At 39.0% G+C, this 286,282-nt stretch overlaps 2 protein-coding genes across 4 annotated transcripts; one reads left to right on the top strand and one right to left on the bottom strand.

The window, feature by feature from the left end:
* Positions 1 to 51,050: 51,050 nt before the first annotated feature.
* Positions 51,051 to 93,744, top strand: LOC120324502 (the record flags this gene model as incomplete). Its single annotated transcript, XM_039387427.1, is given in 5 exon segments — positions 51,051 to 51,599; positions 76,589 to 76,732; positions 78,411 to 78,659; positions 82,806 to 83,009; positions 93,154 to 93,744. Coding segments are annotated over 5 exon segments (1,737 nt in total), but the record flags the coding sequence as incomplete, so codon positions are not given.
* Positions 93,745 to 110,599: 16,855 nt separating this feature from the next.
* Positions 110,600 to 191,823, bottom strand: TLE1 (TLE family member 1, transcriptional corepressor). Of its 3 annotated transcripts, none has more exons than XM_027734316.2 (20): positions 190,536 to 191,823; positions 189,822 to 189,922; positions 188,180 to 188,243; positions 188,042 to 188,086; positions 169,297 to 169,359; positions 168,283 to 168,387; positions 148,696 to 148,900; positions 147,938 to 147,954; positions 140,158 to 140,274; positions 137,242 to 137,295; positions 135,505 to 135,657; positions 134,539 to 134,683; positions 133,644 to 133,834; positions 132,141 to 132,217; positions 126,091 to 126,340; positions 124,176 to 124,423; positions 122,382 to 122,529; positions 121,796 to 121,946; positions 121,281 to 121,357; positions 110,600 to 121,137 (listed from the first exon to the last, which is right to left on the bottom strand). In XM_027734316.2, the coding sequence occupies exons 1-20, from the start codon at positions 190,557 to 190,559 to the stop codon at positions 121,030 to 121,032; spliced, it is 2,343 nt and encodes a 780-aa protein (XP_027590117.1). In that variant the 5' UTR covers positions 190,560 to 191,823; the 3' UTR covers positions 110,600 to 121,029. The 3 variants fall into 3 exon arrangements, with proteins under 3 accessions (XP_027590117.1, XP_027590119.1, XP_027590121.1); XM_027734318.2 differs by having other exon boundaries at positions 168,313 to 168,387; positions 190,536 to 191,822; XM_027734320.2 differs by lacking the exons at positions 168,283 to 168,387; positions 169,297 to 169,359.
* Between the last annotated feature and the right edge of the window lie 94,459 nt (positions 191,824 to 286,282).

Here is a 286,282-nt window from a genome sequence, read left to right as displayed (position 1 = left end):
AAAGAAAGGAAAGAAAAGAAAGAAAAGAAAAGAAAGAAAGAAAGAAGGAAAGGAAAGAAAGGAAGGAAGGAAGGAAGGAAGGAAGGAAGGAAGGAAGGAAGGAAGGAAGGAAGGAAGAAAGGAAGAGAAAGAAAGAAAGAAAGAAAGAAAGAAAGAAAGAAAGAAAGAAAGAAAGAAAGAAAGAAAGAAAGAAAGAAAAGAAAGAAAGAAAGAAAGAAAGAAAGATCAACAATCCTTGCTCCAACGTTGATCCATCCACTGTTCAGGGTCCTGAGGGTAACACCCAGGCTTTGAGGGAGTACCTTTTTATTCACCGCCATGGAAAAAACTTTCTCACTTATTTAATAAGCAAATGAGTTATTATGTTGTGGTGGGTTGATGCTGGCTGGATGCCAGGTGCCCACCCAGCCGCTCTATCACTCCCCTTCCCAGCTGGACAGGGTAGAGTAAGGTGGAAAAAATGATTCATGGGTTGGGATAAGGCAGTTTATTTAAAGTAAAAAGTAAAGTGGAAGCTTGAGCGTGCAAAAGCAAAGCGAAAGATAACATGGTTCATTCTCTACTTCCCATGAGCAGTGATGGTCAGACACTCCTGAGAAGCAGGGCTTCAGGACGTGTGATGGTTCCTCAGCAGTCAGCCATTGGAGACAATGACTGCCTGCCTTCCTGCTCCGTGCTTTAGCTTTTCTATCTGAGCTAACATCATATGGTATGGAATACCCCTTTTTGTTAGTTGGCCTACTTGGGTCCCCTGCCAGGATTTTGCCCTCAACTGAGGAAGGAATGTTACAGTGCTGATGCTGTGCTCAGCAGTAGCAAAACAGTGGTGTGTTATCAACACCCTTCTAGCTACCAATGCAAAGCACAGCACTGTGAGGGCTACTGAGGGGAAATGAACTCCAGCTCAGCCAGACCCAATACACCTGTGCAGTTTGTTCTTCTAGACCTTCCTGGGAATGCATCTCAGGGCCTCAGGGGTGTTTAGTGCTCTTGATGCCCCCACTACTGGGTCAACCTTTCGTCAACAGTCCATGACCACTTCTCAACCTCATTCCTGCACTTGTGCTGTTCAGTGCTGTGCTCATCTCCAGGAGACAGAACAGTGACATTTGTCCCAGAAAAGTGCTGCCCTACCTCCATATGTGCACCTTCTCTCATCCTATTCTTTCTCATGGCATGTTCTTACCAACAGTCCTTGTTTGGCTCCATGACTATACAGGTACTGGTGTTTGAGACATACACATTAACCCCTTATCTTCTGGGCTTGTACAGGGTGTGGGTTGTTTTCAGATTTCAGACTACGGGTAGAAGAAGAGCATAGGATCACAAAATTAAAAATCTAGAGCTTTTGAGATTCAGTGGTATCCAATATGTAACGCCTCCATAATGAATTATTGTGTTAACATATCTTGCATGAAATATGCAATAATAATGATATTTCCTGACAGGAAATCACGAGCTAGACATTTAGTCACAAATTCTTACTAATTTCCCTGGAAATCATGTACCCACTTATCCTTAATAACTTTGAAAATTACAGACAAATAGGGCAGAAGGAGAGAAAAAGACATTAAGGAAGTAACTCTATGGAGAGAAAAAGGTTGAGAAAGTCAGTTTCTACACTACAGTGACAAGAAAAACACATAAACAAAATAATTTACTACAAGTATCAACTGCTGTAGTAAGTTTGACAAACAATTTTATAGAAAAACTCAAACTTTCTCAGGAAGTAGGAAGTAGGAACTAGATTTTGATGGAATTTAAAACCAAGTGCTAATAGCCCTATTTTGAGGTAAAACTTTCTAACAGAAACCTTTTTGGTGACAGTATATGCTACAAAAAGATGACTGGCAGACACTATTTAGATACTATTTAGAGATTATGACGATTAGTGTCACCAGACAAGCAAGTTATTATGACCTTATGAAGGGAACTGGGAAGCAGAGCCAGACTTTGATCTGAAGCATTTGAAGCAATGCACTGGCTTTCTGGTTAACGTGCTTGGCAGCACTGGTGTTATGTATTCACCACAGATCATTTCAGCAGAATCTTATAAACATTTTATCAGTCTGACTTAGGGAATGCCTTATGTGCATCTGTTCACATGACAATGTAATCCCCAGTTCACACTAATTGTACGGTCCCTTCACGGGAAAGCATTGGAGTGAAAGCAAGGAGAAAAACCTCAGCACCTGTGTCTACAGTTTACCTGGATAAGTGCATAACAGGAATATGAAACAAGGAGTTATCCTGGGAACAATTAACACAGAATAGCAGAAACTGAATTAAACATTTCTTCTTTAACAAGGCCAAGTGCCGGGTCCTGCACTTTGGCCACAACAACCCCCTGCATCGCTACAGGCTGGGCACAGAGTGGCTGGAAAGCAGCCAGGCAGAAAGGGACTTGGGCGTGTTGATCGACAGGAGGCTGAACATGAGCCAGCAGTGTGCCCAGGTGGTCAAGAAGGCCAATGGCACCCTGGCCTGCATCAGGAACGGTGTGGCCAGCAGGAGCAGGGAAGTGATCCTTCCCCTGTACTCTGCATTGGTGAGGCCACACCTTGAGTATTGTGTTCAGCTCTGGGCCCCTCAGTTCAGGGAGGATATTGAGGTGCTGGAGCGGGTCCAGAGAAGAGCAACGAGGCTGGTGAAGGGACTGGAGCATAAGTCCTATGGGGAGAGGTTGAGGCAGCTGGGGTTGTTTAGTCTGGAGAAGAGGAGGCTTAGAGGCGACCTCATCGCTCTCTTCAACTACCTGAAGGGAAGTTCTAGCCAGGTGGGGGTTGGTCTCTTCTCCCAGGCAACCAACAATAGGACGAGGGGACATGGGCTCAAGCTCTGCCAGGGGAGGTTTAGATTAGATGTTAGGAAAGAATTCTTTACAGAGAGGGTAATCAGGCATTGGAACGGCCTACCCAGAGAGGTGGTGGATTCACCATCCCTGGAGGTTTTTAAAAAGAGATTGGACATGGCCCTTAGTGCCATGATATAGGAATTGGAGTTGGATCAGGGGTTGGATTTGGTGATCTTGGAGGTCTTTTCCAACCCAATCTATTCTATGATTCTATGATTCTATGATTCTATGATTCTTTTTACAGTGCCCTGGACTCCAGTGTCACACACACGGACATATGCACATGCACACTCTGCAGATTTTTACCATTTAACCCAGGTAAAATGGGAGAGATAGGCACATCATACTTCCTATTCAGCCAGAAGAAAAAGCTTACCAGGTTGTTTGGCACTAGCATTCTACTCTGAATTCATCTCTTTCAGCTACACAATTTTCTAAATCACCTATGCAATAAACCTAGCTCCTCTGATTACTTGCATCAGTGTGCAAATTTCAGTCATTTATATGCTTCGAATTTTCAGAAATTTTCTCATACTTCTATTTTGGTACCTAGTTTACAAGAGAGGAGATAAAATGATGTAAAAGTTACACAAACAGAATTCTACAAATCTGTCACAGAGTTGCTGACCTGCTTTTCACAGCCCATCTTTATCAGATTTCTTCATCTTTTCTTCACTGAATTCCTACTTTTACACTCCTCACAAATAAGAACTCTGCTTTAGAAAATCAAACATACACCCGTGGTCCTGTACTAAATAATTATTATAATCCTCACTTGCTGTGTCATGTCCATCATGGTTATAACATCCCTAGTGACATCACCTCTCTTTTACAACTTCCATGAAGCATTCAGCACACTTCAAAATATCATATTTCCTGTGAAAATTAATTTCTCCAACATAGAAATGACTCCTCTCAGTATTAGGATCATGTTATCAACAGTGCAGCAACTTAGGCACAAATAAACAAACAAACAAACAAACAAACATACAATAAAGACAAAAGCAGATTCAAAAAGCTCTTCGATGCCACTAACCAAAATTAGAAGATTTTTGAGCAAGACCCTATTGGCTCCTGTTCATGGGTCACATTGGGGAATGCAGGTGGAATGACTTGCTTCCACTGAATGAAAAAGCTTAAATCCCTCAGAAGCTTAAACAACCCCATCATCTAAATTTCAGCTTTATATTCAGGACTTCTGAAAGAGCAATATCAGGCACACTGAGATTGTGAACTTAAGAGCTATTCCCTAAAAGCACTTAGCAAATAAAAGGTAGGGGGAAATAAATATATCATCAAAGTCATGGGAAAATTAGCCACAGGAAACAGAAAAGAAAAAAGAAAAGAGAGAGATTGAGATAGAGCATGAAAGAGAGGTTTCACATTCCATTATATACTAATGCATGAGTTCAAAACGAAGAAAAAACCTCTTCTGGCACACACACTTCCTTTGCCTCCAAAAAATGGTTGCTCCATTCCATCACCATGTGGAAAGAGGGAAAAAAAGACAGTTAAGCAATCAGCTCTCAAGGACTGCACGCAACATTCAAATGGTCACAGCAGTAGGAACAACACAGTGTTATGCACAGAGGGACAAAAAAAATGCAAACAAAACAAAGAAAAAAAACTAGGAAACAAAAGTGGTACCGGAATCAAAGTGAGAGCTGTTTCCACAGGGATAAATAAACTTGACCTTCCCTTCCCACCACATCTTGCATAAACAAAATGCAGAATGGAGAAAAGAGCAAGAAAAAGCCTCCAGTCTGCCCAGAAGCAACAAGCCATTCCAGGCAGAAATTTCAAAAGAGCCAAAATCAGGAACAATTTAATTCAATGTCTCACATTTTCTACATCTAATCCTAAAGCTACACAAATCACACCCAGAAGTGGTAAAAGTCAACAGAGGTAATCCTTGTTATACTTTTTGTCCTCCCTAGCTTCAAATCTGTTATATCTTGGGCAACAGACTGTAAACTAGCACAGGCCTTTTGAAACAAACTAAATGGTGATAAGGAAGAAAAACCCAACAACCGCTGTTAAGCTTTGTCATAGGTTCTTGATGAGCTACACCAACATCTGTACCATTCCTGCAAACTAGCAATGTCTGTGTCCAGAAGGTAAGTAGGGAAAATACCTGTTTAGTAAAAATCAATAACACAGCCACTACAAGAACCAGTAGGCAAAAGACACTTACTTGTTTTTTGTGACAATAAAAGGGGTTCAGAATTAAAAGAACTATTTCAAAAGATGAGAATATTTGTTACTTGTGAAAATCCTTACATATTGAAGGAAGTGTTTGTAGGACTTCAGAATTTTCCATGAGCTGGATCACAAGTAATATCTCATCTGATCATCTCTACTAATAGAAGTTTATTTATTTTTTTCATGCTTTCAGAAATCACCTAAGACAAACAAACATGTTGTGAATAAATGTTTGAACTGAAAATCTAAATGACAAAATTCTTACAAGTATAAATATACCAGAAAAAAAACAAGGCAAAAATTTCACCAAAATAATATTAATGATTGCAAAAGTTACTTCACAAACCAGTATCCTGCTCTGTGACACTATCCTAATATTGAAAGAAAAGGAGCGACTGAATCATTATGCTGCCATAATCATCCCCTGGAAGTTTGCATACACATTTAATGATACTTGTAATAGCTGAATATGCCACTTATGTGTTAACACATTTAATAGTTAAATATGTCAAAAAGGTCAGTGATTATTACACTCTTGATGCCTGTCATTCACCCATGTGACCAACAATATGGGACTGTGCCTGCTGTTCTTCAGGGGTGGGACTGTAACACCAGCAGGCTAGAAGCAATCCAGTAACATTGCCTTCAATCAAACAAAAACATCCATTATGTAAATTTTGCCGTCAGTCCAACTGCTAGAACTAATCCTGTGTCAGATAGCACTGCAGATCACTATGAAAAGTCCTTTCTACTCTTCCACTCCTAATCTTTTAAAAGAGCACAGCAAAATACACACTACATATTTTGCTTTTTCTTTTCAAAATTAGTGTTACAGTGTTAATTATCTGACTCTTCAAAGAAGCCAATAAATGCCACAGGATGGACCTTCAAATGTTCACCATCTCTAAAAGAACCTATATGTTTTATCCAATTATAAAATCAATTTAGTTTTAAAACTTAAATAAAATTCTTAAGGCTACAATCATCAGCTAAGTTTCTGGGATATGAGCAAAGCAGTTTATCCGTGATACTGCCTTTGTTCACTCTTGGTTAAAACCAAAACCAGAATCAAATCCACTTCATGTGAGAAGTCCTGAGACATAATGTCTTCATTCCCACATACTTTTAAATGTGTAAGGTGTCTTGAAAAGCAAAGTACTTGTGTAAAAAAAAAACCACAAAACCAAAACCTAAAACCAACCAACCAAAAAAATTACAAAACAGAAACAAAAACATATCCCAAACTAGCTGTTTATTATCAGCTGGCAGGAAGAGCGTATTTGGATCTTTTGACAATCTTATTTACATGTTTAAGAAACTCTGCATATAAGGATGGAAGATATTATTCAGAAACCTTTCTTGAATGGCTACGTGTGAAACAGTCATTTATCATTTGTATGCCTACTTTTATTCATTTTGTGTACCATTAAAAATCAACTATGATAAGAAATGCAAAAACTGCTGACATAAACTTGCATTGTTGTCTAAGCAAGCCAAAAACCCCTCCAACTGAAACTTTATTAATAAGTAAATCTACTCATTTCTACTGAAGGAAAAGCCTATCCAGAAATATACTAATTCTAGCCCTCAATAATGTACTCAGACTTGTCTGATGTGAGTTAGGCACACTTCTAGTTCCTCTAGGCCCCACCTGTCAATGGCCCCATACTGAGTGAACAGTGTGTGAAACTGCACCCACTGCAAGGAATCTGGCGACACAGCACTAAACGAACATTAATCAGGAAGTTGCTCCTACAACAGTGAAGCCACAGGGTATTCACTTTCTCACCGGTTTTGCAAAAAAAATACCTCAAACATAACTAGCTTTTGGCTACTGGGATTAACAAACTTCAACCTATGTAAATTTATTTTCCTTGTGACTCCTTTATGTCTACAGGCATCTTAATTCATCAAAAAAAATGAAAGTGAGTGGCAGCACCATTCTCAGGGCAATTAGCAGAGCAGTACACACATGACAGATTTGGCAGAGAAAAAGATAGTTATTTTATGACTGAAATGTATAGAGCCTCTAAGAGAGGTTAGACCCTAAAGAAATGTGGACTTGATGATCTCTGAGGTCCTTTCCAACCTGGCTGATTCTATGGTTCTTTGATTCTATGATTCTATACTTGAAAATAGCATGAGGCAGACCTACCATTAGGTGGCATTGTTAAGTCTGAGGCATGAAGACCCAGTGCATGCCTTGTTGATGTACTGTGCATTTGGTAGGTGCGTGTGCATCACAAGCATTTGCCACAGGGGCTAGATGTCTGGAAACTGATAAATCCCTATCCAAAGTGATAGCCCAGCAAATGACAGCAGAGTGACGAGGTTCATAGATTAGGGTGATATTTGGAAGAACTCATAGTCTGAACAAACAGGACACAAAATGTTAGGGAGAAATTCATGGAGATACCTTTGCACAAATGCCTTGGTAAATAATAAATGACAGACTTGGGGTTGAGTAAGGGCTCAAGGTGTAGTCTCCCAGCTTTTACCCAGGACCAACCTTCCTCACTGTAGTGGTTTGAACCAGGTTTTCCCGCTGAAGCTAAGAAAATGGTAAAACCCCAGGGGGTGGTAACCCCTGGAAGTTTTGAAGTTTTGTCCAACCTGCACTCCTGCGAAATATAAACATACCACAACCAGACCGGAAGAGACAAGTTGTAGTTTGGTTGTAGAAGTGGTAGCCATGTTCTGAGGCCACGAGGAGCAGAGGGCAGAAGCCCCTGGGGGGGCCTCTGGGGCCCCCCAGGCCCCAGCAGGGGCCTGAGGGGACCTGGAACAGCATAAAGCTGGGCTAGGTGCCTGCAGTTCAAGAGCTAAGAAAGGTTTCTCCACCGTGAGTGAGCAGAGACAGCAGTGGCAGAAGCAGCATCCAGAAGCGATGGCAGAGAGCCAAAAAGATAAGAAGCGGCAGAGGCATTATAGCCAAGCAGGAGAGACACAGTGTTGTCCGAAAAAGAAGCTAACAGCAGCCGAAAGAGAGAACTGAGTTCTATAGAGTGGAAGTTTGGGGGTAAGAACTGCAAAACTCCCCTAAACTTTCTTTGAGATCCCTCCAAAGGGGAGGGGGTGGACTCTTACTGATTAGAAGTCTTAAATGGAGGAAAGGAGCTAAGAAGCTCGGTTGTCCTGAGAGCTCAGCCAGGACGGTGTGTAGGAGGGTGACCTTGGGGCCCTCCCTTGCTGCAAGCTACAAAGAAGCTCGCAGACATCTTGAGGCAGGGCACAGAAGCTCTGCAAGGGGCTTGAGTCCCCTGAAGATACCAGACCGTCACGAAGACCCCCTGTGCTCGTGATATGACCGTGGTGGAACGACCTTTGTCTGGGGTGAACGTAGCCCACGGAAGACCCCTCGCTTGGAAACGATGGGGCGGGGGGGGGATACCCCCCTTGTGAGTGCTGGCAGAAATCCAGCTATCAGCTGCTGCATGTGAAGAAGACATTGCTGCTGTAGAAGATACTTCTGCTTAGAGACTGGAAGGGATCTGTCCTTCTTCCCTCCTGGACTTTTATTTGGAGGGGAGAAGAGATCTGATCCATTGTAAATACTTATGTCATGGTAGAGATAGTTGTGATAGTGTGTATATTGTATTATAATATTTATTTGTATAGTCATTGTAATATATTCCCTTTCCCCCATTTTGAGTCTTGTGTGTTTGTCTGGAAAACCCATCTCACACTGGATTGGATTGAGATGTGACAGGGGACTAGGACTAGGGAATTAGAATTTTAGGGATCTCAAACCATGACACTCATTAATGAAACCATACAATAAAACACACCCATGATTTTTCAATTTGGGTTGCCCCAGCCTTATTAGCAAAAATTAGAGTGCCTTAAGAGAAAGGATTCTTTCCCCAGCTCTCAATCAGATAATCATTTCTATTTTCTCATAATAACTTCTTTCATGAAGCAAAAATGATTCAGAGAACATGAACTGACAATTGAAAGCCACCATTGATGCCCACAGGCATCTCTCTTTCAGAAAATTAAAGCAGTAACAAGAGCAGGCAGAGACAGTGAAATAACAATAAAAACATATTTTGAATAAATTATTCTACAATAAAGCTAAAAGTAATCTAAAAATAAAGTCTGATTATCATCCTCATCATGCTTGTTGAATGGCTTAAACATAAAGTCATTTCAAGATGAGCACTGAACTCGTTGAAACCAGCATTAAGAATCATATCTGTTTCTTCTCCCTTCCTCCTCATATCACGCCAACACGATCAGCTTAAACAGCCCCATACAACTCAAAACATCACCTGCAAGCAGAAGGAATTCCTTCTGAATACAGTACTTTCCGTAAACATGCTCTGCCAACAAAAACGTCGTCCAAAAGGTAGTCAGATCGTCTCTCCCCACTTTGTACTCAGTTTTCTGCATGGCATAAAACACCCATTCCCTAAGAAATCAACAGAGAAAGACAACTTGATTACAGAGAAAAATGTTTTTTTTTACTTTTTCTGGAGAAACCAAAGGAGAGATACATTTTAAATTACTAGCTATACAAAAATAATACCTGCTTTAGTCACAATCCAGACACTGTTTCAAAAGACAATTTTTAATCACTTATTTTTACTCTTATTTTTGCTTTTAGGTGAATTTTTTTCAGTATGTTGGTAAATATCTTCTAACTATAGTTTATGAGATTTTTGGAACAGTTTCTTTTTTAAATCCTCTAAAAAACACATTCTTTGAGAGACAACCAATAAAAGAATGTATTTATTATTTTGTTTTACAACTGTGGGACTAGAAAGTGTAAATAAGAAAACACTTTATCTGAAGGGAATTCCTGTAATCTGAAGAGAGCTGCTTTATCTTTGAAGTTCAATGGCTTCATTTTCCACGCCACCATAATATCTACATGACTGCCATTTACATAGAAGTATGAAGGGGTTTATATTTTTCATGTTCCTGTCCATGTTCATTTTGTAGACAAAGAGACTGACTGTGCAAGGAAGGAGAGCTAGCTAATTGACATATGGTTCACAGTTTATGTTTGCCTTGCAAAAGTGGTCACAGTAGTTCAACACAAACATGTTGAACTAAGTCTTGTAAATCCTCCCCTTTTTGAAGCCTTGTGCCTCTGAAATGAAACCCCATTCCATCTGGATACCACACAGCTTTCTATCTCAGTTTTGTAAATTCACATCTAAAAAAGTAGATATTGCTGGTGCATTTTTATTCTTTTGGTGAACCAAGACCTCCCCCATGTCTTCATGTTTTTTTCCAGCTGAATCGTGTTTATACCATCCACCTTACTCAGAGTTGCACATTAAGTAGTTGCTGAAGTAGTTCTATTGCATTAGAACGAAGAAAGGATTTAGGGGAGGCTGAGAATAAGTTAAGAATAAGTTAAGCTTCTGTGTTAGCAGCAAATGACCTGGGAAAATCCTTCAAAATATCACAGTACAAGTAAGCTAGTAGAAAAAAAAAATCCCTAAAAAAACCCCTTTGCTTCAAATTTCCCTTTAAATGTTGTGTGAAACTATAAATAAAAGTTTATATATGACATTTGTGAAATCTTCAAGAGTGATTAGACCTTCCTTAAATTTATGTCTCCATAATAGTCTTGTCTTTGTACTTTAAAATTAACCCTGCATATTAACAAGGATTTTTTCTAACTTTGGATCGTGCTGCAGCAGTGGTTGCTGGGGGTTTAATGAGACGGTGACTCATTAGACACTAGACAAGTGCTAGTCATAATGAGAGGCAGCTCAAGGGATAGTGAGAAAACATTCACCCTCAAAAACAATCTGCTGCAAAGGAGTAACACCAACACACAGTACTGGATTTACAGACAGTGAGTGATCAGGTACAACGCCAAGGCGGATAAGTATTTCAAGGTAAAAACTGCAAGGCTTGGAGTTTAACAGAGAAAATGGTGAGAAAGACCGAAGAGATGAGTAATATGCGCAATGCTGAAAAAAAGAAAGAGATGCAGTGGGCACATGGATTTGTAACAGGAATTGTGGAAACAGGGTCTCAGGAATAAAACAAAAACTGCAGTTGCATGATCAGGGAAGGGCATGACCAGGCATACAGAGATGACTCCAGTGATCAGAGAGAGTACAGTAGACTACGAGAAAAGTATGTGGCTGAGGAAAACAAAGCTTAGATGAAAAAAAATAAATCAAGACAAAAATTACTTCCTCACACCTTCTTTTTTTTCATAGATAGTATTGATGACTACAACAGGTTACAACAGGTTATGGGTTACAACCTTAACTCTGTAATCACACTACCTGATATTTAAAGATATAAATTAGTTTTACCAGCACACTTTCCTGTAGGAGGCATATCCCAGGGATGCAGGGGGATGCATTTTGGGTCTTGGAGTCCCCAGACAGCATACTGACACACATGAGTAGTGTCTTCTCTACTGTCATTGGTCAGGCGGGTCACACGCCCCCCGAAGGGTATATAAGGGGGCATTTTTCTTTAAATACAAGATTTGGCTACTTACCATCTGAGTTACTGGGGCGTGTCTTATTATATCATATTAATAAGCCATACTTTCCATCCTTATTTGTGTCCAGAGTGAGTTTTTCTTCTGTGGATCCAGGAGAGCAGGGTCATACAAGGCCCATGCAGTGATGCAAGTGAGTGACTGAAGACCTGAGAAGAATTTAGTAGAAGGAATGGCATATTTTCAATTCTAGGATGCTAACAACATCAGGATGAAGCAATTGCAAGGTGCTCACTACAAAGCATCTGGATAACAAGTCCACAGAAAAAAAAAGAATGGATGACAAGTGCGATTTCTTCCCTTGTCTGGAGAACTGTATTAGAAATTGAAGTCCTATTGCCTGAAGAGAAGGGATCATCTCATGACAAAAGGTCTCACAGCAGTCAGATCACCATTTGGAGGTTCTTCTTCACCCTATCACACATTCCCATCACAAAAAAAAGAAAATACGAGAGCCACAAATGTCCTCATATGTTGCAGTACCAGTTATGAGAATCCATGATTCATTTCAGTTTTAAGTTGCCACGAAGCCATGGATGGTAAGTTCCTCATTTAAACAGATTCACATTCATCTTATACAGGGACAGAAATTTCACTATGGTAAAGGGAGTTGTTGCTGTGAAACACCCTATCTCTTACCTCTTCAAGTGAGATCTTATGGTGACAGCTATTTCACCAGGCATCCTTCTGTCAGGTGGGGTCTATTCTCTCAAGCAGAGCTACAGACAGTCTGCAGAAATGTCTGTAATTAGTCTTAATCATCACAGCAAAATAGTAACACCTAAACCCATCAGTACTCTCTGAATAGAGACTGAGAAGGCAACAACAGAAAAGCAAGTGTACTAATGCCTCACACAAATGTACCTGGGTTGTCAAACTAGGGATGAGATGTCTCCTTCTCAAGTAACAGGGGAGTTTTTCCTTCTTCTTAGTTTTGAATTTATGTTTAGTCATCAGGAATACTATCACATAACAGATCTTACATCAGCATTTTGTAAGACTCTTTATTCTGATTACTGTGGAAATTTCTAACATCAAATAGAATGTGAAATACAGTGTGAGAAAAGAATAGACTGCAGCTGGAACCAATTGCTGAAGGTTACTCAATATATCATTATGGCAATAAGAACTTTTTTTTCCAAAGAAGTGGCAGTATTACCAATACAAGGTACCAAATTTGTGCCAGCATAACATACCAGAAAAAAAAACAAAAACAAAAACAAAACACCCCAATTCATTCAGCAGTGGCCCCATGAAAGATTACAAAAAAAGCAGTCTTCTTGTCAACCTTTCCATTTTGCATGATGTGGCAGTTTGAACCACATTAGAAATCTAAAATCCAATTTTTAAGCTTCCCCCACCCCTTCTCAACAATTTATCCTAACACTGGAGAGAAACTTTCAGGCCAGAGGCTTCTGTGGGGAAGGGGGAAGTATATACATTTATTTACACAAATAAATACTATGCAAACTAAAGGCAACTATATATACATATATATATATATATTACATTACTATCAGTCAGTCCTTTCAAGTCCCTCCTTTAACTTTAGTCCAGGAGCAGCCCTTAAGGCTGATGTGTAACACAGTCTTTTGCTGTGGGAGTGTTCTGGGCTCCTGAACACTCCCTCCTCACCAAGTCCAGCAGTTGTTTGTTGCAGTCTCTCCTCCTCATGAAGTCTGAGAAGATAGCTTCGAGTCCTTGCTCTCCTTCTGCTGGTGATCTCTCCCTCTCGGTGTCCCACTTCGGTTCGTAGGCTGCTGCAGTGTAGCTTATCAAGCGTACGCATCCTGGAATCTTCATTCCTCTAAGTCAGTTTTTGGCTGCCCCTGGTCAGCTTCGGCAGGCAACTCCCGAGCCTCTCTTGGCCCATCTCCAGTTTTGCCTGGGATTCTTCTCCCAAGCACCGAGCTGATTTATCAGCCCGTCCGCTTGGCTCTGCTCAAGTGCTGAGCCTCAAAATCCACCCCCCACCAGCCTAAATGCAGTGGGGGGAAAAAGCCCCCTAGCCTTGGCCACAGGCAGCTCGGTTCAGTTATGCACTGTCCCAAGCGTCCCACAGCTGCAGGGGGGGGAAAGAAGGCCTAGTCTCCTCCCTCTTACCTCAGGTGCTGGGAATCTCTTCCTTCACAGCACACACTCCAAATGCTGACTCTAATTCTAACTCTCCCCCCCCCGGAGGGGAAGAGAGGGAGCCCAGCCACCCCCTGGCCTTGTCCACCTACACGCAGCAGACACCAACAGCAAAACAACCAAGACTGCACTGCCAACCATTTCCGGTGCTGTGATATGTGATTTTTGAGCAGAAGTGAACAACATGAGTGGTGACTGGCTCTCCAGGGGACACTGCCCTGGCACCAAATCACCTCTGAGCCCCTCAAACTCTCAAGGGGGGCCAATTTCAAACTATGACATGGTCTGTTTCACAAATTTATTACTTAGAGTTCCAAACCATGAATTTTAAAATCTCACATCTCAGTAAATATCCCAGCTTTCATCATTGATCTGTAGCCCCAACAACTTCAAACAGGTTATATGGGAACATCTTGTTGCTTTTCCACACTTGTAGGATTTACCATATTTGTGAACTCAAATATATACATAAACATCCACCTGCTTGTGTTTAGATTGATAGTGGTGGTGTTCTTTTTACACTTCTATTACTGGTAGGTGTGTACATTGCTTTATTCTTTAGAAGTTGCATTCTGGAATCTTGCAGAACTAAAGTACCTCAGGTAGAAAGTAATTCAGAGAGAGAAGTTTTCATAACTATGTAAAACAGAATTCTGTCTATGAGAAGACTAATACTGGTATCAAAGTTTCAAGCAATGAAGCATCCGGAGCAATGTCATGGCTCTTCATGTTGCTGGGAAATAGATATGAGAGAGATTTATGGGTTTATATCAAGACTCACGTTTTACAGCCACTGTACAAATATGTTGAAAACAAAACAGTACCTTGAGTCCTAGAAACTAACATCACAATGTGTGGGGCACTGTGGCTTCATTTAAGGTGATGAATAGTTTGCCTACCCACATCCACAATTAATCTGAATGAGTATTACGGGTACCTGAGCTATAGAAAAGGAGAAAGAAAAAAGACCTCAGAGTGAGATTAAAAGCTATATCAAGTTTCTGTAAATTAAAAAAAAAAGCATGGCTCGTATCACATTTCCTTTATCAGCTCTATGGATTGAGATACGAACAGCTTGAGAGCAATGATAGAATCTACCTCCAAAACATGCAAGACACTGCTACAAGTAATACAGATTCTTAGAGGAAATTGAGAATGTTAGCAATAACAGTTACTATGTTGCTAACTCTAATATTTATTTGCTTTGTCTGTGAAAAATATTATTTCCCTATCAAGCATTGGTTTTTAAATAACAATAATAATTAAAATAATAATGCAATTCAAAGTGATGGAAGATCAGTGGTCTGCCAGATGTACACAAGAAATTTTAATCTGATATTTTCTTTGTCCCTTGTTTGTTGGTTTTGTGCTTGAGTTATACTGACAGGTGTTTATAGTTCCTCTCCCTTCCCCATCCTCCTTATTGTTTACTTGAACTGTGACAGTACCTCTTAACTGTTTAAGTGAATGTATTAGAGGGAGACTTTCCTACCCCTGACAGTTATTCATCCCCTTTTCTGCATCCTACTAAATTATTCCTGTCACAGATAACAATTATCCCTGGCTCACTTTTTAAGAACAACTGTCTTAGGAGTGGTACAGCATAGATCTCAGTTTACCCAGTTTCTCCTCCATATGAGCAACAAGAAATTGCCTAATGGAACACAGTAATTTTTTATGTAGTTAAGAAGGATTTCTTGCCACAAAAGATGTCTGAATGCAGACTAAAGCAAAACTAAATCAAAACTCAGTAAAAAAGCAAGTTTAGATTCAAATGGACTATCAGTGCTCCATTGATACACTTTAAAGATAAATGTATAATCAGATGGGACTAGATGGAACAACAGGACTGGAAAGGTATTCTGTCCTTGGCACTTACCACTATTAGGATACTATAACCAGCAACACATGAGGAGTTAGACGTATCCTGCTCCTGGTGAGAAATTCACAGCCGTGCCTCTTACCAAATCAAATGCAATCTGAAAATTCCTCAATGTTATTAACATGGATACACAAGCACAATGTGTCATGACTTCACACCCACTCACCCACAAATCTATACTGTTTAAATAATCCTCCTGCACCAAAATTATTTGCTATGGGTTTTTGTTTTTGTTTTTTTTTTAATTGGTTCCTTGCCTGAGGATAAGCTGAGCCGTAATCATAAAAGATAGGGAAACATACACAGATTCAAAACCAAAAAGTGAGAAGCAAGCAGAATAAGAGCATGTTGTTGTTGATTTAAAACAGATACACTGAAGAGTTTATTATCTTATTAGTGATACTCTAACTGACATTATTCTGGTGTTATTTGAACAAACTGCCTTCTATTTTAATCTGTAGTGTCACAAAGAACTGTAGGAGACAGGATGCTTTGAACAATTCTATTTTATATTATGTCTAGAAATTGCATGTTTAAAGCTGAATTTACATGTTGAATGCAAATCTTTGAGACTGAACTAGCATATCAAACTGGTGCAGCCATACACTACTAGAGCAAAATATGGCTGCTGTTCCAAAGAACCTTTCTTTTGCTCTCATGTGTAGTGTTCTTGTTTGTTTGGCAATATATCACATATCTGCAATGTGTTGGACTATTTGTGAATTAGGAGCTGTTATTTCAAAAGTATTTCATAAGCACTGAAAAACTCTCCTATACCCCATGGCAAATATTTGGATCCAGCTGCTGTCTAGATCTAGATTTTTCTCTGAATGACAGGATCACAGAATATGCTGAGTTGGAAGGGACCCACAAGGATCATCCAGTCCAACTCTAAGCCCTGCACAGGACCATCCCCAAGAGTCGCACCATGTGCCTGAGAGTATTGTCCAAATGCTTCTTGAACTCTGTCAGGCTTGGTGTTGTGACCTCTTCCCTGGAGAACCTGTTCCACTACCCAATCACCATCTGGATCAAGAACCTTTCTCTAATATCCAACCTAAACCTCTCCTGACACTTCAGGCCATTGCCTCAGGTCCTGTCACTGGCCACCACAGAAAAAAGATCAGTGCCTATCTCTCCTCTTCCCCTCACAAGGAAGTTGTAGGCTGCAATGAAATCTCCCCTCAGTCTCCTCTTCTCCAGGCTGAACACTCCAAGTGACCTCAGCTGCTCCTCACACAGCTTCTCCTCAAGGCCCTTCACCATCTTCATTGCCCTCCTTTGGAAGCTCTCTAAGAGCTTAATATCTTTCTTACATTTTTGTGCCCAAAACTGCATAAAATATTCAAGGTGAAGCCTCACCAGTGCAGAGCAGAGCAGGACAACCCCCTGCCTTGACCAGCTGGCGATGCTTGGCCTGATGCCCCCCAGGACACAGTTGGCCCTCCTGGCTGCCAGGGCACTATTGACTCATATTCAACTTGATATCAACCATGACCTGTAGGTGCCTTTCCAAGGCACTCTTTTCAGAAAGTCTATCAGTAGCAATGTTTTCTGGCCTTTCTTGTTGGTTTTTTGGGGGATTGTTTTTTTGTGATTTTTTTAAAACACATTAGTTGTAGTCAGAGCTTCCCCATCTCACACAAAAAGAAAACTGGTTTTTTCCATGGTTATATGCTGTCTTTCCATTTCCTCATCTCAGAAGTGTCAGGGCTTCGTCAGGGCTTCACTAAGGATTCCCACTTAAACTGAGCAGGAGAATACAGTGCAGACTGAATACAAATTTGTGCTGGAAAAGTGGAACAAGGTTAGCGAAGTGTGCAGTTGGTGAGATTGATGTTGATACTCTTCACTGCCAAGTGAAATGCCAATAATGCTTGTATAGCATTTTGTGAAGGCAATGGGAGTATTGATTCCTGAGCAATAATAAAGAATAAAGCTGCTCTCTCAGGTATAAAAATATTGGCAACTGTTACAAAGAATTGACTCACAGAGGTCTGACTGTTGGCCTATCTTAATACAAATAATTCAGGCTTCAGAAGGATTTCAAGAGCAGTCAATCATGATCCTCAGGCGCGTTCTCTGCTATTAATTTATCTGTAGCTTTCACAAGTGTCTCTGTCTATCAGCCAACTGGTCTTTGAGGTGCAGGAACAAAAATGGATTTCTGAAGGCTTGTTGGGAGACAATATGAAAAGCCAGTTGAGTCATGAATTTTTAACATCTGAAATAAAAAAAAAGTTACACTCCTTTCTTGCCATTTTTACAAGAAAAAGCAGAACATATGGTTTCCATACACTTCATAAATAAATTTAACATGAATTTCATTGGGAGCTTTCTCAAGCTAGTATTTTTATTTCATTGCTTAAAATAGTTTTACTCACTGAAAGAACTGTAAAGCTCCCAGAACATTAAACTATATATGTACATCTTATGTATTGTCTAACAATTTACAGTATGCAGTCTGTGCTTAAACATGAGTACTAAGTGTTTCCTGAAAAATTCTGAAGATAAGCTGCCTTTTGTGGTGTTGAAAACCAAGCACCTTTAAATGACTTCTCACTCTTAAAATTGTGAGGTACGTCTGTTCACTCTGTTAACTAATGGGATTCTGCTCCGTCCATCACCAACTACCAAAAGTACAACAAAAATGGAAGCACTGGGAGTGCATCAACACTTCTAACAAAAGCAGTGATGAAATCCAGACAGTAGTGTAGAATTAGCTGCATTTTGTTGGCACATATCTCACTTATGTTTAATGTAATAATACAAGAACTGCCTCTGATGTGATGAACAATCAAGTTTCTTTCAATGGCTATTAGATATCAAAAATATAGCATTATTATCTATTTGTTTTTCTCACACTAAAATTACAGTCTTGGTGATTTTTAATCAAGAAAACTAGCAAACCAAGGGCAATTAAAGTCACAAATAATTCAGTTCAAAAACGACAAACATATTTGTCAGATGTGAAGAATTCTACTTACTAAACTCACCTATTCCAAGCAATCAAAGTTTAAATCCTATTTAAACATATCTGTTGGAAAACAGACAGATGAAGCCATTGTGGAAATGTGGAATAACTTATTCTGCTGCAAATGTCCCCACTGAAATGAAATACAGTGACTGGAAAGCTTTCATCTTGGTCATGTTTTTCCTGAGTCAAACACATAATGAAATTCTTAATTTCACTGTTTCAGAAATCTTCACAAAGACTTCACCTCTTCAGGAAATCTTTTGAACTCTGAATAAATGAACAATGAAGTGGGAAGATCATGCAGAAACAAAAGGGCAGGTGGCCAGTGCCTAGCCTGGGTTAAAGAAAATGGGACCAACACATTATGGCTGGTGGAGAACAACAGGAGAAATTGCCAATAGCCATGAATACTGAACTACTGTTAGTAATGCCTTTGGATGATGACATATTTAAAAACACAATAGTGTCACAGATAGTTGAAAAACATTTGAAAAAATTATTTTCAAGCAGACAAGGAAATATTGACTCAGAACCATATGAAAGGAAGAACAATAACAAAACTTCATTCAAAGCGACAATTTTAAATTTCTTTTCCTTAAACAGACCCTTTTCTGTGCTTTTGTAAACATCCATCCACCTATTGTGTTAATAAAGGAACAAGCTAGAGGAAGCCACAGCCTTGGTCATCTGAAAAAAAATGTTCACTTCTACAACATTTTTGGCAATCATAGTCCTAATCCATTCCTCACTTTACTGAGCCAAACACTGGCTGGAAGGTATTTCTTTCTAATGATTTCATGCATATCAAATAGCTGTCTCTTGATTCTGATCCCATCCAGTCTTTGACCAATAATCTCTTCATTTCCTTATATCTATTCAGTAACATTTTTGATAGAAGCTCACTTTTGGTATGAGAGGCAGAACAGGTAAAAAAGAAAAAGGTTCTTCTTTTGGTCCTGGATCTGTTGTATGTCAGTGAAGCATGTGCATTATCATTAAGTGCTAATGCAGATGACTATATTTCAGTAATATCTTGACCATTCATATTGCGACAGAGTCTACTTAGTCTGTTTCAAACCTAGAGATGTATCTAATTTCTTCAAGACTCTTTTTCTTCTTTTTTGTTTCTCTGAAGTCTACTTCTTACAGAAAAAAAACATAGACCTTTACTGACAATCAACTACCATGGATATGATTTCTTCTCTTGTGACATTCTCATAATATCGTTTCTGAGGCACTAAAATTCTCTACTCCCTCCTTCTCTCTAAGATATAAAGCATCTCAGCTTTCCTAGTAAAAGAATTTTTTTGTACATGTATTTATATTCATCTAACCAGCTTCTCTTTCCTCCAATTCCATGGCTAAAGGGCTTTCCTATTACCTCAAATATGAGACAGTTATAATGCAGATTTTCTTTGTATCATGCAAGCCAATAGGAATTATAAATACTGAAAGGAATTAAATATCTAGTACCTGTTGTTACTTTTGAGTACTGAAATATTGCAGCCCCAAATCCACATTTGATCTTTATTTTCCTCAGTTATTTTTATGTAAAGAAAGTGCATTAGAATAAGAAATTATTCTTCCAATTGTACATCATTTAGTCTGCCATCATGTTGCTTATTAACCTGTTACAATCATCTCTCTTCTTTGGTCTCCTAAATCACTAAGTATCATCTCCTAAATCACTAAGTATCTCTTTTCCTTTTTTTACTTGTCATAGCTACATTTAGAAATACCAGCTCTAGAAAAGACAAGGATTGCAAAGATATGAAAAGACAGGTTGTATATGTTTAGAGATGTGACCTGCTTCTTAGTGTTTTCTTTAGAAAATCTCAGAAATTACCATTTCTTGAGACATTCAGTTTCTCAAAAAAGGTCTTCCAGAGCCTTTGGTTCAAGCTTCCAGATAGCAAGGTAGTGCAGGAGAAGTGCAAGAGTAAAATGAAGCTCAAACTCCATGTATGTGATAAGTGCTGAGAGCACTACAGGATATGTCTGATAAAACTCCACAGTGATAAAGCTGGGGAGAACAGATCACCAAACTGACACAAAGATGCAGACCTTTGCTCTTGTAATTCTGCACATTACTCCTGTTGATTCCTGGAGAATCATAAAAACATTAAACATCAAAAGTCTCTTAGTCGTCCTACTGGGTCTTGAGTTTTAATGTAGCTGTCATGTTTTTGTTCCTTTACTTGCCAAGGTTAGATTCTATTTATTCAAGCATGACCTAGAGGGGGTTTCAGTGCATTCACCAACACTAAATTTTTTCCCCCTTTTACCCATAATTTTCAAACCTTCTGTCTGGTGACCTTAGAGAAGCCAGCAGGAGGGAAGAAAAATCATTCCAAACTGTTTAAAAAAAAAAAAATCTATATCCCCTTCTGTTGTGCAGAAAGAGTAGATTCCTATCTGCAGTTTGATGAAGAAAGCAATTGGTGATGGGCTGAAGATATTAAAATTCCAGCTATAAATTCACTTGTAAAGTTAAATTCACTTATAAAGTGAATTTAGTTATCTTGAAAGATATTATACCGAATGCCCCAGAGACTGAACTCATTGACTTGTTCACAGAACTGCTACAGTGAAATATGAAACAGTGCAAGCCTTCAGCACACTGTCCCACTAGCATGCTCCAAGACTGACCTGCCCAAATGACCTACGAGGGGAGAGATTAGTTCCATTTTTATGTTCATTTAGGAAAGCACTCCTCTAATCAGTGGCAAAACCTGTACTGAATTCAAGGAGGGTTTGATCAGATCTTTGTCTTTGGAAAGACACTGTGACCACTGAACAAGCTACAGACGCAAAAGATCAGAAACAGTTGCTTTAATGGCTTTGCACATATGTAGAAAACGGGGTAATCATACTCCTGGGCACACAGCTCTGGTCTTTGTGCAAACATACAGGTTGCAAAAGATCGTTATCTGAGTGTTCTAGATCTTGTATGTTTGGTTTTCTTTAATCTTAAGTTTTTGATACAATAAAATTTTACCTCAATTATATGCTTCACTACTTGCTGCTAAAAGAACAGAAAGGACTCTTGAATCAATATGTTCAATTCTATCAACTAGGTTAATCTGAGAAAGTCACAATTCCTTTCTTGCCCCACTCTCTCTTCCATCTTTATCTATGTGAAGTGGGAGGTAACAATAGCTACAAAATTAGTGGAAGAAAAGAAGATGCAGAAGAACAAGAAAGGCAACTTAGATTTTTTACTCCAAATTTCTAAGTAAGAGATATTTTCAATGCCTGTGATACTACATTTGATGACAAAACCATACACTTATGTAACATACTCTTATAATACCCCTTTGGAATAATAGTTCTGCGTGCCAATGTAATAAGATCTGTCTGCTATGATAAAATAAAAATATTGTAAATGTATGGTAAATATAAAAATATTTTGCTGAAAATTTAGCTGCCAAATGCAGCGATAGCTATTCTATTCTACAGAAGACCCACTGGTGGATATTCAGCTTTCCTGAGTCCTACTGAATTTTCATTACAAGCACCCACCTTCAAGTTCCCAGTTGTTAAACAGGGTTATAGAAGAAATCTGGAGGTGGAAACCTTGTCAATCACTGCCAACAGACCCTTGCTGGGCTGATAATAAAACTAGTTCTCTCTGAGAAAGAGTTCTGTTAGCTTTTGGGAGAGGAAGCAGGAAGCATTGTTTCCAAGACCTCAATACCCAAAGTGTCTGCTATGATGTATGCCTTTTGCTAGGTTTTGGTGGGGTTTTTTTGTTTGCCTTTTCCCACTACACCTTGATCCTCAAGAGGTTTTGAAATATGAACATATAAAAGGATGAGCTGATATTGTCTTATAGTTCTGCTTTACTGCTTCTGTACCCTTTGACTATTACTTTAATTACTCAGGCATTATTTGTCTGCTGTTCTTCCTGCATTTATCCTGGATTTAGATTACTCTTCTCTTATACAAATTTATTAACATTCATGCTTTTCTTCTGCTGAAAACAGAGTAGCACAGCCAGGGCTTCTTTTTCTATGTGGGTACTCTGCCACTTAGTTCAGTGGCGGCGGCAGGCCCTGTGTATAAATTCCTACTGAACATTGGATTCGTTATTATTGAAATTGAGAAAACCAATTGAAGGGGTTTCTTCATTTAGGTCCAACTATAACTCTAGCTTGTAGCAGTGAATCTGATGAGAAACTGGTTTAAACATGTTTCAAAATGGCTTTTTGTATTTTCTGCAGTGTCATTGCTCCCTCTTCCCAACACCTCCTGTGAAGGACTATTGTCTCCCACACAAGGTGTCCTGGGAAGGTGTCCTGAGATGTTTCTCATTGGTCCTTATAAACCCCTTCCTATTGGCTGTTGACCCTTTACCTGACGGCTTTTTCTGTGACCCTGAACTTGTGATTGGTTCCCCTTTGACCCTCCTAAAAGCTTTATAAACCCCTTCCCAACAATAAACTCTCTCTTGCCTCCTCTCCACGCCCGGTGTGCTGTCTCTGTGCCTGCCATGGGACCACGTGCGTGGGGGGAGGGGAGGGCACCTCTCCCCTCCAGGCTCGGGGCCTGAAAAACCCTGTTTCTGGAGTCCCCTTTCCCCATCCCTCAAGACGTCGGAATGGTTCTTCAGATGGAGATGGGACTAGAACTGGGCTCCCCCACGTTGTGGGTGGGGAAAGAGATCCAGACTAGCTAGCCTCCAGCTCAAAGTTGGATTTTCATCCCTAATTGTTGGTCTGACATCCACATAAAACTTTCACTGTCATGCTCTCAGCCATTTAGAACAAACTCAGGAGATGTTACCAAGGATTCAGGCACACAGGAAGCTTAGAAGCATCCAAAACTATGTTGACTACAATGAGACTGGCGAAGAGAAACAGGTAAAGGGTCCATTCACCTATTCCCTTGTAAACATAAGATTAAAGTCTCTCATGGCAGACAAGCAGGGATACTTAAAATTCAAGTCCATAAGAACCACATTAGACTTTGGAAAGGCTTTGCAGCTCTGAAATTTTGTCAAACTGCTGAAAGCTGAAGCATGAAGTTAGAGGAACACACAGAATTTGACTGAACACCTACAGAAATCAGTGGGAGACTTTCCACACATTCCAGTCAGTAACAGCTCAAACCATCCAACATGCTTCCGAACTATTAGTATGACCTTTTCTAGTCTCACGAGGTAAGTAATACATCCAAATGCACAACCACATCTCAGTGTGAATTAAGAGGAGTAGAAAATATGGAGGTTTTATGTAACATACATTTTTGACATTGGAATGTAGATGCATCAAAACTTTCTTCTTCTGAAGAGACAAAGGGAAATTATTCTAATCATTCACTTTTATCACCTAATTCACATCACTTAAAACAAAAGAATCCTTTAATAATACAGAAGGATCTCAAGTAAACATATTTACATTTCAAATATGCTTTATAACCACATATCAGACAATGTAAGTGTATATGTAAGTGTGATACGTAGAGCACTTCATAAACATATCAAAAGATGACCCTGAATCAAAAATATTAGTCTAATTAGACAGTACATACATAAGGGAGTGGGAGGGAAAAGAGTGAATTGATGAAATCATTGGAAAGAAAGGAAGGGTAAAAGCTAAGAACACATCTTGTTAGCTTCATGACTCAAAAGTGTTTTATGTATATAGACATGCATCTATTCACTGGATAAATAAGCCAACATTTATCATTTTCTTTTCTCAAGTTGATTATCTTCACGAGTCATTCTAAAAGAAGAGTGCAAAGGGTTGTCAGACTGCTGCAAGGAAGTGGGATGAAGACCATATGGCAGTGTGGAAGGAGAGGGGGAGAAGCACATTGAGACAAACTTACAAGTCTTTTTCTTGGGTCGAACAAAGACAGAATAGAAAAAGCAGGTGAAAGTACAGAAGTAAACAGATTATACAATTTATATAAGACCTCGAAGTGCAATCCTGACCTTTCAACCCAGGTAGCAAAGGAGATGGCATTTTGTGCTGAATCTTGTAAGCCAGGTAGCTTCCAGGCAGCCCTTTTTCTAAGGCTTTGAGTAACAGACTACTGCATCTCAACTTCTCTGGAAACTTCTTTCCTTTGGTCATCATCAATGACCAAAATACGAGTCTGAAGTTACAGCTTTGAAATTAAATTTATTATTCATCCTTGTGCCCCTATGGATTGCCAGGCGAGGAAGTTATTGGAAGTTGTTGTACTATGAAAATGAAGAATAAGGCTTTGAAACACAAATGTGGCATGGCATTTAGTTTATACAGCAAGGGAGAAGTACAGCAAGCCATGCTCGTACATTAGAGAAACAAATGCAATGGAAAAGCCTACAATACTACCATATAATTAATTTTTTTAGAAACTAGTACTCCAATTTTTCAGATTTTCATTTGATAAATTTAATTTTCATTTTAATACATTTTTCTCTGTAAATTATTTAAAACAAAGTTTTCATGGGTTTTATCTTTCGTAAATGTTTTCATGAAGTTGTATTGTAGAGAAGAAATGAACGTATGGAGAGCTAACTACAAGTATAACTAATAGCTTCACTGGTGCCATAAGTAATAGGACAGAATCTGAATTACAGTGTTTGGTCTAGAAAAGCTATTGGACTTTTTAAAGAAAGTACAAACAAACAGATATTTCAAGGAAACAGTGGACTGAGAAGACAGCATTACTCCAGGGTAGGGGCCAGGGTTGTGGTTTTAATGACAAAGTACCTTAGTGCTCTACACACTGACAGAACTTGAGAAATCCAGCGTAACTGGCAAAAAGCTGTCATTGCAAACCTAAAAGAATGCTAAATGCCTTTGTTTCACACTAGAGGTCACCCCCAGTAAGAAAATATTATTGTAGCGTCTTTTATTTTCTGCCTGTAGCTGGTACAATATTGTAAGGGTGTTCCTTGTAGCAAAGATATAGGACTCTTTTTTTCTTTTTTAATTCTGGTACGCTAAACATCAATTCAATCAAGTAAAAGGAAACCTCATTAAACAGGCTTTACTTTTCATTGTCACACAGAACCTATTAATTACTCTCCATATTAAGAAAGCTTTTTTTAAAGAAACTAGGTGTTTTATTTTAGGGATTGCCTATTAATAACATAATAATAACAATATAATAACATTTAAGTTGAAGAAATGTTATATTTCTCATGATCTTTTTGATTTCAGCATTGTTGGCTAGGCATAGGAGCATGCATATACACAAAATGTTTGACATTAATAGGAGGTGGACACAATGATCCTTGTGGGTCCCTTCCAACTGAGCATATTCTGTGATTCTGCTTCAGCAAAAGAAGTAGAATCTGTATAATACTGAGTATTATAGGCCTTTACTACTATTCATAGTTTCTTTTGTATTTCAACAAAATGCATGTCTATGTCACTGAAAGTATCAAGATTAATGATTTAGCAGGATTTGCAAAAGAAAGAATTCTGTATTAAGTTTAAGATAAAGCCACAGTAATTATTTGCGTGTGCATTACTGTATATATGATCTTTAATTTCTAAGTAGAATTTCAAAAATTAATGTTTGAAAACAGCCACAGATACAAAGTTAGAAATGTTGTATTTATTTTTTGTGTCTGTTGAAACAGAAGTTTGCACTGAAAGTAATTAAGTAACATATTTAGCATTTCTGTTGCTCTATAAAAGTGCCAGATATTTATTGATAAAGACATAAATCATTATCTTTCAGTTACCAGAGTTTATAACATTTACCTCTTATCAGTTTTTACTTTATTCCTCTAATTTTTTCAACAAGGCAATCTTATTCACATCAGAGATGCAGTCAAGGTTTATGTGAAAAAGCTGACTGCCATACATGAAAAGGAATTGACAGGATCAGGCCACTTCACTGGGTTTTGGTTATTATGTTCTGAATAACTTAAAGTGATACATGTACCAAAGCACCTTAGATAGTCAGTGAACCATAACAGCTACCATTTCTCTGAATAGTCTAGAAAATTACCCAGCTTGCCTGGATTTTCCTGCTTCGTTTGGATTGGATTTATTGCCTAAAATGGATGACGTATTGCACTTTTGAAATGCTGTGTGATAATACATTGCATTACGTAGCCATGCAGTTCATTTCTACAGACAAATACCTACAGCAAGCCTTGGGGAACAGGAAGGACAAAGCAAAAATGCATCAGGAAACAATATGTAGCAGTGCAGTGTACAGTCAGTATAGTAACGTACATGCAGTTGTGTATAACCTTATGTTTCTTAGCACGTGTTCTTGAAATGCCTGCTGACTCCTGAATGCCTTTAAGACATAGAAATTTCTATCATTTAGATTTTATCCCATGTGGAATAAATTAATAAATTTTATTTTGTTCTTTAAGTGACTAAGTGATGTCAGTACTCTTCAACAGATTTTTATATTTCATTGAAGAAGAAATCATTATATAAATGTGAGATGATAAAGAACTGACAATTCTGTTTTATCTCGTGTGAGTTTGGGGGGGAAAAGTATTTGGAAAGAAATTTATTTAGGCAAAAATCAGAAAAACTAAAACCTAAGTTATGAGGTGCACAAGCCTGCATTTATAAAAATAAAAGCACATAAAGATCCAGACTCTAGAGAAGAAAAAAATAAGTAGATTAAACAACAAATGTGCAAAAAATTATATCTATTAATTATGTAAGTTTATATATTTCAAAAATATAGCTTACATGTCCATCATCTCAAATATAGAAGCCCTCTGGAATATGCACATCATTGTAATTCACTCTTTTTTACTCATTGGGGAGTTAATGAGACTTTTATTTCTTTGCTTTTCTTTTAAGAGAGTTCATGGCCTTTTAAAAATCTTGTTTAAGACTTAAGTATAGTTTAATATTTAAGTATAGTTTAAAATACTTGCTTTCTAATAAAAGGTTGATTTTTATTTACACAGGATATAACTAGAACCTATAACTGAATTGCAGTTAAAAGAACAGTGGTCTAATTTTTACAGGTGCCTATGAGAGCAGGAAGAAGAATGAAGATAGCAACTCATTATTAGTCTGCAGGTAGTAGAATTAAATTTCATTTTTTATGAGAAGGATTTGAAAAGGTTAGCAAGATTTGGGGGAGAGAGGAGGGACTAACAAACAAAAACCAAAACAAAACCCAAGAAATACTTCCCTTGGGAAAAGATGCTTCCAGAATATAAATAATTTCATCCTTGTGTTTATCCTAATGTGAGTTTAACTTCATGCAATACCATTTCCCAACATCCAGTAGTTTCTTATAAAATCTTTGAATCATGCAAACATGTTTATAAATAGTTAATAGAGTAAATATGTAGTAAGTATACAGATGTACCAGGAAAGTTTACTATCTCAATCACCAATTTAGTTCTGATTTAGAATGAAACTGATTTTGTTTTCTCCAAAACTGTAGTTTTGATTTTGGTTTGCCAAAAATATCTCACAAGCCAACCATTGTTACTTCACTTGATAAAAATACATATCTAAGTAACTTTGCTTGTAATGAACATACAATACAAATATTTGAGCCAGAATTGATTGTTAGGTATTATCCCCTTATATATTAAAACCAGTAGAACAAGATATACATATAGAATAAAATGTTTAGCAAGCTGTTATGCATGTGGATCAGTCTCTCATATGTTCTTGTGCAAGAGACTCAACCAGTTCATAGGGTTTCAGCAAGAAGAATAACTTCAAAATAGTCAGTCTGTATTTCTCAATGGCTCTAATTTTAGGGCCTAAACAGAAAAAAAGTAGCCAGCAAAATAAAATTAAGAAATTTTACTTTTTTAAACAGGTATCTTTTACATGTTTTTTGGTTCTGACAAGAGGAAATAATTACACTTGACTTGAAAAATTCCAGAAGTTTATTAATTCATTTGAATTCTGAATGTTTTGATGGTTTTAAAGGCCAGATATGATACTTACAGCTGACAAAATCCAAAAGACTGTCTTCTTGCCTATTCTTCTCTGCAGGAGCATCTGCATAGTCTGTTTTATTTTAATGATCTAACCACCAGTTCTAGCACTAGAAGCTATGGTATTATAGGAAGCTGCACCCTTGCTATTGTACCCTATCACTCTCATGACCCTGACAGGACCACTCTGCCACTGCAGGCATCTCACTTTTGGTACTAAGCTTTCTCACTGAGACCTAGTCACAAATTTCCAAAAAGAACTGAATTTCACAGTGCAGGAATCCTCTGGTAGCAGGAGGAAGGCAAGTATGGAGACAGCTGCATACCAAGCAACTCCAGGAAACAGCCTGACCTTGGAAATTCCATCTACACACAACCCATTTTTACTGACTGACTTGAAGAACCACCTTTATACCTGTACAAATATTTACATGTGCTTGTGGGTGTATATGTGTACATGTACACACAAAACCATACATATATATGGTTTTGTGTGTACATGTACACATATATATATATAAACATATATATAGCTCCAAGCATGAAACACATCAGCCCTGGGCTGACAAGGGCCTTTCTGCCTGTAGTTGCCTGTCTGGAAGAGGTTACAGATGGAACAGAAGACGAGACTAATGTGGAATGACTTTTCTGGCAGAAATCTTGTTACAGCAAGAGAAGGACAAGGAATGAATCAATTCTTCCAGATGGTCTGAAGAAAAGCAACTTATGAGGAGGAGAAAAAGAAAAATTCAGTGTCTGGGTGAAGGGGAAAATAAGCAGCTTTCACCTTCCTTCTGACAAGATACAGCAGCTGAAGGACAGCGGCTGCTTTGGTGACAGGGAAAACAGCAAGCAGAGAAGAGTAGAATACTTCTGGTACAGTTGAGAGCATCTAGGAATTGAAAGGATAACAACCATTTCTGTGATAGAAATGGCAGCTGTTACTGTTTTACTCTATGGAGTAATTCACTTAATATGCAATTTGTTAAAAAACAGAGTGAGTCCAGGAGTGGAGTTTGGGGCTTGGAGCACTGGAACAGGTTGCCCAGAGGGTGTTTAGAGTCTCCTTCTCTGGAGACATTCAAGAACCAACTGGACACAGTTCTGAGTAACATGCTCTAGGGGACCCTGTTTAAGCACGAAAGTTGTTCTAAATTACCTCTAGTGGTACCTTCCAATCTTACCCATTCTTTCATTCCATGACAGTTTAAACCTCAGGTGGAAGAAGAAGGTATGGTAAGAGACAAGAGAGTTGGGCTTGGTTGAATTAAAAGGAGAAGAAAACAAAGAAAGTGACAGACTCCCATGAAGACAGGCTGAGGGAGTTGGGACTCTTCCTTGTCCTGGAGAAGAGAAGGCTCCAGGCAGACCATATAGTAGCCTTCCAGTACTGAAAGTGGGTCTGCAAGAGAGCTAGAGAAGGACTTTTAATGAGGTCACGTACTGATAGGACAAGGGAAATGGCTTTAAACTGAGAGTAGGTTTAGATTAGATATCAAGAAGAAACTCTTCACTGTGAGGCACTGGAATACGTTACCCAGAAAAGCTGTGGGTGCCCTACCCTTGGAAGAGTTCAAGGCCAGGCTGCAAAGGGCTCTGAACAACTTGGTCTAGTGGAAGTCATCATGGCTAGGCTTTGCGAACGAAGATTTGGGAAGGACTCTACCCACACTTGCTGCAAGCGCGCTGGTGGCTAAAAAGGCCAATGCAAGATAGACAAGTCCAGTTACAAAAGGCACAGCAGAAAGACTCCTTAGGTGGTATCGACAAGACACGATTCTTTCTGCTTTGTCTTTTCTCCTCAAGAGTGATCCTGTGTACGTTCTCAAAAGAAGCAGAAGCGTTATAGATGGTGTGTCTCCAGACTTCCCGATTGGAGGGCAGAGTAGACCAGTGATGATGATCAATATGGCCAAGGCTGAGATGTTGTTTCAGGGAGTCCTTGTATCTTCTCTTCGGGGCTCCTCTCTTGTGGCAGCCGGTGGCAAGTTCACCACAGAGCATGATCTTAGGGAGGCGGTGGTCCTTCATCCTGGAGGCGGTGGTCCTTCATCCGGGCCCAACGTACCCTGCCCAACGCAGCTGGGTTCTCAGCAACATGGCCTCAATACTTGTGACTGCTGCTTGTTCTAGAACAGACGTATTGGTCACATAATCTGACCAGTGGATGTTTAGGATTGTACGGAGACAGCGTTGATGGAAGCGTTCTAATAGTCGCAGGTGGTGGCGGTAGATGACCCATGATTCAGATCTGTATAAGAGAGTAGACAACACTATGGCTCTGTAAACACTGATCTTGGTGCTTTTCTTCAAGTGTTTATTTTGCCAAACTCTTTTATGGAGTTTTCCAAAAGCACTATATGCCTTTGGTAACCTGTTGTCTATCTCCCCATCAATCTTACCATCTGAGGAGATGAGGCTACCTAGGTAATTAAACTGCTGGACTGATTTGAGTTCTGATTGGCCAATGGTGATATGGGGATGAAGGAAGACTTCCTGAGGTGCAGGTTGATGGAGGACCTCTGTCTTCTTTAAGCTGACTTCCAGCCCAAAGAGCTCAGCAGCGTCTGCAAAGCAGGATGTTAAAAGCTGCAGAGCTGCTTCTGTGTGGGCAACAAGGGCGGCGTCATCAGCATAAAGCAGCTCCCGAACAAGGTGATTTAAGGTCTTAGTGTGGGCCTTCAGTCACCTTAGGTTGAAAAGGCTTCCATCAGTACAATATCTAATGTAGATACCGTCCTGATCCTCGAGGTCTGCAGTGGCCCTTTGGAGCATCATGCTGAAAAAGACTGTGAATAGGGTTGGTGCAAGAACTCAGCCTTGTTTAACACCATTCTTAATTAAAAAGAGCTCAGAAAGTGTGTTGCCATATCTGACTTGGCCGTGCTGCTCCTCATGAAGTGAGATGATCATTTTAAGGAACTTGGGGGGACATCCTAAATGTTCCAAAATCTACCAGAGACCTTTTCTGCTCACAGTATTGAAAGCCTTGGTGAGATCAACAAAGGTTACAAAGAGACCTTTGTTCTGTTCCCTACACTTCTCTTGCAGTTGTCTGAGAACAAATACCATGTCTGTGGTACTCCTGTTGGCTCTGAAACCGCACTGACTTTCAGGTAGAATTTCTTCAGCTATAGCGGGTATTAGTCTGTTAAGAGTATTCTTGCCAGGATTTTGCCAGCAATGGAGAGCAGAGTAATATATGGTAATTTGATCTAGTGGAAGTAATCCACTAGATAACTAGAGGGTTGGAACTAGATGATCTTTAATGTCCCTTCCAATCCAAACTATTCTATGATTCTGTGTTGGCCATTGCTGAAAACTAATACCAATGCCTAAAGTTTAAGTTCAGTACTAAAAACATGATCAGTGAGGTCTAAGATGTCTTACAAGACCAACTAATGACATACTGAAACTGCAGAAGCATAATTAATATGCAGAAAAACAGATTAGCTAAGCAAAAAAAGAAAACACTGAAAATTCATTTGTTTGTAAGTGAAAAAAAATAGTCGAAATTGAAAAAAAGATGATCCTTCCTTTAGGAAAAAAAACCAAAAACCAAAAGGAGGTGAAAAAGAAAAACTAAACGGTTGCATCCCAGATCTCATGACATAAAATGCATTATAACAATGCGTCATTTCTATACTTTTGTAACCATCTGACATCTCAACTTTATTTCTGTTTAACTTAACTTGCTGTTTGACAGGTATTTTCTAAAATAATGTTAGCATATCACACTTTAATTGTGTGAACTAGACTATGGTACAGGCAGTTTTTTGTTACTCCAGTCATAGTTGATGGCTCAAAACTCAAACACTCATGAAAGGTGTTCCATATCTCAGTCTTTTAGAAGAGTAATTACCTACACCATTTCAGCAGATGCCATCATGATTGTGTAGAAGGAGGAAAGTAGAACAGCAGTTAAACACCCAAGTATTTGCTCTTGCAAGTTAAAGCTACACAGAAGGTGCTTAACAGATTATTGCTGCATTCTTGAACAGCAGCAGTCAGATTTACAGCCAGAACACACATACCTTTGCATCATTTTAACTTGTGGAACAGCAAGCTGTGACACAGAACTCGACTGATTAATTAGGAACAGGAATCTCATGCTGGTTTTGCCACATGGAGTATGTATGTTTGACTATTCCTTAAATTGCATTTAAAGGTACACCTGAGACTCAACGCTTAACCTCAATGCAAATGATGTGACTTCGTTGATTACAATACATTTATCCTTTGGCTTATATCTAATTTTATTTTAAATTACTTGGAAATTCATTTAATTCAGACATATAATTAAATAATAATTGCTTTCATTTATTCTTTGTATTTGTACATGTTCCTACAACTGTTTTTCACCAGAACTCTCTTTGTCTAATGGCCTACCCTGAGTAAGAAACCAAAACATTGCAGAATATGGCGATAGAAAAAAGCTGTTTGGTAGAAATTCAGAAACAGAATACATCCAGGATCTATGCAGTTTAAACTCTGGTGTCCCTTCTACCTTTTGTTCTTCCACTTGTCTTTGTTCTCTCCACACTTCCAGCTGTTTTTATCAGTATGCTTGCTGCCAAAAAGGTCTCTCCCTTTAGAAACCAACATGCATCTATCTGACCCTGTTCCAGGTCCATCTTTTGACAAGGAACAAGAGCAAGCTGTTGGCTCAGTGTTGATGGCAGACTTCAAAGCCATCAACAGTAGGAAAAACAAAGAGACGAGCTTTATTTGGCTGGAAACCATCACCTCTTTAACATTCATTTTCTCCATGCTAGTTCAGCATCTAGAAGTCAAAACAAGCCTCAGAACTCAAGTTTTGCCTTTAATTAGAAGTAATTTTTACTACAAAGCTAGGTGGCAGTTTTTTCAGATATGTGGAGTGAGAGATTACAAGAATGTAAACTTTGGTTTATAAGTTAAAAAAAAAAAAAGAAAATAAATTAAGCTTTGTGCTTCTATTCAGTTGCTGCATTTGTTTGAACCCTTTCCCTACACATGTATTAAAAGGGAAAAAGGGAGTAAGAATTCCCCTTCAAATAATGCCCAATTATATTATCATCCACTTTTAAACTCACAGCCAGCAATATCCACCTGTAAGTTTACAGATCTAGTTAATGACAGGAATATGTTCTACCATTAAATTACTATCTAAGAATCAAAACTTTATTTTAAAATTATTTTAATTCTTATGTATATGCATAAATTTACAAATGTGTCCTGTTTTCTCTCCTATTATTCTGCTTTAGAAAGATAATTATTATTTTTTTTTTGTTTTGATGTGGGAAAAAGTCATCTTGAGGATCCCTGAAAGGCAACAAATATAAACTCTTCCTGCACTGAAAAGCTACTTTTTAAAATAAGACAAGTTCATTACAGCATCTTTGTAAATTTTACCTAAAACATTAAAAAAATACAATGTGCTATCCAGTTGCACCATCGGCCTTCAAGACAGCCTTCATTAATGTTACCTTGGCACAGTGTGGATTTAGGATAGGAAGGAGACAGAGCTTTATATTGTCTTTTCAAAGCTCCATAGCTTTAATAGTCTGTTCATTTAGAGAGACAGAAGCAGAGGTGAAAAGAATATACATGTCTGTGATTGATCCCAATTCTTTTCAGCTCCTTGACAGTAGCTAAAGCATGGAATTTTTCAAGGAACACCAGCCGGACAATTATGTGTCTGCAAGAACAAATAAAGTTCATCCAAAAGCCACCTATGAAGAAATACTAAACGAAAAAGCTCAGCAAGAAGTGTCTGCTTACATAATTGGTCTTGATCATTTCTCAGATTGTAATAAATTAGTAAGCTAGAAATCTTAAAGCTGACTTAAATATCATGAACTTTAAAGGAGGGGCAAGGAGAAAATAAAGCACTTATCATCTTTATTCTGAGTCTTTAGGAGAGTCCAAGGCCAAATTTCAAATTTTTCTCTATGAGTAAAGAAACTTTTCTTTTTGCTTCCTTACACCCTCAGTGAAAGATTTACTTTCTATTTAATATCTGTTCTCAGAAACTAGAGGTAAACATTGAGCTATCACCACTTTGTGACAAAACAGCAAGGACTGGCAATGCTCCAAAATTGTCACTGGAAAGCATTCCCTTTCCTCATGTATGAAAGGTTTACAGACTTATTCAAAACAAACCAAACAGGACTTTTCAGACTTCAGGTGTGTGACTAAGCAAACTCCGCTGCTCAGCTTCCTAGATTTGCAGGGAGACAAAATTACTTGTGTGTTCACAAGTCCAGAATGAAGGGTCCTTGCTCTAAACAGAGGAGCAGCACAGCCACACAGAGTGGCCATCCAACTGTGGGTGACCAAGCCTAGACTTTAAAGCTGAAAGTGCATGAACCTTTATATCAGACATCCTTTTAGATAGCAAGTCCACAGACAAGAACACAACTCAAACCCTTCACCTATTTGCAAAAATGAAAAATTCCTCGTTTGCAAGTTATCCCAAAAGAATATGGCAACTCAAAAATCTTTATCACTTAGGAGTAAAACTTTAGAATGTTTTTAAATCAAGAAGTTCTCTCATTTACCTTTTCAAGTAGCACTGATAGACTTATGGCACAAACTAGGAAAAGGAATATTTTATTATAGGTAAGAGTTAGATAGAGACACCTCAAGTTTGGCTAATATTCTCACTTTCTTCAGTTTGACCAAAGAAGACCTCAGATATATTTTTTTTAAATTTCAATTACAAGCCAATCTATCTTTGATTTTTATGCTAAAGCCATCTCAGCTGATTTGCTTAGCAGTGTACAAATGACTTTGGGTTTTTTTCAGTGCAATAAAAATAAGTTCAAACAGCCAGTTCTCCTTCCTTTCATGAAAACTCAACATCTCTAATGTCTTTTCCAAGCAAACCCTGAATCTTTCTTTGGTGCACGGAGCACAGTGGTAATGAATCCTTGTCTGCCATAACACTTTGTATTTATGTTGGCTGCTTTCCCTCATGCTTCTCTCAATCTGGAGAAAGATTTCTAAAATTCAGATTCCAGGTGTTCCTACTGCTCACAATATTGTAGTGAATAGTGAAGAGTTTATAATAACAAACCAGACAGATTAAGGAAAACAGGACACAGCTGGCAATAATATTGACATGATTCTGGGCAGCAGGACAAGCAATACTTTAAGGGCATTTTGTATTTCTTCACCCGCTATCTACCATTCAAATTCAATTGCACTTAGGTGGGATTTCCATGGGAATTAAGTGTCCAACTTCAGTTGAATATCAATACAATTATGAGCCTCTTATTCTCATACTCTCTTTGAAGATCCTTGCCATAATCTATTTGGAGACCATATCTATCCATCTACAACACACTTCCAGTTAAACATATGCTAATCATTTATTGGTTATGCACATTTAAGGTCACTTTGTCAAACGAGGGGGAAAAAAGTAAATAATTATAAAAGCTATAGGAATAGAGAAGAAAATCACTTGAGGAAATTTATCCCAAGCAAAAGACAGCTTTGCATTCAGAATACAATCAAATGTACATTTCTATCTGTAAAATAAGCATTTGACACTAATAAAAAAGAAGCAAAATTACTGATGCAAAGACTTCAGTTCTAATGAGCTATAGCAAGTTGAAAAACTGCAAATTCCCTTTGTTTCAGTTTGTTTAAAACACAGTACCATTTCTAATTCCACTAACATCTTTTAGCATACACCATCCATTCAACATCATCTTAGAAAAATGTCTCTTGAAACTCTATTATTGTTTTTTAAAGGGATTATTTCTATGTTATGCAGAAAATCTCCCCAGTGATGGGTAAATCACCTCTGTGTAAAGAATCAGGAGTGGTCAGTAGTTCAATTTAAGAAAACTTCTTGGAGCGTTTAATTTCAGCCATGAATAGATACAATAGGCCAAATTGTATTATGTGGGAAGGTTATATTGCTGTCTCAGCTTTTCCTCTTGGAAACCAGAAATCCAGTCATGAATGTCACAAAAATAATTTTACCAGCATTGAATTAAAAATACATTTCTTCAGATCTGATTGTCCAGAAAGTATGAGAATGAAGATACTGAGAGGAAGAAAAAAAGTATCATGTTGCTATTATTAATTATCTAATAATAATAATAGCAAAAAAAATGTTATGATTTAGTCTCCTTACTTTGCTAACAAAATTTCACTCTCCTGAAAACCAACAACAGAACCCAAATGCAGAAAACACCAGATCCCTCTGTATCTGCCTGTGGAAAAATGCATCTTCTTCAATGAATCATTTACTATAGCGTTCAGCACATCTTGGGACATGTTTTAGAGGTGGGCCTGCTTAAGTACTGTGTTTCACTTCCTGACACAATTAATTGCATTATTAGTCAGAGTTCTAATGAAGATTAGTTATTATGTCTCAGTGCAACTGTACTGGGAGAAAGAGATAGCCACAGAGACAGGGAATTTGGACAGCCCTGCATTTATTTATAAGGCATAGAAGGTCAGGAGGTAAATGGTCAGAAATCACAGGATGCTTTGGGGCTCTGTTACAGTGACTTTGTTGTTTCAGGTAAATCTTTGAAATCTCTGAAGACTGAATATTAAGAAGCAGGCTAAGAGCCAGGGAGGATGGGAAGCCGACAGACTAGATAAAAAGAAAATATCAGAGTACATTAAATTGAGTAAGTATATAAAATAACTGCAGTTGCTTGCCTGCGATTTCATCTAATATATACTATATTTAAAGCTACTCCGAAGCATTCCCACAGTTTGTAATAAGGATAGGGCAGCAACACAACATCCAGAAGTAAAAATTTTATTACAATTTTTTTTAAGTTATATTAATTCAGCTGGAAATATACAAAGGACCAAGATGAGACTGCTGGTACATCTATCTTTTTATTAAACAAGATGTGCATCAAGAATGCATTGTCTTACTGTGTAAGGTATTTCTTTTGCTCTTTTATCAAATTAGAGCCAAAATGCACAAAGGGTCTCATAATTAAAACAGAAACTACTTATATGAACTATTTTAAGACTTGCTCTTAATTCCAAAATTTTTACAGCAAAGAGAAAATGAAATGGGTATTCATGTCCTGAAAGACTGTTACAATGAGTTTGTGAAATGCCAAAAGACCTGCAATGGACAATTATTAGAGAACAACTATTATGTTCCTATAAAAATATTAGTTTTCACTCCTCAATCACCAGACACCAATAAATTCTGACAAATATTAACATAGTATGATGCCAATATGCAGATGAAGTTTCTAAATATCCCCTGCGTCAGTGGAACTCGGCTTCAACAGGCATATCTTCTTATATTTTCTTGCGATGTTCCAGCACTGTAAACAGATTTAAAAACATCTACACCTGGTACAATCTTTAGAATTAGATACTGAAGTAAGGCCTTTTTCTTTATTAAAGCTGGGTAAGTACTTTCTTAACAAAAATTTGGTATTTGCAAAATTTTTTTATCTCAGACCCACACAGAAAAAATCAACTAAAGATGGCATTCAGTAAATTGAAAAGTAGAATTCAAAAGTAAAAAATAAACACATTCATGGCTGTAGTGTATATTTCAGCTTACATTTGATGGTGTTGTAGCTTTCTCAGTGATTTATTAACCCTCTCTATTGTCTTTATCAATTAGCATTCTACAACTAAGCCCTAATTATTCATTTAATGGAAAATATTTTGGACACTACATTACCACATTTTCTTGATTCTCAACTTGTTTGCTTTTCTTTCTTAGCTGTTCTGTCAGTACTTAGTAAAAAATTTAATCCTAATCGAGACTGATCAAAACTATTTCATATACAAGTTCCACTAATGGGTTGATGCCAGGTTTCTTTGCCTTTTTTTCTGGTTAGTGTAGTTTGCCACAATGCATTACATTTTCTTCTTTTAGAACCACATTGAGGACAGGTAAACAACTTACAGGAGCCTTTTCAGACATAACAAAACATACCATGCTTTCAAACCTAGCCTCTCTTAGACAGCAAAATGCAGCTTTTTAGTCTAAGACATTCAGGTGACTACCATTTTTACCTTTTGTAGAATACTTTATGAATGAGTGATAAATAACGGCAGCTTCATTTCAAAACTAATGTTATGCAACCATTACAAAACTAATGTTATGCAACTTTTTTTTCCAATGAGGAAAAAAAAGTACAAGTACTTTGACTTATTCTCAAAGGTTTGGGGGAAGAGAAGGAAGTCCCCAGAACAAACGCTCCAGTAAAGATACTGAAAGAGAGTCAGGGAAGCAGTATATTATCATGACAAAGAGTAAACCACCTGTTAGGCAAGGACTAAGGTCACATAAAGGTTATCTTCTGCCATGTCTCTATGTTTCTATTTTAAGGAGTCACAGACATTTTAGCACAAAAGCTTCTTACAATCACACTGCATTCAGAAATTCTAAAAGTGAATGTACTTGCCTTTTCATAAGTGGAGAAAACTTAAAGTACAGTGATGTAGGTCATTTTACACTTCACCAAACCACTCATGTGGCTCTGATTTGTGATTCATTTAGCCTGGAGAAAAGGAGGCTCAGGGGTGACCTTATCACTCCCTACAACTACCTGAAAGGTTGTTGTAGTGAGGTGGGGGTTGGTCTCTGCTCCCAGGTAATAAGTGACAGAATGAGATGAAATAGCATCAGGTTGCCCCAAGAGCGGTTTAAGTTAGATATTAGGAAGATCTCTTCACTGAAAACACCCAGAGAGGTGGTTGAGTCAACAGTCCTTAAGGTATTTAAAAAGCATGAGAATGTGGCACTTAGTGACATAGTTTAGTTCAGTACTTTGTAGTGTTGTTGGACTTGATGATCTTACCGGTCTTTTCCAACCTTAATGATTCTATGATCTGAACTATGTATTGTCATTTTACTTTCAAATTATGTAAGTGTTTCACTCATAATAACTTATTATTATAGCTTATTATGGTTTCACTCATAATAGCTTATTTTGCTGAAAGCAGAGCTGTTTGTCACATTCCACCTGGAAAACACAAGAAAAATAAGGCCCTTGCTTTAATAACAAATCTGACAACTTGAAGCTGTGCATGTGTTCTGGTACTCTTGTCTTTGTCACTTGACCTCAATACATTCATGGATATTCAATGTATTGACTGTAGTATTTTTGAAGAGAAATATTAACACTTGGAAAATAGATTTACACAGTAACACTGAAGACCAAACAAACATGCAGTGATTTCACAGCATATCTTAGAAGAACCTGCACAGACATCAACAATGAAAAATGGCTAAATGACCACATATTGAATACAGAAGTGGACATAACAGGATTTAAAATTCAACAAGAAGGCCCCACAGGTTCTTAGCAGACTTCAGCAGATTGAACAGCCTTTCTACACTGCATTGCCCTAAGGCTGGGTTTCTGGTAAAGTAACCCTGGTAAAGGTAAAGGAATCTCACCATTTATGAGATGAATTTGAAGAATAGAGTAATTCTATTGCAAATTTGTACTATTTTTCTGAATTGGAGAAGAATTTCTGGGTTTGATCTAGATTCATTTTTTTACAGTTTTAAAGTCTGAAATCATACAAGGAGGAAGAAGCAAGGTGGGGAGAAATTTATTTCCAATTATGCTATTAAATTTTTGATCATTTGCATCCCCTGAGTGGGAGTAATACCCTTCAAAACAGTTATCATGCAAAAGATTAAGGTCAATGCAGGCTGGGCTTGGTGCTTTTAGCTCCTAGTATAATGAAAAGAGAGCAGCAAGAGTATGGATGTAGCAGCAGAGCTGAAATTATATTATACTTTCCAAGTTATGCAATTAATTATTCCCTTCATCCTCTGCATTACAAGGAACTAGTTGTGAAAATTCGTGTCTTGGCTTTGACAAATAAGGACTATCTAAATGACCTGGGACATCCTAAGGGATTGAATTTATTCATTATTGGAATTTCACTTTTTAATACACTTTTGATTAAAGAAAGGAAAAAAGATGTATTCAGCAATAAAAAAAGAAAAAGGTGCTAGGAGGAGCTTGCAAAACAACCCATAAGCCTTACAGGAAAAAATTCAAATTCCAAGTTGTTTCGTATAAACTCCTATCTCTTTTTTTTTTTTTTTTTTTTGGTAAGTCATGTGCACATATACCAAGTATGTATTACATATTCTCCAGGGCAAAAATATTGTTACTTAAATTACATTCATATGATTCCTTGATAAAAAAAATCAATTTGCTAGATAAATTTTTCTTAAACAAGTTTGTCATACTCTAGAGCAACAAACTAATCAATAGGGAACATTTTTCACATGCTTTGCAGCCATCTCGCTTTAGCAATTGCTAGAATTTCATACTGACAGGTGACAGGATGCTTTGAAGGATGAATTGATTTGTTAGCCTGTAGTGCTACAAGTCAACACCACAACAATAAAGATATATCCCCAGAGTGCCAGGCTCTGTAAATCAAACAGGAGGTAAGTTGTTACATTATGCATATGACCCAGAAGGTAATTCAAGAGTGCAAGTTTTCTGTGTTCTGCATCAGTAGGATTCTTGATTTTGGTGACAAGTTCCTAACAGAAGCAGGAATGGCATAAGAAGTTACACACAAGGTGACTAGAGTGAGTAAAAGGATTTCTATCTAACAGGATATACAGGAAAAATGATTTACCCTGTAGTGGTTTTTAAACAGCTGCACTCCATATCTCCACAACTAACCAACTCAGCAGAATATCATAACATACAAAATCCAGCTACTGAAATCAAGGCTTGATCAATTATGAAGAGGACTTTCAGCTGTGTGCTCAGGTTACATTGCTGAATGTCTTTTGCAGAAATGTGCCAAAGCACAGAATCCATCCACAATGCCAAAAGAAAAATTTAAGATCTGCTAATGACCTAAGATTTGGACCTTATCTGAGCTCAATTAAATGACCAAGTTTGCTACAAGAGTGGAAAAGCATTTGCTCTGCATTTTTAGAAGTCTCAAATTTGGAAAGAAGAAATTAGAGACGACTTTTTAGCAACAGGATCAGTCATCAGTCCCGGGGAAGTTAATAAAAGCATTGACATCCACAGGTGTGGGACCAAGTGCTGCTCTCCAATACTCAAGCACATACTTCTGTAAGTTGGTTGGAGTTTTCACACCTTGGGGACAGCCACAAGCACAGGAAATGCTGTACAGCACAAAGCACTTGTGCTGTCACACATATAGACATTTGATGCTGCCAGTGTGCACCACCTGCCTCATCTAAACGCAACCAGATAGCAAAAATGCCTTCTTTTGGCTTCCAGTTCACTGATTCAAACCCTGCTCAGCTCAATGTATCTAACAAGTTGGTACAACTATGTAATGGAATACATGGACAGTTATTGCATCTATATTTTTTTTTTGAGGCAAATTGGGACCTCCTTGCTCCAAAGCAGGTAAAAATGGAAAGCCCTCTACTATGGAAAACCCTCAGTGATATCAGAGTGTAAGTTCAGAATAGTATTAACTAGGTGGCATCTGTTAGGCAATGCAGTCACTAAACACACGTCTAAATGAAAAGCTTTGCTCATGTCGCATATATTCATTCTGACATAATCCAAGCAGCATCGTAGTCTGACACAGCTAGGGTAATGAACATGTTTCAAGAAACCTTATCTTCATTTTAGATTCTCTGAAAACAATGTCTTTGTGAAGCACTTGGGAATGCTGTTTATATCATGTCCTACCCCATCTTTTAAACCATGCACCTCAGTCTACAATTGAAACCTGCAGATGAGCCAGTTTTAGAATAATTTTTGCTATCATAAAGTAGATTGAACAAAATCCACTATGAAAATGTCCATGCTTAAAGTCTCTTTGATCTCTCGTGATACAGTTATAAGCATAATTAAATCTTTTTGTCATACATTGCATGAAACATACGTAGTTATATGTCAGTTTTTCAATTTGTTTTTATATGTATTTCTTTAAATTTGCCAAATCATGTCACACTTCCTTCTTTGTGATTAGCTGAGAGGGTGCATAAAAGAAAAATTTTATTACAGTAATTCGGCTTTCAAACACTGTTTTCAAAGTTGTAGGAGCTAATTTAGTATAGCTGGGCTATGACATTCAAGCCCAACCATAAACAATAAACAACTATCACATCCTAAAGGAGTTAATGGTTTAGACAGAAGCTATCTCTATCCATCACTGAAGGAGCTAAAACTTCTGTAGATTTCATATGAAAATGATCAATTTTAGCAGCACTACGTTTGAAGATTCATGCTACTATATGCAGTAGGTATGATTGAAAGGATGATAGAAATTGGCTATTAGTATTGCACCTCACTGATATCAATGAAAAGAAAAATTAGCATTTTTGCTTTTGACATGAGCAATTGTGCAGTTGGCATGTCAATATGAAACATAATGCAGGGAGAAAGTAACAACAGCAAGTGCAAAGGACAGAGGACTTAGTTCCTGTTCCTACCTCTTAACTATTTAACCTTTCTTGCCACCTAATTTTAGTAGGGGCATTTTCCGTTGCTGCTTACCACTTCATACACATATCATAAAAGAGTTTTCCATACCACATGGGGGACACCTTTAATGTATTTTCTTTTACTTTAAGAAAATCAGTTCAGCAAACCAGGTAATTTTTAGATCACACTGTTGTTATAGGTTAGAAATCCAGGAGAATTTTTTCTTCTCCCTGCCCCGCACTGTAGGAAAGACAGAGTTTGAACGGAAAGGGGGAAGGGGGTCAATTAGCCTTACAAAAGAACTAGCTGGCCAGACCGCATTCCTAACAGATGGTCCATCAGAGCCTGGGGGAAGAGGGGAGGAGTTTTGGGAGGGGGTGGCTGGGCTCTTCTTGGAAGGGGAGAGGTCAGACGGCTGAGTTCTCTCTCTCGGACGGAGACAGTGGTCTGCGTGTGGGCATTTGGAGAGAAGGCCTGGAGGTCTGTCTTTCGGGCTTCTCATCCTGGTCAGCCCTGACTGCTGGCCTCAACTTGCCTGTGAGATGTCCTTTGTCTCCAGCCCGGACCTGCTGCGTTTTCATCAGAGAGTCTCTGTGCTCGCTGGGAGAAAAGGAGGAGCTTTGAAACACTGTCATCTGAGAACAACAGTGGGGGGTGGACTGCTTTTTCTCCAGCCCTTCTTCCACTGGGGGAAGGGTCTCTGTTTTCTTTTCGGCCTCTCCCGCGACCCGAGACACCCCCAGAGCCCCTTCCCGCGCGGTGACCGCCAGAGCCCGACAGCGCCCCCTGCAGGCCAACACCGAGCACTGCAGGCTCTGCACCTCCAGCGATCCAACAGCGCCCCCTGCCGGCCGTGGTTGGAACTGCGCTAAAGGACAGAGAAGTATTCAGACTTTTTCTTTGGTTTGAAGGGAACTTCTGGGTACAGGACTATTGTTTAGCTGTTTTTATGTTCTGTTACTGTTCTTGCCAACATATATATACCTTTTAATAAAGGATTGTTATTTCTTTTTTTTTGCCACATTTCCGCGATTAAAGCCCCTTAATTTTTGAATTTACCATTGCTGAGAGAGAGGAGTTTGGCCTGTCTCATAACTCTTTAGCAAACATTCCATTCTCTTCAAACTTAGACAACTGGTTTTTTTCTTAGTTTGCAATTTCTGAAATTCTCAACTGCAGTGACTGGGAAAATGCTATTCCAGGTTATGTTAATATCATGGGTGTCTTGTATTCACTTACTTCGTGCTATTTGAGTTGAATTCCATCTAACAAAAGCAAATTACTTCAGTGTTTATTTCCATGAATTGTACTCTTAGACATGTGAAAAAAAAGTGAAGCATATCTCACTCATGCTCCAAGTGGTACAAGCAAAAAACAATTTATAAAGTCTGTCTGACTCTTCTTGCAGCTGAGCACAAATTTAAGCATACATCTGATGATCTAAGCTAGTAACAGAGATGAGATATGCCAGTTCTGAACCATAACCCCACAAGAACTTCTTACTCAGAATTGTCAAATAGAAGCTGTGACATTTTTTACAAGGACCGCTGTATGCCTTTTTCCCACTGTGTGTGGAAGGAGTGCAGGGAGGCAAAAATCACTGTAAACTTCCACCAGTAGGGTTCAGGAGACACCATTTCAATTCCTCATTCCCCTAGCTGTGCAGGTCCAAACTCCAAGGCAATTAATGGGGAGGCAACTAACAGCAGTTGCAGACAAAGTTAGGTACACCCACAGTAGAGACCATGTTACTTCTCCATACCATAGTAGCATACTCAGTTCCAAATGGATGCCAAAATTGCAAATAAACCACTAGAGAGAAGTAATTTGAAGATAAAATCCCAAGAACAAGCAAAGAAAAGCAAAGCAGATTTCGAAGGTGTCGTTTATGTCAGAAAATTACCCCAGAGATAAGGAAGAGTTCAGTTAAGTGAAAACACCTCAGAACATCTCTTACCCACTATTACGAGTGGATGTTAGCAGCGTCCAGCTCACTAAGGCTTCCAACACACAGCATCTGAAAGCTGAGCGACAAACCTCTGGCATCAGTTCCTCTGTAGGGGTGTCAAGAGACGTGTCCTCCACAGCTACCAGCTGGTTAGGACAATTCCAAAGCAATTTTTTGAGAAATGCATGTTGCGTATGTGTACACATCCCACAGTTTCTGCAGATTCCTCTCCTGAAACAATCTGGCATCATATTAAAAACAGCATCCTGCAATCCTCCGAAGAATCCTTAGGGTTCTCCCTCAAGAAGAACAAGGATTGGTTTGACGAAAACAACCAAGAAATCCAAGACTTGTTGAGGAAGAAGAGAACCGCCCACCAAGCACACCTTACACTGCCATCCTGTCACGCAAGAAAAACAGCCTTTCGTCTTGCGTGCAGCAAACTCCAACAGAAACTCCGTGACATCCAGAACAAGTGGTGGATTGATCTAGCTGAACAAACTCAATTATGCGCAGATACAGGTGATCACAGAGGTTTCTATGAGGCCTTGAAAACAGCATACGGGCCTACATACCAGGTACAAAGCCCTCTACTCAGCGCTGATGGTCAAACACTTCTGACAGATAAAACCTCCATTCTGAATCGATGGTCTGAACACTTTCAGACTCTATTCAGTACCAACCGCACAGTCCAAGACTCAGCAATTCAGTCCATCACACAACAACCAGTAAAGTATGAATTGGACACTGCCCCCACTTTAGGAGAAACCCTCAAGGCCATACAGCAGGTGAAAATCGGCAAGGCAGCTGGGATTGATGGAATTCCACCTGAAATCTGGAAACATGGGGGCCCTGCACTCCACACCAAATTCCATGAGTTCGTGGTGCGCTGTTGGGAACTCGGCGAACTACCATCTGACCTTCGTGATGCAGTCATCATCACCTTGTATAAGAAGAAAGGAATTAAATCTGACTGCTCAAACTATCGTGGTATTACTCTGCTCTCCATTGCTGGCAAAATCCTGGCAAGAATACTCTTGAACAGACTAATACCCACTATAGCAGAAGGTATCCTTCCTGAAAGTCAGTGTGGTTTCAGAGCCAACAGGAGCACCACAGACATGGTATTTGTCCTCAGACAACTGCAAGAGAAGTGTAGGGAACAGAACAAAGGTCTCTATGTAACCTTTGTCGACCTCACCAAGGCTTTTGACACTGTGAGCAGAAAAGGTCTGTGGCAGATTTTGGAACGTTTAGGTTGTCCCCCTAAATTCCTCAAAATGATTATCTCACTCCATGAGGATCAGCATGGCCAAGTCAGATATGGCAATGCACTTTCTGAGCCCTTTTTAATTAAGAATGGTGTGAAACAAGGCTGCGTTCTCGCTCCTACCCTATTCACCGTCTTCTTTAGCATGATGCTCCAAAGGGCCACAGCAGACCTCAATGATCAGGACGGTATCTACATTCGATACCGTACTGATGGAAGTCTATTCAATCTAAGGCGACTGAAGGCCCACACTAAGACCTTAAACCATCTTGTCCGGGAGCTGCTTTATGCTGATGACGCCGCCCTTGTTGCCCACACAGAAGCAGCTCTGCAGCGTTTAACATCCTGCTTTGCAGATGCTGCTGAGCTCTTTGGTCTGGAGGTCAGCTTAAAGAAGACAGAGGTCCTCCATCAGCCTGCACCTCAGGATGTCCCCCATCATCCCCACATCACCATTGGTCAATCAGAGCTCAAATCAGTCCAACAGTTTAATTACCTCGGTAGCCTCATCTCCTCAGATGGTAAGATTGACGGAGAGATAGACAACAGATTAGCAAAGGCATATAGTGCTTTTGGAAAACTCCATAAAAGAGTATGGCGTAATAAACACTTGAAGAAAAGCACCAAGATCAGTGTTTACAAAGCCATAGTGTTGTCTACTCTCTTATATGGATCTGAATCATGGGTCATCTACCGCCACCACCTGCGTCTCTTAGAACGCTTCCATCAACGCTGCCTCCGTACAATTCTAAACATCCACTGGTCAGACTATGTGACCAATACATCTGTTCTAGAGCAAGCAGCTATCACAAGTATCGAGGCCATGCTGATGAGAACACAGCTGCGTTGGGCAGGTCATGTCTCCAGGATGAAGGACCACCGCCTCCCTAAGATCTTGCTTTACGGTGAACTTGCCACTGGCTGCCGCATGAGAGGAGCCCCGAAGAAAAGATACAAGGACTCCCTGAAACAACATCTCAACCTTGGCCATATTGATCACCATAACTGGTCTACTCTGGCATCAAATCGGGAGGCCTGGAGACACACCATCTATAACGCAGCTGTCTCCTTTGAGAACACACGCAGGATCACCCTCGAGGAAAAAAGGCAACGCAGAAAGAACCGTGTATTGCAGAATACACCATCTAAGGAGTCTTTCTGCTGTGCCTTTTGCAATCGGATTTGTCTGTCACGTATTGGCCTCATAAGCCACCAGCGTGCCTGCAGCAAATGTGGATAGAGCCTTCCCAAATCTTCGTTCGCGAAGCCTAGCCATGAACTGAATGTGTACACAATGGATAGACACAAAGCAAATAGGACATCTGAAATATAACAGCAAAAGTATAGCTTAAGGCTACAGAATAGCCATATCCTTAGGACTAGTGTGCCCTGGGAGCTATCTAGAAAGAGTTGTTTTTCCTGGACTAAAAACAGTGCTTTGTTTTGTTTAGCCTTTCCCACTTTGAATTACCAGCAGCTTCTGAAAACACTGACAGAGATGAAGTTGGGAATACTACTCCTAAAATTCCTTTTAAATAAATAATAAGGGAGGGTCAAAGACTTCTGATACCCTCAGGTAAGTTTGCATGTACGTGTATGTATGTGTATAAAAACACACATATATATGTATATATATATGTATGTATGTATGTATGTATGTATGTATGGTAGCCTGAGGCTGCCAGAAACTTTGCCTGCTGAATGAATTATAGAACAGGAAGCAGATGGGCTGTGTATATGAAACAACCACTATCTGGCATGATATGCTGCACAATTTGGCTGCAAAGATTAAATTGAGCTATTGAATGTTTAATACACTATGCATAACAAATACAGCCAGAGCCACAAAACAGCATAAATTACAGAATTGGAATTCATGCTGCCTTTCCCAGGAATCAATACACTGCCACAGCTCATAAGAGTCTGTTGTTTAATACACATAAAGAAGAGAAGAATTCTTCTATTAAAATGAATTATCTGGGCTATTTACCAAAGGCAGTGATTTAACAGTGGTAAAGTCTATGTAGTGTTGTTGAATGCAGATGATAATACTTCTTGTCCTTGTCAGCCTATTTCATTGCTTCTATCAGCTGCTGCTGCTGCAAGATCCCCTGGGTACATTAGCAGTCAGCCCAGGAAGTGTGTTTAAGTAATGGACATAATGTTCACATTTGCTAGACCAGCCTTCTTCCTAATCATGAATTATTCTTCCCCAAGGCTCAATTGGAACATTACTTTAGAAGCAGAAGATTTAATCCTTTTCAGCTGATTGGAGGGAATGATTACAGTATTATTTTCTTGTACAGACTGTCTCCAGTAAAGGTGCCTTTTTCTGTCCCCATCTTTAATAGGCAGCAATCTTTATTTCCCTGGAGGGAAATGGCAGTGAATTCAAAATGGGATAAATCTTCAGGAATGTGAGGTGCTGAGACTGTAGATCACTGCTGGTTAGTTAATTAGTTTAGCCCTTGCTTATTTCATCTCCAAGACAAAACACCTTGCTATGAGGCAAAAGGAAAGAAACGTGCAAATAACTGATCACACTGCCTACAAAATCCAGCCTCTGTGCATCTGATTTTAGAAGGTAACTTACAGCTTTGATTTCTGATACAATCACCCAAATAAGAAGTGCACTGCTCCCTTAGACTATTCTGACTTCTAAGGATTATTTGACCTGCAGAAATAGGTGATATCTTTATCCAGTGGAAACTGTTGAAACAGATACGGACAGGAGGCTACAAAAGGAGACATTTATAGACTAACAGGAATGTGATTGCAGTTGGCATATAAAGATGTGTTTCCTCAGACAATGAATCCTGTATCCTGTGAATTAAAAAAACTAAACGTTTTTTACACATAGATGTTAAATCCTTCAGATTCCTCTCCTGAAACAATTTGGCACCATATGAAAAACAGCATCCTGCAGTCCTCTGAAGAAACCTTGGGGTTCTCCCTCAAGAAGAACAAGGACTAGTTTGATGAAAACAATCAAGAAATCCAGGATTTGTTGAGGAAGAAGAGAACCACCCACCAAGCACACCTTGCACTGCCAGCCTGTCAAGCAAGAAAAACAGCCTTTCGTCTTGCATGCAGAAAGCTCCAACAGAAACTCCGTGACATCCAGAACAAGTGGTGGATCGATCTAGCTGTAAAAACTCAATTATGTGCAGATATGGGTGATCACAGAGGATTCTATGAGGCCCTGAAAACAGCATACGGGCCTACATACCAAGTCCAAAGCCCTCTACTCAGTGCAGATGCTCAAATGCTTCTAAAGATAAAACTTCCATTTTGAATCGATGATCTGAACACTTTCAGACTCTCTTCAGTACCAACCGTGTAATCCAAGACACAGCCATTCAGTCCATCACACAACAACCAGTAAAGTATGAATTGGATACTGCCCCCACTTTAGGAGAAACCCTCAAGGCCATACAGCAGGTAAAAATCAGCAAGGCAGCTGGGGTTAATGGAATTCCACCTGAAGTCTGGAAACATGGGGGCCAAGCACTCCATGCTAAATTTCACGAGTTTGTGGTGCGCTGTTGGGAGCTCGGCGAACTACCATCAGACCTTCGTGATGCAGTCATCATCACTTTGTATAAGAAGAAAGGAAATAAATCTGATTGCTCAAATTACCGTGGTATTACTCTGCTCTCCATTGCTAACAAAATCCTGGCAAGAATACTCTTGAACAGACTAATACCCACTATAGCAGAAGGAATTCTACTGGAAAGTCAGTGTGGTTTCAGAGCCAACAGGAGTACCACAGACATGGTATTTGTTCTCAGACAACTGCAAGAGAAGTGTAGGGAACAGAACAAAGGTCTCTTTGTAACCTTTGTTGATCTCACCAAGGCTTTCGATACTGTGAGCAGAAAATGTCTCTGGCAGATTTTGGAAATTTTAGGTTGTCCCCCTATATTCCTTAAAATGATCATCTCACTCCATGAGGATCAGCATGGCCAAGTCAGATATGGCAATGCACTTTCTGAGCCCTTTCTAATTACCAATGGTGTGAAACAAGGCTGCATTCTCGCTCCTACCCTATTCACAGTCTTTTTCAGCATGATGCTCCAAAGGGCCACGGCAGACCTCGATGATCAGGACGGTATCTACATTTGAATCTTCATTCACAAAGCCTAGCCATGATGTTAAATGTACCTTTGAACACTGGTCCCACAAACAACTGTTTAGAACTTTTAATTATTGGTGTTTCATTGCCTAAGGTGGGTAAAAACTTAAAATTGTATCATTTTTATTTTACATGAGAATATGGTTTGAAAGTCTAAAACTTCCCAATAATTTTTCTTTCAAAAGGGTAAAACCCTCTAAGGGTTTTGAAGCCCCTGCAGTGACTTAGGTGAAAACACAGTTTTTGCCATTGCAAAAGCATCTTTTAATTCTCCTAAAATTTTCCTTCGAGGCATACTTTTAAAATCACAAAAATTGAAGGAGAAGCAATACAAGCTCATTAATATACTTGTAACATAAAACCTTGTTCAGTCCATATTTAATTTAGAGAGAGGCCTCAAATCTGTCATTCTACAATATATTTTGATATCCTGACATTGCTTATAAGTATATTATACTCCCAAGAGTTATATACAGTGCTTGCAAAGTGTAGGAAATCAGGAATGGCTGAGGCTGACATTTTTCAATGTCTAAAACAGTAGATTAAAAAAAATTAACCAAAAATGGTATTTTAAAATTAAATTTACAGGAAAAGGGCATTGCACAATGATTGCTTTGTTAAATAAGGCTAATAAGGCTAATAAGATTTTCAAGGACTATGACAATTTGGGTTCTTTTCTTCTTTTCCTTACTATGCAAAATTATATTGTGATACAAACCAAGAGATATATGTTAAAAGTGAGGATTATCTGCAACGTGCTGGGGTTGATGGAATTCCACCTGAAGTCTGGAAACATGGGGGCCAAGCACTCCATGCTGAATTTCAAGAGTTTGTGGTGCGCTGTTGGCAACAAGGCAAACCACCATCAGACCTTCGTGACGCAGTCATCATCACTTTGTATAAGAAGAAAGGAGATAAATCAGACTGTTCAAATTACCGTGGTATTACTCTGCTCTCCATTGCTGGCAAAATCCTGGCAAGAATACTCTTGAACAGACTAATACCCGCTATTGCAGAAGGAATTCTACCTGAAAGCTATCATGGCTTCAGAGCCAACAGGAGTACCACAGACATGGTATTTGTTCTCAGACAACTGCAAGAGAAGTGTAGGGAACAGAACAAAGGTCTCTTTGTAACCTTTGTTGATCTCACCAAGGCTTTCGATACTGTGAGCAGAAAAGGTCTCTGGTAGATTTTGGATCATTTAGGATGTCCTCCCAAGTTCCTTAAAATGATCATTTCACTTCATGAGGATCAGCACAGCCAAGTCAGATATGGCAATGCACTTTCTGAACCCTTTCTAATAACTAATGGTGTGAAACAAGGCTGCGTTCTTGTTCCAACCCTATTCACAATCTTCTTCAGCATGATGCTCCAAAGGGTCACTGCAAAGCTCGACAAAGAAAATGGTATCTACCTCCGATACCACACCGATGGAAGCCAATGGAAGGTCTTACAGAAAATTTCCAGATAATCACATGCCTATGTACTTTTTTAAAAAATGAATCCTACACATCAACAGATTTCGTCTATCTGAAGCCTTCTGTCACGATAACTATATGCAGAAGAACTTCATACTCTTCTCTAATAAAAGTGTAATATCCACAGAAATGTCACCATACATTCAGTTTTCTAGAGAGCATTGATATATAATGCAGTCGATATTCCTGTTTCCCTAAAGGAGAAGTCTACGTATATTTATGAAGACCACATCAAAACCAATGCCAGCAACATCTCTTCCAGTGAGACTCCTTCTCTCTTCTTCTTCTTTCCTTACTCACATGAAAGTCATGAAGTTAAATAAAATCTATATAGACTTAGGATACTTAAATTCACCTTGACATCCTAACTATACAGTTTGTGTATATATGCCCTAACTATACAGTTTGTGAATATAGTGCCACTGCCCAAGAGATTGCTACCAAAATCTCCTGATTTTGTGAAGATTCACCAGTTGGTACCACAGCTAATTTCATTGTAAAAATAACTCCACTGGGTAATACATATATGAAATAGTTATATTTTGTATAACAATTACATTGCACCAAAAGGAGGGAGAAAAAGGCATCCTTGCTCTTGTTATTTCAGACTACAGCTTTCACTGGCCCAATCATTTGAGCTCTGTACATCACATGTCCCACCAAGACACCCTTTTTCTCTAAGGAAAAACTATGAGGAACCAACTGATTTCTCCTCTCATTCTCTCAATTAGACAACTTAGATTTCGATTTCAGATTTTCAACTAGTAGAAAGCCTAGAAGATCAGTTGGGTGAGGGCCAATATACCTCCCCAGGATTATTCACAGTCTTTCATCATCCCTTTTGCAAGTGTATGTACAGTGTGCAACAGCATGGGAGAAATTTTAAGTCCTGGAGCCTCAGCCTGACAGCCACAGCCTGACAGACAAGTTTGAAATCATCAGTTGCTTCCACTTGTTCTTTTATTACTACAAGTTAATAAGGACAGAGCAAAAGGTAAGCTGAGAGGAGAAATAGCAGTGGTTTTTAGTGGAAGGGATGGACAGGGCAGTTGCCAAGCTCAGGCTGATAACATCAGCAGGCAGTGGCAGCAGACTCGGAAAAATGGTGACCTGAAGCTCGAGTCTGCAGCTATAGCATGCTTCATAAGTCAGGAAGTTTGCCTGACCTCTAACCTGGGAAGAAAATTAACCTACTCTGACCAGTTGATTTACATGTAGAATGAAAATGTTCTTGGCAGGTGTATCTTCAGACCCTTACAGTTTTTTGCAGTCTGAACTCCAGCCCACTGCTCTCTTCCTGCCCTCAGCAGGATTCCATCCCTTGTCCCATGCTCGCCATGGAAATACAGTGTTGTATTTCCAGATAACCTGCTTATTGTAGAAGTTGTTGTGGTATCCAGGTTCTCTGTTTCTCCCTGCCTTTTATTAAAGCAATTCTATTTGCACTTCAGTATCTAGATGTAAAAGCTTAACCCCCAAGGAAACATATGGAACATGTTTTCAATGACTGCAGTATGCACTTAATTGTGAAATAGTCAGGAGTTTTTTCTATAAATGTCTTTCAGAAACACAAGGTTTTTCAGCTGATCAGGACATTTTCCTATTTAAACATTGATTTAAAAACCTTGCTGAGTATATCAGGAAGTCCAAAGACAAATTTTAAAGTACACAGAAAAGCAGTTGGTTTTCCTCCCTCAGGTCCTGCTAATTTAACCTTAATTATTTCTTTCAACAACAACAACAAGTAAGGTAAAGAATAATTTTGTTTCATTACACTACAGAGCCAAATTAGCTTTGCTAAAGGTTTCCAGCAGAAGACACGTGTGCACCAAGTTATTATTTTTCCCTGTGAAGAGCATGAAAGAACAAATTTAATCACACATGTCATTTCAAGATCATTTTAGTATGTGAGGGGACAAAATATTCTTAGTAGGATTAGCTCTAAGATTCTTACAGGATTCCCAAGCAAAACTTTTTCAACACTAGCTAAAAATCAGTACATCAAAAAATATCATAGAAAAGCTTTGAACTTTGGCCTCTCAGATGAAAACCAGTTTAATGTAATGCCATCTTGGGATATCTGAACCTGATAGAAAAACCCCAGAATTTATTTTTTTTTAATTCAAAAGGTAAACAATTTAGTTCTTCATAAACATTAACAGTATCTTGTGCTGTGGTCTCTATTGTAAGTTGAGCTGAATGTCATTCAGTCTTTTTTGCAGCTATCAACTTTGAAATACTCAATTTATTTTTTTAGTCAGGTGCCTTTATCAATCTTTTATTTTCACAAACACCTGCAGTCAGGACACACATTTTCTGAATAGGAGCAATGACACCTGTGCACTAAGAAACCACTATCTTCTACAATGCTTTTTACTATTCTTCCATTTAAAAGTTTCACTGGCAAGGAAGCAGAAAAAGTAATGTAAGTCACAGGTCACCAAATAGAAACTATAGGAAGAAAATAATATAATAATCCAGGGCTTAAAAACTAGTACTGATTATATGAGTTCAGTGATATTTTCATAAGTCAGGTCTGATTAGGGGTTCAGTAATATGTACCTATGCAAGTTTTATACCCTTTTAGAGCAAAGGAACTTCATCTAAAGGTCCAGAGCAGGACACTCATCTTTCATACCTCTGAAGTTCACTTCTCTTGAGGTTTCCCCCAGTTTACCTTCTCTGTATGAGCATACCCATCCCTAGTCCAATTAATACAGGCAAAGTGTATGGGATAGCAATAGCAAGACCTTGTGTCCATGTGCCTTGAAATGCAGATGAAATCTTGTAGAAACCTTTAAAATCCTTCATAGTCCTCTATACTGATGAAGAGGGAGGCAGAGGAAAGTAAGCACATGAATTTACAGACCCATCAATTCCTGAAACCCTGTTACACCCATTAGGGCCAACAAAAAGCTTCCCAGCAGAAGAGGAAGGGGTGTTTCCCAATGGTAGCCACTGGCAAGACTATGTTTGAACACACATGTGCAAAAAACTAATTGCTGCCTAGAAAGAAAAAAAGTTAACAATACTCCTGTGACACAGTGGATTATTATATTAATTATTTGCTCAGACCAAGAAGTATGTGTGTGGGGGGGGAAGGGACAGGTCAAATTTCACACAAGTTAAATGGTGCCCTGCCCCAAACCAACCTCTTGGAGCCTCCTTGGGCAGCTCTGGTGCAGCTGTCAGTCACTGGCATACCAGGAGCACTGCCCCATACTCTGCCCCGGAGCTCCAGGGTGGTCAGTGGGCCAGAAGTCCCACCTGGGAGGGTGACCACAGAGGACCAGAGAAGATAAAACCAACACCATGTGGCTACCACTTGGTTGCGGCCCCACCATTTCCTGGACTCCGGGTAGCTGGATCTATGCTGGATCTGGCATGGTATCTATAATTCTCTCCTTTTCTCTCTCTTTCTTTACTTTTTATTTTTCTCCTAATCTCCTTTCTTGATATTTGGGTAACTTAAAGTTGGATGGGTTGGATTTTGCTAAGTTATATGGGTTAGCATGTGCGAAGTCATTTCTTTGTGAAATGCTTTAATTTGGTTAAATGTTCCCCTTTAAACTTTTACAAACTCCATTACTTTCTAAAGTTTGTCAGTAATAGTGTGCTATTTGACCTCCTGAGAAACATATGCAGTGTCTTCTCCCGTGTGCTCTCTCTAGATATAAAAGAACTGAAGACCCTTTTAAAAAATATGGTGATCAGATTTTTGGAGCATTGTGTATATTTAAAGTAAAACCTCTTTGATGATCTTGGAGCTCCAACCTGGGGTCTTACAACTGCACATGTTCATTTTTTTAATTGACCTATTTATATTTGTTGAAAGATGTACCAGTGGGTATGCTTATGAAGGATTTGCAGCGGGTGGCTTGACAGTTCATTCAGCAGCTAGACTCTGTGAAAGACCAGCAGTGCATGAATCTCTGCCCTTAAAGCAAATTCAGCCAATGCAGATTACACGCACCATAACCAGCATGCACTTTCACTAAAAGGAAGTGGGTTTTATTTTTATCCCCTTCTCTCCTGTGTGCTTTAGAAGACAAGTGGAGGGGTGGTTAGCCTCTGTTGGTTCTGGCAGACCGGTTCCAACATGTTTGGGTCTGCAGTTTCTATCTGCACCCAGCCCTCTGAAACTGTCAGCACACCCAGTGAGCCAGATCCACTTTATTTATCCTTCTGTTTGTACTTTTGCATCCACCACTGAAAATACCTTTACCTGAGGCCAAACAGAATCACGCACTGATGAAATCATTGCCTCTGCAGTCCAAGACTGGTGAACCCCCAGATGCTGAGCATGCGAGAGGGTACAAGCAGCATCCCATGTGCCCTGCTCCCTGCCACACCAGCACCCAGCAAGCCCAGGCCAGTGCTGGCCCGAGGAGGACCGGGATGCCAGAGGCAGCCATCCTCCAAGCTTGGGTGTGTACCACACAGTGAGGCTTCAGACCACTAGACAGAGAGCTGGCAGGCCTCAAAACCCTGGCTCTCCTTGCCTGCTCCCAGCTGCTGCCACAGATGTCCAGACTTTATTACAGAGATGAGTTTGGATGCCTGAGGAACAGCTGGAAGTGGGAAGTGGAGCCAGCCTAATTGGCTCCAGTGCAGGATGTGGCTATGCTGAAAAAGGAAGCAAGAGGACAGAACAGGAGCTGTCTTCAGAGGCTGCAGCCACCAGTAAAACAGTTAAAATCATTAAGTACTTTCCTAGTTTTGCTTGTCCCCTTAGAAAGCTGTGATAGATACCACAAGACTGTATCACAAAACTGTGTTTGGAGGTTTTCTGTGACCAGAGTTAAGGAGGTCCAGTACACACTACACAGATGTAGTCTGTTTTGGGAGAAAAATGAGACACCCTGGGTTAAAAGTTGTATCTGATATCAGCACTCTTGGTGGGACACATGCCCTGCTGAAGATTCAATTATTGCCAGGAGACAATCCATGAGATTGTTTAGGAACATGCATCATGTCTTACAGCATATTGTGAACATACAACTAGGGAGGGTTTAGCAGATCTTTGAAAAAAAATGACAAAAACCACAGCACTAAAAAAGTGCTCAGGTACTTCTAATACGGGCAGACCCAACTACTCTAAAGGTACATCTAAATACAGTGCTGGGAGTTACAAAATTTGACAAAGAGGCACAAGCAGATGACAACATTAACAGTCTATGGTTATTAATTTGAACTATAAAGCATCAACTATACTGTAACAAGAACAAGACCTCTCTGATCTGCCACACAGTACACAGACCCATTTTGCCACTGCCTAGAAAAATCTTTCATGCAGAGCACTATTAGCTAAATCAACAAAAAATTAATTAGCAGAAACAGTTGCAAAGGTCTAAGTTGCATTCAGACTGCACGCAGAACCTGTAAACACTTTCTAGCACCTAAGTCAGATGTCCTAGGAAGAATGCCAAGAGTCAAGGTATACACATGGCACACACATTACTGAACCTCCTGTGGGAAAAAACCAAAACAGGAGCACAGAATGAGAACAAGGTGCTCTCACTGAGAGGAGCTTCTCACTGAGAAGGTGTCTGGTTTGGTAAACAGCAACAAATATATCAGGATGTCATTACAGAGGGAGCAGTCTGAAGGTAGCCAACCAATAAATGATTTCTGTAAGGATAACCAGCAGATTAGGAGTTGAAAAAGGAGAAGTAATGCAAAGTTTCAAGATTTGTAGGGTACAAATCACAGGACCATACTACTGTTCTACTGTTCTCTCACCTTTATCACATATCTCTTTTAACTGGGCTATTAAATGCTATTTTTCTTCTCTGAAGTAAACAACTCCCATCTGTGACTGTCGCTGTTAAAGTCGGGGATGGCCAGTGTGACATAGAATCTTCTTCCAAAGTAGGGACAGGATTACAAGAAGGCTGTAATCACTTTATTGTAACAGGTTGCAAACATTTATACTTTTCACATATGACACATGTCAACTTTCTATTGGTGTTTTCATATAAACATATATCAGGCTATACACATGTCATCCTGCTATTGGTACACATAGATCAGGCCATCAGGCCATCCACATGTCAAACTGCTATTGGTACTTTTATGTATACACACACCAGGATTGGTTGCAAACTAGTAAACACAGTTTTTGTCAAGTCATCCTGACTTGTAAAAAGTACAGGAAGTCCATTTCTGTCCTGCATCTTCTTCCTTTCTGAAAGTTGCCCACATTCTTCTGCATGCTGTGTTCTCCTCCTTTCAGGGGTATACTGTAATCTGGTCAATGTCGATTGCTTCGTCGATAAATGCCAGGCTGCTGACAGGCTTGCTGTCAACCCCGACGTGATTATTTTACAGTTTCATTAAATTTTGATAATTTCATCAATATTTGACTTCTGTGAGTTCTCATACTGATTGGAATTCCTTTCCCTTCCACCCACTTCCAAAAATCCCAAAAGTCTCTTATGTGTCACTTTCATTTTAATTAGACATTTAATGTTCAGGCAACACATTAGTATATCTTATTTGCCATGACTAAAATATATGATATAGTCTAGAAGCATACTGAATCAACTATGCTAGAAGCATAATGCATTTTCTTAATCGGAAAAACAACCATAATTTATAAACAACCACTATATATCATAGCTCACTATTTTTCTAGTCTTCTAAGCAGACATCTTCAAAATAATTTCTAATGATCCAAACTAGAGGAATTATGGTCCCATGTTTTGGTTAATCCTGACATAATTTTTGTAGCTATGGAAGTTTAAATTCCATATCTATGTTTGTAAAACATTTTTCAGCCTCTGACAGGCAGTTCTTGAAATTGTCTCCAGAATAAAACTATCATTTTCAAGTAACATAAAAAGCAAGGTCCAACATTTCTATGCCTTTGCTGTTAAAGTAGTCACCGATCACTGCTCAGAATGCAAATTAGAGATGCAGGACTGTCAGAAGGCTGAATTCCTCTGAGAAGAGAACTAACAAAACAGCACTTGGTTCTAGACCAGCATGGCTTGAGTATGGAATCCTGAGTATAAATGGAATCCTGTACCAAGTTCCTTATTGACCTTATATAAGACATTTCATTAATTTAAAAAGGAAAATGAAACAGTTATAGACTAGTAGTTAAAAGCAAGAAAAAAAATAGTGACAGATAAAAAACATTTTCAAAGATGAGAAATAAATCAAGCCCAGCTCGTCAAACATCTATACATCTTGCCACTTGCTTGAGTGGTTCATTCTGATTTTTCTCTGAAGAACCTGGACATGGGAGAGGAATCCATTTTGAAAGGGTTAGCCTGGGAGAGTTAGTCTTACTATCAAGGGAAGTAGAAAAATGAAGTAAGCAGGATAAGGTCAACACATTAACATTTGCATGAATTCAGATCCCGTATAACTTTAATCCTCTTCAGTGACAGGCAAACCATCAGAGGGGAGGAAATGAGACTTTAACATTAATTCAAAATGCCTGGTTTAACCTTTAGAAAATAATTCAATTTTCTCTTTTTTTCCCTTTCCTGTTCTCCTTTCCATACATCACAAAGGTACTTTTCTGTTTCTTCAAAATTAACTATGTCTCTTTCAAGCTTTCATTTAAATTTGGAGAAACTGTCCATGCACACTTTATGAGACCTAAAGTACACACCTGGGATTAAACTCCTTTCAAACTCTTTGTGCTTCATTCCTGTAGACTTAACTGAACTAACAAAGAAGATTGAGTCGGGATAAGCTTCTATTCACCAAAAAGACCAGAAGACAAACGTTAGCCATCACTGCCTGGGAATTCCAGGTGAACTTTTCAGCAACAAAACACCTGACAATAGACAAGCAGGACTAAAGTTACAAAGAAGGGCAGTCATCAATTATTTTGGAAAGAGGAGTAAAGAATTACTGTCCCAGTGGAAGAAAGCAAAGGGGTGGGAGAGGGAGGGAGGAGACAGAGAGAGAGGATCCTAATTCTTAAGTAAATGGGACTTGAAAATATTTAAAAACAGGGAGAAGACTGCTTTAGAAAGTATTTTTTTTTGTATGGTTCCTTGAGGCTATGTAAGGCAACAGTCATCCTTCTCACTGGGATCCTTCACATTTCCCCAGGCAGGTGAACTGAAGCTTGCAGTGTCTAGAAACTGCAACTGTGAAAAGGATCAATTTAAGCAATCTATCTGTCCTCTATCACCAGAATCACAATGAGAGAACACAGTGTCTTTGACTCAGGCAGGACATCAAAGAGAGTAAAATAATAGTGCTCCAAAGAATGGAACACACTCAGACCCAGACCCAAATGGATAGAAGCCAAGTTGTTTTGCTGAGAGACAATCTGCAAAGATGGAAATTTTACCTATACAGTGATATCTTTATTTCTGACCACATGAGCATAAATTCTTCTTCCTTTCTAGAAAGGATTTCTGCTTACCTTCATGTGCGTTAGTGTGAGAGTGCATGAGTCGGTATCACTCTCATAAAAAAAAAAATCTTAGCTTCAACACAGAAAAACTTCTGTTAAGCATCTGCTGTTTCTCTTTAGATAGGGCACTGCACCAGGACATATACACAAAAATGAGGATAGTCAGTCCCTACTCAGGATGAGACACAGGAATACTACTTAAGGCAAGCATATGCAGGAGTTCCAGAAATGTGCCCATGCTCCTTGAAGACAATAAACTCTTCATGAAATGACTTCAGGGAACTATTTCTCCTGGCCCCTTTGTAGTCCCAATGGGAAAGTGAACTTACTTGGGTGTTGAGGGCCCAAATGGGCCCAAATGGTAGCGAGCTCCAGGCTAGCTCCTGTAAAAATCACTAGTTCTTTTATATTTTTGTCCACCTGGTACAACCTCCAAGAATGTCAAAAAAACCAAACTAAATCAAAAATTAAAAACAATCACAGATTCCAGTTCTTGATGAATGGGTAAAGGTATATGTTTATTCCACTTCATTTCTATTAATAAAAAAAAAAAAAAAAAAGAAAAGCCTTCAAAAAAGTAGTCTTTCTTATTTTACTTTCTTCCATCATCACTGTAGTCAAAGAAGTTCCATTCTTCTCATTTCTTGCCTGGCACTGACTTTATTTTAAATAGAACCCCCTAGAGTACTCAGTTGCTAAATTGCTGCAGTTTTAAGCATTCTAAATAGGACATTAGTTCTTAGCATGAATGTTTCGAAATCTGATCAACAAGCCGTTTCTCAATACATTAAGCAAAGCAAGCAAAATTAGGCTGTTTTATGTCAGGTACTTAGCACAAATCCCTTAATAATGTGTTTGAGTGCAGAAACCATTAATAAATGCAAAATTCCCTAGGATAGGCCTGATTAATTAAGTCATATGTGTATCCTTCTAATTAAAAAAAGAACATTAGGCAGATGAGTGGAATTTCTGAGTATAAAATTCAAAGGCTGTTTTGCTTTTATTTGAAAAATGAAAGAAAAGCTGCTCGTTAATATAGCTGCCAAAAAACCAGCAAGACTGCTGACACAAACTCCCCAAACTCTGACTTATTCAAAACAACTAAGTATTTACTTGCTCATTTGTAGTCCAATTTTAAATCAGGTAGCTGCTTGATTAATCCAGGCAGTTCAAATTACAAGGGTAGCTGGTGCTATTATATACATAAGTAGATGATACGTTGGTTGCATTTCTTCTCAAGTAAATTGTTTAAAGCCAAAGCCTCACAGGTTTTCAAACTCTCTGGAAGAACTATTTTATGAAAAAAAACCCAACAGTTTAACAATTGACTCCAGGCTTGTCTCAAGCATGCGCTTTACTGTTGTGCGAACTACAAATTTTGATATGACACCATAATTTGCAGCAACACTGAAGCAATAACTATTTTTAAATGCATTGCTTTTCTGTTAAAACAATTAGCTTTTTGAGGTTCCTTTCTAAAACAATTAAACAAAAATGGAAAGAACAGAAAACATAATGTTCTCAGACATAACAGGAACATAAAAAATTCTGCTAAGCCAACAGATACTGTTAAGCATAACAATTTTGCCAAAGTCAGTTTTGCGGATAAGGAGGATTGATAACACTCAGCACAATTTGGTATAATATTGGTACCGGATAAGCCCCATACAGTAAGGTTTCAGTTTTAGAAACAGGAACCTGTTGAGTGTAAAAGGGTAAAGTTAGTGGCCTGTAGACAGGCAAACCTGGTACCTGTCAGGCACAGACAGGTATTAGTCCCAGTTGGGGAAAGGACTCTTCTGCTTTCAGGAGGGGGTTGAACTACATGATCTCCAGATATCATTCTGTGACATTGGCCCTTGAGGCCTATTTACGGGAATGCAATGTCCTACGGCTGTTTAATTACAAGGAAGTGCTTTGGTTTTGATGAGAAAACAACCAGGTGTCTGAGAGCAAGAGTAAAAACAGCAGGCAACAATGACTAACAGCAGAAACTGATAGACTTGATATAGGTTTGACAAAATACACTGTATCCATGGGACAGAGTGGAGAGGGGAAAGCAGAAACAAGGACACAGCAGTGATTTGACTAAGATTTGTCAGCTCCCAAGAAACGTTATTTGGGCTTAAAAGAGTTGAGAAAGTTGGCCTGAATCTGATGGACTGAAAGGAACTAAAAGTCAGATCCAGTTATAAAGCTATTGAGTTGGTTTCTCCAAAAGCAACTGACGATTCAAAGGAATTAAGTCTCTTAATTCTTCTCCTGCTACATCCTAGACCAACAATATAAGTAATGTTTTCCAGTAACAAGCAAACCAGTTCAACATAAAACCAGCCAGAAGGCTGCTGTATGCAGTCCAAATTTGTTAGTGCAGCTAGATTTTCACACCTTATACTTAGACAATTACATAATTCCCAAGAAGACTGACAAGAGCTGAAGAAGGCCCACCATGATTGCTGTTTTTTCCTGTGTCTTCTTCTAAAAGGGAGTTGTCTGTAATCACTGAGAGAGTGCCTGAAGCTTAGACAGACAGGCTGAGTCTACAGCTATGAAAAAGGTAATCCATTACTAACACACAGTGAGTGCAAGATGACCTGCTGCACTGGATATGTAAAAGAGGTTATATAACAGCACAAATTTTGTGCAGTCTGGAATGTGACTTTGAATTAAGTAGGAATGTACTTTTATTAGACAAGTAAGAACTGCACACAGATCATCATTTCAGTTCCAGCTCCCAAGCTTGTGTTGCGTAGCACCTGTGGAGAAGCACAAAAGGAGAGGAAAAATATTTGCTGTACCACTTCTTTCGAGTTAGTGTTTATCTGGACAAATAAGATTTCCAGAGAATTCACAGACCTTTAAGCACTGAATTCCAAGACAATGCAATTGGTACCAACGGTCTCCTGGACTTGAGGGGTGTGCTGGTTTAAGAGTTAACCAGCAGGGGAAATGAACTCAACTCAAAGGAGAGATTATAAGTCAGAATAACAATTTATTACAATAATACAGTAAGTACAATCATACAAACAAACAATTGGTCTTAACCCACAAAACCCAAATGTATAACCCAGTACCCTGGGGCATGAACAAAGTGGTGTTTCTTGGGCCCCCCCCCGAGTCCAAAGTAAAGGGAGAGGGGAAGAACCTGCTGGTGGGAGAGCTGTTGCAGTCTGGTCAAAAGTGGTGATTGCAGTCCAGTATAGGGTGGTGGTCTAAGTCTGTTTGAGAGCGATGAGCTGCAGTCTTCCTCTGGATCCCACGAATGGGTAAAAATGTTCCAGGACTCCAAGATTATATATCCTGCAGTTCAGGCAGGAATGCCCAGCACTTCCCTCATGGCGGGGAGTTCCACAAAGGGTGTGAGGACAAGACCATCCTCCTATCTCACAGGCCTCTTGACACCTAGTTTATAGCCTGAGGAGTCAGGCTCTATGGGCAGATGGTGGAAATGGTTCATTGATAACAGTTTCTGGGAAATGGCATGGAAGGCTATAGAATACACAGTTTTGAGTTACACCCATACCATGATGAACTAGTCTCAGTTGTCCTAACTAGGACAAGGGGAAGTCTGAGATCTCCACACAGAGAAACATGTTTAAGTACCTCTATCCAAAAAGCCATACAGCACTGCACTGGACTGTCTGCTTTTGCCATAACATATATGCTGGCATCTACCAGACTCTGCTTAGTAGACTGATACAAGGTTATCACTCTTCAAAAAAAATCCAGCAAAGAAGACTTAGACCAATGAGACATCCAGCACGAGACAACAAAACATGTTACTAAAAAGTTAGAGGATTACAGGGAATCTACAGAGACAAGATGCTGGAAGGGAGCAAGAAAAATGCGTACAGTAGAAGTCTGGTTTGAAAACATTTAAATCAGGAGGCAGGGAGTGTTGTTACAAGACTCAGACTTGAAAGTGGCTTGCCCGAGAGTATTGTCAATAAATATGACAGGAATGACAGAAACCAAACACAATCAGTCTAAATTTAAATGTTTAATAGAAAATCCTGCTAAAATAACAAGCTCCACTTTGACCTCAGTTGGGGACAAGAAAGAGAAAATAAAGTTTCCTATTCCCGAGGGTTTTGAGTTTAATGAAATCAATTTTTGGCATGGGAGAAAGTAACATCCATCCTACAAGTCAGCCACCTTTTCCACCAGTTTTGCTTTCCAACACAAATCAAACTCTCAGTGCCTTCCTGGACTGTAATTAAGTCCATGCAATAATTTCTGCCTATAGGAAAACTGTCTTCTTTCAAAAGCTTAGATACAAGCCTAGTGCCTCCCGTTGTTCTAAGCCCTCCAGATTTTTCCTGCGCTATCCACCATCTCCCATGCCCTTTGTCTGCTACCCCCCTAGAAGATTTGCCAACACTTTCAGGAAGTTATAGTCTCTCTCATCCCCCACTTATCAAACTTCCCTTCCTCTCATTCTTTCTACTGTTCCATCCACAACCTTGTCAAAAGTCTACATATTTCTGTTTGGGTTGTGGTGGTTTAATTTTGTTTGTTTGTTTTGGTTTTAATAAAAAAACCAAACCAGAATTATCAGTTATACTGTGTATTGTATGCATGCAAATAAGAGCTAGACTGGTCTGGAACCAGACATTTTGACTGATGAGGCTATTCCTGATTTACGTGATTTCAGAATGTGAGGTCATGCTGATATACAAGTAGAAATAAAAATAAGACCTCGCTCAGCAGATAGGCATTGAAAAATCTTCAGTAGGAGATTAATATTTTTAGTTTTCCTTAAGTATTTGTTTTCTGCTATTGCATGCCCTTGGCTCCTGGCTGTCAATGCGCTGCAGTGCATGTCTATTCCCTGAAGATCTGCATTCTAGCACAGTTTATCTTTCCTTAGGACTCAGCTCAGATTAAGATCCAGGTCCACATGGTTTAATCTTCTAAGCTTAAACATCACATCACACTAATAAAAAATTAATAAAAAAAATACAATCGTTGATATACAGAAGAAGCTTCCTCTCCATCAAAAATCTTCTTTCCTCCACTGTTTCTCTTACTCCCTCCTCAATCAAAAAGTAAAGAAACCTGGACAATTCAAGAACACATTTTAGAAGTAAGTTCTCCCTTTTCCTCTCTGTTTTTTTGGCTGGTTGGTTGCTTTTGGGGTTTTTTTGGCGTTTTCTTTTCGTTGTTTATGTTTGGGGGTTTTTTTTGGTTTTGCTTTTTGGTTATTTTTTATAACTTCTCTGCTTTGTAGTGAATGTTTGCAGTCCAAATATACACTCCAGGACACCAAAATGGCTCATTTTCCCCTTTCCTATATACATATAGTAAACCAGCATTTAGACTGTGTGAGCTGAGATGCTTCAAAAAACATGGGAAAAATATTTATCAGTTTTCAACTTTACTAAAAATAGCATCTCTGTCTTTGCAAAACCTCACTCTGGTTGATCTCAGGGACAGACGATGGAGCATGGACTTCCAGAGACAAGTTTCCTCAACAATTACATTTTCCTCCCTTGTACACAATCCCAGTATTATTAAATGTTTGCAGACCATTCACTGCAGGACACAAGGGCACAGCCAATTCATACCGAAGCCTGTAACAGGGATAAACACTGAAATTCTGGAACCCACCTAACAGCCAAAAGTCTGGAGCCAGGGCCAGAATACAAGCCAAGGCTGAAGCCAAAGAAAGGAACCAGACAAGTTGCCAAGAGGCAGAAATCAGAGCCAGGGTATGATCCAAGGGTTGTGAGCCAGAGCCAAGATACAAGTCAAAGGTTAGGAACAGCTGTCAGGGACTTGGATCAACCACAGGCTTCTACCATTCAACAGCTGAGGAGAAAATGCAGATACCACTTTAATGCCCCACAACTAACTACCTGGGATGGCCACATGTGTGACTATGCAGCTGAAAAGCACCAGCCCTCTCTCACCCAGCAATTTCTAGCAGACTTTCTAGCACTGAACTCAGGCCAAAGCCAGCAGTCCAGATTCAAACAAATTGCAAACTATTGTATCACAGCTAAGTGATAGGGTATGAGGTAAGGTCTGAAAGTAGCATCACAGTTTCCTTGCCCCCAGAGGCCTGAATCAGCTTGATAAGGTAGTTCATTAAACGTAACATATGCCTGTGATGCTGCATCCTTGTACCTTTGGCAGGGTGAGCTACAGCATTCACTACTGCCAGTGTGGAACAAGTAATGAGATGGCTAGATGACTTAAGGGGAGATCAGAGCATAAATAAGCTACAGGTACAAAATTACTTTTGTGGTAGTTTCACCAACAAACTTGTGGCTGTAAAAATAGATATTTCAGTAAAGCCAGGTGGTAATCTAGCCCGTTTATCAAAAATCAGAGTATGGTATGTGCTCAAAGGAAATTTAGGAGAAAAGACAATGTATAAATACATCCTCATTTGCAGCAATTGACAGATGGCCATAGTGTCATAATTAACTCACTCTCTCCTATAAAGCCTGAAAAATCTTAAATAAAAATTAGAAGTTTCAGAAATCAGAGCAGAAGTACAGCATGAATTACCTTATCACAATCTTTGGCTAGCCAAAGGAAAGGAAAACAATCAATTGCATCCAAGCTGTAGATGTAACAAAAGGGCTTATCTAACCAGTAAGCTAATAAGCCCAAGTGATGGAAGAATAAACCAAGACACATAATCAGAGCCCAGTGCACTGATGCATCCAAAGCTCATTCAATTAGTATTAGAGGCACTAATAAAATAGAGTTGTCTAATTTGTCCTGATTAAATACCTGGCATTTCCCCAAACTTCATCCTCTCTGTATCATGTTTGAAATCAATTTTAATGAGATGCTTATATTTTTCCTTTAACATAGCCCTCAATTTTTATTTCTGCAGATGCCAAATTACAGGCTGCATAGCAAGAAACAAGTTTTACATTATCGGCATCCAAAATCATCAGGAGCAATGGTCTTCACTATCTTCTATATTTGCATTTTACACCTGCTGACCCACATCAAGTAAATGCCTGCTTATGAAAGAAAAAGGTAATGTTTTCACTCCACTGTCTTTACAAAAAGTTTGTAAATGCATGAAAAGATGTATTTAGTTTGGTTTAGAACTTACTGGAGCTTCTGTGGCTCTGTAGGTATGAGGATGAGAGGTAGGGTTGTGCACTGGGATTCATAACAAACATGAGTTCTTTTGGTTATTTGACACGACCCTTCTTTGTCCTTGATAATACATATGATGATCCTATGTTGTCATATGACATCATCAAATTCAACTACAGACATACTTTTAAAAGTGGGTGTAAGTGGTCTTTGTTGAGGAAAGGAAAAAGATCAGGGCAGAAATGAAGAGGAAAGACATTTTGTTCAGCTTTGCTTGTAAAGAACCATGTTGCCAAAACATAGATGAGCTTCCTTTCTAGATGTAATAACAGTTTGTTATATTAGTATTTTCCTTTGCCAGAATCTCCATAGATACATCTACTTCTAGTTAAATTGCAATAGTTGATTTTTTTTTAATTAAAATGTTATTTTTCAAGAGCATCAACATTTTTGTGGGATTACAAAATCTGTACCTTGATATTTAAGCCCATCTCAATTTCCCTTGGACTGGGAGAGTGGAACATGGGCCATAAAGCCAAAAAAATTGCATATTGAAGTCTCAGGCTAAGAGAAAGGGAAATCTGCATAACATAAATGTATACATTTATCTAGAAAATCTCATTGCTGACCTAGTGAGACCAAGAAATAATAGACTTCAATGAGCTTAGGCATTGCCCCATTTTATTTAGCTTAAATTTACTACAATATTATTTTTAAAAAGGCAGGATAAGGGAAAAAAGCAGTATGATGCATGTTTTCTAAATGTTTTTAAGTATATTAAAAAATGCAAGTGATAGAACATATCAATCCAAACCTCTCAAATAATGGCTGTTTCTCTAGTCTGCTAAAAAAACAAACAAACAAACAAACGAAAACAAAACCAAAACAAAACAAAAAACAAAACAAAACAAACCAACCAAACAAACAAACAAAAACAACAAAAAAACCCACAAAAAACCAAAACCAAACCAAAAAAACCAAACCAAACCAAACCAAAAACAAAACAAAAAACCAACCAAACAAACAAAAACCCTTCGGACTTCATAACATTTAAAGCTTCAGGCTTCCATGTGGCTGTCCTCACCAGAAAATCAAGCTTTCTCAGTGACAGAGGCTGTGAAATGACTACAGAGAGTTTTCAAGCTAAAAGCAGCAGAGGCTAGGGTGCAGGGGGCAAAGAGAGAGACATCCCTTTTCTAATTTTTTTTGTGGGAACTGTTCTGAGGAAGTGAATGCAATAATTCTTGCCGCTGCTCAGACATCACTACTGAAGTCTTTTTCTTTCCTTGAAGGTCTATATCTTTCTAGTCAAACACTGAAAAATAGATACTATCAGTAGTGGTAATATGATCAATCATCATGCATTTGTTACACAGGTGTCAAGCATCTCCTAAACAGAACTGTTAAAACTTAATATGGAATTCTTTTGCAAACTAAAGAAATATCTATGCATTGACAGGGAGAGGTCCTGTGGAGTTCCTAATATGCTTTAGAGCAGCTAGAAATTATTTACTTAGGCCACCCATAAAGCCAAGAAGAGTAAAAGTAGCTTTTAGTGTGTCACTTAGCCTGAGGTCTAAAAATACTTTGTGACAAGGTTATGATATATGTCCTACAGGTAGAAGCTCACTTCTTTACAGGGGAAGTACCTGGCTGCTATTAAAGCTGGATAGGTTGTTAACAACACAGGTGCCCCTGTAATTTCAGAGTTGCCTGAGGGTTCATCAGGTATCTCTTCATTTAAACATCAGCAAGTATCTGGAGGCAAAACCATATGGGATGAAAAGGACTTTCCAGTAAAGTAATTTCCTACTTGTAAATCCTACTAATTTATGACACTGAGTTAATTCCTTGAGCTCTTTAAAGAACTATTACATAAATCTTTTTAACTGCATTATCAACTCTTGCACACAAATCATAATTTATTCTAAGGACTTGAAAGGTCATCAGTTATCCTGGCTGCAGCTCCAGCTCCAGACATGGCAATCCATTAAAATAGAGAGACTTTTCCCAACAAAGTTTTTCACTTTAGATTGCCCGTGGACTGAAACTGTTAGGAGGTCACTTTCAAACAAATAGCTATCATATTTTTATCATCTCTAAGAGCTACTGTTCAAGTCTGCAGTCTATTAACACATGCCATCTTCCCCATGGCCTCTATTATTTAAGAATTGTTCAATATCCTCATTATGTTAGTTTATATTTGACCTTGATGAGTTCCATCCCCAGTGTTATCCCAAACCAACTCTTAGAATGAAGCACACATCAGGGAAGAAGCTTCTCCTCTGTAAATATATTCAGAAAAAAAGGCACCCTTTTTGAAGTATTTCAAGCAGATTTCTTTGGTGTTTGAAAAAATCTTCGTGCTTCACATCTGTTTATACTCCTGGTTTGAATATGCTCTCCGTATCAAAATGGTGAAACGTCTGTAAAAATACTTTAAGTGTTTATCATAGAAAGTCCAAAAAACACCTCCAGAGAAAGTGGAAAAATGTACCACTAAAAAAAAAAAAAAAAAAAAAAAAAAAAAAAAAAAAAAAAAAAAAAAAAAAAAAAAAAAAAAAAAAAAAAAAAAAAAAAAAACAAAAAAAAACCAAAAGGCTTTAAAGCAACCCAAACAAAGAGGGGTTTACCAAATGGAAAACGCAGCTGTAATGGCTGAACAATTTTTATCAGTATTCTAACAAATAACACCTCCTGTGCTTTAAATATTTAATGTGAAATCCATGGATTTATATAGCTTACAAAATGCCAGAGGCTTATTATCTTTACAGATTGCATGACAGGAATATTCATATAATTCGATTCCACTTTTTAAGACAACAGGAATTCCTCCAGGTGCGAACGGTAGATACCTTTTGTGTTGGTTCAATAATCTACTAATTAGAGAATCTCTCAGATAGAAGAATGTCATTAAACTGATTAAATTATTTATATACCTGGAAAGCAAAATCTTATTAGCTCCTTCATATTTGACTGTGTATATTATGCAGCTGTGTTTGTATTTTATGGTGTGAGGAAAAGGTATATATTTTACCTAACTATCAACATAGCTGGCAGATGATCAGAGTCTTATATCCTAACTTGTAGCGCCATTCACAAATTCCAGGGCATACTCTGCATTGCATAAGTTGTCCACTTAGAGCACTATAACACTTCTGAGAATGAAGGTTTGTTGTGAGGCATTTATTAGGCACGTCATCTTCTCAAGAGTGATATAACAGAAGACATGGATGAATTCTAATCCACTCACTACAGGGTAACCATGTTAACACAACTGAAATTATCAGACACACTAATGTAAGATCAGAATCAAACCAACTGCCAGAATTAGAGTGAGGGTTGTTTTCTACTAAATACAGCAGGCTCAACAAATGCAGCATGTGTTTGTAAGAAAGCACAGTCTGATCCCACTTTGGTAGCTATGATTTTAAAACAGGAGAGTAGGGGATTGTGAACTGATGTTTACTTGTAACTTAGCACACAATACTGACACTAAAACTAGATGTATTTCAAATTAGGTGTCCTAGTTAGGACAGCTGAGACCAGTTCATCATGGTATGGGTGTAACCCAAAACTGTGTATTCTATAGCCTTCCATGCCATTTCCCAGAAGTTGTTAGCAGTAGAGGCCTATAGATATTCCTGAGCATCCTCATACCCTTTTATGGAATTCCCCGCTCTGAGGGAAGGACTGAGCATCCTCATACCCTTTTATGGAATTCCCTGCTCTGAGGGGAGGACTGAGCATTCCTGCCTGAATTGGAGAATATATAAACTTGGAGTTTTGGAACCTTTTTACCACTCGTGGGATCCAGAGGAAGACTGCAGCTCACCGCTCTCAACCAGACTGAGACCACCACCCTCAACTGGACTGCAATCACCACTTTTGACCAGACTGCAACAACTCTCCCACCAGCAGGTTTTTCCCCTCTCCCTTTACTTTGGACTCGGGGGGGGGCCAAGGAACACCACTTTGTTCATGCCCCAGGGTACTGGGTTATACATTTGGGTTTTGTGGGTTAAGACCAATTGTTTGTTTGTATAATTGTACTTATTGTATTATTTTATTAAATTGTTATTCTGACTTATAATCTCTCTTTTGAGCTGAGTTCATTTCCCCTGCTGGTTAACTTTTAAACCAGCACATTAGGAAAAACAGAAATGTTGATAGTTCTCATAGCACAGATGATACTTTCTGCAGCAAGCATTATCACATCATATGGAGTAATGTGTTGTTTCATTGACAAGCAACAAATTCCACTGTCATCTTTGTACAGCATTGTGTAGTATATGTAACTTCTATTTTGTCACATTCTTTCATTTGAAACTTATCTTCCTACATTTGCACGACATATAGAACAAGTGTAACTAACCAGATATTCTCATAGTAAAAATAAAACAAACAGTAGACTTTTAGTAATTTAAATATTAAAGTATTTAGAGATCTCTTAAGGATATGATTTGGTGTTGTACCTGTTTTAACTGCCATATCAGAAAACTTACACATACAGTAATTTACTGAATAATATAAAGTTGTCTCTGTAGATCATTATTCTGGTAAAATTTATTTACAGTCAACTTAAATTCACATCCATTTAGGGCTATGAATGGGCTTAAATGTTAGCGGTATCCCTTCAAGCAAAAGATTGCTGTTCTGCTTTTATGAAAAACATCAACAACTAAGATCATTTATCTTCTTGCCCTTATAAATTTCTAGAATATTTAAGTACAAAATAAACTGCATAGAAAAAGTTGAAAACACCAGTGCCCCATTTGGTGCATATTAAAATATATGATCTTACTTTAAAAACATATAAACTTTTACATTTCAGATTTTGGCATGAAATTCAGTTTTGATACTAGAAGTAACTTACATAGTACATACTGTATGTAGTCAGCCACTTTAAATATTATGAAGCATTATTATTAATCATTACGAGTCCTAACACTACTGAATAAAGTACAGGTTTTTACTCCTTTATGTGAATTACCAAGGATTCCTTCCAGTGCATTACTGGCAGTCTATCAAACATCTGGAAAGAGATTAGAAGGAGCAGCTTCACATATTCAGCTGACTCTTCAAACAAAAAGTAGTTTGATTTTGTGAGTCATCTTACTTTCTGGCAGTGATAATAAGAAAAACACAATAACATATTTCACCTCTGTACCATGCAAATCTGATCATATAAAATGTAGGATGTTCATCACAGTGAAAATGAGAAAGAAGAGCCCTTTTCACCTTTCAGTAGCGGCTCCTGCAATGTTTCAGAGCAAAGAGTCGCCTTGTGTAAAACAGTCTCTCAGACCAAATTCTCTGCCAGTTGATCTGGCACAGTATAACTGAAATTAAATAACCATCAATCATTTGTAAAATAAGAAAGTTCAATGCTCTTTTTATCAATAGGTTTCTGATGTACTTCTTGAGGATAGACTTTCCCAGGGAAGTCCAGTGTGCATGGCACAGACCTGAATGACAACTGATATGGTTTGAAGCTGGCTCCCTGCCAAGTCTCCAAACCTTACCACAAGAAGTGTCCCCCCCAAAAAAACCTCAGGGAGAAGAGGGAAAAAAACAGCCAAGAAAACCGAAGTGAGATAGAGACAGCTAAACCAATATATCAAAATATATTTATACTTACATTACAGTTATATACAATTGAAATATATATACAATTTCACAAGGAAAAGGGAAAGGGAAGGGGAAAGGGAAAAAAGGAACAAAACCAAAACAAAATATGTATATATCCTGATCAATAGCCCAAGATCTAGCAACTAAAAGAATTAGCAAAGAATATCTTACTACTCTCCTTGGGACAACGGAGAGTCACGCTGGAATGATCACCAGCAACCTCCAACTCCCAAGGTCGGCAAGGCCTTTACCAGGCCTCACTCCCCAACCCGACAGACTCAACAGCGGGGAACCTGCACCTCCAAGCCGCCGGAAGGAAAGAGACCTAAGGCCTTTCCTCCTTTCTTCTTATAATCTGGCTTACGTAAAAATCATAGGGAATACTGGGTAAATCTGGGCCCTTCCTTTGTTACAAACTGGTCACCAAGGAAGGCCTAGACTAAACTACCACACAACACATGCCTGCTGATACCACCATGTCGGTAGACTTCCTTAAAGCCTCTTCAGTGAGAAAAATGCCCATTCTTTCAGACACGTCCACTTGAGTCATTGCCAGAGGAAATTTACAGGCCATCCTGGAGAATGGTGATTCTTCCATCTGTCTTAAATCACATGAATACTAAGCATGATCCCACAATCAGTTCACTGTTCAGTTGGACAGCGTGCTCAAGGTTCAACACTTTTTATGCTTAACAAAGTCCTCTGCAGAGAGTGGGATATATAGATAAGAGCACACTTTTCTTGTGATCATCCTCACTGTTCCTCAGCCCAGGTAGGTCTGATTCATGTTTGCTAGATAGGGCAAACATCTGCTAAATTGCCAAATTTACGGAGAAGAAAAAAACAAGCAATATCTTCCCTTCAAGTTTAAAGACCTAATTTTCTCCATCTCTATAGTTACTGTGGTATCACAAGGCATTATTCAGCATACGTAATTGTAATGGGTTTGTTATTCTCCCCGAGAAGGAAAATGGAAATAGGATAGGTCATTTGATGTGTCTTCTGCCAATAAGATATTCCATACCATGTTACATCAGCCCAGATATATAAACAGACGGGAAGGAAGCGAGTTCTCTCTTCTCTTCCGGGTACTGAGCAGAGCGGTTTGGGCAGTTCGTTCTGGGAGGAGAAGAGCGTCAGTTGTGGGAAAGTATCTTTATTTTTAGTTTGTCTCTGTATGTATAGTGTTTATATCAGTTTCCCTCTTTGTGTAAATACATAAACCATCTTTCTTAGCAGCTTTGATTTGGTAGTAGTGTTTTCCCTTTCCACCCCCTCACCTTCCGTCTGGAGGACTGGGCACAGCCTCAATAGATATCTGGTGTTCAGCCAAAGTAAACAACTACATATTGGTACCGAAACTTGGGAAGACTGCCAAGGAACATTGTTTATATAAACAACTGCCTCACTTATCTGTTTGTTTTGCTAACCTGGGAACATATAACAAAAATATGGCAATCTGCCCAGTTTTAGTGGCTATACCTGTAATTTTACTAACAGTTTTGACAGGATGTGAAACTTACCTCTTAAAGGACCTACAAGGGGTTAAAATCAATTTTTTTCCCCTTCTTAATTTTGACATAGAGGGTCTTGTAATGAAGGTGCCCATGATCCTTACTAATCCTTACCTGAGTTGTCTGGCTATGTTACTGGTTATAAGCAATACTCTTAAAACAGTATGGGGAGTGGGGAAGATAGTGTTGTCTTTGTTGCCTTGTGTTAGGACAAAACCAATTTTGAGAGAGAATTTACTGAGATGTTCCCTAAAGGGGTCATTTCCTGGGTGGCAAGGGATGTGGATGAATTTGGGCAGGTTCTTAGGGCATCTAACACCCCCTGTTGCTTGGGACTTCACACCAGAACAAGTATTCAACCCTAACAAACTGACATGTCATTTAATGGAAGGATGCCTTGCCTACCCTGATTGAAACCAGCAACTTCTTGCCCTGTACTGGGGCCTGACCTGTGCCTATTGAGTTGCTGTTCAGTACTCTAAAAAGACCATGACTGAGACAGGGACCCAAACTACGACATCTGAAGTCATTATTGCCCCTGTAGTGAAAAGGAAGACATGGGTAAGGATATCTTCAGGACCTACATGCCTATCTCGGTGATTAGTAAGGGAGGACGAAAGCAACGGACTAACAGAACTAATAACAGAAGAAAAGGAGGCAAGGCAAAGGGCTAGTTCTTTACTACAGGAAGGTCGATGAATCAGAGAGGAACTCAGACAAGAAAGCGAAGTCACCCAGTCCCTGAGCCCATCAGAACTTCAGGATTTGCGGAGAGATTATAGCCGCCAGCCTGGTGAATGAATTCTTACCTGGTTGCTACGATGCTGGGACAATGGGGCTAGAAGTCACCTATTAGAAGGTCATGAAGCACAGCAACTAGGATCTGTTGCTAGAGATCGTGAAATTGAACAAGAAATTGGAAGAGAGAGATTTATTAGCAGTCTTTGGGTTCGGCTCCTCATCAGCGTGAGAGAAAGGTACCCATTCAAGGAAGATCTAATGAGCTCTCCAAGAAGGTGGACTACTGCAGAGGAAGGCATCCAGTACCTGCGGGAACTGGCCATGCTGGAATACATTTACAGTGACCCAGGTGATCACCACTTCCTAAATCCAGAGAGTGTCCCTTGCACGCTACCCATGTGGAGAAAAGTAATTCAAGGTGCCCCTGCATCACATGTTAACTGCCTGATAACAATATATCATCCAAAGATGCATTAATCAAATGTGGATACAATCTGTGCCTGGATACGGAGTACAGCAGAAGGTATGGAAGCCTCCTCACTCTCCCGGTCCAGCAAGTCAGACTTCAGAGAAAGCTCCGATCTCCGACACCAGCGTACCTACACTGGGGAGAGGACAGAGAGGTCTTATAAATGCCCCAAATGTGAGAACTGCTGCAGAGACAGCCTAAGAAATCGGTCTTGGTCTCCTCCTGTTCCACTCAGAAGGAAAGGAATTCCCAAGAGCAGGCCACATGGTGAACTACGGTTCTTTCTGCGTGACCAAGGTGAAGACATGAAGAAGCTATAAACTATACCTATAAACTTGGAGCCTGGGTACGAGAATTAAGAGGGAAGAAACCTAGTAAGAAGGCCCTCCGTGCAGTTGATGCAGAGGCTCCAGAAAGAGATCAGTGACCTTTGAGATGCAGAAAGACCGAGATCAATTCCTGTGATCCTGATGAAGGAACCTCTGGCTGGGCAATGTAAGGATCAGACAGTGAATACTCTGACCAAGAACAGTAGAGGGGCCCTGCCTTCAGCTAGGAGAAGGAAAGGGACAATAGGGTTTACCAGACTGGGTGGGTTTGATGGCCTGGCACATCAGATCCACAGAGATATAAAGCTTTAGCTGACAATAAAACTGCACTGTAGTGCACAGTACACTTTGATGACATCAGGGCATAAAGGCACAGAGCCCATCTGGATTTCTGGAGTGACAGGGGGACGTCAAGAATTATCAGTGCTAGAGGCTGAAGTAAGTTTAACAGGGGAAAAATGGGAAAAGCACCCCATTGTGACTGGTCCAGAGGCCCCTTGCATCCTAGGTATTGATTACCTCAGGAGAGGATACTTCAAAGATCCAAAGGGGTATCGATGGGCTTTTGGTGTAGCCACAGTGGCTACAGAGAAATTTAAACAATTATCTACCCTGCCTGGCCTCTCAGAAGATCCTTCCATTGTGGGATAGTCACAAGTCAAAGATCAACAAGTGTCAACAGCCACTACAATAGTACATAGACAACGATACCGAATGAACCGAGACGCTGTGATCCACATCGATAAAATGATCCAAGAGCTGGAGAGCCAAGGGGTGGTCCGTAAGAACCCCTCCCTTCAATAGCCCCATCTGGCTTGTACATAAGTCTGATGGAGGATGGAGACTGACTGTGGACTATCGTGGCTTGAATGAAGTTACCCCGCTGCTGAGTGCCGCTGTGCCAGACATGTTGGGGCTCCAGTACGAACTGGAGTCTGAGGCAGCGAAGTGGTACACCACCATCGATATTGTAAATGCGTTCTTCTCCATCCCCTTAGCAGAAGAGTGCAGGCTGCAGTTTGCTTTCATGTGGAGGGGGCGTGCAGGACACCTGGAACCGGCTGCCCCAGGGGCGGAAACACAGTTCCACCATCTGCCATAGACTGATTCAGGCTACACTAGAGAAGGGTAAGGCTCCAGAACGCATACAATATATTGATGACATTATTGTATGGAGGGACACAGCAGAGGAAGTTTTTGAGAAAGGAAAGGAAATTATCCAGATTCTCCTCAAAGCCGGTTTCGCCATCAAAAAGAGTAAGGTCAAGGGACCTGCCAGAGAGATCCAGTTCTTAGGGGTGAAATGGTAAGATGGACGTCGTCAGATTCCAATGGAAGTCATCAACAAGATCATAGCGATGGCTCCACCAACTAACAAGAAAGAAACACAAGCTTTCCTGGGGTCATAGGTTTTTGGAGGATGCACATTCCTGAATACAGTCAAATTGTGTGCCCTCTTTACTTAATGACCTGTAAGAAGAATGATTTCCAATGGGGTCCTGAACAACAGCAAGCCTTTAAACAGATTAAGCAGGAGATTGCACACACCGTGGCCCTTGGACCAGTCAGGACAGAACCAAATATGAAAAATGTACTTTATTCTGCAGCCAGGGATAATGGTCCCTCCTGGAGCCTCTGGTAAAAAGTACCTGGTGAGACCCAAGGCTGAGCACTTGGTTTGTGGAGCTGAAGCTACAGAGGATCTGAAGCCAACTACACCCCCATGGAGAAGGAAATCCTAGCGGCTTATGAAGGAATACAAGCAGCCTCAGAGGTGATTGGCACAGAAACACGGCTCTTCCTGGCACCCCAACTACCAATGCTGAGCTGGATGTTCAAAGGAAAGGTGCCCCCTACCCATCATGCCACTGATGGGAGTAAGTGGATTGCCTTGATTACACAATGTGCCTGAATTGGAAACTCAAATCGCCCTGGAATCCTAGAAATCATAACAAATTGGCCTGAAGGTGGAAACTTCAGTCTGGCTGATGAGGAGGAAGAGGAACAAGTGAATTGGGCTGAAGAAGCTCCACCATACAATCAGTTACCTGAAGAAGAAACACGTTATGCGCTCTTCACTGATGGTTCTTGACATATTGTAGGGAAGAACTGGAAGTGGAAAGCAGCTGTCTGGAGTCCCACTCGACAAGTGGTAGAAGCTACTTGAAGGAGAAGGTGAATCGAGTCAGTTCACAGAGCTCAAAGCCGTTCAGTTGGCCCTGGACATTGCTGAACGAGAAGGACGACCAAGGCTTTACCTCTACACAGACTCATGGATGATAGCCAATGCTCTGTGGGGCTGGCTGGATCGGTGGAAGAAGACTAACTGGAAATGTGGAGGAAAATCTATCTGGGGTGCTGATTTATGACAAGACATTGCCGCTCGGGTTGAGAAGTTGACTGTGAGAGTCCACCATGTAGATGCCCATGTACCCAAAAATCGAGCTAATGAAGAACATCACAACAACAAACAAGCAGACTGAGCTGCACAAGTCAAGGTGTCTCAAGTAGATCTAGATTGGCAGCACAAGGGAGAGTTGTTCTTAGCTTGATGGGCACATGATGCTTCAGGCCATCAGGGCAGAGATGCCACTTAGAGATGGGCATGAGACTGAAGGGTGGATTTAACTATGGATACTATTTCCCAGGTTATCCATGATTGTGAGACATGCACTGCCATTAAACAAGCAAAGAGAATGAAGCCCCTATGGTATGGTGGACGTTGGGATAGGTATAGATATGGGGAAGCTTGGCAGGTTGACTACATCACACTGCCACAGACCCGCCAAGGTAAGCGCTACGTGCTCACCATGGTGGAAGCAACCACTGGATGGTTAGAGACTTATCCAGTGCCTCACGCAACTGCCCAAAATACCATTTTGGGTCTTGAAAAGCAAGTACGATGGTGACACAGCACCCCAGAGCGAATTGAATCAGACAATGGGACTCATCTCAAAAACAGTTTAGTTAGTACTTGGGCAAGGGAACATTGCACTGAATGGGTATATCATATTCCATGTCATGCACCAGCCGCTGGAAAAGTTGAGTGATGCAACGGATTGTTGAAAACTACTTTGAAGGCACTGGGTGGGGGGACTTTCAAAAATTGGGATCAGCACCTAGCAAAGGCTACATGGTTAGTCAACACTAGAGGTTCCATCAGTCAAGCTGGCCCTGCCCAAACAGAGCCCCTTCACAGATGTGGATGGTGCCAAAGTCCCAGTGATTCACTTGAGGGGTATGTTAGGTAAAGCAGTTTGGGTTAACCCTCCCTTGAGCAAAGGCAAACCCATTCATGGGATTGTCTTTGCTCAAGGACCCAGACATACTTGGTGGATAATGAGAGAAGATGGGAAAACCCAGTGTGTGCCTCAAGGAGTTTTAAGCTTGGGAAAAGCTAATTTGTATTCTGAGTTGTATGTTGCAGGAAGAGTCACTAGATGAGGAAGACCCGAACTAAGCTGATGCTGGTGATCAACAACGGGACAACCGTAGAAGACAAGACTCACATAAGCGCAGGATATAGGTGAATATGGGATATGAGTGTGATGTAAAATGGTATGGAATAAGGGGTGGAGATTGTAATGGGTTTGTTATTCTCCCCGAGGAGGAAAATGGAAATAGGATAGGTCATTTGATGTGTCTTCTGCCAATAATATATTCCATACCATGTTACGTCAGCTCTCTCTTCTCTTCCGGGTACTGAGCAGAGTGGTTTGGGCAGTTCCCTCGTGGGGAGAAAAGCGTCGGTTGTGGGAAAGTATTTTTAGTCCATCTCTGTATGTATAGTGTTTATATCATTTTCCCTCTCTGTGTAAATACATAAACCATCTTTCTTAGCAGCTTTGATTCAGTAGTAGTGTTTTCCCTTATTTTTCAGTAGATATCTGGCATGCAGTCAAAGTAAACAGTAATATTCCTGCAAAGTCTACTATATGGAGTGATAAAATCCAAGTGAGTGGAAAAATAACAAGATTACTCAATGCCAAATAAGCAGTAAAGGCCTGTTAAAAGCTCTCTGCTGAAGGATTTTAGTTTTCTCTAGTAGATTCTCCATTTTCCTATATCCACTAGCTGTCAAACTCGAGAACAATGACTTTTTTTCACCTGTAAGATGTTGCATCAGACATCAGAAGACAAATCTAGATTCGGAAGGCAGTAAAAACAGCACTGGTTCCTATGCCTGTTAGTGGGAAGGAGAAAGGGAAAAGAAATGACAGACTCAGCTGTAGGTAATGCTGCCACATTATTCATAGTTCTCAATGCAAAAAGGTTTGAGACATAAACAATCGTGCCTTCTCAACTAACGTGGATAGGTCTCTTCCGGTCTTTTGTAGGAAAGATAATGAACTTGGAAGATATGTACAAGAAACCTGTTATTTCCAAAAAAAATTCGAAGGTTCCACCTACAAAGTTTAAGTTTGCTTTTGCCCTGCACAAAAGACAATTTCTACTTATCCTCAAAAAACAGAAAACTTGTCATAGAAATTGTTAAAGATTCAATTCTTACATAATACTGTTTTTTTCACTACAATTTAAATAGGTCCTAGGTTCTTATGTGTGCACTCCATTACTGAAAGTTACACTGCAAAAGCAGACAAACAGTTCTTCTCAACCAAATATAAGTAGAAATACTAGTAGAGTACACTGAGTACAAGGCATGAAAAACTGAGGGAATGTGAGACAGAACAAAACAGGACATGAGTAACAGATTATCTATGGTAAACTTCAGAAACTTCTCTGGTTGCAGTACTCTACAATGGCTTGCATAGATGAGTGGTCTCCTGGAATAAGAGAGAGAGAAGAGGGATTGGACCTAACAGTATGTCACAATACCTTGCCAAAACTGAATTTCAGGTGTTAACCTTTGTATTAAGAGATCTTTGATCTTCAGGCTATCCAAGATGTGTATTTAGCAGTGGTGACTAGAGGTGAGCAAGCAAAAACACTTGCCAAGACAGAAACATCCCTTTGTAATAGTAATTGAGTACTCACAACAGGTATTATAAGATGCATTGTTTGGAGGGGGTTAAAGGTTGCTATTTTGTTTCTTTCTACATAACTATGTATTTGATTATAGTTTCGTGGTTACCATTATTTTTTGGCACATTAAATATTTGTGTGTGTAAATGGATATACAGTACTGTGCATTTTAAAAAATAACTATTCTTGCAACATCAGCAACAGTATATAATTCTTGTTGTTCTTATTCATTAAAAATTATAACCTCAGGTATAAAATAATTCACATTTTAGTCACCAAAAAAAAACAAACTAAAATTTGATTCTCAGAACTGGAATATACTCAGCAAACTCTGCCTCCAGTGAAATGACACTTGATGTCCCTTATAGGATTTAACAACAAATATCTGCAAGTGTGAATGAATGCATTAGATGTCTGACTGTTCTTCTTGCCTCCATTATTCTTAAGGCTTCTTTCCCATCCAGTAAAACAATGATATCAGACTCACTCTTCGGTTCTGTGTGGGTATTTTAATCTGTAATAAGTATTGTCCCTTCATCTACTTAATTCTTCTGACTAAACTGGTATGAAATGGAGTAAACAAAAAAATACTGGTAGCCCTAACTAAAAGCTAGAGCTAACACTGGCTAACCTCAATTCAATAGGGACCTCCCTGTTTAGCCAGGACTGCTGATAAATGATGGAGTGTGCCTCAGTGAGCCCTTTCACCAGCTTGCTCAATGCCCTCAGATGGATCTATTCCAGCCCCATAGACTTTGGAGTGTGTAACTGGGGAAGTAGGTCACTTTTCATTTCCTCCTGGATTATGGTGGCTTCATTCTGCTCCCATCCCTGTCTTCCAGCTCAGGGGCTGGGTACCCTGGGGATAACTGCTCAGACTATTAAAGACTGAGGCAAAGAAAGCATTAAGAATCTCAGCCTTATCCCCATCCTTTGTTACTACTTTGGCATGGATTTTTTACATGGCATCTCGCAGAAGCTGAAGTCCCTACATTACTACCAAACACAAAGGCTACATCTCACTACCTGAGTTATTTTTCAGCACTTCAACTGAAGTGAAGAAGCATAAATGAAGCAAATGAAGCTCAGATAAGCGGTGAGTTTTAATTCTCAGACATTAACAGTCCCCAAGATGCATTAGCACCGTTTAAAATAAGTGTAATTAATTCTAATTCTAATCCTGCTTGGAATTTGCATATGAGGAACAGGCCTAAATCTTCACTAGAAAAAGTAACATGCCATATATCTGTTGCTCACTTTATGTCTAGTACTCATCACATTCATGCACGTTATTCTTCAGGAGTATCAGTGCACTGTTTGGGATAATTTCTGAACGAAGACTATATGCTGTATCTAGTTCAGAAATTTCCTGATAAATTTTCTGCTCCATAAACCATCAAAAGACCAAAAAGTTTTCTTGCCACTTAATTAAAACCGATGGCAACTACTGAATGCTTCCCAATATCCATCTAAAGGGCTAGAGCATGGAGCTCCCAGCCTCCAAGCCCCCCTGAATTCTCACCAAATCTAATGACCAAAACCACTAATGAACCATTTTCCAAAGTGCATGGTTGGTTTTCACAGCCTGCAGTGCCTGAGGACATCTCTTACCACTTGCCACAGATTAAGAGGTCCATGTAAACTGTCCAGCCAGGACCACAAGCACTTTATGACTTTATAGGAACTGAAGGAAGGCAAAAACTGTGGTCAAGAGGATAACTTAAAAGATGGGTGCTCTCACTCCATTTAATCCAGAATTTTCCCAAGTAAAATCACCAGTTATTTTCTAAGATCTCTGCTTTTCCTCTCTGTGGTAAATTTTGGAATTTCTACTTCTCATTTCCAGAAGCCTGAATTTTGACTTTTGGACCAGCTCTATTATCTTGTTGTCTGAAGTAGACAAATCATCATGATAAGAAAAGGAGCACCATGAAGGCGCACCATGAAGGCGCAGTGTGAACTATCTTTCCATATTCTTCCATGGGTTCATCTGACGTTCTTAGCCATTAGAATTTTAAAATCAGAATCAGACATCAGACATTTCCTTTACTTCCTTTTAGAGGAGATCTGCATGGGAAAGGCAGCTGAGATATGAGCAGGCACCTGATGCAAGGGGGAACTGCGACCTGCTGATCTGCCACCCTGCCACTCTCAGTGTAAGTGAAGAAGCAGATTTTGCCCAGACAACCTGTCCCAAGGAAGGCCAGCAGCAGCCATCAGCTGCAGCTCAGGCAGCCAGTGCTGGATTTGCCACCAGCACCATCGTATCCGGAGGGACCTATAGATGACTTGCACAGCTCATCTCTCAGAAGAAGCAAACAGCTACCTCATCTGGCTGCACTACTGATTCCACCTTGGTTCCTCCAGGGAAAAGGTGGCATCCCCCTTCAAGGCTTCCCATAGCTGCTCACAAGAAGCTGATGCAATCAGTATGCTAACCTTGAGAAGGGGCGTTTTTGGCAGCAGTCACCTCATGGATGGGGTCACCTCACTGTGGGGCAGAGACACCCAGTTACATACTCCGGTCCCAGTTTATTTTCTGCAAAAGGAAATCTTTATGTTGCTCCACTGCTGCTGTCCATTATGCATCCCAGAGGAGATGAGGGAGCTGTCAGCAGGCACTAAGTGGACTTAGAGCCAGTGGTGGCCATCTGGGGAGATGAGAAGATCCAGGTCTAGCTAGAGTCAGTCATAAGATAATTTTGGTCTTTATGATCATATGTCTGTGATGGGCATTACTCAGAGGTACAAGCAGTGCCAAATGAGGAGATACCATTATTGTGAAGCCCAAAACAATAAAAATAAATCCAGGTTTGAGGAGGGAGATGCACATGTTTCATCCTTGCCTAGACATGACTCATCAGTACTCTCCTCTCCATGTAGCCTGAGCAGCTGCCCCAGCACTTCCATCCCTCCCCCTCACTTACAAACTGTGTCGGCCATGAAGTTACAGTTGTATCACTTCCCCTGCACACACCTGGGTATATTGTGCATAGTAATTCAAGGACTACTGTTCATGGCTAGGCTTCGCGAATGAAGATTTGGGAAAGGCTCCATTCACCTTTGTTACAAGCACGCTGGTGGCTAATAAGGCCAGTACGAGACAGGCACGTCCGGTTGCAAAAGGCACAGCAGAAAGACTCCTTAGGTGGTATATTCTGCAAGGCACCATTCTTTCTGCGTTGTCTTTTCTCCTCAAGAGTGATCCTGCGTGCGTTCTCAAAAGCATCAGCAGCGTTATAGATGGTGTGTCTCCAGACCTCCCAATTGGAGGCCAGAGTAGACCAATGATGATGATCAATATGGACGAGGGTGAGATGTTGTTTCAGGGAGTCCTTGTATCATTTCTTCAGGGCTCCTCTCTTGCGGCAGCCGGTGGCAAATTCACCATAAAGCAAGATCGTAGGGAGGCGGTGGTCCTTCATCCTGGAGACATGCCCTGCCCAATGCAGCTGTGTTCTCATCAACATGGCCTCAATACTTGTGACTGCTGCTTGTTCTAGAACAGATGTATTGGTCACATAATCTGACCAGTGGATGTTTAGGATTGTGCAGAGACAGCGTTGATGGAAGCCTTTTAAGAGACGCAGGTGGTGGCGGTAAATGACCCATGATTCGGATCCATATAAAAGAGTAGACAGCACAATGGTTTTGTAAACACTGATCTTGGTACTTTTCTTCAGGTGTTTATTCTGCCAAATTCTCTCATGGAGTTTTCTGAAAGCTTTCGATGCCTTTGCTAACCTGTTGTCTATCTCTCCGTCAATCTTACCATCCGAGGAGATGAGGCTACCGAGGTAATTAAACTGCTGGACTGATTTGAGTTCTGATTGGCCAGTGGTGATGTGGGGATGATGGGGGACTTCCTGAGGTGCTGGTTGATAGAGAACTTCTGTCTTCTTTAAACTGATCTCCAGCCCAAAGAGCTCAGCAGCGTCTGCAAAGCAGGATGTTAAACGCTGCAGAGCTGCTCCTGTGTGGGCAACAAAGGCAGCATTATCAGCATAAAGCAGCTCCCGAACAAGGTGATTTAAGGTCTTAGTGTGGGCCTTCAGTCACCTTAGGTTGAAAAGGCTTCCATCAGTACGATATCGAATGTAGATACCGTCCTGATCATCGAGGTCTGCCATGGCCCTTTGGAGTATCATGCTGAAAAAGACTGTGAATAGGGTTGAAGCAAGAACGCAGCCTTGTTTCACACCACTGGTAATTAGAAAAAGCTCAGAAAGTGCATCACTATATCTGACTTGGCCGTGCTGCTCCTCATGAAGTGAAATGATCATTTTAAGGAACTTGGGGGGACATCCTAAACTTTCCAAAATCTGCCACAGACCTTTTCTGCTCACAGTATTGAAAGCCTTGGTGAGATCAACAAAGGTTACATAGAGACCTTTGTTCTGTTCCCTGCACTTCTCTTGCAGTTGTCTGAGAACAAATACCATGTCTGTGGTACTCCTGTTGGCTTTGAAATCACACTGGCTTTCAGGTAGAATTCCTTCAGCTATAGCAGGTATTAGTCTGTTCAAGAGTATTCTTGCCAGGATTTTGTCAGCAATGGAGAGCAGAGCAATACCACGGTAATTTGAGCAATCAGATTTATTTCCTTTCTTCTTATACAAAGTGATGATGGTTGCATCACGAAGGTCTGATGGGAGTTTGCCTAGTTCCCAACAGTGCACCACAAACTCGTGAAATTTAGCATGGAGTGCTTGGCCCCCATGTTTCCAGACTTCAGGTGGAATTCCATCAACCCCAGCTGCCTTGCCGATTTTCACCTACTGTATGGCCTTGATGGTTTCTCCTAAAGTGGGGGCAATATCCAATTCATTCTTCACCAACTGCTGTGTAATGCACTGAATTGATGAGTCTTGAACTACACGGCTAGTACTGAAGAGAGCCTGAAAGTGTTCAGACCATCGATTCAGAATGGAGGTTTTGTCTGTCAGAAGCGTTTGACCCTCTGCGCTGAGTAGAGGGCTTTGGACTTGGTATGTAGGCCCATATGCTGTTTTCAGGGCCTCATAGAATCCTCTGTGATCACCTGTATCTGCACATAATTGAGTTTTTTCAGCTAGATCGATCCACCACTTGTTCTGGATGTCATGAAGTTTCTGTTGGAGCTGCATGCAAGACGAAACGCTGCTTTTCTTGTGTGACAGGATGGCAGTGCAAGGTGTGCTTGATGAGCAGTTCCCTTCTCCCTCAACAACTCCTGAACCTCTTGATTGTTTTCATCAAACCAGTCCTTGTTCTCCTTGAAGGAGAACCCTAAAGATTCTTCAGAGGACTGCAGGATGTTGTTTTTAATATGGTGCCAAAGTGTTTCAGAAGAGGGATCTATAGAATCTATAGAATGATTTTCAAGCCTAGTTTGAAGATTTGCCTGGAATCTGTCTCTCATTGTGGCTGATTGGAGATTGTTAACTTGGAGTCTCCTCCTTGGGATACTGCCCCTTTTAGGTTTGAACTTAAGATTGAACTTAAGTTTGCAGCACACAAGTCTATGGTCTGTTTGGTATTCTGCACTGGGCATCACATGGGTGTGATGGACATCATGAACATCTCTCCGTCACACCAAGATATAATCAATGAGATGCCAGTGCTTAGATCTAGGATGCATCCAGGTTGTCTTTAGACTATTTTTCTGCTGAAAGATAGTATTAGTGATGGTGAGCTGTTGCTCCGCACAGAATTTTACCAGAAGTCGACCATTATCATTGCAGCTTCCAACATCCATGCTTGCCTAATACTCCTTTCCAGGCTTCAAAGTTCTTTCCTACTCTGGTGTTGAAATCACCAAGGATAATGATCTTATTCCTGCAGGAACCTTCTGGGTAAGGCGGCACAGGTCAGTGTAAAATTTATCTTTTTTGGCAGGGTCAGCTTGGAGAGTTGGGGCATATATACTAAAGAGGATAACATGTTGCTTGTTGTGGAGTGGAAGGCGTAGGGAGATAATGCGGTCAGAATGACCCGTTGGCAGATTTTTGAGTTTAGGAACAATAGAATTTTTGATCATGAAGCCAACTCCTGAAAGATGCCTTTCGGTTCTGGTTTACCTGACCAAAAGAGTGTGTAACCGGCACCTTGTTCTCTAAGGTTGCCTTCCTCATGGAGACGGACTTCACTGAGAACAGCTATGTCAATGTTGAGACGTGATAGTTCACGGGCAATTAGGGCAGAGCGATGCTCAGGGCGTCCACTATTTGCAGAATCAAGCATGGTTCTGATGTTCCAGCATGCGAGAGCCAGTTTGGTTACACCTTTGGAGGCAGGTGTAAGCCTTTGTCTCTTGATCTTTGTGTGACTGCTTTAGTAGAAGATGTCCGTTGGCCACAGTTAACCAACTGGGTGAAATGTGGAGATGAGCATTGTTTAGGCCACCTTTTCTAGGCCCCTCTCCGAGTGGAGCAAGCAGTGCTGTCCTTGAAAAGGCTGCCTGGTCGTTCAGGGTGCTGCCCCAAGAGACTGTCATCTCCAGTCAGTCTCAAATGACCAATATCCTGAACTGCCTGCATGCAGGGTTGGGTCTGCGGCTTCCAGTGCACCTTTCACCTGCCATTTCGACCCTTGCCCATTGCTACAGGGCTTTGTGAGTGTGGGTAAAACCTCTGAGCCTGCGCAGTGGATTTTTTTAGGTGAGACGCAGCATGCACAGAACTGGGCCCACCCTTTAATCCTGAGGTTCATCTGCCAGGGCTGAGTGAGCTTGGATGGTGGCAGCAAGGTCCTCAGGATGTACGTTTGATTGGAGTGACCTTCTCTTAGATGGATGGCCTTACAGGGCTAAGCGAGCTCCATCTGCCCCAGTTTGGGATTAGAGTTGTCCTTCTCCTAGGATGACTGCCAGAAGGCTAGTGGGCTCATCCTGCCCATGGATATATTGTGTCTGACCCTGTGGTTTTGACCTGTCTGGCATGGGAGACCCTGCCAAAGGCATGTACCATTGCCAGCATAGCTTGCAACCACATAGGGGCACACAGGGTTCTTTCCACTAAAGAGGATTCACTCCCCTACTCTTCTGCCACCCATCTATGCACAATCTCAGGGAAATACCCAGGAACATCCCTTTGTCCTGACCATCCATTCAGGACGCAGTAAATATATCCAAGACATACCGAACCTGGGCAGTAGCCACAGGTGAGTCAACTTGTGGGTTGGGTACTTCCGAAGGCCCCAGTGTGGCCAAGACCCCTCAACCCCCCCAGATGAACCCACTATCCACCCTGACCTTATCCTCCCCCCACTGTGTTACCACAGATCTTCCCATGCACTGCTCACCTGCAAAATACCATACACTCTATATGGGACTGCCCCGCCTGGCCTCCCCCCAGCCCAAGGACCCCCACAGCCCACCCAACATCCCACCCCTCCCACAAACCAAACCGCCAAACCTCTGCGTGCTCTGAGGTTCTCCCTCTTCTCTCCCATGAGGGCGCAGTCCTCGCTGGTGAAGGTCCCCCTCTCCTTTCTCCCTGCCGGGGGCAGCCCTGCGGACGCCTGGGGGCTGCCCTGGGGGCCATAAGCCCACGGCACACACCGGGGTGGCCATGCACCCGGCCGCAGCGTGCGGCGGGCGGGGGGAGAGACCCCGCGCTCCGGCCGCGGCGTGCAGTGGAAGGGGAGGACTATTGTTACACTACTGTTAAGTAACTTTTTGTCAGCAAATCAGGATGGAATTGGATCAGCTTTCACTGCCTGACCTCACAGCCGCACTACCCCACACTTAGAAACACTGCTTCATTTGCATCACAACTTTGATGCAACAAGGAATTATTATAACCATTTTATGGAGGCACAGAGTGATTAAGTTTGCTCAGAGTCAGCAACAGGATCCACAGCCAAAGTCATAAAACCTAAAATCCCACAACTTGAAAAACAGAGTTATCCATCGTCTGCCTCCTTGATAACTCTGATGCTACATGAGAGAGTTTCCACGGATGGTCGTGTTCCACCACTTCTTTCTAGCCTCAATAACTATTTCCAAGATTTGCAAATAATAGAATAGAAGAAGGGAAACATTATAGAACAGGTTTATCTTTAAGCTTAAGAACAACCTGCAGACTAATTACACAATAAAAGATCAGGGGATTATACAAAGTACCACATAACACATTGAAGCAGAAAGGAAAATAGTTTGAGTACAAAGGAAAATATTTCAAAATACAGCTACGGTCAAAGAACTACAAATAAATTTATTTAGAAGTATTTAATGGAAATCTTACAAAGAGATTTGATCACCCTGGAGATAGCCTCCTAGGGGAGTTTTCATGCTCCTCTAGCCTTTAAAAGTAGCCCTGAACAGGCCTTTAAGAAGAGAGTGAGGCATTTCAGTGCATTCCTACTGCTTCAAATTCCCCCACCTGTCACTGCTGGCCTTGACAGCACATGTTGTTCTGCAAGACACTCCCCAGTTCAAAAGAACAAGATGCCAACTCACTGCATAACTTCTCTCTCAAAAGATCAAGTTTAAGTACCCAGAAATCTAGTTTCCAAAAAGAATCTTAACCCCGAAGAAGGTATTTGCTACAGAGAAATGCATTAAAACTCAACCATAAGGCTCATTTTCCAGATTTATAGGATATAACTTAAAGCCTTCTACTGTTATACCACATCCGAGGAAAAACATGTCGCTTTCTCCCATTTACTTTACAATTAGAAACCATGTGAAATGAGAAGGATTTACGCATGAACTACACAATTTAAAAGTAAGTTGTCATGGTTTGAGAGCCCCAAAATCCAATTCCCTAGTCTAAGCCCCCTCCCATATCTCAACCCAATGTGAGATGGTTTTTTCCAGACAACCACATGAGACTCAAAATGGGGGAAAGGGAATATATATTACAATGACTGTACAAATAAATACTACAATACATTATATACAGTCTTAGCTATCTCTACCATGACATAAGTATTTACAAGGGATCAAATCTCTTCTCCCCTCCAAATAAAAGTCCAGGAGGGAAGAAGGAAAGATCCCTTCTTCAGAGCAGCAGTGTCTCTAAGGCAGTAGGTCTCTCTGTCTCTATGCAGCAGCTGTAACTGAATTGTTGTAGCTGGATCTCTGCCAGTACACACGAGGGGGTATCCAAGCCCCCTCGGCCACTCGTCTTCAAACGAGGGTCTTCCTCCGTGGGCTTCGTTTCCCAGGACAAAGGGTGCTATCACCACGTCATATCACGAAGCGCAGGGGTCTTTATCTTCAGAGGATTCAAGTTCCCTACAGAGCTCTGTGCTTTGTCTCAAGCAGCAGGGGGGGCCAAGGTCACCCTCCGCATTCTTCTCGGAGCTTTCCAGCTCCTCTCTGTAGTGCATCCTGCACTTCACCCCTCCTTTCTAGGACATGAAGGGTCTCCAAGGAGTTTGTTTTTTTTTTTTTTTTGTTTCAGTTCTTACCCCAACTCTGTCTCTGCAGAGCTAGTTCTGCTCTCTCTGCTGTTGCTGGCTCTCGTTCTCGGCTCTCTCAGACAACTCTGCGTCTTCTTTGGTTGGCTGCAAGCCACCTCTGCTGCTTTTCTTATCTGTTGGCTCTCTGCCATAGCCTCCAGTCAGTGCTGTTTCTGCCGCTGCTCCTTCTGCCTACTTACGGTGGAGAAAACTCCTTTGGTTTTCAGCTACAGGCACTTAGCTCAGTCTTACACTGTTCCAAGTCTCTGTAGCCCCCAGCTGGGGCTGGGGGGGAAAGCCCCCCCAGGGGCTCCTGCCCCTTCTGCTCGTGGCTTTCACAACATGGCTACTTCCTCAACAACAAACTACAACTACCTTCTCTTCCGTTCTGAATGTGATATGTTTATATTTTGCAGAAGCGCTCATTGGGTAAAACTTCAAAACTTCAAGGGTCACCACCCCCTGGGGTTTTACCATTTTATAACTTCAGGGGGGAAAACTGTTTCCTCCCACTACAACTCTCCACCTCCCGCTTTTGCGAAATATCAACATATCACAAAAATTTAATAAACTCTAATCAACATGCAATCTTCAATAAACTAAAATATAATCAAAATCTCTCTACTACACATCAATATAGCATTATCACAAACTTAACTCTACTCTTAGTACTTAACTTACATTACTATAGTCTTACTTTCTCTACAGTGGTACAGTCTGTGTTTTGTCTGGAAAACTCTTTCTGTTATAACAAGCATCATGGTTTTTATCTCTTTTTATTTAGATGGATCGCAAGCACCCTCTGCTACCAAAAATGTCATGGTTTGAGAGCCCCAAAATCCAATTCCCTAGTCTAAGCCCCCTCCCACATAAGTATAATGTAAGCAGAAGAGTTTCAATGTTCTTTTTCTTCCTTATAAACTGTATCCGATGTGTTACTCAGATTTTTTTGATCCAAATTATTTTCCTTGTGTTTTTAAGGGGCTAACCTCTTGCTTTGTTTCAATATAACTAGTACTTTCAAAAGATATTAAAAGTTTGCACCGTTTTTAATTGTCAATTTTTCTCTCTACACGAGAAAAATATAAGCTTCTGACCATTTTATATTTATTCTTTCTAACCCGCTGCTCTGCTCTTGTGAGACCCCACCTGGAATGTTGCATTGAGCTCTGGGGTCCAAGCACAGGAAGAATATCAGCCTGTTGGAGTGAGTCCAGAGGAGGGTCACCAAGATGATTAGAGGGATGGAGCACCTCCCCGATAAGGAAAGGTTGAGAGAATTGGGTTTGTTCAGCCTGGAGAAGAGAAGACTTCAAGGTAATCCAGTTGCAGCCTTCCAATCCCTGAAGGGAGCCTACAAGAAAGATGGAGAGAGACTATTTACAAGAGCCTGTATGATAGAACAAGGGGAAATGGCTTCAAACTGACAGGAGTAGGTTTAGTTTCGATACGAGGAAGAAATTCTTTACTGTGAGGGAAGGGAGGCACTAGAACATGTTTCCCAGGGAAGTTGCAGATGCCCCATCCCTGAGTGTGTTTAAGGCCAGGTTGGATGGGGCTGTAAGTAACCTGGTCTAGTGAAAGGTGCCCCTGCCCATGGCAAGGGGGTTGGAACTAGATGATCTTTAAAGTCCCTTCCAACACAAGCCATTCTATAATTTTATGATAAAAGTAATTTAATTATTCTGATAGATCTATCATTTTTAGGTAGTTATTATCGCACTTGGGTTATAAAAGGTGATATGTTCAGTCAAACGTTGTGTTACAGTGAATAGTGTCACTGCTGGGTGGACTTTATTGTTGAGAGTTTAGCCTGGTTGATCTCTAGTGATTCATGAAAATAAACTCATTATAACTTCCATAAGGAAACCATATATCACATGAAGGAACAAAAACCAAAGGAAGATGTAGCTGCAGCACCAGGGAAAATTGCTATAAATATAGACAGTAACTGCATTACATACTTCAGAGGAATAAGAAAACAGCAAAGCAAAAATACAGTTCTCTATGAAAAGAAACACTGTTATTAGGACATTTTCATAGGTTAAGAGCAAGGGAAAAAAGGGGAAGATAGATAGATAGATAGATGGATAGGCAGATAGATAGACAGATATAGACAGATAGAAAGAAAGATAGATAGATAAATAAACTATATTTCAAGGGCAATGAAATTTTGACAAATAGGATAAAGGTTCATTAACTGTCTCACTGTAGTTATTCTCTCTGAAGACAACTTTAAACTATTTATGGTCTAGAATTCAGAAACTTTTCTCTATGTCTGGATATCCACAGACAACAACAATTTCTGGAAAAACACTTCACAGTAGAACAACTAAGAAAAAACAACGGAAAAAATACCATAATCACTCTCCTTTTAGTGAGACTTCTTATATTTTTCTTCCTGAGGGATGAAAAATATCAGTGTATAAGATTTATGATGGAAAAGGAATACCACTTTCTGCACAATTTCACTGTTTAGGAGGTTCTGCAGTACCTGCAGAAATACATGCCCAGATGATGTAACTTACACATCCCCAGTATAACCTTCCTTCTTTTCCTGTGAGAAAGAGCTTTCTTTGCACTTTATTCCAGCTAATACCCGCTATAGCTGAAGAAATTCTACCTGAAAGTCAGTGCGGTTTCAGAGCCAACAGGAGTACCACAGACATGGTATTTGTTCTCAGACAACTGCAAGAGAAGTGCAGGGAACAGAACAAAGGTCTCTATGTAACCTTTGTTGATCTCACCAAGGCATTTGATACTGTGAGCAGAAGAGGTCTGTGGCAGATTTTGGAACGTTTAGGATGTCCCCCCAAGTTCCTCAAAATGATCATCTCACTCCACAAGGATCAGCACGGCCAAGTCAGATATGGCAACACACTTTCTGAGCCCTTTCTAATAAAGAATGGCATGAAATAAGGCTGCATTCTCGCTTCAACCCTATTCACAGCCTTTTTCAGCATGATGCTCCAAAGGGTCACGGCAGATCTCAATGATCAGGATGGTATCTACATTAGATATCGTACTGATGGAAGCCTATTCAACCTAAGGCGACTGAAGGCCCACACTAAGACCTTAAATCACCTTATTCGGGAGCTGCTTTATGCTGATGATGCCGCCCTTGTCGCCCACACAGAAGCAGCTCTGCAGCGTTTAACATCCTGCTTTGCAGACGCTGCTGAGCTCTTTGGACTGGAAGTCAGTCTAAAGAAGACAGAAGTTCTCCATCAACCTGCACCTCAGGAAGTCCCCCATCATCCCCACATCACCATTGGTCAGTCAGAACTCAAATCAGTCCAGCAGTTTAATTACCTCGGTAGCCTCATCTCCTTGGATGGTAAGATTGATGGGGAGATAGACAACAGGTTAGCAAAGGCATACAGTGCTTTCAGAAAACTTCATAAAAGAGTTTGGCAAAATAAACACCTGAAGAAAAGCACCAAGATCAGCGTTTACAGAGCCATAGTGCTGTCTACTCTCTTGTATGGATCTGAATCATGGGTCATCTACCACCACCACCTGCGACTCCTAGAACGCTTCCATCAACGCTGCCTCCGTACAATCCTAAACATTCACTGGTCAGATTATGTGACCAATACATCTGTTCTAGAACAAGCAGCAGTCACAAGTATTGAGGCCATGTTGATGAGAACACAGCTGCGATGGGCAGGGCACTTCTCCAGGATGAAGGACCACTGCCTCCCTAAGATCCTGCTTTATGGTGAACTTGCCACCAGCTGCCGCAAGAGAGGAGCCCTGAAGAGAAGATACAAGGACTCCCTGAAACAACATCTCAGCCTGGGCCATATTGACCACCATAATTGGTCTACTCTGGCCTCCAATCAGGAGGCCTGGAGACACACCATCTATAACGCTGCTGATGCCTTTGAGAAAGCACGCAGGATCACTCTTGAGGAGAAAAGACAACGCAGAAAGAATGGTGCCTTGCAGAATATACCACCTAAGGAGTCTTTCTGCTGTGCCTTTTGCAACCGGACATACCTATCTCGTATTGGCCTTTTCAGCCACCAACACGCTTGCAACGAAAGTGGGTAGAGCCCTTCCCAAATTTTCGTTTGTGAAGTCCAGCCATGATGATGATGATTCCAACTGTAATGCCCTAACTGTATTTTTATCTCCAAATCCATAACAGTATAGCTGAGAGCCTGCCTTCTGGTTTGCGGACTACTCACACATCTCTTATCTTTCTCTTTTCTTTCATTGTCCTGTGTTAGTTCTGCAGCTGCATGATATTACCACCATCCCAAGCATCTTCTACTGTCTGTCCCACAAGCACATTTCACCTTCTTGGTCACCAGCACTAGCAAGGTACTTGTTTGCTCAGTTATTCAGTAGTGGTTGACATCTTGCACTTTCTTCTAATTTGACATCAGGCATTTCATTATTTTCCCATCTTCCATGCAGAAATCCCATAGGTAAAAGTCAGTTGAGAATGATGCAGTTTCTCTTTTTCTCTCTGTCTCTCTCTTTTTTAAATCAGAATTCAAAAATCCTGGCAAATGCCATTGTTTTCACTGGACATTGAGGGGGTCATCTTTCAGCACTGTTTGTACAGAACTTTCCACTCAAGCCACAAAAGGATATCACTTACTTCATTTTGATAACACATCAACTGAAGAACAGTTTTCTCTGCCTACCTCAGATTTGCCTCCTTCTTACACGGGCACCTCTCGTGTCTGTGACACAGACCCATCAGGAAAATCTCATGGAACGGGACTCTCAAAACTGAAGTTGTTCTAATGCACAAGTCTCGGTGCTTGCGTATTAGCTTATTCCTTTTCCCATGGAGAGTTCAACATATTCTTACCCTATAGTTCCCCTCACTTTGTCCAGAGAATACAAAGTGTTTGTAGATCTCAAACACACGCATAGCATTTCTTCCCTAACCCTTTTTAAAACATTTGTCTTAATCGTGGATCTTTAATGTAACATTTTCATTTTTCAGGTAAAAGCATCATGAGCTGCCGTAATGATAGACCTCAGATGTCCTCAATAAATTCAAAGTGCTTTAGCTAGGATGTTCTCAGTTTCAACAACGTGGGTGTTTGGAATTAGCACTTGTCACATTTATCTTATGTTAAGAGTGGTTACAAATGCATCACTGAAACCATCACACTTTAACAAGCTGCCAGAACAGATTAGCGCTACCTAGCTTTTACATGCCATTTTAGATGTGAATCTCAAAGCACACTACAGAAAATGGTAAGTAACATGTCATTTAGCAGACAAGAGTGAGAGACAGTGTGGTTAAAAAGCCTACAAGAGGAAAGCAAAGCAGTGCCTCGCAGGGTGAGTAACATGCAGAGCAAGGATGCTCTCTGCCTGCCTGACAGCAAAGATTCAGAAACAACTTGGAGCCATGTGTCCAAAGAGCAGGGTTTCCATGCCATGTTATGGGTGTTGAACTCTTATTGCTGAAAAAGAATAAAGGCAAGGCACAAGGCTCCCTACAAGAACTCATTTCCACAGACTGGCCTTTCCCTAAAATGTTTTCTCAGTTGCTTTTTCACCAGATTTTTCCATTCTAGCACATTCCAAAGTCATATTTTGAGATCCTATTCAAACCAAATGCTACTGTTGAAACCACTTGAAAACTTCCCAATTTATATCTGAAAACTAAAGAACGACTCTAACCAAAACATGTTTTCATATGAAAATGTCAGTAACCATCTAAAACCGCAATGTATTTCTTTAGCAGATGATTAAAAACAAACTGGCTTTTAGCCAGTCAGTCTGCTGTGATCTACTCTATCTTCTTTCACTAGAGCATATTAAAGCCTTTTTTACTAATCATGCAGTATCTAGCATTGATAAAATACGGGTTAAGCAGCAGACAGATAAAAGCACATTCAAACATCCTTTTGATAGAATACAGTTTAGAAGGTGGCAACAAATAGCAAAACCTCAGTTTTCAGAAGTAAAAAGCTTTTAAAAATATTTAATTTTAAAACATCCTTGTGAGAAGACTGTGGTTTGAAGAAACAAAATTCCAACTGCATTTTTCAAGTAAGAGAAATCTGTGAAGCAGAGCTAGATATTCAAAACTGAATTTCTTGGCTACTTACAGTAGGTAGGGAGGAAATGCATAACATGCATAGAGGACCATGCTTAAGCATCTTTAAATTTCTATTTGTCTCACACGTTTGAAGACTACTCAAAAGGCATCTCAGAGAGGACCACAGCACTGCCTAACTTCTTTACATCTAACATCTTGCCTCAGCACCACTACCTCTGTCTCAGTGACACTTAATATTTGCTAAGGTTGGAGAAGGGATTGGTGTGACATAGCACAGGTTTTATGTTGCCTATCCTGAAGTCTTTTTCAACACTTTGAAGAGTGGATTCACGCTTCTTCAGCCATATAACATGGTTTAGAAGTAACTGGAATGGGAATTAAAATTGTAATTTGCATATTTAGGGTACAGTGCCCAAAACATAGAGTGAAAAACACTTTGAGATCTACTTTTGAATTGTTGGGCTTTCACGGCAATGGTAGAATTCAAAACAAAACATATTTGCCACTTAAAATTACTCAAAGTATTATGAAGAAAGGAGCAAGAGAGAGATAAATTTTCAAAGGACTACAAAAAGTTTTTAAAACATATCTCATGATATTACATGGGGCTTCTAGTTTGAAGATTTCCTGTTTATATTCTCCTTGTAGGTAAGTCTTCCCAGTTAGCTCATGTTCCCTTGTGATGCATCCTTTGTACTCAAGATGGTTGTATTCCCTCCTGGCTTCTCCATAGTGAAACCCAGTCAGGAATAGTGAGCACTAGGAAGAAAAGGAACCTGAGGACACAGAATATTGCAGATCTGAGAATATTCTCAATAATAGATTTTCTGTGGAAAAGATTACAAGTTTTTTTAAAAAAAATTCAGATTTTCAATTAGCCTTAGTTACAGACAGTAACTTCCTTTTTATTGGTAGATGGCCCCAGATATTCTAAGAAAATTTCTAAAATTAATCATTACAACAACAAATAACAAATTATCTAATTAGACAGTGATACAGAAGAAATACACATTTCTAAAGGAATTACTTTGCAAGTAAGCATATTAATATATTTCTTATACTACAATTTTCAATTTGCCAGCCTGACAAATAATACACATTGAGAGAAAATTATGGATTTTGGTGTCCAATTAAGGTTCTGTCCCAATCTTGATATTTACTATATATACACACAAGGGCATGGAATAAGTGGAATCATTCGATAAATCACACTTACATTCATAGCCAGAGTATTCAGCATGTTATATTAAGCAATAGCTATCAAAGCAGTAGTAAAGATAGCTATTGATATTTCTATCTGTGTATTAGTTGGTTTAATCATTTGTTGCTGGGTGAAGGGTTTTTTGTTTTGAGTTACATAATGTAATTTAGTTTTTACAACACTGAGAAACTGGAAATAATGCCGTAGTTTTTGGCTAAGAAAGGAACTCTCTGCATTGTCTAGAGGAAGAGCTGAAAAAGATAAGAAGAAGAATGTGATATTCAAAAGATTTAATGGCACATAAGAGGGTACTCAAACCAACCCACTCAACTTTTTTTTTTTTTTTTTTGTTAAAGTGAATGGAAAAAACAACAAAAGTGTTCACAAGGACAGTGCAAGATTATTTATTTCAGCAAACACAAGAGTTCACAGCCATCTTATTTCCTGAACTAATAATTGGAAAATAGTGTATTCTAGAAGCAATTCCTAAAGCCCTCTACATCTTTGCAAGACAGAAGAGGGTAGGGAAATTTCAGTGACCCATATAAAAGAAATACAGTCAGTAAAATTACTAAAATGATACTCCAGGGATTACTATACTGAACAGATGTTAGATTTTTTTTTTTCTTAGAGGATGAAGGTTAAGAAAAAGTGGTTTCAGGCTCACAGGATAACATTGATGCTACTTGCTGAGTTACAAGCTTCATTTTTCTTTCTGCGCCCTAGGTCCAGAAATATCCAACTTCTTATTCCTAGTTTCTTCTTCATACTCTCCAGGCTGCTCATTGTTTTTCCTTATCAGTTTCTTGAAATCCTATTTGAAATTATTAGAAAGACATTATTTTTCAGTTGAACTAGAAATTGGAAGCATTATTCCATAGAGAAATGACAAATTTAGTCTCTATCACAAAGGAAAAAAAAAAAGGAAATTAAAAGATAATTATGTGCACTTTGTTTGTCAAAAATACCTTTTCCTCTGCTTTCTTTAAAAAAATGTTCAGTGCATGCTTTCAACTGAAGAGTAGCACTTCAAACAACAAAAAATTCAATCAGTTACTACCAATTCTAAAAGTCTCAATGCATAGGAGACTAAAAAAAAGGTTAACACAAATCCCACAAAAAATATCATGAATTAAAAAAACTTGCCTTCACAGGAATGTAACCATCTAAAACAGCCAAGTAGTCAACAACAATCACTCTTCTTCAGTTTCTCCTCTCTCCCTGCATAAAGAAACCCAGCCCTTTACCAAGTGCCCTCTTTTCTTCTCCATCTCTCTTCCCATTGCCTTTCTTTTCAAGAGCCATTTAGTTCTAGTTCAAACCTGTTTAAGCAAAGCTTGGGGTATGCTGCAGAGTCACACCTGAGGCTCACTGCCTCCAGATACATAGCCAGGACAAGGTGAGCCTCTTTTTTGTTCAAAATTATTTTCAAAGCCGTAACTTTTAGCAGAAAATTAGGTAACAATAAGGGTGACCCTTTATTTATATTTTCCCCTTTTTTAAGCCCTTCCACACCTTGGTGAAAGGATACATATGGGGAAGGAATCACAGAATATGCTGAGTTGGAAGGGACCCGCAAGGATCATTGAAGTCCAACCCTTAGCCCTGCATGGGACCATCCCTAGAGTCACACCATGTGTCTGAGAGTATCACCCAAACACTTGAACTGTCAGGCTTGGTGCTGTGACCACGTCCCTGGGGAGCCTATTCCAGCACCCAACCACCCTCTGGGTGAAGAATCCTTTTCTGATATCCAACCTAAACCTTCTCTGACGTTACTTCAGGTCATTCCTTCTGGTCCTGTCACTGGTCACCACAGAGAAGAGATCAGTGCCCGCCCCTCCTCTTCCCCTCACGAGGAAGTTGTAACTGCAATGAGGTCTCCCTGCAGTCTCCTCCAGGCTGAACACATCAAGTAACCTCAGCCACTCCTCACACAGCTTCCTCTCAAGGCTCTTCCCCATCTTCACTGCCCTTCTTTGGACATTCTCTGAGAGTTTAATATCTTTTTGCACACAATATTCAAGGTGAGGCCCCCCCAGTGCAGAGTAGAGTGGGACAATCCCCTCCCTTGACTGGCTGGTGATGCTTGGCCTGATGCCCCCCAGGACAAGGTTGGCCCTCCTGGCTGTCAGGGCACTGCTGACTCGTATTCAACTTGCCTTCAACCAGGATCCCCAGGTTGTGCTTTCCAGCATCTCATTCCCCAATCTCTACATACATCCAGGATTGCCCCACCCAAGGTGCCCCATCCCAGGTGCAAAATCCAGCACTTTCTCTTGTTGAACTTCATCTGGTTGGTGATTGCCCAGTCCTCTAATTTGTTGAGGTCTCCGTAGGGCCTTCTTGAGGGAAGTTTGATGCCACATGCCTATGCTCCCTGGGTAGACAGTGGCTCAAAGCCAAAGCAATCACCAGAAGTGGCAGACACTGGATTTTGGCTTTCTGGCATCTGGGAAGAGGTGTTTGGCAGCACTCTGGTCATTTCCATGTCCCCCGCTCCTTAGCAATTTTAAGGCAAGTTCTTCTCATTTGTGGAAGAGCAGTTTCTAGATTCCAGAACTTCCTTATGTTCCTTCATGTCTCACGTGAGGCAACAGCAGTCACATAATGAGTATATTAAAAACCATTTTAAGATTAGGAAGAGTTAATTGAAGTATTTAAACAGTTCATACTCCTGTTGATCCTGGGAGTGGCACCACCCTAGCCTGCTTTCAGATATTAAACACAATCCATGCAGGTCATTTCTGCATTGAATGTAACAATAAATATTTAATATGTATTCCCATTATTATACATATCACATATATTTCTGGCATTACTTAGTGTTGGTTTTGTCAAATGCAGCTAAATAACATCATCAATCACTATCATATCCTTGTTCCCCAGTTATTACATATTTACTGCACAATAAACGTTCTTGCCTTTTGCCTTATGTTATCTTCAATGAGAAGTACAGTTGCAATTAGCAAAAAACTTGTGAAAGCAGAGCCAAATGCATCAAGCTTTGGAAAAAAAAGAGCTAAAGTAGTACTGATGCGATTCAGCTTCCATTCTAGGGGTTGACAGCTGTGTAAGATTGCCTTTCAACACAGTGAGAATAAGTATTTCCCCTCCTCACTTGTACTGAGTAACCCACAGATGTAATTTATGATGGATTCACAAACAAATTGGTCAATGGTTCAGTACAAACCAAACATAAGCAGACACATTTCTAAACCCATCCGTCATGCTGCTTACACAATCTGTTGATCCATTGAACAAATATATGTTGAAAGATTAGGTGGGAGTTGACTGCCAACCAGTAAAATAAATGTAGACTAGACTAATTTTCTGCCTGACTTAACACTTAAGGATTGTATTATAGGGGAGGGGGAGGGAATTCCAGCCACCTAGATCTTTGGAATGAGATTACCCTTCTAAGGACCTCACACAGAGGTCCCTACCACCCCTCTTTCATGTACCGAACCATCTGTTTTCTGAACAAAATTGCTAGGCAAGTGAACTGGTATTCAAGGAGTACTAATTCTAGCTATTCAGGTGTTTTTTTTTCCCTGTCAGAAGACAAAAAAAGAAGAAGGATGAAGTTGTATGGGGTAGAGTTGTAAGTTAAAAGAGTTAGATGTGCTGTCATGGTCTTTGTAATACTGTTGTTTCACAACAGAGTTGCAGCTACCAAGCCAGAGACAAAACTGAAGATCATTAAGTGGGGAAAAACACTCATGCTGCCTAGGGCCATCCCCTGGCATACAGTAAACCTAGTCTTTACTCAGTTGCTTTTTGGTGACAGTTCCTCTGAAAGCAGCAGCTTTCCTACAGGAAGGCTCTTTGAGTTTTGTCAGAAAAATCCTTCACCAAAAGGATTTTGTTTTTTGGAAGCTGTGTCCAACAACTGTACTTGAAGCATAATTTTTTGAGATTAGAAATAGTACCTAGAGGGAAATGATCTTTTTTTATGACTTGTGCTTCCCATAATACCTGGGAAATACTGGCATCCCCTGCAAAAAGGGCTCCTGAAAGTTTAGGTGGCTGAGCTGACAAGAGTTTCAACAGATTTAAACCATCTCAGGTAATTCAGCATCACAAAGCATTATCTTTTCTAACAAACAAAAAAAAATTCCAACATAAGAAGAAAGTTTCTCATGTATTTTTACAACACTCTGAGATGCAATTCCGATTATTTCAGGCAGATCTGCAACACACCCCTGAAGAGATTTTGAAAATAAAATAGATACAGCTATTTTGTCAGGAAGACCTGGTTTTCAGAAATATGGCATAGAAAATGTGATAAAATTCCAGATTCACTTAAGTCAGTGACAACATTTCTGCAAGTTTCAATGTATCCATGTTTTCACAAGCTTACAAAAAACCCCCTGTCTTTCCATGGTGTGTCCAAAGTTTGAATCCCATATGCTTCTGGGGATGTGTCTTACAGTAATGATTACAGCAACCTATACCAGATGTATATCTTGTGCTCCTAGGTCTACTTGCGGTATCTCAGAGCCTTCCGTCCCTGAAATACCTGAAATGTACTTGTAAAGATTTTGGGGCAAGTGACAATTTTCTAAGTGTCTTGATTCTAACCTCCAACTCTTGCTCCATTTCTCACACAAGAGAAAAATTCTCAGGCTGGACATGAATATCACTACAAAATCCCTTGTCCTGCAATATTCTCTTGGATCAACACTGGCATGTTCCTTTGAGTGTTTTGCTACCTCACAAATAAGAACAAAAACCTTGGAATCATCAGTGCCTTGTATTTCCCTTGTATTACAGGAAAGCTATTCTTTCAATTTATTTTTTTTCTCCAAGCAAAAAAGCATTTATAGTGCTCACCTAGACTACATCTTCACCTTTCCGCCAGTTTGTTTAATTTATGTTTTCTAAAGAAGATCCTAGAGTCTTTAGCACAGGATGCCTTTTTGTGTGGATCCTATGGAGTGCTGATTCCTATTGGACACTACTGCAACACTGAAAGCAGCACCTCAGAAAAGTAAGTAAGCTCATTGTACCAGGTGCAGTAAACACTGTCCAAACGCTACTATGGTTGATTGCATCTCTCTGTCTCATGTGCAAACACTAGTCTCTGAATATTTAAGTTCAAATTCATTGTAGAAATGGAAGTATCTTACAAAACAGAAAAGGTTTTGCTTAATAATCACCTAATATATATGATAGCAAACCCAAGCATACTCATGTTGATGGCTTGGTGTTTTCTTGGGTTTTTTCTTTTATACAGATGGAACTTTCTTCCTTCACTAGTAGTAGGTATTACATTTTCTTTAAAGATCTATCAGAACCAACTCGCATAAAAACATTTCATTTAGGTTCTCAGAATTGCTTCAGCTTTAGCCTACTTTTATTAAACAACTAAATAAGAACATCTGTCCCAAATTTTGCATACTTTTGGCAAATCTTTGAAATAAGTTAAAAAAAAAATTCAAAACAACAAAAAGGTACAGGAAGAGAACCTGGAGACATGGGTAGATAAAGACATCTAGCATACTTAGGACGAATAATTCTTATTGAATAAGTGACCCATCCATGATAGGAAGAAGGCAGATATTCTGGCTGAATATATTACAAATACAGCTCCATGTTATTCAAACATCTAGATTAATCCCCGACAAAACACAGTGTATTAGCTATCTCTAGATACCCTAACCCTAATTCACACTGTTGTACATTTGTGTAAATAAAAAAAAAGAAAATAAAAAGGGAAAGAAAAATTAGAGGAGAAAAACAGAATGGGGGGAAAAAAGATAGAATTGTTCAGTAGATTAAATCCTTCAAAAATTAAATAATCAGGCACTTGAGATTTGTTTGGCAGTCCCAGGCTTTTTAACCTAGCTGCTAAAATTATACTAGAAAAGAAAGCTACAATATGGTTCTAATGAATTCACTGGAAACAGTTTGCATCTTAAAGAAAACATAAACTTGACTGTCTAGATGAAGTTACGGCAGATTGCTGAGTATTTTTCTTCCTTTAGTCCCACATATATGAGTAGCAACATCATATTTGGCACAGCAGTAACCTGTGATAAGCTCCATGGCTCTTTTGAAAGCCTGCTCCAAACTTGTGTAATTGAATGGTAATTGTCATGAAAAATGACAGACAAGGAAAGCCTTATTTTGTAGTTTCCTTTGCTTAAGATAGCTTCTACTATTGTTCTTTCTTTTCATGATGCCATAACATACTCAGCAAGTAGCATTTACCAACAGCTAAGTCAGTATGTCTGACCACTTAGTGTCTAAAATGAGTATTGGACACCAAACAAAAAAACCAACCCAAGACAAAAAAAGTACCTGCCCATAAGACCCATGTTATTGATGAGGAACTAGGAATGCAAAATATGCATAGTTCCGTTCTCCTCAAGATAGATGGGTGTTTCAGTTTTTATTCCTACTCAACTGAAAGGAGGAACACACAAGCTATATTTTTTATATTAGAATTAACAAATAGCAACACAGAAACCAACAATTAAAAGTACACAGACAACACATAAGAAGTGCTAAGCAGGAAGGAAAGGTTCAACAGCTACTGAAGTAGCCCAGTTCCCCATTCAGCAAAAGGTGTTTGCTCTTCACAAAGCACATCAAATTTACATACAACTTATAAGCAGGCCAGGCATATAAAATCCTTTAGATTTTCTGCCCTGCTTGTAGATGAATTTGCCAGCTGCTAAAACCAAGAATTTTACAGTCTGTTCCTTACAGTGTACAACACAAAGACTTTGAAGCTTCAAACACAATTAAATTAAATTTTTCTATGATAACAAAAAGAAATCCTGTTTGAAATACAGGAAGTTGAGAATCAAGTTTTTCCCAGAGAGTGAATCTTGTAGCATTAAAATACCCGACTCATCGGAAGGTAAGCAGTAGCAAGAAGAATGTATTATGTCTTGAGAATGCACAACAGATCACCCCTGATTTCTGTTTACACTGCAGTGAGACTTGAAGCTCCTGAGCAATTTGTTCAGCTGTGCCTACAAGCCACATTATGTGCCACATTTTATCTGGTAGGCCACATTTTATCTTACCATCGATATCCTCACATAGTTTTTGTTCTGTGGTCATCACACTGGAAAAATAATGTTTTTCAATTGCCTTACACTTGATAACTACCAAACATAATCTGTGCATCTCATTGCCATGGTAGAGTACACGATGTCTAATTGGACAAGAACACAGTGGATTTTACAATAGCTGAAGCTACAAGTTGCTGCATAAGGAGCAAGAAGAGTAGCTCTATTAGGATCTCCACTGGTCCATCACACTGAATTTGGACACGTGCATATCTGACAGCACCAACAGTAGAGTTGAGTATTCCCAGGTTTTCCCAGTAAGCCTGCTCAGAGGAAGATGGCCATGAAAAAATTGCTATCCTTGTGAATTCATGTTTTGTATTATCACTAGCCAAACTCCTTCTAGTGTTCCAAGTTCATTCCAGTGTTCCTGTGACTGACTGCTCAAGTTATACAAAGAGCTCTTAGGATAACTTGGACACAATAAGAGCACACGAGAGTTTTTTAGTGCTTTGTAGTTCACCCGAAAATAAGTCTTTCTCCATGAAGTCAGTGCTGCATGCAAGTTCTGTGCTTAAAGTTAAGGAGAAATCATTTCAGCTACTGCATGGGAGGGTTGATCTATATACAGAAGAGCTTCAATCATTCTCAAGGATGGAAATCACAATGGCATTTTTAAGGTAAAAATTTCTTCTTCATATAATGTAATGGCAAATAAAATGACATGATTTTACAGGCCATTCAAGAGTGAGCCATAAACATGGAGGAGTTAAAATAACCATTTCTTTTTTTCCCCACTAGGGAGAAAGAACAGTCCCCAAATTGTTTTGCCCCATTAAACTATTTCTGCCAGACAGGACAATGCACAGCCAAAGGAGAAGAGGCAGCAGTCCTAAAGAAGAAGAGGCAACAGACCTTAAACTGACTGCATTAAAAAAAAAAAAAAAGTCATAATGCAAAAGATTAGGCACTGAAACATGTTGACCAGTATCTCCATTCTTAGAGTTAAGCAAAACCCAACTGGACAGGTGTCAGAGACTGAAATGGTTAATGACTTATGCATTCTAGGAGACTTTTGCAGGCTTTTGACTTGCATTATACCTCGGATGGACAGTTGGGTCCATCCCTCCCTCCAGTAAAGAGCCAAGTTTGCAGGCTTTTGACTTGTATTATACCTCTGATGAGCAATCGGGCCCCTCCCTCCCTCCAGTGCTGAAGGTGTGAAGCCCTGAAAAGGCAAGAAGCCAAGCTCGCAGGTTTTGACTGTTGATACCTCCGATGAGCAATCGGGCCCCTCCCTCCCTCTGCTAATCTTGAAAGGCGGGAACCAGGTCAGACACAAAAAAACTCTGCGCAGGCCCAAGGAGACGCTGAGGCTCGAGGCACGGCCCGTGACACTGACCATGGATATAATAACTCGTAACTTCTTGGAGTGTGGGGGCTTCCCTCCTTCACCCCCAGCAGATCAAGGCCACCACTTCAACTGACAGACATGGAAGCAGCAACTATCAAGTGTCATCGCTGGACCCCGTGGGCGGTGACTGTATACATCTGTCCACTCTCAGCTTTTCTCTCCCTTACTCTCCCTTACTCTTATCCTGCCTTTCTCTCCCCTATGCATTTTCTCCCCCCCCCAAAGGTTATCTCTATGTCACATTGTTATATGACAACACCCAAAATGCTAGCATACCTGTTGATACAGAATTGTTAAAATAAACCTTGCCAGTATATGTTTTCAGACACCGATTATTCAGTGCCGTTTCACTCTAATCCACCTCAAGGGAATTATTGATAAAAACCTGGGTTACACCCCCCTCCCCTTTTCCTGAGACGGGTCGTAACAACAGATCCTAAGCAACCTAACTTAACTTTGAAAAGGAGCTAGCAGGAGGCAAGAAGACTTTATGATAAACATCAGCATAAGGATTATGTTTCCTCCTTGTTTTTACTAAAGTGGTCATGAATAGAGACTAGGAAGCAAGAACAAGAAAATATGAAGGCAGAGGCCTACACTAAATAAATGAGATAGTTTCATGGCATGAATAAAAGAGAATTGGCTGAAAATTGACTACATTTTAGCAAAGACTGACATAGGTGTATAATTGAGGAGACCTATAGCGGGTGTGCATGTGCCATGCTCCCCTTGGTGGAGCAAGTAGGTCTAAAGAGAAAGCTTTTTTCCAGTCAATTGTTTTGATTGTGGTGCTTTGTTCTGGTTTTGCGGTGTTTTGGAGGGTTTTTTTGTTTGGTTGTTTTTTTCCCAATAAATTTCCTGCTAGATATGCCTGAATTGGTAGCTATGAGATGACCTCCCTTGATCCACAGCAGGAAATCAAGCACATATTTATTGCACAACATGACATTCATTGCAAAGCTAATAGAAATAACAAAAAAGCTCCTTCTTCCAGTACAACTAGATACTAACCACTGTAGCCTCCTAAGCTGCAAACACCCAGCAGACTGGGATTTAGGACCATTTCTAACTAGTTTCATCTGAAAAGATCAGTCCTGATTTACCCAACCCACACACCACACAGGTTCCTCGGGACTGGATAAGAGACAAATGGATATTTTGCTTGTGTGGAATTCCAAGACAAACAAAAAACGAAGGAGGAAAAAAAAAGAGCAGAAGAGCTAGAAATGTTAGGAAGGTCTTTCAAATCCTCCCCATTTCCAATCAGAGATATTGAAAAAGGAAATGCTTCCTTTAAAAAGCTCAAAACTGCAACAGAAAATAAATCAGTGAAAGTAAGATCAAATTAAAGCTCTTCCTCTGGACAGGGAAAGTTGATTGCTGTAGGATACTCAGACAATTGCTCAGAACTGAAGCTGCTCTTACTGTTTAATTTCTGTTTTCTTTCATTTTGCTTTTGTAATGTTTCTTCAGATTGGCGTAGCAGCAAGCTACCTCCCAAGGAGCTAGATAAACAGTCAAATAACTGTCAATGTTTTACTTTTGATTGAACGTCTTGCTTGAGGCATATTTTCAGGCTTTGGATGAAAGCATGGGAAATTGCTATTGTAAGTGTTAGAGTTTTAAAAGTAGTGTAGTGGTGAAGATACTTTGCTACAGTACATATTGTGGAACATTTCGAAGCAACATGGTAGAACACTATCCTGCCATTATATATGAGAATAACAAGACTCCCATAGACCCCACTTTTAAGGATTTCTATAATAGCAGACCTAGAAAAGCAACAGTGATTTTGAATGATACTTGCAGTTTTCTGTATTATTTAAAAAATTTAGAGAGCAAAGAATTTTCAGTAAGATTGACAAAGGATTTTATATTTCTTTTGGCGATTGAAATTGTAAATGTCATACAGTGCTCAGCACTTTGTGACACTGGCCCGTATTAGTTCCAAAACAGGAGCTAGTAATGTCACACTGTAGTTGTCCATGTTGAAAAAGGCAGAGGCTTCATCTGGGCAAACACCTCATCTGTTTCCTGTGCTATATGCACATTCCAAAGTCTTCAGCTTGACTGATCAGGACTTAATAATCAACATACTTGTACTGGGTATTTTCAGTCTTTTCTAGGTATTGTGTTCCTGAACAGGAAGATAAAATTCCCTACAAGTAAGATGTTTTCTTTGGAACAGAGAAGAGGACCTCTGATGGTACTTATATACATCCTACTTTCATTAGAACACTTGCCAGCAAGCTGTCTCAAACGAGAATGCTGAAGTCTTTGCCAAAGGCACATTATACCTTAACCACAGTTCTTAGCCATCGCTTGGTTGGATAAGACCATTTCTCAGGAACTTATCAAACATGCAGATAAATATTTACTTGGTCATTTGCTCTTCCACTGCCTTATTTCCTAAGGATGCTGAGAAAAACTCAAAACAACCAACAGTGTGTCCTGGCTTAGCTATATTTGGTTGAACACAAATGCAATAATTCCACCCAGCTATCTTCAATCAAGTAAAAAGTCTTACCTTTTTGGCGTTACATCTTCATTAGTGCTCAAATGTGCTGTTTCTAATGTATCTCCATTTCTTCTGTAAATGGAAAAGTCTTCCTTGCTGGCAGAAAAACAATGTTCTTTTCCAATCAAATCCATCCTTTCCCGTAAACAAGCCCCAGATAAACCAGTCCTTCGCCCTGGATGGAGAGAGGCAGCAGAACCAGGGTGTACAATTCCTTCCCCTCAGATGCTTCGAACCCACTGCAGAGTAGACTGCTGCAGGGAGGTGAGGGAGATGAGAAGTTCAGTGTTAAATTAGTGGACACCCCACAAGTGGAAGCAACCACAACAGACCAAAGACTTGATGTCACCCCGCAAACTCCTTTGAGGTCTTTTTCTTCACTTCTCCCTGGACCACCTTGGACAACCCCAGACCCCAAACAACATTTAGTGACGGGCCTGTAAATTATTTATTCAGAATTTTTTTGGCTCCTCCTCATCCACAAGAGATTTATTTATGCTACATACATCTTTTGATCCCAATTTCCCACTTCTCACACTCTCCTCCCTTGAATTTCTCCTGGTGACCGTTGTCCCAGCAGGCCACACACATGAGACCCCCTCCCTCACCTCCCCATCCCTCAGCTCCTTGCCCAATGCCCCAACCCAAGCCCTTTCCCAAGCACCACTGGGATGGCTGTGCAAGCCAGAGGACAAACTACAGCTACCACCTTGTATGCACACTGTTGCTTACAATCCACTGCCACGAATTTAATGGAGGTCCACCAGGATGTGGCACCTGTGCCCCTCCAAACCCTTGATGGCCCTTTCTTGAAGGCCAGTGGCCTCTCTCAGCTCACAGTCCAGCACGAAATAAAAACTGGTCAAAAGGGAGGCTTTGCTCTTCATCTTCCTCCCCTCCTCTTTATTTCAAGTTGACCCCACACTGTCCCAGCACTAAAAGCCTCTAGAAGGGCTGTAGTCATGTTATATGCCTTCTTAGTGCCCTTTTATAAGCAGGAAGATGAGTCTTCATTAGAGTAAAATAAAAACTTTAGGGTATTTCTTAGAAAAAAAGGCTTCTTTGCTAAGTGGGCCAAGCATTATTTGCATTTTGTTTCAGTGTTAAGTTCTTCAACTGAGTGGGGACTCGGTTTACTCTCAGCTAGAGTATCAGAAAGGTATGACACAGGAGAAGAGATATTTTCACTGAGCGCAGTAATGCTGCAATCAACTATTTCATAAAAATGAAACACTCAGTGGAAGCCATTGACTGAGAACTTGAAAAAAAATTGTGAATTGTTCCAATGAATGACTGAATACAATCTTGTGTACAATGAATAGCTAAAAAAAAAAAAAATCATAGTTAAAAAAATTTTGCTGGGGCTAGAAAAAATGACATCAGCAAAAAAATCACTACATATCGCAGTAAATTAGAACCATCTTATGACAGCTGGAATACTGGAATTTTGAATAGAGATGAGCAAAAAACCCTGCATCTTCCTAGTGTGGAAAGTGAGAAGTGTTACACAGGAAGACACAATTAAAAACAAAATCAAGTCAGGCTGACTAAAAGAATTCAGATCTTGTTTTTCTGATGTATTATTGGCTGTATCTATGCATTATGAAAAACACGGTGTGACCAAACTCAGACTGACCAAGCTCTCTTTGATCTAACTACAGAAAAAGAAAGCAAACACAGTTTACTGTGCTGTCGTTTGCTGGATCTCATCAGTTCTTATCGGATGAAGGGTGCTACTTAACGGTTTGCACATCTTTTCCAGTCATTAAGTGTTGGCCAAAAACTGGTTTGTCAGGAGGTTTTTTCCCAACACCCCCCCCCCCCCCCCCCCCCCCCGCCAATCCCCTCTTAAACCATTCAACTATCCAGAGCAGCACTTGGAGCACTCCAAATCCCTCAGAGCCCACTCTGGATTTTGGTTCTTTCCATAACAAAGCAAGAGAAGCTTGCAGCTTTGAATTTATGGCAAGTTTTTGCTTTTCATACAGAATGATTTGTTACCTCCTTGCTCTGTGTAGAATAATAGGTTTGGCCTCATTAAAGCCAGAGTATGCCTGCAGGTAACAGTGTTCACAGTCCCATCAGCCAGAAGAAATGAAATTCTGCATACTCTATTACTCAGTTTAGTTCGTCTGTTTGTTACAAGAGAAGGCAAATCCAGTGATCACCTGGGGCAGATTTTCTGTATCCTCTAAATGGGGCAGATTTTCTGTGTTCTCTAAATGTTCTTTGCTCATCCAATACACGTATTGCACTATACAAAAAACCCACATTAGTTACTAAATGGCAAGATTTATTTTGAGAATGCAATTAGTATGTAATACCTTGGAAAATGAACAGCTATTGTAAATACAGAATAAAGGCTGAAGCACCGTAGCTCTTCTGTTCCTGCATTTGTTTTACACACAGCACTAAACTGCATAACTTCCAAAAAAAGGTGCTATAACTAATTTAGAAAGACAATGCCTCAACAAATTAGCATTTCAGGTTGACATATACGTGCATTCATCATCACAAGAATTCAAAACAGGGATCCAGATAGCCCCATAACATGAAGTTCTTCTGATCCCCTTCAGCTGGGCTTTGAACTATAAGCAATACCTGTTTTGCCATACTGCCCTATACTCTGCTATTCTGCCTCAGCTGCTAAGGCAGGCCACTAATTTTCTCTAATCAGCTGTGTGAGTGTTCATAAGCCTTGTCAGCCTGTTTACAACAGTGGACACCACTACAATAGGAAATGAGCATATTGATTTCACTCAGATCGCTGGGCAGCTGCCAGTTACCAACAGATCTCAGCTGAGTTTGAAAACAGCAATTGCAAAATGACTTTTTTCCTCCTGCTGCCCTCCTCATACTTGCTTCTGATCAATACATCATTCTGATTCACAAACACATCTTCCTCAGGAGGCTTTGAACCAACGAAGTACAAGTGCAAGCTCAAAGAAAATGCTGGCATTTATTTTTATGTTGCAAATTAATTCTACATATCCCCTCTCTCAGGATTCAAGGAAAAGTCAACTTTTTTTATTAAAAGGCCCTAAAAAAACTGAGGTAAAGTACAAGATTAGAAAGGTAGCTCCAGAAGAAATGACAGAGGATGAAATTCATTGCATATCACATCATAAAAAGCAAAGGGGAATTTGTTTAAACAAGACAGAGGTGAGCCTCATAGCAGCAAGAAATTTAATGCTAAGATCTATCACAACTAATGTCTGTTCCACGAATTTTTACACTCAACAGTTACAGTACAAATCAGTTCCATTTCACTGTAGCTGCTCCAAAATCAAAATGTATATACACATAGAATGAAATAGTCGAAAAGCTGTTTCTAATCTGACCAAGGCTCAACCAAGCAGAGGCAATTACCGATTTTTTTGAGATAAGCTTCATAAATTATCTTTCGGCTTTGTCACTTATCCTTTGAATTTCATATATACTAACATCATTTAAATATAGAGTGGGTTTTGCCCATCTGTACAATGAAATTTCTGTATAAGGCTCTAACATCTCATCTCCCATCTTGCAATGGGAATGAGCTGGGGGGCAGCAAAACCTACCACTCATGCTTAAGCTCCCTGGAACAGGCTGACTATAAGCATAGCTAGGATAATAATTTGTTCCCTCCTTCAACCACACATAATACAGTCTTTACTCAGCAAAGTTGTTTCACACCATGCCAAACGTCAGCTTTTGCTGTGTTAATAGCTGCTCTGGGAGGATCAGTGTTGTGCTATCCTACATTTTTTCCAGGGCCTGGAGATGCAATTTCCGACAATCTGCAGGCAATTTCCCACCGATTTTCTTGGGGGCCTAATAGGTTGTGACAGGAGATGGAGCTAGCAAGCAGCAGGTGGCTTCAGAAAAGACAAATTGCATCTCTGCCACCTAACTGGGCAATCTAAAAAGACAGAGTTTATAGCTTTGTAGTGTTATTGGGCCCCATGCTAACAGCAAACTGTTCAAGCTGCTATCTGAATTTCATATTCTTTTCCTTCTGAATTGCTATCACCACACATCACTTTGTTGCACTTTTTCTGCGAACGACAGTTAGACACAGATCATGTATGATTACTAGTTTAACTGCCTTTTAACTAGACAAGCCCTGCTAAATGCTATTCACACTCAGAAACATGCAGTCTCTCTGTCAAACACGAAATATTTTGATTATTTTCATACTTGTTAAGGTACAAAGCAGATGCCTATGGAAAGGGATTTATTTAAAAACTAAATTCAAATGAGTGAGACAGTGTAAAGTATGGGAACACTAAAAAAATCAACAGTGAGCACACTTATTGTGCTAAGAAAGTCCCACTGATTATATATAGTACAATATGAAAGCATTAAAAAAAGCTGAATACGACTGGTAAGTTCTCCCTCTACTCTGGCAGTTTTTGAAACTTAAAAAGTTAACCTGAGCAGTTAAAACAGTTCAAAACCACTCATGCTACCATTTACCTTGCAGATAGAAAATTATTTAAAGTAAGACTAGTAAAGCTGTAAGAATGTATCATCATATCCACTTTGAGAGAAATGAAACTGATTTAAAGCTGCTAACCCCCACCTAAGATACAAAAAAAAAATAAATTAATGAACTAAAGAAAGTGATTCAAAGGCACATAATACTAGCAACTATTGCAAGTTGTATCTGTCACTGTACTTCCCCTTACTGTTACAAATAACCCAGGGGATAAATACTGTAAACACATTCTATTACAAAACCCTGTATATCTGTAAGTTTTTCTTCAAAATATAGAAGAATAAGTTTCCAAAGGCATGGAGATTATTAAAAACAACCAACAATAGTAAGGAAATTATAATTAGCAAATTTGCAAGGTTAATATTTTTCTCCTCCCCCCACCCCCAAGAATAAATTAGGTAAAAACAATCCCATCTAAATTATTGCTGTCTGTTGGGAGACAAAATTAGTACTGAGATGTATAAAATTTTACTATAATTCAACCCTAAGGACTTTTTTTTTAATTACTTAAGTAATGAAAAAACGTAAAATTACATTGAACAAAGTGTTGAAATATTCTAACATGCATTTTGAAACTCTCACATTTAAACCACTTGTCATTAATATCCCCATTTTATATTTGTGGTTTTTAATAAGTTACAGCTTGATAAAATACTGAAGAACCAGTCAGAATTATAAATAAGAGTACCAGGTCAATAACTTGCACTCAACAAAGAAGTGTCTACATAAACAAATAAAAAAGCTATGAAAACCATTCAAAATCCAGAAGTATTTCCTTTTACACATTCACTGAAAAAAACATAAGAGAGTATCAGGATTTGAAAATCTTGAATGTGACAAATGAAAACTAATGATTTATCTATACGAGTTGATAAACTTCTTGAAGTACACATTCAAAAATTCAATTATATCATAGATTTGTGAATATTTACTCAACTGCTGTTAGAAATACACATCTCACATAATTAACAATTAGAAAGACAGAGAAAGGTAGAAGCATTATGTATGCATAACTTATTAAAACATCTCTAGAGGTCTAATATATATTTAGGAAGAAACACAGGGGAGCACGGTAGTAAACTGGTCCCTGCATGAAAAAGGAAACTTATTGCAGGAAGTAAATTTAATGTGGCCACAAAAGTTGAATCACTCCAAAGTTTTCTTGCATGCATGGCATGCTAAGCAAATACCAAATTGACATTTAGAACATTTACATATTTAACAGCAGTGTTTGGCTGATTCATCAACAATTAAAAATATTTCAAATTTGTAAAGCTGTCAGATTGTATATTTACTTGAAAACAAATTAAAAAAATAGTCAGGTCCAATTGCAAAAAAAACCCCAATAGCTGACTATTTTTTAAGAATAAAGGGAATCTTCACAGCTCTGCAAAATATCTTGCTACAGCAAACCACAAAATAAGAGTTACTAGCTTATCATAATTGCAGCCAATTTTTTAAATAATGGGGATTGCTGAAGGAAGTATGACAAAGACTGCGAAATGAACAGATGAATTTTATTTTAAACTAATTAGGCTCACTACCAGGAAAGTAACAAGTGATTTCTAAGTTTCCCACTGCTATAGGTTAACTTGCATTTATGACCCCTTCAGTCTGCTTATTAACTCCTTTAAACTGCCATTAAAATCAGTGCTTGAAGGAAAAACAACATTTATTGTTTGCATTTACAGGGTATCATCTCCATTTTCTATGCTAATGACAGAGTATACAAAAGGGATAATGATAACAATATGTTTGATTACTTAATCTCTTTATCTCTGTTGTCTTTGCCTCTAACTCGTTTTTGGCAGAAAACAGATAGAAACAGGGTTTGAGAGATATTATATCTTTGTGCTGTGAACACAGCAAAGGCAATCCTTGCACACAACAGAATTGTTTAGCATTCCTTGAAGCATCCTTTCTATGAATCAACCTTACTGTGGGTAAAAATCACAGGTGAAATTTTATGAGAGGAAAGAAAAGATCTCAAAATTTTAAGCTTTACCTCAGAAGCCACCACAGAATTTTTCTATGGAGAGTCAACTACACTGACCGGCAATTTCACAAACAATAAAAGTACGAATATGGAACAATGCAGCTATTTTATCTCTGGGTGCTTGCTTTAAGAGAAATTATCACAACATACACTAACTGATATAATCTATGCAGCTATCCACCTAAATATTTAATCAGATTTTTCTGTAGCCTATGTATCACCCACAGGCTTATAAGCCACAAAATTCTTACTAAGGCATAGTAGAGACCTTAGAGCCAGAAAGGACACAGACTGTTGTTCAGCTTCCAGGAGTGAACTGTGGAACCTTCCAAAAAGAAACATGGGGAAAAAAAACAAGATTAAGATTTGAAGATGTTCAGATTTGAAAATGAAACCTGCTCAGATCTGAAAAAAATTAACATTTGTCCCCACAATACAAATTTTTTGGTATTCAGTTTTCTGAACATCAAGGAAACACAAACCTATTTCTCTCAAGAATTAATATATCATAGAAGCAATAGGTTCTTTGTTTTGAGATACAGCATCTTCAAGAATATCCCACCCTTTAACATTCTACTCTTATTCATTTTTCTAATTTCCCTTCATGTTTTCTTGTTGTATTCATTTTACAGTTTTTAATGTAAGACGAAAAAAGAAATAAATCAACACAAAATAGTAGAAAACCAAACCAAAACATAAAACCAACTAAGCCCATCCATGTATACTTAAAGTATGCTTGAAACAGGTTTTGCTGCTTTAAAAAACGTCTAAGTGATTGTTTGAGTTCTCCTAGCTGAACAGAAATTCTGAGTAAATTCCTCAGAAATGTCAGTAAGCTAGAACCATAGGGCAGATTTTTCAAGCACCCGGGTCCTACATATCTGGTTTCCCTAGCAAAATCTACCACATTGCACTAAGCCCTTAAGCTGCAATGGGACACATTTTCAGCATGCTGAAAATGGGATTACCAATTGCTTGGAAGTGGATCTTGAGCTACGAAAATATAAGGTAATGGGAAATACTGAGAACTGATTGTGATTTAATTCCCCTTCCTCTTAGGATTAGAGGATTGCTTATGGATGTCAAAGAAATGTCCGCTTACAGTTCCAATATGCAGCCCAGATATCCTTGAATTACTATACAGAAACATTTGAACAACCTCACAGACAAACTGGAATCTCATTCTATGTGAATTTCGTAGATTACATGTTAGATTACCCCTAAAATGTATGTGTGTTTAAGTTCCCATTTTCTCTCGTCCAGCAATGTGCCCAGGTGGCCAAGAAGGCCAATGGCATCCTGGTTCGTGTTAGCAATGGTATGGCCAGCAGGACTAGGAAAGAGATCGTCCCTGTCCTTGGCATGGGTAAGGGAGCACGTCAGATCCTCTGTTCAGTTTTCACCCCGCACCACAAGAAAGACATTAAGAAGTGTTCAGAAAAGAGTAATGGAGCTGGTGAAGGGTCTGGAGCATAAGCCTTTTAAGGAATGGCTGAGGGAGCTGGGGTTGTTTAGGCTGAAGAAACAGTGGCTCAGGGGTGACCTTACTGCTCTTTACAGCTACTTGAAAGGCGGGTGCAGCCAGGCAGGCATTGGTCTCTTTAACCAGGCAACTAGTGATGAGACAAGAGGATATAGCTTCAAGCTGTGCCAGGAGAGGTTCACTTTGGACATTAGAAAGAGTTTTCTCATAGGAAGGGTTGTCAAGCATTGGAATGGGCTGCCTAGGGAGGTGGTGGAGTCACCATCCATGCAGGTGTTCAAGAAATGACTGGATGCAGCACATAGCGCTAGGGTTTAGTTGACATGGTCATGTTTGGTCACAGATGGGACTCGATGATTTGGAGATCTTTTCCAACCTAAATGATTCTGTAATTCTGTCTCTCCATGTATTCCCTGCCATGAACAAACATCTTCTTTCATTCTGGTGTTCATCAGGTTCTATTCTGAGTTGCTTCCCCTCTGGGAAAGACGCTATGACTGAAGTCTTTCATAGACCTACATTCTCATATTTTTCCTACGTACTTGCGGTAGAGGGAAAAAAAAAAAATCCTTCAAGGAGACAACAGAGTTGGAGCCAGTCCAGCTTCTCCAGTGAAGTGATCTAAGGGGTAAACACTTTTTCAGTAGTATGATATCTGAAGTCAGTACTCTTCCTTATCCTGAAAACATCAAAATCCACCTTCTTTATTACTAGAATGGTGGAATTTCCCCATCAACTCAAAATTGCAACAATATAATAGAAAATATGAAGGACAATTCTAAATATGTTACATAATCCCACAGGTTCATAAGTGGGCCAGTCTTTCCACGAAAACAACAAATAAACAAAACCCAAAAAACCCTACCAAAAATCAATTTGTCAATCTGAGTTTATGTTGCTTAAGTAACTTAAACACTTCAGAAAATTCTGCTTGTATCACTTGTGTCACAAATGTGTGACAGAAAAATTATGGTCAACTGTTCATAAATAAAAGTATGTTTAAGACTAGATGTCTAACATGTATAAGACATATGTAAACATGTATAAGACAGACTCTGTATTGATGTTTACATTAAAAAATAATACTACTGTTAACAGTCTAAGAAATTAATATTTTATACTTTTAAAGGAACAAAAGCTTTTGAAATGCCAAATGAGATAAAAAGAACCAATGCTGATGAAAATTCTCTCTCAGGTACCAGAGGCTTGTGGATTAACATGGGGAACTATCTTTGTTTGGAATTATAATCAAAAAGAGATAGTCTTACACACTGATAAATGCATTGTGTGGAATAATATCATGACTTTCTGCACAATTGATTTATAAAGGGTTATGCCAAGTGCACATATACAAAATATACATATTAGAGCTGACTAAGGATTTTGTTCAGTTGAATTGATATTACCACAAATCCCCTCTTCATCAGTTACTGTTTGCACTGACATCCAAAACATCTTTTGTAAGGACTCCCTACTTCTATCCAGCACTAGCATTTGCTAGAGTAGCATTTAGACATCTCTGAATACTGAGAGCCACTCGGTAAACAAAGACTGTCCCAAAAAGGGGCTAACCAAAGGAATCTATTATGACTGTAATTAAAAAGACAGAAAAAATTAATTACCTACACCATAGTTACTGGGGTACTTCTTTTTTCCATATGGCTTTTCCAGTGCTTTTGCTGTCACTGCTTATCTTAATTCGTCTGTTTCTTCATTCAATATGCAATTATTTCCACCCACTACTTTACACAGGGCTATAAGAACTTACAGAAGCTAAAAGCTTGACATGTTTTAAATCTTGTAGGTTGTTGTGTAGACAGATGCCAAGATTTCACTGAACCTATCTTTTCATAAAAATTACATCTGCAGGTGGAATAGGCTTTACTGCCTGACAAATGTAAAAACCCACAATGTTTCATAAACCAAAAGTGAAATCTGAAACAACAAATTGAGAGAACTACTTTATGATGCATGTGCAAGTTTTTAGACTCAAGGTTTAAAGTAGATCTGACGGGGGAAAAAGGAATTAATTTCTTAATTACAATCAAGAAACATACGTTACAAATATGATTAAATTCATTCACATGCATAAATAACGTCCAAGTCCATAACTGCTCTGACACAATGTGCCTTCTAAAAGCGAAGAAGACGAGGTATTTTATGATTTTCCTAATACTATTATTTTAAACCTCCTGATTGCCAAGAATGTGGTCTTACTAGCAAGCACTATGTTGCAACATATAGCACATCCATTATACTGGTGTTATTTTTCTTTAGTTTACATGGATGTGTTAGAACACTTGCATTCTTGGTTCCTCTAAGATCAAGTTCAGAGAACGGCAAGAGAAGAGCCATAAAGTAAAAGCCAAGGTGACAGCAATTTGGAAAAAATCCAAATGTTCCTAATTGCAGCAAATTTGCCAGTACTGCTAAAGTCAATGATCATTGGCAGAGTCAGATGTTCAGAGAAACTTCAATATGAAAAGTGTAAAAATCAAGTAAAATCTAGTAAACACTCTTTTTAAAAATTTTCCCTTTTAAAAATGACACAGCATTTCACAGTATTTCAATGTGGCAAATTCTCTGAAAATTAATTCTTTGAAAAGCCTGATGATTCTGCTTTTTGTGTGAAAGCAACGTGGCCAGCACCTAAGCTGGCCTGTCGTTTTCATACAGATACATATTGACAACACAGCAATTGACAAAGATATAGATACATATGGATAGAACACTAATTTTAAATGTCTAGGAGACCAGATTAACCTGAATGGTTAACATTTTACATTCCAAATGCAAAGTTAATACATTAAGGCTATTACAATTCTAGATGCTATAAAACGGTTTCAGTAGAATAGTCATGTAAATTGAAAAGAAAACCAGTGTCTCTTCAGACTGGAAACTAAGATAAATTTTGCCCCCGGATGAGAAATTCCTTATCTAGCCAATGCATCTGGCAGTCAAACTTGTTTCTTCCTAGATGCCTGTCATTGAAAGAGCAGGGATATGGGTCATTGTAAAATGCTAGCAAAATGAGAAAGCAGTTCTTTACAGATGAGTCTTAACCTGTCTGCCAGTTTGTGTAATCTGAATTGTTCTGTTCGTCTGTATTCTCCATTAGCAACAGAAATTCTAATTAAATTACAGAATGCAGGAAACGTATGGCCCTCACTGGTGCAATAGCTAGGTTTGTCTAGCACACAGTGGTAGAACTCGTTTATCTGAAAAAACACAGAATAAAATTAACATGCTCTCCCCTGATCCACTGCTCTTGAGTACATCAAGAAAACTTGAAGATGCGTAGCTTTGGTAACTGGATGCTTAGCATGGCTCTTCACAGATGTATCATACTCATGCCACAGGGGAAAGGACTCAAAGATTTCTCCTTATGAATACATAGAGCCTATAGGCCTGTGTAACATTGGACACTCAGGAAAATTAATTCTAATTAATTTGTAGAGTGAATTAGTTAAAAATCAAAATATTCCTTTGTCAATATTCTCACAAGAAATTAAGAAGCAAATTTAACTTAGTTTAGATTAATTCACTTCACTTGCAGCCCTGCAAGTATTTAACATCTTTAAGTGATCCCCTGTAAAACTCACACTTTTGGTAATTTAGTTAAATTTACCTGAGTATCTAAGTATAGACAAGACTGTAAAAAGTAAACGGTCATTAATTACCACTTCTCTGTAAAATATGAAGCGACTTATCTAGCTTTTCTCATCACAGACATCCTCAGTTAATGAATAAAGGCTCTGATGTACTTAGTTGAAATGCAGTCTCACACGAATTCTGTTCAACTGGGGGAAAAAGGAGAGGGAAGTCCCTATTTTTCTAGAGAAATGAATGAATGAGTTATGATCAAGCACATATTACTGTTGCTGCCAAAAAAATTATACATAGGACATCAGAATAAACTTAAAATAAACAGCACAGCTTTATGAAATGTTCAATTTTTATATTTACACTATAATTAGTACAAAATTGCCTTTTAAGTTTTCTGTAGCACAAGACAGTATCTACCGGACTTGATACCCTAGTATGTCAAAACAACTACTTTGAAGTATGATAAAAGAATCTAGGAATAGTTATAAAGAATAAGACACCATTTTCAAACTATACATAGTGTTTGCTTTTGATTCTAAAAAGGTACTTATATCCCCAAACGGTTTTTAATTTTAAATAAGCAGGGCAGGCAGGGAGGGGGCAAGGGGGAAGACCGGTTGTTGATACTAAAGCCTTTACTGTAGTAAACTAAATATATTTACAATTTATACAAATGTTTGACCTTCAACGAAAATATTAAAACATATCACAAGATGCAAAACCATGAAACAAGTTCATCTGAGACACTGCTGCTCTACACAGGACAGAATGCAACTTGAACTGCAAGGAACAGAAAGGTATTTATCCCCCATATTCAGGCAATGAGAACAATTTGCGTGAGGTCATAAATGAAAAAATAAAAGGCTGCAACATTCTTCAGTAGACTTGGCTTTTAAAAACTATGTCAAAAACCTAGGCTAAATCTGTCCATCTTGCCTCTGTGTTCCATCCGGTCCATGTAGCCAGAACTTAGTTGCTGGATGTTGTCTTCTATTTTGAAAAATCGAAGCAGTTTCACGGCAAGGTCTGGAACCTCAACACTTTTGTACCTTATAAAAGTCAAAACCTTTCTACTTAAACAATTAAGAACAATTTGGGCCAGTTCAACTTCTAAAAGTTATATCCCCATCGTATTTTTCAGTAGATAACTTCATAGACTGTAGCTTTTTTGTCTCCAGAGCCAGTGACTATGTACTTATCATCCACAGAGATGTCACAACTAAGCACTGATGAAGATTCTTTTGACTAGAAGAAAAATAGAAATATATTACATCATTAAAAAAAGTCTGTTACCCATTTTGGATAGATCACATATATTAAGATATCTGAGTCCACTCTTGGGACTCTGGGTATTCTAACTTTTTCCTTAAAAGCAATATCACCCTCACCTGGAAGATACTGGCTCCGTAAGGAGTTCTCCATGCATTAAGAAGGTTATCTTTCCCAGTACTCACAAACCATTTACCTAGAATATAAACCAGAAGGACTACAGAAACATGAAATAGAACATCTGACAAATTTTGTGGTTTGAATTCTTATCAATGAAATCTGTTAACTAACTACCATTATAAAAGCTCTCACCACTAAACAAAATAGTACTTTTGCTTACAATCAGTGTAGACACTCATGCTTTTGCAGTGCATTACATACTAGGAAATCCCTAGATTCTGTAAACAGAAACAGCTTTTTACACATGAATCAATCCTCACAGTAGCCTTTAGACAAACAGATGGTTGTTTGTAGATAAGTGCATGTGAATTCATAAAGCAGAGATATTAATTCATTACTTAAACTGAGATACTAAATAAATTTTGATGATCAAATGAGCCATGGCTATATAATAATTAATCAGCAAAACACAAATAGAGCTCCGATCTCCAGTTCTGTGTTCAGGGCAACTTACCACAGTAAGCAAACTTGAGTGACAATACACAACTCTCATGAAGGTGCAGCTGATATTTGTCCGGTTTATTTACATGTAGCACTTCTACATTGCTGCTCTCCATTCCCACAGCTAGCCATTCACCAGTAGGGCAATAACCAAGGGAAAATATCTGAAAATTATACCACATTTACACCTTTTATTAAAGAACTAAAGATAGTTATAGAAAACTATCTTTAGAGAACTAAAGATAGTAAATAGAAGTAAAGATAGTTCTTCCTTCTGCAGTTAAAATTAATTTGGAGAGGGAGAGAGAGAGAAATAAGGGCAAATTCAAATAGTTCAACAGCAAGACTGCAGTTCAAAATTCAAGTAACTAAATAACTCCTGGTCTTACCTATTAACTTAGGAAAAAAGAGTAGTGTCAGGCTATCATTTTGTTCTGGATTCTAAGCATATAAGAAAGCTTCAAAATATTGTGTTGTGAGCAGCCAAAAAGAAGAGAGGGAACAATGTGGCAATTGCACTGGGCTCAATCTCACCTCTCATCCTAAGTGTCTCCTTCCCACAGCACACAGTCCCCCAAGCTGTAGGAAAATCCTGTTACCTGTGATGTGAAGTCATGCTGTTGTAGCTGTCTCCCCTCTCTCAAGTCCCAGGATCTGACAGTGTTATCCAAACCGCCTGTCCAGAGCTTAGTACCATCATTAGAAATGTCAATACAGCTGGCTCCATCTGTGTGGCCCTGGAATTGCCTGATAAAAAAACCAGATTGAATAACTATTTCCTGCCAGACCTCAAGGTAAACACTGTTGTAGTGTTAGTTTTGGACTCTGTACATGTGTGTTATCTCTTCTGTGTCTGCTGATGAGCAAGAATTAGCCCCTCCCTTTTACTAAGCATTAAATACCAGTCTTGCAAAAACGTTTTCCAGGTGCTAGAGGAATGAACTGCATCATGGCTAGCTGAATAAGTCAAATCTTTCCTATCAGGTTTTGAATAGCAAAAAAACCCCACCTGTGAGAATACTAAAGCACAGTAACTCTAGTTAAAACCACTAAGGACAACTCAGATTAAATCAAGTGCTCAAGGAACAAAACTTCCAGTTTCAGAAAACAGCTTCTGTATTTTTCTTTGGCTGCAAGTCAAGAAGATAAATAAAAGGCAGATATTAATAGAAGGGGATCCAGATAGAGATCCAGACAGTTAAACTCTAGCATTGTTGAGTCACTAAATTGCATTCTCTGTGGCAGATTAGAAAAATCTAAATGGTGCAGTCCTTCTCATTAGCAACTCCCAGCTTTCAGCAACCAGAAGGTCATCTCAAGTTTTTCTTAACCCTTTGGCAAAATCCTATGCCTCAGTGTGAAAGGTGGAGGGCAGGTGGGGAAAAGACAACTAGCTTGGGAACAGAGGGTATGAATCACTAAGAGCTGCCATGGAAAGGTCATGAGGCACATTTTGTTTTGTAGCTCTGATCTCAAAATTCCATGTGTCAGCAAGATCAGCCAGCAAGTGGTGGGAACACCTATAGTAAACATTTAAAAAACAAGACAGTTATAGATGGAGAAAGTGCACCTTTACAGGGACTAAGCATGTACAGGGCAAATGGAAGATTTTTATAGGAATAAAATCGTATTTATTGGCTCAGAAGTTCAACAGAAAGCAAAATTTGCATGGGTGTTAACATGATTATTTGCATAAAATTTTAAGCTAATTACTGATATACAGGAACTTTAACTGAAACACAGCAGACTAAGCATATTCTTCAGTGTTTGTGTTCAGAACTTTTAAGGTAACATGGCCTTTCCCAAATTAGACTATCTCTTCTCAAAATATTGTAAACCAACACTACTTTGGTAAGCAAAAATTTATAAAATTTATATTCTAGTTAACCCCTGTGCTATCCTAAAGAACTGAGGTTCCACACTTTCATTACTTTCCACTTTCATTACTTCTATAAGATTAATTTTCCTACTTAACATCATTAAATAAGAATTGAAAATTCTTTTTATGACTTAACAAGGCTTAAGACATAGGAAAAGAACAAACCTCAGAGTTCCCTAAAAGGCACGTTCAGTCTATACTGATCACAAACCAGCAGAAATGCTGCTTGTAGAAACCTGCAGACCAATCCCAACTATTTGAAACGCACAGGAACTTTTACACTGACTGCAGTAGGTTATGGACCAAACCATTAGGCCCTGAAAGCACATCTTCCAAGACTAGGCTGAAGATACCAAAACTAGTTTCTGACTAACTTGGGTGCAAGCCACATTCTTTGAATAAAGAGATACTATTTACTTTGCTGTCAGGAACCCTATTCGGGGAGATAAATATTTATGTAGCAGTCCAAAGAATAACTTCTACGAAAATCTTCTGTAAATAAGTAATGACTCACCTGACCAATGTCTGATTGTGCAGATCCCACACTGCAATGTTCCCATCACTGCAGCATGAAAAACACACCTTGGAATCAGGGCTGATAGCCAGTGCATAGCAGGCAGGTGCTGAGGATGTCAGCTCTGCTTTTATACGAGGAGTTGGTGCTGCCAGGTCCCATATGGATAATGTGCTGGCTTCCCCGCCAACTATAAGGGTGCATCCATCAGGCAGCAATTTACAAGAGCGGATGTAGTTATCTCTATTCTGTACAACACAAATCACCTCAGTTATGTTAATACATGCTTGCCAGTAATGACCACTAATATGACTCTAACTACATCAAAGTTTTAAAGAGTTTGCTACTTTTTCCATTACCAAAGTACTGAAGAGGAACCAGCATATTCTAAAAGGTTTCAAACACCTACTTGTCATCACTAATTAGAGACTGCAACTGCAGAAATTAAAAGTGCAGATTCCTGTTGCCACAGACTACACTGTTGCAAACCTGATAAACAGCAAGTTTTCTATCTCATTACACAAAAACAGAGACAAAATAAGCTTGCATTTCTGCAAATGCACTCCCATAAGTGAAGGTCACCAATAGTAGAAATATTAAAGCAAATGATCTTTCATTTGGCATTCAGACAACCCTACAGGAAAATATAGTTCAAGTCTCATGCCCTTCAGGTTTTGGAATTTTTCTTTCAAATCCTATTTTGCATTCACAGTATTAAAGTTAAAAGATTAGGTATTCCCATACTGGTCTTATGTTTATGTTGGTCCTTTGCTGTTCAACATGATTCTTATCGTACTTATCAATTTCGCGTTTGTGATACTACTGCTGATTGCGAGGTACTACAGGAGAGTTAGCGACAGAAGACACTTCTTCCTTCACTTATTACAAGTTTGCTTGACTGGCAGCAGTTCTTTAGTAAATGGATGGTTAAGATGTATAACTCAAAACCACGAAAAAAACACTTGAAAAATGTAGTTAATAGCATTACTACTCCTATTTTTTTTTCCTTAATTCATGGCAAAGGAGCAGTAAGCAGTCCAGTGGAAATGTTGGCTTAATCAGTCATTACTGCTCTGTAACTAAAATTAAGGCTCTGTATCCAGACACATACCTGAAAAGAATGCCTATTCAATTGCACTGTTACTGCTAGGCAATTAACAAAAGGATAGCAATAAATAAAGGGTAAAGGGTGAAAAAATCAAAATCAAAACAAAAAACTCAGCCCACTTACTGAATTATTTTCATTCAGAATACATATTGCTGTGCTTTACAACATTAAGTCTTTTCAATTAACATTTCACAAACACCTACACTGCTTCTGAAGAGAAGAATATTTTAGTGAGCCATGAGTCAACTTTTTTTGAGTTAGCTTTTCAGATACCTATACTACTGCACCCAATCCCTTTTGTATCCTGCACATGTGAAAACAACCAACCTATATGTATAACTTGTGGATCATGAACAAAAGTATAGAGAGATTTAAAGTGACCTTGGTACCGTATCGCATTATTTCATCATGGTTGTTACCATCTTACAAAACATGAGATTGTCACTCATCACGTGAGTGAAAGAACTAGGAAGATTCTGAGCAGCACTGCAGAAGCCGAGCTGCATTCCTTTTAAACTTATGCATAAAAATCATCAGCATAATGGGTGGAGGAGGGGGGAAGAGGGCAAAAAAAAATCATTCTACTCAGAAATCTGATCTGTTATTTGACCCTTAGTGACGATATTTGTCCCTAAACAAACCAGCAATATTCTCTGTAACCTGTTATGTGCTAAATAAAAACCCACCAGGAAACAGATCTGCCTGCTATTTCCTTGTCATATGAACAAAATCCAGTCAAGGACAGCTATTTCCTTACTGAGTCTCTATGGAGAAGCTACCTGTGTGGACAAGTTCCTGTTCACCTACCAGGCAGTCCAGCTGAGAGACAGGGCTCTTGTTGCCAGGCTGGCTGATGTCCCAGACTTTGACGCACCCCTTCCCACCTGTGTACACGTGTCTTGTGGGGTTGCTGATGGTAACTGCACACACAACTTCCCCATGGTTCAGAGTGTTGATCTGACGGGCATGGCGAGGGATTCCTGGACCGATGAGGGCATCAGGAGGGAAAGGAACTGGCTGCATCTGACCATCTGCAGTAACGTGAAAGGAGTAGGCTCTTTTGGGGAAGAGAAGAAAAGAGAAAACAAAACAAACACAAAAATCAGCCATTACAGTACTATGATGCAAGAAAAACACAATATTTTTAATTTTAATTCTTTGCCAATCATCTTTTTCATAAAAATCAGAGCTATAGTGCCAAGTAACACAGGCACATGAAACCTCAGAGGGAGATAAGGATTCACAAAAGAAATTTTCAGCTTGCCTCAACTTAAGTGTTTGTGTAGTGGGGAAGCAGGTTAAATTCTACCCTTACACCTACATCCCAAGGTCATGGCTGCTATCCCTCAATCACCTGGATAATCAAAAGAACTTTCAGCCCCTGGTTTCTAGCCAGCAGTTTCAAGTCTCTACACCACAAGTCCTACAGCAGCAGTCTCTCACCTGGCACTGCTGTCTCATCCTTCTTCCAGGAGGTTTGAACCTGTTGCCTTGCAGTAGCACTAGCCAAAGATAAAGTTTTGCTTGATTTCTGCATCTTAGCTTTAACATCACCACCAGCTGTGCTCACATGCCCCTCCTTCTACCTCGCAACTAGTGCTTTAAAGAGAAAATGGAAACATGTAGAGTGGTTGTTCACACCTTTCCTCAGAAAGCCAATACCATCATATTATAATTGTTTTCCTGAATAAGTATACTGGAAAAACTGAAAGGCTCAGTTTTTCAGATAAGTCTTGGCTCTTCTGAAACACCTTTTATTTGTATTCAGTGCATGATTTCAAGCACATGGAAACTGAGGGTTGAGGAAGTGAAATACCAGCACTGAATAAAAACACTCTTCCTTAGGGGAAGTACCATGAAGAAATTATTTCTTCATGGTCATTCAAATGCTGAGTCAGCTCTACTCAAGGATAAGGGCACAAACACCAACTAAAAAAGGTTTCAGGTACAGGGGTTTCTTCGTTTGTTTTAAATAATAATGAAAATACTACTGCAAAAGGCTGGTTTTTGTTATACTAGTGAGCTCCTTTTTTGCTGCTTGTGGTTTAAGCACATCCATATCTCATGCTTTTGATGCTGCTGTTACATTAACAGCATTCTTCAAGAGGCCAAAATGGATAAAAAATGGTGAGATATGAGTATTCTTTTTTCTTCTCACTAATGATCTGCCATCTCTCTCTAGTGATACCTTTATTTTTCTAATATATTCTTGTGTTCAGAATTGTCCTTTCTTTTCCAAATCTACTTTCTTCCTCAGAAAAGTTCACTGTAGCTCAACTATTAGTATTGCATACATCTTCCAAGAACCCAACAACAGATATTTCTATTTAATCTTCTGTTCTGAGCAATAAGCTAGTATTTTCAAAGTATTTTATTACATGTTCCCAAGTATCACACAGTTTGAAATGAAGGAACAAGCAAGACGCCTGGATCTGTAACAGACATCACAAAGCAACTGAACACACCCAGAAGCAGAGCAGAAGATATTACTTTGAAAAACAGTGAGAAGAGGAGAGATGAAAGAACTGTACAGTTCTTTCATACAGAAGATAACAGTGGAAATAGTCACCCCATGAAATATCACAGTTTTCTTGGAAGGGAAGGGTAAAACCTGGTGAACAGTAACTGCTTTAAGACAGAGAAGAAATTAATAGTGCATATACATGCAATTTCTGTACTTCATTTATGTTTCATGGTAGGACATATGAGTGGAAAGCCTGCTCAGAGAATATACAGAAACAGAGGATGAGCAAGTGCAAAAGATGACAAATCTTTTATGTCATAGAAATGTCAGGAACAGGAAATGTAAGGTAAGAAAGGAAGTGCAAAGTTCACTCACATGTATACAAGGCACAGAGTATATCAAATGTATTTTGTCCCACGGCACCCTTGCTCTTTTTTGTATGAAAAATTACAGTAATAATAAAGACTTATCTAGAAATCTGTATCCAGGAGAAATAGAGACAAGACTGTCCCAAAGCAGCTATTCAATAAACTGATCAGACACAGGATGAGAGAGGAAACAGAACAGGAGTGGCAACAAGACTGCCTGAGGCTGAACAACTGCTCAGGTTCATCTATAGAATCCAACTGAAAAGTCATAGCACTTAACACACTGAAAAGCTGCGCCCCATCCTGGGGTCCAAATCTAAGTCAGTTGCAGAATATTTGTTAGCAGTAAGAGTACACAGAACTACACAACTTTGAAGTCTCAGCCTTCCCTTGCTTTTATCATGGACTGAAGTAAGACAATTAAGCAAGTATTAGGCAATTTCTTCCAGCATGTTCAAGATGATTAATTTACTTGTTCGTGACTTTTTTTTTTAATGGAAGGTCACAGCTCAAATGTTCTGTTCAATTCAAAATACCTAAATAACTGGTGTTTTGAAATGCTTAGATGCATACACAGAGATTCTCAGTTCTTGATGACATGGGGTGTCAGGAATAGAAGAGAACACTTTTCAAGTACACAATTTCGTGTGTACTGTAGAGTTGTGATGACTCTCCTGCTCTGAAACATGAGAAACCTACCCAGTGTATTTTTCATTATGTACAATTTTACCAGTATGCCTGTGTTTTAAGTGTGGCTATACCAATCATAGAAATAGTCTGTCTTTATCATCATGAGGTGGCATTTGCTTCTAATACTAGTTGATCAGGACCCAGGATGACTGAGTTTGATGGCCCAACAAATAGACAAGGGATAGTTTTGTACAAGCCAAGAGAGATTTTTCTACAATGTAAGTTATCTGCAATTCACTGTAGAAAGAAATGGCTAGACTTTGCCAAATCCCTCTGCCAAGACAAGTATACAAAAAAGTAAATGCTTCTGTTTGCTTGACGATATTGCTAATGTAATAGCAATATGATATGTAATCTAATATCACCACTGACAGCATACTTATGGGTATGGTGGTCTAGTGACTTGTATCTGCTAAGTATTATGGTATAACTTTTTGTTACACATACCTTGTAACTTCGACAAAATTTGCATCGTTTGCCAGACTGACTCTCTAGACAAGGAAAGCTTCTGTCCCCAGAAGAACACAGTAATGGAGACAGCAGTGCAAATGACTCTAATCGCTAACCTCAAAATTGACAACCATTTTCACTGTCCAGCCTCAAAAGAGTCAATAGTTAGTAAAATCCAGCGAATCCTTGAGTTCTCTAAAGCTCAAGATATTTCTTAACAGGCACCAACTGACCACCATCTTTTTTTAGAACTGACAGGGTAGGTCAGAAAGTGTTGTTCAGCCTCATGACTAGCACAGATTTCTGTCTCACTCTGAGCATTCTGCCTATATGATAGATAGCTATCCAATCATGGATTCCATGAATATCCATCTTTGGCCAAATGACAGTTAGCATTAAGAGATCCCTTCTTCGTATTGGGCTAACAACCACAGCAAACAAAGAAAACTGTCTTATATAAATGCACTTACAATTTAATATAAAACAAGCTAAGTATATATCAACTAATATGTAAATATATACTTGTAATTAAATAAATATTATTAAAAGAACAACTACAAGACAAACTTCTGTGCCTTTTATTTAGAAGAGTTCTGAGAAACAGTATACTGTCACCTATATTATTTCTGAATAACAGAAATATTCTTCTCTCTACTGCATCCAAAGACTTTTCTTCATCTGTGTCAAAGCAGCACAGAGAACCTGCAGAGTTCCTATACACAGCAACATAGTAAGTTTTATTCATACAACCCAGTTTCTCAGTTTAAACCTCCAATTTCCAAATAAGTATACAGCAAATATCATCTGACATGCTGAGGAAAGTTCAGAATAATTAATTCACTACTCAAGAATGTAGCAAATAAACTAAACTATCTGCCAGCTACTCCAAGTATTCAAATTGATATAATGCATACAATTCCTGCCTAATTAAAGTATGATGTCTTAAAAAAAAAACAAGAAAAAACCCCCATAAATACATAAACCAAACTCCACAGATAGTCACTTAACTATGAAATACCAGGATACAAAGTGCAGCAGCAGACATGCACTGTCCTTTTGTCTTGAACAGTGTAACAACCAGAACTCAGCTACAGCAAAATAGGGTTTGATAGCTTACAATATAAAATATTTCCAGGCATTAATAATGAAAACAGTCACTGAAAGCTTATGAATATACTTACTTAAAAGTAAAAACTTACAGCCATTGGATTATGCCATCTTCAAAAGCATTTCATGTAAGTATGCCAAATTCCATTAAAGCCAGCAAGAATGAGTCTGCCACTTAATGAAAATGTTTTGAGAACAAAGCCTTCTCCTTACTGCATTGAATTTAAAAACACCACCATCTGATATAAAACACCAACTCACTGAGCCCTCACCCCAGTATTCTTGTCAACATACCACCAACTTTAAGTAAAACCAAGATTTAACAGGTTTTTCACACTGCCAACAGATTGATAAGCCTGTTCTCAGAAGCATGGTGGGTAACAACAAAAACACATTCAGGATGGCTTCCCAAATAAAGTCTGCTGCTTTCCTACTGTTATAAGAAAAGATCAGAAGAAAATACAGCTTTTTGCCTGTAATCTGGTGCACTTTTAAGGATGTTTGCAAGATTGACATTAAAACATATCCCTAGTTATTAATAGGAGTTTAAAATGAAAGCAAACAAAAACATGTGAGCATATAACTTTCACCACAGCCTGTCTTGGAACTCAGACAGTATCCTACAAGTAATAATTTTTTAATTTTTCCTGAAACAGCAAAAGGAAAAATTAAACCAAGACAGATTGGTAAATAAGACATTAGAAACATGTAACATGAACACTGAGCTCAGAAAGCGCAAAATATGAGTTTCAAAATTATATAAGTACCTGGCTAGAGGAAAACTACTCTAATTGCAACTTCCTGTTGAAAGAGAAGACAGGAATGACCGCCAAACATGAGGAGACAAAGATGTTCTAACACAGTGTTGAAAAACTTGTTAAAATTCTCTCTGCCTCATTCTCTCCAGATAAAAAGCTGAGTCAAATTTGCTCTGTTAGTACCTACACAGACTACTTTTCCAGAAATACCTAAAAAATAATCACATATTTTAACAGGTCATACATGCTCATGAGTCTACTGCATATGGTCGGTTCAGTTTCAATGGTACATCAAAGCCACATTACCTAAAAATTTAGTGTATGCTGGTGAATTTATTTTACTGCAACATCAATAACCCACAGCATTGCAAAAGTATTTTATTTAACAACTGCTTCATCAATAACTAAAATTTTTAAATAAAAAGAATGTGTTGTCAAAGCTATTCTACACCTATGCATCACCTGTTCCACAACTGCTTCATCCCTCTTTTGCTCTCCAGCTGTACATTCATACAGAAGTTCTAAATAGCTTGCTCCATTATGTAAGGTGTGTGTAATCTGTTGCTTAAGTAACTGCTTCAGACACCCATTGTCATCAGTTGCAGACTCTCTTGCCTGATAAAACAGGTGCCAGACAAGAAAGTCTGCAAGCTTGCGCTGCACATTTATCCTCAGTGTAGTGTAAAGTTTAGTTTCAATATGGTTTTATCTAACACATTTTACAAGCATCTACCAGTTTGTAGTCCCCCTAACTTCCCCCAGAAAGGATGAAATAAAAAAAAACAACTTAAAAGTATACCTTCAGCAACTCCTTCTTGGAAATAGGTATATGCATACCTGTTCTGGGATACGACAAGTACCATTTGAGAATCTTTAAGCTTCTTTTACCAGGAAAAGACTAAAATAACCTCTTGAGAACAACCAGACACTATCCCCTTTGAAATTCTTGTTCTGTGACACAATATAATTTTATTCTCTCTAGATATTGTAGATGTTACCAAAATCTTAAAAGTTACTTACGGTTTTCCCCCAGGAATCCCTGCTAGATTTGGAGGAATTCCAGGTACTCTCATGTGAGGAGGAGGATCAAACCCAACCTGACAATGAAAAGTGAATTAATCTCACACTTGCAATTTCTCATTCAGCAAGTCATTTTTCTTCATTCCCAAGATATTATGCATTTAACCAAAAGGTGCCTTTTACCCACAGTATTAAAGAAGTGCATGACCCTTCATTGGGGGGTAAAACGAAGATATTTTTCCCGGGCATGCTTCTGAGAAGCATTCATATGCAAAGAGAAAACCAGTAACATATATCATACATTCACACCACTGAGCATAACACAAGCAGCTCTGTGTTAGTAGAGAATCAAAGTCCTGTGTTAACCCTGGAATTAGAGTCCATGGTATGTCAGCATGAAGCCACCTAGTGCTCTTTACCTCTGGGAGAGCTAGCATGTACCCAGGCTGGCACAGTGAAGTGCTGGAAAGCAGCTCTAGGCCCCAGCTAGGATCTGTCCACGGATCCACACTGTTCTGTGTGGGCACATTAGCTGAGAGATCTCTCCCATTGTAGCATGTAAACAAATTTTCTACAGCTTAAATAGACAAGTGCTCTCTTTACATACTGCAATTCCACCACATTTTCATATCCTGAGTAAGTACACACATTAAATAATCCAAGCAGAAATTCTGGATGAAAAATACTTCAATTTTTCTTCTGAATGTTATACCTGAGTAAAAACCATTATTGCTTTAAAAGGAGGGTGTCTGCTAATTAGAATTTCCACATTTTCACATAAAAGCCCTGTTTACCAGTTTGAAAAAAGTAGTCATACTTACAATAATGAGATGACAAGCTTAAATCCAATTTTGCAAATTTACAAGTAGGTAAGTTCGTCTATGTATAAAAACTGCCATCAAGTTCATGTTTGCAGAATCAGGCCCCTAGATTATTCCGTGTGACAGCAGGTATAGCTACTATGCTCCATTTACTTAGTACATCCACAACAGCAACTATTCTTAACACACCTTAGCAAAGAGCTCCAAGACAGGTACCGATCATAGGTTGATTTCCACAAAAAAAAGAATAAAATACAGGGACAGAGACATAGATAAAAAAAGCTTTTGCATGCTTCAAGAAAAATTTGTTATGTCTGTATGGAACACAAGTGTGGTTCGTCAAAAAAAAGGCACAGCTTCGTGTAGTACACAATTACAATGAAATACTTTGTGGTTAGCAAAACTATCTTTTCATTTACAGCACAAAATAATTTTTTGGCATTACTCATCAGTTAAATCACTGATGAAGATGAATAAAAAAAGGAAATACACATTACTGTACAGAGATTCTTTGTTTTCAAGGTGCAAATTTGTTTCTGCAGCCACGCAGCAAAGTGAAACGCAGTGAAGCTGTAAAGCCTTTGGTGCTGTTACCACTTGGGAATTTAGCAGTGCTAAATGAAGCATTTTCTCAGTGAACCACAATTCACATGACGGAGATTGCATGCAACGTATGGCTTACCATAGGAGATCTTCCATAGGCAACCACAGCAGCTGCAGCAGCAGCAGCACTCATCTGCGGCGACATATTGTGCAGACTGGCATAGGCTGCCCCTGGACTAGTTAACTCCCCATTCATGCCAGCATGAGGTACCATTCCAAATGGAGCAGGGTATGGTCCTGGTACTGCCAACGGTGTCCGCAAACCTGCAGCTAGAGAATAATGAAATTAAGTACATTTATTTAGATATGGCAGCATACAGAGAAGAAAACAGTCCTTTTCTTCCCCTACAATGCCTAACCTTCCCCTCTTACATACACACACTGTCAAGACACATTGCCATAATAATAACCACCAGCTCTTTTTACTTAGTGTAAGATCTACTGAAGTTTGAACTTGCTGATTATTTCTAGCAATCTCTTCTAGCATTACCTATTTCCATTCCTGTAATAATCTCTTAATCTCTTCTTTGACAAATTAAGCAGTAAAGCTGACAGACATGGTTTACAAAGCTCATGTCTGAAGCCAACTTTGTGTACCAGCCTGAATAGCAAAAGTAAACTTTGCCCAGCATTTGTCAAGCTGTGCACTGCAGCAAATACTAGTAGACTCAAAGACTGTAGAAGGGATTGCACACAGAACAACTACCAGAAACTTCTGAGAAGTCTTTTTATTTTGCATTCAGTCCAATAATCCAGAGATTATTTGCAAAAAAGATAAAGGTGAAAGTAAACAAAGAAGAATAAAAGATAGAAACATATTCAAAGTCTTGATAATCCAAACATCTGCTTCTCATTAAGCCCTCTCTTGATATCAAGAATAATGCAATACATTTGCATTATAACAGTCGCAAAGAACTATGTATGTAAAAACCGACTAATTTTGGAACCATAAAAACACATGAGGTAATGATTACCAGCTTGGTTAACCAGAGGGTCCATTGTTGGAGGTTTGCCAAGGCCTGGACGAAGTCCTGGAGTTGCACTAGTGCCTGGGGTTGGCACATCACCCCGAGGAGTTGGTGTGTTGGATTTCAGAACAGGCGTACTGGCTTTTTCATGCTGGTATCATTAAACAAATTAAAAGAGTATTATTTTTAATCTAGGCCATATTACACAATTTATCACAACAGGAACTGGAATGCTGGGCACCGACTACCTAGTCCCTCAGCCAATTTTCATATATCCACACAATGATGACAACATTAACTTGTGAGAGAGAAATGCTGACCTTTTTGATTGCTGCCAAAACTAAAATAAGAAATGTAGAAAGATATCTTTCCTCTTCCACTAACATAAAAAAAATAGATTCCTGAGCTAAATTTTTCAGGACAACACCATATGCATCACCAAACTATTTTAGCTTGAAATCATTAATATCTCAATTATTATTGGGCACAGCAAATCTAAGTACAAAAACAAAATACCACCTCGATTGATATTATCAAAAAAACATGACACAAAAGGTACAGATAATCTGATCAAATTATTAGTGATACTGCAGGAAAAAGTTTTCAGAGAATAACTGTTTATTTGGAAGAGTTTAAGAAAAATCTGGAGCACTTCTTAGTGACTATATACAGGCTATGTTAAACCATAAGCTACAGCTCCAGAAAAAAAATAAACAATGCTTAAGCAACCCTTGTATTTTGTAATAAATTTGCAACTCATTTGACAGAAATGTAGCAAATACAAGAAATCAAAACAAAGCAGAAAATTATGAGAAGGAAAGCTGAGTAATACTATAAAGGTCTGGAAAAACAATGGTCGATTTCAGCTTCAAATGTTTAATGCCAGGTACTTTGTGTCACAAGTAGTTGCAAGAGAACAGGGTTAGATTTTACAAGAAAGAATATTTATCTGGACAACAGACAGCTACCTACCAGACCCATTTCTTTGGATTTGAGGGAAGTGGAACTTCCTGAAGAGGCTGTAGATGCTGGACTGCTTGAGGCATCCTTCTTTAGTAAGCGGGTTTTATCTACACCATTTTCACGGGGTGAATGAGTGGGACTTGCCCTTGGGGAAGAAGGATCCTAAGACAATTGGAAGGGAAGAACAGTACAGAACCCTGTCATGCCTTGGTACACAAACACCACTAACGAGTCTATGACAAAAAAATCCTAGGAGAATTTAAGCAGCAAGTTCAAATAACAAAACATTTTGTTATCTTTATAGAAAAAAAGCTGAAATCCCTTCATCAATTTAGAAACATAAGTAAAATCATATAGCAATCTGTTTTTATTTTACACTACATGTAATCATAAATTGTTCCCTAGCACAGAGCTTGCAATCTAAGTATACCTAAGAACAAACTAAAGCAAGGGCACAAAATGTATCGTAAGCACAAGGGAGACCAAAAGTAACTGCAGTAAGTTGATACCGTTTTTCTGCATACATTCTCTACATTTTGCTAGTGACAAACATTTTGATAATCTCTTTCAGGCAATACAGACCTTGCTAATCTCTACCTTCAGAAGAAGAGATAAAGATGCATGCTTTCGCAGATTTCACAGAATATTCCGAGTTGGAAGAGACCCATAAGAATCATCAAGTCCAACTCTTAACTGAATGGCCTGCATGAGGATTTTTATATGCCACAATATCAGCCACTTTTTTCCGAAACACCAACTACAATTGCCTTGCTACTTAAATCTACAGGAAAAACTGAAATTACCTCTCAGGTGATTATTTTTCTCTGTTCCAGAAGTACTCTCTGCATTTATTCTAACCTGAAATACCCAGCCCCACAAGTTGAAATGCTATCAGAGCCCTGCAGGTTCTCCATGCTCCTTTGGCTCATAAAATTAGTATTAGGTAGGAAGCACACCTCACGAGAGGGTACTAAGTCTACTGACCAATTATTGAGCAGTTTCATTGTAAGCAGGGCTTCTGAAAGGATTACTAAAATAGCTAGTTTGATACTTATTTTTCTAGTTGGCTGTAATTTGGGCACTCGGAGTTGCTAAAGACACTTCTCTACCAGCTTCTCTCCTTGTGCTTTTCACAGAGCTGAAGAACCTCACTACCATATTCTGACTTCCTACATCACCTTGTTGTATAAAATAAAAGATGAAGAAAAGGGAACACCCATCCCCTCACCTTGATGCCATTGCCAAATCTCTGCCCTGAAGAAAAGAAAGTGTCTAAAATCTCTGGAAGATCTTGTGAATGGACTGACTTCATTCTAAAAAAACGCTTCTGGAAAATGCTGTCTTTAACAGAGGATGTTAAAATACAAACAATTTTTAAGGCAATCTTTTTAATAACAGTCCTACTATTAAATACAACATTAGATGTCTTCCTTTTGCATTTGAAGACAGTAGTTTTGAAAACCTCAGCCTTCCACACATATCTTACACAACTCTCTACATTATAGAGCAGCTGTGAAGCCTCAGAACATTAACTGCAGAGTGAACAGACCTGGACAAAGCAGCAGAAGGAAAAGCGGAGAAGGCAACCAGACAAAGCCCAGAGGAAGACATAGTAACTGCAGGAAAGCAGATATTGTGAATATTTTAACATATCCACACAGAGGACTGTTTTTCTTCTAGCATCTAAACCCACTTTTCCTTTAACTGTTGGGCAAATATCAAGACTACGAAAAAGAAAAAAGTTACCTCATTGGATACATCTACAACCAAGTTATCGTCACTCTTGTCCCCATCACTGTCCTATTAAAAATAAATAGTGTTCATTTCAATTAGTACAATAAGAGCCCAGAGAGAAAGATTATGCATCTATTCAGACATTTTTTGTTTTTTCCTAAATAAAAAATAACCAGCCTTTCATTAATTTATTAGCAATAGGGAGAACCACGAAAACAGAACACAATGCCTTATTTCTGCTTCAAAAATAAATCCCAAATAAAGTAGTACTAATTGAAAGATGATGATCTCACCATCAGTTCAAGTTGCAGATGGTCCAAAACTCCTCATTACCATCATAAACAGTGTTACCACTGCTCATAAAAGAGAAAGGCACTCTGTTCATACACTCATGTGTTAATCTTAGAGAAATTACTGCTTGTGCATTCCTAAAAAAGTCTCAGAAAAGGGGAGCTTTTTGGCATGTTTGATGGATCATCCTTCTCCAAGTGATAGGAGCATTTTTCCCCCTTTTCCAGAAAGGTAAGTTTTGAAATGGAAAGTCCTGGGAAAGAAAAAGCTTCAGAAATGCTAAGGCATTTCAACACTTCTGCCTAAGAAAACCAAAATACTTGGACATTCCTAAATAGAAATGTTCTACTGCAGCATTTTGACTGTTTCATTTAGATCTGTGTTCATCTGAGCTGCTCCAGTGCCACATGATTGCTGTTACTCAAGTACCTCCTATCTCCAATATAGCCTAGAATGCCCCAGTAGACACATTCTGTGATACACAGTGGTCTAGTGATACCCAGAGTGCAATAGGGTGGTTCAATCAGAAGGTGAATCTTGACTCAAAACCAAAGAAAGAAAGAAGTCAAGTGATGTCAAAGCTTTAAATTTTTGTGGAGGCAAGTTTGACATTTCTAATAAAAGTACTTCTAGTAAAAAAGTTTCTAGGCAAACAAATCAGACATACAAGATTGCTCAACTGTCCCCCATCTCTTCCTTTCAAAAGAACCCCAAACCAACAGGTAAATTCAACCCTACCCTTCTGCTTTAACAGAATCCTGCTCCAAGAAATACCACAAACATATTAGAGATCCCAGAGTGCCACTGGAGACAGAATTACTGCTCTATTTGCTACCCAGGCACCTATCCAACTAAGAGATGCAGAAAGCTTTAGCTCCAACTATCCAACACCTCTTGAGAAGTATGAAGCACTCAGAGTGCTAGAATAGGTAAGAACACATTTGAGAGTGTGGGAGAACAGTAGATGGGACAGTTGTTCACCAAAAATATCATTCTGAAGGAGGGCAAAATTAGCTACCAAGCAATGTTTAAGTGAATTCCACTGACTTCATCATCTTGATAAACAGAAATTTACTGGGATAATCAAAGGCATATCTTAAAAATGCTATTAATATCAGAAAATTCTCCTAACTAATAAACCCATACATTGAAACTACACAGATCCTAACATAAAAATTAGTCGGAAGTCAAAAAGAGGAAAAAAAATTAATTTTGCATCTTTTTCCAAAAGCAACAATTCCTACAACTCATTTATGTCCCCTTTGACATTGTCCTTACAAGGGTTTCATATAAAATGAGCTCAAAATCAGCAGCTTTTTATTTGCAAAATTAGGGAACCCTAAAAAAAAAAAATAAAAACATCTTCAAGATTAGAATCTCGAACTTTCAAATTGTTCAATTCTTTATTTTGAAGCTGACTTCATTCGTAAAATCCATTTCAAACAAGCAGCAGGCAGAAACACATTTAAAATATGGATAAAAAAAACCTACTTCTACAGTGCAGTAATATCCTCTCCCTCTCCTTTCAGTGGAAATACATGAAGAACAAGCAAGTCAAGCTTTTTCTTCCTTTTGTTTTTATATCAAATATAGCTTAAGAACAGTTAATCTTCAAATATTTAAAATGAAAAATGCCAATAGAATATCAAACCCTCAAAGTTGAGGGAGTAAAATGGGGAAGTTTGCCAAACCCATCAAAACAGTGTTATTAGAAAGTGGTGCAAATACAACTTGCAAGATTGTAACAGCACTAACATACCCAATAGCTGCTCAAAGATATTCTCCAAACGGAGAGAAATTACCAAATACTGAAGAAATAAAGTTTATAATTTTCTCTTGGGTTTCACTGACCAAGAAGTAGTTATCTGGATCAAAAAACCAGAAAAATTGCCACATTATTGCTATGTCAAAGTACAGTATGTTCTGTTAGATTTAAGTTCTACTTTTCAGAACTCTCTCACACCAGTCCTAGTCTCTTAAACCTGTTCAATTATCATCCTGTGATTTGGCTCAACTTTAGACTTGAAATTGAAAGCCTATGTGACCCTTCTGATGCTCACGTATCTCACACTGTTGTACTGAAGTGTCTCTTTGAAACCAAGCAACGAGCAAGCTCGTCAAAAATACAGAACACAAAACTGTGAACTTTTAATTTCAATTTGCTTTCTGCCGAAACTACCATATCAGCCAAAAGCAAACTTTAGTAACTTGGTAGAGCCTCATAACATATGCAATTTGCAATGGTAATTATTACTCAATGTGGTAATAGCTAGTTACCAGAAAAATTTACTAAAACCTCCTCAAATGCAAAATCCTCCATTTCAAACAAACCTTCAGGTTTTAGAGCAGTTCAAAAAGGAACTCAAACTCTAAGACAAGTTTCAAAACACTTGTGAATCCCAAACAACTACTCCTGGCTCAGTTTTCCCTGTTGAGGAGTATCACTTAACAATATCCCAAACTACTGAGTCTACTTTTCCCACAACACAAATAATATCTCTCTGGCACATATATTCATGTACTGTACTACTACTGCCATAAGAAACACATTTCCACACTTCCTTGTTCTTCACAGCTCTTTTACAAGCACAGTATATGCAAATAAATTAATCATTTCTTTGACACAGATTTGCTTACATAGTGGCTGGAATCCTTATCATCCACCTTTCTCTTTTTGATGTCATTGGCATATTCAGGCCCATTCCTGCGTTTATCTGTGCTTCGTAGACTGTCAGGGACCAACAGAGAGTTACTCTGTAAAGACAAAAAACAAGATCAATTAAAAATTCCTTTCAAGATTCCTTCACATATGCTTAAAAACTCAAACTGAACGTGATAGATGCTTTAGAAATGTGATACCCACTTAAGTGTTTCATTCAATTTAATTCAAATCAAAGTCCTCCAGGCAAACATACAGACCTTCACACATTTTAAGAAGGTTGGATTTTCATTGCTCAACTTATCAAAAGTTTAGTTCACTTGTCACTCATTACCTAGTTAACTAATTAATTCAACTGAATTTACTGTTTTGGAGAAGTGGGCTTGCTGTTTATTCATGAGCAAGTAACAATGACTTTATAATTTTTTAATATTCAAATTCCATTTAATAAAGTATATTACTAAATATAATCTGACTGACTCACTTCTAGACCACCATAAATTAATGAGGCTTTGGTATTTCTACACCTGCAGGTACAGACAATAAATGGCAGCTTGGCTTTTACGCTTAAAATAACAAATATTTGCTGAATAAGGTTATGCAGTAATCAATTATTAGCCATGGTGAACTCCAATTGGATTCCTTCAACAAATGTATTCCAAACAAAGATCAAATATTCTTACTTCCAGCATAACATTCACTACTAGTGTGAAATTAAGGCTAAAGTGTTGTTTAATCAGACTTGATCTGAAAATCTGAGGCCAACACACACACAAAAGACAAAGGAAAGGACTAATCTTTTCCTCAAACTACATGGATTGCTTTCTTTCATGCTAAGTTTGCTAAGTACAAACTGTTGACCCAAAGAGCATTTCAGACATTTTTCAGTCACATGACAATTTGACATGCCTTGGATTCCCATCTCCATCTCTGTTCCAGCTAAAGCATTAAAACGTGTTACAATGAGTTCTTTTAAGTGCAGGATTAGCATATGCAAGAGGGCAATTTGTTCACTGATGTGTTAATGCTGCGAACAATACTGAATGAGTTGAGAAAAAAATCTCCTTTCACAAAGACCTGGTAAGCCTAGATCCTAAAAGCCAAGTACATGCTTAGATAAATAAAGATATGCTCACATAAATATATAAGTAAATAAGCATTTACACACACACACACACACACACACACACACACATAACTCTCTCAAGAGAAAAGCCTCATACTGATATATACTTCGGTATAGTATATCCTGATGCACTATATATCGATACATAGATAAGCCCTCAAAGGAAATATTAAGATCTACTCAAGAGCCAGAGATATTTACCCCTTAATATAGCATAAACATATACTAACTGCCAGTGAACTGTGCATGAATAGCTTCCCCTTTAAAACCTGAAGACACCAGGGTAGTTTCGTGCAGACACAAATGTTTAGCCCCAAGGAGAAGGAAATTGAAACAGGGTACATAAGGCAATCTGAATCCTCTTTTTCTCCTAATTCAGACGCTGAACTTTAAAGCCAACTCTAAGCTCTTTTATTCATGACCATTCAACCTAAACAAATGCCAAAGGGCTTACATAAAGCATATAGGAGAGTCTATTGAAATTCAGTATCAAGAAGCTCAAAATAATGTCTTTACAAATTGTTTTGCAGCTAAAAGGTGGGCTTGTTTGATCATTGCACTAATTGCCTTGACAAATACACTTGGAATTTAACCCCTTATCTCCTCCCAGGTGCACACAAACTCAGGGATTCACTACTTTGAAAAACTTAAAAACCCATTTTCAATATTACAATATTGAATCCATCATGTTTATAGCAGTAGAAACACCTTAAGAAGCAATCTGTCCATTCACCCTTGACTAAAGATGTTTTTTCTCTTTAAGGAGAAAAGTCTGTTACTTAAGGATGCTTTCCCTAACAAAAATAATTGAAAATACCTATTTTACTACTGAGGATTTTAGAATAAATGATCAAGAGAAATGCTTTAATTTGCCAAAATAAGGTATGAATAGCAGAAAGGTAGTAAAGGGACAGCAGCTGGGAAAAATTTAGCTGCCTATTTGGGAGTTATGGCTTGCAAATTTTGACAACCAATATGTGTAACTACAATGACTAATTTTTTTTCTGTTTTATTGTAAAGTCTACCTAGACAATACTGACAATATTTTGTACAGTTCATCTTGTAGAATTTCAAAATTGTGTAACGTACCTAGGAACTCTCACCTCCCACTGTGTCCTAAATGCAAAGATTATTAGATTTGGTTTTTCTTCAAAAGACTGATGGCGTCTCACATGAACATGCAATTATATCACAAGCCTATTTAGCAAAACATATCCCCTATGGTCATATTTACACTGCCTTTCTATAACTTACTACATTAATTTAAAGCACTGTTCTCTGTAATAAGAGCATCCATGTTAGAAGCTGTTGTAGAGCAGCTTCTTTCACAATAGCTATACCTGAAATTGCAAATATGGTTGTGCTGTTGTTCTGACAAAATTTACCACTAAAATCAAAAATTAAAAAGTTCTTGTTTTGTTTCCCATAGGAATTCAAGGAAGTTCTAACAATTGTGACTAAAATCAGGTAAAGTATAACACTGGATGAAAAAATAGCTTGCTACTGTAACCTATTACCATTATTCAAATCACCAACTACGCAACATTTCATTCAACAATGTAAAAATATGAATCTTTTTAATTAGTGCATATGGTAGATCCAGAACGCTGAGGAAAGGAAGTGAATGAAAATACAAATAAGAACTGAGAAAGAGATGATCATACAAACCTTGGGCTATTGATATCTCTTACGCGTGTAACAATATGGTTCAGGGAACAGTATACTAAAAGCCACATTTCTTCATTTCAGCTCTGGCAGAGATTATATTTGCTGTATGTCCACTATAAAACATAGAGCCAGCCAGAAGACAGCAGCAACGGCTTCACAATATTAGAGTCTCCTTATCTTCTCTTTAAAAAATAATAATCTGTTAAGTTCTTCTATCAGGTCTACTAACAACTAACTTTGATTTTTAAAAGTAGGAGAAAAATTTTTATTTTGGCTATAAAGAGCTTTTTTGAATACCACTACAGAAATTTTCAGCTGGAATTGACCTTCAGTAAAAATCAGTTCATACAAAGAGGGCAAAAAAATACATACACAGGTAATTTCCTAAAGAGAAACTGCATGACACCAGTTTCTGTCTTGTCTTAATTTCAACCGAGTAGATGCATAACTGAGAACAATCCTTGCTTTCATACTAGAAATTTGATTTATTAGGGATTATTGATGCAATATCTGCAAATCGTAAACCTCAGATCAGAACAAGTGGTCAAAACAGTTTTAAGTGTTTTCCTTTTCATGTGTATAATTCACTTTATACACATGAAGCCCTCCTTTTCAAGTAAGTCCTGAAAGAAGAAAAAAAGTCTAATGTAGCACGGCTTTCTGTCAGTTACCAGACTGCATAAGGGACACATATAACAGGGAACTTGAGATTCTAAAACAACTCTGCTGCCAGCAAAAGTTAAACACTAAACCACCAGCAGGCAAATGTGAAGCAAAAACCTAGCCATGATGCACAGAGAGAAGGCAGGTTTCCTATCAGCAATATAATGCACATTATTCAGAATGCACTTCTTTGACTGCCACACGCTGTTCCCCATTGGAACCACTTCCAAACCACAAGTCTATGTGCCAGAGGTACAGGCTGAGAGCCCATAGTAACTCATTTAGCCCCAGTTATAATACAGCACAGATAATTCACTAGTACATACAGAACTGACAATTTACTTTATGCTGATCATTACAGACATTAAATAACAGTATTTGCATTACATTTCTGCACATGGTTCAACTGCATCTGGTCCCAATTACAATCTTCTCTTGTGCTGGCTCAACTCTCATAATCCTTTCCCCCAAAGACAATGCACAGACACAGGCTTGCTCTGTGCTTGGTCATTCCATGACCCACTGCACATCCAAGTAGAAGGCAGCCACCTGCCATCACAGCCAGTTACTCAGGTGACAATTTGGGCTTGCCCACATTGCTGAGAAAAGCCTCTGCATTTATTTAACCATTGCAATGGATCTCTGCTGCTGCCACCCACAGAAGTGCTATCTACAGATATGTATATATAGACAGTAACAGGTAAAATCCCGTGCTGCGTAGGGAAAACAGGACCAAATCTAACACCTACACCCAAAATGTCAGTTGCTTATTGCCAGGACTCACTGATAAGAATAGAGTAGATGGTGGAAGATGGACTTAACTGGTCCCCAGCAAGGCACAAGAAGATTATGCTCAAAGTTATTCTACTACAGAATCATTTACTTTGACTTGTTGAATATGCTTATAGCAAACACACATGTCAACAACCCAAAAGTTGACTTATAAAGTTAGGATGTTTTGTTGTAAATTAGTGGTGATGGAAAGCTACTGACTTCACCTTCTTTTTGACGATCATTTTATGTCATATTTAGACTAGTATGTTCATATTAGGAACAATGAATTTTAGAAGCCTGAATGGATTTGAGTCACTCTTCACATTGATTTTACAATCGGAAGATGTTAACAGGGAGTAAGACTTCTGTTGATTTCATTATTTTCTAGTTAATGTTTGTTAGAATCAGGGCATCCAAAAAATTTATACCGGATACCCCCAAATCCCTAGGTCCTTTGTCATGACACTCATGCTGCTTTCAATCAGCTACAGACTAAACTGCAACAGAGCAACCCATAGCTCTTATATAGGATCAACCTCTGTTGAAGTTAATCTGTGGTTTGGATCTATACTTTCTTCACAAAGGCCAAGAAGCATATTTGTGCTACGCTATGAGTAACCTACATTTCCATATAGCAACTTTTATGATTCCCCCCCCCCCCCATTTAAAAGAAATAAAACACAAAGCAGCTTGCACATAATATCATCCAAAAAGTAGTATTCAATTTTTTATGGCCCTGTTCTCCAGGACTCAGAGAGGAAGAACAGGACAGAGAGCTTAGTGCACAGAATATTTTTCTACTCTAAGAAAAGAGTGTTTGCTTTACAAAACAATAGCAACAATTCTCAACAGTGAAGGAAAAGAACATCTTGAAAAATTTATGAATACTTCCTAAGTCTTAGAAAACAAGCTCAAAGTTTTTGAAAAGATAAGCAGAAACTTCATATAAATCCCAAGCACACAATGAGATAAGATTTCACTGTCTACAAGTTATTACTGATACAACTGATTGTATCAGAATATTTGCATTTCTGTGCTGTCCAAAAGGATACTAACCAGTGGGAAGACAAGGGATAAATGAACATCTATGCTGAGTTTGGAAAATATTGCCAGTATGTTCCCTAAAGAAAAAAACGTGGACATCAAAATTCTTTTGTTTTGATGTCTCTCAAAACTTCAAGCTTCAGTTGCAAAAATTGCTTACTTTGCCTGGCTTCGTTAACTGCAGCCAGACAAGAAGACTTAAAAAAATAAACCCAAATCTAATTTAAAAATGAATATGTTCAAATATGCCACAATATGCTTCAACTCAGTTATGTCACAAAAACTCAAATTAAAAACAAGTAGACGTGCTAAATTGCAATTTTTCAAACTTGTGCATTTAAAGCTGTCAGCTTCTACTGCTAAAACATCACATTAGACATATCTGATAGAAATCATACTGTAAAACTGCACAGTAATACCAAATATCATGGTAAATTTAGGTAACTTACAAACAGCATGGGTTTTGGTGTCTTGGATGATGAAAGTATGCCTTTGTCAGGATTTCTGGCAGCACCATTACTCTTACAATGTTACTCTGAAAATCAAATGGGTTTTATCTTGATGACCCAGATGTTATAAAGTGATTTGAAACATAAAAGCCTACTGCTAGCTGGAACCACACATAATAACCAAAAAGACCTGCTGGTATGCCTTGTGTACTTGAGCCCAATTTCATATCATCGTTAAAAATATATTTCAAAAAGAAATCCATTAAAAATACAAGAGAATTAGAGAAGTTTGAAGATCAAATAATTCCCAGCTCATCATTTTAGCCAGACTTGAACTTAACCATCTTTTATATTATGATTCTTTCATTGAAGATATTTAAGCCAAGCCATTGTTAAGCCAAGATTTTAATGTAATATTGTATTTAAACAATTTTAAGTTCAAGTTCACCTGTATTCAGCTATTAAGATTTAATTTAGTTACGAAGTATTATCCTCCACTGAGACAAAAAAGAAACTAGGATGAACTCAATATATCAACATGGCAAAATTCCTGTATGAAATAAAGTCTCGGATTGTTTAAAGGTTACTTAGTGGTAAACCCAGCATAAAACCCACCTACTTCAGATAATAACCAAGCAATCATGAGTTACACATATGGAGACAGAAGTAACTACAGTGAAAAATTTACATAGTTTAATTAAATAAAATTTACATCTATAGTCAATTAAGCAACTCTCCTACAAACAAAAGCCAGATTAAATTTTTGACAGTTTTCCTTCCACATGCAAGAACTATTCTCAGCTATAAGATGAATTCAGAGTCCAAATTTCACAACACTGAAACATCTGATTTTAAACTCAAAAAGCAAATTACATGATGGACATGACAGGGAACAGGGTAAACACAGGAAATGTAACAACCAAATAAAAACACAAAGCCATCACTACCACATGTGCATATGTATGCACAGACACACACTGCAACATCCTTAGCTCCTAACAATAGTTAATGAGATTCCTGCAGTCAACTAACCTGATTCAAAGAAGTATGCCCCACACAGAGGAATATGTCCTTAATAAGTCTCAGACTTCATGAAAACCCAGTTAAAATTATTTCTGGGGTTATACTGTCTTTAATAACATCAAGTAAGCTGAAATGAATGCTTCTTGCTTAGTAATCTAAAACCAAAAGACTGCCACAAAGGATATGCAGATAGTTTCCAGTAAATAACTGTCAAGCAAGCCTAGTATATATATTAAAAAAGCAGCGATAAAAATCAGCCTAACACTGGCAGATAACTTTTCCTCTTCTTGTCTTTTCTAATTTAGAAAAGGGACAAAACAGAGTCCAAATTCATCTATGACATAAACAAGCAGAATTAGCTTTGTAACTTCAAATGACATGGAAGTTGCACATGCTCAGGTTCAACAGACTAGTACAGCAATAACACTTAAAGCAAAACAGTACGAAAAGCTGTAACAAAATAGTTCTTTAGAGAGGGTTTTTCATATAACACTGTCTTAGACCAATTCTATTACAGGGAAAAAAGTATTGCTACAGAAGTTATTCCTGAAGCACAAAAAAAGCAGTAAAGACATTAGTATGGCTTAAACTGATGCAGTAAAAGAAACTCCTAGGGCCAAACACCATGACATATTTAAAATCCTCACATTTAAATTTCTCACCTTTTCTGGAACTCTAATTCCTTGAAGTCCTAGAGGAAATATCTTAACTCTGACTAATGTTATATTTGCAATTTTTGATTTGCATCTTTCCCCTCCCCTGCCACCTGCCCATAAACAAACTAAAGTTCAAGCTTGCCTAAAATCATTCTGCTCAAAAATAAAACTCATCCATATGGCCCATCTAACAAATGACTTGGTGTTCTGCACAAACCAAGAGAGATCTTAACAGAAAACACATACATCTAGTATCATGAAAATTACTAAAAGGAAAACAAAACAGACAAACAGTGCAACATCTGATTATTACATTCCTAGATGTGGAAACATTAGCATGAATGTTGGTACTTACTGTTCCTGGCTCTCTGTCTGCTCCCGCAGTAACCAAGAAATGGACAGACATGCCCGTTCAGACACAGAGGCAAGAACAGAAATAAAAAGGGGGAAAAAAATTAGAACACAAGCCGCAAACAGTTTTAAAATGGCTTTTATTTATAAGTCATTGCACATTCCTAATACAGTGATTTCCTGAAAATTACAGTATTTTGTAAACATGAATTACAGTTTAACCATACACAAAGCCTAGTTTTATTTCATGACAGAATAAGTTATTTTCTTTTCAAAAATTAGTCAAGTGCAATTTTGCCCAATATTTAACTGAATACTAGAATTTAAGCCTATGAAACTAAAGTAACAGATGCAATTATCTAAGTATTTAGTTTGAATACATTCACTTCAAAATTTAACTTCTTGTTCCCCCTACCTTCCCACCCACACATTTGACAATATTATTTTCCTTGAAAAAATTACCCATTATGCAGTTTAACAGTTTTTCACAATATGGTGCAGGCCACTGCTATTACAACTAAGCATTTACCAGGATGTCAAAATGCCCTGCAAAGTACAGAGCAGGTGACCCCTAGTGATCCCCTTTTAAAATACTGAAAAATTCCAAGCTGAATTTTGCTTCAGTGGTATATATGCAGACATTTTAAAGTTTGCCAACAGTTTTTTCTCATTCTATATAACTTGAATTCTTTAGAGATGCTCACAATTTGCAGCAATGTGCAAATCTGACAATGTCCTAATCAGGCCTGCCATGCCTCTCACCTCTGTGGTGGTCTGCATCATGATGCTTCTTGTCATCTTTTATTGCCAAGTGAGACTGCCCACCCAAAGCACTAGAAAGGGCAAGAAGGCCAGCACTGCTTCCAAGTGGAGGGATTCCTGGAGGCTGAAGTCCGGATGGATGCGGCGTTAGAGGCACTGGAGGTCCGTGGCCATGGGAGAGATGCTGAGCCTGCAACTGCTGCTGCTGTTCCCAGTGGTATCATCATCCCCAGAAGAACAACGTATAGCACATAGTTTGGGAAGGATAAGGCAGAAGTTTGGTTAATTATTGAGAATCAATAATGGATTTTGATATTTATTTAGCCTCTTCCCTCTGTCCCACCACATTATATATACTGCAATACATCATGCTGTCTGTGGACAACTCTGTTCACGTCCCATTACCCAAAAAGGCTAGCAGGGTACATATTTAGCAGCCTGAGGAATAAGTTCAACTACTGTGGGTTGTTTTGGGCAGCTACTGCCTGCGACACTGTCACTGGTGACAAAGAGCAGCAGCAGAAGGCCCAAATATTTTTCCCTTTCAATAGAAAGGCATATCACTGCTCTGGAAAATAATGAAGAAAGTTTCGCTGGCAACAGTGATTCAAACTCACACCCTTCTCTTCCTGCAATTTGGAAACAGCAAGTATGTTTCTGTTTTGAATATTAAAAAGTGTAAAAGATACTGCTTAATTTCATATTTAGTGAAGTCAAATTTGCATTTTATTCTAGCCAAGGTTTTTGGAGGAAAGTGTGGGGGGGAATTATTCATGACCTAACATTGTGTTTAGGAACCAGACTTGAGCTCAAAATCCAGGTATTCCAGAGAGCATCAATGAAGTCATGGAATTCTCAACAAGAAATACGGTATTAATGAATTAAAATACCTCCATCTGTTTCAAAAGCACCTCGCAAGATCAATATCATAATGAAAGGACATACAATCCTATAACCAATCTGACAAAATAACCTGTAAGCAATTTTAGAAACAGAGTTCTTATAATAGAATGTCTTCCACATAATTCAAATATTAATATATTTTCCAGTTAAAACTGTTACAGTTTTATTAATGTTTTCCAAGTTCAGCTATCATTTATTTTGTCCAAAATGCTCAGCACAATTTTTTTTAGAAAATGAAGCTTCAAAACCATCCTTAGCTTAGTCACAGCTCTCGTTTACTCTGCTACAGGTAAACAGATTTTCTGCCTCTTTCCTGTTTTCTTGTGTCTCGGCATATGAACAGAAGACAGGACAAACCTCTACAATTTGGCCACTCTCCACTATCCCTCTGCTGAAGGCAAACACCAGGAAAAAGCTAGATCCCACACAATTCATGGGATCAAAAAGAAGACAGATAAACACATGTTTCAACAGGATGAACTCAGACAGACATCAAGTTTGACCAGGTAAATGTGAGTGATCCTGTAAGAGCCGGTAAAATTGTTACAGTACTGCTGACAGCTACCGACAGCACACCTAGACTACAGTTCACAATATTTCACAAGTTACCACAAAAAACCTCAACTCAAAATAACATTGAAATATTTTATCTGCTTCTATATGTCTGAAGACTCTTTAAGACCAACTGTCAACAACACCTGCACATCTACTGGCATATGAATGAACTTATTTATTACTATTTAGATAACTACTGCACTCCTACACTTTTATTTCTCACAACCGCATCCCAAGACGTGCCTTGGGCTGCTTGTAGAATTATGAAGACACAGGGGCTGACATTCAAGAACTATGGACTGGACCTGCTTATCTTTCACTCTTCTGCTGTCCCAACTGTCATGCAGCCATCATTTACTTATTTTGATATATAAGACAGATCTTAAAATTTACCACAATCTGTTTAGTCAATTTTATAAAGCCACATGTTTAGCAAATCTCTCTCACACATCACGTATCAGAAATTTATTTTCAAGTGCTGCATAAAAATCCTTGCTATTCTTCACTGCAATACAAACATTTGACCACCACTCAATAGCTTTTTAGTATGTTTTAAAAAAAAGGTAAAAGAGAGGTAGTTCTTATTCTTCTATTTTAATGTGTTTACAAGAACCCAAAAATAACATTTTGAAGGAATTTTTGAGAATTATATTTGTTTTAAGCAATTAACGCAGTAGACCTTCAACAATATCAAGCAGCTATTGCTAATGAAGTTTCATTTAACTGAAGAGCCATCAGTAAAAAGCACTGTAAAGTCTGACAGGACTGCAGGGGTTTGGGTTTTTTCATTTTGTTTTTCTGATCCAGCATCTAAAGAACAAGAAGATATCCCTCTTCTCACAGACTTATCAAGACTTCAGTAGTTTCTAGCACATTTCCTCAGTAACCTGATAACCTGGTGTTTTGGTAGGCTCTCTTAGAGATGGGTATATCTTACTCATTCCCTTTCCCATTGTCCTCTTCAACCAGGTCAGTCATCCGCACTTAGCTATAAGACAACATGAATCAGCAGTGCTGTGCAGCATTGATGGCACTGGTCTTACTTGTCCCCAGCTGCACTAACACCCTGAATTACCAAGTTGTAGCGCACCAATTGCCTGAGAATAAAAAGTGATTTATTTCTTCAGAATTGGTTTTGTGGAGAAAAGCCTCTTCCCTTCTCCAACAGTGAGCTCAAATTAGCTTCTCTTGCTAGTGTGAGCACGGGAAGGTTGAAACAGAGAAAAGAAGTTAAATTACTTCCATTCTTGTTTCTACTGTTTAAGAAATGTATGAAGATTCCTCTTAGCTAAGCATCTCTTACTTGGTTTAATTAGCAAACAAGTCACTCCACTTGATTTCAAGAAGCATAGGTTAACAGTTTAAGAAATACTTACAGGCACATTACCTATAATTTCCCTGGCTCTGCTTAGTAGCCTACACACCCCACATTTTGAAAGTCCAAAAAATGAGAAACAGATTAATCCCCTGTAAGACGATTTTAAGCTGAAAGCACATACTGAAGAGGGGTGTCCTGTGTTTTCTGACAGTACTGCACAGGGACAGTGGGGAGCACTGTCCAAAGTAAGGCAGAACAGAGTATGAGAGCTGCAAGTGCATTGCAAAGCTGCTCTGCACACCTTTGTAGCTTTGCAAATGGTTACTTAGGGACATGGTACACAAAGATCCTTAAATATGGCACTAAATTAAACCGACTTAAGACTGAAATTCTGATCATGGTCTTTTAAGCCACCAAAGCTATATTAGGACTTTATGTTTATTATCTGAGGTGCTGTTTAAGACTTTAGTATATTGATTTGCTGCTTATATATTATCTATTCATAACAGGTTTAAAGTTCTCCCTAACACATAAAGATGATCCTTTCCAGAAGTTCATACTCTTTTTATTTAGAAAACTTGAATTGTTAAAAGTATATTGTATTCTCTTTCTAGAAGGAGTAAAAGGAATATGTGCCGCACACAAAGGAAGAAACTAAAGACCAGGGAGATGGCTAACAGCAGCATTCACCAGATATATTTAGTAACTAAACATTTGCTATCGTAGATCCTAGAAACAATTATGTTATGCGTATATTCACTTTCCCATCACTTCAAAGACACTAATGCCTGCTCTGTAACCTTTAAAGAGCTAAGCAGCAGTGAGATATAAAACGGAGTAAGTTGGCAGCAGTATCATGGTCTACTAGGCATGTTCATTATCAGTTAATTAAAAACTAACATCTGCCATAAGAAATGTGCTCAAAAAAGGATGAGTAGCAGGTCTGTCTTACTACCAATTATTATCATTACTTGCAGAGCAAGGGCTGTGTCCACTTTCAGAGGGAAGTGGGAAGAGTGCAATGATGCATACTTAAGTGACTGCACTGAGATAATTAGCCACAGCAGTGATTTTAAAAACATCAGGAGTTCACCCATCATATTGCTGCAAAGCCAGAAGTTCTTCATATTTGCAAAGGGAGAAAAGGAATTACAAACTCATATTACTATACTGTCTAGATGTAGGTTTTATTGCCTCAGAATTTTTTCCTAGTATCCCCATAACCAAACCATAAAGTCCCAAAAATCAACATCTAAAAACCACAGCATTTGCTTCTCTGAGCAAGCACCTCTTAACAATTTCAAAGATAGCACGGCTTTTCACTTCTAACATTCTAGGTAAAGTCCAGTTATAAAGAGATCTTTAATCAGGACTTAAAATTTGGAATTATGTTTTCAATCTCTGGCAAAGACTTGCAGAGATAAAGAGTTAGTATGTCTTTATGAAACACAGTTCCTATAATTAAACAATGACAGGTCTTCTTTAGGCTCCTTGCTTATCCAGATAGAGCAGTAGTTCCTACAATCCCACTCCCGACATTAGACTAGCTCTGTTGAGGTCACAAATACCTACTTTTACTTAAACATCTTTTTTACTTAAAAAGATGTTTTTGAATTACTATGATTAAACAGTTAGAGCATTGTTCTGTTCTTGAACAGATGTGTGATGTACTATTCAGTATCTGTTGAAAAGCACTGAATCAAAAATTCAGTGCATTATGCATAGTCCCAAACTACAACAGCTGTCTTCTTTTGCATCCTTTTAAATAAACACCTGAGAGAAGAAAAAGTTTCCAAAATCTTATCAGTACTAGCACCAGTAATACAATCAACAGATTTCCCCAAGCTCCATATATGTGTTCTGAAAAAATATCTGGCAAGTACAGAAGCCATTCAGAGACCTAAAATGTAAAAGATGCTATTTCATGTCACCTTCTGTAAAACTGAAGAAATGTGATTTCATGAATCTCAAGCAGGCGGAAAGACATGAGAGCAAAACATGTATTACTGTGTTCAGTTTCATTGCCATATTCTCTTCCTTCCCAAAGGGAAATCTTCAGGATTTTAATTTGCCCGCTTAAATAGCAGAAGTAAGTGAGAGCCTGCATCAAATATCTATAGCCAACAAATATGAGGGCCACTCTCTGAGCACACACAGGTAGTTGATCAAGGAATAACCTTTTCCCTCACTATTTAGAAATATTCTTAAAACTAACATTGCAAACATAACCTTCCAAAAAAGGAAATAACACTATGCTTCTGTTTCATCTAGTTTTCTGTGCCATCCTAGAAAAACAAAAACCCTGCACACACAAACCACACTATCAACAGTCAAATATGGTAAGAGGAAACTCATTAAACAGTCTAAGCCATTAATTAATACTTGCATTTAAATTTCTGTACATACTTTCCAAAGAGTATTTCAGCTACAGGGAAGAACATATTGCAGCAAAACAAGCAATCTCGCTTAAGAATATATTCACATTCTTCTATAATAGAGTGACTGTATGCATGAACATGGGAACAGCAAGGGATACTACCTACTAATTACTTCTGGAATGCCTTTGATATAGTGCCTCACAAAATTCTTGATGCTAAATTGGAGAGATACAGTATTGAGGGATGGACATATGTATGAAGAACTGGCTGGATGACGGCATCTGAAGAGTCAATGAGACTCAATCCAAAGAGTCAGTTACTCCATGTCTCTGTGGAAACCAGTAACTAATGGTGTCCCTCAGGGAGTCCATAATGTGACCAACACTATTCATCAGTGACACAGCTAATGGGACTCAGTGTATCCTCTGCAAATTTGTAGACGACACCAAGTTGTGTGGTACAATTGATTCGCTTAAGGGAAGGAGTACCATCCAGGTGAACTTTGACAGGCTGGAGAAGTGGGCCCATGTGAATCTCAGAGGTTCAACAAGGCCAAGTGCGAGGTCCAGCATCTGAGTTGGGGCAATTCCCAGCATCAGTACAGACTGGAGGATGAAGAGGTTGAGCGTAGCCCTGCTGAGAAGGACTTGGGGGTGCTAGTAGATAAACCATTGGACACATACCAGTAGCGTGCACCTGCAGCCCAGAAAGCCAACTGTATCCTGGGCTGCATGAGAAACATGGTGGCCAGTGGGTGATTCTTCCACTCCCCTGTCATGAGATGCCTATCTGGAGTACCATGCTTAGCTCTGGGGTCCACAGTGCAAGAAAGACACTGACCTGCTAGAGGCCCACAAAAATAATCTGAGAGGGTTGGAACACCTTTCCTAAGAAAAGAAGACAGAGTTGGGGTTGTTCAGCCTGAAGGCTCCAGGGACACCTTACTGTGATCTTCAATATACTAAGTGAGTCTATAAGAAAATGGAAAGAGACTTTTTACCAGGGTGTGTAGCGGCAGGACAAGGGGCAATGGTTTTACACTGCAACATGGTAAGCTTAGATTGGACATAAGGACAAAAATTTTTACTGTGGGGGTGGTGAGACTGGATGCCCCATCAAAGCCAGGCTGGACGGAGTTTTGAGCAACTTGATCTAGTGGAACCTGTCCCTGCCCATGGCAGGGGGTTGCACTTCATCTTTAAAGGTTTCTTCCAATCCAAACCATTCTATGATAGGTGTTACCATTCACAGAGGGCGGAAAAATGGACTCACAGGAATCTCATGAAGTTCAACAAGGGGAAGTGCAAAACCCTGCACCAGCCAGAACAATCCCATACATAAATACTGTCCACCCAGCTAGAAAGCAGCTTTGCAGAAAAGGTTCTGGCAGACCAACTTGCTCATGAGCCAGCAATGTGCCCTTCTGGCCAAGCACATGAATGACATCCTGGGTTGCATTACACAAAGTATTGCCAGTGGGTCGAGGAAGGGGATCCTTCCCCTCTACTCATCACTGTTGAGGCCACACCTGGATTACGCTGTACAGTTCTGGGCTTCCCAGTACAAGATGCATGGACAAAATGGAGAGCATGCAACAATGAGCCTAGAGATGGCTAAACAGTCCCAGCTCTCTGAGCCTGTCCTCATATGCAAGATGCTCCAGTCCCTTATCTTTATGGCCCATCACTGGATGGCCAAATGACAAGACAAGAGGCAATGGGCACAGACTGGAAACATGGGAGGTTCCTCCTAAACATCAGAACACACTTGCACAGGCTGCCCAGGGAGGTTGTGAAGTTTCCATCCTTGAAGGTACTTAAAAGCCATATGGACATGGTCCTGCACAACTGGCTCTAGGTGGTCCTGTTTAAGCAGGGGCAAGGGAATCAGGTGATCTCCAGTGGTCCCTTCTAACCTCAAGTATTCTGTGATTGTGCAGTTTCAGAATCACACAGAGGGTCAGGTTGGAAGGGACCACAGTGGGACATCACGATTCAATCTCCCTGCTCAAGCAGGGCCACCCTAGAACACATTGCACAGGATTGCATCCAGAGTTCTTGAATACCTCCAGTGAGAGACAATCTGTTCCAGTGCTTGCTCACTCTCACAGCAAAGAAGTTCTTACACATGTTCAGGCAGAACTTTCTGTGCATCACTTTCTGCCTGTTTCCTCTAGACCTATTGCTTGGCACTACCAAAAACAGCCTGGCTGAATTCTGTTGACATCTTCCCTTCAGACACTTACAGACATAGGAGAGATCCTCTCAGTCATGTCTTTTCAAGGCCAAACAGGCCCAAGGCTGTCAACCTTTCCACATAGGAGAAATAGTCCAATTCCTTAACCATCTTTGTAGCTCTCCACTGGTGTCACCCCTAGTGACAGGTCTTCCACTAGACCTTGTACCAAGTCTTGTTCCTTACTGCTTTCTTCCTGTTTAAACGTGTTCTAGAAAAATGAGAATCAGATACTACTATAATTTCTTCATTTTCTACCTATATTCCTTTCAAATATCTGTTTATTTTCATTGATTTGATTTCCTTGCTTCCTCTTCTTCTAAATCCTTTATTCTAATAGACAGAAAGCTACACTGGACCACAGTAAACAAACTTTAAAGTGCCCACCACTGCATCTCTGGCTAATGAGCCAAAAATGTGGTTTTGTATAAGCTGTTTGGAAACTATCCTTATGTGAACAAGCCACAGTGCCTAATGTGGGAAGAGAATGTCCCTTCAGAAACAAAGAACAGTGTCTTCAGCATGTCTCTTCCATCTATATAAACCACAAGAAATGTCACTGCACTACAGAAATTTAAGTCCATAAAAGGAAAATACTGGTCAAAGCTATTCAAAGCTTTATATGTCACACATACAGAATTTGTGTGACGTTAGCATGATAATTTAAAGGCCTAAGTGTCTCATGGGAAAAATCATGTTTCTTTTTCATGCTTTGTTAGAGAAGATACAAAAGGTAGTACCTTTGGATCTTAACACTGATTTTTCTACTCCTACCAAAAAAACAAAACCAATAACCAAACAAACAAAACCCCACAACTTTTCAGGGAAGAGAATTCATGTCAGAAAGCAAATATCCAAGTCAAAAATATGTCAGTTACTTTTATTTTGCTAGATTTCTGAACAGAAGGCTCTTCAAAGTTTTTCACATTTCCTGTTTTCACTTGTTCAGACAACACAACATTAAGAAGTATCCATTGCACAACAACTTGTTTTAAGCAGTAAAAGGTTGCATAAATTGTCTCTCATAAAACAGAAAACTGATGCTATACTGGGATAAAGGTAGCTTCACACACACACACACACTCACCAAGAAGTCCTTTTTTCACAAATTACCTTCAACTCTCAGGTAACTGAAATAAGGCTGAGAAGTTGTATTTTACTGCTCCGCTGATACAGTGATTATTAGGACACTAACTAAGCCCTTCTGTTACTTTAACTATGAAAAAAAATCCGATATAGGACATCCAGCAGCACATATCCTAAGTAATCCATGAATTTATTTCAGAATAACATGAAGTTTATGGTTCCAAACTAGTCTTTTATGTTCTTTCCTTTCTTAAATCCTTTTCTACTCGGTCACTAAATTCCTTTTCAGAATTCACTTTCAGTCCTCTGCTATGGGATCCTCCCTTAGGAATCAAGTCTTTTCTCATTGTTATCAGAAAAAAAGAAGGAAAAGTAATGCTGATGAAGATTAAAAAGATCCCTTCATGCTCTGGTGCTCTCACTACACTTTTACACTCATGCATTCCTCTCTCCCTGTAAAATGCATTTCTTTTACACATGTGCATTACAGTTTTGCCATAGAATACTATACCTGTCCAGCTCTAGCGTTTTTCTCCCTACTTTAGCAAGATTAAGCTACATTCTTTAAATATTACTAAAGTAAGGAAGGTTAGCACACTTACAAGCATAATTCTAATTATCTATACCCTTGCTCTAAAAGGTTAATAGTTCTTTATCTAAAGAAAGAAACTAAAAGTTAGTGGGAGTCATGAAGCTGCCACACTAACTTACCTGAAAAAAAGCTATATATTTATTGATTGGTGTAGTTCAAGAGAAATGCTATTCCACAATTAACATAGGAAGAGAATACAGAACCCAATACGAGGCCAGCAAACAACTGGTCACCTACAGAAGACCCAAAGTACGCAACCAAGACAGTCAACAAGGGTCAAAGCAGTTAACCCTCATTGCATCTACCTAGTAAAACTCTAAATTCAATTTTCAATTACTACAACAGGAAAATTTTTTGAAAGTGCCTTTTATAAGACATATAGATACTAAATCTCTTGTAACATCCTCATAAGCAAACACAGAAAGCGTGGTCTGGATGAGTGGGCAGTGAGGTGGATTAGGAAACGGCTGAACGGCAGATCCCAGAGGGCCATAATCAGTGGCACAAGGTCTAGCTGGAGGCCTGGCACTGGTGGTATTCCCCAAGGTTCAATACTAAGCCCAAGCTTTCCATGAGGCAGCAGTGTGCCCTGGTGGCCAAGAAGAACAATAGTATCCTCAGGTGCATTAAAAAGAGCTTTGCCAGCAGGTCAAGGGAGGTGATCCTGTCCCTTTACTCAGCCCTGTGAGGCCACATATGGAGTGCTGTGTCCAGTTCTGGGCTTCTCAAGACAAGAGAGACATGGAGCTCCTGGAATGAGTCCAGCAGACAGTTACAAAGGTGATTAGGGGGCAGGAACACCTCATTTATGAGGAAAGGCTGAGAGAGTTGGGCCTATTCAGCCTTGAAAAGACATGACTGAGAGGAGACCTCATCAATGTCTACAAGTACCTGAAGGGAGGGTGCCAAGAGGATGCAGCCAGGCTCTTCTCATTGGTGCCAAGCAACAGGACAACAGGCAGAAACAAGTGCACAGAAAGTTCCACCTGAACATGAGGAAGAATTTGTTTACTGTGCAGGTGATTATGCACTGGAACAGATCGTCCAGAGAGGTCATGGAGTCTCTCTCACTGGAGATACTCAAAATTCACCTGAATGCAATCCTGTGCCACGTGCTCTAGAATGACTCTGCTTGAGCAGGGAGGTTGACCAGATGTCCCACTGTGGTCTTTTCCAACCTTACCCATTCTGTGATTCTGAATGTGTAAATATATTCTTTAGCTTGTATTCTAAAATACTTTCTGTTTTCATGAGAAATTTCAGGTTTTTTAAATGAAGGGAAAACCAGAAAATTCTTCCAACGTGAGAAAGGCTTCAGCTGCTATCATTACATGGCCAGTACCAGTACACACATAGTACTTTTGTTGAATTACAAGATCCCATTTTCAAATTTTATGTACTGTAAATTTTATTACTTTACACTTACAGAACTAAGAAACAGGTCTTCAATGTTTCCCAGTATAACTCAAAGAGCAAATTAAAATTCATTTTCAAGGGTAGTTTATTAACCATTGATTAGTTCCCACATTACCACTATACATCACAGACATATAGGCTGCAGAGGAGAAAGAACTCACTCTTTCCCTTAGCACAAATCTGAGCAGCAACTCTGTCTTTGCTGTGCCTTTCTGTCCTGCTGCAAACAGTTAAGTTTCACTGCCCTTCCTTCTGGTATTTTCAAGCCCAGGCACCACAATTAGAAAGATAAGAGATAATACATTTCAGATCACTTTTGTAAACAGTAAATGACAGATGTGGGTTGACCCCACCCAAACGATTTGTCACCGCACCCAGTGAATAAGCACATCAGCTGTTTTTCTACTACAGTGATCAGCAATTAACTATTTAACAAATTTTTAGCTATAATTCTTTAATGTCAGGATTTCTAACATCCCATTGACATAGAGGGACTAATTATATAGTGCTGCCAGCACTACTGGTGCTTTCACCAGAGCAGATCTGCACCAGCAGCCTAGCTTCTCTCTGAAGCCTCTGCAAATCATTCCATCCCATGCAGGCAGAGCCCTGCAGCGAGGATGCAGGGCATTGCCAGCAGATGGAATTCTTCCAGTTCAGTGACATCTTCTCCCCAAGGTGCATTAGCACTCCACTGGTGTAGCTGCATCCACATAAGGGCTTTTGCCAACAGAAAAGGGTTTTCTTTCCTCCTCTGTGCTTTAAGGCACTGCAAATCAACCTAAAACTCTGTAGGTTGTACCACATGCAGACCCACTGAATCATAAGTAAAGCTTGTATCAGCAGCTATACTGGCAACACAACAAGCAGCCCACAAACTAAAGAAGTCCTTATGCTAGCGTAAGCTTATATATCTACACCCCCCCCCACATACTATATATGATATATACACAATATTTTATATTACATATGAATATACAGAATAGTATGTATAATACATAGCATATGTTACATATATACTGACTGTTTATACTTTTATGTAAAAACATAAAAGATCTTTTGTGTGTTTGTACATATGGTTATTCTTCTAAAAATACGTATTTCAGGGAAACAGTTTCTGTCTCAAATATCTTATAGCAAAAGAAAAAAAATTAGAAATGAGTCAGAAGACCAAGTTTTCAAGGGTTCTTGTATTAATCATGTAATTGAGCTTTTTTCTTGCTTTCCTTAAATTAAATTATGTTGGAGGGTTTTCTTTCCTTATGCTAAATTCTGAAGAAATACGGGATGAACAGCAAAGCTGAAGGCAACCAGAGGAAAAAAGACCGCAACAATGGAGGACCAGAGAAGCCTTTGTACAGGACAGATGCCACAGGGCAGAAGGGGTAGTGAGTCACTGGAGAAAAAATTATCCTTGTTCAGGAAAACATGGCTTCACCAAAGGCCTTCCCAGACTCTAAACGAAAGTAACAAATTCAAAACCACTGTCTACAAGTCACAGAAGATGACCTAAGTTCTCTTGGTCCCGACAAGACAAAGGCTGGTTATCTGAAACCACTCACATTCCTCCGATCACTGTCAGTGTAAGTCAGTTCAAGAACAAATCTTTAATTTTAAAACAGTACATATTGCTTTCTCTGAAGACTCAGATGCAAGCCTCAAGTCTCTGGAAGGAAGCTGTCAGCACACATTGCTTCAGGTCTGCAGAGACTGCCAGCATATTTCTTTTCTGCGGCAACTATAAATTCCTCCTACTGCTTACCTTCTAATCTCAAATCTATGTATTTGCCTTTTTAGCTACTGTTAGCATACTGCCATCATCCAACAACATTTCAAAAGCATGCTCTGGCAGCACAGCAGCCAGAAACAACTAGTTCAAGCATGCAACAATTTGGAAATGGCTTACAGATATTACTCTAGGGGGTTTTATTACTGACATATGATTATCTTAAAAAGCATCTATTTTCCTTCCAGGCTCTTTTAGTCTCCAGAAATTTTACTCTTGCTGAACTTGAAAACAGTAATGCCCTGAGTAGCAAGGCTTTTTGGTAAATTAAAATCCAGAAGTTAAATACATAACTTGAAATTGAACTCATCACCCTTTTGTCCAGGCCACTACTAGCTACAAAAACATTTCAGAGCCAAAAACTGAAAAATATGACAGTTATAAGACAAGCATTACACCAATTTTTATTTACTGTCCCAAGCCACAGGTTAGATCCTTGTAAGTTTCCTCTAAATTCCATAACTTCAACATGCCAAATGATGATCACTTCTGAACATGCAATTGAGCAATCCACTTTTGGTAATTCTTGCTTTTATTTCCTCAATACTACCGCTTGTCAGTATTTGATTTGAAAAGCTAGTTAGCCAGTACCTTTATAAACACCACTGAATATTCTCAGGCAATTAAGTATTATATAAAACAGCAACCTTGGTAGTTCAGCAAGTACTCTGAAAAATTAAAAAATAACTCAGTTACTAGATAACAGGAATTCTATAACTGACACAAACTTTTAAGCATATTGAAGAATTACCACTAATTCTGTAAAAACTGTCTCTTTGCCCTGTCTTTAATGTTTTCTAAAGTTATCCTAAATGCCTACGATAGCCTCACTCTGTGCAAGAATAAGGAAAGTAAGCTTCTTGTCTAATCCTCCCACATAGTCCCTATGTTTTGTCTTGCTCTTCCCCTGTGAAAAACATAGCCATTTTCTGTTTGTATGTTGCTGTTTTCTTGCTCATTTCCAATGTTTACTACTTTTAATACTTGTGTTCCCCTGTATGTTCCTCCAGTCTCTCTGCACCTTCCTACTCCCATTGACTCCATCTTTGTCACTGTCACCCAGTTAGAAGTTATTTTGCCTGTGAAGTCCACATCACTCTCATCTGCACAGTCACAATTAGTTCACTTCAGTGTATCAGCATTTACTTCTCAAAATCTGTATGGTTCATCCTTTGCACCTCTCCTACTGCTAAGTAGGCCAACTTAGAGCCCTACGTCATTCAACATATAAACTCCCAACAACTTTCTCGGCTCCTACTCACACTGGGATGAGACAACTCCATGAACATAACCACACTTCATCCTTATTCAACTGACTTCTTTGCATTTGATTTCTCCTCATGTGCCGTCCAAGCTGAATTTCTCTTCTGTGTCAGCCAACCAATTCACTCTTCCTGTCCAGCTCCTTCCTCCTCCAAACCTACTGTATTTCACACTACTTTCAGGATGAGAATGGCAGGTCACATCATACTTTTATCTTAGCCTACTGACTCTTCACCTGCTACAATTTCCCCTCTTATCTTACTTGAAATATGAACACAAAGCAGACACTTGTATGAGAGAAGAAATTATGTTTATCTTTTCAGTGTGTCTCCTTTTACTTATTTAATAACTTAGGTTTTGTGAATATTATCTACTTCATTCGTATCTTCAAACATGGAAAGCTATTCTGCCTGCATATACTTTAATCAAGAGAGGTGGATTGAATCACTCTCCAGAGGAAGTAATCCTTTCCTCTAAGATTAAATAATTACCCTCTGGTCAATTACATATACAAATATACACATACACTCTGCTCCAACCACATTCAAAAGCAAACCCATCCCTAACATGCATTTTGTCTTTCAAGTAGCCCTTCTATATTGTCTGTATTAAAGCTCACTGAACACATCTGCTGCAAATTCTTGCCTTGAACTGTACTATTCCAGCATTTTGACCCAACTTTAGTCCCTACCATTTCACCAAAACTATTCTTTCCAAATCAGTCTAACAGAATCATTTGGAGCCAAGTTCACAAAATGAATCAATCTCCCCAGCTTCTATCTACCCAACTCTTCCTGAAACCACATGTTCCATTGACATGCCTTCTTCTTTTGTTCACTATTACTACATACACAATTTTCTAATTTTACCAGTCCCTCTGCACCTCTATCGTGCTGCAAAATAGACCTGCTCAGAGCTCTACATCATTCAGTGCCACATCCCCAACACCTGCTCAGTAGAAAGTAATTTAGGAAGTGGTACCAGCTCACAGTTGGTACATCACCTGCTATCTCTTCAGAATCTACCTGCTTTCTGCATTCACAATTGTAGCTGCATATCTTCAGATTTAAGCTCTAGCTAACGGTATTTCTGTCCAACCATCGTCCTCTCACTCCTTTCCTGAAAGCTGTTAAGCTTCACAAATTTGTAACTATATACTTGGATTCACCCTTGACTTGACGCTTAGATACTAGATTTAAATGAGAGAGCCACCTAAAGATCTCTTGGTTTTCTTTTTGGACAAGATCCAAGATGCAGCCTTTTCTATCCACCCGACAGGAAAGCTTGCAAGACAAGGGAGGTCTGGCATGCAATTCAATTCTGTTTAACTTTTGGATGCAATTTTGCCCTCTCCAGAATGACTGAGAATACCTTCTTCTGCAGAATATTGTCTCATTCAGACACTACCCTCCTCTATATTGCTGCTCCAAGGTTCTCTGTTTCCCCATCAGTCTATAGTGCACGGGGGGTGGGGGCTGGTGGTGTGGAAGGAGCATGTGTCAAATGGAAAACAAGTCTGGTTAACACTATTTGTTCATTCACATTTTACACACCCTCTCTCAGATTTTCTTTTTTGAGTAGGTCAAGCTACCAATACACATCAATAGTGCTTTCTTATTTTTCCTCAAAACTTAGTGGCACTAACGATAAAAATCTGACCATTTTTCGGGGATTGATATTTTGAGAATACTAACTGCCATGCTGACAAATACATTCCTCAGTTGCTTTGGTCTGGAGCCTTTGTATTCTAAAAGCAGCTACCATGACAGAATCCTAGGATACAATTAAGATTTCTATGTGTTTTAAAATATGAAGGATAACCCAGGATGTTATCATGCAATAGAGCTCCTATTCCCAGAGTTTAGTAACTTAGACTTGCCATTAGTTTACATTAAAAGCAAGAAAAGTGTCTTGTGCTCACTAGATCTCATTTTATTTAATTTAAAAGAACTAGGCAATTTCCCCTCCCTCAGCACATAATGCAGATCAAGGCTGAGAAGGATCTAAAGTAATGCTACAGCTGTTTAGTTCTTCCCTTGTACTAAGTTCTGCATTCATTTCTGCTCTAGTCTGTATTTCTGTTTTATAATGAAACATACAGCCTAGTTATTTATAGGCTTTCTAAGGATTAACTACACACTCATAAGAATAAACCCTCAAGAGGTTAACCTCATCCTCTTAAGCTTCACACACTACAATCCCACAGATAGCTGGCAACCACAGCCAAGAGAGGAAAAAAAAGTCCCACATCTTGCTAATCCTTTAGCCAACCATCTCATGCAACAGTGGAGAGGCCTCTCAGAGGCCAGCAACTCAATCTATCTCAGGAACACTGTCAATCCAAAAGATACATATTTCACTGAATCATTAGCAACCCATCTCAAAAGGCAAAATAAGGCATACCTGGCTTCTAAGTGGTATGCTGAAATCATGCATCAAAAATGCAATGCTAAAGAAAGTTTCCAGTTTGATGCTTGCATTTCTCATTCAGATGTTAGTATATTCTACTAATTAAACTAGTTTACTGAGTAGAAAGTAAATAATAAATTTTGCATTCACACCTAGACATACCAATTTAACTTTCCCTTATAGTTGCTAACATGAACTTGGAGTACTTGTGATCTTCTAGACAGGGCCTATCTCAAGAAAACAAGTCATCCCTCAAAAAAAACCAAAACCAACCAAACAAACAAGAAAAAAAAACACCCACAAAGGAACCAAAAAACCCTTTCAAGTTAAACCATAATAATCTACCTAATTATTTCATACCATGATCTGGATTTTTCCTTAACCCCAGAAGAGGACACTGCCCAGCTGCAGCAATGCCAAGGATTTAGTGGGTGCACTTATCTTTTCAGTCAAAGGTTTCTGCTTTATTATTTATCTAGTGAAATTGCTACTTTATTCTAATAGAAATGCCATTTTAAAAAAATGAAAAGGAGGTTGTTTAGCCACACTGCTACCCCATGGCTGAAAGCTAAAGCCTTATACTTATCCATGCAGGGTAAGTATAAGGCCAGTGGTATGACTCTTAATAATCCAATATCATCCATGTTTTTTTCCTGAAGTAAAAATTTTTAATCAACACATAGGATTAGCACTGCTTGCAAGCTCACTGAGTTCAACTATGTCACTTTTTTTTAAAGGTGTCAATTTATTCATTCTGTTTTGTACGTGCTTATATACACCAATTCCAAAGTCTGGCTTTGGACTTCACAGGCAAATTCTCTGAAAATCTCAGTCCTGTGAGGTTGTAAGTGTCTACCCTCACAATCTGTCCTCTAATAGGCCTCCATCTTTTTAACTGGAAAAAAAGAAGTATAAAATAAATATCATTCAAAACCATTTTGTACTTCAAAACATTATTCCCAGTAATTAAAGTCTTTGTTCCCTTCCAAAATTCACACATAGCACAGCAGAAACAAAATTGCTCTAACTCAATTGCAAAACTCTTGATTTATCTAGTGTCAGGAAATACTGGCCTATACGGACAGAAAGGAAAGGGGGGGGGGGGGGGAAGCCAAATCCTGACAAAAATGTAGAATTTTATTTAGTCAAGAGAAACTATATAAGTGAACACAAGCTAGGAAAATTAAAAACTTTCCTTCTATCCTCAAAATTTATCATACATAAGTATCCTCGGTAGCATGACACCAGAGGCTACTTGATTGCATCCTCTACTGTTACAGACTGGTCCAGCCTATTTGCATTCTAAAAAGAAGTTTCATGATCTTTCATGCTCATAATAGGTATCTAAACTGTTAAGTTACTGTATCTTTTCTCATCTTGAAAGGCCTTGGCAGCATGGCCCTTCCACAGTTCTTTACACTAAGTTGGGTCCCTGAACAATACTGACAGCTGCTATCAAACTGTGCCGTGCTCAGCCTCACGGCAGCTGCTGCTTATAGGAACAGACAAGCTTCTGATGTGTCCTCCCTTCTGGGGAAAGGGTTTGACACCCTTAGTACTCAGTGAGGGGGAGAAAAGGTCCACTGAATTGTCAACCTGATTTTATGCTATTCAGATTTTCCAGGACACACACTGTCCCTTTAAAAGAAAACCAAGCGCATGTCGGAGTATGAAACTTATTGTGCAGCACAAGGTAACTATTGATTAATATAACTGCAAAAGATCACTGGGATGTACATCTAATTTCAGCATTATGTATACGCGCGCATCTACATGGTGAAACAAACTTTGTGCCCAATGTGTTAATTTCCTCATTCACAGTTTTGGATTTGTATCGCATCATTCGGAAGTCTTTCATAAGACACAGGAAAGTATCTCTTCAGGTGAAATATTAGACAATTAAAAACCAAAAAAGGTGGAGGCTTCTATTCCTGCTTCCAAAGAATGTCCCTCTATTCTCAAAAAAAAAAAAAATTAATTGCATGTGATACTTGTAGATTCTATGGTTTTTAAAAGACTACATTGTGCAGACATAAAAAGAAGTAAATTACATGCCTGAGAGAGCAAAATTTGGTTTGTCTAAGTAGCACTATCCTAAGTGGAGCAAGAATGTTTTTAAATACATTTTAATACATATTTCCTTTTACTGCATTAACTCTTCTTTAGAATTAGTTCATTAAGAAGGGTTTCCATTCCATTTTCATCCTAAATAAGTCATTTGTTTTAAAAAATACAGGAAAGTACAGTTCAACCTTTGTTAATCAAATACTACAAGTGTACATGTGCTTGTATTTCAAAGATCAAATCAGGTATTCATAAAGTAATTCATTACACAAGCAAAGCACAGAGGAGAGTCTGACAAATACAGATGTAATTGTGTTGGGTTTCTAAGATGTGATTAGCAAATCAACTAAGTAACAGTCAAAATTTGATACGAAGGAAAAACAGCAGAGATTTGAAAGGGGGGATATGTTTAAGCAAAGCTAATCTGTCAAGTGTAATAAAGCAGCTTGAATAAAATTTAAGCTGAAAATCCACTGAAGCTCCCCATTTCAGGGAGGAAAAGCTATTAAAAGGAAATGAAGGTCACCCTCCCAGTTTATTTCACCTAATTGACTGCCAATAGCTTACCACAGGCAAACCGACTGCAGATCTGCAATTGAGAAACTGATGAAAGGAGCGTTTTCAAGCTGAGGCTCATTCTTTCAATCCTCCCTCACTCCTATTTTTTTTTCCATCTCCAGTTGGGATGTAATTTTAAGCACAGATGGATTAACCGGTTCCATTGTCTGTAGACGTCATTGGACTATGGCACTGTTAATCCATACAGCAGCATGTCTAATTATCATTACAAAGTGTCTGAGGGAACTATAAAGACCAGCAGGGCATCTTTTCACAAGCAATTAACATAAATTGATAAATGAGTAATTTGAATCCACTCAAGGCAGATGAATTTTATGAATAAAATCAGAAAGGACAGGTTCTTGTTTCAGCTACTTCTTTCACTTAGTCTGGAAGGACACAAAACATGAGAAATATTCTACACTTAATGGCAGGGGAAATGAACTCATACAGTGGAAGGAATGTATGGTTCAAAAAGTTCATTAATACAAAGCCAGTGACTTGTGATTGACAACCAGTCACAAGCAAGTAGTATTAACTTTTTCAGCATATTTAAAAGCACATTCTTGGTGAAAGGCTATTAGAACACTGTGTCAGACAATTAATACTACTTCAAAAGCAAGTGAAGTTTCTATTCAGTAGCTTGCTAATTTAAAATTCATGAAAGATTCACAAGAAAGGGAAAAAAAGAAGAATGAATAGTTGTACAGGCTCCAAGAACTCAAGTGTCACAAAAAGCAAGAGGTAAAAGTAACTAGATCAACTGACATTCAAAACCTATAAATAAACAAGCAACTCTCCTAATAATTATATTTCTTGAAGGACAAGTTTTGTTATATGCAGCATTGCTGAACAAAATGATGTTCTGACAAAGTAAACTATTTTTTTTCTTACTCCTGCTAAAATCTGTGTGAAGCGTAAACACTTCAGCAACACTGGACATCAAAACGGTGTTAGATATCAAGACATTAAGTTTATTTTAAAAATAGCAAAGCTGTAAGATATGAAAGCAAGTTATACACACTGTAGGAGGTAGACCTGGAAGGCCACGTACCCCGATGATGGCATTCAGTTCAGCCATGGTCACTTGTTTGGCACGTTCTACAGCTTGGGCCACTTGTTGCTGATGCTATTAAAAGAAGAAAGGGTATGGGGAGGAATTTTTGTTAAAGTATTGACCACACCAAATCAAACCAGGATCACAAACACTTGAATAACCGGTTTGAATGCAGAAGCCCAGACTACCTATTGCAAGACATCTTATGCAGGTAAAAAAGGTAATAGAGGCCTATTTATCACCTGTTCACAAGGAAACAAGAGCCCTGAAGGCAGATAGTTTATCTCTTACCCCATGCCATTTCATTATTAATTTCCTGGCAACTGAATAATCATTTTAACTGAGCTGACAGGACAATAATGTCAACTTCACACTAGTGTCAGTTTTAACATTTATATACTCTGTGCCCACACAACAGAATTTACCGAAATTTCAAACATGGAAAAGAGCTTTGCTGAACTCAAGAATAAAAAACACTCTCTATCAACTGCAGAGTTTGAAAATAACAAGCTTCAAAACATAACAGCAGCTGCCCACAATACACTAAAATCACAGTCATTCAGATCATATGTAGGTTTATAACCTTAAACAATGTTTTGCATCCTAGCTAAATACTCACCCTAATGCTAAAGTTTGATACAAATTGTACAGAGAAGATAAGCATGTTTATTTCAGTAGGCAAACGTTTGACAACTGAATATCTAATAAGCAATCACCATGATTAGAAATGAAAGCATTTTCTTGTATTGGTACTATTTTACAGACTCCCACTCTCCCTCAGGCAATGAATGAGGCTGAGCCATTCTCATCAGTTTGAACACAGATTTGTTAGACCAAATTAGCAGGGGGTTTGCACACTTCAGCTCTAACAGATGTTCCTTACACTTGTGTATTGTGATGAAATTAACATCTTAAAACTAGCTAATTTGCAAACAGAAAAACAACATAATTGCACTTTAACAGCTGAACAGTTTTACTTACTTCCTGAGACAAAAATGGGATGACTTGTGCACAAATTGTATTCAATCTCTTGGCGATTTCTGTCTACAGAGGAAAAGTATTTTGATTAAAAACTGTGTTTTAGGGGTTTTGACATACATTAGCTGGTATGCAGGACTATATTAAGTTCAGACAGCGAAAAAAGTAACAAAAAAATACCCATTTTTCATACTACTGCAAATGTAAATACTTAATATATAAGACCAGATGAGAAAAGAGATTTAGTTAGCTACTCTAGGACATCTGCCATGTCTAAAGTACCTAATCTGTATACACATTTGGGCACAAATCTGGTCCTCGTATAAAGTTCATTAACAAGTAGAGCATTTTTGAAATCCATTAAGCCCCAGTAAAAGCCTTTTAAAAGGTAAATTTATTATTACTCAAATTATCAAGCAGCATAACATGAATGCAACAGGCGTAGAAGAAAAATACTTCTTTCATGATCAATTTTATCTGCCTATTAGAAGGTAAAATTATTTTACTGACAGAAACACACCATCAGGCATATGAAAGAAATACCAAAACAGAACTAAGGAAGAACTGAGACAAAAAGTACAGACCTCAAAAATCCATATTGAAAGAGAATTAAAATATTGCAGACAAGAAAAAAATTAGACCAGAAAGTGTGATAGTCAATAATAGCATTAATCCATAAAGATATTTCTTGGTTTGCCAGGGGTTAGACAAGAGGTCACTGCTGCGAATCATTAGGCCTTCCATGAAATGACAAGTATTAAACCTGAGCAAAGATAAACTCGCTTAAAGAAGTCAGACTAAAATGTTGCTAAATCTTCTGCCAAGCCTTGTCCTGAACTTTCCCATCATCCTGAGTTTTTTTAGAAGACACTGATGTGTTGATCCTTATAGATCAGTCACACAATAATTAGGACACAAAAGCCACCCTCTCCTTTTATGTCTCAGCATACAGGTGATTTAGGATCTAAGTCAGCAAGCTTTAACACCTCTTTCCAGACCTCTGACAGACACTGGGAAAATACAGGATAGCATCTAGCATCCAGACTCGTGAGACTTGTAAAACACCACTACTTTCTGACACGAACCACTCCACCTGACCAAAGACTGGTATTTGACACAACTACTGAAGTTTTGCAGTTCTGGGATAGTTTCTTCCTAGAATAAACAGGTTTTCCTTAACTAAGGACAATGAAGCAACTTTAGAGTAAATCTTTTCCTCCCTGCAACAAGGGGAACACACATATATTATCAGCTTAAACATCTATAATTTCACAGAGTACCACAGTGGTCTGTTTCTATTCTGCTTCATGACCATAAAACATCCATAATTCCATATTTAACCTGTAGTACTAGTACTACATACCTACTAGCAAAGTCAATACTAGGAAGTTACCAGCTTAACTATTATCAGTTATCAGACTTAACTATTACTAAATCTGTTGGTGCTTCTCTACTAACAAGAAAAAAAAAGCACACGTACTAAAGGGTATTTTTCCACACACCTACTATATCTCTCCAGAAAGCAAGGTAAATCAGCTATGGAAAACAATTCTGTTTCATAGCAATCTGTTTGGCTGATGTTTAGCTAAGATGTTTAGGATCCAAGGAGTTAATTGCCCTAGACCAACTGGATTACCTTTGTTTTTCAAGACAGAAGCCAGGATAATCATAGCAGATGACAGACAGGAAAGAAAAAGAATAAAGTAAGAAACTAGTGAGTGGTGTCTACTGAAAAGTTCTTTGGCCTGTATGGCATACACAAAAGTCTTCCTATTCTGAGATAAGTATCCTTATTGTCGCTGTAAGGAAAAATCATCATCATCATCATGGCTAGGCTTTGAAAACAAAGATTTAGGAAGGTCTCTACCCAGTTTGTTACAAGCACGCTGGTGGCTAAAAAGGCCAATACGAGACAGGCACGTCCGGTTGCAAAAGGCACAGCAGAAAGACTCCTTAGCTGGTATATTCTGGAAGATATCATTCTTTCTGCATTGTCTTTTCTCCTCAAGAGTGATCCTGCGTGCGTTCCCAAAAGCACCAGCAGCATTAAAGATAGTGTGTCTCCAGACTTCCTGATTGGAGGTCAGAGGAAAAAATTCTAACCCTATAAAAACATGGAAGTTGTCCACATTACTGGGTTTTTCTCCCCAAATATCTGAGCTTCACTATAATAACACTGCAATAACATAGCACGCACGTCACAAAGTAAGCAAAAGAATGCAGTATCACGTGATAATTACCAGTCCCAACACAGCTCAATTAGATTTTATTTATTTATTTTCTAAAACAGAGGGCATAATGAACCCTTTCCATGTCACTCTTACTTTAAAATTATTGTCTCAGTACTATCATGACTGACTTCATATCAGAACAGGAAAAAAAAGTATCCTTCTTAGTTTGTCTTTACCAAAGCTAGACATCATTGATGATCATATACGAACAGCAACCTTAATTCACCCACAGTGCTAGGTAAATTTGTATGAACATGCCATAAAATAAGTTTATTTTGAGATTTCTTGACACTGCTACAGGTGCCAGCTAAGAGACATCTACACTGAAGAGGCTATTCTAAACATCGTAACAAAAGTCTGCTTACTAGAATTATTTCACACATGTAAATAAGGTACTTAAAATTACTTATCCATTATGGAATTTCATACATCTCCTGTTTCCTGCCGTCAAATGTTTAGTAAGAAACTATTCTTATTCACTAACATCTTAAAAAATATTTGTTGTCTAGTAAGTTGTGAAAGTGAGGTTTTAATGCACAATTCACCTCATCTTGCCAATCAAGAGTTGCAAGAGATTGTTTTCAGAATTGAGAAAAAGGAATATTTGTTACTTTGAATATAAATCTAACTGTTCAAAAAGCATTCACCTTTTAAGATTAAATACCTTTGAGTACACAGGTGTAAGCATGTGTGTGTGTCTACATTCATTCTTGAAAACAAAACCCCTTTCTGAAAGAGTCAAGGAGTTTCGTTAATCAAGACTAGACATCAGTAACTCGTGTCATTAGAGTAAGTCCCCGGATTTGGGGCTCATGAATCTGAGTCTTAAAATAAAGGTACTTATCGCCTATTCCTAGAGGCCTCCCAATATAATAAAACTATTATCTAACTACTGATCTCCAGACATATAGAGAAGTCAGAAGAATGAATAAACAAAGGAAATTTTGCAGAAAGCTGCTCAAACATAGACAAACATGACTAATCACCCATGTTCTTTGGCTCCTCGGTAAAGCAAACTACAGAAGCCTGTATCTCTCATGAAAGTCCTCAGAGCTCTATGGAAGTTCTTAGTAAAGTATCTGAAGTGCCCTTAATTGTTTGTGTTCTTAATGCAGAACCTCTTGAATACATTCATTTTTAATAGAGAACTTGAGTGTGGGGCCCATCAAAGAATAACAAAACTATATCATTCAATGGTTCTTGCTGTTGTAATGACTATCTTTTGATTTATTTGCAAATGACAAGCTTGTCAGATCCCTGACTGAAGCGCTACCCTCCTTTCTGAAGTATCATTAAAAATTAACATGAAGGAATACAGCTGCATTTTGTAAAATTAAGTTGAGCTGATGGATTTTTTTCTCTTCACTCATGTAATTTTTTTTGTCTCTGTTCCATTTAGTTAAGGACTTAAATGTTTTGACCTAACCATTGCCAAACTCAAGTGTTTGTACTTAAGTTTGTCTCTTGCTAAAGTGAATTCTTAACATAATGACAAAGAACCAAGCAGCCAGACTAGTTACTAAATGTACTTATTTAAATAAGGCATTTTACTAAGCAGTTAAGAAAGCTTTTATATATAACTGCAAATTTTTTCCTTCTGCATTGTTAGAAAAAAGTATAGAAGTGTTTTCCTTTACAATAGTCTATTCCAGATAATTGTGCATTTTGACAGCCCGTACTTTCCAAAGCACCACATAAGATATACTTAAATCAACATGATTCCTTGGAACGCACAGATTTTTGCACTGGAATGAAAAGAAGGAAGTATAATACAGGTATCCAAACTATTTCACACCATAATAAATACCTATGTGTATGTAAGTATAAATGCTGGAAGCCCTAGCTTATGGGAACCAGCATTCTCACTTCTGAGTGAAGAATGCAGACTTTCTCTGAGGAAAATTAGTTAATCACCTTTCAGCTTCAGAGGTTTCGACAGTAATAATTTTGGTTTTGCTCCAAATACATGTTCCCAGTAGTAATATACCATATCAATTCACGTCCCAGTAGTAATTTTGGCTATAGCATCCAGAGTGATTTAAGGCAAAAATTAAGTCTTACAACAAACTAGTTTCAGCAATCAGTTGTGCTGCAACAGCTGCTCTATTATTAGTGCTGAGACTCCTCAAAGGTGTCCAGACCTTATTTTACAAAGCAATGCTCAGCTAAAAATGTCCATTGTATGTCAAAAGCTTGTTATTCTTTCTTGCACTGAAGTTCCATTAACACAAAGTTAGATCAGATTTGAAAGCACTCTATCACCAGTTCTTAAGGATGGGTTTCTGCATTCTCATTTATTACATTTGTATTTACTTTATTATTTTGACCAATTTTTAGAATCAAATTTGTAATTAAATGAAGAAAAACATAGCTTAGGAGCAACACTATTAGCGTAAAGCAAGAAAACCTAAAGTTCTGATGATACCAAAAAAGCACAACCTAATTCATTCTTTTCATGCAAAAGAATCAAGAGAATCAGTCTCTAATACACAGAAATTAATATACTGTCAAATCACACTCACAAAACATTTAGAAGGTAATTCCTAAGCACTCTGCTTCTGTTTACACTTTCAACACATAGAAAGCCAAGTACAATGCTGAACTCCTTCTGGAGAGACAAAACGGACTTCCTGCCGTTTACAGCATGTAACAGTAATCCACTGGAGAGTAAAGGTCAATGTTGCACTTTTGGTCATTACTGAATCACATTTGAGATTATCTGTGGTGGGATGGGAAGAAAAATCGAAGCCTATGAGAATGCTGCAAATGGCTTGACCTTAGACCAATTTTCATCTAATAGACATGTGGATAAAGCCCTCTTTATGGGACATGTTTGACCATTTTTTTTTAATCCCTGTTCCAAGTCAGAAGTCATTCAAATACCCAAAACTTTTGAAATGCAGTAAGAAACTGCATGTGTGTTTTTTAATCTTGTGCTTAAGTTTACTACCTATCTAGTATTTTCATTTTTCTGGCAAAATCGCTGAAACAAGCAGTACACTTAAACGATGAAGCCTTTATTCTTTCTGTGATAGATATATCTTTGAACACCACAAAAAGCATACATACCCACAGAGCAACTGGAGAAAAAGAAACATTTCACTGTGGTTAGCTCTCTGCATCCTTTGTTAGAACTTGCTACAGAAAAACTGTAGCACTTCCAAAAATTCATCACTAAGAACTGGGATGAAGTGCTGTTGGAGTTATAATTAAATCTCAAAATTTAAACACTCAAAAGCTTCAAATGATTAAAGCTAGCATTCTGTGAACTTTGCTGTTCATGAGTTATTGAATCCAGGGTGAGCACTGAGATATGCATATATTATGAATGCCCTTTATTTAAAATTAATACACTACATTCCATTTTGGCAATGGCTGCAAAAGAAAAAAAAAGGCAACATGCCATTTAAAAGTTTAAGCCCCCACAGTACATCAATGTCAAACAACAGTTGTGTCAACCTAAGACACAATTCAGGTAAGTGCCATTGCCAAATTTTCTTGTTCCCAGACGTGCTTTAAGATTATTTTATTGCTTGAAATTTAATTTGTTCCAACTCGCGTCTCCATGACAACGTTGGCTAACCCTGTAAATCATTTGGGTAATCGGATATCTTATCTTTCTACTGCTCTCAAATCCAATGATTCTAGAAGAACTGCAGCAGCCAATGAAATTTACAGGCCTCCTGAGTAACAGACTACTCACACAAGTAGACACATTCATCTCCCCTGTACCACCATATTAACCGTCCTGCAACATACTGTGGAAGTTGGCCTTCAAACCATATTTTAAATTATAAACTCTGTTATCACTAATATTCTCACCCATAGGAAGGAATGGGAAGGTTTATTCTCAACAGATACTTAATATTCAATCTGACAAGCAGCAATGGGTAGCATTCATTTCAGCGACAGGAACAATCTCTCTATTTTGGGCATAAACTGCCAGTTTAGCATGACGTATCATTAACAAATACAGCTTTCTCTCTGCTCCACATTTGTTCTATTCATTTTAATTGTGAGATCTGTCACCCACAACATGATGATATTAAAATCCCAGAAGACTGACGTGAAAAATCTTTAGCAATGAAAAGAAAAAACAAAACCACCACCACACTGCAAGTGGAAATGGCGAGAGGAAGAAGTAGTAGAACTATTAACAGAATGAAACCTCAAAATAATAAAGCCACAGGATGCTAGATAGTTTCCAAAGTGAAATTAGTGGGTTTTAATTCAGTTCCTAAACTGCAGAATCTTCTTAGATGTTAGTTTAAATTACAAAAAGGTCACATTCATTTAAACATAAGCTACATATGATGCACAAGAAAGACAACAGCTACACTTGCCAAATAACTACTACAGGTTTGGACCTCATTCATCTGTAAAGGGACTGGGTATATTTCAGATGTCTAATTTCAATGCTCTACAATAATAGAGAGAGGTTGTGTGTAACTCTTAATGAACCACTGTACACAACTGCCCATCCCATTTGCAGCTGTAAATCCTGTTGAAACCAAGCCAACAGGCAACAAAGAAGTTGTTGTCAGGATTTCAAAGTGCTCCTTTCGCATATCTTGACTATATCAAGTGTCTTCTTAAACTTTGCTAAACAGGACACTTACCACATTTCTCCTTTAACCCAACTTTACCCCATCTTGCTCAGACACTCACAACTACAAATGTGTGTTTATCCAAATTTTTAGTTCCGCTGTTTAGTTTCCATGCTAATCTAGCTTTCAATACACACAGAACTATTTAAATCTCTGAAACGAGCACACAGCTTTGTGTTACCTTCAAGCTGTTTTCCAGCACATGCAGTTCCCACTTCTATTTAGATTCCATGAGATACTGAGCAAGTCGCAGACTGACTCCAATCCAGAAGAGGTCTTTCCCACCCTTGCTTCCAGAGGCACACTTTCTCTGAACCACACTGGAGACATTTGGAGACTTATCCAACAACTTAACAACTAGTCAGGCAGAAAACTAATTACTATAAAAAGGTGAGAAAGGGCCAGCTTAATAGACCACTATACCAGTGAGTTAAAGAGACTTGCAGGAGGCATCTATCCAGTAGGAGAGGAGCCCAAAGCACAGGAGAACCAAGATGAGAGCAGAGGTTTTTGGGAGAAATAATAAGCTCTCACGTGAGTTCTCCTCTTCTCACAGGATTACATTCCCATGTGCTGTTGTGATGCTCTATAGTATAGTCTCCAAAATTATCTCTTTAGAGCAGAGTCTCCAAAATTATCCAGCACGCTTTGCACTACTATCCTTGAGGACATTAAGGACTTCATTTACTCCGGACAACTGAGCAACAACTCACTACACAATAACAGTGAGGAGACAAAGAGAATGGAAAGTGAAAGGAGACATAAAAAGCAATATATCTGTAACTGCTACTCTCCTATCAGAAAAGAGTCCTGTTGACTCTTCATTCAGTTTAGGACATTATTTTAAAACTACTTCCTATTTTGCTCTCCCTCCCACAGGTCACATTCCAAATTCTGCCTATATCCTTTTAGCACTTGCCATACTGAGTCATTTTACTGGGATGGCACTAGAAAGTCAGAGCTTTTAGATAGCTGGAGAAGCACCTGGAATCACAGACTTTCTAAAAATTAGAGCATAAAGTTCCTCAAATCAAGTACGTATATTTACAGTATTCAAATCAATAACAAAACTCCCAGTCTTTATCAACATTCAACTAAGACTATAGTAGTGGTAAAATCGGGACTTTACTAGAACAATAAGCATGCTAGCCAACAAAAGAGACACTTTAAGACAAAAGCCTGGAATGTGGGGGGAAAAAAATCAATACGCTATAACCAGTGCTTTATGTATAACTTCTAAACTACACTTAGTACACTCATATATACTATTATATCTTAAATGTAATTTCACCATTTTACAATGCTTAGCATATTCAGTGCTCAGTTTCAAAAATCTATCAATTCAGAAAAAATTATTAAAGGCTTTAAAATAGTGTTCACATAAATGCTTCAGATACCATCAAGTGAACAATAAGGAATAACAAGGTAAGAGGATTGAAAACTCCTTTGATAGCAACTAGCAGAACTATCCATCACACAGGATTTGGAAGGAAGGCAAAAATATTGGATATTTTCACCATGTAGGGAAAAGATTCACAAATCTTCCAGCAAAACTTTGGGAACATGACAGTAAGTTTCTCACCCATTTCATTATTTTTTATATATAGTCTGTTGCTTACAGAATAGAAAAAAATAGTAAAGACATCATCTAAATTGCATTCTAATACATAAGAGCTAATTGAAACTGTCCAAATAGAAAAAAAATTATGCAGACTGCAATCAATGCTGAGTTTATAATGATCATAAAAGGAAGAAAGAATGAAAAAGCTAGTAGAACTTGAGAAAAGCAAATGCCAACTGGTAAGATCGGCTTTATAGGATCTGGAGAAAGGACATCTTTTTGAAACAATATTAAGGACATGAATGACAGTTAAAAGATCTGAAAACAGAAAAGGGACAGAGGAAAAATGGGAGGGATGGAATTGTGCCAAGAGACTAAATCCCAAATTCTTCACTGACTTCAGACAAACAGGAAAGCATACATGAAATGGAAACTAGGTCCAGAGAGGCATATACAGGCTTGTAGATATACAGCACAGGCACATATATGCCCCTAGTAAAGAAACAGCTTAAGTAATGCTCCTGCCCTACACGTTGGAATAGTCAGACGTTTGATACCCTCAATCAGAAAATGAAAGATATGGTCAAGGAACACCAAGAAGGCCAGAAGTCTGTACTTTTCCGCATGGATCTTAACTATGTAAGATTCATTACAAACCGCTTAATATATATTATTAGTTATGGAAGTTCAACATTGCAGCTTAAACAGCAAAGTAACAGGTGAGAGTGTTCCAAGTAAAACATCTTCATATGGGCTAGGTCTGATGAAATACAAAAAGCACATTAGTGAAGACTGAGCACCTAGTGGACACCTTGTGGAACCTCAAAAGTCAAGAGGGCAGGAGTCTACGGCAGAGCCTAGCTGTGCTTAGCAGGCAGAAAATGGCAAATAGAAGAGCAGAGACACTCGAGCTTAATTACTATTCATCAAATCAGACGTTAAAAAGCCTCTTATTCATGAAGATTTAAGCAAAAGAGAGATAAACCACAGTTCAGAAGTAATTTTCAACAGTAAACATCAGAATTATGCAAAGTCAAAAAAGGTAAAGTAATTATGGCTAAGAGGCAGACGATGTCAACATCTTCAATATGAATTTGACATTCATAGCACTATTAGGAGCAACACTAATAGCACAGCCCATCTAAAACTTCATAGGAACATGGACAAAACTGCTTAACTATTAAACCGTGTATGGAGAAATTCTTTTCTTCAAATTAAGAAGTTCTGCATGCATGATAGGTCCAGCATTTTTCAGTATTTCCCACTAACAGGCAAAAAGATCTCTTCATTTACCCTAATCCTTAATTTGCAGAGAGTTTCAAGCTGAGAAAGACAGAATACGCTGGAGAATAGCTTCAGAACTCACTTTACAATGAATGGAAAAATGGACTGCTAAGTAAAAAGAAGGACAGGGATAAAGGCCCACAGCACGTCTAGAAAAGGAACATACACGAAAAGGAAATAATGGGCCTTAGGAAGGAATCTCTCTGTCACAGCGCATCAGAAGTTGAACATAAGTCAATAGTATGCTGTTGCAAAAAAGGCTGCCACCACAGTAAGCCATACACTAAGTAAACCTTCTGCACTATTCAGCACTGCACATCCTTCCCCTGGAATATTGCGCTGTACTTCAGCTGGGCAACAACATTTAGAGAATGAACCCCCGACTTTCAAGGTATGGAACACAGTTCTGGAAGGTAGGGGAATGATTTGTGCTCCTTCTTATTCAGGGTGAAGAAAACACATAGTAAAGACCTGAAGCTGCAATAGAAAAGACTGAAGTTGTAACTGAAGAAGCACTTCAACAGCAAGGACATAAAAGCAATCTAAAGAGCTTGCAAGTTGACACTACTGTTAAGACTTTGCTAACAGACAGGACAAGCACCCTATCAGCAATGACAGTGGTACAGCTGATTCTGCTAGGAGGACACAGAGGCACTAGTGATGTGATTCTGCAGTACATATTTCAGTTTAAAGAAATAACCTAAAAGCTTCCCATAGATCTTGTTAAAGATTTTGCATTTGCTTAACTGGAAATTTATGTTCATCATTTGAGGCCACAGCTAGCTGTATGCAAAGTAATGAGTGGACACCTTATAACCAGTAACAAAAACAGAAATTCTGCATGACTTTACACACAAACTCACATTTGAACAGCAATAAATGTTTTAGCTTTTTTTTAAAAAAATTAGATTTTGTTGTAAATGGAAACTATTGTGACAACAGTGCAAAAGAATGATCTTTCTCTAAGTTATTTTTCCTAAGAAATTTTGAGGTTTTCATTCCTTCCCCCCAGGGACTTAATTCCAACTTCTATACTTAAAAAAGTTGAGATGATCATACCATGAAGTAGAGAGCACACAGCAATTAAGGGGTTTAGAACACTTGAAAAACAAATTCATAAACAGGCAGATTTCCACAGATCATAAAACCTACCCAGTTTCAGATCTCCTTCCTTTTTCTTGAGCTAACAAAAGCAGGTTCTCTCATAGACTTAAGATGCAGCTGAACAAGCATACCCATTCTTGCTCCCCTTCTCCAAAACTGAAAGCTATCTTTTGTTTTTGCTTGCTAATCCATAGAAGGCTTTAAAATGGCACAAATAGAGACGACAGCATTTTGTTCTGTAAATCAATTTTATCCTCAGCCATAAACTAGATGTTCCAGCACATAGAAAGAACAGTCTTTCCCTTTTAATTCAAAAATCCATACTACCATTGCCCTTGCAAACTGCTAAACAAGCAGTATTGGCAATTCACTTGTGTTCTCTAATATATTTACTGCAAATCCCAATGGCTTACCTCCTAATGTAGTTTTCTATTGTGTCTGTTCTTGTCAATACACTGACTGGTCGCCTTACAAGTAAGTTGCTTTGACCGATTGTTTACACAAACATCAAAAAGATTCAACAGAAATTTCAAGATAAAAAAGACTGAACTGAAAAAAAAGAACATCCATGCTGCTGGGGGAGAGGAACAAAAAAAAAATCTAAAACCCCAATCCAACTAAGTTTTACACCAAAACACAAACTAACCTCAGTTTTTCGGTTTGTTGTCACATAGTTAAAAAGGATAGTTAGCTCTTGGATCATGTAAAAAGCACAGAATATTTTCAGTTAAGCAGCCCTGACACAAAGCTTATCCAACACTTAAAAGAATTTTAATCTTTAATTTAATCATCACTGCCAATTTGTTCACGCATCTGAAGAACATAAAGAAAAGGTGGGAGCAACTTAGCCAATTCCCAATTAGTGATGAGACTCTTCTTAAACATTCTGCAGTTTCTCATTAGCCACAGAATACTATCACTATAAAAAGTTCAGTGAAACTTACCAAATGGATTAATTTCCTGAACTGATTTCCTCATACTAGAAAGTGCATTTTATAACTAGGCTTTCTAACAACTGAAATAATACTTAACACTTAAAATCAAAAAAATCCAAACAGCCCACTCTGATGCTGTGTCAAGACTCATACAAGCCTATGGAAACAATACTGAATTCTCCAGGTTGGAAATACAATCACAATACTTTCAATTGAAATTGGAATGGAAAAAGGTTTATAGCATTATTTCATAAGGTAGTAGTATTTTAAGTTTTTGTTTTGTTGGGATTTTTTGTTTGGTTGTTTTTCTAATACCCAAATCAGTGCAGCACTAGGCCTTCTTTTTTAAAGAGACAACCTCAGGAGATAACTGGTTTTTAAGCCTAACATGATTTAAACCAGAGTTTGGCTAAGATTAAACTCAATTTCAGCAAGCTCTTCTACTTTTCAATCACCTCCAGCACTATGCCAGAAACAGTTTACTGGTGGAGTTTCATGGGAACCTTTGCTGCAAACTTTTTTATGAATATGATCAGCAGCACAGCCTGGAAAAGACAGCAAGCAGTGAGTAAGAAAACTTGCTCCATAAAAGAATTAGAAAGAAAATAAATATGAAGGCTGTAAGGAAATGGAAATACAGCACTCTGTTCCATAAGAAAGTAAAAGCAATGACTGAAGAACTGCAAAGAGACCTTTTATATCTAAGTGGGCAATGAAAAGAATTGTATCTAAATTTACACCCGCTGGGAGTAGACATCCCTAGCCATGTAAAATGATGGCTCCTGAGCTTACAATTATCATTCATGAGCAAGAACTCAAATGTGAAAGGCAACTCCAGCAGTTCAGCATTTCATGGTAGCCAAAAGCAAAAACTTGGAAACCTAACTGAAAAAGAAATAAAAATAAAAATTAAGAAAACAAAAACATCCAGAAAACAGAAGTTTGTGATAATATAAATCTCTGGTTCACCTGCACCCAGAGAACTGCATGCAGTTCTAGTCCCCTCATTTCAAAAGGCTAACTTAAAAATTAAAAAGGTTGAGGTAAAAAGCAAGGAAGATGATCAAAGAAAGCCATAGAACTGTTTAGGCTGGGACTGCCCAATCTGAAAAGGAGTCAACTTAGAAGAGTTGCAACAGGTATAACACTTCAACTCCATTGCAAACGCAGCTAGGCAACAACAGCTTCTGTTCTGGGAACCAGGGCCATCAAATAAAGATAGTGAAAACCAGGTTTAAAGCAAACAAAGGTTGGGGTTTATACTACATCTTGGACAAACTCTTCCCCACACCAGCACAGCAAGGGTGGAATCACATTAGAAAGCAGTCTTGCAGAAGAGGGCACAGGAGTACTGGAGAACAAGTTGAATACACATCAGCCTCACACCCTGGTGCTGCTGAAGGCTACACCTCACATTAGGAAGCAGTAATATGACTGTAACCAACTGGCTAATTGAAATAATTCTCTTTCTGTTCCCGTTTTTTGGCAAGAAACAGATGTTGCTAAACTGGAACAAGTCACTAAGTGACACCAGTAAGATCATCAGGCAACCAGAGCACATACCACACTAGGAAGAAGTTAGATTTTATTAGCTTCAAGAGGAGGATTAAGGGGAGAGATCTCATTGCTGACAAAGAGGTGATTATGGAGAAGACTAAGTCAGCTTCTTCTTAGAAGTGCACAGTAGAAGAATAAAAGGCAGGCAATGGTCACCAGTGCAGAAAGGCAAACTCCCAGTTGGTGAAGGATAAAATTCTTCATGGTAAGGGCACTAGAAAGTGTTGCCCTGAGATGTCACACAACATTACCTCTACAAAAACTTTAAAGGTAGAAATTCACTAGAACACAGGTTGCAAGTTCAGGTTGAACATGGGACAAACTTGCAAAAACTTTAAAAGCCATGGCCTACAAGCAATCACAAGGACTAATCTGTTTAACTAGCTCTTTTTACAAACAAAAGCTGAAATAATCCTGAATTCTCCCTGTCCACCTTTCTTTTTCCACTTCCGGCAAGGAACTATGTGAGCAACTCCTACTGTTCAAATACCTACGGAGTCCAACTAACAAGTGTGATGCAGAAGATTAAAACAGTAGCGTTTGACATAATTGCTATTAGACATCCCTAAATGGAAATATAATTTCATTAGTTCTACTCAGAATCATTATCTTTTTTAAAGTAACAGGTACCATGCAGTCTTCTTATAAGTGCCAGTAAACCCAAAATTATTTTTAAAGGCTTTTACTGTGTGCCAATGGTGATCTATCATATCTAAAATATCCTATTTTGCATGAGAGACGCTACAATTTTACCACTTTGTTATAAACACTTAAGTAGAGAGGAAGAAAAGCAATTCAAATGCTCAGCTTGATTTGGTGTAACAACTAGCACAAGAAGGAAAACTGTTAAGCTTTCCCCATAGATTATGTTGTGACGGAAGGGTACTGCACATTCACACAGCATCTTCCCTCTTACTCTTCTTCTTACCCCAAAAATTACCAGGGCTTTTTTTTTTTCTTCCCTCCACTTAAATAGATGCACAAAGTACATCAACAAGACATGCAGCAATGCAAGTTCCAGCAATGCAATAGAAGTTTAACAATGTAGCTGATAGGAATACATTTCCTCTCTCCCTCTAGGGCTCTCTGAGGAACCTGAAATCTGGCAGACCAAGTCTAAAATGAGAGATGATCAGGCAGTATTTAATATATGTACAGTGTTTGTACTGTGACACGCTTTTGAATTAAGTTGTATATGGAGTTGACATAATAGATGGTGTCTGACAACACGGTTATCTAAAAGCTGCGTGAAGACGTATTTCACAGTGCCCTGAATCTGTCAGATAATTCCTTCAAAATAATGCTGGCCTTGAGCTTGAAACATGGTTCAAAAGTCATGAAAGTTGAGGTCACCACTCCAGTCTTTTCTCCCCTTTCAAATTGGCAACTCTAGTTGTAGTTGAAATGGTTGCACTTCCGACACAACTGTACTCATTTAGAAAACAAATATTTGTAGAATAAGTACAATTTTTTGAGTGAAAAATACTGTGTAACAATCAACCCTACCATTATCTCTTTTAAATAAAATCAGGTTTTGCATGTCTTATGTGGCCATGCCAACTGTAAAATGCTCTTGAAACATTCACTGCACACCACCAAAACCTTAAGGAATTTTTCTTTCCAATTAAACCACAACAGAAAAAAAAAAACTTATCTTTAAATCCCTTTCAACAGCATAGCCATCCTACTCAGAAGCTGTATAGAGATAACTAAGCTCCTTAATTCCCTCCTTTTAACCCACTCCTGAAGACTGATGTTCTAATGAGATATCATTAGAAGATTCTATCCTTTGATGTAAAGTGTTAGAAATGATTACGCAAAACAGTCCAGGCTAAAACAGACATTTAACTCTTGTACAACTGGTTAACACAATGCAGCTTTGGAGTTTGTGTACTTTTCTACAACAGACAAGGTACTGAATGACAGGTCTGCCTCCAGGCAGGTCAGAGAGATCAAAATAACCCACCCAAAGAGCAGGAAACCTTTCTGCAACTGTTGGGATAGCAGAAACCCAGACACCATAAAAGTTTCTAAGTCTGTCAGCTGGTTCAGCACTGATGAATTATTTTTTCTTTGGCTGCCTGGCAGTAAACAAAAGATAATCTTGCACCTCAACAATCTAGGCACTAAATGTACAGGAAAACTTATCTCCTGACTTAGGACATAAGATGACAGGCAGAGCTGGTGAAAATAAAGATGCACTGCCCTAAGAGCCAAGGGCAGCAACTCTAAGTGCAGCAGGATTTTTAACACCCAAGCAACTCTACCTCTTGGCGCTAGCAGTTGATTTACCTGCTTTGCCAGACACAGATGTCACAGTGGGGAAAAAATCTCCCTTGGACAGTGTAACACTGAAAAGAAACTTAAGACCACACCAAACATTCTTATTCATTCTGTCTTCTTGACACATATGAAAATAATGTCTAAATCAACTTACATCTAATTAAACTAATCCTCAGGTGCTTGTTTCCGGTTCACCTTAAAATAATTTCTAAGAAAACAGTGGAAGTGTCCACACACAACATCCTCTTAAGAACTAATCTTTGAAATTCTTTAATAAGTTTAAAAACCCACACAGAAACAAGATGAAAACAAGACAAGCAAACAAACAAATCCAAATACAAACCGGCCATGAATATGTCAAAAGATTATTTCCTGGTCACCGTTCAGCCAGCAGGTTGAAATGCAGCAGCACCTTCATTTAAGCATTGAGTTTTGCAATTAAACACCACAAAGTGCCAAAGCTAAAAGTTGGGAGGGAAGCCTTACCATGGCCATTTCTGAACTTAAATGAAACATATTCAAGTGGAAAGCTCTGCCACTACAGCTGCTTGTGGAAAGTTCACCTCAGTTAGGTCTGTTTATAATAACATTCAAGTCCTGACTAACTCTATTTTAGTCAAATGATAATAGATAACTACATTAAATGAAGAGGGAACTGCTGACGCAACTGTATCAATACAAGAACTTAACCTTTTCATTTCTATATGCAGGCTAATTGCAACTACTTCATTATATTTAAATGACTTTAACAGTGATGTAACACCACACTCCATAAATAAACAGTGCTGCAGTGTAATTTTTTGTTTTTCAAACAGCACCCCAAGCAGTCTGAAGGGCTTCACACAGAGCAAGTGCAACATCCAAATAGGAGGCAAGCCTTAAAGATGTTAAAGCTTGTTCAGCGGAAAGTTTCCCCATCACTGCATTTTCCAGTAACAAAGATGTTGTCAGAAATGACAATTTTTCGTGTCCCCTGATGATGCCTTGCTAGCATTTGGTTATAAGCCATAAAGCAGGAATAATTTCAGCCTGTCAGGAGTCTAGCTAATGCCCAGTTTTCCCCTAGAGAGAATTCCTGTCAAATGTAATGAGAGCTCCAAAGGCCCTCTCTACAACATAACGAGCACTTAGGCCACGCTGGTGATCAGCCAGCAAAAAGCATCAATTTGAGCCTGGCTACACCCTTGGGGGTAGACATCACCAGTTAATAAGAATTATGATTACTATCTGTCAAAAGCCTCCTCAGAACTCATAGTTAGCTGTGGAAATTCAGAAGAATGTCATTGTTAGGCTTTTTTTCATTTCCTGTAATCTGAGACCACCTACATACTGAACTGCAACACCATTTGGCATCCTCACTGCAGGCATCTAAATCAAGAGTCTTTAATATAAAGGTGGTACTTTTACCAAAATTAGAATTACTTAACACGTAAAAGAACAGTATCTGAGACTCATATGCAGAGAAATGCACTTATGCATTAAAAAGCTTATTCTTTTCTTAACAGCAAACAGAGCAAGCATGCACTACTCTCCCCAACTAGAACCGACACCGGTATAATGCTCTGTCATAAATCTTATAAGCTTTCAAAGTATCATTGCATAACGGGTACATAATTATAGTTGCCATACACAGAGAACATTAAATCCTTACAATACACATATGTTCAGGTCAAAGTGGAAACCTCAGTTCTCACACACTTTGATCTTGTGGGTTTAATTGATTTTATCTAAAGTTAATTCCTAATGCATTGACTGAAGCAACACATTTTCTTCAAATATCTTCTGAAAATACCATCCATTTTGCAGCCAATGGGCTTCCTATACAGATGTTGGCTTTCTCACAGGTTACTGTGCGCCAAGAAGTTGTTAAGGAGAATAAATCCAAGAAAAAAATCTTCAAATAACAAAGCCAGGAAAAGTCACCACACAGAAAAACTGACACTGTTCTAAAACACAAGACAAAAAATTAGTTAAGCTACAACAGACAACAAGCCAAACACTACAATAGCTGTTTCATCTACCTATTTGGCTCACTACTTTAAAAAAAAATGAGGTTGTCATAATACTTCTTCTTTTAATGGCATTTTGCATTGAAAAAAGTGTACCTCCAAAAACCAAAAGAATACCTACCCTGTTTTGCAGACAGAAAGTTATCATGGAATTACAATGTCACCTTTCCAAACATAATATTTTTAGAGGAAAACAAAACAAAACAAAACAAAATCAAAGAGTTCAGAGTTACAAAAGCAAAATTCAATTCTGCAATTCACTTGCTTAATGAATGTCTTTGAATATACTGAAGATCTGAAGCCTGAACTAATCAATTTCTTCGCTGTGCCCTAGCCGGTCAGCCATGCTCTTTAATTTAATGAAACAAAGAGTTTTAGATGAAATAGCGCATACACATCAAGAAAGAATTGTATTGTTGCACACTGAAATGTGTCCAACTGTGCAACTTCATCTAATGATAATTTTTTTAAGAGGCCATCGATTTCTGAAAGACTTATTGTACTAGCATCTTGATGAAAAAGTGAATGTCAGCATATCTACAGAATACTTACACACTGCCATTAATGCTTTATTTGGCAGACAATGACTACTCAATTGAGGGTCCTCTGGGCTGAGCAATCATTTAGCTTTTCTTCTCTTATGAGGTCCTTAGTGTCTTGTTCCAGTTCAATACTCTTTTTATTCACCATTATAGTGGCCATAAGTGTGAATTTTATGGGAACTTGCAAACTCATAGTCATAACTAGAGCTTTCCAAGTCACTAATCTCTTCATACCTTTATATGGCAAGGATTTAAGCAACTATCACAATATATGCTGCACATGCATAAGATCAGTTCTACATATCAGAGTCTCTACCACTAACAAAAGAAAAACAATCCCCCCTAAAAAAAACCCTAAATTTGTAAAGTACTGAATTATATTTTTAAAACCACAGACACAAGACCCTTCCTACTTATGCCAGTGTCTTTCAGGACCACTACCATAAAGGCCTTGTTGCTCATCCTAATCTACACCACATTTGAGAGGAGGCAGGCAAAGTTTTACTAATCACAGCTACAAATTAGGCTATTGATTCAGACATATGATACCGTCATCTGAACATAAACAGCACAGCTACATTTAAATGCACTGGAGAAACTGCTGATTTTGCGGTTTAGAAAACAAAATGCCTTACCTGCTTGTGCATTTCAATGTTTAATCCATACGACATTTCATAATACTGCAAATAAATGAGCATACATTATTTTCTTATGCTGATTTACATTGTATTAGGAGATATTTACTGAAATAAAGATAAAACAAATACACTTACCATCACATAATGCCTCTGCATTTCTGTCTTTTCGCTTGCCAGTTTCTCACATTCCAATTTAAGGCTACAAAACAGATCACACTTTAATGTAACTTAGGCCATTTGTTTTGATACGTACCCACTCTATTTGTATTTTGGCAAAAGCTTCTAATTAAAAAAACCTCATAACTAACTGACAGATAGAAAACCTTATTTCATACTTTAAATACAAAGGCTGAAGAGGGAATTTATAAGTCATTACATGGGTGCTGTATGAGGCCCAAACTGTCTCCAGAACCTAAACATATCCATTCTTCATGCTTTGACAAAGAGCTGCTATTAAGTACTACCACTTCCAAGGAACTGAATTTCTCCAAAATACTTCTCAGGAATAAAATGGATAAGACAGAGGTATTTCTTTGTACACATGTTTAGTAATTACTGCCGAGCAACACCATTCACTTTTACAATTACAACTTGAGGATAATTCTTACCTTAAGTACATTCTAGCAAATGTTACCTTGCCCACAGCTTGAAAAATCGGTAACTCTGACTACCATTTCCAACCAAGTTTCTTTTTGATTTTTGTTTCCATAAACAAAAGCAAGTCACATTCAGCACCTGCATATCTCATCACAAACAAGGGTATAATTCTACTTTCACTGAGGGCCTCAATATTCCCTTTGTTTTCTGTCAAACTGTTTGGTTTTGGTTTTTTTTACGATACTAGTTAGCATCCTACAGAACAGTTCCTGTGCAAGCCAGCATTTCTGACTTTCAACTATGATAATTAATGCTTATAGTTTACATTGTATTTCTTAAGTAACAAATGGTTTAGACAAGTTAATGACTTTTGATAAGACTACAGTTTATAGGTAAAGGAAGATTTCTAACTGGGAAACCTGCAAAGTTTTTACTTCTCTCCAAATATTGCAGGTGCACGTTAGGTACAAAATTAAGGTAGATTAGTGCTCCTTAACGCCAGTTGCCCAGGCTATGAAAGAATCCATACCCTAAATCTTTGCAGGGACCTCAGCAGCAAATACACACCCACCAAGAACTTCTGAAGGCCAGCACAGCAACGAGGAGCGCAATCCCACCGCTTCCATGGATTCACGTCAAGTTTGTGTTACTGCTCAAAGTACTTGTGCGCTTTAACAGTTCTCCCTGGCTCTTTGAGCACGCGACGTTGCCGTTTTATTAATCTTTCCATTAACACCACACACAAATAAGCAAACATGAGAAGTAGCCTCCTTAACGCGCTGTGCCACAAAATCTGCACAGGCCCTCACTCGATATACTGAAATGACCCCTTCTCATAAGAATTCCTAACAAACGCTGTTTTATTTTTTTATGCCTACAGATGCTGAACACCAGCTCCGACACCACACCCCTTCGGCAGCTACCCGCCCAGCACACCAGCGGGCAGGCACGCGCAGGGCAGGGCGGGCCCCCTTGCGCGCCCCGTCCCCCCGGCATCCCCTGGTAGCGCCGCGGCCGGGGCTGCCCGCGCCGCCTCTCCCCGCCCTGCCCGGGTCCCTCGGCGGGGCTCAGCCGCGACGCCACACGCCACCGCCTGGACGCGCCCGTTCTGTGCAGCCCCCGCGCCTGGCCTGGCACGGAGCAGTAACCCCTGGTCCCGGGGCGGCCCGCGGGCGCTCACCTGTGGTACTGCGCCTGGAGGAACTGGAACTCTTCCTTGATGCGGTCCAGCGACTCCGGGATAGTGAATTTGAAAGGCTGTCCCGCAGCCTGGTGCGAGGTCTGGCGCGGTGGCGGCCGGCACAGGAGAGAGATGCACGTTCAGTCAGAGTGCGGCTGCCCCGCGGGGAGGAGGGGGCGGCACTTTCCACCGCGGCCGGGCCGGAGGGATGGAGGGAGCACCCAGCCTGCCCCCGCCCCGGGGCGCTGCGCACTGGTTACCCACCTTCCCATCCCTCATATGTGAAGCAGGGGTCGAGCTTAACCGCGCTCCTGGAGCCGCTTCGGCTCCGACCCACCCGCTCCTGCCGCCGCCGTCTACACCAAAGCGGGGCGTGCCCGCTCCTCACCGCCGACCCTGCTGCGGAGGCACAGCCAGCCCCATCCCGGGGGCCGCGTTCGGCGGATGCTGCCCGGCCCGGCGGCGATTCCCTGCCGCCATTACCAGGACAAGTAAGTTGCCCACGAAACAAGAAGGGGAGTGGGCACGTCCCGTTCCCGGCCGCTCCTGCAGGCAGGATGCGCCGCTCCTCTTAGGAGGGGATGAACTTGTGAGGGCGCCTTCTACACAAATCCCTACCTCCAGCCGGACTAGGGAGCCGAAGTTACGCCCCGGACCGTCCGGCTCTCGCCCCGCGCCCTCGCCCCGCGGAGCGGCGGCCCGGGCCGTACTTACGGGGTGCCGGCTCTGGGGGAACATGGCTCCGGCCGCGGCGGGGCTCCCTCGCAGCGCAGTTCTCGCGGCGAGATTCCCCGCCTGCCCCGGCTTCACACCTGGTGCGCCGAGGGGACAGGGGCGGCGACACCCGCCGGCCCCCTTCCCTCTGCCGCCGCGGGCAGGAGTGGGGCGAGGCGCCGCTCAGTACCCCCGCCGCGGGAACATCCTCAGGCCGCGGCGTCCTTTGTTGTTGTCGTTCTCGGGAAGGCTGGGGGTTGCCGGGAGAGGCGGACGGGCCGCGCTCGGGACAGTCACCACCGCTCCGCGCTCCTTCGGCGGCGCTTCGACCGGCGGGCGGCGCCCGCAGCGCCCGGGTACGGCGGGACGGGACCTTACGAGGCTGGAGGGGGGCCGCAGCCGCCCCGCTGCGGGAGCGAATAATCCGCCTCACGGACTCACAAGTGGCCGATGAGACTGTAAGCCCGGAAACCCCAGAGCGGAGGCGACCCCTCTCCCCACTTCTGCCCCTTGTCAAAAGGGGAAAATCCAGCCAGAGGAAGCGGGACGCAGTGTCAGCGGCGGGACCGTCGCAAGCCAAGAGGGACAGAAAAAGTCTCCGGGGAGGGACGCGCTGCTCCCGGGCGTCGACGCAGAGGCCAGGTCATCGGCACCACAGAGAGCGATGAACAAGGGAGAAAGGCAGGAGGTGGAGGAAGGGGGCGGGCGGGGGCTCCGCACAGCCGTTCCCGATCGGAGCAGCTCCAGTAGGACATGCACGAAACGCGGGAGGGCAAAGGAAGGGATACCACACACGCAGCACAGGCTCTTCCGTTGGTTGCAGACAAGTCCCTAGGACAAAAGGAAAACAAACCCCTCAAGATGCCCGCTGGCCCGATCGTCCAAGGAAACAACCCCGTCCGGGGAAGAAAAAAAAATAAAAGAAGGAAAAAAAAGATGGAAGCGTCCGTATTAGGGCTAAATCAGACGGGAAGCTCGTTCGTGTAACGGCACCAATGCAGCCTTCTTCGGGCGGCAGCGCATCTGGGAGCTGCGCGCCTCATGAGAGCCCGACGAGCGCGGTACATCGCGGCGACATCATCAGTAGCATCATCCTCATCTTCCCCCTCTTCCGCGCTGCCCTGCAGCTCCTCGCCGACCCGGAATAAAGTTCTCGCCGGCTGAAAAAAATCTCAACCCGAGCGGACGGGAACGCCACCGGCTTCTTTCCCTCCGTCCCCTCCGCGCCAGCGGAAGGCAATGCGCGGGCGAGGCAGGAGAGCAGCGCGGCTCTGCGCGCACCGCTTACATTAGCACGCGGTTTCACACTCCGCCGGCTACCCAGCCCACGGCCCCGCCCACGCCGCGGCGCGGAGGGCCATCCGCCCAATCGCCGGCCCCGTCGCCAACGTGGGCCCGTGACGGGACGCGGCGCCGCGGGCCAATGGCGAGAGCCAGAGTCCCGCCGCCTCTCGGCTTTGGCTGGAAGCCGTTTTCTGGCGGAGCGGCGGGAGCGCTCCGCGCTGGCCAATGGGAGGGCGCGGGGCGCGCGGCGCTGCGGGGGGCGGGGAAGGTCGGCGGGAAGGAGAGTGGAGAGGCCGAGCTGTCCATCAAGGTAACGTGGGGGACCCGCGCGGGTGGGGCTACCGGCGGGCCGTGGGCGCGGCGCCTGCGCGCGCCTGGCCTGTGCTGGTGATGGGGTCGCTGCCGTGTGAGCGGAGCCGCCCCGCGCCCCGCGGGGGTTCCGCGCGGCGATGGTCCCGCGCATTCCCAGCCCGGCCCGCGTCCAGCGGCGTCCTGTGCCTTCAGGGAAGGCGCCGAGCCGCCCCGTCCCCGGAACCCGCGCGGTCCTCGGGGCGGGCACGCGGCCCCGCCTCGTTCCCCGGCGACATCGGCGGCGCTGTGGCACCTGCCGAGTGCGCCGCGGAAAACGCCGGGAGGAAGGATGAAGCCTTGCGCGTGCTTGCGTGGCTCGGGGCATGGCAGGTGGAAATGACCCTCTGGTCGAACTGAAGTTGTCCTTCTGGCTGCTTCCTAAGGAGGCCCGACAGAGGAAAGCTGTCAAGAACTTGGCTGTTGTAAATGGTATATAGGCCCACTTGAGATAGATGAGGATCGAACAAATTCCACAGACTGTGTGTGATTGTTGAGGAGATGACAAATGGTCACACTGCTTGCAGTGGAAAGTAAACTCCAAAGCATATCCTTTGTTAGCGAGCACCTTATTCATAGCAGATTTCCACAATGAAGTGTGGAATACTGGTACCCTTGGACTTAAAACAGTGCCTTAAGATGTACTTGTGCTGTTAGTGTATTGTGTGCTACCTAAAAAGAGGTCTTAAAATGTTGAATCGCATCATTTAAATGCAGTAAGGGTAATGTTATAATCTGCATTTTCTTGCAATTGCCCACTAATGTTTACTACATACAGGTTACTTACTTAGAATTGTATCTTAATAAAAGAGCAGTCTGTGTTTAAAATTTGATAGGAAATTTGATGTTTTCCAATATCAAGGTACAGCTTTACCCATTCAGAGTGATAATTTCCATACTAGAGTATTCCCAGTTTTACATGGAAACAACAAAAAAGAAAAAAGAATGAAACTGCCTCAGTCTTCTGCAGTGAAAAGTTTGAACTTCATTCCAGGACTGTGGAGTTTTGACAGTGAGCACTGATGTCTCAGTGCACGTGTCTGCGTGTGTGTATATGTCTACATATAATGATGTCTGTACCTATGGGTGTACATATCTGTGTGTGTTTGTGTTTGTATGTATGATGAATATGTGCATACCTCTTTGGGAACAATAAATAAATATGTGGGCTTTTAATGGTTTTTAAGAGATGAGGCAAAATACCCTTGATAGTGACCTTTGATAGTTTGTGGTTCCCAGGACAGGAATGTAAACTTATCTGGTGTTCCGCCTCCATTAGCAAAGCTAAAAATCTTGCATTCTGTTCCCAGCTCTTCCTTTGTTGTCTTGGACAAGCCAGCTCAGTGCTCTGTTCATGGCAATGGAAAACTTAATTACTTAATTAAGTACTTAGATCTTCAGATGAAAGATGCCATAAAAATGCAAACTATGATTATATACTTTGTGTGTGTACCTAGTAGCTATGGAGTCTGCAATAATGTGACACTTACCTAACTTTCCCTGTACTTTGCTTAACCTGCTTGCACAAGTTGTTAATGAGATATTGACAGATATGACATTAAAACAACAGTGTGTTTTGAAACACAAGCTTTTTCTTTTTTTTTTTTAAATTGCTCACTACATGAAAATTTAAATGTCTTGTAACCTGTATGTGTCAACATTAAAATGTCCAAGGCATGTTTTAAAAGAAATAAAAAACTCTGTTTTCCTGATTTTTATTGGCAAGTGCTTTTAACCTACTTAGATTCTGGAATCAGACACTTAAAAGCATTTTGAATCTTACCCATTGTAATTGCGATAGAAGAGCTGTACAAGCAGGAGCAAAATCAAATGTGATTTTTTTTTTTCAAATAAGAACCACTGATATTATTTAGTATAAATAATAACCAACATGATCTAATATTTAACTTATTTATAATGCATCATCATTGGCTGATTAGAGCCCAAGAATTTCCTTTTTTTTAGATGGGTACAAATCTGGATTAATTCCAGAAAACTAAACGTCCTCATTCCATGGCGGTACTCACTATTTACACCACAGAAAGGCAGGGCAAAATATGGCTAAGCATGTTGTAAAGAGATGTGTTCAACTGAAGGTAGCATTTTATACCAGATCGTTATGCCACAGTACTGTACATACTCTACACAATTCTCAAACTGGGATAAAAATAATTCTTTTTAAACCTCTGTCTGATGTTTTAAAAGTACAATAAAAAGATTGCCTTCAGTATTTAACCCCCAATCATTCTGTTGAATCATCCATTTAACTCTGTTGTTTAAAATCAGTTGGTATTTACTGTAAACATTTTAGTGTGGTGTTCCCACCTCATATAGGAAAGGGCCTAATCCTACATTGGCTATGTACTGAAAACTCGCTCTGGAAGCAGTTGGAGCTTTGAGTGAAAAAAAAACAAAACCACATTGGTTCCAAAATGTAGGTTAAATGTACTGAAAGGGTTTCAGATGTAGTGTCTGTTCTTTAGGTAAATGATGTTCTGTTTAATGTAGTATATTTTTTTTCCTTTCACTGTTCAAGTACTATTTACAAGCAATATTTTTTAACTTCTTGCAAACTGGCACATATAACAAAAATGTTGATGATGTTAATCACTAGGAGCTGCAGGTGGGCGGTAAACGATTTAGCAAATATGTGAGTTGTCCCACTGCTGTACTCCCTGTGTTGTGAGAGCAAGTCAATGGAGAAAAGAATTCTAGAATTCAATAGATGTTATGCTTTCAAAGTTTTAGATTGAGAGACCATTGGATTTTCAGCTGAAAAAGTAACATGCATAAATGCATGGGGAGTGGGGGTTGTTTTATTTGGTTTTGTTTTGGTTTTGTGTTGGTTTTGATTTTTTGGGGTTTTTTTTAATGGCAGTATGGCACAGGTGAAATAGAGAAAAAAATGGTACCTGAATCATACAGTACATGTGGTATAGCAGGAACTATCTATACAGCTGAAAGAATAATAATTATTATGAGGGCATGCAAAACAATATCACTTTTAAAATATTTCTTTATTCATGAAGTGCAAATGATGTGAGCAGGGTAAAGCAATTACATTTCTAATTATTTGCTGTCTTTTGGCTAATAGCATCAGCATACTGTCTTTGTAATTTGATTTCTTTTTAATTAGTAGCTTTCTTTGTAGGCAAGAATGTTCAAAAAGTTGCACTAGGTCATTTTACCATCCTGACTGTATTCCCTTCCCCCATTCTTTCACCCTTAAAAATTCCCTGAGTTGAATTAAAAAAACGGAGTCAGTAGCAGATTGTGTGGCAGTAAAACCTCAAAATAAAATCAGATCCAAAGAATCCCTTTCAGTTTCTCACAATATGGTAAAATTAGAGATTGCAGGAAACCAACAAAATTAAACTAGGAACACTTGAAGAATGGCGTTATGAAAATGACACATTGACTGGCTAGTGTGTTTTTTTATCGACAATTTCTTTGTTGAGGCATAGATCAAAGAAACCTGCATATGTTTTCATTTTGTTCTAAGTCTAACTAGAAAATTACATCCAGATGTTTAATAGGTATTCTGTTGGTTTTTCTGCATTGATTAGATATGTTGGTACTGTTTGCTTACAAGTGTAGACGGATCATTAGCTAATGCAAAGAAATGTTTGTAGCGAGTTGCTAATTAGGTCTTTTGGAAACTCTCCATACTAAGGAACAATTTGTACAGTGGCCAGAAAAACTTGCGGTACTTGAGAAGTCGCTTTCCTTCTGTGTCTGGGAAAAAACAGTCAGTTGCTTTCCCTAATCTTCTTTTGCCTACAGGGATTGCAGCTTGATCCCAGTGGGTTGAAGGGCAAATAAATTAGGAAGAGACCACACATGTGCACGTGCGCACACGCACACTCCCCACACACACTCCCCCCCATCTTTTCCTTCAGTTAAAATGCAGTTGTACAATCTTACAAAAGGCTAGCCAAAATGGAGCGCTTAAAACTAAAACGTGTTAAATTCTCAACATTCATGTTATCAAATACAGAGCATTTTTGAGCATACTTTAGAGACAGATGGGGAAGCCCTTTATGATAAATGAGTGTACTTGAATTCATTACTGCGGTACTTGTAATTAAAGGAGCTCTTTCTCAACTTCACTACTTGTACAGGCTACTTCAAGACAAAGCTTGGGGAAAGTGTATACGTGGATGACAGAGGGATGAAAGAGGCGCAGAACTCTAATCATCTGTGTTCTGTTAAGTCCCAAAAGAGGTCAGATATATTACCTGTTTACAATATTGTCAGAGACATTGTTGTAGACTTCATGGCTCTGGCCTGATAACATTCTAGGTGCAACCTCACCTTTCAAAGGATGCTTGACAATGTCAGTGACCTTTCTAATAAAGATCACTTGCCCATGTATCACACTTCATTCTGTAGCAGAATGAGGCCTCCACCACAGGAGGGGACAGCAGAAGGAGCAATGTGTGTATATTTTGTACAGTAAATGGGGGTGCATGCTCATACCAGCTCCTTGATCCTGTCATCACATACATAACAAAGTTTTACTCCTAGAAATAGTCCCTTTGAAGTCCGTGACAATACTTGCTTGTAAAAGGATATCTTTGTGTCAGACTTCAGCACATCAGGGCCACGCATACATAATAGTAGGCTGTGTGTGACATACATATGCAAAACACATGTGTTTTTGCCAGTGAGGCCATGCAAGTGGCCTTTTTGGGTGCTACCTAAAAAGGAAGGGTACCACAGAAGTACAGTTAACCATTTCACTTCAGTGAACTAGTTGTGGTACATTATTTTTCCTTGCCTTGCTAAATACTAAAACTTTTCCGTCCTCTTTTAGTTCCCTATATATTGTCTTTTGACAGAATAAGTAGATTTTTTAAATTTTTTTTTTCCCCTAAACTCTCAATGACATTAGAAAGAGTCTACAGATCACCAAAGATCCTTAGACTTAAAAAGCACAGGGGAAACAGCATTGAGGCAAATGGTCTTGCGGAAAAGATGCTTCCAAAAATTGTTGAAATGGCCAAAGGAATTTTCATTGTAGAAAGAAAGGGATTGAGAAGGTAAGTTAGATCCAAGTGCACTGACATTTCAGGCTTAGGAACAGCAACTTGCTTGCTGCTAAGGTACATGAAGTCCTATCATTTTCCCTTAATATCTATTCTCTGTGTATGAAAGCAACAGCCTTCAGGAATCTTTAAAGTATAGAAATGATACAGAAGTATCGTGTGCAGAACCATGACTGTCCATCAGCCAGTAGGAAGCAGGTTCAGCTGAAATTTGGCTGGACTTTGGCAGCTGTTTTTCTCTCTAATACATCTGCCTCTCAGTCCTTCAGAAGATGTTTTTGCCTACACTGAGGTTATATACACCACATGAGCTGTTCTTATACCAACCTTCTACTCCAGAACTCAGATTTCAGTCTGGTGGGGTCTTAGATGAGAGCAGATTGTGCCGTCCTGCTGTCTCTTCATAATGCAGATGCTGTAATGCGCTGGCATGCTACAGCTGCAACATCTGCAGAGATGCTATTTCAGCACTGGTGGCACAAACGCACTAGATCTGTTTCCAGCTTTCCCCATGCCATAAAAGCTCTGGGCTCCCATATTCTTAGACAAATAGATTTACCAATATGTCTTTCAGGATCCAATGGGAAGTGGAGAGATTATGTGAAAGAGGTTGCTGGACATGTATAGTGATGGGGAGAAGAACAGGGGAGAGGGAAAGGAATTAAACAGGTTGGGAACATTTCAGTAGTTGTGTGATGCAATTCTTAACAAATGTGGAAATTTCTTTAGAAAAACATCATTGAATTTCAGGCAAGATTGTAAACAGTTATGGTTGCTCACAGTATAAAAAGAAAATAATTAACTACCTGAGTTAATTAACTACCTGACATCCAGCACTGTCCACTTCTCCATTTTTCTACTTACATTGCCCTTCCACTACTTTCAGTGCAGGTTTGTCAGTTTATATCCTGAAAGGCTAACACGTAATGATGACTGTGATTTTTAACAGAGCATATCCAATTTCGAAAATATGGAATAATAAATTCCACAATTTGTCAAATGTATAATTGTCATCAATATAGATCATCTACTCAGTCCTCAAGTTAATTTCCACATGAAGCATTCCATCAAAAAAGAATTCTGATCTATTCTGATATGCTTGTAATCTGTGGCATTACCCAGTAGAAGACTGGTGTGAAGAAGATGAAAAATAGATCCACCCTGTTCAATTCCATTTATATATCACTGCTTATAAAATACCAATAAACCTTCTACTGCAGAAAACCACACCATGATAACACTGACAATAGAGTAATCATGACTAGTAGTCCAAATATGGGAATATTTAGATATTAGAAAGCATGATGAAGAGTTAATAATAGTGGCTGTTGAGGAGAGAGCAGCCAAAGTCGACAAAACTATGTTTTTGTGAAAACAAGAAGCCTGATGTGTACAGTATAGGTGAGATTTTGAACATTGAAATGTTTTGGCACAGAGGAGATGGTAGGAGTGTGGTAGGGCAGGGGAGGGATGCTGTGTTTTGTTGTCTTGTGGTTTTGGAGGTTTTTTTGTTTGGTTGGGTTTGTATGTGTGTTTTGCTCAAGAATGATTTGCCATCTATCCACCTGAGCTCAAAAACAATCAAAAATGTACACACGTCCATAATTTACCATTATAAATTCAACAGTTGGTAATAAGATGTTTTCTATCCAGCCTCTCACATTTTCTGCTGTAGCTTTACTCTCTGTTAATGTGCTTATGCATGCTCAGGTGCTCAGCTGTCTGAGTTAAGTAGCACCCACACAGAAGAAAATCTTGATGTTACATGATCCTAGAGCGTAGTTCAGGAGAATGTCTATGCCTTAAAACCAGAACTAGATTGTATTTTGGGAACAGACTGGATCACATAAGTGAAATCATTATATATTCATAAATTTTACAATAAAATAGTTTACAAATCTCAACCATGCAAACCCCTGAAAGCAGAGAGTAAGCAGCACAAGGCATACAGATGTGCATATACACCATTTAGCATTATTATACATTGGATTAAATATTCTCATACTGCCTGTATGGACAGATAACAGTTAAGTGTCAGTATTTTGCTTTCGAATTAAGGTGTTTCACTTCAATGAAAGAGATAGTGTTTCACTTAAATGAAAGATGCTTAGTGTTCTGAAGATGGGCCAATACAAGAGCACTTTTACCAGTGCTCTTCACATCTACAAGTGAGATGTCCCCTCCCCTCTCCTCTCCCTCTCTATGGAAAGAGAGAAAGGTCTGTTCTAAACAAGTTTACTGTAAGTGGTTCATATACGGCTCCTGCTGAAGTGCTCAGATGGTGCAGACAAGGTCCCACATGTTTTTAAACAATTTTGAATATTGGTTGTTTTTCTCCAAACCAGCTAGCCAAACCACAAGACAACTTCTGAATCCTCAGCTGAGCAAAATTCCCCACAAGCGAATTGCTCAACATATTTTGCCCCTGTGTTTGAAAACAATAGGAGAGAGAAAAGCATGTTTCCTGACTTACTTCTTTTGCAAGCTGTGAGACACCTCACAGAAGGCCCTGGGAGGGGAACAGGTCACTTATGGAGTATTGCATAGGGATCATTGTCTTCTGATGGTTTCCCTTGAATGTGACTGCCAGTTTCAGCAGAGCGGTAAACCTAGTCTCCTCTTCTCTGCCTCACACATCATCCTACCTTGTTTCACAGCATGTCACACTGTACTGGGTGATAAAGCATGAGAGACTCTCAATGCATGATGTACAGGGCTAACTATAGCGATATCAACTGTGTACATTGTTCTGTGCATTCAAGAGGTCCCATTCACTTCAGATGAGGGAGGATTTCATCCTAGGTACCTGACATCTTTAGTAGAATACACTGAGAACCCTAAGATATACTGAGTTTTACTTTCTCTTGGAGACAAAAGCACCATCCAGAATCACCTATGTTAACTTAATTGTCAAGCACAGCTTTCTTCTCAAGAAACCTAGGCAACTGCAGAAATGTTGTTGGGTTTAGAATTTTACTGTAGGGAATATTTGTTCCTTTTGTCCAGTCTTTCTTATTTTAAGGTCTTTCGTAATTTTGCTGCTCTACAAGAATGCATTCTTCTTTCGCTTGTGAAGAACATCTGGGACTTGTTTACTTACTTGCACAGAGAAGTGCTACAATATAAGTGCTGGATTACAGTACTCGAAAATATTTAATCAGCAGTATTGACTTCAGAAAAAAATACTTCTTTCTCAGGATAGTCTTCTATCACTTACTTTTGGGTTTTAGGTTTTTTTTGTTGTTTTGCTTTCTTGTTTGTTTGGGGGTTTTTTTGTGTTGTTGATTGGGGGTTTTTTTGTTTAGTTTTTTTGAGAGTTTTTGGTTTTGGTTTTTTGTTGGTTTTGTTTGTTTGTTTGTTTGTTTGATGGATTTTTTTTATTCCACAGAATTTTTAATGAAGTGGAAGTTTAAAAATAGAAATCTTCAGGTCAATTGGCTGATTATATTGGTAGTCCCCTGGAACTTTGTTATATCATCGCAAGACATCCACAGTAAATCTTCAGTAAAAGTGAAGAACATGTTTATCAGCATGGTAAATATTTAAAAGCATGAGAGAGTGGAAAATAGAGTTTATTTTTAAGTGCTGCTTCAGATATTTGTTTTGTTGGATTATTATTTTTCCATTGAAAACATTTGAGAAACTATTACATGATGCCTTGGGCCTAATTAGATGTTTTTTAATGAGTGGGAGATTATTACCAAAAAATGGGATGGTAGTATCTGGCCCAAGCCAGGAAGATTTTTCTTTTGTAGAAGCCAGACTGTACTGCTTTAAGCCTCTGATTGAACTTCATTTTCTATCTAGTATGTGACTATTAGTTACCCACTTGTGAATAAGATGTATCACTGTCCTAGTTAGAACAGCTGGGACCAGTTCATCACTGGATGGGTGTAACCCAAAACTGTGTATTCTATAGCCTTCCATGCCATTTCTCAGAAACTGTTATCAATAGACTATTTACACCCTCTGACCAGAGCAGCCTGATTCCTCAGGCTATAAAGTGGGTGTTAAGAGGCCTGCGAGATAAGAGGATGCTCCTCACACCCATTGTGGAACCCCCCGCCCTGAGGGAGGTACTGGGCATTCCTACCTGAACTGGAAGATATATAATCTTGGGGTCTTGGGACTTTTTAACCACTCGTGGGATCCAGAGGAAGACTGCAGACCACCACTCTCAACCAGACTGCAGATCACCACTCTCGACCGGACTGCAACCACCACTCTTGACCAGACTGCAACAGCACTCTCACCAACAGGTTTTCCCCTCTCCTTTTACTTTGGACTCAGAGGGCCCAAAGAACACCACTCTGTTCGTGCCCCAGGGTACTGGGTTATATATTTGTGTTTTTGTTTGTCTGTATAATTGTACTTATTGTATTATTTTATTAAATTGTTATTCTGACTTATAATCTCTCTTTTGAGTTGAGTTCATTTCCCCTGCTGGTTTACCTTTAAACCAGCACAATCACTTTTAAAGTGTTGCTTGAATGAAAAAGGAAATGTTGATGCTTTCCCGAATTTTCTGGAAAAGTACAGTTTTATAAGGATCCTGTACATATGAAATAATAGCAAAATATATGAATGCTATTCCCAGCTTTCTCTAATATTAGCTGAGAAGAAAGGGAGATTCACAGACGCTAAATATACAAAATTATGGATATGATGCAAAATATTGTATGATACAGGGTATAATTTTCTTTCTTGATGGCTTTAGAAAACAATTTATTGTTCTTCAGTAAATCAGAAAGTTATTTATGCATGCAGATGTATATGTGTATATATATGTGTGTGTGTATGTGTACATATATATATATATATATATATATGTATGTAGTGACATCCACATCCGCATAGACATATACATATACAACACCATGAGGTAGGAACTGATTTGGTCAATTCCCAGGCAGGGCATTCAGTGAACCTGAAGGTTAGGAAGACAACCTGATCCAGAGTGTAAAATTTTCAGTTTATGGCATGATTCATTGAAGTCAAACCAAAATAACATCACTTTATTTTTCCTTTCCCTGTTCCAAAGGATTATTCAAAACTAACAGACTGCCTAAAAATGTCCCTGTTAAGAGCATCAGATGCCAAGGAATGATGTTGTCTTCTGCTTTTGCCACTTTATATCTTCTGTTCCTCAGTATAAATGGCAAACTGCAACTGCAACCTGAAAAATAGTGTTAAAACACACTGAAAGTATTGGTGTAATGTTGATAAATGCAAACAGCCTGCCTGAAGAAATACCACCTTCATTTAGATCGTCTGTTTTCAAATCTGTATATCTGTGAAAACAAACATATTAATGAAGCTTTTACCACAAAATAAATACATGGAGAATAATTTAAATTAAATCATAAATACCTGTTGATAGATTAAGAGGAAAAAAGCTCCTCAAGATAATTCTGTAATTAAGAGTCAAAAAAACCTTAGTTTTTTATTATGTGATAAGAAAATTGTGAAACATTCTTCTTGCAGTGTAAGAGATCCTATTTCTTTTTTTCCAAAGTTTTACAGAAAAATCAGACAAGGTATATTTCTTTCTTTTCATTAAAGAATCTGATTTTATTAAATGCAAACTCAGCTGTAAAAGTGCCACCTTATTAACTGATTTAAAGTTGTGCTTTAGACTTTTTTTGTGGGTTTTTTTTTCCTTTCAAGTCTGGGCTATACGGTTCATTCAGACTCTTAAATTCACACTCTTAAATATGAGATCGTGTTTTTCTCTTCATCCGTATACACAAGTGTGCACTCTCACATGCATTCACGCAAGCAAATATACCATGATTCAAAAGATGCTTCACAATTGTGGAGATGGAAAGCCACTGGGATTTTGATCAGTGTATGCAGAATAGAAGAAATTATGAAAAGTATTTGATTGTGTTTTGGTGAAAAGGATATTCTAGTTTATATAAACACTTGGTCCTTTAGCTTATTAGATGGGAGGCTGACATGACATTTTACATTTATAGATAGAAAGCAGTCTGTGAACTTACCTTCATCCTTGAGTCTGGTTAAAGGAGAGGATGTGAACAGGCGTACCTTTTGTCTGTGTATAAAGGGTAAACTATGAGACTTTGTAGCTGTCTTATGTATGGCTCACACTGGGTCTGGTAGCCAAGAGCAAGTGACTGTGATGAAAGACTGAGATTTTTGTATAGCGAGGAATGGCATGTTAGAGTTCATATGGGATGGTGATATGTCTGTATTTTCTCCGTTAATTTAAAACTCTCCAATACTGTTTTTAAAATGCATGATACTTTTTCTGTTCCACCCTCCATTCCATCCTTTCCCCTTTGCGTTACTCCTGCTGTGTACTGGTGAGAAGGCAAAATATTTGTCTTGAAAGGCTGCAGAAAATCACAGCAGGACATAGAAGTCACAGCTTGCTCTCCAGATGCTGTACAACAAAATGGAGTCAGTGCTTCATCAGGGGAGTCCAAAAACTTCTGCTGTGGTGTAGTCCTCTGGTTTTATGAGAGAAAACTGGAACCAGTCAGTTCAGAGATTCCTATGCTACCTCATGTGTACAGTGGTGTTGGCTTGGTGCACCAAAATAATCACTATTTTGGTTTTTTGTTTGTTTTGGTGGGGGTTGTTTGTTTGTTTGTTTTAACATACCAAGTAACATCCACAGGTTTTTGGGTAAAAACAGCAACAAATATGAAACCCTGTTTCATCCAGTAATTCCGGATTGGAAAAACAACGTTTAGCTTGATGTCTATTGCATTTAACAGGAAGTCAAAATGTTACTGTGAAAAAAGGAAAAATTAGTCAAATAACTTCTTTCATTATATTAAAAATATTCTAATTCAAAATTTTGTTTTCATCCGTCTAAATCAAAGGGGTTTAAAACTAATCTTTTACATAAATCTGATGAATATTCATGTGTGAGAGGTATTTAAGAAAAAAGACGTGGTCAAGTGGAGTTATTAATTATTTTGTTGAAAGTAGATTGGGCCCAGTCGTTTCCCTGCTATTTGTAAACCCAACCTTTTATCTGTGGGTATCTGAAGGACTGAGGTTTTTCTGTCACTGAGGATAGGTCTGGTTATGTATCCAGTAATTGTTTCCAGTTCAGTAAGAACTTACAGGTCCAGCTACAGCTCACTGCTGAAAGAACTCTCCTTTTAGTTCAAAAGGAAGTTCAAAAGTCTGCAGTTTGAAAATGAAGTATCAGGGTTCCAGCTAGAACATCTGTAAGTGTTGAAGGTTATTAAAGGGAAGCAATCACAATGACAGGATTGGGTTTTATCCTTTTTGATTTTTCTTTTTACAAAAAGGAACCACATAGAATTTAAATTTAGGGCTGTATGTGTTTCAACTAGAATACAATAAAAATGTTGGCTAAAACCCCCAAGTACTTGTTTTAAAGTTTTGGGGTTTTTTTAATAGCTGCTTTGGACTATTTGCAAAGTGCCTAGGTTTTAGCTTTACCTACCTGATTATTGTGTCATCTTTGCAGAAACAGAGAACAGGGTTTGGAACACTAAAAAATAAATTATACATATTTATATTTTTCTTTCGTGACATCAAAGTTGTGCTTTTAATGGGCAGAAACAATGATCATGTGACTGAATTGTTTTTCACAAACCGTATTTAAAATTCTGCTTCAAAATATATGGGTCTATGCTCATATCCATTGCAGAAAAGAAGATTTAAAGTGAAGGAAGTATGCTAAAATCCAGTAAAGAGGCACAAACTTTGTTTTGCAATTAGTGCTTGTAGCTAAGTCACTTCCAGTGTCCATGCTACCTCATTTAGTGTCCACACTACCTTGGTAGTTTGGTGGAAACAAGTCTTTGAAGCATTTCTATGAGGGAAAATATTCTGTAGTTGGATGTACTTTTCCAGTACACTGACTTCCCTTGTTGAGTAAGGGTGAGGTAGTTCAACCCATTGCAATGTGGAAATTGCTGTTATAACTGCAAAACAACCTTGAAGAACTGCAGAAATGTGACTGGGCGCTAATGTTATATTAAAATAACTTTCAAAGAGTACACTCAGATCTCCACTAGAAAAAACAACAGTCAAAATATTGAATTTTTCATTTGGTTGAATTTTTCATTTGGCATTTTCAGCTGCTGAAATACAGGAACAGCAACCCTACTTTATTGACCAAGGCAACCTGCTGAAATGGCACTAGCGCAAGAGGACAATGTGCCAACATGAGAGAAGACCAACAGCAACCCTTGTGAACCTTGTCTTATCTCTCCACAAAATTTAGGGATAGCCGATAGGTACAACAGCAAGACGAGAAGGTTGCTTTTTCAAAAGTGTAGTGTAGACTTTCCTTTTCAAGGGATACTGACAGTGGTTCCCTTCTCCATGTGTCAATGGGGATGCTATTATCAGATACTTTTCATCTGATAACTGCATGACAGTGCTTTTGATGTGGAATGGTTCTGTTCAGGTTCTTCTGTACTGCCACAATTTCCTGCTACTTCATGAAAACTTTGGGGTACATAGTCACATGTAAACAGGAAGATACCTGGTGTCTTTTCATTTTGGTTATTTATTTTTGTCAAATATTTGCTTTGGGATTTTAGACAGAAATTTGTGGTAGAACAGAAATGCAACCGAAGAAATAGTAAAAGACATCTGGTATACCCAGCAATTTAGCAACTAGGCCAATATGAGAAGAAAGAACTCTAAGTAACGTGGATTACAGCTTTGTGCTCTTAAACATCTAGTTCTAATAGAGCTGCAGTTATCTCCAAAGGAAAGGAGCCATATCAGCAAAGAGACAGATTTCATGCTAGCAACCCCATGCTACATTGATAATATGTGGTCTTAAGCCATGACTTCTTTCTGGTGGACTTTCTTCTAATCTTTAGACAAAAACAATTTTAAAATAATCTTTTGTTGGAAGTCATAGCAGTTGGGGGAATGTAAGCAGGCATTTCTGTACACAGTGCATGGCTTCGTTCATGTATACTAAAAAGTTCTCTTTTACCTATACTTAAGTGATAAAAAACTATGAAAAGTATGAAAAAAATCAATCAACCTACATTTTAAATCAGATATATGTTGAGCTTTCTCATAAACAGCAAGTCACGGGTGTTCCTATATGTTTATATGTATGTTTGGAATAATAAAGCTCATTTAATGTGATTATGATTCTCTTTATGCTGTCGTTCAAGTCCTACCGTATTTAACAAAAGGAACTTCTGGAATTTATGTTTTTTCTGATATTATCCATTTCACAAGTCTCAACTCAGGTTTCTCAGACCTGTGATGTATCTTAGTGAGAAATAATAAGCTTTGTTTAAATAAGAATGAAACCTGATGTCTGTGAGTTGCTGTGATGTGGTAAAGTCAGACTCAATTATCTTTCACTTCTACAACATCTACAAAGATACTCTTTAGAACCTCTACAAGGTGTCCTTCTTAATTTAGATTCTAACATCTGAAATGCAGTGTAGTGAGTAAAAGCAAAGACCAAGTCTGTCCCGAAGGAAGTCTGACTCTTTCTAATGGGGAAAAAAAAACAACCTTCTGTCAATCACAGATGATATTTCCTCAGGACTGAGACTTTTTGTAGTAGTCTGAATTGGAATTAGTAGATTGATCAACAAATGGTCACATCTTTCAGTATTCAACAATCTTGACTGTACTTCTTGGTGTATTATTACTGTTACCTTAAATTTACTTCCTTGTCTTTCAGAAATCAATACTTTTGACTCTTTTTATTAAAAAAACCCCACACACAAACCAAAACTACAGGGAAAAACAAAAACAAAACAAAAGCAAAAAAACCACATTGGCTTGTTATAGAAATGCAGGCTCATCCAAATTGCTTGGAGAGACTTTGAATTTCTGCATCTTGTAATGTCACTGCTTTTTTATAACATGTTCCCATGTATCAGCAGATATGCATATTATGGAATTGAAAGCACTTACAAGCGAAAAATTATGTTTAGAAATATCTCTTTTCCTAAAGGAAAATACTTTTTATTAAAATGGTCTAGTAAACTTTTCAGAAATTTTTATATTCCCTTCAATCATCTGCTGTTCATTGCATGCAAGCACCATTGATACACATCAATGTGTAGAAATACCCAGAAATTACTTAGTAGCATGGAAAAGTTGCAATTTCTTCTGTGCAGTAGCTGAAGAAGGACGTTAACTGTTGAAAGATCTACAACAATTCATGGGCTAAATTTTCTGGAAATAAATATTTTTATTGGAAACATAGGTTACTTCTATATCTTCTATATCTCCCTGTAGGATTTTTTGCTTTTGTTCAAGGTTTCCAGTAAAGTGTCTTTCAAAAGTTGTTTTAAAGGGGATTAAAATTAGGAAACTACTTTCCTTCTACACACAATGACACAAATCAAAACTATACAACAGAAAAATCTCTTTAACATTCTTACATTAGTTCTTTTGGGCCAAACAATGCAAAAGCCTATGTGTGCTGATAAAAAAGAATTATAGAAAGAGTAATTTGTGATATTATTCATCAGACAGTATTCTGTTTATCAGATTTTTGACTGAATAGGCCTTTAACTTCCAACACAGCATCTGCTGCATTAAAACCTAGTGTTAAAAAGCAATGACCTTGAGACGGGCAGAGCTTTAGTCTCCATGCAGGAGCTGACCAACTTCATAAAATCAGCAAAAGGCAAAGTCAGAATAGACATAATGTAGTGGGTTGACCCTGGCCAGATACCAGATACCCACTAAAGCCGCTCTTCACTCTTCCTCTGCAACTGGACAGAGGAGAGAGAAAAAAAAAACAGCTAAGGATTTATGAGTAGAGATAAGAGCTGGGAGAGGTCTCTTACTGATTACCCTCATGGGCAAAACAGACTCAAAGTGAGGATAGTACTTATATTTATTACTAACAGGATAAGAACCAAAGAGTGAGAAATAAAACAATCTTAAAAACACCTTCCCCCCACCCCTCCTTCCTTCCATGTTCTCCCTCCTTCCCCCCAAACCATGCAGGGGGACGGAATGGGGGTTATGGTCAGTTGTTGTTTCTGCTGCTGCTCAGGGAGAGGAGTCCTTCCCCTGCTCCTGTGGGGTCCCTTCCACGGGAGACAGTCCTTGATGGACCTCTCCAGTGTGAATCCATCCCTCGGGCAGCAGGTTTTCTGCTGTCCCGTGGGTCACTCTTCCATGGGGTGCAGTCCTTCATGAATGAGCTCCACTGTGGGTTCCCCACAGGAGCCACAAGTCCTACCCAAGAAAAAAGCTGCTCCAGTGTAAGCTTCATTCTCCACGGGCCGCAGGTCTCCAGCAGAACTCTGCTCCATCCTGGGCCTCCCACGGGGTCACAGCCTCCTTCATGCATCCACTTGCTCCAGCATGGGTTCTTCCATGGGCTGCAGGTGGGTCTCTGCACCCCAGTGGTCCTCCATGGGCTGCAGGGGCACAGCTGCTCCACCATAGTCTGCACCATGGGCCACAGGGGCCTCAGCTCTGGCACCTGGAGCACCTCCTGCCCCTTCTTCTGCACTGACCTTGGTGTCTGCATTGTTATTCCCGCGTTCTCATCCGCTCTTCCCTGGCTAGAATTTTCTTCTGCGCAACAGTCTTCTGCTCTTAAATATGTTATCACAGAGGCGTTACTATTGCTCCTAATTGGCTTGGCCTTGGCCAGCGGCAGGAAGTCCGTCCTGGAGCTGGCTGGCATTGGCTCCACGGGGCAGGGGAAGCTTCTGGCAGCTTCTGACAGAAGCCACCCCTGTAGCCCCACCCACTACCAAAACTCAGCCACAGAAACCCACTACACATAAGAATAACTCAGAAGTTCTTTTCCTCTCCTACTTCTTTTCCATTAAGAAATTATTCCACTCATCCATAAAGTTTATTAAAGATAATCTACCAATTAGATGATGATTACACACTTGCATTTTTTGCCACTGGATTTCGTAATAATGGTATATGTGGATGTCAACTGTGTTGTCAACTGAAGTAAAGAGCTTACTCAGCATTTACTCATTATGTGCATTGCTGAATTGTCCATGACAGCAGGATACAGAACTTTGGTGTGTATTTTGTTTGTGCAGTTCAGGGAAAGACGCTTAAGGTGAGTCCTCATTTTCTTTCTCTGCATTACACCTTTCACAGTGACCCATTCTGCAATGAAGATAGATCAGATTGTTTGTCTGTTAGAAGAGAAAACATCTTCCAGGAGGGATGAATGTAAATTTTAATTTCAGATTCTGATGCAGGAAGTGCCTTGTGTTTTCTTTGTGTTGTGTGTATCACAAAGTGATGCAAAGCCTCAGCTGGGGTCAGTCAGTATAATAGGGAGATGTTAATGAATTTGTGTGAAAGGCACATAGAAACACAATCACATTAGCACAGATTTTGCAGCATAAAATGTCTATCATCTATGTAAGAATGTGGGGCTTTTTTACAGCATTAAACAATTTTTATTTTTAGAAAACAAGAGAAACCAATGGTGCAAGAACATAGTAATATCTACAAATTTTCACAACCTCTGTGAATTAGAATGTGAATAATTCCAGTATAATTTAATTTAGGCAATATAAAACCCATGACTGAACCTTCTCCTCTTGTCTACTCTCATCTCATCTCTGTTCATCTCATCTTGCCTTGTCTCATCTTGTCTTGTCTCCTCTCCCTGTCCCTCTCCCGCTTGTCCCTTGGGGTGAGTACAGCACCAAGCCTGACAGAGTCCAAGAAGTGAATGATACTCTCAGGCACATGGCGTGACTCTTGGGGATGGTCCTGTGCAGGTCTAAGGGTTGGACTCAATGATCTTTATGGGTTGCTTCCAAATCAGCATATTCTGTGATTCTCTGACTCTTATGACAAATATAAACAGGGAGATATTATTACTAATAAAAAACTTTGAGCAGCAAGGAAGTTAATTCATTTTCTATGAAGGCAGTTTTTTTAAAAAACAGTGTTTACTCATAGAAGTGGATTACCAGAAATGAGAGACAGGTAATTGTTTCTTTCAGTGGTAAACATGAATTACTACTGTATTTCCAAGGGAGTTTCACACGCACACACTACAAGTTGACTGCATGTAAGGTGAAATCCAAGATAGAAAAGATATAGAAGCTGGTTGTTGATTTTAAGCTTAGTGGAGAAGGAAAAGAGATAATGGAGCCATGGGCTGACATTAGGCATGAATGATGCGGGAACATTAGTCATGTAAACAAGGGAACCTGAAAGGATTAATAAGATAAATTATACCCTAGTTATCACCATCTGAAAATCTGAAAGAAAATATTCTATTTAAACAGCACATCACAATTCCACAAACAAAGGATAAAAGTTGACAATCTAGCTAATAAAACAGATTCAGCTAAGTTACTGATTCAAAATGTAGTCCATGCTTCTGGTTTTGCAGTAGCAAACATCTCCCTGCTTGTCTACTTGCAGACATCTCTCTTTTAATTGAGATATAATGATTTTCCTTGCACTAATCAAGAATATGGGCCAGAAATTTCAGGCACAAAGCTTCTAAATAAACTATTTTGTGTAGTCATAAGACACGTGCTTCAGACCCTTCACCAGCTCCATTGCCCTTTTCTGGACACGTTCCAGCACTTCAATGTCTTTCTTGTTATGAGGGGCCCAAACTGAAATAGGACTCAAGGTGTGGCCTCACCAGTGCCAAATGAATGGGGACGATCCCTTCCCTAAACCTGCTGGCCACACTATGTCTAATACAAACCAAGAACCTCATATCATTGGCCTCAGCCCATTGATCCATTCTGTCCTAGAGCCTTCCTTCCTTCTTCCTCAACACTCCTGCCCACCTTGATGTCATCTGTCAACTGAATGAGACAGCGCTCAATCACCTTGATCAGTAGTTCCAACCTTACAGATCTACCCCAAGAAACCAAGGCTGTTTTTCTGCCAACCATGTGCCAGAGCACAGGCTCTGTGACTTTACACTGCTCATAGATATTCCTCAGAAGTATGAGAAATTTCTCCATTACTTTTTAATTTCCTGATGGACCTGAAATTTTCTTGTTGTATTTCAACTTTTTGCAGCCTGCCTACACACTTCACCTTTGGGATCTGCCTGCCCCCTCTGCACAAACACTTCTAAGTCTCCTTAAGGAGGCTGTCCTAGTTAGGACAGCTGAGACCAGTTCATCATGGTATGGGTGTAACCCAAAACTGTGTATTCTATAGCCTTCCATGCCATTTCCCAGAAATTGTTAGCAGTAGAGGCCTGCGAGATAGGAAGATGTTCCTGTCCTTATACCCTTTCATGGAATTCCCCGCTCTGAGGGGAGGACTGAGCATTCCTGCCTGAACTGAAGAATATATAAACTTGGAGTTTTGGAACCTTTTTACCACTCATGGGATCCAGAGGAAGACTGCAGCTCACCGCTCTCAACCAGACTGAGACCATCACCCTGGACTGCAATCACCACTTTTGACCAGTCTGCAATCACCACTCTTGACCAGACTGCAACAGCACTCTCAGCAACAGGTTTTTCCCCTCACTTTTTTTCCTTTGGACTCAGGGGGCCCAAAGAACACCACTCTGTTCATGCCCCAAGGTGCTGGGTTTTATATTTGTGTTTTGTGGGTTAAAACCAATTGTTTGTCTGTATAATTGTACTTATTGTATTATTTTATTAAATTGTTATTCTGACTTATAATCTCTCTTTTGAGCTGAGTTCATTTCCCCTGCTGGTTTACCTTTAAACCAGCACAGAGACACTGGCATATATTGTGGTCTGAGTCAGACCAAGTCACAGAATGATGGAATCATTAAGGTTGGAAAAGACACCCAAGATCAGCAGGTCAACCATTGACCAAACACCATGTCAACTAAGCCACAGCACTAAGTGCCACATCCAGTTGTTTCTTGAACACTTCCAAGGATGGTGACTTCTTTTCTGCTGGGCAGCTATTAAGCCACTCTGCCCCAAGCTTGTAGTGCTGCATGGGATTGTTGTGACCAAAGTGAAGGACCAAGCACTTTGTCTTGTTGAACTTCATACAACTGGCTTTGGCCCATCAATCCAGCTTGTCCAGATCTGTCTGCAGAGCCTTCTGACCCTCCAGTAGATCCTCACTCCGCTTGGTGTTGTCTGCAAACTGACTGAGGGTGCCCTCGACCCCCTTGTTCAGGTCATCAATAAAAATATTAAACAGGACTGCCCCAACACTGAGCCCTGAGAAATCCCACTGGTGACCAACTGCCAGCTGAATGTAAGTCCATTCACCACGCCATCTAGACGTTTTCACTCAGCAAAGGGTGCACCCATCCAAGGCAAGGTTAGAGAAAATGTGAGGGTAGTCTCATGGAAGACACACAGAGCAAACTCCTACTTTCAATGGTAAATACTCAGTCTGAATAGTATCATTATAAGGGCATTCTGGCAATAAGCAGGAGACTGAACATCATAATTTTCATTTCTGTTTGTATGTCAGCCTATCAGGGTCATGCAAGCAACAGTGCTTTTCTCGTTGCATGACATGTTCAGAAGAGGAGTGGTAAGTGGAAATACTGCTCTAATTCAGAAAGCTGACACCTGGGAATAAATTTTTGGCAGATACTAGATATTTTTTATAATTTTCTGCAGGCATGGAGACTTTTGAACAGACAGACAGAATTTAAATGTCATTGCATGCATGCCTCCAATTTTGTCATCACCCACTTTCTTATAGAAAAATGTTATTGATTCTCCTAGGGAAAGTGACAACAATTAAAGTTACTTTTAAACACAGTAACGGTATTACATATGAGACTAATTGTCCATAATTAAAAAGCACTGTTCTAAGTAATACTCTGTTACACTGTAGTAGGACTGCCAGATGCTTATTTTTCACTGTGGCAAGGCTAATCTTTGCTCTGTGCAATGTAGTGCTTGATGTTAAGATGAAGGCCACAATTACAGGGGTGTTGAAGAATGTAGGAAGTAGGATGATTTAAAGAGCCTTCTGAGTTTAAAAATTGTTCCAATATTTTTTAGTTACACTTTCTTCCATTTCAAGTGAAACTGATGCCTTACCCATAGTGCAGTCTGATCTTTTTCTGAATTGGGTAGGGATATTGTCAGGGTCTTAGTCAAGGTCGTGGTTTATGTGGGGATTTAGGACTTTTGACAACCCTTGTTTGTAGACACTTGTCCCTCATACTCCATGGTGAATGTGCAGTTCTGTGTTATGCATTCAGACTCAGTATAACATGTGTGAAGGGTGAGGTCCATGGCGACCCCTAGAGACAAAATAGAGATGTGTGAACTAAGATATAGAGAAATTTCAGGACAGTTGATGTCTTAATTTCTGTCTCAGTCCACTGCTTAGGCATGGGATGGTGGGGTGTATTTCTTACAAGGAGCACCTAAACCCAGGACATTAACCTTTTCCTTGGACATCTGGGAAAGCCAGAGTGTTTTAAGTGCATTAAAGGAATAGAGGGGAAAGAGAAAGAGTGGAATTTCATTCCCTTTTCTTTCCAGCATATCACTATTTCAATTGTGCACCAGTGTCATGGTTTGAGATAGCCCCAAAATCTAAATTCCCTAGTCCTAGCCCCCTGTCACATCTCAATTCAATGTGAGATGGGTTTTTTCCAGACAAAACACCAGACTCAGAATGGGGGAAAGGGAATATATTACAATGACTGTACAAATAAATATTATAATACATTATACACACGATCTCAACTATCCCTACCATGACATAAGTATTTACAATGGATCAGATCTCTTCTCCCCTCCAAATAAAAGTCCAGGAGGGAAGAAGGACAGATCCCTTCTTCAGAGCACCAATGCCTCTAAGGCAGCAGTCATCTGTCCTCTTCACAATGCAGCAGCTGATAGCTGGATTTCTTTTCAATACACACAAGGGGGTCTCCAAGCCCCTCGGCCCATCATCTCCAGACGAGGGTCTTTCAAGACACAAGGGGGTCTCCTTTCACTCCTCTTGGCTCTCCTTCGACTCCAAGCGAAGGCCTCACCTGTGGACTGCCAGCAGGGACAAAACTCGCTTCACCACAGGCGTATCACAAAGTGCAGGGGCATCTTCGTGAAAGTCCCTTCCTCAGGGGATTCACCCCTGAGTCAGAACATCTTGGGCAGCATTCAGTTGCAAGCCTTTGCCTCAAGGGTTCTACCAGAGCTCCTGTGCTCTGTCTCAGGCTGCCACCTTGGCAGCAGTGGCGAGGGGGGGGGAAGGCCAAGGCCACCCCCCTCTGCATTCCTCTCCGTCCCAGTCCAGCTTCCCAGGACGCTCTGAGCTTCTCAGTTCCTCTCTGCAGTGCATGTTGCACTTCACCCCTCCCTTCTAGGATGTGAGGGGTCTCCAAGGAATTTGGGGGTCTGCTGCTGACTCTCTTTTCTTGGCTCTCCTTCCAGGAGTCCTCTCCACCGTGCTGCATGCTGTTTCTGCTGCTTCTCCGGTTCAGGTCTTATCAGTTGGCTTTTAGCCATAGCCTCTGAATGCTGCGTCTCTGCTTATGCTTTTTCTCCGCTGTTCACGGTGGAGAAAACATCTCCCAACTTAACTACAGACACTTAGCTCAGTCTAACACTGTTCCAAGTCTCTGCAGTCCCCCCAGCCGGGGGCCGGGGGCCAAAGCCCCAAGGGACTCAGAGCCCCTTTCCTCGTGGTGTCAGAACATGGCTACCACTTCTACCACCCAACTACAACTAACCTTCTCTTCCGTTTGCTTGTGGTATGTTTACATTTCGCAGGAACGCAGATTGGACAAAACTTCAAAACTTCCAGGGGTTACCACCCCCTGGGGTTTTACCATTTTCTTAGCCTCTGGGGGAAAACCTGGTTCAAACCACTACAACCAGTAATCAGAGTACTCTCTAGGGAAATGGTTCATCCTGAGGAATTCAAACCTATTCTCATGTGAGGATACTTTTTTTTTTTCCTTCTTTGCTCTGGCATACCTAAAAGGCCAACCATTAAGTTATAAGACTTCACTCAGTGTGTATATTAGGCAATTATAACTAATTAAAACAGTCACAAACTTCAGGAGTGATGAGGGACACCATCATGCTTACAGTGAAAATCCTGACTTGGAGCTTCGTTACTTTTTTGGACCAACAGGATTTCCACTTTAATGTTACTATATTGCTGCTTTCAAGCATAATTTTTATACATATTTCATTCTACCTTGCTTTCCTTGGATTAAAAAAAATTTTAGCTACATTTCAACCTCTATTAGTATTTCTACATCTTTTGATGAAATACTATTTCATAGCCACAGCAGTATTTCTCAAAAGATGTATCTTACCCTTCCACAAATAAGAATGTATTTCACAGGACTTTTCCAGTTAGCATAAGATCTGACCAACAAATGAACTCCTGTATCAGAGCTGGTGAGCTGTTCCTGTATACCACATTATTAGTAAAGTTTTATTTTGAAAATGTGTTTTGTTATAAACTTCTTCATAGAACTTTGATGAGGAATTCTGTCTAAGATCCACACTTTCTGGGTACAAATTAGTGCCTCAGATCTTCCAGTACTTCACTAACAATAACTGTGGAGACCCAATTACAAAGATAACAATGGAAATACTCTCCTTCAAAAAATGTCATTCAACTTTCTTGATCTGGTTGTTTATATTTTTCTTTACTATAGTATGAATCAAGCAGCAAGTCTGCTTGTTAAAACAAGGAAGTACATACTGAAGTCAAATCTGTGATAAGAGGTGTAACATCACTGACTTCTTTGGGGTTGTATTAGGGCTACATTTGTCCTGAATATGTAAACTTCAACTGAACCACTGACAGACTATGACAGTTTTTAAATCAACTCTGTCCTACATACTGCATTGAAGTAGTATCATTTTAGTTAGCTGAAAATAGTTCCTCCTTTTTCCTCTTGAAACCATATTATTGCCAGCATTATAAAAATTAGTTTTGTGAACTTTTACCCGCTCCAAGAATTTTATATTATGTTCTCAGAACAGGAAGCTGAAATGCCATCTGTTTTCATCCAATCTTGGCTAAATATCAATGATTTAGAGGATTTGTGACATTTCTTTATAAATGATATACTGATAAAATACTTTCACAGAAGTAATCATATAGGACTTTTGATCCCATGACATTCTACACTTGAATCAGAAATCTTTAAACTGGTGGTATATTTGTCTATTGCCACGGGCGTGAACCATGTAGTACCTTAAAACTGATATATTTTATTTGTGGCTGTTGTTGTTTAGGAATGGTATTCTCCACTTTAGCATTCCCACTGAAACCACTCATGGATCGTTCGTTCCCCTCCATCCCTCCCTCCTTTCTCCTCTTCCTCTTGTGAGTGGCTGGATAGAAGAATGGGAGGCACAAAAGGTGAAGATCATAGGTTGAGATAGGAACAATTAACTAGAAAAAGGAATGAGCTAAGAAAAAAACTCAGTATCAGCTACACTGTCAATAACAAAGTGTACAAGATAGGCAAACGATTCACATGTAATTGCTTGGAACTGGGGCCACTCCTGCTCACCATCCACCAGGCTTACTGGCTTACTGGAAGGGACCCCCTTTCCTCTTTCCCCTGGCAATGACATGAGGTATAGAATAATCTCCACGTCCTGGCCAACTCCTGGCTACTGTAAAAATTAACCCTGTCTTGGCCAGAACAAGGACAGTCACTTATAAGTACATTTCGGTATTTGATCATGTTTAGCTCTTGGCATAAGTGGCATAACAGTATGGTAGACTGTATGCTGAGTCAGTTTTGTTACTCTGCCTTGTGTTGAATGAAAATATTAATTATAAATAGCTGCTCTAATTTTAGTGGGATTATTTGTAAATAAGGGAAAGAATATGAAGAGGGGGCAGGAAAAAACTGTTCACTTTAAAGTAGACCCTAGTACTAGTTTCGTCTACTCTAGAACTTTTATGTGTTATGTTCTGCAAAATGAAAGAGTTTACAATTTAAGAATATGGTCTGTTTTCACCCACAGAATTTGTATTTATTAATTGCCTACTGGGGATACTTGCTGGTTATCTTAAGTACTTAATTATGTTTGTTATTATTTTGTACTCCAGAAGCTTTATTAAACTCCACAGCTACAAGCTGCTCTTTGTGTGTGGAAGCTACCTGATGCAGCTAAGTAGAAAACATATGGGAACACCAATATTGATTGGAGATTAAAAATTTATAGGCAACTGTATGGGTACAGCTGGGAAGTGAATTTGACTGCTAACCTGAAAAAACGGCAGTAATCATTCTCATTCCTCTCACATCCAAAAACTATCTTTGCAGGTATGTACTTTCTTAAATTCAAATAAGTGTTTATGCCACTTGGATAATTTTATGTCTAAAATAGCAGTGCGTCGATGAAGAGAAAAGATTTTTCCATTTTAAAACCTCTGGAAGAGTTTTTCTTTATTTCTAGGAAAGATAAACTGCAACATTATGTATTTGTGAAGCAAAGTCAAAGAGCAACTCTGAAAAAACTATTCAAGGGGACAAATAAAAAATGTCCCCTTTTAAGAGACTGAACCAATAGTAAAATATAATCTGAAGATACAATTTCAATGTAACATCATCACATTAAATCACATTCAAATTATAGGTGAGAATAGCCTTGGTGATAGAGTTTCAAGCTGAAATGCATGAAACAAGCTAGAAGCGTTTTTCATTGTAAGAAGTGTGAACTTCAGTTTTTTAAACCTGGATGTTCATGTGAGGCTGTCGTCAGATTCTCTATAAATCTCTTAAGAGTAAACTCAAAAGCGTGATATCTTCTGCTGTGGTAGAGAACTGTCAATATGTCCTTAGGGAAACAGGATATATAGAAGTTTTAATGCTTAAGAGGGAAATTTGCTGGCCCCTTAGGTATGGCTAGTCTGAAAGTTGCAGAAGTTTGTCAAAAGGGAGGCAAGTAAATTTAGCTGTGTTGTTATGGACTACATGCAAAAATCTACCTGTGCTTGAGAGCCACTGAGAGAGACCATATACTTTGCCAGCCTAGGGAGAGGAGATGCAAAAGCTGCCTATGGACAAGAGAGTTATCATTCTTTCTGTGAGGGGTGAGGAAGGGCACGGTGTTGAGTCCCCTCAGTAACATTAGAGTTAGGGTTGATGGTGAGAAGACTCAGTCAGAATTAAAATTTGCTTCTGGTTATTTCCATTTATAAGACAACATCTTCAGAAGCCTGTAAATTCAGTTTGCGTGCCACTTAATGCCACAGGGGTGCCAGAACTGGTGTGACTCTTTTTTCCATTGCTGGTTTGCAAGTGTAGGCTTGAGAGCAAGAATTCAATGAAGACTGCCCACCACCATTGTTTCTAGCAAAATTCAAGATAATTCCATGAAAGAATAAAGATTTTTATTCAGAGGCAGTTAAAATGCCAGTGAACTCTTAGTTAAAATCCAGACAAAAATGCAGTCAGCATCGATCTTAGATCAGATCAACTTTAATGGCAAACTGTTGTCCTGAATTTGCTGCTTTTAGTGGCCAATCCAATTAAAAAGCATTATATTACAAAATCTGTGTTTGCTTGGACCACTGTCTTTTATGACGTGGGATATGCCTATTTTTTAAAATTAGATAAATTTTAGAGGCAAATCTTTTTAACTAGTGTTAGTATCTGTGGTTGTATAGAGTCCATGAGCAGTATATGTTTCCAATTGTGTCCTACTTTACAAGTTACTCAAAGTTTATGCTAAATTCCTGTGCCATTTGAAATGGAGATCCATTCTTTCTTTGGTTATCATTGCCAAGTCTAGGCTATACATAATTTTGTTAGGATACAAAGAAGGAATTCTAGTAATTTGTTAAAATAATACTATTACTAATGCTTTCAGGCACCTCTGTTTTATATGCAAGTTGCTTAAATCGTTTAATACTATGACAGTTTCTTCCCACCTCCCATCTCCTTATAATAATGTGCTGGAAGAAGCACAAGGTCTATTTTCAAAGAAACAAGAACTGTGCAGACATCAGAAAAACATTTTTAGTATTCCAAAAGTCTGAACTGAAAAGTTCTTTAAAATGCTTCTTTATAGCTACTCTGACAATCATTCACCAGAATACCATGTGTTGCCAATAAAAAAGACTTCTCTAGATAGCCATTGTCCCCTACAACAGACATAAACACTTGTTAATTAAACCTAAATAAGCCAATAGCATACGTAGTGGAAACACATACTGACTAATTTGCTAAGCAAAGTTTCTTTCAGCTCTTCAGCTGAAGTCTTCAGCTCTTGGCAGATTGCTAACATCTCAAAGACATGTGCATTAAGAAAAAAAGTCAGGCTATTTGGGAAGAAGGACATGAAAACAGTCTGTGTACACAGACACAACCCTCATGTCAGTACGCGTGTGAGTCTAATTTTTTTATGTGATTTTATGACAGCCAGAAACACTTCCAATTCAGAGAATTCAGTCATAGAAAGGGTCTCAGAGAAAAGAGAAATCATATACAAGTTCTTCACCACTTTATTGATGGCTATGGGGAAGAAACACCAGTGGGTGTATGACCAGAAGCGTTGTGCCATTGCAAACTCACAGCCAGCCATGTTTCACCTCCCAGTGCAGACATCAAAGATGATTCACTAAAAGTACCTAGCCATCAAATACTGTATAAAACCGTGTGCTCTTGATTCACAGATGTCTGTGCTTTCACGATCAGTGCCAAGTATTTTTATTTTTTTTCATAATTACATTAATACTGTAGGATCTCTATCACCCTTCAATATATTAGGAGGCTACTTTGATGTGAGAAACAGTAGGGGAACAATGCATGAAGCTATGTCACAGCTGTCATTCAGCTTTAGAACTAGCACTCAGTATGGCTCCACTTTATACTTTTGTTTGTTTGTTTATTTTTATTCCCTTACCATTTACAATTTCAGCAGGCTCTTCATGATTTCAGCAGGCTCGTTAACGTCTTATTAACCAGGTATTTCAGCTGGTACTTTTGCGGAAATTCTAACGGAGCTCTGTCACTTGGGGCTGTCAGTGCGAAGGACACCAGGAGTTACCCACGACACAGCTTGCAGGCAGCGGTGGAAAGGCTGACTGAAGCATTAGTGCACATTTACTGTTTAGAGTGTTAGCGGCTTTTTTTGGGTTATTGACAAAGCTGCCTGATAGTTGCCATGAAACGATGTTTTTTACTAAACATACAGTGTACAAAAGGGTGCAGCGGGCTTACATTTTCATGAGGTTATGTTCTGATTTTTAAATAATTCTTACTTTGACTAGCATATTTACTTGTCCCATTCACACCTGCTGCCTTTTAGAAGCTGTGAGCAGCAATATACCATAAGCAAGCTGAGGACATAATTTTCAATGCACCAGATAGTCACTGAAACAGAGACATACTTAGGAACATTGACATAAAAATATGATTTTGTTTTCCCAGTAACTACCAATCACTGAAGTTTCTTGTACTTTTATACAGAGATAATTTTTTATAGTATAAATTGTTAATAAGATTGAAGAAGAGCAGTATGATTATGCATCTTCTGATATTCATAGTTGGCTTAATCTTGCTGTGTGAATTCATTCACTTTTCCAATGTCTAGTATGACATTTTAAGCCTAATTCAGTAAAATGAAGGTGCTTTTATTTTTTCATTTAATTAAAAGAAAAACTTAATTCAGATGTCTCATATGTGACCAAATATTTCTATGAAATATCCTGGGTTTATGAATATTATATTACATTCATTAGTTGGCAATTTCAATTAACCTATATTTACATATGCAGTATTAAGCCACAAAATTGCATAAGTTTCCAATTACTATAAAAGAACCAAAATTATTTACAACATTTAAAGTAACAGCAGGGAACTTATTGCATTGGAATAATCGGACAAGAACTGGATTTTAAAAACCTGCGGTATCTATGGATTCCTTAGAGGACTGATTTACACATAATTCCCTTCACTCAGAAATCAAAAGAAATATTACAGTCATTTAAAGTTTAGAATATAGTGTCAAGAGATAGTAAAGTTATGACCAGATGACAAATTAGATCACAATACCACCTCATACAATGTGATGGAAATTTGCAAAAAAATGTACAAGTAATTGTTCCTACTGAAAGTAATTTGAATTGTTTGTCCTCCACATACAAAAGTGGGATAACAACAGGTCCAAGAGTTTCTGCTGCATTTCTACTTGTCTAGGACTGTATGAGCCACTAAATGTACAAGTATACTTCAGGAAAAATTAATTAGCAGTATTTCTTTACCTCTCCTGATTTTTGAGAAGTCATGTCACGTGAAGATTACCTGACTCCTTTCTCAAATGTGAGGCTATATGGCTTCTCCCCAAATATTACACACACAAGCATGTATATGTATATTCATATAAACTGTTTAGTCATACTGCTCATACCTGCCTCCAAGTTTCATCAGAAATGAAGGAGATTCTGGGCCCACAACGATAAGCCTTAATCACAAATTTGACTGATGCAAATTTACTCATTAAAAATATACTAATATGGATAAAGGATTACCTTTTTTTTCTATCTTGAATTGTGACTTTGTTTTTTTCAGTTAATAGATTGATACCAGAAAACTTCCCCATATCTAAGAAAAAAAAAGTATTTTCCCTGACCTCAGGAAGTGTTCTAAACATGAAGAACATTCATTTCATTTAGAGATTTTATTGACCATAACTAGTCCTGATATGTTTTGTTTGGCATGCCAGTCTTGGTGTACTGGCTTAGTGGTTAAATTCTGCAGACTTTGTGTAACAAGATCCACACTTAATGGTTTAGTCTGACCATGTTTCAAAACCAGACAAAATGTGATGAAGTTTTATTTTAAAGCCTTCTTTTCCAATTTGTGGTTTTCATTTAGGAAATATATTTTTTAATAACACAGTATGCCCTTTTACATATGCCTTTTTATTACATTACAGCCTGCTAGGAAAGAAGGCTTTTTGCAGTATTTGATGTCAAGAATGTGTTTACATGTTGCTGTAATACTTTTTAAACCTCGAATATCACTGATTCAGATAGTAATCTACTTGGGGACACTGGAGGGTAGGGATGATTGGTAGATTTTTTTTTTTGTATCAAGAGATGCAAGCAAGCACTAAGAGTGAAACACATTTCACCTAGATGGCTTGCAGCAGGAGCGTCTGTGTCTTAGCTAGGAATCTCTGAGGGTCAATGGAGTGAATCTGGCACTTCTGAAACATGATTCATATAAATTATTGCAAAAACATGCCATAAGGAAGAATGACAACCTACCGTTACCTCTCTGTGCTCACTATAAGGAAAACATAGGAAACCAGCCTATCTGTAGACATGTTGGACAGACCACTCTCACAAGGATCCTTGTAGGATTTGATTATTTTTACCATATTTTTAGGCATCTAGACACCTTCAGAAAGACCTGGCCTATGGTTCCCAAGGAATTTGCTTAGATAATTGAACAGACTAGCACCCAAGCACCATGATTCCCGCCCATTGAGAACATTGGAGCTCATTGACTTCGGCAGCACTTATAGTTAGTAAAATATAGCAGAAGTATGGTTAATAAAAATGAAAATATAGCCTAACATAAAAATGTATTTTTATAATGTGTATATATATACATATATATGTGTGTATATATTTCCAAACATGAAATATTGTTGGATTTTATACCATACGACTTTCATATGGAGGCTTATAGGAAATAGGAGGAATCAGATGCCCTGCCTTGTAATTTTTACGTTGAAGATGTGATAAGGATGCAGTTCAGACATAGTGGTGAGTTCATAAGAAGTCTCTAAATTTCAGTGATTGAAGTGTGAATAAGTAAGGTATAGAGAAAAAAACCAGAAAAAATAAGTACTATTTTTGAACTTTTCAGGCAAAAAGTTTCTGGAATCTTGCAATCCTTAAATAACAAGGCATGTAAGGAGAACTTGTGCCATCGAAGATGCGTTGTGCCAACATAGCACAATATGATATATTTCAAGATAACTTGCATAGCCACAGACTGTGCTGCAAGGAAGTGATGACACTGCATCAATACAATTCCAGCTATAATATCGCTCACTGCATGTCACTGCTTCATACTTTGCAGTTCATGATTTGCCCTACCCATTGTAATACTCTGATGTGCAGCCATAGGTGAAGGACAGAAAGCTTCTGGATGAAGTCAGTATAGCTGGATAAAGGACCTAACACTTCTGCACTTATTTTTTATACCTTTTTAATCCTTAGTTATCTTAGTTGTCTTCAGCTGATATCTGCCATTTGTGGTTTTCTCTTATCCTTCGTCTTATATACAAAATACAGTCTTTTGTTTTGGTAGGGTTCTATTTATTTTTACTGTACCCATATAAATGTTTGTTTTGTTAATGCAATCAAAACACTTGGTGGTCGTAGGAATAAAAAATGGTAAAAATTGTGAAGGCCTTTAGTTTTTTTTCCTATTCTTGTACTACTTCATACAATGACCATTTCATAAGTCATTTCATAAGTCATTTCATAATGACTAATAGGCTTTAAACTTGCTTTGTTTCAGACGTACTGGCTGACAGTCATGGTCTTTATCCTGGCATATTTCTCTTAGGTACAGTGAGACTGTGTGATGAACATAAATATAAAGGTCTAAACATTTCTCCTGTCTCCATATTCTCTGATAAACCAGTTTTACGGGTGGAGTGTGTTTGTTATCTTTATGTCAGCTTGTGCAGCTAAGTATGCTTTATAGGGCAGATTTCCCCGCAGACTGATGTCTTTAACCCTAGTATAATTTCAAAGTGTAATGTTTCAAATAACATTTGGCTCTCACACTAAGGCAAAATTCTGATCTTCCTTCATCCCATTTGTAGTAAACCAAGTGGGAAATCAGCTACAGGCAAGCATCCATTCCCATTACTGCCCTTCATGGGAATACCAAAGATCTGATTTCTATGTTTCTGAAGGACATCAAAATGATTTAACAACACAGTCACACTGAATCAAACAACTACAAACATAGTGTTAAAAGTCAGCATTTCTGTCTCTAGAATTTTTTGAAAAATAAAAGCTAAATCCCAAAACAACCACATGAAGTTCAATTTCTAGAACGTAAAATAGATGTTAAAAAAAAAAGAAACAAAACATGGGTGAGTAAATAACCCATAAAAATTATGCTACTGAATTAATCAAAATATTTGGTGTAGGAAACATGAAAGCAGTAGAAATTTAGTATTCAGTTCTACAAGGAAGGATGGAAGTCATGTGAGCAACAGTTCAAGCCATTATTCTTGAGTTCTCCAAGGTTCCTTCTGAGCTGCTAGGTTTTCTAAGGCTTCCAGACTCTGGTTTCACGGTACTGTGAGATTCACAAATCAAGCTGTCTATAGAACTATAGTGCAGTGCCTTAGGGGCAAATGGTGCAACAGGTATGCTGTGCAAACTCATTTAGCATTAAGTTTTAAAGAACCTCCACAGGTGTGATGACAGGAGAAGAAATAGCTTTCCAAAGGCATGCTGTCTATTACATCAAAAGTTCATAAAAATGGTGAACACAAAAGTTCATAAAAATGAACTTTTGTGCCTCCTGTGGCACAATAAAACCTTAATCAAATAAATCTTCTGAAAAAACTCTTTTGTTGGAAAATGCTAAGCCGGTGTCATGACAGCCTCAAACTGTCAGTCATAAACAATATTTTCCAGAATTACTTTTCAAGTTTGATGGCTTTTTTGTAGTTATTTGGATGTGAGAGGCAGTGAAAAGAGTTTTAATATGCAAGTCAGCCCCGTTAATTTGCTGGTTTTTGAAAAATGCAGTTGCCAAATGAAACAACATTTCTGGAAATTTTTTCGGTGTAAATGGTATAAATCAACACTAAACCCCAGTGAACTCCAAGCACAACAGCAGCAGAATTCATGCCCTTTTTGGAGCATCTGCATAGTATATCAATTCTATAAATATTGCTTCACTGCTAGGAAAATATCTCTGTCTAAATTAATTTAAGAAGGTATGCTGTGTTTTGTTTCTTCCTTGGGCTGGTTTCCAGAAATTATCCATGATGAGCTCACAATATTTTTTAATTACTGTGATTGGTTTTCAAATGATCAACACATCATAACTCTCAGCAAAGTTGTCCATGACTTTGCCATCATCACTGCTTAATATAAAAGTGAAGTAAATACAGAGTAAAGATGTCTCTGGTGGCTGGTGATTGCTACTGAGCAAGAAAGAGCAGTTAAACACGCCTTACATGGTAGCTCCTTGACATGAACCAGATAAAAAGCATTGTTCGTAATCGGAAAGCAATTCCATATGTATGGAAGACTACATTTATAGGAAATTTGGCCATATTGCCATAATTTTAAAGATTCAGATGAATTCAACAATATATACATAGCCTTCAAGACTTTCTTAATGCTTCTGAATTGAACTCTAGATAGAAGAATTTGCTATTGACCTTAAATCCTTTATGGAGATACTTTCAGTAGTCTTTATGAGGGAGTGGTATGACAGTCATTGGACTGTATTTGAAGTTCATAACTGTATTTGAATTTAAAAATCAGATTTCAAATATATTATATGAAAATGAACTGCAGCTTCAATAATTTTAGAATTTCTCATTGATCTAAGATTTGAGCAAAATGAGATACCTTGCTTAGACATCCTTTCTCAGTTACAAGCCTTACCACAGGGTAACCTCAAGTGTTAAAAAATCCAGCAAGGAACTTTCTGTTAGTAAACTGCTTTCCAAAGAAATCATTGAATTAATACCTAGATTTACAATTGGTATTGTAAAGCCAGGCTTCTTAACTAGATAAATATGTTGGCAGCAAAATCAGTAATCAAATATCTTTCATGTCTCCTTAAAACTCTAACAAAACTTTGTTAAAATCAGGTTCACAAATATTTCAGGTGAACTTAATTTGATATATATGTTTGCATTGTTAATACTTTTTGTTTACTGACTAGGAGTCTTCACAACTATGTAAAAAGACTTAACTAACTTGATTTTAAGATGTTGAATAAATGTTATACTTGTTCAGTGGAATCTCAAAGGCATTGGCCACATGAACTGGCTATAAGCAAGATTTTTAAGGCCTTCCTCATGGGCCTAAAATGCTTGGTTCCCGTCTCTAACACTGTGAACTTTTTTTCAAGGGTGATGTTCTCTGTTGAAGCACCCCATTTCTTTCCTTACCCCCTGCACGGTCTCAGTTTGATTGTTTGTAGCTGATAGTCAGAGCCTAAATGTCAATTAAGGCTGTGATTCTCCTTCTGAGGTTTGGAAAGTAGAAATAAAACTCAGTTTCTCTGGATGACTGTGACGTGGAAAGATCTTAGGATTAAACAAATCTCACACTTTTTCAATTCTGGATATGCTACTGTTCTTGAATTCAAAAAGAGTAGCCTGTCAGCATCAAGGCATCCCATCTGCTCATCCAATCACTGTTAGTAGGTACCTGCAATAGGATGTTAAATACATTGCCTTGTTAAACACCTGAATTATATTGTTACCTGCCTAAGTTCATGCCACCAGAAAATTCAAGGATTGTTACAGGGACAAAATAACACAACTGCTGTAGCAATCACATGTTTTCTATCATACAGGGGAAAAAAATAAGGTCAATGTGGGCTTGAAGGGTTGTAAAGCTTTAGTCTGCCTGAATTATTTTATGTTTGTGAAAGTTAAGCAGATGAGAAACACTTTAAATAAGATGACAGAATTTAGATTATACCTCCTCCCCTCCTCATGCCCCTTCCCAGTCCTTAGCTCAGTGGATGAATTCCTCCCCCCATTCCTTTTTTCTTTTCTTTTTTTTTTTTTTTAATTTGTTAAGATGCTGAAATCTGCTTTGTGTGATTTATGAAGGAACTTGAAGCGATTAGTTTCACAGTGCATGAAAATTCCTCAGGTTCAGAGGGATGTCCAATCTGTTACACCGCGAGCCGCTGACTGGATGAGAACATGAGCAGCTCGGAGCCATAAGGAGATTGTGTTGAGTTATTAAACACTAGTGGTAAAGCTGCTTATTGTTAATTCCCCAATGTCCTGCTGAAGTGATCAGATAAGATCAGATCGGATTAGATCAAAGAGCCTGGGAACCAGCCTTTCGAGCAGATTCATTTAATCAATAAAGAGGCCCTCCAAAGAGAGAGAGAGGCAGTACCAGGATCATGAGAGATTACAGTAGGAAAAATAAGAAACAATAGATTATTTTTCTCTTATTTTTAAAATGTAATTCTGTAAGCCAAAGCATGATTTTGTGTGTGTATTTGTAGGTGTGTGAGAAAAAAACAGCCAAAAAGGATATAAACTTCATTACTAAGCAGGCAGTTTTAAATGAAGTATTTTGCAATACAGTAATACTTAATAAGTCAAGAGACTGTAAAAGTATTATCAAAGCAATCAGTACCATGAAATACCTACTGTGAAAAAAAAGAACTCCTATTAACAGTATTTCAGCAGAAGCAGTTTTTGCTTTAATGATTCCTTAAGAGTGTGGGATTCTACATGGGTTAATCTATACAATTTCTGATCTTTCTTTCATCTAAAAGAAAAAAATGAGAGCAAAACCCAATAACAACAGCAACAACCCCCACCCACCAACACCGCAAGATCAGAATGTATTAAATTAATAACACTGGCAGATGTTATGGAATGTGCATTGTTATAATACATGTAATTACAGTGCAATTGCTGTTGTTAATGCTTGTACAATGAATAGACTCATGTGTAAGTACTTGCAAAACCTTGCTAAATCTGTACCAAAAGCTAGAAGCTGATGGTAAATGTTTAGAAAGTTAACCCACAAAAGAAGAAAAAAGGAAAATACAAAGGACAAAGAATCAATTGTTCATTCTTATGGAGCAATGGTACAACTCCTTTCCATTTCTAGAGTAGCAGAATTTGGCCCAAAGTAATTTGGAGAGAAGGGCACACCTTCTTCAGGGCTTATTAGCCCTAATACCATAATAATACCATACATCTTTTGCAGGTTATAACTTATATTCAGAGTTAGATAAGGATACATATCTATAAATCCCCTCCATAAAGTGCAACTTTCCATCTAGATAGGTTGATGACTTCAGGCCCTGCACACCTTTAGCAATTGTTAATTACTATGGGATGGTCTAACACTATTTTCCAAATCAACATGCACGCATAAAATGACTGCCATCAAATTTGACATATTATTGGTGATGATTATTGTCATAGATAAATTAGATTGAACAGAAAATAACCTTCATCCTTAGCATGTTTTAGCTCTCAGAATTAATGTGATTTGGTGAACACATATAAATAAAAGTCTGATGAGTCCCTGCTGACTGTAGGGCCTGCTGGTGCTGAAGTGTATCAATTTCATGCAGATGATGAATTCCTTAAGCATTCAATGATGATCATGCTTGATTTGACAAGACTTTCTCATGCTATTTTAGGGCCTTAATTTTCTGTGAAGTTCTGTCAAGTGTTCATCAAGCACCCACTTATCTCCCTATTTTAACCTGGCAGCCAATCCAAAGGTTGCCTACCACTGCCGCTATGGGTCTCAGCCCATTAGTATTCTCCCCACGTGACTGTCCACAGAGAGAAGCCAATCAATGGCTGGTTAATATTCAGGTCACATGATGCCCAGGGAGAGTAAATGAGTTACACAGTAAGACATCAAACAAATTTTCATCTTGAAAGAGTGATTGCTTTTTCTGCTGCTGTGATGTTTGTCAAATTCACTCTAGCCTTGTCCAATTAAGCTCCATGAGGTGAATGACTAATGAAGAGATGGGAGCGCTGTGCCAGTGTGACAGCTATGAGAAGTACCACTGAATAAGAACTGCTGAAGAAATGTTTTAAAATTACAAAAAAACAAACAACCCACAGTGATTGAAAAATCATGTCTGGATAACTGGTGTAATTGCTTTCAAATTTTGTATGCTGTTTAGAAGTCTCTAGTGAAAAATATAAATTACATCTTCCTGTACAGACATTTGTTTTCTGTTTGGAAAACAATCTTGCATTTTCTCAAAATAAAATAATTTTTGAGATTTTGAACAAATATGCATTAACAGGATTATTGCCAGCAAATGTGCTAATGAACTTCCACAGGCTGCTGGAAACACACTGGTAACAGAAGATCCAATCTTTAAGCTTCAGCCATAAAGCAACTCTTACTTTATGAGACTGAAGAGGTAAAAGGGAAAAAGGATCATATTTAGGAGATGAAGTGGAGGAGGGAAGCAAGTTTATACACTGGACTTAAGAAGGACATTTACAGGACATTGACAGAAATATTGGGTGAGATTCTTAAATAACATACTGTGACACAACTCTATGTGCATCATTTGAGAAGCTGATCCAGTATGGATTATTTTATTTTATTTTATTTTTTTGTGTCACTGCTATATATTTATTGCTAAATTAGAATTGCTCAAGGAAACAAAAATAAAAGCTTGAATAGAATTATAATTCCGTTTAGCAGAACGCTTTTGAAGTAGATATCCAAAACTACATTCTGGGACATCACTGAAAGTCTACTTAGTCAGAAAGTCAGTTGCATTTTAGTGCTGATATGGTACTAAATTCTGGTGACATCTTTAGAGTAGAGACCCCATGACTAATAAAGCTTTCATCCAGTCACTGGAAGGAGTTACAGTCCCCTAATGGATTACTGAAGATATGACAGAGTGTCAGATCCTACTTATTAAGTTCTAGCATGAAATTAGTTAAATTCCCAAGGCATTCTAAAGCAATATTTTCAACTTGGCTTAATAAGGGTGTTAGAGCATGCCAATTAACTGGCAGCCTGAAATAAACAGTAGTTGGAGGCATAAGACAGTGTTTATATCTGCAAAGTTAATAACATTTTAAATGGGACTTCTTGGTACAATGGTTCAAGGTGCTGGAAGAAAGCAAGATGTGGAACATACAGTATTCAAAAGACTGTAAGTCAATTCTCAGCACTGCTAGTCAAGGATGGAGACTGCAAATAGAGAAGCAATGAATTTCTGAGAGTCAGTGAGAAGGGAGACAAGGAGGCAGGGGGCTAGCAGTTCACTGAAAATAAAAGGGGGATGCTGCTGAAGCAGTGTGGTGAGTGATTTGATGAAGTGCCTGCCTTTAAGGCATCACCAAAAAGGCACATGGTGGAAGGGGGCAGGGTAGAAGAGGGAAGAATACATTGAGATAGCGATATGGCGTATTGCTTGCGTGAGGCATTGTTCGTAATAAAGTAGCGCTGTAAATTATAGAGCTCAGCACTGCCTTGACATGAAATATTAGCTGTTAGATTACTGTTTTACTTCTTCCTGCTGCAGCCATACCACAGAGAATTCACAGGCTCTAAACTATTAGCTGCTCAAATGTTAACAAAGCAAAAAATTGTGAATATTGTTATAAGAAACACCACTTGCTGAAACCTTTAAATTAACAGTGGAGAAGGTGTCTAACTTTCTGTCAGTCACATTAGGTGGTTATGAATAAAAGAGTATTCTACTTTCAGCATAACTTTGCATAATTAATAGTTTTTCATGCAAACTATTGTTTGCCTTAATTGTTGTTTCAACAGCTGTTTTCATTAAATTGTAAAGCTCTTTGTGTCTAATCCTTTGAGCTGCACTATTGATAACAAGAACACGCTGGAGCTAGCTTTAGAGGAAGAGAGTTCCTGCCAAGCTGGAAAGCAGTCATGAAGTTACTTGAGAAATAAGGCCCTACAGTGGGACTGGTTGTGTAGCTAATCCATTAGTCTTTTCAAAAGGACCTTGCTCTGTGCCCTTATGGCTAAATTGACCCAACAACCTATCAATGCCTTTATTTGCTGAGTGGTTGTCCATGAAAGGTCTCCATGCTGGATCCAAGCTGTAATCAAAGCCTCCATCAGTACTAGGGCCCTGATGACACAAATGGCCAAACTTTCAACAAAGCTGGCTGGCTTCCAGCCACGCCATTTTAAACATACAAAGAGGCTGTGTTGTGCGGTGGAATTCATTTTCTTGTTTACTTCCTAGAGAAACAAGAGCATAATCAGCACTCAGTGCATTGGATCAGACCGCTGAGTTGTTGACAGAAGCTTGGAGAGGCTTGCCAGCTTTCCACATGAAACACTGGCTTTCTTCTAATACACCCCCCACCGTCTGTGGCCCTGCCAATTGTAGCACATCAGAGCGACCATTGAGCTAATGACCGTGAAGTCTCATGATACACTTTGATGAAGTGTAACATTTTTTAAAGGATTTTTGTCTGTGCCAAAACGATAGAGACAGCTGACTAAAAATCATCCCATCAAAATCAAGGCTGATGAACAGCAGGCAAAGACGTGCTTCCACACAGAAAAGGGAGGAGAATTTACAGCCAAAGACTCTCAATGACTATATGCACCACAGATTCCTTTCTTTTGCTTTTAAATGATCCTTTGTTTCAAATGAATATATGTAACTTTGCCAAGAGAGCAATTTCCCCAAATATTTTTCTATTTTACATCAAAAAATAATTCAACATTTAGCATTTATAATGTTAAATAAATACCTTTGGTATACAAACTAACTTTGTTTCCTAATTTTATTTTTTTTGCAGCCTCGCAAAGTAACATTTTGAAATAGATGGGACTTAAAACCTCCTCAACCATTTTAAAAGTGTCTAGTGGCAACTGATAAAACCATCTTAGCTTATGGTAAGACAACTGGAGTTGTGTTTCCCAAGCAAAGAGCAGCGAAAATATAAAGCAAGACAGTCACTTACACTTTTACCCTGCTTGCTTCAGCAACCCAATATTTTTCATAACAGGAAATTCATTACTAGCAATGGATTCATTGATACACACCAGTGCTAAGGAGCCTGGTTTTAGAGATTAGAGAAAGCCTGCAGAATCTCTTGAAGTGGCCATTTACTGTGGATCTAGACCACCCCACTCTGCTGATGGAAGGGTGGTTAGATCTTTGTGCTGAATCAATCTGAGTTGGAATTTTCCCAGTGTATCAGTTTCATAAACACCTGTGCAAAATATTTTTGAGCTGAATTAATGGCGTAGGGGTACAGGTTGGGAAGGAAAGAGAGAAATGGAGCAGAAAAGAGATCACTGTTTTCAGTCAGTTTCAACATTTCTTGTTTGCAAAAAGTTGGTCTGAAGGAGTGTGTTTTAGACTGTCTTTACTGTAACCAATACAAGAGCTCCCCTATTTCTTGTTTTTGTGTCCTCAGAACTGTAAGCCTAGAACAATTCTCTTTAAAACCTCTTTTTCTTTTTCTTCTGTACTAGTAATAAATTATATTTTTTTCAAGCTAAATTTATTCAGCCTGCTGGAAATATACAGTGGCAAAGAAGGATGTAGTAGTCTTCTGGAATAAATCAAAAATACTGGCAAGAGAACAAAAGTACAAACTTCACTTTGAACCCAGGTACACAGCATGCTGCAACCAACAGCATGCAGGGTGCAGAATGCTGTGCTTTCCACAAGACATATATAGGGAATAAACATAGCTTTTTTTGTTTCGATTTACATCCCGTGTTTGTCTTTGAAGAAAAAGAAAAACTAGTGGGAAAAAAAAAGAAAAAATGTGAAAGAGAACTATTTTGCAGTGGGGATTTGCAGATATTTCAGCAGTCCTGTCTACTTTCCCAGAAATGCTTTGTTAAAGAGGGAGGCAGTACTTCAGTGCCAAAAGATCCTTCTTTCTATTACAACTCAGCCTCTGTAGTAGAGTAAAATAAACACTGGCACTTCGTTTTCTCTGGAGACAACTCTTCATTCTGTTGTCTGGATATAAAGTAAGATAGATGTGGTTGCTTTCCATATCTGGGAACAAAATGGATCAAACTTGAGCAAAGCAAAAACAGGTAAAATGGTTGTGTCTCAAAGAAGGGATGTGCAATGCCCTACCATGAACACACAGAATCATAGAGTCACAGAACAGTTTGGGTTGGAATAGACCTTTAAATATCATCTAGTCAAACCCCCCCTGCAATAAGCAGGGACATCTCCAACGAGGTCAGGTTGCTCAGGGCCCCTTCCAACCCAAGCTTGAATGTTTCCAGTAGAGGCAGCCACCTCTCTTGGCGATCTGTGCCAGTGTTTCACCATCCTCACTGTAAAAAACTTATTCCTGGTATCTAGTCTGAATTTACCCTCTCTTAATTTAAATCCACTCTCATATTGCTACAGGTCCTGCTAAAAATTCTCTCCCCATCTTTCTTAGAAGTTCCTTTAAGTACTGAAAGGCTGCAATAGGGTCTGTCTGGAGCCTTCTCTTCTCCAGGTTGAACAATCCCATCTCAATCATCCTGTCTTCATAGGAGAGATGCTCGAGACCTCTAATCCTCTTCATGGTCCTTCTCTAGACTTGCTCTGAGATCCATGCCTTTTCTGTTCTGAGGAACCCAGAGCTGGATGCAGTATTCCTGGTGGGGCCTCACCAGAGTGGATTAGAGGGGCAGAATCACCCCCCTTGGCCTTCTGGCCACTCCTCGTTTGATGCAACCCATGATAGAGTTGTCTATCTGGGCTGCAAGTGCACGCTGCCGGGTTGTGTCCAGCTTTTCATCCACCATCTTGGCAGGGCTGCTCTCAATACTTTCCTCCCCCAGTCTGTACTGATACCAGGGGGTTGCCCCAACCCAGATGCAGCACCTTGTACTGGGTCTTGTTGAAGGGCCCACTTCTCAAGTTTCTTGAGTCCCTCTGGATGGCATCCTGTCCTGAGTGACTGACCTGACACAACTCAGCTTGATGTCATCTTCAAGCTTGCTGGGAATGCACACAGTCCCACTGTTTATGTTACTGATGAAGATATTAAGCTGTTATGTCCAAATACAGACCCCTGAGGGACATCACTTGTCGCTGATCTCCATCTGGAGACCAGTGACATGTTAGGCCTTGACCTCTACCCTCTGGATGTGATAATCGAACCAATCCCTCATCCAGCAAACAGTCAATCCATCAGTTCCATCTTTCTTTCATTTAGAGAGAAGGATATTTTAGGGCACTGTGTTCAATGTCTTTCATCAGTGAATGCTGGGAAGATGGTGCCTGAAACCTCTTCCAATTATTGGGTGATTTAGCATGAATAGCTGTTTATCTAGTCATGTTTGCTGCTATCTTGGTGAATATTCTGTACACCCAATGCAGACATCTAGCACAAGCTGCAGTCATAAAGGAGCAGAGAGTACCAAGGTACTCTCCACCCTCTTGACTTCTCAGAGATAGAAATCACATGCAAGCTTTCACCAGCACGTGTCCCACATGCCTTGCCATCTGTTAATGGCAACAGGTCTTTTGACATTACTGTTGCACTTGAAACACCATGTCTGTGGTGTGATGGCCAAATTTTTAATAACGTGCTTTAGTGGTGTTTAAAGTAGAACTTTCCTATCTTACAGAAAAAGCTAGAGGAGGCAAAGAACTGAATTCATCACTAGAGAAAGTGCTGGCATTGCACGAGGTGGGGGGTGTACATGTGTGTGTTTGTGTGAACATGAGCGAACCAAGAACTATTCATACAGGTTGAGAGTGTTATTTCCCATCTCCTTCCTGGTTTTAGAAAGAATGTCCTAAGAGTATTAATTTTGGAAAGCAGTTCAAACAATGAGGTTATTCAAACTGGCCTTATTTTTGTTGGCAAGTGAATGCCAGCACACATGAAATAGGTAAACTTCCAGCAGCCTACATGGGAATCAAAATAATTAGAACACTTAAGAGATTTGTACCTTAGAGGGAAAGGTTGTCATCCTCCCACCTCCATTTTCATTCACATATTTCAAAATTCAATAGGAAAAGGAGGACTGAGTTAGACAGTTTTGCATCTCTGAGTGGATATCTGTCAGTGATAAGCAATTTTGATGGAACTTTGCTGTAGGGAATATTCAACAGTAATATATTCTTAGCTGTACCAGTGAATTTATTGATTATGAATGCCAGCATGAGAAAGCTGAATGAAGTCAAGGGAAATGAAGAAAAGGTTGTGGGGAGAAGATAATGAAAGGAAGAGGCAGGGGGGCCGAAACAGTTAGCAATTAGGCACATATGTTTCAAAGCTTCTCAGATATCCTGAAACTGAGCCTAACTGAAATGAGTAATAGAATGGAAATGCAGTATCATGACAGTCTAGGTATTTTGGAAACCACTTCACCACAGAGATTTTAAGGACTACTTAATGTTGTGGATTACGGTTGGAGGAACTAATATCTACTGTGTTCACCCAAAGCCATGTACATGATTCTGCTATTTCTCTTGTCTTTTAATGATGAAGATTTTACCTTTTTTTTATTATTTTATTTTGTTTTGACTTGTGGAATCAGAGTATGCCAAGTAAAACAAAATAAAACAAAAAATTGAATGCATTTGTTTGTTTCTAGGGTTTTTTTGGCAAAAATAAACTCACAAATTAGAAGAAATAAAAATTCTTGAAAGAAAAATAATTAGACAAGTCATGGTAAGTGCTGGTACTTCCAGCAAAAAAGACTCGCATCTCAACATATGGTAAAAAGTTAGCTGGGAAACTTATTGTGTTATGTGCCTATGAGTATACATCCAAACCATGAAGATGTTAGCATAAAATGAAACAGAAATATTCTTGTGAAAAGAGGTGAGTTTTTTTATGTGTACTGTTATTTATATTTTTTATTAATGGATCAATTTTTTTGATGGTAGTGATGAGTAATTGGGAAGAATTAAAACTTAACACCAATTCAAGCAACAAATTCATATTTATTGCATGAAAATAAAAATTATTTTAAAAAGTCAGAAAAATCTGTGCCACCATATTCAAAGGGGGCAACAAAATGCATATTCTTCTACCTTTCCCATTCTGTTGCATGAAACTATTTGCCAAACAAAATACTGGGCTATTAAAAGATATGGTATTGTAGAAAAGGTACAGCTTAATGATAAGTTCATTGTATTCACCTTGCAGCGGACTCAAAACCTGTGACGTAAAATACAGCTAATATACAGTAATGGAAAAACTTTAATGCTTGTTTTCTGCCTTAGAGGCAGAACCTGGTGGATTAAAGTTCTAGTAACCTGATCTTGGTTCATCCTCTAACTTTTTATAAAGTATATGAAACATTTGAAAGCTAAGTAATAGATGACATTATGTCATTAATATAAAAAAAATTTGCAAGATCAGGTTGTTTTAACATAGATTAAAAAGTAGGAGAGGGATGTGACTACTTTGCCCTTCATACAGCACACAGCATTTCTCCATACAAATGTGTACATTTAAGCAATGCTGCTAATTTGTAAAACCCTCTGTCTGTTCAAATTCTCTCTCACTCTAGGTATACAGTTAGACACTTTTTATGTACATACATAAAAGTTACATTTTTATGATGGTTCTGTAAGAACAACTTTTTGATTAGATGGAAATGAATGTGTATATATATTTTTATATATATATACATATATATAAATATATATGTGTATATCCATATATACATGTCAACAGTGGGTTTTGGCTTTATGAGTGATATAATGTATCTGATCCCAGTACTTTTGATCCTTGTCAAAGAGTTTTGACTCTTTACAAGAATGAGGTCCCTTTCCCATGTTTTTTTCAGATGTTATAGTGATAGTTGAAGATGAATGTAGCAGGAAGTATTTAGTCATCTTTTGCATGAACTGTATTTGCATACCAAAAATGTATAGCAAAGAATGACACTAGAGCCCCAACTAGCTAATCCTTTATACATTGTTTGAAAGTAAAAATTTTGCTGGGATGTAGGTTCATACACCTTTCTCCAGACTATCAACACCTATAACCACTTGCTAGAGACTATCAGTGCCTGGGGTCTTGTGATTACTGAGAGTGGGAGAGATGTATTTTTTAATTTGTTCACTTAGTCTTACATCACTATTAGTAATTTTAATATTTTTGTAGTTAAATTGGAGGTATTAACAAAGGCAAATGCACTTTCACTAAAAGCAAAACAAACCCTTCTTAATTAGGGGAAGCTTTGCTGGTGAGAAGTGGAGCTATCAGCAGCATTAGACTCCAAGACAGCACTTATAACAGATCATCCACTTCCATGAGTAGGAACAGTGGCTCTTGGCTGAATGCAACAAACAGGTTGTTGTGATCCACTGAGAGATTACACTTTGTATACACTAACAACCCCCTTAAGATACAGTGAGAAAGATTATTTGCTCTTGTACTCATTGCAATGAAAGATTTTTGGCTTCTAGGAAAGAAATTAACTTTTTCTCTTGTTCTTTTTATTTTAAGAATTATTTTTCTTGGAAGGACTGCAGGCTTCTGGCAAATTCTGAGTTTTAAAATACAGACTCAGTAAGTTAAATCCTGAGCCCACTGAAGTCAGTTGAGTTTTGCCATTGAAATCTGCAGAGGCAAGATTTTGCCTACTGTTTGAAAAACATTGCTTGCACCAATCAGATAGCAACCATTGCTGACATCTAGCAGAGAAAACACTAATAACTCAGCTGTCAGTAACATTCAACTGTTGCTTCTTCTCCTTGTGCAGACACTAGGGTTATGTGACCAAAAATAAGTAAGTGCTTAGAAATAATGAGTGCTCAAGTTAGTAGAAATTGTATGACTCTGCCCTTTCTCCAAATAAGTTCTTGTAAAGTAAGGACCACTTGCTTATGTTTTCTCTTTCAGTCAGGTGATGCAAGCTGGACAATGACAGAATCTGTTTACTGCAGGAGAGTAGGGCTTAGAAGTTTCAGGAGACACTTCAGATATCTACTGGTATGTTGACAGGCATGAGCATTCCTGTGCAAAGTTATGTAGACATGGTCCTGGCTTTGGGACACTCAATTAGATTAGTTTTGATGAGATAGCTTATGCACCTACAAGAAATCTATCGTAGTGAGATTATTACCATTAAAGGAAAAGCACAAAATCCAGATAGTTTCACTTTATAACACCAGAACTGGAAAGCACAAGGAGTTGCTCATCAGAGATTCAGACTCAGGAAGGCAGGAAAATCGAGGCTTGTTTAGGATGCTTTTTACCTTCTTTCTTCGAACTTAGCCTACTCTGCTTAGACAAAACCTCTAGTCTCTGTTTATACTGTACTATAGGCTCAAGGGGCTCATAGCATTTTTTTAGAGTATGTTCTGTGTATTGAAAGTGTTTTGTGAGAGAATTGAAGAAGTTTACTGAGACGTCTTTTAGATGGCTGTCTGAATTTGGGAATCCTTATCCATAACCTGCAAATTAACAATGCTGCTGTTCTTTACATCATTTGTCTTTGAGAAATCTTATACATGCTTTGGTTGCTGTGAGAGCTGAAGATGCACAGGAACACCACTGCAAAGAAATAGGTCTATATTTAAGAGGCAGGCCTCATTTTTAGAGAGTGCTATAATGTGTTGCATGAAGTGATTTTTGAAAGATTCTGTGAACTCTGAAATAAAATGATAAAAAATACGTTCTCCTTCAGGAAATTATTTTAAGGTTCAAAAACTTCATGTGAAATTGAGACCTTCCCTAAAAAAACTGGTTGTGGTTTTACTGAAAGAACAATAATATTCTAAATTTAAATCAATATTCAAACTTTATTTAGACATGGTCTGAAAATATGCTTTTCTTCACAGCTCTGGAAGCTTGATCCTATTGTGAGCTGTTCCTGTTTATTGTTTTTTCCTCATATTTCCTTTTTAGTTAAAAACCTTAAAAAATTAAGAAAAGTTATATTAGTGCATGGGTACAAATGAGTGTCTGTGTGAGTGTAGGGGCAGGTAAATAACTCTGACAACAGACACTGCTTTAAAACAAAAAGACTTTTGAATTAAACAAGTGTGGAAGTTCTGAATCTTCAGCTCATAGTTAATTTGATAATTCATCGAGATGTAAATCTTAAATATGGACTGTGCTGTCTGTAGGAACTGTGCAAGACACATTTGTGTCTGTGAACCAACATTTTCCATCACCTCTTGGGGTAGACCTTCATTGGATTTAATTTAGTAGAGTTACGCTATCTTTTACAGTAGAGTTACACTATCTTTTCAACTGTGGATTTGACATCACAGCTGTGCAGCATACTTAAATTTAGTAAAGACACCCCTCTTATTGCCATTGAAGTCAATGGCAAAACTGTGACTTGTTTCTAAAGGGATTAGGTACTGTGCTCCAAGAAAAAAAAATCCACTACTTATTTACCCTAGAGTTAATGTTCCAGTGTTCCATAACCTTTCATTAAACCCCGTTCATCTTTCTTATCTTTTGCCTTGTTGTGATCACTTCTAAATTGGTACAGTGCGGTGTTTGTCTTGCTAACTGCTACTTGCTCCACAGAAATTAAGTGATTGCTTTCCTTTATGATTTGTAAGCTCTTCCAGGCATAATTTTGCTTTCTGCCAACCACCTATATTCATTTGTTAGCATAGCTCCTAAATCAATGAATATTGATTTAGAAATTACCAATTAGAAAATGTGTGTCCCCACTTTATTTTATCTTGCATATGAATGTGGAGTGACTAATGTGCTGAAAACATAAAGTCAGGTCATATGATTTATTAGTCTGTGATGCCTTTACTCATCTAGAACAGGAGAGAGGTAGAGAATATTTCTGCTGATTCAGACCTCCGACCACTGGCAAACAGAAATATTCCATAGATTGTTTTCTGTCAAAGCATCACATTTAGCAGTGTGGCTCAACATCTTTTGTCTCCAAATTTAATGTGCTATTTATTTGCCAGATGCCCAATAAGTCTTACTCTTTCCTTGAATATGTACTCTAGGATGACTCAGAGAAAAGAAGAAAAATCTTAGAAGAAAAAATCTTGAAGGGGCATTTATTAACAGCCTATGAATACATGCCTGTAGTGTACTGTAAGGCAGGATAGACTGATAGCCAATTGGCTTAAACCATCAAAAAGGTCATTAATCCACATCATAGAGTACCTTCTCATTTTATACATTAGAAGGGTTATCTTTTTCCCTTTTTAAACAATCATTTTTTTAAAGTACTTTTTTATAAACAAATTCTGAATGGGGCAGAATATAGACAATGTATATAATTTGATTGACAGAATGGAGTGAGACAGAAGGAAGGGGGGGGAGGAAAGCAGGTAAAATGCATATGAGAAGGAATACATTAAGTATTAGGAAATTATGTGGCAAAAAAAAGTTATGAAGTAAGGCAATTTTCCTGAGAAGCTGGGAAGCAATATTGTTGAGGAAAGTAAATGCTGTATTAGATATCCATTTTCAGTGCTTGATGAGAAATACTGAAATCAATTCTGATAGAATATGTGAGTCTTGAAGTTTCCTCCAGGTTTATTATAACATTATAATTCTTTGTTGGTGGCGTCTGACAAACATCTTGGGAGAGTAGAGAAAGTCACAAACTGTTAACCAGGTTTAAAAAGGAAGAAAAATCATAAATTACATGATGTTATTTAGCAATCTCTATTTGGTGTCCATTTAAAGAGACTTGACCCATGATACCAACTGTGTAAAGGGCTGAGGACAGGAAAAAATGAAAGAACTATAATTGTCATTCTCTCAGTTGCAGGTTTTTACCTACTGGCATGAAAACCTTTCTTTTTACAGTGTTTATTATTCTATGTGTGCAAAGAATTGTATATTTTCTGGAATTAATTGTTTTAATTTCTCATCATCTGATCTTTGTGTACATTAGATATAATATTGCTCAAGTACCTTGAGGCTAGTTTTAAAATGAGGAGTGGGCCCTAACAAAATGCAGGATTCCAAGTCCTACTTTCCTTGAAATCTCATTCTGAAGGGAAGCTAATGTGCACAATTTTACCTTAAGCATCAACTTTGATTTCGGAGATCAGGTATAAAGGGCTATTTCTTTTGCATCTAATTTTCTGGTAGGAGAGTTAAATTAGAGAAAGGAACTTAAGTGAAATCCGCCCATTTTCTTCTCCTTTGGATGGAGAACAGAGGAAATCAGACCTGAGGAGGTTAATCTTCTTCCTGGTTTTCGTTGTTGTTGTTATTTTGGTATTTTGTGTGTGTGTTTTGTTGTTATTGTTGTTGTTTTGTTTTTATTTTTGTTTTCTTTTGTAGTTCTTGTCTTACAGCGATTGTACTGTTACAGATATTGAGGGGGGACAAACACATACTAAGTGAAAGGGACTACTTCTGTGGAAGCATGCTAGGAAGGGTACTGTCCAAGAAAGCTTTAGAAGAGTGCAGGAGAGGGAACACTGGTAGTATTCGTGGAGCAACTGAGCTTACTCTTTGTAGTGGTTCCAGAAGCCCAAGCACAGTGCTCTAAGATAACTGGCTATATTTTCCCAGCTATCTTGGTTGTGAAGAAGGACTTAGAAGGGGAAGCCTAGCCACTGGCAACCCTCCGCCTTTCTCCCATGAGATGGGACTGAAAGTTGACCACATGAAGCTTCCCTCTAAACAGGGCAACATGCAGAGCCTTGAGGCACTTGAAATTAATATGGCAACACCTATACCACTGGTATATGACATAACAGTTTAGTTTCCGTAACTCCTGTAGTTGGCTAGACTTTTCCCATATGTATTGGGACGAAGCTGTGATATTTTTGGTCTGTGTTTGGCCTTAGCCACCTGCAGTAGTTTATAGTTCTCCCTTCCAAGTCCACTGATAAAACAGTGAATTTGTCCTTGGAGGGAGAACTTCTGTATAAACTGTTTTAATTGGTCTCCTGTGATTGGTGAATGGCTCATCAAGGGCATTTGAAGGAGAAAGTGGTGATGAAGTGAGAAGGCTCGCCCCCAGACTCAATTGGGAAAGAACCCCAGGACACACTGCGCATGCGCAGGGGGATTTCCAAAGTGCTCACGCGTGTGCAGAAGGGGTGCACTTACATAACCAAGGGGGTGGGATTGAGAACCCCTGACGGGGCGGTGCTGGCCACACCTCCCCGGGCAGGTGTGCTCAATGAACTGTATAAAAGCAGACACGTTTTCCGTGTCGGGTGGCTGGCTCTACACGAAGGACTAAGTTGCTTTTAGCGGGGATGCCTGCTGAAGTGGGAGCCTGCCAGAGCTGCTGCAGAGAGGCTTTATAAGTAGCTAGAGTGGGTAAGACTCTCTTATAAGTGACACCTGGGTGAGTAGGGTGTCGTGCCTTCCTCTTTAGGTTCTTTTTGTTCACTTTTCTCCTTCCTAATTCCTTTTCTCTTGAGTGCCTGTTTTTCACTGTTAGCCACCTTTCGTAATAAATAGTTACTTTCTTAAGTAGCAACGGTGTCTAGTTTTTCACGTTCCAGTGTCTCTCGGACCTTTTCCTCTTTGATACACCCGTATTTCTTCTTTCTAAATGTTAATTTGCCATTAGAGCAAATCGTGTATTGAAGAAGGTTGATATGAAATATTTCATTATTTTTTGCTGCACTACACAATTTTGTTATTTCATAAAATATCTTTTGCTGTTATTTCAAATAATAAATTTAGGAAAGGGAACAATCACTACAGGTTTTCCTCCTATACTAACACACAAGCTTCTTATTTAGGAAATCCAATCTGAGTTTGAATGTTTCAACAGAACTGTGTTGTCTTAGTTTGGCCAGTCAATCATCGAATAGTTGCTAGCTTAGTGAAATCATTATCAGCTCAGGGAACCAAGTTCAATCAAAGGGAACTGCTCCATCTAGAGTTTCCTCTTGCACACAAGCTTATTAAATATTTCAATCAATGATTTTATTGGCTGTCATGACCTGTAGCATGTGACTTTGTTGTTTTAATAATTTAGGAACAGTAAATCTGCCAACAACCTTAAACACAGTAGTTCGTATGATTTGGTGATCTCAAACTAGGTACAAACGTCTGAGGGAGAGGTATGCACATAACAAAAGATAATTAGTTCTGCAGTAAGATAGCATAAGAAAAAGTGTTTCTCAGAGGTGAAGTGCCCAGATTATTCTTTAAAACATGAAGATGATAATTCCTGTAATTTTATCAAAGCTAGTGTAAATCCAATACATATTTCAGCAAATATTTATTTCATATGTAACTTCCTGTGGCCCTGAGTTTCACAACATATAAATGTAACAGCAAAACTATACTTAGATAGATAGATAGATAGATAGCTTTGAATTTATTGAAAGTGCTTTAGCTTTTGTACTCACATAAAATACAATATTGTTCCTATATTGGCCTTTTCTTGATTTTCTTTATCCTAGATAATATGTCTGAATATCTTTCTTACTAATTAATCTAATTTCCAAATTGAAACAAGAGCAAACAATTCTTTTTAGATTTCTCCTTCCACTGTACCTCTCCTCTCAATGTTTTTATCTTCCCTTTTATTTTTTTCCAGTACATTTTTGAAATTAATTAGTCAAAACTGAATGCACTGATCAAGGTGAGAAAATGGGTAATTGCTTTTAAATTAGTCAAATCTTGTGCAGTACTACATCAAGGCAAAAATATTAGAAGATGAATTTGTACAACTTTGAAAGCTAGTAGGTAAAAAGATCTTGCTACAGAAAAACATACAAAAATACATCAGTGTTCAGTACACGTTGATAAGTGAGGGGGTAGGACAATGTGAGACTCACACCAGCCAAGCCATGGCAGCCACCTTTCTACCTGCTCTCAGCCCATGCGAACAAGACGTGGTCTAAGCTGATTTAGCCCAGTCGAGCTGAACTGAATTACTCCTTGCAGCTGCAAAGAGCCATCTGTTTGTGAGCAGCTACCACAGAACAGCTACAAATGAGAGCTTGTTTGCATTTGTCAATCTCAGTGCTAAGTACAGCAAAGGCAACTTCTTCACTGAGTCAGCTCGCCTGTTGTGAGTGATGCTCTGCTCTAGCCAGACTGTTGCTGCTGTCACTGGTTTAGAGCTCACAGCAGTTCCCCAAAACCTATGTCTCCTGATCTGACAACGCTGCTTTATTTGGCCTTATGACAGCATAACTGAGGTTAAAGATAGAGCTCTGAGTCCATTCTAGAGGTGAGAAATAGTCTTAGAAGTATCCAGAAACAAAGCAGAAAAGGGCTGTGTGAACACTGTCCCCAGTGAGATAGCAGAAGATGAACTAAAAATATACTGACCGGAATAAATGTACTGTATTTTAGGACCTGGATGTTTAATCAGAGAGATATCAAAGCGTCTGCTGATTTTACTAAATGCCCAAGGCCTGGTACAACCCAAAGTTATTATTCTGAAGTAATGTACACAATGGTCCTCAAACCAAAGAGATCTCATCTTGAATTTTAAACTCTTGAAATGACATACAGAAGTGAGATTTATAACTAAAAGTGGCACTGCACTTCTTACACCTTTTAATCTTGCTCTTATTGAACTCAATGAATTTGATATGGATGCCCCATCTATATCCACTGAATATTGGATTCCCCACCCTTGGAAGTATTCAAGACATTCAAGGTTGCATGGGTCTCTGCAAAACTTGTTCTAATGAAAAGTGTCCCTGGCCACAGAAGGAGGGTTGGAATTAGATGATCTTTAAGGTCCTTTCCAATCCAAAATTAATTCTGTGAATTATACTCCAGGTAATTGTCTGACCAATATCTATGATTTTTCCAAAAACAAAAGCTAAACATGCCTTAAGCTTTGCTTCTCTCTGTCAGGATCATTGGCTAGTTAATTAGCATGCAGACAAATCAAGATAAAATGGTAAAGACTCAACCAGAGACTGAAATATGCAGGTTATTCTTCAATGTTTCCATGGAATATTTATCTGGAAATGATAGCCTGTCTATTTTCTATGCTAAGTAAAAATAAGTATTAATTCTATTTCAGTATTTTCTAATGCAAGAGTAGGTAGGTGGGCACTCCAGAGGAACTGAGAGGAAAAAAAACACTCTAATATCCTGGTTTTTTTCTATGTAAAAATAAAATAATCAAGTGGAATGTGCATGTCTCTCTATTATGGGTATCTCTTAATATTTTCACAAAACAACGTGTACAAATCAGTAACCAGGAATAAGTAGGAAATATTAACATGACCCTTTAACAGGACTGATGGAACAGGGGCAAGTCATGCATAGATGCTCAGGCAAATAAAAAAAGCCTGCTTCTTTTTTTTTCTTTTCTTAAATTTAGCTTGCTCTACACTAGATCAAAATACTGCCTGGAAAAGTGCCAGCCTGTGATCTTTTACATGTAATGTCATTGATGTTTCAAAAAGTTCTCACAATGAAACACAAACTTTATCTGTGGTGAGCCTACTTGCATTGTATTTGGCTCATGAAGTAGTTCTACAAGTGAAGGAAAGCACTCACACACTAATCACAGTTTATTGCCAAAACTGTTCTGAGGAACCCAGCTGGCAGACTGCATTTCTTTAAAGAAAAAAAGCAGAAAGGTTGATATAAAGAAGAATCATATATGCAGAAGACGAATCTCTATGAAGTTGCTTGCAGTGGTTGTAAAGTACACCCAACTTCCTGCCTCAGAGACCAGATGAGGCACAGACTTCATTGTTCTTCTGAGAGAGTGCTGCTTCTCCTGAAAATAGGTTGTAAGACTTTTGAGAATATGTTCAAATAGGCTGGAAGCTGCATTACCAGTTAAAATTTCCCAACTGTGGAGAACACTCAAGACTTAATTCTCAAATGCATCCACTCCAACCATCCCCTCATTCCACAAAGCATCTTCTTCAACTTAACACCAATATAGATACAGGGCATATTTTAAAGTGACACTTTTCAGTAATTTTGTTCTAAATAAAGCCATTATGACAGCAGTGAACCCAGAGAGAAGGTCACTGTAATTTGATCCTCCTCTACTATTTGAATTCTTTTTTTTTTCAACTGTTCATTTCATCTTTGATACTTATTTTGATACTACCAGCAGCTGGGGGGGAGAGGTGGTGTGTGGAACCCTCTCCCTGCTCAGGGCCAAATAAGCCTTTCAAAGCCAAATAAGCCTTTACACGAGCACATGCTCTAGTAATAGCCAATAAATATACATAAAAAGAAGTGGCAGTGAGCCTGAGGAAATACAGGCATGGGCTGTACTCAATCGCAAGTTCCCCACCCTTGTGGTTCACAGTAGAGAAAGAATTATTGATGATTGCTACTGATTGGACTACTAAACCTACTAATCAATCCCACTTTGAAATCCACTTCGTATTCTGTAGGCAGACAGACTTAAGAAAACAGAACTTCTAAACATAGTTAAGGAAAAGTACAATAGATTAATGCATCCACAGTGGGCAGCTACAGTGCAATTATCAGATTAGTTGAGTGAGAGTGTTGATCTACTGAAGGGTAGGAAGGTTCTGCAGAGGGATCTGGACAGGCTGGAGAGATGGGCTGAGGCTGATTGTATGAGATTTAATAAGGCAAAGGGCCAGGTCCTTCCCTTGGGTCACAACTACCCCATTCAGCACTACAGGCTTGGGGAGGAGTGACTGGAAAGCTGCCTAGTGGAAAAGGACCTGGGGATGCTGGTTAACATGAGCCAGCTGAACATGAGCCAGCAGGTGGCCAAGAAGGCCCATGGCATCTTGGCTTGTATCAGACATGGTGTGGCCAGAATGTCCAGGGCAGTGATCGTCACCCTGTACCTGGCACTTCTGAGGCTGCACCCCAAGTACTCCGTCCAGTTCTGGGCCCCTCAATTCAAGAAAGTCAGTGGGATGCTGAAGTGTGTCCAGAGAAGGGTAATGAAGCTTGGAAAGGGTCTGGAGGACAAGTCTTATGAGGGGTGGCTGAGGGAGCTGGGGTTGTTTAACCTGGAGAAAAGAAGACAGAGGGGAGACCTTATGACTCTTTACAACTACCTGAATGAAGGTTGTATCAGAGTGGGGGTTGGCCTCTTCTGCCATGAAACTAGTGACAAGACAAGATGAAATGGCCTCATGCTGTGCCAGGGGAGGTTCATACTGGACATTGGTTGCAGTTTTTAACTGCTCTTTCAGTGAAGAAATTCTTCCCAGATTCCCCAGGAGGTGATGGAGTCACTATCCCTGAAAGTTCAAGAAACGACTGGATGTGGTACTTACTGCTATGGTTTAGTTGGCATGGTGGTGTTTGGTCAAAGGTTGGACTTGATAATCTTGGAGCTCCTTTCCAATCTTAATGATTCTGTAATAGTATTTCCCTTACATCCTATAAAGAGGGGAAAAAAATTACTGGATGTGTGACTGTTGTTTGACAGAAGTAGGAACACTCTTTTCTAAATTTCATATGCTAAAACTCAACCTCCAGATACTGTTTTAAAAAAGGTGAATGGTAATAAAGAAAACACAAGTTTTCAGCAAAAGCAGTATTTATTTGATTCAGATGATACCAATATTGCATGAGCATTCACATTGCACTGAAGCAAGTGTAAGACCAACTCATTAACTTAAAAGGGGCTAGAACTGTGCAAAGGAACTCTTCTGCTAGTAATATGCAAAGGAGATTTCACATATGTTTTGTTTTGGGTCTTTTTTTTCTTTAAAAGACTTTGAGGGTATGCATATTAATGTGATTAGTGGACAAAAAAGTTAATCAAAGAATTCAAGACATTAAACCACAGATATATGAATTCTTATAATTTTGTTATCAAGAGGAAACTGCGAACAGCTTCTAAGTTTATTTGGTTGCAGGTTTCTATATTACAAGGTTCAACTGCCATTTTTAAAAAACTGCTGACATTTAAACAAAAAATGTGCTCAGGACTTTTGAGTAAAATTCTGACTCATTTGTAGAAATTGGTCTCCAGCTGCAAGGTGTCTAAAATACTGTGAAGAAATGGGCAATGTAAAATATAACAAGGATTTAAGAAAAAAATGAGTTTACATTCTTGAGCATTCATGAAGTATGCTTAGGACTATCTTGTGGTTTATAGCAAGCCTCTGAGTTATGATGTTTAGTCACAATCACATACTTTGTTTTCTTAAAAACATTTTTTGGAGTACCTAGCATAAGTATGAATCATTTTTCTCAATCATGCTGATAGCATCATTTTTTATAAGATACAACTATATCGCCCTATAGTGGTGAAGTACCATTAAAATATGTACTCTTACCTAATTACATGGCCTATGATTTATCACAATTAAAATGAAGTTAGATAATTGATATTCTCATTTTAACTCTTTAGTTTTCTTTTTTTTAATTTATTTTTATTTACAAGCCCTAGACCACTAATATTCTAAGAAAAAGACAGATTTTTTTTTTTCACTTGAAATTTCCTTTTGGTATTGTTTTAACAGATCAAATAAATTAAGCATTAGATTTTCAGAAGCATTTCAGGTTGTTCTAACTCCAGTCTCACTCATGCTAACAGTCTCTTCTAGTAGCAGTCAGCCAAACATGAGCTTTGGCAAATTTCTGAAAGCTTCTAACCCTAAGTCACTTCCTTTCTATTGCTGTGGTACTTCTATGTGATCTAAACTAATTTGACTGGACCAGTGGTTTGGAATATTCTCAAGAGTGCTCAAGAAATAATTTCCAATTTCCTTGAAATTAGATAGATCACAACCTTGAACAAGATTGTTTCATCTTGTATTTCTTTGGGGATGAGGTGGTTTTTTTCTATATCTGATGAGTTTCTTACCTTTTTTTGAACTGATTTTGTCTGTGTTATTTGTGAAACACATACAATTTTTCCTGTGTAACAAACAAAATAAGAAGTTCCTGAACAAGACATGACCACTAGATAATGGTTCTCTTAGGGCTTTTTGTCACCTTCTCTTTCTGCTCTACAACTACTTCTTTCTATCTCTTTGTTTCATATGAAAATGAGTAATTTTCCTTCATCAGTCACTTCACAGAGAAAAGCCTGGTTAAGCTTTTGTATATCCTGGTTACAGTTTGGTCTACATCCTTTACTTACTGTTCCTTTACCAGCTGTAGCCCATTTTATCAAGATCAGTAGCACCTTTACTCAGCTTTCTTGAGTGTCTTTTTCCACACAGAAATAGCTCTGATACCTTCAGAGTAAGTTGCTCAAAGCCTCATCCAACCTGGCATCAGCACTTCCCTCCAAGCATCAGCACTTCCGGGGATAGGGCATCCACAGTTTCTCTGGACAACCTCTTCTGGAGCCTTACAAACAACATTATAAAATATTTATTCCTTACAACCAATCTAAATCTACCAACACTTAGTTTCAAACTGTAGCCTTGTACCTTGTCCCTACAGGCCCTGGTAAAAGGCTGCTCTCCATCTTTCTTAGAAACAGCCTTTAAGTGTCAAAATGCTGCAACCAGGTCTCCCTGGAGCCTTCTTTCCTCCAGGTTGAGCAATCCCATCTCTCTCAGCCTGTCTTAGTAAGAGAGGTCTTCCAGCCCTACTCCAAACTGGCTTTAACAGGCTCATGTCTGTTCCAGTACTGAGGACCCCAAAGCTGGACACAGGTACTCCAGGTGGTGCCATGGTCTGTGGGGACCACGACACTGCACAAGGGGTCCGAGCGAGGCTGAGGGTGCAATGGCGGTTTATTGAAAGTGTGCGGGGTTTATTTAAGCTCTGGAGTAGAAAGGGCCAGAGAATGGGGTGGAGCATGAGACAGATAACCAGGGGAACGAATAGGAGTAGGGACTCAGGGAAAGAGGGAGGAACTGGGGAGGAACTGGGAAGAAAGGACGAATGACAGCTCTCTCCTCACTGCAGCTTCTTCTGCCAACCAGAGGGAGAAGCAGGGAAGCAGGGAACAGGCACCTCGAGGCATGCCTGGGCATGTCCAAGTATTACAACTGTAGAGGTAACATACAATGAAACCACATGATAACTGTAAAGTCCGTATAATAAAGGCCTTTCTCAATTGCTGTATATCTTTTTCTATGCCTGGAACTGTTCCCATTCTGATTCCTGCTCCTCCACAAGGTGGGGTCTCACGAGAGCTGAGTAGAGGGACAGAATTCCCTCCCTCAACCTCCTGGCCACTCTGCTTTTGATGTAGCCATGGATGCAGTTGGCCTTCTGGGCTGCAAGTGCACATTGTAGGCTTATGTGCAATTTTTCATCCACCAGCACCCCGAAGTCCTTCTTGGCAGGGCTTCTCTTGATACCTTCCTCTTCCAGCTTGTACTGATACTAGGGGGTTGCCTTGACCCCAGTCCAGGACCTTGCACTTGGCCCTGTTGAACTTCACGTCCTTCACACAGGCCCATTTTTTGTGCCTGTCCAGATCCCTCTGGATGACATCCCTTCTTTCTATCAAATTAATTGCACCACACAGCTCGGTGTCATCTGCAAACTTACTAAGGATATACACAGTCACACTGTCCATGTCATTGATGAAGATATAATAATGGTTCCCGTTCAGAGGAACCATTGATGTCTTCTTGGAGAGACACCACTCATTAATGGTTTCCGCTTGGATACTGAGCCGTTGAATGTTACTATTTGGTCATAAAGCCTTATCCATCTGGCAGTCCCTCCATCAGTCCCATACCTCTCCAACTGAACGGCAAGAATGTTGTGGAGGGTCATATTAAAGGTGAGTCTAGATAGATGACTTGCTAAACTACCCTTGTATTTTGTAAAATGTTGACATGGAAAAGTGTGTCTCTTAAGTCATTGTGATTCACTGCAATTCACAAATAGCTTCTTTCTCCTGGATAGCTATAATACAGAGTTTTTCATCGTTGTCTCTTGTCCTGCTCTTCAGCTTTCTGTGGTGGGTTCGCTGAGCCAGAATTTATTTCCCCATAGTAGCCCTCAAGTGCCATGCTCTGCATTGGTAGCTGGAGGAGCGTTGATAACACACCCATGTTTTGGCTACTTCTGAGCACAGCACTGTAACATTCCTTTTTCAGTTGAGGGTGAGATCCTGGGAGGGGATACAAGTAGGCCAGCTGACCCACACTGACCAAGGGGATATTCCACACCATATGACCATATATGAACCCAGCTATAAAAGTTGAGGCAAGGAGCAGGACCCAGAGGCACTCATTGTCTCTGATGGCTGCCCACTGACAACCGTTACCTGTGCTGGAGCCCTACTTCTCAGAGAAGTGGCTGACCATCGCTGGCTTCTGCTTTGTGCACACGCACGCTGCTTTTACTTTCTTTTTTTTGCATCAATATAAACTGCCTTATCGCAACCCACGATTTGTGTTGTTTTCTTTTTCCACTTTACTCTCTCCCCTGTCCGGCTGCGAAGGGGAGGGATAGAGCGGCTGGGTGGGCACCTGGCATTCAGCCAAGGTGAACCCACCACACTTACCTTTGATAGAGACTGAAAGATCAGTCCATGTAGAGCAATTGTGACAGGTAAGTTTCTTTAGAAATGGAAACATCAGGCAACTACTGTAGTTCAGTTGGCAATCAGGTACAATGATTTAACCAAAAGGAGAAAGCCACAGAGAAAAAAAGTGAGACTGACAGAAGTTGAGCTTTAATGAGAAATCTTAATTCATGATTCTTAAAGCACGGGGTAAACTTATACCAAGCAATTCATAATATCTCAAATTCATGCTTTATTAAACAACTAACACTTTCCTGCTTCTGACAGATTACAGAACAAATTTCTCAAGGAAAGAAATTTAAATGCATTTGAAAGCCGTATCCAACTTGAAAAGAAGTGCCATCTGGTGATTGCAATTATTATTAGATTAGATAACTGTAATGTAAGATCCCCAACTACTACTTATCAGTTGTTATCCAACACTAACTTACACTATTCATATTAATGTTTTGGTGCCAAATATAGCTGTTGTGTTTATAACATAAAGGATTCTGTAAATGTAACTATGTATGACTTTTAGAATTCGTATTTGTACTTAAAATCACATAATAGTTAACCATCCAGACAAGTAGATTGTATAGGAAAGCAGTTTAATTAAACTGCCATTAAATAAAAAATACATGTGTAATGAAATCATAGTTACTGTTTAAAAAAGGAAAGAAATTCCAGGATAAAAATAAAAAATAGTTTGTTGATTCAGTTCAAATCAGTTCATTCTCAGTGACACCTCAGATTTAGAGTGTCTGTAGAATAAAAACTACTTAGGACAAAAAACTGGCAGAATATTTTTAATAATAGTTTTTATTTGGAAAATATAAATAAAAAAATACATATTTGTAAAATGGCTCTTAAATGTTGTAAACATCTATAAGAACTCTCCAAGAATCAACACACCCCTTCAGAACAGATAGCTATGCTATATAGTAACATTAGTATTTCTGGTAAAGTTGTGCCACTTCTCAGTTTCCTGACAGGCTGATAAATCAGTTTAAGTATTATAAGTTATGTACTCATATTAATCCAACAAGTTCCTACATCTATATTCATATATAATCATATGTAAACATAAAAAGATTCAGCATTTTGCTTCTATTCAGATGTCTGGTGAGGTTAAATGTTCAGTCAAAGCTTATCCAAACCTCTCTGGTCTGAAAATCTAAAGATAAAACTTTTTTATAGATTTCCTGTACAATCTCTGTTTATTTAATCTGGTACAACAGCCAAGAGAAATGAGTACCTTTGAAATCACAACAAACTGGAGCATTCTCCTTCTTACCTAATCTCTCTTTTTCTCTGGTATTCTCTGGAATAATGTGAAATTGGCATTTAGTTTGAATACCATTGTCCTAGTTTCAGCAAAGATAGACTTACTTTTTAATCAGAAGTTGTCACATTGGATTTGGAAGGAGAATGGTGTTAATAAGACATAAGACTGATATTTTGGTTTTTTACTAAGTCATGTTTCTCCTAAGCCAAGGACTTTTTTTTTTCCTTGTCTCATGCTCTGCCAGTGAGGAGGAAGGCAAAAGAAACTGAGAGGGAGCATAGCAGGGAGGATATTCCACATCATAGGATGTCATGTCCACTATATAAACTGAGGGGAGTTACTTGCAAGGGGGGGCCGATCTGGTTTGGGTTCTGGCATCACTGGATGGGTGGTGAGCAGTTGTATTGTGAATAATTTTTTCCCCATTTTATTATCATCATTATTATCATTTTACCACAATTACTGTGTTTTACTATATTTTTCAATTATTAAACTGTTCTTATCTCAACCTACAAGTTCTACTTAGATTCTCCTCCCCATTCCACCTGGGCTGGGGGGAGAGAGGAGGGTTGAGCAATCAGCTGCATGGTGCTTAATTTCTTGCTGGGCTTACAACTATGACATTTCTGACATTTGCGTAGGTTTTTAGAAATACTGAGTAAACAGGCATTTAACTTTTGCATAAAATATAGAGTAAACAGGCATTTTAACTTTTGGCTATATGTTCATTTTGTCCATGGCTCTTTTATGCCTGCTGTTTGGGAATGCTCACAGAACAGATTTCTGTTTTACAAGGATTTTTAGGACAACTATTCTTTGCAGAAGTAGACTTGTAAAGAAATGTGTTAACATACAAAGTATAAAGATTACTTAAAGTAGTTCAAAGCAGGTCTTCAGTCATACACCAGAAACATCTAACAGCAGTCATTGTCATTCGGCCATCTCCTCCATCCTTAGTGGGTCATGGGGTCAGACAGGGCCACATGGCAGAGATTTAGAGATGGGGGAACCGTCACTAGGAATGTGCTCACAGATGTCATTGGGAGGACCCTAAGCATCTTGAAGCTCGCAATAAACCTATTGCTATGTTATCTTTGGTGAGCTACTCTCTACCCGTGGTTTTGTTCACATGGCTTCGCAGTGCAAGGCTGCAGGTTCTGTATATGCGGCATTACCAACTCATTGTTGACGTATTGTCAGCTCATCACCTTATCTAGTTCTCTGTAATACACTGAGATTCTTTTAAAACCCAGATTCACATACAATGCTAAAAATATCTGTTGTATTAGAACCATGATCTAATATAATAAGTGGCTAGCCTTCTAGGTTTATGGATAAAAGTACAAAAAGCTAGTGTTAGAAGTTACAAGGCAAAAAATAAGGAAAGACCTCCAGTTAGTTATTTATAAACTTAAGTATCTTTAAGTAGAATTTATTTTTGGATGTCCTAAAAGAGGGGCAAGCCATATAAAACAAGGCAATATTGAAATCATTGCAATTCTGGATTCATTACCAAAAATAATGCTTACATCTTTCTTCCTTTTTAAGACCTGTGAATTTCTGGGACATTCAAGGCAATTTAATCTGTATAGACTGAACAGGAAATGAGTGTCAATCTCATCCTTTGAGCAAGGATAACAAATAATCTGCTGATAATATTTTGTACACCATGACACATTTTTAGGATTTGTTCCATACTTGTGTACAGTTGCATTTATTCACTCTAATTTACAGCATCTGTTGCATATACCAAGTTTCACATCTGTGTGTCCACAGCCCATTACAGCCAGTCTTTGAACAGCCTCTCTCTATTTTAAAAGAAGACTGATAAAAATGCCTGCAAGCAATTAGCAGGACTCTCTATTCATAATGTCAGCACCATCAATTTTCTCATTGCTAGCAGAATAACTGACTTTGATGCAAACTGAACAGGAACTGTGATTGCTCAGCCTTGCACTAAATGAACCTTAGGAGTATTATTATTATAACCTTGGTATATGCATCAAAGTCCCTGTGCAAGGCAACTGTGAATACTGTACTATATTTATTTAAACATAATACTCCCCATTATCAGTTAATCACTTTGCAGTTTCTTGCAGTTTTGTCTAATGAAAGTGTTCAGCAACAGCCAAAATTATAAATTCAGGCCTCCCATATTTTATTTGGAATACGTCAGACATACTGTAGGCCCCCTTGAGTTTAAAACTCTAGTGTAATCATATCACACAAAACTACTCATTTGTGCTGTTCAGGAAAAACAAATGTATTGTGTATTGATGAAGCATGTTTAAAACATTTTAACTGTGTCATCTTAAAGCAAATTATAGAAATTCCTTTCCAAGGAAATAAAGAAAAGTTATTAAAAAAAAAATCTAACCTGCAAAAGGTGTTTGTTGGACAATGTAGAATTTCATCTCATGAAAATGACACATTAGTGCTTTCAGGAGGCCAAATTACATGACTTCAAAAGTGTCAAGCCTGTAATGCCAGATTTTCTGAACATTTGTACAATTCCAAGCAGAATATCTGTGTAATCAAATATCTCAAACACATGATATCCAGCTCAATAAGCTGAGCATTAAGGATAGGCTTGAGCTTATCAGTCTGTTGCTAATGTTTCACTTTGACAACATTCTGAATCAAACCCTTTAAAGGTTTGTCAGAATACCTGAAATATAGACATAAATTCAGGTCAAAACTGAAAATGCTTTTGCCTAATATTATCTGTCTAGTCTATCAAGCCTTTACAGGGTATGAGAGAAGGCAAATGCACATCTGTGAAGGAAAGAAAATGTGACTTCCCAACTCTGCATGGGTAGAGTGACTGTAAAAAGTATGGTCTTCAGATAGCTCAGTAGTTTGACATACCAATGGTATATACCTGGAACAATACTTCCTTTTCACTTCTGGTTGTGGGTTCAGAAACATGAAGAGCAAAATTTGACATAGTTGTGTTTTCTTCCACTCAGTCTTGATGTTGCTCCTACTCTCCTTTCACAGAGCATTTAATATCATTTCACTGGATTTTGACATAAACTAGTACACCAGAGAGCTCTCACTTCCAACAAAGAACCTGTCCCAGTCCTCTTTATTCCTGTCAGAACAGCAATTTTTGATCTTTGGGGAAATTGTCTGGGGTAGGTAAAATTATGTGTCTTGCACTGTGTTGAAAAATACGGAACATCATCTCTTTTTCTGGATAAAGAATTGAGGTTGCAACAACTCAACAATCAATGATTCTTCTGGAAAATGCTCTCTAAACAACAAAATTATGGTGGATAATATTAAAAAGAAATATGAATCGATCCATATAAGCTCTCTCATGTCAAACACACGCTCAGTAAAAAGTCATAAGAACGTGTAAGTGTGACAAAACCATCACAAGCTAGCATTCTTTAATTGCTCTGCTACCATCTCACCATTTAAACTTTAACTTTTGTTTTGGGGGATACCAAAGGCAGAAACATGCATGGATTTCACCCAGATTAATTTTTTCAAGTTATACTTAAGACTAAAGGGATGCAGCATTATTCCTAAGTTTAATGCTGCAAACCTGTTAGCAGTAAGACAAGAAACTCACAGAAAACTGTTAAAAAAATATCAAAAATATCAAGAACTTTAGGCCTCACTTAAAATATCAATTTGAATACTGCATTTAATCTATTTTTTGTACACCTGCATTACAGACCTACTTCAAACATGAGAATTTTGATTTAAAAAGCAAAGGGGGGAAAGTACCTAACAAGTCTAATGCAAAATGGAAGCACAGGAAATTTTTGTTTATTGTCATTTTATTTCACCAACTATAAGATTGTTGTTGGCTATATGATATCTTCCATCAAACATTATCTCACTATATGTCACCAACCTGATTGCCCTCTGCAATAACAAAACTACCTCTATGGATGAGGGGAAAACTGGAGCAGATCCAGTGGAGAGTGACAAAGATAACTAAAGAACTGGAGCATCTCTCCTATGAGGAAAGGCTGAGAGATCATGGCCTGTTCAGCCTCAAGCAGAGGCAACTGAGAGGGAACCTCATCAATGTCTGTAAGTATCTTAAGGGAGGATGCCCAGAGGACGGAGCCAGGTTCTTCTTAGTGGTGCCAACCAATAGGACAAGAGGCAATGGGCAGAAACTGATACAGAGGAAGTTCCGCCTGAACATGAGGGAGAACTTTACTGTGCAGATGACTGTGTGCTGGAACATATTGACCGGAAAGATTGTGGAGTCTCCTTCACTGTAGATATTTAGGAACTGTCTGGATAAAATCCTGTGCAGTGTGCTCTAGGATGATCCTGGTCGAGCAGGGAGGTCGTACCAGATGATACCCTGTGATTCCTTCCCTTCTGAAATATTCAAAACAATATTATCTAATCAGTAAATGAAAATTTGGAAAAGATTTGGTTCAGAGTGTATATAGAAGACAAATGTGATAATTTTTGTATGGATGGCAATTTTTAAAAACACGTTGGAGGACAAACATGTAATATCCATATTTACCTCAACAGAAAATTTAGACAAAAAATTCCTTCAGAACCCTTTATAAGAATACTTTAAAGGAATAGGTTGCCACATATAGTCTATCAGAATTCTATTTTAAGGTAAAACATAAGAACAAATGGCTTATTTGTCTGACAAATGTCTCATTTTAATATTCCAAATTTATAATTACCATTTTTACTTTACAATTACCTATTTTTTAAATGTAAAATACATGAATGACAAGAAATCAATATCAAAACGAAGTACTTTCAAAAACTTGAGACAAGGGGAAGTTGGGTGATTTTTTTTAATTTCAAGGATAGGAGGGAACATTTTTCCCTAGCTAGGAAATTTTAAATGTATTGTTTTCATAAGAATACCAGGTTTTTAAATCTAAAAATTGTTTACCAAACAAGCCTTTCAAGTTCCCAGCAATCCTAATACCCATCAAGGAAATATGAGGGATATGTTAAATTTTTGCAGCTGTTTGTTCACTATTTACTGTTTTGATTTGAGCATATATGTTTTAATGGATGACAGTGACAGAGGTGGTGAAAATCTGGAAAGAACTCCACAAAAACTCCTTTATTGAAGCTCATCACCAAACCTGAAATAACGTAAAACACTAGGGAAGTAAAGAAAATGAAAGCCTTTTAGTATCCCATTGTTTTCAAAAATGACAATCTGGATTTCAGTTCACAGATGATATAGATTTCATTTAGCTTGGCTTTTAGGACAAAAGCTAAGTACCTTCAAAACAGATTGGTAAAACAGAATGAGGCTAGCAGTCAATTGGTACACAAGCCCACGTGCACCAGCTCCACAGTCCAAGCACTGTTTGATAGGCTGTTTTGTAGCACCCAGCTGGCTGCCAAGCCCTCCCTGCTCTGGGTGTAGGGATCTCACCTGCCACACTCAGCAGAGCTCAGGAGAACCTCATGAGGGTGATGGGCGCTCCCCTACACACACATAGTTTTCATCTCAGGCAGGTAGAAACTGGTGTGAAAATTTTGACTGCTCATGTTCAATGACAGGCTCTGTTGCACATTTGGTATCATTCTTCACCTTCTGTACACTTTCTGAACACCGACACTGTATGTGAATATGAGCTGTCAGCTGCACTGCTTTCACAAACATCTCCTTCCACCCAACAAAAACACATTTTCAATTGTTTTGGTGCATGGGGAGGTTCTGTGGTCAAATTCCTCCCTCAAATCCAACTGTATGAACCTATTGGCCTCAGTAAAATTTCCATGGCCTTATATCTAAAAGCAAAATATAATTTGTTAAAATTCTCCATTTGCATATTTATTTAAAACACAAACACTTGAGTGAACTCCACTTCTGTTATCTGCAGTTACATTCTGTACATCTAATAGTAGTCCTGTTTTGAATTCATTTAGTATTATTTCACATAATATCAAGGTTCTGCCAAACTAAACTTGTTATCAAAAACTTGTTTAATTTCAGCATTCCCAAAAGCACTCCATGAAAAGTCAGGCTTGTTCAAAATTTCCATTAATTCTTTGGTGCTCTTTAATTTTATTTTGTTTAGCAAGCATAAACAAGGAGCAGGAGTGTACTTGCAAGACACTCCTTTTAGTTTTTGGTCTTGGAAGAAAAGATGTTGAGTTGCTAGAGCATGGCCAGAGAAGGACAACAAAGCTGGTGAAGAGTCTAGAGAGTAAATCCGATGAGGAGCAGCTGAGGGAGCTGGGGTTGTTTAGCTTGGAGAAGAGAAGGCTCAGAGGAGACCTTGTCACTCTCTACAACTACTTGAAAGGAGGTGGTAACCAGGTGGAGGTCAGCATCTTCTCCCAGGCAGCTAGCAATAGGACAAGGGGAAATGGCCTCAGTGTACACCAGGGGAGATTCAGGTTGGATGTCAAGAAGAAATTTTGCACTGAAAGGGTGGTTAAGCATTGGAATCAGCTTCCCAAGGAGGTGGAGTCACCGTCTATGGAAGTGTTCAAAAACTGACTGGATGTGGCACTTGATGCTATGGTTTAGTTGGTATGGCAGTATTTGGTCAATCAAGTATTAAGGTCTTTTCCAACCTTAATGATTCTATAATTCTATTATTTTAATTTTTCTATATAAGGTTGTTTTGAGTGATGCTCTAATTGACATGAGTACAATATTAAAGGAGGGGGGGATCTGATCCTTCAGAAAATGAAGTGCATGTATAACTCTAGGCAGTTGTTTAGTTCTCTTAAAGTTAGTAGCACTCTTAAAGAAAATAGATAGCATTGATACATATAATGAATATCATTACAGGTTTTTAGGCTATAAAATCATACAGAAAATGGCTGAAAAATCTCCAGTTTTTTTCCTAGGACAAAAGAGGACCAAGACAATACCATCCTCAGTGCCAATCCTGCTCTATCAGTACTGCGCTGCTCCTGCAAAATCCAAAAAACAAATGGTGTTTTAGCAGGAATTGTACAATATGCCTTAGAATAGTATAGTCTGTAAGTTGGGGTCCTGGGATCTAATCATAGAATCATAGAATCATAGAATCGATTGGGTTGGAAAAGACCTCCGAGATCATCGAGTCCAACCCTTGGTCCAAATCCAGTCCATTTACTAGATCATGGCACTCAGTGCCACGTCCAATCTGCGTTTAAAAATCTCCAGGGATGGTGAATCCACCACCTCTCTGGGCAGCCCATTCCAATGCCTGATTACTCTCTCTGTAAAGAATTTTCTCCTGATATCCAACTTAAATTTCCCCTGGCGGAGCTTAAGCCCGTGCCCCCTTGTCCTATTGCTGAGTGCCTGAGAGAAGAGACCAACCCCCACCTGGCTAGAACTTCCCTTCAGGTAGTTATAGACGGTGATGAGGTCACCTCTGAGCCTCCTCTTCTCCAGGCTAAACAACCCCAGCTCCCTCAGCCTCCCCCCATAGGACTTATGCTCCAGAAAGTCCTTCTACTATGAAATATAACTTCTGCTCCCTGTGCTTCAGTTAGTAAAAGTCACTCATGAACATCGTCTGCTTTGAAAACAATTGACATAAATAGATATTTTAGAGACATAGTATGTAAGGGTAGCACCATTCCAGTGTATAACACAGCAAACTGAAATCTTTGCAAAAGGAATAAGTATAACATGTATTTAATTGTAAGCACTGTAGAAGTTACTTATGTGATACGTGTGAACAAAAAAACTGCCAGGAAAATAAAATTTATAAAATAAATTAAAGTAAGGATTTGACAGAATTCTTTTATTTATTTTAGTGGTAAATTATATTTATTATCAAATAAATCCTTTTAAAAAGAATAATTAAAACCAATAAATTATGATCTTCATAATTTTCAAGTAGGAATTCCAGAACCTTTCCCATTTATCGGACATCAGTAATACTATCTGGATTAAGAACATACAGAGCTGAACTTGGCAAAAAAACCCAAAAGACTTTTAAAGAAGAGAAAGAGTAAGAAAGGCAAAGGTAAAAGTAGTAGTTCAGTCTTTTCAAGTAGAATCTTATTTTTTAGAAGAGTAACTTCCAAATTAAATAATATTGCACATGCACAGACATGCACAAACTAATATGCATCATGTGTATATATGCAGATTGAAAAATCTTATATGATATGCATTTATAGTATACCAAATATAATACATTATTCAAAAGTTCATTAGGTCCTTTAAAACAGCAGAAGCCAAATATTTCAACATAAATTTTCAGGCAAAAATTGTTTTATTATAATGCTGATATAATGTATTTTGGGAACATCATAATAGGAAAATGTTTTGTACCTTTAAAAATGCACCATTCACATCTAATTGAATCCATATGAATATACTATTTTTATTCATTTTTTAAGGAAAGTATACAGTATTTGTTTTATCTAGAGCTTTTTTGCCAAAAAGGATAAGTAGAAAATCTGTCAACCTTGCTTGAAAATTCTTTGAAATGCAAGGACCACTGATTGCTCTCTATTAATGATATTTTTCCATTTGTGTCAAATGTGTTCATAATATGCAAAAAAATTAATTGCACATTTATATGTGTTTGAAGTTTCTGAAATAAAAACCTATTCTATACTGTCAAAAAGCTCTTCTGTCAACAACATGGGTACTGACAAGGAAAGGAAAATTTTGTCTGTTTGACATTTTCTCACATGCTAACTAATTTTGATACATATTCACAGGGGATTAAAAAGGGATTCAGTCTCAATCAATAAAGATAGGACTGCTAAATTCTTGTTTCTTAATTTATGAACTGTCTTCTTACTGCTGCATAATGATTCATGTTTATCTCTGAAAACTCTGTTTTTAGTGAAGTAAGGGTGTAATATTTCATAAGGTCCTAAATGACTATAAAATTAACACATGATTTTTTAACATTAATAAAAGGTCACTGATTGTAGGAAAAATAATATCTTGTTAATCTCTAAGCAAGATATACATGTGCCTTATTTCCCAGAAGTCTAGCTCTTCCTGAAGACCCAGCTGTATGTTCTAGGAACAACTCATGGAACTGTTGAATGCAACTCCATTTTCTACATATTAAATAAAAAAACACAGCAAAACTGGTGGTAAAAAAAATTATTACAACTGTAAAGTCAAACACACAATTATGCTATCCCAGATTTAGAACTGAATATGCAATCCTCACCTATCCTGCTTTACACTCCTAATGTAAGAGTCTGGTTTTTCCATGGGATATTAGACTTTCTGGAATCCCAGATTCAAAACTGCCCCAAAAATTGGACAATGAAGCTTCTCAATGGGAAGGTTAATCATTCTTTTACGGGAAAAAGATAAAAGCTCATCTCTGGAATAGTGCAAATATCTGAACTTCTTTCAGAGAAACAATGAGGAATAAACTATTGATAAACATTCAGGTTGCAAAATTTCAGCCCATCTAGTTTTATTTATTTATTTATACATTTGACAAAGGTATAATAAGCAAATGAGGAAAGCTTACTAATGGGAATTTTTGCTTTAATACCTGGCAGGGCTACCAGTTTTGTCTATGGTGCATAGTATTGTCACACCCATGAGTAAAGTTAAGCTTCTGAAAGAAATGTCCATGGTATGAAGATTTCATTTTAAATAAGTTGTTAACTAAAATGCTGTTTAAACACTTTCTTTAGTTCAACAGGATTTTATGAACTTTATTTATAAGAAGATACTCATTATCCAAACATAAGTTTGTAAATGTTATAAAAAATTTCTCTAAGCTTAAAATCCAAGCTGTAATAAATCTGTCTTCTGCAATCCTTTTTCCTTCTATAAAGTGTTAGATCACAAAGACCAGTAAAATTCTGAATCTTTTCTCAAGTTTCATGTGTTTTTTTTCTGGTAAAGATAAAGAAAGCTGTATTTGTTTCACTTTGAGTTGTATCTCTTGTGAAAGTACAATTTAATTACTATTTACCTCTGAGTGTGAATTGCAGAAGAACAAGAGATCAATTAACTTTAATAAAGAAATATAAGTTCTGTGTAAAAAGAATAACTTACATTTAATTAACATAAGAATAGTTGAGCTCTCTCTGCATTTGTTCTGAGTATTGCATGTTGCTTCATTTAATCCCTGTCTAAGGACAATAAAGATATTATCCATGTTCTCATGATGCAGGCCACTGTGCTCTTGTCTGCTGATTCTTTCTGTTTTGCCATTGCCTGCCATTTTTTGCAGACTGTATGAGTATGAAAAACATTTTCTTTCTGTGTAGAAAGAGAACTGGTCTAGCCATAAACATTTGTCTAGCCATGGGAAAATCTATTCTTATTTCCACGTCCATAAATTCAATGTTAAACCACTTAAATATTTTCTGACATTCTGAGAGCAAAGCTCAAATGGAAAGTTTTTTCCTCCCATTTTCCTTACTGGCTGTAAATGTCTTCTTTCCCACCTGCAAATGATCAGTCCCTCTGAACAGGACATTCTTCAGTGATTTTAATTATCTCAATAGTGGATGTCTGATCTGTGTTACATGTCTGCTTGTTGTCTTAGTAATTTATCTTCTCATATTTACAGGATAAAATGAAAACTCCAGAGAGAATTCATGCATCTGGGATAGCTATCCAAGAGAGACAGGATGGATCTCTTTTATGAAGAAGTCTATTTCTTTCCGTCTAGTATAAGGGAGTCTAAAAGACTTAAACTCCTGAGTAGGTTAGGATACATAGTATGAATTCCACTTTTACTGCCTTATTAAAATTCATTGATACAGGTCAAGGATCAGTATATGTATTATTCCTAGCCAAGCACTGTGCCCCTGAATAACTGTCTCAGCAGTGTACTAGAACATTTCACTGGTATAATTTTTAAAATATCAAAAGCTGCACTTAAGTGTATTTGACATTTTCTTAATGAGATTTCTATACCCCATACATTTTCTGTATCAAAGCTTACTTAAATTTGGTTTTGTATTGTCCTGTTCTATAACCTTATTTTCATTGTATGGTGTGTGATATATCAGTAACCATCATACAGTACCTGATTGCAAGTTAATTTTTTCTATAGATTTCCAAAATAAGTAACTGTACTCCAGTTACCATCTTCCAACAGGACTTTGCAGAAATTTCTTTATGTTAAAACTCACAGTATTACCTGAGCTTGTTTCCCCTCAACATCCAGACCAATCATCAAAGAAACCTGACAACATTTCTGTCAATTCTTTCTTTTGTACCTTATTTCTCCCTTTGTTCAGACAAAAGATCTGTAGTGATTTATTCTTCATCATTTTGGGAAATAATGTGTCTTTCTGAGGCAGCTGGATATCAACTACTATGAGCAGAAATAAATATGGAATTTCCCACCTACAGAAGTTATTCTTTTCTTTACTCTCTAAGGAGATCGTAGGTTAGTTTAGGTGAGAGGTGAGCAATTGTTTCGTAGAATGCAATAGTTTTCTGCCTAAAAATATAGTCTCAGTGAAATTAAAACATTCTGACAGAGAAAAGTTTTGTTTATTTTAAAAATTATTTGTTTTCACTCTCTCTTCATTTCTATAATGTCAGAAAGTGTGGTTTCCACCCTGTAAATGAGTTAATTTGATTTTATAATTTTGTTCCATTATATTTTTGCTTTTATACCACAATTTTTAATATATTTAGATAATTTAACATCAGACATGTATTTTGTGATGCTTGACATTATCAATACTTTCTACTAAAACTTATGTTCAACCAAGGAAAATTTTAATAAGTTTGCATTTGTTCCAATTCAGATCTTTAAGAAACATATATGCTTAAATCAGATAGAAATTAAATTCTAAATAATAAGTAGAAAAGAAATCCTGAGTATAGAATTAGAAAATACAGGATAAAGGATAAATGCTCCATGATTTCAGTTTGTAATGCATCCAACTAACAGGACAGAATTAAGGTCCCTCCTTATAGTACATCCTTATGGTGCATTATTGCATTCTTTTAAGGGAGTTTTACAATTTATTATGCAGCTATAGGTACTTTCATTTAGAGATATACCTCTGAGAATTAAGTCCATCATTATCAAATTTCTGTGTGTTAAAATTCCTATGTGTTTTAAGTGATATTAAGTACTACTGCTACAATGAATATATATGCACAAATAAGTGCAGTATTAGGAATTAAGCGTACATACCTAGTCCTACATGTAAATATCTTTATATATGATATATATATAAATATATATATATATGATATATATACATAAAAATATCTTTAAGAAGCAAAAATGACTGCGGACTGGCTGAGAAATTCAGTGAGTTTTGGGTTAAAATTGTAAAGAGATTAGTATTGAGAAGAGAGAGATTTCAGTTATTTTTTTACTGATTTGAATTCTTCATGTGGAATGTTTGAGAAGATGTCATTTCTGTAAAGAAGCCTACTGAGCAAGTGAAGAAGCACAACTGCTTGAACTGATGGCAATCTATAGGATTTTTGCAAAAATCATAACAATCCCCTGCCTTCCCATAGCCAGTTTCATTAGTGATTGTTTCAGTAAAGTGTTAATATGTATGATGAACACCATCATATTTCAATTACTATAATTTTTATGTATGGTATTTAGGGACCAGAAGATCTGTGTTAAACACTGAACTCTGTTTTTTTAAACTTTATGAGATAAATTATAATCCAGCAGATGTCTAAATTAAAGGTGTTTTCATTTCATACTGAAACTTTCTCACAGACCATTTACCTTTCTTTCATTATTCCTGCCTGTGTGCACATGGAAATGATTGGTAAAGATTAAAAAACCCCATTCTTTGTGGTTTGTAAATGCATCCTGCCATCTTTGAGCTTGTCTGTTTGTCCCAAAACTATCTATGCCAGTTCAACAATCATCTCCTGCCAGATTTGGCTTTCAAAATTAACATATTTTGTATATGACATATGTTTGAAATTAGCACAAAATGCAGCCAAGAACTAGAAATAAACAAGGAGAAAAGTTATTTTGGCAAACATTTGGGAGCCAGGAAAGACTTTGTTGACTTAAAACATTAGGACAAGCTATTGTCTATTAAATTTAAAAAATTCAATATGTAGCCTACAAGTTGTCATCACCACACCATCTGTTTTGTTATAATGCGTTATTTGTCCCCTCTTTCACATGTACATTTGATATATGTGTGTACTTTTGTACATAGACAAAGACAAGCATCACGTACACCTCTCATGTTAAAAGTGGCTGTAAAGTCTTGAAAATCTTACAGTACTGTCAGAACCAAAATTTTCTGCTTCTCATTAAGAACTGGCATAATATTCTTGTCACATATATGCACTAAGCATGCTACTATGGTCACTGGGCTTTAATCTTAGTTGCTGCTGCTCGTTTGGAAACAAACCAACGTTTTCTTTTGTTTGTGCAAGACCCCTGGGCATAAAACCTTGGATGCTTTTCCTCCAACTTGGCTGCAAAAATATTATGTACTGAGGATGTTGTCTTCTCCTGAATGACCACAGGCACTGGACCTCCTTGGGACCATAGCTAGAGGAGGAATGGAGTGTTGCAGTAGGATATGCAGCCTCTGCATCCTAAGTGCCATGAATGGGGCAGAAGAGGATAATGGCTGGTGGCACACCCAGAGCACCCAAAGCCACACTGATGGGCCGGCAGCACCTTCCAAACAGCTTGACAAAATCTTCTGATCTTCTTCGTAGTGGCGGGCTTATTGCTATTAGGGCTTACAGCATTTGGGGAATATGAGTAAAAGAGTAGCCTATTGTCATGAATTAGTGGTTGGGTTGCTTAAACAATCACTGTCAAAGGTAATTGCAAAAAGGAGAGTTTAACATGGTTCTGTGAAAGTGAAACTTTAACAGAGTTCAATGGCAAGGTTCACTCATTACTTACTACATGGATGAAGCATACATAGGAAAATTGGATTAGAATCAACTAAGAATGATTTACACAGAGACTGGAGTTGCAAAAGGTTAAAGGTGCAAAGGATATGGATACAAAAAGATAGCGGTACAAAAGGGTTTAGCAGCACATAATCATTGACTAATTTAATAATTATAAAGTGATTCAATAGGACTTACTACAGTATAACAATGACTTAACTATAGATTGTATATAGAATGTAACAACATTCATACCATAACCAATTCACACACATGGAAGCAGAGAAATGTATACATCTATATCTATGTGTGTAAAGGAATCCATAAAAAATTCCCCTTCATTTCAGTGAAATACTCATATCAAATCCGCTGGTGTTTCTCAACAGGTAGGAGTTGCACCTTGAAGAGTACGGGGAGTATGAGTGGGTGGCGTATTAGCCTGTGTCTCACTGTCAGCAATGATCTTTCAAGTATCACAAACAGAAAAGCTGGCGAGCTCCAAGAGGTATTCCACTCAGAGTTCCTGTGCAGCCATGGCGGACAAGGAAAACTCAAACAGCCTCACTTAAGACCACTCACCACAGGGTCATGAGCTTTAGTAATCTGTGTGTTTCCATCTTTACCATATTCCAAGATAGTAACTACTGGACATTTTTTTCCAAAAAAAAGGAGTAACAATGGTACCATTTCACTTGGACTATGATTCAGGTAAATGATTTACCAAGGCTAAGAAGGACAACTGCTTATCCCTTGTTCCTCACCATGGCTACGCAGCTGATAGACCTGCTACGAGCAGAAGTGTTCCCACCTTTACCATGCAAAAGCTCCTAGTGCAGGAAAGAGGCACTTCATCATTTGTTTTGTTTGATCAAGGCTTATCAGAGGCTACTAAAATCATAGAGCAGGCTTCAAGAGGAGCAGGGAGAGGATGCACCATCACAATGACACCTACATGACACCTACAGGACAGACACCTACAGGGGATCAGACCCAGCCAGCACAGAATTAGGAGGAGCAGATCCTGCCTAACAAATCTGATCTCTTTTTATGATGAGGTGACCCACTTGGTGATTGAGGGGAAGGTCATGGATGTAGTCGACCTAGACTTCAGCAAAGCCATCTCCCACAGAATAATCCTCAAAAAGCTGGCAGCCCACAGCTTGGACAGGTGCACTCTCTGCTGGGTTAAGAACTGGTTGATGGCTGGGCCCAGACAGTGCTGGTGAATGGTTTTGCATCCAGTCGGCAGCCAGTCACTGGGATCAGTGTTGGGCCCAGCCCTGTTTAACATCCTTATTTATTATCTGGATGAGGGGATTGAGTCTATTATTAGCAAAACTGGGGGGGGAATGTCAATGTGCTGGAAGGCAGGAGGGCTCTGCAGAAGAACCTGGACAGGCTGGATAGATGGGCTGAATCCGACGGTATGAGATTTAGCCAGATCAAGTGCCCAGTGCTGCACTTTGGCCACAACAACCCCCTGCAGCGCTAAAGGCTGAGGACAGAGTGGCTGGGGAGCAGCCAGACAGAAAGGGACCTGGGGGTTTGGATTGACAGGAAACTGAACATGAGCCAGCAGTGTGCCCAGGTGGCCAGGAAGGCCAATGGCATCCTGGGCTGTATCATGAACAGTGTGACCAGCAGGACCAGGGAAGTGATTCTTCCCCTGTACTTGGCATTGGTGAGGCTACACCTTGAGTACTGTGTCCAGTTTTGGACCCCTCAGCTCAGGAAGGATATTGAGGTGTTGGAGTGTGTTCAAGGAAGGGCAACAAGGCTGGTGAAGGGACTCGAGCACAAATCCTATGAGGAGAGGCTGAGGGAGCTGGAGTTTTTCAGCCTGGATCAAAAGAGGCTCAGAGGAGACCTCCTCACTTTCTGCAACTACCTGAAAGGAGGCTGTAGCCAAGTGGATATCAGTCTCTTCTCCCAGGCAACCAGCAGTAGGACAAGAGGAGTCAGGGGAGGTCTAGATTAGATATTAGGAAGAAGTTCTTTACCGAGTGATTGGGCATTGGAATGGGCTGCCCAGGGAGGTGGTAGAGTCACCGTCCCTGGAAGTATTTAAGAAGAGACTGGATGTGGCACTTAGTGCCATGGTCTAGTAGACAAAGTGGTGTTAGGTCAAAGGTTGGACTCGATGATCTCAGAGGTCTTTTCTAACCAAGTTGATTCTGTCATTCTGTGATTCTGTAATCTACCTCAAGACTACAGTCAATCCATTATGTTCCACAGGGTGGTGGTGTGGTTGTCTCTTTCCTCTGTGATAACAAAAAGGTTAATGCCAAATTCCAATTGTCATTCTAGGAAAGTTTTTTGGTTAGGATATCTAATTGTGTGGATTTTGTTAAACATGATTGAGTAGTGTTACATATGTGAGGAGGTCCTTGGAACAGTCCCTCTGCCTAGCAGTTCTCCACCTTCTAACATACAGAGTAATATTCAATAGCAAGCATGCGCCAGTGGTCCCCAACAACCTTACACATTCTGTGATTCTATGAAAAATTTAAGGTTATATTACTAGGTATTTCAAATTTGGTGACTCAACTAAATTAAACGGAGATGTGCTGGTTTATACAAGTTGAACCCTTAACATTCTGAATTTGTCAAATTCAAATCTTTACCAGTATATTCTAACAAATTCTCCGCTTCAGTCTCCTTCCTTTTTAAATAATGGTTTGGAGTATAAAATTTACAGGCTTGGAAAAAAGTGATCACAAAAGATCCCAAAACCTTATGGAAGAGCACAAAATATTATTTGTTTAAATCTGCTTTTCCCCCCCAATACCAAGTTTATATTTTAAGACATAAAATAAATACATATACAGAATTAACAAATACAGTCCTACTGTATTTGTACTGACTTTGTTAGGGATGAAGAGCAGCGTTTAAATTTTGAATTTGCATCTCAAAAACCAAGTGCCTCCAGTACTATTAAAAACAAAGATGCAGAACTCTTTTTATAAAAATCAGATCAGATGATAGATGGTTCTGAAGAGCATAATTATTCCTTCTTAAAGAATGGAAAAAGTCCCAGTTCCCATGAATTACATAAACAAAAAAAAATGAAATCTTTGGAAGAATTATCAAGACCTAGATGAAGCGTCAGGGTAAATCCAGCTTTATTTGTCTATGCAAGTGACCACAAAATGTATGAGTAGCCTCAGATATCCTATTACATACATAATTATCAGCTACAAAGTGTTGATGTAGTTATTAGACCTAACTCCAAAAGGTAATAGGAAAAAATAGGCGTATCAATTTGTGTATGTTATGGATATTCACAGGCCACAGGTTTGAATCGGGTATGAAGCTGTGCCAGTTTTGGTCCTGCTGCTCAAGGTATATACATGAATCATTGTGGGGTTTCTGTTCATCGAGTATTTTTTTAATTAAGGACTTGCACTTATCTACTTCATATGACATACTTTTGGTTAAATCCTTTACTCACACAGGATTAACTCATCTATGAGCTGCAGTCAGTAATAGCAGGTTTGGTGGATGAGGGGAAGGCTGTGGATGTGGTCTATCTAGACTTCAGCAAGGCCTTTGACACTGTCTCCCATAATATACTCCTGGAAAAGCTGGTAGCCCATGGCTTGGACAAGTGTACCCTCTCCTGGATTAGGAGCTGGCTGGAGGGTCGGGCCCAGAGAGTGCTGGTGAATGGAGCTGCATCCAGCTGGCAGCCGGTCACCAGTGGTGTTCCCCAGGGGTCTGTGTTGGGTCCAGTCCTGTTTAATATCTTTATTGATGATTTAGATGAGGGGATTGAGTCCATCATCAGCAAATTTGCTGATGACACCAAACTGGGAGGGAGTGTCGACCTGCTGGAAGGCAGGAGGGCTCTGCAGAGGGATCTGGATAGACTTGAGAGATGGGCTGATTCCAATGGGATGAAGTTCAATAAAGCCAAGTGCCGGGTCCTGCACTTTGGCCACAACAACCCCTGCAGCGCTACAGGCTGGGCACAGAGTGGCTGGAGAGCAGCCAGGGCAGAAAGTGGACCAGGTGGCCAAGAAGGCCAATGGGATCTTGTCCTGTATCAAAAATAGCGTGGACAGCAGGAGCAGGGAAGTGATCCTTCCCCTGTACTCTGCGTTGGTGAGGCCACACCTTGAGTATTGTGTTCAGTGCTGGGCCCCTCAGTTCAGAAAGGATATTGAGGTGCTGGAGCGGGTCCAGAGAAGAGCAACAAGGCTGGTGAAGGGACTGGAGCATAAGTCCTATGGGGAGAGGCTGAGGGAGCTGGGGTTGTTTAGCCTGGAGAAGAGGAGGCTCAGAGGTGACCTCATCACCGTCTATAACTCCCTGAAGAGAAGTTCTAGCCAGGTGGGGGTTGCTCTCTTCTCTCAGGCACTCAGCAATAGGACAAGGGGGCACGGGCTTAAGCTCCGCCAGGGGAAATTTAAGTTGGATATCAGGAGAAAATTCTTTACAGATAGAGTAATCAGGCATTGGAATGGGCTGCCCAGAGAGGTGGTGGATTCACCATCCCTGGAGATTTTTAAACGCAGATTGGACGTGGCACTGAGTGCCATGGTCTAGTAAATGGACTGGATTTGGACCAAGGGTTGGACTCGATGATCTCGGAGGTCTTTTCCAACCCAATCGATTCTATGATTCTATGATTCTATTCTATGATTCATACTTTGTCTGGTCAGAAAAAGCAAATCAATTCATACTAAAGCCACTTTGGAAACTTCATTTTCTACTGTGACCCCACAGTACTAGTATATTCCAGATATGGATGATACAAATTGTGTCAGAAACACAACCCAGGCCTTGCAAAACAACACAAAAAGATGTTAGTACATTTTAGTGATGCTAAGACCACAGTCTGAGTAAATATGATTTTGACTTTGTAAAATTTAAACAGGAAGTTTAGCTACAGCTATATCTTATTTTCAGAGGGTATATAGACATTATGAATTTTCCTAATGCAATGCAGTGGTTTCTAATACATTATGCATACTCATGTTTATTTCACTTTTCTGAACTCAAATGGCATGCTGAATTTTTGGCTGCAATTCACTGAACTGCTATTCCAACTCAGAAAGATTTATCTTTTCATATAGAGCTTTAATCAAGACAAATTCTACCACACCAGTTGCCACACATTTTTTGCCATGTGCTATGTATTTAGTTCACCCAGAGCTTACTTCAAAGAACTACAATTCGAGCATTACATCACTTCTGTCATTCTGAAATTATCTGAGGTCTGTTTTATTTTCCATTTCTTTTCCTCCCACCCCCACTAACTTATTAATACATAGGAAAGTGCATGTGTCTGTTTTATGCTCTGATTACCATCTTGCTTGCACTGTTGGTTTTGCATATACAGTAAATTCTAAGAAGATGTTCTTAGCAAAATGTGAAAAAACAGAATGTGCAGGAGATGTTTGGATAGATTCATAAGGAATAGCCAGATTTTTTGGCTCCCCAATATTTCTTGCATTGAATTTATTTAAATCTGTGACTCATATATAACAAACAAGTTATGGATCACTCAATCTGCTATCAACAAATTGTTATGAGCTCATTATCAAGCTGATTTGGGGCTACACCAAACAGATTCTAGCTGGATTGCACAGAGTGTATTAAATGTTGTCCAAAAAAATCTGTTAAAATGTTATTCAAGAGCTGTCTGCACTCTTCTTTTATTGAACAGTGCTTGAAGTTTTTGTGTTGTTCGTTGGTGGTTTTTTGGTTGGTTGGTTTTAGGTTTTGTCTTTTTTTCCTGAAACAGAAATCCCCAAAACTGAAAAAAAATACTTGGGAACTCAATTTCTGGCTTTATCATAGAAGTCTTCATTATTTTGAGGATATTTTCACCTTACAGACTAACTGTGCTACGCTACCCACACAGATGCAAGTGTCTGAGATAGAATCACTTGCCTGTAGACCAGCCTTGCAATTTGTGGATCAAGGACTGCAATGCGGCACTAAGGTACTCCTGATTGTCCATTATATTGCAGTATTTACAGCCTATCTGCATGCCTGTTTTTCTCAAAAAGAAATGAGTCTCTCTGATGGGATTTGAGACCAGAAGAGATCAAATACTTACAATTACACAAAACATATTTTAGCATAACAGGATCTCAGATAAAAGATTCAATGGATTTGTGTATATGACAATGGCAGTCCTTTGCAAGGGCTGCAGGGCATGGTTGATGTGGTACAGAGGAACTGAAAAGAGAGCTGTAGGCATCTGTTTCCTCCATGGCCTGTAACAAAAGAAGTCCCACTATATTCATGCAAAGAAACGTACTCGTACTCCAGACCCAAGTCAGGCCTACTGTATAAGTGCCAGTGGCCTTCCAGTTAACATGTTAGAGAGGAAGGTTTTGAGACTTTTTTTAGTATCAGATGCTTCAAGAATTAATTGAAATTAAAATGTGGTCTAAGTTATCATGTAGATGCAGCATATGGATAGCTGCACTGAGCCTAGCTGAGCTACCACTCTCTGTGGCGCAATTCAGTCCAGTATCAGCCTTTGAAAAGGTACAGCTTATCTCTAGGCATGCTAGGGAACTTTATCAGTGCAGCTGCTTTGAGACACACTTCCCGCCGTCTGACTGCCTCTGACTAGGTAAATCAATAGGCAAGGCATAGGAAACCAGATTTTCAAAAATATCTAAGTACCTATGGTACCAAATGGGATTTTTCAAAGTTTTCGTAGAACCTCAATGGCATTAAAAGTAATTAGGCACTTGTCAAACTCCCAGTAAGAGAAAACCTGTGTCTTAGGTCTTAGTCTGATTCGTACCTTTGAAAGTCAAGCCCTTCACCTCCTTTTGTTTCAGCTAATCCTTTCACATGGGAACACAATATTTAAATATCACAAACACATATAGCCAGATTTAATTAATGTTTATAACAAGCTTTTTAAAGATTAAATAGTCTCTTTTAACAGACACCATGTTGCTGTTCCTAGTCCTCAGACAGCTGGACTGACTTCTGGCCTCTGGCAGTGCTGATTATCTACAATGTTTCTTTTTGTTATATGCAGCAAGAGCACTTTCATTTTATCAAATTCCCACCCAGTTGTCTCAGTTTGAAGAGACTGGAATGTTTGTTAAAGAGGATGAGTTATGAGACAGACCAAACTCCTCTCTCTCAGCAATGGTAAATTCAAAAATTAAGGGGCTTTAATTGAGGAAGTGTGGGGGAAAAAAAAAAAAGAAGAAGAAATAACAACCCGTTATTAAAAGGGTTTATATATATATTGGCAAGAACAGTAACAGAACATAAAAACAGCTAAACAATAGTCCTGTACCCAGAAGTTCCCTTCAAACAAAAGAAAAAGTCTGAATACTTCTCTGTCTTTAGCGCAGTTCCAACCACGGCCAGCAGGGGGCGCTGTTGGATCGCTGGAGGTGCAGAGCCTGCAGTGCTCGGTGTTGGCCTGCAGGGGGCGCTGTCGGGCTCTGGCGGTCACCGCGCGGGAAGGGGCTCTGGGGGTGTCTCGGGTCGCGGGAGAAGCCGAAAAGAAAATGGGGACCCTTCTCCCAATGGAAGAAAGGGGGAAAGGAAAACAGTTCACCCCCACGAAACTCACTGCGGTCCTCAGATGACGGTGTCCCAAGGCTCCTCCTTTCTTCTCCTGGTGAGCACAAAAAACTCTCCAATGAGAACGCAGCAGGTCTGGACCGGAGACAAAGACAGCCTGCCCGCAAGTTGAGGCCAGCAGTCAGGGCTGACCTGGACGGGAAGCCAGAAAGTCCGGCCTCCAGGCCTTCTCTCCAAAAGCATGCACACAAGGCCCCCATCTCCGTCCCAGAGAAAGAACTCTGCAGTCTGATCTCTTCCCTCTGAGGAGTGCCAGCAACCCCCCAAAACTCCTCCTTACTTTCCCCCAGCCTCCGATGGGCCATTCGTTAGGAATGCAGCTTGGCTGGCTAGAGCCTTTGTAACGCTAATCACCTCCCTTTCCATTCAAACTCCGTCTTTCCTACAGTGGGGGCAGGGGGAAGAAAAATTCTTCTGGATTTCTAACCTATAACACCAGTCTTGAAAAACTTCATTCCAAGACTATAGCAAAATTATGATCAAAGTGTTTAAATGTCCTCAGTTGTACCATTTGCTGTGAAAGTTCCATCAAAGGTGTCTGAAATACAAACACAGCCATTATAGGAGACTTGTTCCTGTCGTGCTCCAGGTTTTTTACCGCTCTGTTGTGTCTCTTTAAATTCATTCTCTTTCCGTCTCCCATGAACCTTCGAGCATTTGATATCTTTGGGAGCTTTCTGTAGCTCTGACAAAAGGGAGCAAAAGCTCAACCCATAGTAAAAAAAGCATAACTAACACCTTCACTTTGTGGAAATATGTTCTGAAGTGAAAGCTTAACTTTTAATTGGTTCAATTTGTAACACAAAATCATATTCAGTTCCTCCCTGTCCACTGCTCTGTTTCCTCAGTTGTGGCAAGATGGAAGCTACATCTGTGATCTCTCTTCTTACAGACCTCTCTCAAGTGACAGGCCAGCACATTTCCCTGGAATCCCACTACTCATCTTCTGGTCTTTTTTGGATAAGTAGGAAAAAAGAGTAGAGTTTTGGGGACAGCCTGTGTAATAGCTGGAAGAAGGGAATAAAGCAAGCATCTGGGAGACAGTTGAAAATATTTTATATAAAGTAAAGAAACTGTTCTAAAAGCGTTGACACATTTAAGACATTCCAATTTTGAGGGTGCAAATTTAGTTCCTTTTTGAGACTGTGGTGAACTTTAGACTTCATCAATGGTATAAGTAATAAAATACTAGCCCTTGGAGCAAACAAATAATGGGTTGGACTGTCTTCTGACTTTCTTCCTCAGCATATCTCTATCTTGATCCTTAAGTTGACTTGTCAAGCTACTTTCGCATAGCAGATATTTTGATCATCTAGTCCTCAATGCCTCTATGATGGAGCACTAGGTGATAATCAGCTGCCTGAAGATTTTAACATTAGCTAAAAAGGGAGAGCGATCACACAGCTTTGTTACTTTGTTATTCCAGCTTTTAGTTCTACTATCTGCTCCACATCCAAATAAACTCTTTTAATTTGTGTCCCTTCATCTCATTGGAAATCCTTAGATCCTGAATTTCCCATGTTCTGCTCCTATTGTTCTCAAGGGATACTGTATGCTTTGCAGCCTCAGACAATGGCTATCAAATGTGCTGCATCAAAATATAATGGTCTGTGATGGGGAAGAGAAAAAACAGCAACCAAGAACAACTTCAATGTAGTTTTCAGGAAATGCATTTTCAAAAAAAACCCCAAAAAACCAACCAAGTGAAGTCAAACCAAACCGCCATCAGCACCAAAACAACAACATTAATTCATTAATTCCCCAGACTAAGAGGATTCTCCAAAAGTCTCTTCTTTAAAAGCTGGAATTATTGGAATACCTCGGTGGGATGAAGGAATTCAGGGACAGGAGCTTATTCCCTAATAAGCTAAATTCATTAGTCAAAATTTCTACAGCTCAAAAAGGAAAATCCTAATAAAAGTGAGATAAATAGTGCTTATGTGGAGGTACAACCTCTTTCTTTTATATACTAGCTGCATTAACACCAGCTAGACTAGAAGCTTTTCCAGATCGAAGGCTATTAATAGCATACTCTATTCCTTTAACCAGTGGTTGGATTCTTTTCAATTAATCCACTGTGCAATGATGTGCAAAAGAAACACATCAATTCCTAATAAAAAAATGCCTGATATTATGTAATGAGTGGAAACTAGAGGTCATCTTGAGAATACAATGTTTAATAGAAGCCTTAAAGTACTGAACTAAATAAATATCATTCATTGTGGTAACTTCATGACCATATTTATTTTTAATTGTTGGAATAAATGATTCCTGCTTAGATGGTTTAAACAGATATGTTAAGACTTTTCTAGGTTTGTTGTTTAGTGCAAATGCTGATGTGCAACCTGAAAGACTCTGAAGCGCATGCATAATCAATAATGCATCTAGCTGCTCTCTGACCGAGTTCAATTGTCATACCTATTAGACCTAGCCTTCCAATACCTTGCCTTGAAACAATTATTCATGCATACCAGGGCAAGCTGTGCTACATTAACTTCCTTCTGGTAGTAATAGAACAGAAAGGAAATACTATTTGCCATATAGATACTGTGCAGTACAATGTCCTTTACAAAATGACCCACCAAATTATTGTTATTCACTGGTAACAATATTTCTATACTCTTCTGCATGTTTATACATCATTTACATAAGCCAAATTATTTAAAAGATTTATTGTTCCTCCTATCTTTTTTCTTTTTAGAGGCATTTACAATATAGAGTACACAGAAAGTCACAACATGCTCTGTGTGGCTTGCAGCTTCTTCCTTGTTTTTAGGACTTTATTCAATTTATGTTTCACATTTAAGAAGCGAGGAGGATCAAACTAAGGCTTGCTGGCATTCCAGACCTGTACTGAAGAGACAGAATAACTTTTTGAAATCAGTAGAAAAAATCTTACCATTTAGGTCTAGCAAAAGAGATTTACAAAGCAGTTTTTAGCTTTTGGCAACTGTATAAAAAATGTGGATCTTTGGGCTGCTATTCATCTTTTATGGGTGGAAAAATATTGTGAAAACTATGAAGTGAAGCAAATGGGAATAATAAATTAAAACATTAAGCAACAGAGTAATTTAAGAATTATGAGACTGTCTGCATATTCCAGAGTTATACAAATACAGCCAAGGGCAGAATAGCGCTCATGACTTTTTTAAATGTTGCAGTACTGTATCTTCTTCTCAGTCAATGAACAGTCAATTGACAATGACTCTGGATTGTTTTTTTCTAGTTAAGAACTTTCAGTGACCTTCTGTTCACACCAATCACTCACTAGTTATCTGGTCTGAAAAGTCAATATAATTTTCAAAAGATCACAGGCCCACATTCTGCTCTTTGCCATTACACAAAATTCATTTAAAGTGTACTGGGATTATCATGCACTATCACTTTGGCAATAATTAAACTAAAATCTGAAGGTCAATTTGCCAGGTGTCTTACATCTAGCTCAGCCTTACACCTGACATGTCACAATGCTCATTGACATACTGATGTTTCCAATAAAAGAAATCTATATGTTGATTCTTTCATTCTGTTCCTATCTTTAGAATGGAGTCTATAAAATTTAATTTCAGACTGGATAAATTCGAAATCTAGCAATGAGTAGAGGCATACAATAGTACTGAAACATGCATAAATTTTGTACACTAAATTGTAATGATCTGGACGTGGCTATGAGTATGATAATGTTAATGTGGTAAGCTTCTGACTGCAATACACTGAAGTTAAGTATAATGTCATTGTTTTATAACAGTATATTTAAACCTATTTAAAATCGATTTGTTTTTTCTTTTCTACCCTCAGTATATTTTTATAATGACTTCTTCCTAAACAAAACAAATTTTTGATCATAATTCTTCTTGTATCTGCTCTAAGAAATGCTTTGTATCTGACTTCGTATCTGATTAGCTTTTGGTTTTTCTCTGAATTGTTTCTTCATCATTTCCTAGAAGGAATGCTTCTCATCCCTTCTGCAATGAACTGTGGATGGCATACTCTTTGTTTTCTTACTTCTGCACATGGAGAACATACAAGCATAAATTCACCTAAATCCTCCATGCCCATAGCTCAGATATCCCGTTCTCCTCTAGTATGTGTTCTGGTAACCTTTCATTGCTTTAGGACTGTCTATGTGTCAATCATCTCCCATTTCTGATTTTACTTTTCATCATTTCTGGTCATCTCCCACCGCCTTTCAGCCTGCTAGTCAGACCAACATCCGGGGACTTGTGCAAATACAAAGCTTCTCATAATCAAACTATGTGTCATTTTATTACCTTCTTCTAGGAAACATCTAGTAAATCCCATAGACTTCTTTTTTATTCTACAGCATTATTTTCAACATCATTCAAACTCTTCTAAAGGAAGTAGGGTTCCTTTAGAGTGATGGGGGTCCCAGCCAAGCTGGGGCCTTGAAAGGCACCCCAGCCTTGGATGTGTACGGGGGCCAGAACGGTTGGTCGGTTTGTTTGTCTGTTTGTTTTTGGCTCACCTGCGGCTACTGCCCAGGTTCAGCATGTTCTGGATATATTTGCTTTGCTCTGTTACGTCCTGAAAGAGTGGGCAGGACAAAGGGTTGTTCCTGGGTATCTCCTTATGATCGTATATAAATAGGTGATAGTAAAGTAGGAAATTAAAGACTTGCCCAAACCGTTCTAACAGGAACGTAGCCTGAGTACCCCTATGTGGTTGCGAGCTATGCTGGCAATGGTACATGCCTTCGGTAGGGTCACCCATGCCTGACAGGTCAAAACAGCAGGGTCAGACACAATACATCCGTGGGCAGGATGAGCTCGTTAGCCTTCTGGTAGTCATCCTAGGAGAAGGACAACTCTAATCCCAAACCTGGGCAGATGGAGCTCGTTTAGCCCCGTAAGGCCATCCATCTAAGAGAAGGTCACTCTAATCAAATCTACATCCTGAGGACCTCACTGCCATCGTCTAAGCTCGCTCAGCCCTGGCAGATGAACCTCAGGATTAAAGGGTGGGTTCAGTTCCGTGCATACTGCATGTCACCTAAAAATCCATTGCGCAGGCTTGAAGGCTTTACCCACATGCAAAAAGCCCTGTAGCAACGGGCGAGGGTCGAAACAGAAGGTGAAAGATGCACTGGAAACCGCAGACCCAACCCTGCATGCGGGCGGTTCAGGATATTGGTCATTTGAGACTGACCGGAGATGACAGTCTCTTGGGGCAGCACCCTGAACGACCAGGCAGCCTTTTCAAGGACAGCACTGCTTGCTCCACTCAGAGAGGGGCCTAGAAAAGGTGGCCTAAACAATGCTCATCTCCACCCTTCACCCAGTTGGTTAACCGCACGCCAACGGGCATCTTCTTCCAATGCGGTTGCACAAAGATCAAAAAACAAAGGCATGCACCTGCCTCCAAAGGTGTACCCAAATTAACTCTAGCATGTTGGAACATCAGAACCATGCAAGATTCTGCAGATGGCGGACGTCCTGAGAGTCATTCTGCCCTAATTGCCCATAAGCTGGCTCGTCTCCACATCGACATTGCCGCTCTCAGTGAAGTTCGCCTTCATGAGGAAGGAAGCCTCAGAGAACATGGTGCTGCTTACACACTCTTTTAGTCAGGTAAGCCCAGAACCGAAAAACATCTCTCAGGAGTCGGCTTCGTGATCAAAAACTCTATTCTTTCCAAACTCGAAAATCTACCAACAGGTCACTGTGATTGCATTATCTCCCTACGCCTTCCACTAAACAACAACCAACACGTCGTCCTCTTTAGTATATATGCCCCAACTCTCCAAGTTGACCCTGCCAAAAAAGATAAATTTTATGCTGACCTGCGCCACCTTACCCAAAAGGTGCCTGCAGATGATAAGATCATCATCCTTGGTGATTTCAACGCCAGAGTAGGTAAGAATTTTGAAGCCTGGAAAGGAGTTTTAGGCAAGCATGGTGTTGGAAACTGTAAGGATTAATGGTCGACTTCTGCTAGAATTCTGTGCAGAGCAACAGTTCACCATCACTAACACTATCTGAAAAATACTCTGAAGACAACCTGGATGCACCCCCGTTCTAAGCATTGGCACCTCATCGATTTTGTCTTGGTGCTACGGAGAGATGTCCACGATGTCCTCCATACCTGCGTGATGCCCAGCGCAGAATACCAAACAGACCATCGGCTTGTGCGCTGTAAACTCAACTTCGATCTCACATTCAAACCCAAAAGACGCAGAAGACTCCAAGTTAACAATCTCCAATCAGCCACAGTAAGAGACAGATTCCAGGCTAACCTTCAACCTAGGCTCGAAAACCATTCCACAGTTTCTGCAGATTCCTCCCTTGAATTAACTTGGCACCATATTAAAAACAGCATCCTGCAATCCTCTGAAGAATCCTTAGGGTTCTCCCTCAAGAAGAACAAGGACTGATTTGATGAAAACAATCAAGAAATCCAGGATTTGTTGAGGAAGAAGAGAACCACCCACCAAACACACCTTGCATTGCCATCCTGTCATGCAAGAAAAACAACCTTTAGTCTTGCATGCAGCAAGCTCCAACACAAACTCCGTGACATCCAGAACAAGTGGTGGATCGATTTAGCTGTAAAAACTCAATTATGTGCAGATTTGGGAGATCACAGAGGATTCTATGAGGCCCTGAAAACAGCACACGGGCCTACCTACCAGGAACAAAGCCCTCTACTTAGCGCTGATGGGCAAATGCTTCTGATAGATAAAACCTCCATTCTGAATCAATGGTCTGAACACTTTCAGGCTCTCTTCAGTACCAACCGTGTAGTCCAAGACTCAGCAATTCAGTCCATCACGCAACAACCGGTAAAGTATGAATTGGATACTGCCCCTACTTTAGGAGAAACCCTCAAGGCCATACAGCAGGTAAAAATCAGCAAGGCAGCTGGGGTTGATGGAATTCCACCTGAAGTCTGGAAACATGGGGGCCTTGCACTCCATACCAAATTTCATGAGTTTGTGGTGCGCTGTTGGGAACTAGGCAAACTACCATCAGACCTTCTTGATGCAGTCATCATCACTTTGTATAAGAAGAAAGGAGATAAATCTGATTGCTCAAATTACAGTGGTATCACTCTGCTCTCCATTGCTGGCAAAATCCTGGCAAGACTACTCTTGAACAGACTAATACCCGCTATAGCAGAAGGAATTCTTCCTGAAAGTCACTGTGGTTTCAGAGCCAACAGGAGTACCACAGACATGGTATTTGTCCTTGTCCTCAGACAACTGCAAGAGAAGTGTAGGGAACAGAACAAAGGTCTCTATGTAACCTTCGTCGACCTCAACAAGGCATTTGATACTGCGAGCAGAAAAGGTCTGTGGCAGATTTTGGAACGTTTAGGATGTCCCCCCAAGTTCCTCAAAATGATCATCTCACTCCATGAGGATCAGCACGGCCAAGTCAGATATGGCAATGCACTTTCTGAGCCCTTTCTAATTACCAATGGTGTGAAACAAGGCTGCGTTCTTGCTCCTACCCTATTCACACTCTTTTTCAGCATGATGCTCCAAAGGGCCACGGCAGACCTCAAGGATCAGGATGGTATCTACATTCGATATCGTACTGATGGAAGCCTATTCAACCTAAGGCGACTGAAGGCCCACACCAAGACCTTAAACCATCTTGTCTGGGAGCTGCTTTATGCTGATGACGCCGCCCTTGTCGCCCACACAGAAGCAGCTCTGCAGTGTTTAACATCCTGCTTTGCAGACGCTGCTGAGCTCTTTGGGCTGGAAGTCAGTCTGAAGAAGACAGAAGTTCTCCATCAACTGGCACCTCAGGAAGTCCCCCATCATCCCCACATCCCCATTGGCCAATCAGAACTCAAATCAGTCCAGCAGTTTACTTACCTAGGTAGCCTCATCTCCTCAGATGGTAAGATTGACGGAGAGATAGACAACAGGTTAGCAAAGGCATATAGTGCTTTGGAAAACTTCATAAAAGAGTTTGGCAGAATAAACACCTGAAGAAAAGTACAAAGATCAGTGTTTACAGAGCCATAGTGCTGTCTACTCTCTTATACGGTTCTGAATCATGGGTCATCTACTGCCATCACCTATGACTCCTAGAACACTTCCATCAATGCTGCCTCTGCACAATCCTAAACATCCACTGGTCAGATTACGTGACCAATACATCTGTTCTAGAACAAGCAGCAATCACAAGTATCGAGGCCATGTTGCTGAGAACACAGCTGCGCTGGGCAGGGCACGTCTCCAGGATGAAGGACCACCGCCTGCCTAAGATCTTGCTTTATGGTGAACTTGCCTCTGACTGCCGCAAGACAGGAGCCCCAAAGAGAAGATACAAGGACTCCCTGAAACAACATCTCAGCCTCGGCCATATTGACCACCATAACTCTGGCCTCCAATCGGGAGACCTGGAGACACACCATCTATAACGCTGCTGATGCCTTTGAGAACACACGCAGGATCACCCTTGAGGAGAAAAAGCAACGCAGAAAGAATCGTGTCTTGCAGAAGATACCATCTAAGGAGTCTTTCTGCTGTGCCTTTTGCAACCGGACATGCCTGTCTCGTATTGGCCTTTTCAGCCACCAACGCGCTTGCAACAAACGTAGGTAGAGCCCTTCCTAAATCTTCATTCGCGAAGCCTAGCCATGATGACATGAGATGACAAACTCTTCTTGATCACAGAAAGGACAGATTTATGGCCTTGACAAATGCAGTATTGTCATTCCTGTGGGTATTTGACAGGCGTTTTTGCAGTTAACTTTCTCATCACATTAAGCAGTTTCCCTCTTTACCTGTTTTCCAGTTATTTTTAATGCAGTTTCATTTTTAAGAACCACAAGACTTTGTTCCCCTGTGTGTATTTTCTTACTTTTAATATGGAACAATTTAGTTGCACGTTTGATCAGCCCGTAACACCAGTCTTGCTGTCATTCTAGTTAGATTTTCATAGTGAAAGGAAGAAGATTGCTATTCTTTCAGTACTGTGCCGAACAAAACCCATTAGAGTCATACCTCCAGAAAATACAGTAAATATATTAATACAGACAATATCAGATATTTTTTACTTCTTCTTCATGGGAAAAAAACCCCAACATTTCATTAACATGCTGAAGGTTTCAAAAAATTTTACAAGTTAAATACTTACTGCCTTTTATTCACTAATGGGAATTATTATTGCAATGACTCCCAGATAGTGTTAGTGACAATTCTTAAGAGAAACTGCTGGAAAAGAGCAAGCAAATAATCTCCTAACTATGCTCTAAGGAGGTTTGCAAATCTATTCCATGTATAAATAAAATCAGTGGATACCTTGTCTTCTATCTGACTCTCAACAAGAACCAGGTAGAAAATATATTTTTTAAATGAAGCTATTTTTCTCACTTCTTTACAGCTAAAATTTAATAGAAGTTTTCTACTGAAATAAAACAAACAGACAAACAGCTCAGTAGGAAAGCAAGACTAACATTCCCTTCATGATATCAATACTTTCACAGTTTTGCTTTTTAGGTTGAACCAGACAAAGGAGGTTCTATTTATTCAAAAAGACATATATCTCTTGATGCAAATACATGTATTCACACCAGTATTTTCAGTTTTTCATTTCTTTAAGACCCTAGTAAAAACGACAAAAATCTCTGAAGTACTACAAGTTATGACAACATGAATAACTACTTCCTATCTTCTGGATTAGGAAGCTCTGTTACTTAAGCACAAATTCTCTGAAACTTTCTTTCAATAATAAGCTGTAATGAGTCTAATCATTGTGGGAAGTCAAAGAGCTTTTTCCAGTGGCTTGCTGTTGTAATAGCTATTACAGAATACTTTATAGATTCATTCTATTTCTATGAATAAGAATTATGATCATAGGGCAACTGAAATTAATAACCAATTTTGGCGGATACTACTAAACAGGTTCTGAATTAAGTACTAGTTAGATAGTAGTATTGATAAAATGAAGCCTTCCCACATAATACAGCGTATGTTGCACACAGTTCAATTGAAACTGCAGAATAGCTGCTGTCATGAGTCGTGCAGTGGTGCTCTTTCTTTCCTAACTCATATTTTTTCAGATAGTGTACTGTCCTGAACTTGACATGAAAATAATGCAGGTTTAGTTCCCGTTCAAAAAGAAGGCTACTTCCCCCCCCCCCCCGTCCTTAAAAATCTGATAGCACCTGCTGATTCAGCTGACTGGTACATCTTGTCTAGTACCCTTCTTAGATGCATATGTTTGCATGTAATTTTGATTCTAGGCCTTTAGAAGTGTAATTGGTAGCTTACAATAATTCCTATGAACAACAAAAACATAAATCAAGGCCAAATATTTTTTTGGAGGGGACAGAAAGATAAATTCTTTGAATTGAGATTTTATGCTACTCTGTTGACAGCATCTCAACAGCTGTCTTGTGTGCAGATTTGAGCTTTTGTTGTGCAAGTTGGGCCACAGCAAGCACAGTAAAAATCAAATATAAAAATAAGTTAACACTTGTAGCCAAGCCTGTTAAAATTAGCTAACCAAATTATATTAAATCATCCGTTTGTTACATTATCCTGACAATAATAATGGTAAAACAAATTTACTGACTGTGTTTTATAGAGTGTACTGTCTATAATTTTATTTTTTAATTTACAGACTGTAACTTATGGTTATTTGCATTGTGCTATTTTATTTACACAGATACACTTTCTTCACCATTACATATTTAATAATCAAGTTATTAATTTTAAGATGACTTCTAAACAGACAGAATGATGTGGTAATTACCATTTTAACCAAGATATTTCATTTCTTTGTTCAGATTACAGTAAAATAGTGTAACCTGGGAGTCCTCTTTAGTTTCTTTTGGCCCTGTCAAAGACAGGGCTATACACATTGAAACACAAAGGTCTAGATTCCAATTCCCAGTTCCCCCCCCAAAGACCCCAATTTCCCCCACAGAGACCCCAATTCCCCCCCCCAAAGACCCCAATTCCCCCCCCAAGACCCCAATTCCCCCCCAGACACCAATTCCCCCCCCCCCCCAAGACCCTAATTCGCCCCCCAGACCCCAATTCCCCCCCCAGACCCCAATTCCACTCCCAGACCTCAATTCCCCCCCAAGACCCCAATTCCCCCCAGACCCCAATTCCCCCCCAAAGACCCCAATTCCCTCCCCAAAACCCCAATTCCCCCCCCCCAAAGGAAGACTGTCAAAGAAATATTTGTCCTCCCATTTTTCCCCTTTAATTGCTCAGTTCAAGGAGTCATAAAGTCAAGTCCTCTGTGTATCTCATACAACATAGGGGGAAAGTCAGATCCCTAGAGTGCAGTCAATTAACACCAATACATGGAGCACAGCTCACAGGGGACAGTAAGTTATCCAAGGTTTCTTTTATTCCCCTATTTCAGAGAGGCTGCACAATACCTATATTCACAGTCTATGCTGCTCACACCATTCATTCTGGAAACAGAATGGAAACAGAAATGGATGGAAACAGAAGTGTCCCACCCTTTGCATTCAAAAAATGGCAGCAGCACTGGTAGTGAAGTACTAGGAAGTTAAATATGTCTTCTAGACCTCCTTCATCCTGAAGCAATTCAAACTACTGTCTTCCCATGGCTTGGACAGGTGTGCTCTTCACTGGGTAAAAAGCCATCTACATGGCAGGGCCTGGAGAGTGGTGGTGAATGGAGATACATCAGGCTGTTGGCTAGTCAACAGTGGGGTTCCCCAGGACTTAGTGTTGGGGCCAGTTTTGTTATGTATTTTTATCAATGACCTGGATGAAAGGTCGACTGAGTTTCCCCTCAGTCAATTTCCAGACAATACCAAGTTGGGTGGGAGAATGTTGATCTACTGGGGAGAAGGAAATCACTCCAGAGGGATCTCGACAGGCTTGATCAATGGGCCGAGGGGAGATTGCACCTTGAATTCTGTGCTCGGTTTTGGGCCCCTCACTCACTACAGAAAAGACATTGAGATGCTGGAGCATGTCCAGAGGAGGGCAACGAGGTTGGTGAAGGGTCTGGAGCACAAGTCCTGTGAGGAGTGGCTAAGGGAGCTAGGGGTGTTTTAGCCTGGAGAAGAGGAGGCTCAGAGTAGACCTTATTGCTGTCTACAACTACCTGAAAGGAGGTTGTAGTAAGGTGGGGGTTGGTCTCTTCTTCCAAGAAACAAGTGACAGGACAAGGGAAAATGGTGTCGAATTGTACCAGGGGAGCTTTAGATTAGATAATAGGAAGAATTTCTTTGTTTGAAGGAGGATCAAACATTGGAACAGGCTGCCCAGTAAGTGGTGGAATCACCATCCTTGGAAATGTTCAAAATTCATGTGGATATGGGACTTGGAGTCGTAGTTTAGTGGTGAACATGGTGACATGGTGGTGTTAGGTTAACAACTGGACTTGAGGATCGTAGTGGTGTTTTCCAGTCTTCACTATTCTAAGTTTCTATGATTCAGAGCCCCATTTTGTCAGCAAACAAGAGTGGAAGAAGACTAACTTGGCTGAACAGGTAACTCCTCTTGGCACTCAGCAGGAAAAGGAAATTTTATGACCTGTGGAAGAATTCAGACATTGCAGGAAGAGTACAGATCTGTGGTTCA

Source organism: Pipra filicauda, unplaced genomic scaffold, assembly GCF_003945595.2.
Source record: "Pipra filicauda isolate LSUMZ 115617 unplaced genomic scaffold, ASM394559v2 scaffold560_size303775_pilon, whole genome shotgun sequence".
Lineage (NCBI taxonomy): Eukaryota > Metazoa > Chordata > Aves > Passeriformes > Pipridae > Pipra > Pipra filicauda.
Note: the sequence above shows the minus strand (reverse complement) of the source record. Positions and strands in the feature narration are given on the sequence as shown.

What these genes read in the sequence shown, in the direction of transcription:
- TLE1 (XM_027734316.2), bottom strand. Translation starts at nt 190,559, where the DNA reads ATGTTCCCCCAGAGCCGGCACCCC. An exon ending in TTCCAGGTCTACCTCCTACA is followed by an intron (nt 148,901 to 168,282) that starts GTGTGTATAACT and finishes CACTGGGAACAG; the next exon opens with CAGCAGCAGTTGCAGGCTCA. An exon ending in ACGGAGCCAGTATCTTCCAG is followed by an intron (nt 121,138 to 121,280) that starts GTGAGGGTGATA and finishes TTTTTCTTCTAG; the next exon opens with TCAAAAGAATCTTCATCAGT.